At 28.7% G+C, this 288,358-nt stretch overlaps 2 protein-coding genes across 14 annotated transcripts; one reads left to right on the top strand and one right to left on the bottom strand.

The window, feature by feature from the left end:
• Positions 1-14,717: 14,717 nt before the first annotated feature.
• Positions 14,718-102,879, top strand: LOC107447993 (liprin-beta-1). 10 transcript variants are annotated; one of them, XM_087155212.1, is made up of 23 exons: positions 14,718-14,851; positions 17,429-17,548; positions 23,532-23,663; positions 25,823-26,121; positions 76,102-76,182; positions 76,287-76,400; positions 78,602-78,733; positions 81,121-81,226; positions 83,364-83,425; positions 86,141-86,225; positions 86,422-86,501; positions 86,581-86,772; positions 87,888-88,197; positions 90,610-90,742; positions 90,814-90,933; positions 93,684-93,825; positions 95,458-95,667; positions 95,780-95,908; positions 99,069-99,197; positions 99,274-99,453; positions 99,542-99,733; positions 100,425-100,475; positions 101,907-102,879. In XM_087155212.1, the coding sequence occupies exons 3-23, from the start codon at positions 23,543-23,545 to the stop codon at positions 101,955-101,957; spliced, it is 2,919 nt and encodes a 972-aa protein (XP_087011338.1). In that variant the 5' UTR covers positions 14,718-14,851; positions 17,429-17,548; positions 23,532-23,542; the 3' UTR covers positions 101,958-102,879. The 10 variants fall into 10 exon arrangements, with proteins under 10 accessions (XP_087011338.1, XP_071043609.1, XP_071043608.1 ...); XM_071187508.2 differs by lacking the exons at positions 14,718-14,851; positions 17,429-17,548 and adding an exon at positions 20,605-20,714 and having other exon boundaries at positions 87,888-88,140; XM_071187507.2 differs by lacking the exons at positions 14,718-14,851; positions 17,429-17,548 and adding an exon at positions 20,605-20,714 and having other exon boundaries at positions 90,643-90,742.
• A 5,311-nt stretch (positions 102,880-108,190) lies between these two features.
• Positions 108,191-283,619, bottom strand: LOC107447991 (CD151 antigen). Of its 4 annotated transcripts, none has more exons than XM_071187513.2 (10): positions 283,491-283,619; positions 228,113-228,195; positions 149,586-149,639; positions 127,583-127,654; positions 120,183-120,374; positions 120,018-120,092; positions 119,115-119,210; positions 117,288-117,461; positions 114,519-114,602; positions 108,191-110,496 (listed from the first exon to the last, which is right to left on the bottom strand). In XM_071187513.2, the coding sequence occupies exons 4-10, from the start codon at positions 127,646-127,648 to the stop codon at positions 110,449-110,451; spliced, it is 735 nt and encodes a 244-aa protein (XP_071043614.1). In that variant the 5' UTR covers positions 127,649-127,654; positions 149,586-149,639; positions 228,113-228,195; positions 283,491-283,619; the 3' UTR covers positions 108,191-110,448. The 4 variants fall into 4 exon arrangements, with proteins under 4 accessions (XP_071043614.1, XP_042907694.1, XP_042907698.1 ...); XM_043051760.2 differs by lacking the exon at positions 283,491-283,619 and adding an exon at positions 260,516-261,041; XM_043051764.1 differs by lacking the exons at positions 228,113-228,195; positions 283,491-283,619 and adding an exon at positions 211,102-211,172.
• Between the last annotated feature and the right edge of the window lie 4,739 nt (positions 283,620-288,358).

Raw genomic sequence — 288,358 nt, 5'->3', positions numbered from 1 at the left:
TCGAAGGTATTAATTTAGCCGCTGATACTAAAATTCGCTTACAAATTTTAATTATTCCGTTAGGCAGAAATGTTCGGAAAATTTTTTTCTCGCATGACTTCAACATTAGCCATTGTTACAAATAAAACTGCAGACTGTTCTGTTTCAGCTCATACTGCACATTCAATTATTTTTTACTAGCTCAAAGATCACAAAGCTATCTGAAACCCCGTGCTTGCTTTCTTTATGTTTGTGCTTTTAAAACGCGTTTCTATAGAGTAAAACAATTTTAAATCAATGGTAATTGAAATAAATAAAAATAATAAACTGAAAATTAAAATCAATAGATAAAATTTCTTTTTCGTGCAAATCCATAAAAAGTTTGATATTAAAATTATATTTGATTTTGAAATTATATTATACGATTATATTATAAAATTATATTATAATTTTCCTCCGAATTTAAAAATAAATTAATGTCCATAAGTTTTAAAATTAAAAATAATTAAATAAATAACAACAATTTTGCGAAAACATTAAAAAACATAAGAATATTATTCAATAAAATTTTAGGTTACTTTGAATTTTCGATTTCCTAGAAATGTACTTTTAAATAGTTACTTTTTTTGTTTAGTACTTGCACTTTTACTTGTACTTTTTACTCGTTACTTTTTAAAATAAGAACTTTTTACTTTTTACTCGTTACTTTTTTTAAAAATACTTGCACTTTTACTCGTTACTTTTTAAAAGTAACGTTGCCATATATGACATAAGCACAGACATTATTTAAAAGCAAATACTTTTGTGAAAAAATGCAAAGAACTTTTATTGTGTAATATTTTTGGAGCAAAAATTTGAAGGAAAAAAGATGAAATCACATCTTACGTGACTTCTTATAAAGCTAATGAAAACCATATTATTAAATTGAAAACATTTTTCATGGGCAGACACACATGATCTTTTTAAAACCATACTGGCTTAAAGAAAGTGAAATTAAGAAAAAGTATATTTTTAAAATTTAAAAAGAATACTTTTGTTTTGATTTTCGTAAAGCTTTTTTATTTTGGACGAAAATAAATTCTTTTTTTTTTACAAATAATCAAGTGCTAATAGGAATTTAAGCAACATTCTTTACTGAAACCAACTACCCAGTATGAACTTAATAGATTTATTAGAAATCAAGTAATCTTGTACAGCAGGTGAAAAAAAAATTTAATAGAGAAAAACAGATTAGAAGAAAAAACTTTGAATAATAAATAGATTTTAAACGAAATATTGACGATTCTAATTTAGAAAATAGATGCGTTATTTTCCGGTTCGGTTTTCAGTCAGTGTTTTTCAGTATTTTTGCAGTAACTTTAGAAATTTTTTAAGTATTACCTTTAACTTGATGTCAAATTGCTCAGAATAAAACATGGCAAAACATTTTTTATTTCAAAAAAATTGAAAATTTGATTACGAAATACCTTCTTGACCCCTTAATGACAGATGGTACATGAGAGAAGAACTTACAACAAAAAAATATTACTTTTTCTGGACAATGAAATCACATGTGATAATATCGCGTGTTTGCAAATGTCTAATGGAATGAAACAAAATAATATTTTAACAAATGAAAGAAATGACTTGAAACACTGTTACAACCAGGTGGTAATCAGCTTAATAAATGTTTAAGTATGTAAAAATAGGATGTGAGTAAGACTTCCCATGTTTCCCCCACACGACATAAATCTAAATAAACCTATTAACCCTCATTCGGGAATATACAGGCTAATTGAAAGACAGTTGTTTTTGTATACAATAAAAAAATTTAAGGCAGTAGCAAAATTTATTAATTGTTAACCACTTTCTGATGAATTAAACCACAAAATAGTTGTAGTCATAAAATGCATGACTTAAGTTTGCTGTTCGTTTGGTATAACATTTTAAAATCAAATTGATAGCAAATACGAGAAACACTTTCAGAAATAAAACTCACACTTTTGACGATTCAGCAGCCCTTGAGCTATATTAAGTTAATTTTGAGAATTATTTCGTCACGAAATCACGTAGTTTGCGACGAAATGAGAACTCTCAAATTTATGACGAAAATGTTCCTCAACTCGAAACCTCATCCAAGGGCATTGTGGGAGATTGTTAACTAGAAAGATGAAATTAAGATGAAGACTAGGTGATCGAAAATAAAATGATGAAATAAGCCGACCCGTGTGTATGGCTATCAAGGAGTGCCTGGAAGATTCCGTGTTTGAATCCCGCTACGGGCAGTGACGTAATTTATCTCTCTGTTCTGTCTTTCCTGGGTTGTTAAGATGACATTGAACCAGCTATATGGTGACTACGATAAAGATGTTAATAATTAGAAAATATTATTAATTATAATTAGAAAAGTTGGATACAGTAGATACTTCGAGGGGGGTTGAGAAAAAGTAGAATAACGAAATATTTCGTAACTTTAGACGAAATTCATTTCCTCGTAGAAGTTATTGACGATAGTTAGTTATTTCGTCACTTTGACGAAATGTTTGCTGGAAGCATATACCAGGAAACGGATTCGTCAAAAACAGAGAGTGCATATTTTTGAGTGCATATTTTTTACAGTGAACAGTTCCAAATTTTCTATTTTTTTTTTTTCAAAATTTATTATTTGGGTCTTCTCATAGTTTCTCAATAAGGTATTCGCGCTAATATCTTTTTATTTTTTGTTTCCTATTTACTCGCTGTGCAGACACAGCGAGTAACAGAGATGTGTTTTTTTTTTCATTTTAATTCGGTTGATTTGCATTAATAAACATCATTATTATTTCAATCTATATGATTTTTTAAACTATATTTCATACAGTTAATAAAAAAAACTTTAAAACCCTAATAAGTGTTGGTTGGTCACGTGAAACATTTCTAGAGTTGCATTGTGTGGAAAAAAACAGGTATGTTGACAAAAATAAACCGGATTTCTTTTGGATGAAAATTTTAAAAATTGATGTTTTTTATTTCCAAAAGTTTAAACTGGCATTCAAATCAATACATTTTCATTTCTCAGCGAAGGTACCAAATTACTTTCGTAAGAAGCATTATGGTTACTAAACTCATTAACTTTTTTCCAGACTTTTTTACTTATTTCTTTATCTTTGATAGTAGATACTGATATGTATCAATTTGCTTTTGATCATCTTTTATTTATCTTGCTTAAACAACTTGTAAAAATATGATATTTTTAATAATAATAATATCTATTTTTAGTTCATATCTTTTGAAGTAATTTTAATTTCCAAATCAATATGTATATTCTGTAATTCAATATAAATTGGGAAATTAGAAAATAACAACATCTTATAATTTTTTAATAAATTTATTTACTTTAAATTAAAAATCAATTTTATTAAAATTTTTGCAAGATTTTTTGAGTTAAGTTTTTAGAAGAAAAATACACTGAAGATCTTTGCAATTAAATTGAAAGCTAAAATGAAGAATTTGCCTACTTTTTATATTGCAATTGTTAGATAGCATGCATAAATCTTTGAATTTATATTGGAAATAAGCCAGCTTTGTTTGCCTTCAAAATTCCCTAAGTGAAAATTCCCTATTTTCTGTCTTTCAAGATCTGTTAGCTATTTGCATCTCTAAACTTATCTCTCCAGCGAGTACACATTATTTCTAACGGAAGATATGTAGTTTATATGGTTTCAGATACACTTAGGTAATTTAAAATAAAAATCATTTTTAATAAAATGCTAAAATATTAAAAATATTTCTTAAAACTCCATTTATTATTTAACTAAATAAAACCTTGAAATAATGATAGAAATATAAATAATATTTAATCAATATACATTTTTTAAAAACACAACTTTTATCAGACAAGCTTTATTTAGTTAAAAAATACTATTGGAACTAAAATTCGCGTGCATTATTTTTACATAAAGTAAGTAAAGTTAAGTTTATTTCTGCAATTATACATTCATGCGTCCACTGCATGATTATTTCGCTATTTTTTTAGACTCGCATACCACTAGTTAATCCCACAAATTTAATCAAGAAGTTATTTTTCACATTTTACATATTCATTTACCTAAAAATTACTTTTTTTAGAAAGTAATAGTTATATTTTTCCCGCAGTTTATATTTAAGTTTAAAAAAAGGGATAAGTTATATTATAAATTTAATATAATGGAAGTCAAAATAAAATGTTTTAAATTATAAAAAACATAATTAATATGTCACCTGAATGTTTATTTCACTATTGTTTGAGGTTTTCATGCTTTATTTGTTTAATCAAGCAAATATTTTTCGTATTTTAAAGATTTACCTACCTAAAAATTACCTTCATTTGATTTTAAGAGCAATATTCATATTTTTCGCTAAGATTACAATTTTTAAGATAAAAAAAAAGATTTGGAAACCTTAGAGAATACTTTATACTATTTTTTAACTCACCAAAAAAAGGAAGAAAAAGGAAGGAAAAAAACTCAGTTTGAATAATTACGCCAAATGTTACTTTCTCACATCCATTTTTGCCTAAAAACGCTTCGGAGCAGTTGTTTAACACTTTTCATAAATAAGAATATCACCACCATCTCTTGTAACATTTGAAAAATTTCCTTTCATCTTTTTTTCAGCAGGGGCTTAATATTTTCTCCTTACTATGAGCCTCAAACAGCTGCAAAATTTGTCTATTTTTTCCCAAGCTAACAAACAATATTTTTTACCAGCTTTTCAAAGTGATGAAGTAGACGAAAGAAGAAAAAAAAAACTTAGCATCGCAAGTTAAAAATTCTCCTTCTTCATTGTTTCCAAACAGCCTGGTTGTTAAAGAAAAAATTTCCTCAAACAAATATAAGCGGAGAATAGAATCCAAAGAAACGAGCCTTTGGTATGACATTTTTATAACATAAGCAGATAAACTTTAAGTGGTTCGAAGAAGAAACCGTCATTTTTCCGAAACACAAACCTTCGAAAAATCGAAAGTAAAAAAACAGCCTAACTCGCATTTTTTTCACATGACTTTACTTCTTGACCTTTTTCTCAAAAACTGAGAAATTTATCACGTCGATCACAAGCCATTCTCCACTTTTTCAAGAAATATATATATTACAAAACTGAGACAGGAGTAGTTGATTTTTTTTTTCAATTTTCTATTTTTGTTTTTTCTTCTACTTTTTTTTTGTAGTTACCAGAACGTCTCTCAAAAGTTTTTTTTTCTTTAAAATCGTATTTCGTAGATGAAATAAAATATTCTTCTTCGAGTATTTTTCGTAGCCTGTAATTTGCACTGTGTAACGATTGAAGAGAATCTCGGTTGTTGACTATTTGCTTTTGGATCTAAGCACAGTAATGTAGTAATACTTGAGGGGGCTTTCTATTAAAGAGCATTTAAGAAAAAAACATTTCTAGTCTGTTTTGAAATAATATGAAGTACACAGAAGCAATATGAGCATAATTTTTAAACTTAATTACATGATAATATGATTTACCTTACAGCGAAACATGGTTCAATTTTACTCTCTTAAAATATTCGGTTCAACGCTGAGCCATGATGAGGCCTTGGTGCAAGTGCGCTGCAAACTTAATAAGCTGTTTTCTTGAACTATGTATTTTATTTACTTTTTTTATTACTGGAGAAGTAACTTTTTTCTTTTAATTTTCTATTTTTGTGTTTTCTTCTATTCTTTTTTTTTACTTTAGGAGCTACCAAAATGCTTTTGAGAAGTTTATTTTTTTCCTACAAAATCGTATTTCATAGATAAAATAAAATATTCTTCATTCAGCACTTTTCGTACTCTGTAATTTTCACAGTACAACGATTTGATTTTATAACCGTCTTTGAACAGCCAACCAAATTTTCAGTTCACGACTACCCATATTCAACTCCGTATCCTTGTAATTTTGAACCTAATCCAGAAGACAAGGGAACTCCTGGATCAAGTATTGGAAGAAGAGAATCTCGTTGGTCGGCTATTTGTTTTTGGATATGAGAACTGTAATGTAGTAAGTAATACTTGAGGGTGTTTTCTAGTAAAAAATACACAGTAAGAAACCATGTGAGCATATTTCTTAAACTTAATTACTTGATTTAACTTGCAGCGAAATATGGTTCAATTTCACACTTTACTACACTCTTAAAATAGTCGGTTCTACGTTGGACTATAATATTGTTGCTCTGATATAAATGTGTTGCAAACTTAATAGGCTGTTTTATAGAACAATGTTTACGTTCAAGTTAGACCATGTAATCAAATTTAAGAATGGAAATAATATGGTTCAAATTAGTACCATTTCAAAAATGCAGAAATAAAGAAGTCAAATTTTTGAAAATTTGCAATGGGGAATCATAAGGTAAGGATGATGAATTTTTAAAGGAAGGATATATCATTTCGCGATATTATGCATGCCAATTAATACTAAAACGAATATTTTAATTATATTTTAATAATGTATTAGATGCCGATATACATTACTGCATAATTCGATATACATTACTACATATAAAATATAATAATTCGATATGCATTACTACATATAAAATATAATAATTCAAAATATAATAATTCGATATACATTACTACATATAAAATATAATAATTCGATATACATTACTACATATAAAAATTATTCACAAGACAGTTATCACTGAATAACAAATGCAAACTCTTAAAGTCAGAAAGCATATTACTTGCAGTTTTTTCCCCAAAATAAAAATTTAAAAAAAAATCGTCAACACCTGAACATATAAAGATTTAAATGTAAGAGAAGCTTTTAACTTTAAACATTTTAAAAACATCATACATTTTACTCGATTCTGTTGTCAAAATACTTAAATACATTTTCCGAAGCTTTTCTTTGATCACTGAGTGTAATTTTATTTTTATATTATCAAATTTTACTCGAAGAATAAAAGGAAAACATCACTTTCAATCTTTAATTTAATTTTCGACAAGATACGTACTGTTATATGTTTTAAAAATCTTTTAAAATATATATTCAATTTTCCTCTATTTCATTTCTTTAAAGATTATTTTGTAAGTTCCTTTCCGCTTAAGGTGCGTGAAAGATTTAAATGAATAATAACTTTAAATCATTTCTTAGTTATTTATTCGCAATAAAATTAGAAATTATAAAGCATATATCGCATAATATATGCACCCCTTTAACGTATAATTATTTTAAGCTTAACAATAACAAAAAAATAATTAACTAGAAGTATAATAAAACTATGACAAATTCCATTGAAATTGTTAGTTAAAATCACTTAACGGGCTTAGGCTGACAACTTTAATAGTTTATTAAAACAAGATAGAAAATTACATGTTAGTTATCTCTCATATCAAACTTGTTGTATTATATTTATCTTATATAACCACCACGGCTCCCTCCCTCCATATTTCATTTTATAACCGTCGATCCAATTTTCGGATTGATGACTACTAATGTTCAACTCCGTCGCCTTGTAATTTTCAACCCGATCCAGAAGACAAGGGAACTCCTGGATCAAGTATTAGGACAAATTTACCTTCATGGAAAGGTATGGATTTACCTTTATGGACTTTTTGGATGGAACTAACCCGCATTTGCGTTACATGGAGAGGAAGACCACGAGAACATCTCACAGTTAGCCTGACTGCAAGGTGACTCTAACCTCTGATCCGTCTGCCAATGATTATATTTCACGTCAGCACTGTGGTCGGTGCAAGCAGGATGCGGAATTCGTATCGACCAGCCATTGCCGGTACTCGAACCCGGTTCACCTTACTGGAAGGCGAGCACTCAATCCCCTGAGCCATCGCGGCTCATCCCCTCCATATTGGTGATAACGAACACTCAACTCATTCACTTCCACACATTGTAACTCCACACTACTTCGTCACGCTTTGATTCATCATACAAATCACCTGAGTTTCAAACATTTTCAAGGCTCAAATTGAACTTAGCTTTTACGAGTATATTGATAATTTACTTTCAGTAGCCATATATTTGATGAGAAAAAATATGCAGGCAAATGTCCATTTTATAGTCCTGGTAGCGTTGCAGGCATAATTTTATTTTTCGTTCAGTGATCAAAACACTTTCACTGATAGTAATCTAGAACATCTAGAAATGAAATATATTTGATTATATGTTTTTATCAATTTTCTCTTAATTGCCAGTAAAAAAATTAGGACTGTTCCTTAGTAAATATTTATTCATTAGTTCAAAGAAGTTTCAGCCTAGTTCAAAACATGAGGTACTGTTTAACAAAAGCTTTGTTTAAAAAACTTTATTATTTTTTTTGTTTATTTACTCAGATTATTTTAAGTTTTATGAGTTAAAGAAATCTGCAAGTAATTTCAATGTGCTGTTTAATTTGGTGATAATGATTATAATTTATATTTAAAAAATATTGTCGTTAAAAAATGAAAATATGAAAATAAATAAAAAAATAAGTTAAAAAATGTCTTAGCATTTTCAGTGTACAGTTTAGTTTACAACATATGAATTTTAAATGTGAAAAATATAGATTTTTCTTTAAAAAATTTGCTCAAATGTACCCCCTTTTCCCCTAAACAACTCATTTTTTCAATCAAAAATGCAACTACAGTTTTTGGATTCTGGAAGTTTATAATTATTACCATGATACGCAAGGTACTGACTTTGCAAATAACATACAATTCCTTCTTTAAAAGTCATGTAAAAATATATATTTCTAGATTTTGTTAATGATGATTTATCGATGGTAATGACTTCTAATAATGAATACAAGGAGAAAACCAAACTTTATGATATTTCAGGATTTCACATTTATCACTGCGTAATACCAGTGCTACAGAACAAATCTAGCTTTTATCTTTCATTTAAAACATTCCCAAACATTATGAAAAGCTAAAAGGCTACTAATAAATAATCTTTTAATGAAAAATTGCGAATAGAATACACGAGAAAAATGCTTTTTAAAATTTTGTATCAGATATTCAAGAGCCACCAAATATCAAATGAATAAAACCATTCCTCATTATTGAAATTCTATTCCTTAATTTCAAATTTTACTATCCAAGTTTTATTTTACTTTCCAAGATTAATTTCTCAGGAGGAAATATACATGAAAAATATTATTTTTATCAATTTTCTGCATGCATATACTCTTTTGTTCAGACAATACGTTTAGATTATTTTTATGCTAGCTATTCAAATTAAGTTCTTTTAAATTAAAATGAAGTGTTTTATAAATTACGAGTCTTATTAACGACGTTGCATTTGCGAGATAAAAAAAAGCAAGCTTGAAGGGAAGGAAAAAAAACAATCTTTTCAAAAAGATCTTCTTCTATTGAAAATTGTTTATGTATCAGAAATTTCTTGATTCAAATATTTTTGTATTATGGTAATTTACCGAGTGAATTTAATCTAGCTTTCAAACTTATAAAGCAGAAAATTACACATTACAATCAGCTTCTCTTTTGAGGGAGTACCTCGTCAATTTATAAACTAAGAAGAGAAGAACTCGGACTAATGCACCGAGAAATTTCTCGAAAAATAAAAATAAGCAAAGAAACTTGCATTTTCGAAAGCAAGAAAAATGTTCCTTTCTAGCGAAAAATCGGTTCTCTAATTAGGTTCTTTTTTTTATTTCAGTCCTTTTTATCATCAAAAAGAGATCTATGCAAATACAGCCATCGCCTGTGGAGGATGTTCTACGACGAATCGCATTGTGAGCAATTACAATTAATTACGGGGGAAGAAGAATTCAAAACATTTGCCTGGAGCTAAATCAAAAGGCGAACTTTCTTCGCTGAAAACAATAGCAAAACGAAAGAGGTTGCTAAAGTAGATAGAATAAAAAAAATTATTTCAAAATGCACTAATAATCACGACTAGTAGTATTTCTCCGCTAGCCTCTAGCGGTTGGAGCCATTCCGATGAATTGTATAACATCAGCTTCGTGAAAGCTTCGCTACTTTTGAATCTGTGAAGCAGAATTTTATACTAATTCAGTATGAAAAGCTGTCTGATATTATTTTTTTTCTTCAGGTGTAATCGACTATATGCCCCTTTCGTAACTAACCAATAACGTTTTCTAATACTAAAGAGTATAGACTCGAACTCGAATATTAGTTGTTCTACTCCTGGGAAATGCTTTTTTTTCCCTTTAGATAAACGATGGACTTAAAGCATCTATCCTAACAACAAAAATTTAGCTCAATTTAAATGTTCATTTAAAATGTAACAGATACTTATAATAAAAGTATTCTAAATGTAAAATCTGCATTTCCAAACATATATACCATTTTTTATCATAAAAATATATATATATTGCGAAAATGCATAGGATAAAAATATATAGGAAACGCATCAACTAATTCACCATTTTTTATTTCAAGTAGCTGAATACATAAATTACACACATTCACATTTTCATAAATTGCTTTTCATAAATTGCTTTTCATAAATTGCTCTTCATAAACATAAGTAAGGGAGAAAGGTTTACTAGCATGAATATCCCTTCTGGAGTCTTAGCTCTAAACGTGCTTTTATTTTCTCTTTTGTGAATATCTTCATACGTCTAGTTTAAAGAGAAAAAATAAATGCACCATTTGACTTCAAAATCAATCTTTTTTTCCTTTTTAATTGAAATTAATATTTTCCAGTTTTTTTTAAAGTGCTAATTCCTATCATTTCTTTGAAAATCCCTTTTACGACATTTATTATTCCATTATTCTGAAAATTCCTTGTAAAATTCCAGTGAAAAGTATTCGTGTTTATTAATAATAAACCATAAATAAAAGACTTTTCAAGAGTAAAATTTTTCAAATTTGAAATGTGGTAGATTTGAAAACAGTGTGAAATTGCATAATTTTATAATTTAAAATTACATTTAAAATTATAAAAGCTGTAGTTATATGCTGGGTACACATCTATTGTTTAAACTATTAGAATTTAAAAAAAGCAGACCTCATAATGAAAACAAAGTAAATAACGTTAAAAGTTATGAAATGTAGAAATTTCAAGGAAAGGATTTAAAAAATTTTATAATTAAAAATTTTTAGCTCTGATCTTATTTAAAGGTGAGCTTGGTCTTGATACCGAGTTCATTTAGGCACGGCCACTTACTTTTTTCTATCTTCAGACACTATGGCGATGTGGATCTTATGGAAATGTAGATGTGAAGGAAACTAGAAAATTTTCTTGTGCGCTGATTCCAGTTTTCTTCAAGAACTATGACCATAAACTGAAAAAAAAAACTATTTTAAAAAATAATTTGTTGTACAATGAAGACACAAAATCATTGCTTAAAGCAAAATAACTGCTTAAAAGTTTCACACATTATATTTAAATAACTTACATACTCTCTAAATATTATATACTTACATACTCACTTATATTAACTTACATACTTGCCACATCACCAGAGTGCAGTTTAGGAGACATCTCAGCGACGTCAGCAATAATCTTTGGCAGACGGGGTGGAAGAACTCAAGCAACGGTCGCCAAACCTACATCTTCTATCCAAAGGTGGATACTAAGCGCATTATCAGCGACTTCTATCTCAATCTATTTTATACAGGCCATGGAGTGTTTGGTGAATACCAAGCTCGTTTTTTCAAAAAAACATCCAGCTGTAAATACTGCTGTAAATTCCAAACGATCACACATCTGTTAACTGAATGTAATAAATTCCCAACACTCCGTGGCAACGCTTTTAAAAATTAGGGAAATATGAGGTCATGGTGTAAGACAGAAAATCAAAAACAGATTATTAGAAGTATTATCAAACTTTGTATTAAAGACATTACGACTCCAGACGACCTCATGGACCCCCTGGACACCATTTCTTAACCTTTGCTACTTTTAACTGGGAACTCCACCTCCTGTCATTTTGGCCAAGTTGAGTTTTAACTTAACTTTTAGATAATAATTTCAATTGTTTTGACTTTTCTCATCGCCGTTTTTATTAATTTTTTTTGCCCTCTGTGATTCTAAATTTTATCTCATCAATTTTAACTATACCATTTTAGCGTCCTCCGACATCTTGAACTTTTAAATTTTGACAGCTTTTTTAGCTGTCTCACTTTTAATTGTGGTGATTTTGACAGTTTACAGCATCATTTTATGATTTATTGTATTTTAACTGTTTTCATCACTGGGAATTGTCCCTATTGTAAAATCCTTATAACTTACATCTTTGTCATTTGGCAATGTTATATACACTCCTCAAAAGTGAAATTGCAACACCAAGAAATAATGCACGTAGCGTCATGCAAATTTCAGGAGCCATAGTAGTGAGATGGATATGCAAATGATTAAAAAAACAGACTAATAAAATCATTATAAAGAAATTTATTCAATATGTAATGTGGCCTCCTCGGGCAGCTATACAGGCCTCAATCCGGCGAGGCATGCTATCAATGACTCCATTGATGGTTGGTTAACCTTTGCCAAGCCGCATCCACTGCTGTGTGCAGATCATCGACGGTTTGCGCCATTGGTCCTCTGTTCATGCCACGTCCAATGAGATCCCATAGGTGTTCTATGGGATTCAGATCTGGAGAGGCTGCCGGCCAGGGAATGATATCAAATCCAGTCAGGCTGTTAAGAGTTCGCCGTGCGACATGCGGCCTGGCATTGTCTTGCTGGAATACCGTGTTGGGTGCGCCCTGCAACAAGGGCAGAACAACGGGATACACAACTTGTGTGACGTAGCGGCCCGCTGTCAAACTGCCGTGAATGTGTACCAGGGGCGTTCTGCGATCAAACATTATGCCACCTCAAACCATGATGCCCGGTGTAGGACCGTTGTGACGCTCGGCGTAATGGGATGGTTCGTAGCTTTCTCCGGGTCACCGCCATACCCGTCGACGGCCGTCATTTCTCCACAGACAGAAACGAGATTCATCCGTGAACAATACCCGATGCCATTGGATGGTCCAGGTACGATGACGATGACACCACGCCAGGCGTCTAGCCCTGTGTAAAGCGGTCAACGGTACCCCTGTTGCTGGTACCCGTGCACGTAATTGTACTTCATGCAATCTGTTGCGTATGGTTTGGGTGGACACAGATCCACCTGCTCCTGAAGGCAACCGGCTTCGGATGGCACGTGCCGTGGAGAAAGGGTCTCGAATAGTCAACTGGCGAATACGCCGGTCTGTGCGCTCTGACGTGCACCTGTGCGCACCACTTCCTCTTCGGTGTGCACGTAGACCTTCCTGAATCCATCGTGTGACACAACGTTGGATGGTACTCACGTTGTGCCCAACACGAGTTGCTATTGCGCGCAGCGACAAACCAAGTTCATGGAGTTCGATAATACGGTCACGTTCCCCGGTCGTTAACTGATGGTATTGAGCTCGCCGACGTCTCAGAGGCATTTTCTACGCTTTTTCGAAAATCGCACATGCTACGCAAAACCTCAGATGACGTTTATGAGAAGGGAAAGTTGCTGGCCTTTATAGCCCGAATATGCGTATCACGTGATGAGATGCGTGCGCAAATTTAATCATTTGCATATCCATCTCACTACTATCGCTCCTGAAATTTGCATGACGCTACGTGCATTATTTCTTGGTGTTGCAATTTCACTTTTGAGGAGTGTATTTTCATACCTATGTTATTGAGTTCACTTACTTCCGTAATAATTCCTTCTATTGTTCTATACCTTGCACTACAGCTGTAGTCTGTTTGCTGAAATGTTCAAATCTCCCACTATAAAGCAGTGTTCCATCGACCTCGGTCACATAAGAAGGATGCTGCTGGAGACTAAATTTCATTTTTTCTACGTATTTCTATTCCTGTTACATTATTGAAGTTGCAAACTGATAATTTCATGCAAATTTTTTTTCTTAAATAAATGCCATTGATGGAGCTCCGATCGGTGTTTGGGCGGCAGGGCGCACGTGCCATGTGTTCGGGTAGCCGTCTTCTCGGAGGGACTGTCGTGACGACGAGTTGTCTTATCCGAGTGCCCAACTTCTGGGTGGGGTGGAAAATACTAAATTCTTAACTTACAAACTCACTAAATTATGTATTACTTGCGTATTTTACTAACTAACATAGAACGCATCGGAGGATTTTTTTTCTTTCAAATTCCTTCCAAGTGCTGATAATTTTTAACAGCGTTTGGCATGTGAAATTAATGTTATTTAAAAAAATATATAGATTAAAGTTTCAAAAGTAACATATTTCGTACGAAAAAAAATTTTTGTTTTTACTCTTAAAGGATCTCATGTTACTGACAATAATATTATTTCTTCTTTAAAATCCTTTTGAGACTACTCTCCAAAACTTTAAGAAATTCGGTCTTCCAATTTTATAGATCCTTCAGTTTCTTTTATTCCATAAATTTGTAAAATTATTCAAAGGTTTTATATTTTAACCAAATCGCAAAAATGACAAGACTACTTTATTTTTCAAAACCATAACTTTACAACCCATAGAGTCGTATAGCTTTCTGTGTGAAATAAATTTTTAACCGAATTATTTAGATTTTGCAACGAAAGAAAGGATTAAATTAACTATTTTAAGTGAAAAAATTCAGGCCAAATTATTTTTTAAGAGTAGTGGTGTTACATTTATTACCTGTTTTTTTTAAGAACAATAAATAATAAATAATTATAAATAATACATTTAATAATAATAAATTTAATAATAATAAAGCATCAGAGTATCATACCCTATAACTTTTTTGAGAAAAATATTTAATGTCTTCAAATGTCAAGTTTTTTTTTTATTAATAAGTCACCTCTATCACACTGAATAAATTTTTTATCTGATTTTAGGTATCAGTATTCCTTTGATGACGTCACATAATGCAGTAGTTAAAACACCGGCACATCATTAGATTCTCCATCTTTGTTTTTATTAGGAAATGTGTTTACTTATTCAACAAAATCTTTATGAACCCTGTTGACTGGTAATTATGGTTGTATTCATGATTTTTTTTTTCTTGTGAACTAATTTAACCTTAATTTCATCCAGAATTGACTTTACCATAATTTCTCCTCTGCTGATGAACAACTCCTGATGAACTCTGATGTTACTTCTGATGAACAACATGTTTTGATTTTCGTTATCAAATTTCGTTTAATGAATTTCTGCATCCCCTCTTCCCCTCTAAAAAATCATTGAGAATTGAAATAAAATCTGTAGTCCAGTTTAGATAACATTAAAAATCATCAGTTTAAAACAAAATAATGACCTTTGAAAATATTACGCCAAACGCGATTAAACAATACAATAGTTTCATCAGGGGGGAAAAATATTTAACTTATAGAAAACCAGTGCATGCCATTTTGTTTAGTCATACAATTTTTTATTAAAATCTGACAAGTCATTAAGACTAGATTTTTTATTAATCAATATCATTAACATTTCGAGAATGATATTTAGGAACTTCAAGAAATCAACGTGTGTAAAGGGAAAATTTCAAGTTTTCTTCTGCAAAAAAAAAAATTGCTTTTGCAATACTATACAAGAAAAGCTAATTAACAATCACTTTTAAAGACGCAAGATTTTTTAAAAAATCTAGGAATTCGTTTTATATTATTTAAAAAGATATGAAACTAATAATTATCTTTAAAGCAATGAAAAAATAAGTTTTCTGAATTATAGAAAGAGATACGATTTCTTTTGGTTTGGTTTTCTTCCCATTGAACTTCAAGTGATACTAAAGATTTATATGGTTTTTTTCTTTCCGTGATTAATTTTTCCAACTTTTGGATAATGTATCTCAAAAACTAAGGCAGATTGCAGCGTGAAGATTGGTGAAGGCATAATTTTAAAAAAAGATATATTGACGCATTTTCAGAAAATTTAAAATTTTATTTTCGATTTGGTTGCATAAGTATTTTAAAAAATGACAAAAAGCGTATACAATTTTAATTTTAATATTTTTGTTAAATACTAATAAAAAATAACATACCATATTAAAATATTTTAATAAATAAATCTAAAATGTTAAAATAAATACTTAATATAAAAACAAAATCTATTCAATTATGTGAAAGATAAGAAAAGCTTATTTACTTATTTATTATACACACACATTTTAAATTTCAATTATTTTTTAAATGTACGAAGGTTTTTATTAAAAGATACATGAAAATCGAAAGACTCTATGCATTAAGGCAAAAAAATAAAGCTGCATGATCAAAAATGTCAACTGTAATTAAATTAAATGAGAAAAATAATTTGACTAAATGTATTAATTTAATTCATATGGTAAATTAATTCATTTAATTAATTATTATAATTTGTCTAATTGAATGTGGTAGTAAAATTTATACGGAAATAGATTACTCCAAAAATATGACAAGTACCAACCAAGTTTTATTTGACGCATTACTATTAGAAGACTGCTGCGGGCAAAACGCGATAACTATAAGATCTTTTTAAAAAGATATAAAATAGTTAACTAAAAGAGCTACAAATAATTTTATATACACCTTATACTTTCAAATTCTTAATATACTATGATATTTTAAGTAAAAAAAATTTATTTTTTTTTATTCGAAAACAAAAACGTAGCAAGTTCCTCATCCTATCTGGATATAGAGCAAGACAAGGTAGTAAGGATAAAAAATTTTAAAAACATGTAAAAATAATGGAAATGTAATTTTAAGTGTTAACGATGGCAGTCTTAAATTACTTAAATTACAGTCTAAAAGGAAAGCGTGAGATTGTACTGGTAGGCAAGGCGGTACAAGTATTAACACTGTGCAAAAGGTGGTAGTGCATTTTCTTCGAACCATGCTTAAACTAATTGAACATTTTCTTGTGATGTTGCTCACCCATTTAGTCCCAGGCACATGATTAAGCTTAGAGAAGTAAGATTACTTGCGAAATATACTTAATTGACGTTTTAGTAATCTAGAAATAATTAAACACATTTTAAGCTCTTACAAACTTTAGTTGTATTGTTAACCAGTAAGTATATCCCACATTCCTACCTTGATTACAAAAGTACCCGAAATTGCAATACCGAAGAAGTTGCAAAACCAAAACTACTTTACCTACGCTCAAGAAATCCAGGCTAAAATGAATTATTATTGTCTAGTCGTACTCATTTTCACTAGGTGGAAACAGCTCCTTCATAAGAAGAAACATAAAACTTCACTACGTACCACGTTGTGTCCGTGTTTCCCTATCAAGATTTGTCATTGATTTTTGTGAATATTAAAAAGTAATGTGTTAAGTATTGAAAGTAATGCAATCGGAAAAATTTACAGCTTTTTTTCAATTTTAAAAACATATTTTCTACTAATTACCTCGTTTTAATCCATGTTTTTTATTTTTTTTAATTATTATTACTTTTTTACACATGTTATGTTTATATGATAGTTCTCATTTATTTAGCTCTTATTCTTATTTAGTTCTTATTCTTATTTAGTTTTTATTCTTCATATTTAGTTCTTATTCCTATCTACATATTTTTGTTGTTTTAAACAATTATGCAATATTGACGAAGCAAATCATAATGTTTATTCCACAGTTATGAATTTTATATTGGCGTTCAAGATGAGCTACAGGTGGCTCAGAGCAAAGCTCTCTACCTATGGCAACGCTTCACATGCTTCCACCATAAGCGTATGGATAGTCGTAGGAGAATGAAGTATGTTAGTTTCTGTCTGAATTTTCAAACACATAACATTTTAAGTTAGGATTGTTTATGGAACTCAAAACTGCACTAAACATTATTTTTAAATAAAGCGTCTTGAAAATTTTAAAAGATATTTTTGTGAATTAAATGCGAAAAATATTATGACAAAGGAAATTTCGTAAAAATTCCCATGCAATTGAGTAGAGGAGGAGAGGGAAGGGAGGAGGGTCAAGACTTAAGAGGAGATATTAGGATAGAGATAGCCAGTCTATTGTTTGGGCTCTGAAAACTTGTTCAAAGATGAATGGTAAGGGGGTTACCTTTTTGGCGAAACTTTCATAGCTGGCGGTCGCATCGTGCAGGACTATTTTTTAAAGTACCTGAAGTTTTTTTTTTTTTTTTTTTGAATGCTTTCCTAATTTTTTTCGTGATTGTAAAAGATAAGTTTTCTAATCAAAATACATTATAATATGCATGCAACATTTAATTATTTACTTTTAATTGCTTAATCAAAAAAAGATTATAACATTAGTTAAATATGATTTTACCAAACAATGAGGCTGCGGTCAGTGTGCGGGTGGGTGACCACTTGGATCAGTCTGCGTAGGGACCGAGGGTGCGCGGTATTGGTCCTCGTTAAACTGTGCTACCGTAAAGTGCTCGACTTCGCGCGCAGATCGTCGGGCTATCGAAGCGGGGGTGCCATCCCCTCCGCGGAGGATCAAAATTGCGATGGCATGTCTTCGGATCATCCTTCGAGATGCTTCCCAGATCGTCGCCAATAGCCCATTGTGCAGCTCTAGTGCGACGTAAATTAACAACAACAACCAAACAATAAAATAAAAATAATGATCTTTTGCATCGAAGATACATTTGAAATTTCGTAAAATATTAAGGGAAAATTTCAAATGATAATATGTATTAATTATTTTTATCAAAACTTCATAAGAGACAAAAAAAAAACACTTACTTCCATAGAATTTAAGGAACAACAGGGAAATAATTAGATATCTACATTTTGTTTCAAATTATTAAAACAAACATCATCATTCTGTTTGTTTTATATCACATTATGGCTTGAACTAAAAAATATTTTTTCTTAGTCTATCTTTTTTTCTATATACTGAAATGAGAATATATAAAAATCACAAATGGGAAGTACATTGAACTTTTAAAAAACATCATCATTCCCGTTTTTTATAACATTCTGGCGTATGTAATTTGTAAAGTTAGGAAAGACATTGAATTTTTAAAAATATATCATGTCTATTTCATATTACATTCTAGCATGAATTATAAAATATATTTCTTCAGTATCCTTTTTTATTCTACCAACTTTAGTAAGACTTATTTTTAAATAGTAATTTGTTAAGATAGGAAGTACACTTGATTTTAAAAAATACATCAACATATCCTTTTTTATTACATTCTGGCATGAGTTATAAAATATGTATTCTCAAACTCATTTTTCATTTATAAATTGGTTTAAGGAAATATTAATAAAATAAAACTTAAAAAATATTGTAAAGATACAACTGTACGGAATTTTTAAAATTACATAAGGTGATTCCATTTTAAAGGGATAGTTAGGAATTATAATTTTACAGTTTTTTTAAAAGTATTAATAAAATTATTTTTATGAATTCAAATTTGATGCCAAGTTATTTCAAAAATAGTTACTTAATATTTTCCTGAATAATAAATGTACACTAATAAATGTAAGTGTAACATTTCCTAAATAAGTAAGAATATCCAATAATTCAAACCATTTTTCCTATATTAAAATTTTTCCTATATAATAAAACAATTTTCTAATTGATAAAAAAAGTATTTTTCGACTTATATTTAATAACGGAATTTATTAAAAGATAATTTTATTTTCGATCCATAAATTTATTTATGATATAAAATGTACATCTATGTATTTATAAGTTTGTACAACTAAGATGTATAATTTAATTCGCTTGAAGTTATTAAAAAAATTATTTTAATGCATCAATAAAAGTCACAGAGTGAAAATAAAAAGCGATTTATTTGCAAAATATTGGTGTAAGAAAATGCGCTAAATCCGATGCACGTGCTTCATCAAAAAAGCAGTAAAAATATCAAAATATTTATATCTATAAGAAATTTAAATGCAATAAAAATACCTACATATGATAACTACATTATAGTATGTTAATTTCAACAAAAATATAAAAAATAATAGGTATTTTGCTTGTTAAAAACCAATTAAATTAATTCCTTAACCTGAGGCGCTAACATACCAATTACAAATCAAATAAATGCTTAAAAGTGAATATAAAAGAAAAAAAATCTTATTTGTAAAATGTAAAAGGTCCTCCTTTTATAAAAAAAATTTTCAAATCCGTATGCACAACAGTAAACGACCATTTTTAATAGAATTTTATCATTCAAAACAAAGCTCAGCAGTCCACCTCCATAGTAAAAGACTGGGGGTAGGATTTACTGGAAGGAAAATCGTCCTGGAATCACGTGACAATGTTCTTTGCAACAAGGGAAAGAGGACTGGTTCCATGTAAATCACTCCTCTAAGGTCAAGACATGGAACCGATCTTCTACCCAGATAACACTTTCGAGTTTTGCGATCACGACTATTAATGAAGTACTTTTGAATCATGTACCTTTTATTCAATATTAAGAGGTAAATATAACATCCTAAATTATAAAGCAGAGATTTGAAATCAATTATTATTATATAAAATAAAATGTTCGAACTTGCGGTAGCGAATAATTCTACTTTAAATAATTTTTTTAAGCTAACTAGCATGTATTTATTAACAACGGATCCTCAAGCTGATAGTAATTATCAGAAACTAGATGAAAAACACATTTAAATGGTAAAAAAAATATTGTAAAATATAATGAAATAGTACCTGTTAAAACTTTTTTACCTGACTAGCTGAATTCTTAAATCGCCGTAAGATGGCGCATTGTAGCTATAGAACACCGATTACGATAAACTAAGGTTTACTCTTGACGTCATTGTATATGTCACACAGTTGTTCCGTCAAATAATTATCCGCTCTTTGTTTGCACATGCAATCACTTTAACCGTCGCGAGTTTTAAAAGGTAAATAGTAAACAAAAGTTTGTTAGTTTTGATATTACTAATTAAAAGTTTAAAATTTCTGTATATGAGCTTATAATATGACAGGTATGTTTTTACATTTAGAGCGTAGTGTAATCTCTTGAAGTTATATGTCATAAATCTATTATATTTATTTCGTGTCAAATAATACTTAATATCTGTGTGTTTCGCCGTGAATAAACTTTGTCATCATTTGCATTGTTCGAGAAATTAATTCTAAGATATTACCTATTGTTTAATTTAACGCTTCTATATTTGTATGTGGAGTTCCTTAAAAAGAAATCTTTCGTTAAATTGGATTATTCAAAGCATGAAGTATTTTAATAAAAGAAATATGTAATTAGAACAAGCTTGTTTCATCTTTACTATTCCATTGAATGAAATATTCCTTAATAGTTTCTCTAATGTAATGTGGATATTTTTTATATGTTGCAAACAAAAGTATTTCCTATAATATAAATTTTGATAGTATCCCACGTTTCGTCATTAATTAACAAGGTTTATTACTATTATAATTTATTATAAAAAAAATTTCCTCTTTTGATGGCATAAACTTAAGAGTGGATATCGGTGCCTGTTCACATTACTATAATCGCAAAATAGATTTTAAACTACTGTGACTTCAAGTAATAGACTTCATGTTGATCCCCTTCTGTTATTTGCTTCTTTTTTTTTCCCCTTTTTGGATTTTTGCGGACTACTGCCCAGAAGTCCCCAAGACTTTAAATAGGTTTGTTCCAGTGAAAATCATAAGCCTTTTGACAATATAATGCCCTTTTCAGTTACTTATGCTATATTTATTTCAAGGTCTAGAATGAATTCTGTATGGTCATATATGATCTGAGTTTGTACAATAGAAAGGCAAAAAAAAAAACAAAAAAAATTACAAGATAATTTAGAGACAGGCGTAATTTAGAGAGATTGTGACAAATTAAGTTTACTCTGTTTGGACGAGTTCTTATAAAGTATATGATTTGTACTTGTATTATGTAGTAATACATGCAAACATTGCTACTGGTTTTACAAAAATAATAAATTTCCTGTTATAGAGGTAGACGATAGGAATATAAACATCGCTGATATGCAACTTATATTTACATCTACTCAAGTACTTTCATTGCAATTAATAAAAAATAATTGACATAGAAATCTGATATTAAAAAAATGTACCATGGGAACTCAAAAGTATTGTGAATTCATTTAGTGTTTATTATATGATTTTTCAAATTATTGAATAACGCTTAGTATGGCTATATGCATTTCTTCATTATTTATTTTCAAGTTCGATTTGCTCATCCGTAAAGGCTGAAAACTCAGCTATGGAAATAAAAACCCTCAGAACTTCTTGACTAGGAACAGAATACACAGGTCTTAAATAAATCCAAATCTCTATGAATTCTTCATTGAAATTTTTTTTTAAAATTGCAACAGAACTCTAAAAATATCAGTATAAAGCTTGAAATCATGGATACCTCACATCACATCTTCTCTCTCTCCATGCAAAGTAACCATAGCACACACTTTGCAAACTCCTGTATTCTTCATTCAAGTTTGAAAAGAGCAGAAAAAATGAAAATCACTTTATAAAATTAAATTGATTAGTTTATCTTTTTATTGGTATTGTTACTGTTTATTGGTATTGTTTTATTGGTTTTTATTGGTATAGTTACATTGAGTTGAATAGGAAAGAAAAATCTTTCTATAGTTTAAACATAAATGGAATTTTGTTTGAATAGCTGTTTTGCAAAAGGGAAAATTACGATTATCTACCTAAGTTCTACCATTTGGAGTGGTAGAACTTATGAAGCTAAAGAATGTAATGGTACTGTGCTTGTGTGGTATTATTTGTTATGGATTTGAAAGTAGAAATTTATTCTATTATTATGGTGAATTATTTAAAATTATGGTAAGATAAAAATTTGATTTTTGCAGCATTACAAAGTTCTTAAAGTTACTCAATGAAAAAAAAATTAAACGAATTGTTCCTAAGAGTTTTACATAATTATTGAATTAAATAGTTAATTTTAATGACTAAATTTAAGGTTGGGTGATCTTAATGAATTTTGGCTGTGCAACAAGCTTTATATTGATTCAATTGCACAGAAACAAAAGCCTTTTTCTTGCTACATGTTTCGATTGTTCAATTGAATTTAACATTTCTGTACCTATTCAACCAATGGTTAAAATGTTGGAAACGTTTGTTTAATTTGTTTTTGACTCATTTATAGAACTATCCAAGTGTATGAAAAATACCAAATGTATTATTCTTTTAAAGCATTTATTTCCAAATTATGTATTTTTGAAAATTCAAAACTTTTTCACAGTTTTTAAACAACTCTAACTTCGGAACTAATTGTCCTAATTAAGGATCTAATTCAATTTTATGTCATTTTATTCAGTTTTTAATAGCATTTTGGAAAATATATAGGCCAGAATATAGCCAAATTATTGTAAAATAAAAATTTTAAGTTTTTCTGAAAAATAGATCTTATTTAACCTTTTTTTAGCAATGTGTGTGCCAAATTTTAAGGTGGTATTCGTTTTGGATCATAAAGAAAAACAATTTTCTTGGTTAACAATGATGTATCTTGCAATAAAAACACATGCACTATCTTAGGATCAAAATGAGTAAAAAAAGAAGTGTTTGTTATTATACTTGCTCATGTTACTGCTTGACTTATGTCAATGTTTAACTATAAAAAAGATTCTTTATGATCCCAGAAGAATGCAATTTTTCTTACATAATTTATCATTTATTTATTTATCATTAACATATCATGTAGATACCTTTAATCTATTATATTCTTTTGATAATTATTTTTATACTGTTTTATTTGCTATTTATTTTAAGAAATTTCCAATTTTCTCATTTTGATTATATAGACTTCTATAAAATGGAAAAATCTTTTGCTGGTATCAATTTTAATTCTTCAGAAGGACAGATAAAAGATAGGCCTTTAGATGCTAGTGAAGTTCTTGCGGCAGCTCTAGAACAAATGGATGATATCATTGCTGGTAAAAACATGAAATATTTTTATTGTTTTAATGTATGCTGTATGTTATTCTAAAAAATGCATTAATGTTATGCTAATGAAGTAATATTTATTGATTTATTTTTTACTTCTCATACTTTTAGCAATTTTATTAACATAGTTCATGCATGATTTGCTAAGTACAAGTCTTAAAAATTTTTGACTTTTTTCCCTGAGGAACTGAAAAACTTTCATAATGCGGTAATTGAAATTTTTTTATGCTTGAAAAAGTTCTAAAAAATCCCCTTGTGGAAAAGGTACAGTCTAGTGGGGAAAAAAAAAACAGAAAAATATCTTTTACTGTATTAGGAAACATAACTATTTGATCAAGAACTATTTTTCAGAGATTCAGTTTGAAAGTTAATAAGAGGCAAAAGCGTGTTAAAGTTCTTTAACATACCCTTACTTGTGATTAACAAAATTGAGTCCCTGAAATGCTATTCAATGAAATAAGGCTAAATGAATGGAATTGAAATATTCTCATGAAAGTAGAATCTTGCTTTTGAACATAGCCTCTTTGATTATTCCAAGCTGAACTTATAAGTAGCTTTTGTTTTTTATATATTTATCTAGCTAGCTTTATTATAGGTATTTCAACTAAAACTTGTTGAAAATTGTAGCCACCTCTAATAAAGCATAATTTATCACCAGTTGATAGAGAAAATAACATATTTCAAGTGCATATATTTAGAACAGTATTGCTTACATATACTTCTTATGTCAAATTGTAATGAAAGTTTTCTGCCAACAAAGAATCTTAATAAAGTTAGGGGAAAAAACAAGAACATAGTACTTATACCTTACTATTAAGTAGTAATCATCACCCTAACCTATGATTTTCTGCCATCATTTTGGTAGTTTTTCAGAGCCTTCAGTCCAAACTTGGTGGCTGTGAATTCAAAAATAAATCAACCTCATTTAGGTCATCCAGTATTGAATCGAAGATTCCACCAGTAACATGTAACTGCAGGTGAGGGAAAGACAGAGATCCTAAGGAATGATGTCAGGTTTATATAGTAGGTGTGGAAAAAGATCCCATTCAGAATCCAGCTGATGAATGTAGACACATAGTCTTGCATTATCTTGATTTAATAGTACTTCTTGCTCATGAAAGCAGATTGGCATCTTGCTGTGCGCACTAATTTCGATGGTTTTATTTTTATCCAGATAATCGTTAAGGATAATGCCTTAGCAATCCCACCATATACAAAGCATTATCTTATTTTTTTTAGTCAAATTGAACTTTGCAGCTATGTCGATGTATAGAAACGGATCCTTTCCGTTTGCGTTGAAGTAAAACCCCTTTCTTTCACAAGTGACAATCTGATCCAGAGCATTGCCAAAGGTGAGCGGATCAGTGCAGGCCTAAACAAATCTATCCTTATCTGCTTAAATCAGCTCATGCAGCTTCCAGCTATTGAACTTGTACATCAAGTTTATGTGATGCATGGCGCTACTAATGAATACGGACGCTACTAATGGATAAGGAAGGTATCTTACTCCTTAGCTAACCCTCCTAAGGTTAAATACCAATTTTCTTCCATAAGTTCTTGCAGGCAGGCCTTAGTATCGTGTTATTAAAAATCATAGTCCTTGTTATTAAACATATGGTACTAAGCCTTCACAGTGTCATATGATACAACACTAGAACCTACACCTGTACACATGATTCAGTGACATTCTCTAGCTGACTCTTTGCTATATAACCAGAAGTAAACAAGGAATCTAATGTGGTAGCATGACAGTTCAATTTTCAGACTTTGTTCTTAATGTTAACTATATTTTTTTACAGATTTCACAACACTGTGTTCTAAACCAAGTTTCTTTCTTTCAAATGCCAAAATCATTGGTCAAAATATGAGCAAGCATGTCAATGCAAAAATTTATAAAAACAGAACAGAAAGGGGTTACATCTGTAAAGTTTACCAAAGTTATGTTATTTTTAAGAGCAAAGATAGTAGAATTTTATTTGTAACACTGATTAAACCAAAATCTTCCTAAAAATGTGTACACTGGTCATATACTATTCACACTTAGTAATTATCACCTTTAATAATTATTAAGTTTTGATCAATACCTTTAAAGTTTTAAATTTTGTCTGTCTGTGAGTTAATTCATTCTTAATGTTTATTTTATTTTCAGCTACCCAAGAACAAGATACTGAGTTTATTCGAAATAACAATTCCCAACATATATCTTCTGATACCAATAATGATATGGTTAATTCACAATCTGGCTTTAAAACAAGAGCACCTGATTGTAATGTTCAAAGTGATTCCATTGCCTTAGTTAATAGAATTCTGACTCAACTACAGGACTGTATCAATACAAATATTGATGCAAATGATAACATTCCAAATGATAAGCTTAACATTCCAAGTGCCAAATTTGTCCTAAACTGGCTTCAAACGCAATGCAAAGAAAGTCCTTCTGATGTTCAGGTTTGTTTCTTTACATTTTATTAATTTGATTTTTAGCTTTTCTGATTGTTCATTGTCTTTATGATGTTATATTTGAAAGTCTTATAAAAAATTATTTTCTATAGTAATGTGTCGAATGTGAAAACTAATTTAATTTAGATTGGAATGACAAATACTTCGACTATTGAAAAAAAAAAAATACAAATTAAATTTAAAATTAATAGTTCTTACTTTTACATTAATTGCAGTTTTGCAAAAATAAAAAATTATGCGTAGCCTAACTATTTAATAATAATAAAGTTCATGTGCTCACATCCTTGCTAATGATAATTTCTTTAAATGTTTATAAATATATATTCAAAAACATAGTTGCAATATTAAAATAAAATGTGCTTTTGGAAATTATGTTTATAAATTAATAGTTAGTAGTATTTTTGAGAATTTCTATTTCTTAGTGACCACTTTTTATAGCTGTATATAAAAATCAGCATTTAATTTCCCTTAGTTCTTATTATGAATTTTTAAGAATCAGATAACATTCTAAGATTTTTTCTTAATGCTATTTCTTAAAATGCTAGAATTTATCGCATTCCAAGTATCTGTCATTTTGGCTATAAAAGTTTATCAATAAAGCATTATAGTTAAAATAAATTTTTAAAGCTGTAAATAATGAAATTTTTTAATTATTATTAGCTTTGTTCTTTTTTTTTTCTTTTTTTTTACATTTTGGAATCTATTTCTTTCAATTTTATAATATGCCTGTTGGTTTCTTTTTTTTTGTGATACTTTTATATATATATATATTTTTTTTTACTTACCCTTTTCTTTTAAAAAAAAATTGGCAACTAAGAGCAGTTACTCATTGACCTTTGAGTGCTCTTTCTAGTTGTTGCACTGTTGACAAGTTTCAGACAAAACTATTTCTATTTTGTGATAGTTTATATGTGTGGAAATAATGATTTATTATGTGACTGTAAACCAAGCAAATCGAGAACCTTAACAACTTTTATTTCTGAAGTTCTGAGGGACAGACTATTTGTGATAATAACCATTGAACAGATATGATTGCACCTAATTTTCATACCTAAATTTTCATGCTGTTGCTTTGATGTTAAGTATTACCTCATGAAACATGGGGAAATTGGGTTTACTGTGCCCATCTCTTGCTAACTACCACAGAGTGTAAAAACAAGTATGAAATCCTGATCATAGTAGAATGGAGGATGCTACTTGTTATTCAACCAGCTATAATAAAGTGAAAACGCTTTAAACAGAACAAAACATTCAATTTGGGAAAAGAAAAAAAAAACTTTAAAGTATTGCCTGCAAAAATTTTAAATAATTTTGATGATGGTGACTTGAAAGTTTGTTTATCTGAGAAACAAAGAAAAAAAAATCCATTTCTGAGAAAGTGGATATATCTAGCATTTCTCAGGCTGACGTTTTCAGAACTCAATCTCCTAGGGAATGATAGGGCCCTATTAAAGAAATCTTGACATTTGTTCTTTTATGTATTTTTTTTTCTTTTTTTTTACCATTTTAGATAACAATTATCTGCTAAAATTTTATTTCAAGAATGTAATGATATGACAAATATATAGTGTAAATACAATTAATAATTATGATTATTTTTCAACTGTTCTTGGTTACTTTTTACTCATTATACCACTTGTCCCTTGCAAATCGGAAATTCATAAGAAGTCAACTTTCGAGAGAGAAAACATATGATGGACAAAGTTATTTCAGTTGTCTGGGATACTTTGCCGAGCGGCTTTTTTGAATTTTACTAAAAGAGAAAGCAATAAAAATGTATTGGTACACCATATATCAATTCTTAAATAAACCTTTGTATAGTCTCAAAATTAATGTCCTCTCCAAGTAATAGAGCAGTAAATAGATTTTTCATTTAAAATTGGGTTAGGTAACCTCAATTGATAGTATCCTTTTTAATTTCCCTTTTTCATAGACACTCTTAATGGACTACATTTTTGTTTCTCAAATTTATTCTTTCCACGTTCAATTTGACATTTATCTACGAATGATACCTTGCCTAAGAACTTGCATGGTTCCTTCACCATGGCACATTTTGAACATTAACAACTCAAAATCTACTGTTAATGAGATTTTTCTCATGAAAAAGCATTCAGCATGCATTATTTCCACTACATTTGTAAACTACTAAGATCTAGGATTCCAAATTTTTGGATCCTTTTTTAATAAAAGTGATACATATTTATTTAAAATGATACATATCTCCCATTTTAAGATATTGTACATAAAAATTACATATTTTAAGATAAATAAGAATTTGATTAAATAATAATTCAACAAAGAATTAAAAACAAAATCTTCATTAATTCTTCTTAAAAGATGAAAATCAGGTGTTCTTTTCAAAAAAATATACCATACGTTATATTCTTTTTGATGTGTACTAATTCATTATGCTGATAAGATCATTTAATATACTGTTTTACTAAAAGGTAAGATAAAACAAGTATCACTGAAAAATGAACGAATATTGTTATTAAAACTTAAAAAATTACTAAGTTTTATGTTAAATAAAATAAATTTGCACTTCAAATTATACTTCAAAAATTAAAACAAAACTTAGAAAAAGGTGGAAAGAAAATGCCCTAAATGAAGAAAAAAGTAAAAAATGATCTGTGTCATGAAGCAGATCATAAATTCTTAATCTCTTTATCCATCTATTAATAAGCACATTTGTAAACGAGGTGCAAAGCCTTTTTGAAAGGTGCTTTCTTTATTGGGTATTTGTAAAAAGTGCTCAATTTTCTCTTTTTCAATATGAAGTTTCGTTATCAAGATGATTGTTGCCATGAATTGTGCAAAAAGTGTGATTTTGACTATGTTCTATTCAACATTTTCACTATTTGTTCAACCACAATCCATTTCCGGCATACAAAAGTGTCAATTATTTATCCTGTTAGTTGAATTACTCAAGAGTCCGTATGCGGGTACACTGAGCTAGATTCGTCAGGAAGGATTCTTATACTCCTATGTGCAATTCTGCTCCATTTTGTGTGAGATTCTCGATTTCAGGCTTCATCTCTCGAATTTTTGTTAATTATGGCAATCAATTAAACATTACCGCAACTTTTTTCCTCAATAGCAAAGAAAAATTTATTTGTCTTGTTAATTTTTTCGTTGAAGCACCATCAATGTGTCAGTGACAAGTCAATGACATTCTTTACTGTTTTATTTCTGGATCAGTACAGTACCACAATCCTTGAACTTGACTTGGGGATCATTCGCTAATGGCGATAAATGATAAATATTTTCATGTAGGTCCATAACACTTAGTAATCACAGAGCTACATTAACTCAGCAACAAAACTGAAAAAAGCTGTAAGAAATGGTTGCATCTCTCCTGAACTACTGAAAACAGGCATTTCAACCAGTTCCATATGCTTACAAAAGCTTTTACTTTGGTTGTTGTTTGTAATCACTACAAAACTTCGTAAATCTAGCCTAAATATATTTATAAAAGACTAGTTTTTTTGTCTTATGTTTTTTTTTTTTTATGTAACTTTAAAAATATTCAGTAAAAAAAATATGAGAAATTTGAAATAAATTACAAAATTATTGTTTTAAAATGTGAAAAAATTTTTTTAAAAGTTTAGATAATGGCGACAAATGGTATTTAGAGTAGTTCTTTTATGCTGCGTGTACTCAGGAAAAAATTAAATTATTTTTTCACCATTTTGTAGTGAATCATATTTAGAAACTAATGGAAAAAATCTTATTTAAATTTCTTAAAAACATAAAAAGTTTCAAGCAATTTTCTTATTGCTGATTGCCTGAAACTTTTTACGTTTTTACGATATTTGAATCAAAATTTTCCCATTGGTTGCCAAATATGATTCACTATAAAATTATAAAAATATTATTTTTAATTTTTCTTGTACATGCACAATACAAAATAACTACTTTAAATGCTCATATCTTTCTCATTTTTTTACAAACTATTTTCAAATTTTAAAACAATTTTGTAATTAATTTTAAATTGTTCAAAAAAGTTTCATTAATTTTTTATAAAAATCTATAAATATTTAAACTAGTTTTACGAAATTTTATGCAGTTATTGCAAATAACAGCTAAAGTAATCTATACAAATTGCAGCTTATGTCTTGATTTTCTGGCATGAAGTGTCTAAAAATATGTGCAATTATTGTCTGTATAAAAAAAAACTTTCGCAGTTTATAGCCTATCCCTTTAACCCCAAAATTCTTTAAAATCTTATTGCAAAGTTTAAAAAGTGCATGAACTAAACGCTTCTAAAATTACAAAATATTTGCTAAGCATTTCTTGGGAAAGTCAAATAAATATTAAAAACTGAAAGTGTCTTTTCCATTATTGTAGGGTAGTATGTGTATATATATATAAAGTTCAAAGTATAGAGAAAACATGGATAAAATTACAGAATAATGAAACGAGAAGAAGAAAATTATTAAAATAAAATAACAAAAAAAAATTTGAAATAAAATTTTAATTTGAACTTATTTTATGAGTTCAATATATTTGTAGCTTATACACAGTCTTATTAATTTTCATCAGCTTTCTCTTTATCCTTTTCATATTTATTGTTATTGTGCTATATATATATACACACATCTACAGTGGAACCCCGGTTTTATATAATCTGTTTTGTACATTATCCTGCTGCCTATGTCATTTTCTGCTGCTCTCTGAAAATTCCCTGTACTGATTATGCTAAATTATCCCGAATTTTACAACACCCTTCTTAAGAAAATTCTGCTTTTTGCATTTTTTTTCTTTTAAGAGGTGAAAATAATTTTTTGTCTACAAAGATCACACAAACAGAATCGTAACTATTTTGTGTCTGTATTATAATTCTTTTGCTTATTTGGCACATTATATGGTGTAACCAGAATCGGAATATAGGATTTTCAAAGCTATGTGGAAATTAAAAGTAATAACTGCAAAAGAAAAAAAAATAGAGCGAAACTTTCTGTAGAAGAGAAAACAAACTTTTTTACTTCATTATTCTTTATTTTATTTTTCATAAATGAGAATAGAAAAATCACAAGCATTTTTTTCCCACTCAGATGCACAAGAATGGCATCTTTTGGATATAGTATCTAAGAAAGGATAAAATTTTTCGAAAATTTCTTCAAGGAAAGAATAATAAATTTTTTTACTTCTCAAAGGAAAAATTTTTCTGCAAGAACTCCATAACGTTCTGTTACAATGTTGCCACGATTCTGCCATGGGGCTATTCATTTTTCTGTAGCTACATCTAGAATCATGTATTTATATCAAACGTTTTTTATATTCTTTTTGTATAGAAAAAAATATTTTTTAAAGTTTAATAAATAATAGTTATTGTAGATTATTTAATTATTTCTATATCTTTAAAAATATTCGAGAAACAATTTACGATGTTGAACTTCGTTATTATGGTGCCCTTCCCATAAACTGACAATTTTTTCAGTCCCAAGAATGTCTGCTTAACTGAGATTTCACTGTACTTTTTATTTATTTTTAAGGACTGTGACCAAGAGATACATTTTATTTGTTGATAGATAACAATTTTTATTAATTTATCTGGGCATGTTATATAAAAATTGAATATAATATATATTTAATGATTTTTTTTTTTTTTTAAATTTATAAATATTAGTACTCATTTGGAAAATGTCACTTTTTTCTAATTTTAGATATTATTTTTTAATTGTTTGTTATGAAAACTTGGGGAAAAAATTTGTTAGATGAATTTTTAACTATTACTTTCTATAAACTTTATAGATGAGACAATAATGAAAAACTAAGTAAAAATCTTAGACATGCTTTCTCTCTCTTTTTGAATAAAATATATTATTATAATTTTTGTTTTTATCAATTAGCAATTTACTTAAAAGCATTGAAATAAGAAAAAGACTTTGATGTATTCTTCACTTACTTTTTTAAACTGTTGAGATATAATTTTGTATTTAATGGTTTATGCATAGATTCCCTTTTCTTTTACATGCGTTCATAAAATAGAAACAACATCTTTTTGTTTTTTAAATGCAACTTGTCATAAGGTTGCCTAATTTTTATTATTGTCTTTACGTTCCTTTAAGTATATTTTAAATGCAATTATTTTCAATAATTTTAATTTTCTGAGATCAACAAAACTTTTCCTTATCAGAAGTTAAGTTTTCAACTTTAAAATCATATTTATTGTCAAATATTTTATTTAATGTGTATTAAATACCAATATTCAAAGCTTCTATTACATTTAAGAGAAAAGACCATTGTATATTTCTTTATTAGTACTTAATTTTGACTTTTTATTATCTATTTTTAACACTTAAGCCACCTATACACTTGACAACTATACTTTAACACTTAAGCCATCTATGTATCAAAATACCACCTATGAGAATAGTATTTTCTCGATTTTGATCCTTCTTAAACCATTTAAGAGAAGCTAATTCCAGCTGAAGAAAAAGCACTTGTTGTCTTTCCTTTTTTCTTTCTTTTCATAGATTTATATAATTCGAAAATAATATAAATTTGGTTCAATTTTAAGAATGAATGTTCTTTTCATATTTTCAAATGAGTATTCATTGTATTGTTTAGCTGTCATGAGATAAGCTTCTAGCAGGGTTACTTTCAGTGATATCAGGGGCTAATCACATGATTATGAGACGTTATTTAATCTGTAATTCTTCATGGTTAGGTTTCTATCCACATCATCTGTAGGATTTTTTTTCTTCCAAGCTAAGAGTTTTAAACTTTTCCTAAGACAGCTTAAGTCATAATACCTCTTCTGAATGTGTTGGATTTAAAATGACTGAAATAAATTTGTATGCATGCGTCTACATTAAATCAATTCATTTTTTAAATTCTAATGCAATGTTGAGTGGTATTCATTCTACAGGCAAAAGAAAAGACTCATTCATTGCCTGCAAGTGCTGTGTCTTTTTTTCCACACATTATAAACTGCAAAAGAAGAGGCAAGACATTTTTACCTTATCTGTTATGGTTAATATGTATTTGCATTTTCTTTAAAGAAATCAGTTTAAAGGAGGGAGGATCAGTTAAAGTTTAAAGGATCAGTGGAAGGTTTTGTAAATAAAGTAATTAACACGAAATTAAAGACAAAAGGGACGGAAACTAATAAAAAAAAAATCAGATTTGGTTTCTTTGAGTTTACTGTGTTTATTTTTTATTAGATTGCCTTTGAATTTTTTACTATAGTATTGCAGAGAAAGAATTACTAAAGCAAAATTTTGATGAAAATCATCTCTGCATTAAGATTACTATATACTCCTTAAAAGTTATCTTCTAAGATTCAAATGTGCAGTAATAATTTGTAATTGTTTTTTATTAATGTTGAGGTAGAAGAAGTTAAATGACTACTATTATGCTTAAAAAATATCTGTATGTATATAACAAATTCAATAACTGGCCCAAATTTCTATGCATGTCATATGCTTTGACGTTGTCCTAAGTTTAAGGACTGCTTTACTCTCTTGTCATCAACAACACTATTGCCACTAGAACTGTGCGATGTAAGAAATTTATATCGTGTTGCATCGTCTGTTAGAAATCGCTATTTAGCATATGTTAAAAAATTATCTATCGTAAATCTTTTAATCCATCAAAAATAAATAAAAGTAAAATCTATTACAAAAGAAAATGTTAGTTCTAAAAAAATGTTTCTATAACATCAATAGCATTACTATATTTTTTCAATTAAAATATAATAAAGATGTCATAAAGTAAAAACTAACCCAAGCTTTATTATAATTTTTTTAAATTAAAAATGACTTAAGATTTATTGGTTTAAAAATAATAATAAAACTGTAAAAAAATATATGTTACATTCATGCACTAAATATTAAAAGAAGAAAAAAAAAGAAAGTAAAAAACAAACCATAGAAATGTTCACTCTATTTAAATATTTTTTGAATTATTTGTTGAGAAAACCCATGCTTTTGAAATTCGTTAGACCTTTTATTTACTTATTTAAAATAATAAAATTGTATTAACTAACTGTCAAATTCTCCTGCTTAATAAATGTAAAATTTAATTTAAGGTTTTTATTTATTTATTATTATTTATTTTTTTGAAAATTAAATCAACTTGAGATTTATTTGTTTAAAAATGATACTGACTATCTAACAAATTATAAAGCTAACAAGTATTTAAAGAATTTTTTGAAAAATACTTCAAGTACTATTGTTAAATTATTAAAAAGAGTCAAAACATTTCTTAGCTTTTTATTTAATCAAAAAAAATTTTTTGTTTTAACTAATTGCCAAATTTTTTTTAAAAGCAATAAAGCAAACTTTGTTTTAATTTTCTCAAAAATAAAAGCAAATTAAATAAATGTAGGCTTTGTTTCAATTTTTTTATAATTAAATACGACTGCAGATTTATTGGTTTAAAAATAATCAAACTTTTATACTTACGTGCATTAAATAAACTTTAAAAAAAAACTAACTTTTTATAACAAGTTAAATACAAAATACCCCAATTAAATTGTATCGCTTAAAATGAAAAACAATAATTAAACGAAAGTCAATGAAGAATCTCTCTTTATTCATATTTCCTTTTTTTAATTCATAGATTGAGTTCAGAACAAAAATTGATGATATCAGCGATTGCGCAACGATCGAAAGTAACAGTAGGTCAACTAAAAACAATTGACAAGAATCGTTAAAACCCGACAGACAATAAAATAGTCACAAAATAATGCACAACGAAGCGATCGCTAAGTAGCAAAAGACTCACTGAAAATAATTTACAAGAAACGTTAAATCCTGACGAAATAAAAAGCACAGCGATCGCAAAATAACGCAAGTCCCGCTAAAAATAATCTTTAAGAAACGTAAAATACCTAAGACAAAAATGGCGCATAAAGAAACTATGCATAGCGTTCTATATTTCAACGCTGACCCTCGCAATTCGCTCTTCATCATTCAACGCCACGAACTATACGCTTACAACATCTCTGCAGCTAGACGATATATACGTTAAATAGATATTTCGCGATGATATCATTAAATCTATTAAACTAAGTTGAATGAGATGGGCCGGGCATGTAGTGAGAATGAGCCCAGAACGAACAGCGTTAAGAGTCTTTAATGCAAATCCCACCAATAAAAGGCCAAGAGGAAGGCCCAAAAAGAGATGGAAAGACTGCGTGGATGAGGATTTTACCATCCTAAAAGTAAAGAACTGGAAATCAATTGCTGGGAGAAGGGCAGCATGGGAAAACCTTCTGAGGAAGGACCAGGCTCACAAAGGGCTGTCGTGCCAATGCTGATGAGATATTTCGCGATACATCGATTTATCGCCCAGTCCTAATTGCCACTTTATGTAAAAGACACTGACTTCAAGATTACGAAATCCGGAAGATGCTATATCTCATTCTTTCATTTTATTCTAATTTTATTGTAATTTCATACATAACAATATTTCAACTTTAAAAAAAAAACGATTTAAAAAATATAAAATATGCCATATATATAATTGTAGAAGTATCCACAAATAAGAATCTTAGCATTTTAAGCAAATAATCCTAACTGATCAATGCGGCCATATAAACGGGATGATTCTTTTACTTATTGGTTTATTAATCAGAATCATTTTGTTTTTAACATTCTTATTATTATATTTACGATGAATTTAATTACAATCAAATATATAATTTTAATTACATGATTGATTAATAGAATATTAATACATTTTTACTAGAATATAAAAGAGAAATTCCTATGCTTGACATAAAAATTTCACAGTTTCACTTAGTATGAAATATAGTTTGGACCTAAGTAAACTTGAAACACTAAAGCGGTAAGGATTAAAATCAAAAATTTTCCTTTTTTTCTTTCTTCAAAATCTGTTTTAAAACTCATTTGTAAGTTAATAGGCACTATTTTCGGTTTTAAAACAAAAAATTTTTATTTTAAAATAAGTAACAAAAAAATCCAAAATGTCTATTTTCATGGGTTCTCCAACTGAAACCGCTATTGTGTTATGGTTTGATAAATCACGAGAATTTTTGAAAGAATGATGTATTTCATAAATCTTCGCATTTTCAAGATTTTATAGCTTTGACATTTAAACACAGACATAACATTTCAAGCTAGCACAAAGAAAGCAATTTTTTCTGCTCTACTGCGAATACTATATCAGGTACTTAGATTTATATAAACATAGATATTTTTTTTTTTTTTAAATCTCTAAATCGAACATTCTGGTAGGCTCAGATTATTTCTTAGCTGAAGAAGTTTTCGATTACATTTAAAGGGGATAAATATAATATTAAGATATGAAGACTATTCGGAACTTATCTGTACTTAAAAGATATATTGTCAATAATTATTTATAACCATACATAATGAGTTTAAAATATGGTATATTAATTTATAATCATCAATTTTACATATTTTCGTAAAACGCAACGTCTCAAACGTTAATTGGTCTAGAGACGTCTATTACTCTCTCATTGTTATTTTACAATTAAAAAATTTAACTTGAAACTTCCACAATTTTTTCTTTTCTATATACTTGAAAATAAATTATGGTTAAAAAAAAAGCATTAAATATAGTATCAACATTTAAGTTTTTCGTGGCTTGTTTTCTTTAGAAATTTTATTAGTTAATCTATTATTTGAAAAGGTCGGAAAAAAATATTTATATTTTAAAATACAATAAACTTAAGTATGCACTATAAAGAAAAAGATCAACGTTTATGCATTTAGGCATAGTAAAAAATTTTGTTCAGAAAGGGAAAAAAATATTACGCAAACCCTTGTTAACTTTTCTAATAACCGTATTTCTACATAGTGCCATTTTTTATGATTCAAAGGGCTGACTGCAATTGTTCTAACAATTAATTAAGTTGCGAATTGAAACACAAATACGTGCTTTCTTTGAATGAACTTACCTTTTTCGACACTTTTATATTCTTGACCATCAAAATATGGGGGTTTAACTGCAACCTGGAAGATTTGATCCTTTAGTCAGGAGAGAGGTCGTTTATTTTTTTGTGTATTTCGCCTTATCTCAGAAACTTTTGTAGTCGGTCAAGAACTTTTTGCCCACATCTATAAAACTCATTTTTCGAAGATAATTCCATTCAAAATATAATTTTTATTATTAATTATTCTTTTTTTTTTCGAATAAATATTTTTAATATTAAGATATTAAATTTTTACATAATTTTAAATTTTTTATTTTTAAATTTTAAAAAAGAATACAAAATCTGAGGATTATTCAAAAATTTTCAATCTTAATAAAATAGAATAATAATAGTTATAAAAAACAAAATTTAGTATAGAATTATTGGATATGTGAGTTTTATAATTGTATGGAAAAAGTTTTTGATTTATTCCAAAAGTCCCGAGTAATTGCGTAATACGCAAAAAGTGGAATCCAAACTTTCGGCTACTTTCCTGATCCGTATCTTCTAGATTGAAGTTTTGAAGTTCCCCTCGGGACAATCCTCATTTTGATTGTCCCGAATCCTAATTTATCGAAAAATGATGTGTTTATTCACTTTTTTATTTCTGTTTCCAAAACTTAATCACTTCCAGTTAATTAACATATTTGTGTTTAAAATTGGCATTTTGTACGTGAAAATAGTATCTTTAGAACAAAATTTGTTGAAGATTTTTTTTTTTCCTTAAAAAAAATTTTAACATGATTTGTGGTTCGTTTTATTTTCAAATTTTCATCATTTCGTATCTTTCATATAAAAAGCTTTTCGATTGCATATTGACTATTTATTTGTCATTCCTTCTACTTCTCTAGGTTAAAACATGAGACTTTAAGTAATTAATTATCTGTAAATTTTATATCATGAAATAGTGTTCGACCCTTTCTTACGTTTTTTTTTTTTTCATCATTTCGTATCTTTCATATAAAAAGCTTTTCGATTGCATATTGACTGTACCGTTACCCCTTTGGCTGTGATCTCAAAATTTAAATTTAGTAACGGTTACCCAGGTTATTTAGTAGACAAATATCTAATGAATTACAGAAAACTTTTAACATTTAAAACTCATTTTTATTGCACCTCTAAATCTTCAAAAACATAATTTCACACATTTCCAAATGCCAACATGGGAATAAACATTTATACATTAATTAAAACAAAAATGCAACCTTAAAACACTCAAGCATAACCTTCAACTTCTACAGTTCAAAAAAAAGACATTTATAAAATAAAAACTTCATTTAACATTTCTAAAAACCCAGACTTGGTTTATGATATCTATAAATTACACTTAAATGCTGATTGTTCTCCTACACAAAAAAAAACACAACATAACAGTTCAGAATTTTCGGTAAATGATTCCTCTAAAATGTTAACGAAATAAAATTTAAAGTTTTATAAGTACCCTACGGAATTTACTGCTTTCACTCTGGAACCGCCCACCGGAAAGGTAGATGAACTCATGGACAAACTCCTCGGCTAGGATCTCGAAATTTCTCCAGCTATTCTAATTTCAAGCGACTTAGGCATGTAGAAGGGGGACACCGGACGTCCAGCATAGATTCCCTCGGACTTGGCCCATCGTCTCAAAGATATCGGCTTTTGGCTAATCCCGGTAGTCCTTCCCGCTAGAGACTTCAGTTTAGCTTTCCCTAAGGTTACGATCCACCATCTCCGAGATACTGTCACGAACCACTCCTTCAGCGGACAAACTCCGTATCCCCAGGATACTGCTCTGATTACTTGCTTACTACTGGTACTGCAACTGCTCCTAGCCACATTCATCGCTTCTCTTTTATCCTCCCGTCAACAAGGCGAAAGAATCTAGACTGACCTGTTTACCACGTCCAGAGTCATCCCGCATCCGGCGGACGTCAGAACCAAAAAAAAAAGATCCTTGAGAAAAACCGTCATGAATCCACTAATACCCTATACAAGTTATAATACCATCTTCAATAAATATTAATAAATTTAGTTACATAGATTTTACCCAAAAAAAATCCCTTTTTAAAAGACTAATTCAAAATTTCTAAAGAAAATATCATTATGATTGAATTTAAACTTTACCGTAGTGGTGCCATCTACAGACAAATAATCTATCTTTAAAAGTATTACAAAAAAAAACCTATAATAAATTTCAATTTATTACAATACCATCGCCTCACCGAAAAAAAATTAAAATACTTTTAATTTTTTGAAACACTATAGCACTATGTTAAAATGACCTGGAACACTATCAAGAAATCAAGAAAACTAAATTACTGGTTTCACACAAAAATTTCCGTTTTTTCCTTTTCTCTAAGCTGTTCATAAATAATTCCTACTTAAAGTTCAAAATCTCTAAAAGCACCACGCGGCTTTAAACCTACTTTTAGATCTTTATCACTAAAATCAAATCTGACCCTAACAATGTGCACCTTGCAAGGAAACAGAAAAGAGGAATCAAATATGCGCCAAAGTAGTTTAAACTACACTTAACTTTAAAAAACATTATAACTCAGATTTACACTTAGCAATACCTTTTCCAGCAGCCCATAGGGGGTCAGGAAAAGATTGTACAGCAACGTTATCAATCTTCAGCTTTCAAATTTTAAACATCGAAACATTCATAATCTACATTTTAAAAATAACATAAAAAAAAACAAAAATGGGACAAACCCAGTTTTGACTGATTACATACATCATTACAAATGCCAGTGGAGACCTACACTTCACACTTATGTACATAAAAGGACCGTGGTCCACCTGAAAACAAAAAACAGTCTCCACCGACCTACTACATTCCGGCTTATGTAACCAAAATATGCACCGCCAGATATAAACTCCTCCTCCATATTTGGAGAACATTTGACATTCCACCCCAAAACATTTATAACCCAATTTAAAACAAGAAAAATTTAGTTGCACCCCCCTCTTACAAATTCTAATTTCTTATGACCCGTCCATTTACTCGTTGTCTTAAGTTATAACGAGGTTGCGGAAAAGGCACGAATTTACCTGTCTCATACAGTAGATTTTCTGGAGCAGGTGTTTCTACTCTTTCCCTATCTATACTGCCACTGATTTGGTCACCGAACCCACTATCTCTGGATCGCAAAATTTCCAATCTTTGCTCCGCCTTTGCCACATTCTCCACATGAACAACCCTAGTATAGCCAAAATTTTTTGTATGTTGGATTTTCAAAGTGACCGGAGATAAGACTTCAACCACCCTGAAAGGGCCCTCATTAAATTTAGCAAATTTCTTGCACTGGTTTTTCTTTAACACAGGATTGAACCAGTATACCTCATCCCCTGCTTGGAAACTATATTGTTTGATGTTTTGGTCTCTACGAGCTTTTCTATTTTCCGCAGAATATTCTAGATTTTCCCTCGCTAATGCCTAAGTACTATGCAATTTACCAAGTAAATCTTTGGCAAAGTCCTCAGCACTCGCGTAAGAGAAAGACTCATGGTTCCTAAAAAATTCCAGCTGTAAAGTTAATTCCCTACCATATGTTAACAGTGCCGGAGTACTTGCAACGCCAAAAGAAAAAAATGGTCAGGTATAAACACACCCGTTTGACCATCCTGTGGCGAAGGCTTATCTTTAAGACACATATTCGATTATAACTCAAATATCACAAACACACTATTAATTGAGTAAATCTTAACTTGTTTACGTCTATTTCAAAAACTGGGAATACATGAATACACTCAAATATGATACAACTTTAAAACACATAAAAAGTCAAATGTTAGCATCTGGAAATGCAAAAGATTGCAGCACCAATTTAGGCCCTCTCTATTAAATTTGCCTATCCTGGTCACGGCACCAATTTGTACCGTTACCCCTTTGGCTGTGATCTCAAAATTTAAATTTAGTAACGGTTACCCAGGTTATTTAGTAGACAAATATCTAATGAATTACAGAAAACTTTTAACATTTAAAACTCATTTTTATTGCACCTCTAAATCTTCAAAAACATAATTTCACACATTTCCAAATGCCAACATGGGAATAAACATTTATACATTAATTAAAACAAAAATGCAACCTTAAAACACTCAAGCATAACCTTCAACTTCTACAGTTCAAAAAAAAGACATTTATAAAATAAAAACTTCATTTAACATTTCTAAAAACCCAGACTTGGTTTATGATATCTATAAATTACACTTAAATGCTGATTGTTCTCCTACACAAAAAAAAACACAACATAACAGTTCAGAATTTTCGGTAAATGATTCCTCTAAAATGTTAACGAAATAAAATTTAAAGTTTTATAAGTACCCTACGGAATTTACTGCTTTCACTCTGGAACCGCCCACCGGAAAGGTAGATGAACTCATGGACAAACTCCTCGGCTAGGATCTCGAAATTTCTCCAGCTATTCTAATTTCAAGCGACTTAGGCATGTAGAAGGGGGACACCGGACGTCCAGCATAGATTCCCTCGGACTTGGCCCATCGTCTCAAAGATATCGGCTTTTGGCTAATCCCGGTAGTCCTTCCCGCTAGAGACTTCAGTTTAGCTTTCCCTAAGGTTACGATCCACCATCTCCGAGATACTGTCACGAACCACTCCTTCAGCGGACAAACTCCGTATCCCCAGGATACTGCTCTGATTACTTGCTTACTACTGGTACTGCAACTGCTCCTAGCCACATTCATCGCTTCTCTTTTATCCTCCCGTCAACAAGGCGAAAGAATCTAGACTGACCTGTTTACCACGTCCAGAGTCATCCCGCATCCGGCGGACGTCAGAACCAAAAAAAAAAGATCCTTGAGAAAAACCGTCATGAATCCACTAATACCCTATACAAGTTATAATACCATCTTCAATAAATATTAATAAATTTAGTTACATAGATTTTACCCAAAAAAAATCCCTTTTTAAAAGACTAATTCAAAATTTCTAAAGAAAATATCATTATGATTGAATTTAAACTTTACCGTAGTGGTGCCATCTACAGACAAATAATCTATCTTTAAAAGTATTACAAAAAAAAACCTATAATAAATTTCAATTTATTACATGACTATTTATTTATTATTCCGTCTACTTCTCTAGTTTTAAACATAAGACTTTAAGTAATCAATTATCTGTAAATTTTATATCATGAAGTAGTGTTCGACCCTTTCTTGCATTTTTTTTTTTTATTTGACAAACGAATATTTAGTTTTAATGAACTTGTATAAAAACAATAATCTCAGTACGAAAGTATAAGTTATCTTCAACGTCCAGTTACAATTAGAATTTAATAAACCTGACGGCCTTCCTTAATTGCGTGCATCTAAATTAGCTCTTACATAAGGAAGTTATTAAAAATTTAATTTTAGATTAAGGACGGTGACAACTGCATTTAAAATGGGCATATACTTAAATGACAAAAAAATGTCCATTGTATTCGGCATAGAAATTTGAGAGATGAGCATGTAAAAATTTTAGCTACTATTTCATAAACACCTGCTCGTAAAAATCATGAATGCAGAACGAGGCGTAACCGGAATAATTTTTTTTCCTCTCATTTTATTCGTTAAAAGCAATAATAATAACGTAATTTCTCTCTAAAAAGGCAGGTGTTTTGGAAATACTTTTAACTGTTATAAAAATAAAGTGTTAGATGAAACAAATTCTGTTACGTTACTTTTATTTGAAAATCATGAAGAGTTAACAGCGTACCTTAATTTATTGTGTTCTGGTTGATAATTTTGCACTAATATTAGTCATACATTAATCTTATTCAAAGAAAAAGTTCTATATTGTCATGAATCTAATTGTTGTCATCTTTTTAAAATGCTAAAATTGCAATCAACCGTTGATTGAAGTTGGCAATTGTAGTTGATAGATTTTGATTATTGTATCTCAAATCTCGGCATCGAAAGTTGTGTTTTCACATTTGGATTTATTATCATTATTCCTGGATATAATCATATTTTATGAAAATTTCCTCTTGACCACTGAAGATGGTATGATAACTTTTATTTGTTATTAAAAAAAATTCATGTTAACAAATCAGTTATTTCCTTTATTTTCCTTAACTAGTGTGATTAAGAATCTTGCTATTCTCATTGTTGTTAATAATTAATGCAAATATTTTTACATGAAACGTTATTAAGATGCGAAAGTCTTAAAAAAAATTCATGTTAAAAGTTCAAATGTTTAGTAATAGTAGAAATATGTAATGTTAATAATAGTAATTACTTACAGTTTAAAAAATATATATATATATATATATATATATATATATATATAATTTTTTTTTTTTTTCATGTTAGCAAATCAGTTTATTTCTTTACCTTACCTTCACCAGTGTGATTCAAAAACTGCTGCTATTGTTAATTAATGCAAGTATTTTTAGATGAAACATTAGTAAGATACGAAACTTAAAATGTTTAGTGGTATTAATTCGATATTAAAATTGGTTTTTCTTTAACATATTTTTATTTATGTATCTATTTAAAATAAAAATATTTTTTCTAACGAATCAATTCAAGTGAAAATTAGACAATTTATTTATAATCCTAATATCAATTATTTTAAATGTTTTATTTTTTAAAAGTGTAATAATGATTTTATAAAGAATCAAATTTTGAAATAAAATGCTATAAATCATTTCATTAACTTTTTTTTTTATCAGAAAAGTTATTAAGTTACACATTATCATAGTATTAAGTTATATATTTTTATGGTATGTCTACGTATAGGCTAACGAAAATATTTTCGGTGATACTGCTTCCGAAGTTTTTCGTCTTTTTTTTCTTTTTTAAATAAACAAAAACTTGTTTTATCGTAGATATTGGATTGTTATTACCGTAATTTGCACAATTGCTTCCTTGCGTTCTTTCTGTGAAAATATAATTTTTCAGCAATTAGCAATTATTTTATTAAAATTCGAAGTCGTGTCATTTTTTTTCAGCAATATTTTTTTACTGGTAAATATGATTGTTTTTAAATATTTTGAAATATTACATGTTACTTATAATATCACTACCAGTTCTTTTTTTTTCTACTCTTTCGTTTTCTGTCTTTAAATGAAAACAATTAATATTTCAGGAAAGTGGGAATAGGTATAATCTGTTACATCGAGTTTCTTCTATTTAATTCTATCAATGTCTATTTATGACCTTTTTATTTTTTTCTTCTTTTTTTTAAAAAAAAGTTTAAAAAAACATTTTTTTTCTTATAGATAGCTTAGCACAAGAGTTTTTCAACAAGCGAAATTTTTCTTTTTTCTTTATGTTTGGAAACGTGTTTGAAAAAAAAAGTCATGCTTGAATAATGGGAGAAAAAAATTATAAAGAGTTATCTTTACAACTTTCCAAAACTACCATGCCAGAATTTCTTTTAAATAACAATGCAACATGTTTACATAGAGAGAGGTTTCTTCTAATGCACGATTCATAAGTTCCCATGTCCTCTGAGATAGTCTTATTATTTACATGGTACAAAAAGGAATATAGATATATTAAATTTTCTATTATTTATATATATTTTTACTATATAAGTATTTTTAACTTTATTGTAACCAAATGGGAATAAAATTAGCTCATTTTTGTTTAAAAAATATTGTCCATTTTAAATTTAGTAACTAAAGTGAGTCTGTGTTATTCTAAGTAAACATTAATAAGTAATTTTTAAATGTTTATGTATCATTGTGTTTCTGTAAAAATCAGTATAAAATAAATTAATGTGAGCAAATTTAAAGTTAAATTATAAAATTGCTTGAAATAAAATAGACCATCACTACCTTCATATTCTGACAGTTTTTAAAATTAGTTAAATAATATTAAATTCAAAGTTACGATCAAAATATACTTACAGCTATCAAAAGCATAAATGAGAATAAGGTGCTATTCTGAATTTCTTCTATTATTTTTTTTTTATTTCGTTTAAAAACAATTCTTCTAAGAAAAACAACAATTAGGGGTCACAAATTAATATGTAAGTGACCAAAAAAAAACGCTATCGTAGTCAGACAAGTCACAAACACTGCAGGACGGACATGATAATCAACAGCATAAGTTTATTTCCGGGAAAAAACAACGAGCAGTTAAAATACGATTGATTATTAGAAACTCCTTCAACCTCCAATTAAACCTGTCTTGATGTTTATTACCTTCGCCTTCCTCTACTATAATTTGTCCGATTGCGATAGCGTTTTTTGCTTCTTCCTCGTTTCAATATTAATTTTCAACTTTTTCAATGTTTATACTTTTTTGTTTTTACTTTTGATAAGGATTCACGAAATACAATTAAGGATGGTATTTACGGAACAGTTTGCATCTATATAAGTTGATATCTGGAATTGAAATTTAAGATTAATGTTTTCTTTGCTGAAAAAATAAACTTCAAACTAAACAAAAAAAGTCTTAAAATTGAAGAAAAAAAATAAAATGTTAACAAGAGTAAAAGAAAATAAAGTTTTTGAAAGTTGATTCAGTTGCATGTTAGTAAAATTAAAGTTGACCATTCTATTAACTCTTATTTAAAGTAGTCGTAACTGCTTTTCGAAATGTCACCTTTTGTGGCATTTGTAAAAAATTTACAAATTTGTGATAAAATTTAATTAAAATAATTACATTAATAAAATTATGGTTCTATAATCTATCATCTGTTTAATGTTTTTTCTAATGAGGTTATTTAAGGAATCTTATTGAAAGAAATTATCTCTTATACGCATACATCCTGAATGTGATTATTTAAAATTGATTAAATATAACAAATTATAAATATATATATGTATATATAACTCGCTGAACAATCATAAATTTATGATCTGCTTGAATGTGCATATTTTAAAAAAGTGCAAATGTTTTGATGAAACGAAACGGTCAATTTGTTATCTAATAATCTTTAAATTCATAAATTCTTCAATCAGATCTGCCTTCATATCTGACCCAAGAATTTTCAAAAGTAAACATTTCGAGCATCTTGTCAGGCTATGATGAAAGTTGTATCACTCTGTCGGTGTTTACTGGGGTTAGGGGTCATAGATATGAAAATGATTGAATATTTCCTTTTCGGAGATCTTTTTTCATCTTAGCTGCTTCATATTAGGCATTCACTTATTTCAATTTCGCCTACCGTCTCACTCTTATAAATTAGAAAATATCATAAACTGATGTTTTGTTAAAAAAAAAAAAATTTATATCTTTGACGCATCATCTTCGATTTGTTTGAGTTATTACCTTCCACAAAGAAAGTGCTTTTCTTTATTTTTCGCGAATATTTTTCAAGGTTGCCAGTGTTTTTGATTCATGTGTTCAGAGCCTCTTAAAACAACCGCTACAGGTACGCTGTGGAGATCAGAGCGCATACATTTGATGGACATAAGTCGTGAGCCGGACAATAGAGTCGTAAGAAGCGATCGCAACTGGAAAGAAGATGACAACAGAGCACATAAATTTCATCGAAACGAAACTCCTCAGCGACGTTACTATCCCGATGGAAATAGGCTGCCAATGGTGGACGGCTCGAACGAAAGTGAAATGAGTGAAACGATTTTTCCGCCTGTTAGTTCGTATGTCAATGACGGATCAGATTTTAGTGACACTTCTGCCGCGTGTAGCACGTCCACAGCTTCTCTACTAAGTCCAAGAACGAATGATTACCCTAGTGGTTATTGTTACCAGTGTGCCAGTTCCTCAACGAACGCTTGTTATACCCCCAATAGACGACGCAGAAGACGAGTAGTGAGCAAAAGTTTAGTTTTGGATAATTCTAAATTGGATCAATATCTGAAAACACCCCAGCACAATAAATTATTTAATGGATTAAGTGATTCTGGAATGTTTATTCGCGCAGATGGACATAATCAAATTGATTCGGACTCAAGTAGCTCTAGTTGTAGCGTAGCACCTGTTAAATTGACTCGTAGGAAGCCGAAATCCAATAGAAAAAGTTTACCACCTGGTTATTGTTATATTGGATATAATAATCAACCTCTTTATCCTGAACAGATTTTTGGGAATTACCACTCTCCGTCATCTTGGGTAATTATGAGATTTCATTCAAAAATCGAATATAATTATTTTTTTCATTGTGTCGTATTTAAATGTTAGCATTTTAACTAAAACTGCTTTATATAAAATTTGACAATTTTAATTATTTTTAAAGCCGACCAGGTGGCCGAGTGGTTAGCGTGCCTGACTGCGGAGCCGATCGTTGCTGGTTCGAATCCCGCTCAGGGCATGGATGTTTCTTTCTCTGTGTGTGTGCATGTTCTATGTCCTTTCTTCTGTGTGATTGTGTGAATGTAACCAGCCCTATAAACGGGTTTGTGGTTGTATGACGTGGGCGACGCTACTCCTCCATAGGTGCTCACTGGGTAACGATAAGAGGGTAGCAATTCTGGCATTTCTGAGGTCAATGATAAATAGACCCAAGTGCCCGCCATTAACCAAAGAAAAAATTATTTTTTTACAAATTTGCATATTTTTCTTGTTTACAAAAGTGAGAGTAACGATTTTAATAACTGTGGTATGTATTGCTTTTTATGTGTTTGTGCTAACGAAGTTTAAATTCAAATTACTTCTCTAAATAAAAGACCAAGCGGGGCTGAATCGCCGTTTGAGTTCTCACCATTTTATAATGGTCTAATCGAGCAAAACAGTATCCACAAATACTATTTTTAAATCTATTTTATTGTTTTGCAATATATTAGATTATATGTAAATAGCGCAAACTGTTGATTATCTTTAAATAATAGTGTTATAATTATTTGTTATGCCGTTTGATTGACCTGCAATTACTTTTAAAATGTTTTATGTTTTAACAGTGCCGGATTACCCACTAGGCCATGGTCTGGGGCCCCCAATGATTAGGGGCCCCTTTAAAATAGATTTTTTGAAAATAAATTTTTAAAAAAATTAAGAAAAACAATGATTTTTTAAAAAAAATCAATTTCAAATATGTATGTTATGATTATTTTTTAGTTCTAATTTAACAAAATAAAGTAAAATTTAATTTATTATTATTTATTTTTATTTTAAATATGCTTTCTTAAATGAATAGATGTATAAATACTTTTATATTTGAATAAATAAAAAATATACGAGAAAAAAAATTAATCTAACTGCCCTAAAAATTTGAATGGCCGAGGGCCCCCGCTTACGCTTAATCCGGCACTGTGTTTTAAAACGTCCTTGTTAGACAAGTGTTCGAAACAAACTTGATTCCCTTCTAGTCCTGCAAGTAAAAAAAAAAAAAAAAAGAGAGAGAGCAAGAGAAAGAAAGAAGGAAAGCTATTCATGCCTCCATGTAGCAAACTGTAAGTTTTTAAGTTTTTACAAATTGAAGCGTTTAAATCTTTCAGAAATTTTTAAATTACAATCTCAGTGCAGGAAGAAAAAATAACTGTTTCTTAAGAGCCCGTAGTTTTAGCCAAAAACCCGTTAGAACCCATATTTTTAGCCCCGAAAACCCTTTAGAACCCGTATTTGGTATTTGGGTATTTTCTTCAGTGCGATAAAATAAGAAAAAATCACTTTTAGTCTACTGATGAGATTTTCACAAACTTAGTGCTAATCTAAATGGTTCAAGCGAGTGGTCTCAAATATGCAAATTAATTAGTGATAACTGTTCCGTTAGGTCCCGTATTTAGTATTTTCTGCAGTGCGATAAATAAGAAAAAATCATCCTGAATGACTCTTATTCTATGAGATTTTCACAAACTGAGTGCTAATTTAATTGGTTCAAACGAGTGATCTCAAATATGCAAATTAATTAGTGATAACTATCAAGTTACAGAAACAGACACGGAAACATTCTCTGACTAAGAATAATATTATTCATTGAATTAACTTAAAATAAATATCAATGTAATTCCCTTTTTCTAATTTCGTATTTATTTAATTATATTAATTTAGCTAAATTGGTTTTCAGCGTTAGATTTCTGAATTTGCATATCTTTATACTAAACAGACAACCCCCCCCCCCCCTTAAACGAACATATTTTTTTATTCCAAAGGACCGGAATTAAAATTCTGCATTAGTGTAAAATCTGTCGTGTCAAAGCGAGTTATTTCAGCTTGATTATTAAGAAACTATGAAACACATAGATTTATCACCAAAACTGCAATTATTTTTATGAATAGTTTTAAGATTACTATAAATTTGGGAGGGGAGGATATGGTTGTGACGATCATAAATGAGTGTTACCCGAACCCTGTAAAATTGGTCGGTTCCGGATAATTGCCGGTACATCCTTATTTGATACCTTAATTTTGAAATGTTTGTTGTAAATACATATCTGATCACAACAATAATAACGGCTCAACTCTGAAATGCAGGAATTAGAGTTTATAGATTGATAGATAGATAGATATATCAAAAATGAAAAGGTATATTATTAATGAAAAGCACATTAGGCGTATTAAAAATTAATATTTTACGAGGAAAAAACAAACAAAAATTATGCAGATATATAGAGATAGTGTTATCACAATTAAAGACGGTGGGTGTTAGAAACAGCGAAACTTATTTGATTGCAAGAGGAAACAGAAAGGTTGAAAGACAATTTTTTGAAAGCTTCATCCTGCAATCAAACAGGTTTTGATGTTCTGTCCACTCTCCTACCTTAATTGTGATGGTCAGATTTTGATAGCGTTTTTGCTTTTCTTCACTTAAGTATTAATTTGTGACTCCCAATGTGTATAATATTTCCTTTTTGATAAAGATGTATATGTTAAGGATAATCTTTAAAGATCACATCACTCTGTATAGTTTTAAAATTGGACAAAAAATTATTTAATTTTTGAAATATTTTTGTTGAAACATCTCTTTAAATTCGACTGTAAATTTAATTTTTCGTTTGTAAACTTTTTATTTCATCTAATTATGAAACTTTCTTTTCATTTTTTCCGTGTCTATTGTTCTCCAAAATGTTGTAAATTGTATTATATTTTCTACTGTTCTCTTTTTTTTTTTCCTCAATGAATAAGTATAAATCTTTTTGTTGGTTGTAACCGTTGTTTTTGAATTTGTCTGTTACTTCAACTTCAAACAAAAGGTCGCGTGCATCGCTGTCATTTTGCTATTTTATAACTATTTTTATAGTTTGCGTGACTGAAACATTTTGTTTCATTTTTATTTCTAACTGCTGGAAAGGAGAAAATAGAATACTAGTGGCAGATGTATCCGTTTTATGTGATCTGTTGCTCAAATGTTACGCAATCATCTTACAAGAATAGAATGTACGATATCTAAGCAATTATTTATTATTTTGTTTATTGTTATGTTGTCTATCGCTTACTTAATCAGAAATTGGAAGGGCTGTTATTTTTACGAGGTTTGGGTTTTTCACATAACAAGCATCAAAAACTGGTTAAAATCGCCAATGAACTAAGCCGATAGTGAAGTTTTTCTAATATGTTTAAAACATCAATTTGAAATACAATTTATACTAATGAATAAAAATCAGCAAACTTATAAATATAAATATATAATGAGCAATAATTATATTTAGATGAAAATTACATCTTTGAGCAAAAGAAAATTACCTTTTTTTTCTCTCTTTTATAGTTTTATTTTATTTGAAAACTCTAATCTTTTTAAGCAATTTTATTTTCTGAAATAGACTCATTGAAATTTTTATACATTGCAGTTGTAATTGTAGTTCCCATGTTATTAAATTAAAATATTTCCTTTCGTTGTAAAAGAAATCCCTTTTTTTTGTAAACTTTAAAGTTTTAACAAAACTGAATTAAATTCAAATCTTAACATTGTATTATTTAATGAGCAGAATTGACTAAAAAAAAGTAATCATAAAAGCGTAGATTTTAAATACAGTAACAATAGATTCTTAGCAATTTGGACTTCTAATAATTTAACTTTAAAGTTTCGCAGTGCTTGTTTTGTTGTTGTTTCTAATGCCACTTGCCAATACTAGCAAGTCTGCTTGGTGAAACCAAGCGAATTTAAGGCAGAGGTTGTGTTTTTTGTTTCTCATACAATTTCAGCCACACACACTTCACAGCCCGTTCATAGAGAGGACCTCTTCATGCAGACATCCATTCATTCATTTAGAGATGGTAATTTTGTCCTGAACCAGGCAACGATCAATCTGTCAATCAATCAACTGTCTCCAATTCAGTGCCCCCAGAGGTATTGATTTGTTATGGGAACATGGAGGACTTAGCGACTCGACAGATTTAACGTGCACCAGTCACTATTTGCTACACAAGTACTCTTCGGTCGGCGGGGATCGAACTCACTACCTCTTGACCATGGGTCCAACTCCCCACCTGCCAGCAGGCTATCCAGTCCTGCTTTTTTTCCCCATGTTTTCTTTCAAGCAACTTTACATCTGTGAAGCTTGCAACAGATATTTTATTAAAATATTTTGTTCTATATGCAAGACATTTTCGTTTCAAAGTATGTTAATTTGTTTTAGAATAGTAGCAATTTAATATTTAACATCAAATGTAACAAGCAGGTTTTTGACATGACAGTTTTATCCATGGTTAAAACCATCAAAAACTGGCGCGTGTCGAATTTCACTACCCTGATTCTAACTATATCTTCGCGTTAAACACTTCCATAAATCTAATAAATCTTCATTTATGTATATAAATGCCTTGCTTCCGTCAGTGGCTGGCATTTGTTTAATAATAATGCTCAATTAATTTGTTTATTTGATTACAAAAGCTTTCCAAACTTATTAAATATGCAGTTATTGTATTTAAATAACGATAAATGACTTGTTCTACAAAGAGTAATTTGAAATAATTGAATTGTTTTATGTTTTCTGGTTTAATTAAATTTACTCTTCATTTGATATATAAATTGACGAATGAAGGTTGTTTAGTTTGTTTAAAAGCAACTATGTTTTTGTTTTTTCAATGATTATAGTTTATAAACGTTTAAAGACATTATTCATTTTTGTAAGAATTATTAAATATATTAATTTAAGTACTGTTGTTAAATAATAATTAGCGATTATCAATGCATTTAGTCTCAGATTTAATTAGTAAAAGTAAAAAATCTGTTTTTTTTTTCGAGTGAAAAAAAAATCATGATTTTTACCAACCCTGTTATACGTGAATTCAGAAAAAAAAATTTCCTCTCATATATTGACGATTCTTCGAAGTGTTTGTTCGGAAAACTAAATACTTTCTACCCACTTAAACAAATTCCTTTCTTCCAGAAATTGGAAACACTTTCAAGTTTGCAAACACTTTGAAATTTCACTTATAAGTCTTTAACAATAGACGGATTGAAATGTTTAATAAATCTACAATTTCTTAAGATTTAGCTTAATACTTTAGTTCAGGGAAATGGATTATTCTTTTAAGATTAGTTTTTTTCTCGCAGTTTTTAAACGTTAGTGTTTGGGTGGGACCCAAAGTAAGTCAGTTGTGAAATGGTGCATGTACTACATAAATAATTCAAATGGAAAAATAAAACTTTTTTTCTTTTAATGTTAGCGAGATACTTAAAACGGCAATGCAAATATTAGATTAGTTCGAAATGGAAAGGTAAATTTTATTTGTTTTCATTTCATTTACATAATACAGTAAAACAATCATATTATTTAATTTAATATGTGAAATTTATTCATTCGGAAAATTTATAATTTATGTTCCTAAAATAATACTTGAAATGATAGAGAAATGTTGCGTTTTCCTCATACAAAACTCGTGAAACGATATTTAAAATTTGAAACGGAATGTTTAATTCCTCAGTCAATTTAGTTGATGCCTTCTTAAATGTTTGTACTATGCTAGATTATTTATTTATTTTTTATTATTATTATCATTGATTTTTTTTTTTACTGTACTATGTCAAGAAAAAGATTTTGAAAAAGCTTTTCTTCAGTGAAGGATGTAATATAAGAAGAAAATTTTGTAATTATTGTCTTTAGAGTATTTCATTTGTATCTTCTCATATATCACTTGACACTAAAATACAGTGCCAAAAAAAGAAGCTCTCTGAATAAAAATCAAATGCTAAATGCAAAATTTGAGCGAAATCGGTCGAACAATTCCGGTGATATCGTATTTTAATAATATGACTTTTTAAATATCGATTTCTCAAGGACAATTCGACCGATTTTGCTCAAATTTTGTATTTTGCTATGAAAAAATTCATACTTTAAAATGGTTTGAGAAATTGTATACCATACAATTCATAAAATTTCCGTCTATTTAATAAAATAATAAAAAAAAATTATTATTGTCATTATGAATTTTTTTTTTTTTTTGCGTGGAATTATCTTTGGATAAACAAATTTTATAATTGTGTGCAAAAACTTTTGATTCACTTAAAAAGTTCTCGAGGTATGATGAAATACATAAAAAATAGGGGTCAAAACTTTGGACCGCTCTTTTGACCTAACTATTGGACTATATTTCCCAGAATGCTGCTATCTCCTGCATTTTAAGGGTAAAGAATACAAATCCGTCGAAAAAAGGGTATGTTTTTGTGTTTGATTACGTAACTTAAAACAGCATCTGCACTAACTAAATAGAATATTTCAGACCACCCCCATGAACTGTAAATATTGTGTCTTAAAAAGTCCGATCTTTAGATCAAAACTTATTTAAAATGATATCGTTTTTTTTTCGCACTGTTTATACGTTAATAAACATTGTACACCGATACTATCAGTGAATAAATTAGGTTCAATTCAATTTATACCCATATATACAATACTGAATTGAATTTTTGAGAGCTCAATTTTTATTATTATACTTTCAATTTACCTACCTCTTCTAATTTTTCTCTTTTTCCGAATTTTTATTTTAATGAAATAATGTGTTTATTACATTCTTATTCCATTACTTATTCCACTCACTATATATTTTGGTTTCCAAATACACTTTTGACAAAAACAATTTCTTTAAACGAATATTCTAATAGTTTATTAATTAATTTTCTATGACATTTTTACCAAAAGGATTTAAATTACGCAAAACAGTTTTTCGATTTATTTTCAGTTTGATAGCTTGATTTTTCATTTATGCATCATAATTTATTATAAAATTTTAAACAAGCCAATCATGAAGCTGAATTATGTGAAGTATTTTTACAGCTTGAATACCATAAATTATCTTCAAAGAAAAAAAGTGTATCAGATTTTAGGTGACCCTCTCAAACGCAATATTTTAACGATCCCTATTAAGTGACTTGGTGTCAGACTTCAGTAGTATCCTCCAATTTGTAGAAGGAACTATTTTTTCCGCCAGTGAGCGCCTGTTTAGTTTATTTTCAGTTATAAACACAGAAGTGTTGCAGATAAGATTTATCTGAAGTTCATTCGTCCTATAAATTTGTTTCCTACTCTATTTAAAATATTTTGTATACAAAATGGTGTGTGAAATAATTTATTATTTTAAATAGGTCCGATTTTTGACGTAAAAACCTGGTTTTTGGCATGACAAAGGCAAAAACCGTCGAAATAACCCTTTTTCGTTACGTTATGGTGCAGCAGACAATAAATTTTTAGATGAAGTTTTTTTTACAAATAATTTTGCTATTATGCACATATATATTACATAACATTTTTTTTCTGTTGCATGATATTTTTTTAACGGATCTTGGATATTTCCATGTCGCTGATTTCAAATCTACAATTGGTTTCTCTCTCTAAGCTGCAGTTGTTTTAATGACTATTTGGTCTATTTTTTTGTCGATATTTGCAAATTTAAAAACGTTATATATGTCAGGGGGTCGCATAAATGTTGTGACAAACTTCTCGAGGAGTTAGGGCACATCATCAGAATTAAAATTTCATAAGAACTCATGCCCGGAAATGTCGTCATACGCCACAATGGGCGCTGCTCTGTTGTGAACTTTTTTTCATTTTCATCTGCTTCTGAACAGTTCATAATAATGAAGCGCCACCTAGCCGTGTCCGACGACATTGCAGTTTTAATCCTGATGATGTGCCCTAACTCCCCTTGAAGTTTGTCGCAACTTCGAGTTATAAAAAACTTTTTTAAATTTTTACGTTTTGACTAAAAATTAAAAATTTTCAATTTCAAAAATTTTTTAAAATTATTTAAAACATCTGTAGCTTTAGGAGCAAAACTAATTTCTAATTTGAAATCTCCGCACCCGAATTAGACAAGATTAAATATTTGTATAAATGCAACAAAAAATTTATTCCCCAGTGTAATTATTTTAATGTAATGCCATGGTACAGTCCGCAAAAAAAAAAACGAATCACCCTGAATAACTTTCGTTCTAATGATCGGATTTTCACAAACTAAGTGTCAATCTTAATGGTTCCTGGGGGTGACTTCAAATATGCTAATTAATTAGTGCTAACTATTAATTAAGTTACGAAATCAGACACAAAAACGTACTTTCTCTGAATAAACATATATTTTTTTTTACATATTTGGAATCTGGATGCTTGAATTAGGGGGGGTAGACAAAATTTCAAAAAAATTGGGTGGTAAATTGGGTAGCAATAAAGGTTTATATATTTGGCGATAGTCCAGAAAACCGCCAAAAAAAGTCGCCTGCGCAAATGAATATTTTAAGATAACCCATTGACTAATTCAAAAGAGGAATGCTTAATTTTACTAGGTTGCTAGGCAACCATACTATGACTGTAAAAAAATTGAAATAATGTTTTGTGATTGCTCAGAGAGGTTTAATTCATTGTTAATAGAAAATCTCCCGAAGTTTCTAGGCAATTGACAATTTTTAAACTGGTTTCTGTCTAAAAAGCAAAAAAAAAATTATTTTAATGTCCTTTGAAAAGAAAATTTGAATCGATTTATAAATTATTTATGATTTTCTAAGTTGTTAGAATTTAAATACATGAACTTTTTACCTTATATTGTTTAGATTATGCTGTTTTTGCTAAATTTATTCGAGTATTTCATACTAAAATCAAATTGGCATAACTTATTACAGCTATATACAAAATTTTAGGGATAATTATTTTTACAGCTTTAACCCCTTGGCGACGGGTGATTCATGAAAGCATTCGTACAAAATCAGAACCAGGACGTAAATAAATAAAAAACGGTAGCTTAAATGCAGGCGTTGCTAATTTCACGGAATTTCCTTGATAATAATTATTGTTAGTTTAATCATATATATAATCAATGCTAGTTCAAAGTATAACTAAATAATTTTATTTTGAACTAAGTAATGGTGAATTAAATAAATCAAACAATTATAACCCTGTCCACAAATAAACTGCTAAAGAATTACTTTGATTACCAGTTTTATCTTTTTACACTGGTAGATACTGTTTTATGCTGTCACGTATTTGTGACAGTCGGCGCGAAAGGGTTAATCGAGTCTTCTAGGCAAGAAAGTTTGAAGGAAAAAAAAGTGCTTGAAAAATAAAATGCAGATTGTATAGTAATTCTAATGCACATTCACAAGGTTTTCTGTAATTTACGATATTTCTTTTTTCTATAACTCAAGGAATTGGTGAATGTTTAGTGGCATTTTAAAGACATTGAAATATGTTATGTTTATGAATAAGATATTGAAATAATATGTTGCATATTGTATGATTCGTTGTTCATAAAATCGCTTCATTCTGCTAGATATTTAGGTTACATGGTTTTCTTTGGATAAAGATGATTAGCAAATTGCTTCCTCGTGTTTCGATGCATTCTGAAACTTACGTTCGCAAATTCACCATACAATGTCGCGCAGCATATTCTTCAATTACGATAAGCTACATTTACCACCAAATACTGCTACTATGATTATTTATGTTTTCTTATATATATCTGATACTCTCCTTTTAAACAGAGCTAGTAAGATCCTTAAGATACTGAAAAACTTAAAAGATAAAATACTTAATTTCATTAACTCAAAATATCCGGTCTCAAAATTTTAATTTTTAAGTTAAATATAACTTTTACAATATTGATGCTCTTACGTTTTTAAAGACCACATGAATCCTGTTAAAATATTAAAATGCATATGTTTACTTTAACGAGTGTAAAATCCTTATCAAAATAATGATCAAGACTCAAATGTAAAACAGTATAATTGACGATAAAAACTCAACTGACTTCGAAACGTATGAAAAGGGAAATAAAAGTCGACATGCTTTGAGCGTTCAAATATAATCGCCCATTCTCAAGACTTGTCAGGCTTGAATAAGTTGTGACTTTCATTATTGGACGCTCAAAACATGTCTATTTTTATTATCATCTATTATTTTTTTAAATCAATGAAATTTTTATACTTTCGATTCAGTTTCTTGGTATTATCCATTTAGTTACACAACATATTAAATTATTTCACTCGATATTAAAATAATTTTTGAAAAGGTATATTTTATATATATCGATGCCAAAGTTTATTCTACATATATTTTAGGGTATACTTTCGGAGTATTTTGATCGAGTTTATTTTTATACCCTTATTTGCTTAAATTATTTAATAATTTGCTTAAAATAAATTATTCAAGCTACATGATTTAATGCATTTATAGTATAATAGTAAACGGGGCTTCCATCGCATATTCTTAACCTTAAAACCGGTATAATTAAATAAATGGAATAAGCTTAGATAAATAATAAAAGCTAATTTTTTCCTCGTTTTAATTTTCAAGGAATAATATGTTTCGATCAAACAGATTTCATTCTGGAAATAGCGAAATTATTGAGTAGGTCCCTTGGAGCAATATCATTCTTATCCTCTTTTGACGAAATATGGGAAAAATTAGTTTTCACAGTTTCTGTAAAAAGTATGTTAGCCTTCTTGCCACATTTTTTTATTTATTTTTATTAAAATGAGTTCGGAAATTGCGTATTTCTTATAGCATTTTTTTAAAATCAGATGACTCTAAAATTGGCACGGCTTCGCAATCTTCTTACAAATTTCAATTTTTAGTATTTCCTGCTAAACAAAATAAGGCATTTTCCTGATAACAAATTATACTACAATAATATCTTGGGAATCGTGCCAAAGTAAAAAATTAAACAAAATAGTTTAGTATATTGTCAGGAAAAAAATCTATTTGGTATCATAAAGAAAGAGTAAAATATATAATGAAATAATAAGTTAATCACTCGTGGTCAGATAATTAAAAATTTAATTTCACAACTAAGATGTTAGAACGACATTTAGGATACTGAGATATTTTAAGACGCTTAAAAATTTTGGCTACGAATTCGACAGCTTTTTATGTTCGGTATCTTCATACTCTTTGTAGTGACTTAAAATACATCAACGCTATTTTAGATAATCTATGTTGAATTCACGAGAAACAAAAAAAAAAGACAATCAATAATTTATACTCTTTTTTTTTTAAAAAAAAATAGTATACTTAGTAAATAATCAGCTGTTTTGCATTAAATAATTTTAAACAGCGGAATGTTTTTAATTTCTTTACAAGATTTTATTCTTAGCTAGCAGACAATAATTCTTTTCAAGAAAAATGACTATAATTTAGAAAGGAACTTTACTTTAAAGAAAACCTAAATTAAAGAACTGAAAAAATTGATTAGTATATTAATGAAGAAATAATAAACGTAAAAGGGTAAAGAATAAGATTCTTAAAAATGTCAAAATTTACTTAAATAATAGGTTAAATAGTTCTGCGAAACACTTGTGAAACACTTCCGAAAATTTCTTTTAAGATTAAGACGATATAGGGTAAACCAATAAGTGATGGAACACACCCCAGTGAAGAAACATTTCATAGATATTTTTTAAAGATAAGATTTTAAACGTTTTAATTTAGATTGATTGGTAACAGTAGCTTACTACCTAACAATAGGAAGTCATCTAACAATGCATTGAGTTACCTGGTCTTAGAGTCTTCTCTGGAAAAAGTTTTGAATTTGTTAGTATCTGGTCAACGCCTTCTTTCTTTGACACAATTATAAGGTCAGTGGTGGTAGTTATCCGTTTAAAGTACAATTAATTGCGTATAATAATGCTTTTTTTCTCATTGTGAAAAATAGAATTCAAAATATGGTTATTGAAGTTACGTTTTATTTATTTCAAGCATCATAACATAAGCAAGTACTGAGATTAGGGGGTGCTTATTAACTGGATTACCAAACGATGAAAAACCAATGAATAAACAAGTGTTCCTTTATTGGGATTTTTTCAAGTAAATGAAAATAAAAGAAAATTTTTAATTTTCCTGTACTTTTAGTCACATTATACATCAAAATTATGTTAAAAGTACAAAAAACAACTTCTAACCAGTGAAGGAACAGGCATGTTTCTTCACTGGGAATAGATTTCCCAGTGAATGAACAGTATGAGTGAAATATGATTTTGCATGGTAGATGATTTCACAATTAGTAGTTCTGTGATATAGAGGACACCTTAAATTCAATTAAATGTTGTATGAATACTTCCTATAACAATTTCATTTCAAAATGCAAATTTAATTGCTAAATTTATTTAAAGAATTATAATAATAATTTATTAATTATTTATCGTTATAAATGTAGTGATTAGTTATTACATCATACCTTAGACACCTTAATAAGCTATGTTTACTGACTAAATATAATAATAAAAGCTTGAATAGAAAATTTCTTTGCAGGACTTTGTGCTAATAATTAGCTAAGTTATTATCTTATTGCGGTCTTTAACGTCCAGACGGGAACTGGTAGGAAAAATTCATTTAAAGACAATCATCCAGGTGAAAAATGGGTGAAGTTTTTTTTAAGGCGACATCCACCGATAACTCAGTGCAATGCGAAGATAATTTCAAAAGGTAAAACTTCCCTTAGAGAATAATATTCGAAATACTGGTTTTAAGAACTTTAGATGAAGTAGCCCTGGCATCCTTTTAGAAAGTGATTGCATTTACAATGCGAACGAAACAAGAGTTGAATACTGCCCTTAAACGGGAAAAATCCTTGACTCTAAAAATTATAAGGATCACAAGTTATTCTTAAGTACCTAGGAAAGAAAAAGTACCTCGATTGGTAGTTTTTCCTTTCTGAAGAATTCTTTGAGATATTACAGAATCAGTCCCTGCTATATATTTCATTGGAAAAAGCGATTCATGAAATGAAACAATGACCGCAGCAACATTTTACAAATATATTGCAAATGTTTCTACCCATGCCTAATTAAAAATGCTATCAAATTCCTTATTTTGCTCGTTTTGGATAGGTATAAATCTCATATTAATTTGAATTTGAGCAAGTTATGTTCATCAAAACAAATTTTCTGGCTTAGTTTTCTACCTAATTCAGGGAAATCTCCCGTTAGATCTTAAAAGAATTGTAAAGCAATATGTCGAGAAAATTTTACATCCATTTTTAAATAAGATTTTGAGGCATCAACTGATGAAATTAAAATGCTTTTATGAAATGCGATATTTTTCCATTCGATGTAAAAAACGTTGACTTTAACAAATGCATGCAAAACAGACACCAAGAGTTAATGAGCAAGACAACTTATCAACAAAATACATGCTTCGAGAGTTACGATGCACTATTTCTTCAGAAGCTTGAGAGGGAAATCTCACAAGTTATGTTGCAAATTTTTAAAGGAACATTGACGACTGAAAAGTTTAATCTCCCAAATAACCAATAGCCTGTGCTTTTCTCAATATTGAAGAATTTATTTAAAAAAAAACATTTGGTTAATCAAATTTTGGCACTGAAGCTGATGCAACTAACATTGATAATGAAAGTATCTTGAAAACTGATTTTGATATAAGTCCTCTTGAGGCATTTTTAGTTGCAAAAACAATTGGTTCCATAAGTAAATGGTAAGTACTGCTGAAGACCCACTAGATATAAGTCAATGAGAGATGAATTTGACTCAAACTTCGAAACTCCTTTTTCTCATTTATTATCCAGTGAGGAATTCTAGAAATGGTATTGGAAAATCAAAAGAAATTTCGAAGATACATTTACATTGGCCAAAAATTTGAAAAAAAGTGGAGGGTTAAATCAAAAGAAAAAAATTACTTTTTTGCATTAACTTCAGAAAAAGAACGAAAATTTAAAGAGATTGAAAGAGCTGAAAAAAAAGTTAAAGGAGAAAATATGACGAAGAGAAAAAAAATACTTGAAAAGATTAAAAAATAGCTTAAAAAATATGGGGAAAAGAGTAAAAAAAAAGTGATCTACACTGGTTATCATAAATTAAGGAAAATTCACAAAAATCGCGATAACTCAAGAAATTACACATGGAATTTTATGAAACTTACCCACAATATACAACACATAGTAAGGTATTAAACAACATAAAAAGAAATTATCAGACATTAATAGTAGTATAGAAATTAGCACATGTATAAAATAAACAAATTGGAAGTATCGGTTTGCAATAGAAAAAGTACCTTTAATATGGAATATGATTGCCTCTAGAAGCAATACAGCACAAACAGCGATGTGTGATGCTTTCAATTATGCGGTCTATCAGTTCAATAGGAAGTGAGAGCCATTGCTCTTGTAAAGCAGTTGCAAGCGTGGCAAGGGTCTGAGGGGGCGGATTGATGGCAGATACACGCCTCCCTAGAGCATCCCAAACGTGCTCGATAGGATTCAAGTCCGGGGATCGAGCTGGCCACTCCATGCGAGTAATTGTTTCCTGTTGAAGATAATCATCAACAATGCGAGCTCTGTGTGGTCTTGCATTATCGTCCTGTAACAGGAAGCAATCACCAATTGCCCCGGCATATGGGCGCACATAAGCATCAAGGATGTTGTCTCGATAAACCTGAGCATTCACGGTTCCCCTTGGAAAGACATGGAGGTATGTGCGCCCTCCTAAGGATATGCCTCCCCAAACACAGACACTGCCTCTTCCGTATGCATCTCTTTCACGGATGTTTGATGGATGATAACGGGTCCCAGGTTCTCTCCATATCAAATAACGTCTACTGTCACTTTCTAGACTAAACCTGGACTCATCCGTAAAGAGAACAGGCCTCCATTGATCTGACGTCCAGTGGACATGTCGTCGGGCCCACTGCAAACGGTCTCTCCTATGGCATGATGTGAGCGGCACGCAAATGGCTGGTCGTCTCGCATACAGACCACCTTCGTGGAGCCTTCTGCGCACAGTTGACGTTGACACCAACCTTCCGGTGGCTGCAGCAAGAGAGGATCTAAGATGTGTCGGAGTAGCGGTTCTATTCCTGCGTGCACTTAATGTCAAATATCGGTCATCGGCACTGGTCGTAACAGTTGGCCGTCCTTGACTGAACCTCCTAGATGCCGAATCTGTGGTTTGAAATTGCCTCCAAAGTCTATGAACCACAGATGGACTCACATTTAGCCATCTGGCCACTTCTGATTGACTCTGCCCTGCCTCTAGTCTCCCGATGGCTCTCCATCGTAGTTCTTCAGGCAAATGATGCCTAGAGGTCATTATTACGAATTGGCTATCTCAGATTTTCAATGTCGCAATCACAGTAAAATTTGTGTGCTTTCTCTCAAACTTGGACTTTTATGCTCCAGGCAGATGACGTAAGCCGAGTGCAGCGCCACTAATTTGCATATTGCAATTTTACTCAGCTACTCTTAGTGGACAACATATGCAAATTTTGCACGGTTTGGCTTACTTTTGAAAGAGTTATCGCTATTTTTGTGATTTTTCCTTAATTTATGATAACCAGTGTAATTATAATAATAATAAAAACATCATCGGATTACGCAATGATAAACATTCATAATTTAGAACGGACTATTAAACTGTGAGAAAAAAAAATGAAATTTTTTTCTTTAAAATTATGTATTCAAACATATTTTACTTTCCATTCCATGACAGAAAAAAAAGTAACATTTTCTACGTTAACTGTGGTTATATGTTGTAATTCCACGAAAAATCTTGTTTTTAGACATTTGTGTAGCCATTGGATTCCTAACGAGCATCAAACATTTTCTAAATTAAGTGTTCATTCACTAGAAAATTTAGTGTTTATTCACTGGTAAGAACTGTTCCTTCACTTGGTTATCTTACTACTTATTGGTTATCTTACTACTTATTATTTAAACCACCAAAAGCTTAAAACAATATTATGTAAGTTATCTAATTTTTTTTTACATAATTTGTATTTAATAACAAATATGTCGACACCATCATTTAGCTAAAATTACAAATTTTGTAATTTTTATGATTTTTTCTTAAATGCAAGCTAAGCTTAAGTGTTCCTTCATTCGTTAATTTACTCTATAAGATGTTGAGAAATTAGCGATGTTGTGAGAGATACTTAAAAAAGTTGACTACCTATTTTTATTAATATTTATAAAATATTTATTCAAGAAATTGATAAACATATTATTCCAAATCTATGCATACGTATGTATATTATTGAAATTGTATTAGTTATTGAAAAACAAAATCAAAAAATAAAAAATAATCACATTAAATAAGCACAATCTGGTGTATAATCATATTCTATCAGAAGATCATATCATATCCTATTTTATAAAACTAGAAATTCCTTGAATAAAGTGTTTTTTATACAAAATGTTTTATTCAAATTTCTTTACTAAATTGCAAATAAATTATTAAGCGACTAAAAAGGAAACATTGTATTTTATAGTTAGAAATAAATAAAAATTAAAAGATTAGCAAACGATTATTAGCGAAAAAAATATGAATGAAATTTTACACTACGCGCGCGAAGTCAAGTTCCTCGCAAGTTTATCACATTTTAATATTAATCGCCCCATTTAATCATTTCCTTATTGTCGCCAAATTATTTTTTTAAAAATAATTAATTTTAATTTTTCTCAGCTTCTAATAAATGAAAACAGTTGAAACTTTAGATTTTTCAATTGAAAAATAAGTAGATTAATATGGTATAAAAAAATTCATACCTTATAATTCAAAATTTTTTCATCCTCACTTTAATTAAATAATAAAAAATAATTAATAATTATTAAAAATTATTTTTTTCATGAAATTATCTTTGGGTAAATGAGTTTTATGAGTGGGTGCAATTTTATTTAAATTGCTTTATCAGTTTTAAAAATATGACTAGAAACGTGAAAAGTGAAATTAACATTAAGGGATACGAACTTTGGATCGCTCTCCTGACCAAACTATGGGGACCATTTTTCCCAGATTGCGGCTACCCCCTATATTTTGAAGGTTAAGAATCCAAATATGTGAAAAAAAATGTATGTTTATTCAGAGAAAGTGCGTTTTTGTGTCTGATTTCGTAACTTAATTAATAGTTAGCACTAATTAATTAGCATATTTGAGGTCACCCCCTGGAACCATTAAGATTGACACTTAGTTCGTGAAAATCCGATCATTAGAACGAAAGTTATTCAGGGTGATTCGTTTTTTTTTTTGCGGACTGTACATACCTTTAAGTCTTGGTTTGCGACGAAACTATAAAAAAAATATATAAATAAATAAAATAAATTGCACTTATAAAGTATTAAAAATATGTTCAAAAAAATTGTGTACCATACAGATCTTATTTTGTTCTTGGTATCCATTCAGCACCTATATTTTTTACAATACACCTGGATATCTGTAGATAATCTTAAAATATTGTTCCAAAATTTGTAACTGAAGATAAGATAATTGAAGAACTGCTGCTGTTTTATCTAATTTTTTTAAACTTTTGCTTAATTTATAACTCAATTTAATGCAAATCACAACTTGAAAAATACGCTATATTTTTCTCAATAATATTAAATCATTTTTTTGTCAAATATCTTATATACTTTTTTTTTAAATTCGATGCAATTATTATTTCAATTTTAATTAATTGAAATAAAATGAAAATACAATATCACCAAAGACCTGAATTTTTTATCGTTTTTGACGAAAAGGTTTTTAACATTACGGTAAGAACCACGGTAAAAACTGATAAAAATCGCCATGCGTCGAAAACTTGTCAACTGTAATTTTAACAATTTATAAGTTTAAAAATAAAATGAATGCGTATATTTTTTTTACAAAAATTTTTTATCCTTTTTTGGTATTTTTAATGCTGGTGAACAAAAATGATCTTCAGAAAAAAACTTTACAACAAAAAAAGTCTTTGCAATATTTAATATAACCAAGCATTTTATGGCAAACTTTACACCCAGTTACCCTTAAAAAATAATAGCTAAAATATGGTGCCTCTCTGTGGCTCTTCATTATTTCTACATCTTGTTTTTATAGATAATTTGTATTTCGATTATTTTAATTTTCTCACGTTGCTTCATCTATTACCGTATGATTTGGTTTTAATGTTCGTTAATTCTTTTTTCCTTGTGCTTCTGAGGCGGGCAGGAAAAAAAATAATTTGTGTGACATTTAATCTTGTGTGATCTTATTTCAGGGAAGTAATATGCTATATTAATGATTCATCATATAACACTACTCTTCAAATATAGATTTTCTAAATAAACTTGCCCCTTTGAGGGTTCAATTCTTCTTTCTTTTCTTTTCTTTTTTTTTTTTTTTTTTTTTTTTTTTTTTTTTTTTTTTTTTGCAAAATGCTTTTATTGAGCAATTAAATGGAGAATTTCATGTTGCAAATTTTAGACAAACCAGAATTTAAAAAATGGCGTTTTATATTTTATCTACGAGAGTGATCACAATTTTTATTTCATTTGAACTTGGGTTGATTTATTTTTAACATTTCGCGTTGAATCCTTGAAACCAAGTGTAAGTATCTTAACATTTTTACACCTAATTTTAAAACTCGTTTACCCAAAGACCATTTCATGTATAAAGTCATTCTTAATAAATTTAGCGCAGTATACCCGCATCCATATCTTGTGCCATTAAACCTTACATTCGATACAGTCCTTAAGTATTTCAATTTCCTTTAAGCTTTCCTTTCTAGATTTTTTTTTCTTCCATTTTAATAGAAATTCTTTTGATAAAAAGGAGGGGGGAAATTGACATTTTTGAAAAACTGATATTCTTTAATTTTTTTAATAAATTTTATTTTCTCTATTTCGTTTGATATATTTTATTTAAAAAAAAAAGGCGCGTAGTTCGATTTCTTTAATATTGGTTTTAACAAAAGTGAAAGAAAAGCTTGTTTTGTACTTTTACTTAACTTACAAAAAGTGCTTATCTGAAACGATACTATCGAAAAATTGAGGAATTATTTAAATTGTTATTCTTTTTATTTATTGTTTTTTTAAATAAGAAGCTCTTTTTTGTGATATTAAAATGTGATACATATCAAATAGTTTCTAAAATGGATTTAATTAAATGTTTAGCTTTTTATATTTGTTTTAGATTATTTAAATATTCAGCAATTTTTATCGTATAATTTAAAATATTTAATATAAATACTCAGTAAGTAAAAGTTAGTACAAAAATTGCAGCGTTAAAGTTCCTTCTATAGCTTTGTATCACGTTTTTTTTTTTTTATTTTATTTATTTATTTTTTATTTATTTATTTATTTATTTTTTTTTTTTTTTTTATTTTTTATTTTTTATTTTTTTTGTCTTGGAATGTTTTAAATTTTTAAGAAGCACTAGATACATACTTCCGGAGTTTTAATAAAGTAGTCTACATTCGTAGACAAATGGAAAGCTTGCCAGTTTTTTTAATGTTTTTAGAGGGGGAAGATTAATAGGATGTGTTGTTTCCAATTTGCCATTTGTTTTTATGTCGAAATAAATTTTTAAAATAAATATTCCCATTCTGTTTATAAATAACTATTTCTGAAAAAAAGTTTTTTTTTTTACATTATTTTTTAAGTTACCGTTACTATTCAAGATAATTTAAAATATTAAAATAAAGTATTTTTATAGTTATTAATATAACTGTATACGCGGTTTAATATGTAACTTTCCACGTTTTGTTACAATTAAAATTATATTGATTTTTTTTTCATTTGTTATTGCGCCATTATCTGTCTTTCCTGTTATAGCTTCCTTTGTAAATAAAAAATAAAGATTAGAATAACGCTGCGTTGATGTTCGTCATTCAAAATTACGTAGGCAGGTTATTTTTAAAGCCTGGGAGAAATATTTGCCAGAGACAGCGAGGGGTTGAAAGCCCTTCACTCTTCCCATCATCTACCCTTCCTCACCCCCATCTCTGTGTTCCAATTTTACAGACACTTTTCGACCCGCGCCCCGCGATATAACTCATCTTCGAACGAAAACGTTATTAAACGAACTATCGGAAAATGAATTTTAGCCAAATAATCATTTGAAGGGTGATGTAGCTGAGTGTTGAGGATGCTTGGTATTCACACAAAGACTCCTCTTTACTCTCTGCGGCATACGTTTTTTAAAGGTCTAGGACGGTAAACCAAAAAAGAAATGTTAAGCTAGTGTGGCGCCGTCCGCGATTGCTGCAGCATCATTTCCTAGTGCTCTCTTTAAAGTGGACTCTACACTGGAGCAATCTTTCGCGCTTCTTTTCAACTGATATTTATAGGCATGAGCGCAATACAACATGTGCCAACTGGAAATAATAATACACCTGTCTTATTCAGATTTGTTTCGTTGTTGGAATTCTTAGTGTTTAAACTTTGAATCATTGGTAATGAAGAATCAACCCACCATGGAGTGTAATTTAGCAGATAAAAACGGATTAAATTCTTCTGTTGGAATTCCGACCGAAAAGCAGAATGGAGATGACACAGAAGATGATGAGGATGACGATCGCAATGATTCCACTGCCGTTACTACTTCAGTTGCTGACCTTTGCTCAGCGTCTCACGAGTTTGAATGGCTGAGTCCAACTTCGCAAGGAATGTCTGCTTATTCTCACCATGAGAAACAAAACGATTCTAATATGTATACAGAATTAAGTACGGAACATCAGCAAGTATTATCTGCTGATGAGTCTGGAATACCGTCTTGCCAAGCTTCACCTGCCCGATCATCTCATCATCGTCACAATAAACCACCAACACCTATTTGGCCGCGAAGATCAGCTGATATGGCTGATCATATTAGAATGACACCTAGTCCATATAATGAGCTTCATGGATGTCGCCGCCATTTGTCGCCAATGCGTTCATCTTGGTGTTGTCCATCTCCTCCACCACATACAGTGTGTGTTCATCATGGGGGAGTATTACCAAGCATGGAATTGGTTCCTTACAATCATGATTGTTGCGGTGGAGATATGAGCTTTGTACCTTATCAAACTTGCTCTTGCCTACCACCTACAGGTTTACCACACTCACCTCGTTACCAAGAATCTCAAACTTGGTGCCATAGTACTTCACCTCATCATGAAATACGTAGAAGGGAGTCTTCCTCACCCTGTGCAATGCACAGGTCTTGTCAAGGCTTTGGTGGATCTCGAAGGTCTCGCTCTTCTAGTTCTCGTAAAAGAGATTGTTCTCCAGCTTTATCACCTCGTTATTCACCTGTGCAAAGTGAACAGGTTGCACATAATCGTCAGTCTAACTCTGATCAATGGCAAGTATGTATAGATCTAAGGTTTATTTATTTAAGTTATTTTTGCATCTGCTGCTTTGTTAACTTGCGCGTTTTATTTGATATTATATCTGTCTTCATAGGTTACGAACCGGAAAAAAATAACTATTACAAATGCATGACAATTTAGAATAGTTAAGATTTTTAAATTTAGTTAAGATTTTTAAATTTAGTTAAGATTTTTAAATTTAGTTAAGATTTTTAAATTTTTAAGTTATGGACTTCTACTTATATATTTATCTTTTTTCCTCTTTGACATGGTTCGATACGCTTACTTAGAATTCGTATTGTTATATATATTTGGTTTTAGCCAATTTCTGTTACTGTACTTTTAAAATCTGCACTTAATGCAATTTCGAAGCACTTCAGGAATTTATTTATTTATATATATATATATATATATATATATATATATATACATTTGTTATATTTATATTTGTTGTCGCAGCATCCAGTTTAGTGCAAAGATGTAGTAGCATTGAGCGAACCATATTAAAATACACTATCTTTCTTTTCTAATATTATAACATAAAAGTCGCTAAAACAAAAAGTCACTCATAATTGGCTAAAAATCAAGAATTCGCCACAACATAAATAAGGAAGATCTAAAAGTAAACGGTTAATTATAAATTTAGTTACATGCATGATATGTTTAGATTTTTATTAATTTACTTCAGGAATTTATTTATTTATATATATATATATATATATATATATATATATATATATATATATATATATATATATATATATATAGGTTCAAAATGAAGATTAAACAAAGGAAAATTACCGACATATGAAAAAATATTTTGCGGATATAATCGTGTGGGCTGATGAAAAGATTATATCTTTTATTTTCCGGATTTTTTAAAAAAATTTTATCCTTTTTTTTTTCCAGTTGTTTGTTATTTTTTATTATTTTTTTCTCCCTCCCCCCCCCCCTTTTTTTCATATGTCTGTAATTTTCCTTTGTTTTATCTTCATTTTGAACCTATTCTGTTTGAGTTCTGTTTACTTGCAGCTTATGCGCAATAAATTATACTTATTGTTTTTCTTAATTTTCTTCGTGTATTTTTGTATTTATTTATTTTGTTTTATATATATATATCTATAAATTATGCTTTATATTACCATTTGCTCTTCACTATGGACTGCTCCATATTGCCCACCTCATAGTATATTTATATTACTTAATTTCTGCTAATATTTCAGTTTAAATAAATTTTTAACTAAAATTTTATTTAATTAAAAACGTGAAGCAATAAGTTAGCAATATTTTATTTGTTTCGTGGTTAGATATTTCAGCAGCATAATGATCTTAAGCACACCTCCAAAATTTTGGCAAGTTGCTTTACAGCTAAAAGGGTTAAATCTTCGAACTAGCCGAATCAATCACCTGATCTGAATCTAATAGAATACCTTTGGGAACTCATCAGAAAAAAAAAAGTTTCAGCATGGAAACATTCTTCAAAGAACAGAATTCACGGAGACATTCTCAATTCACAAAAATATTCTCTTCCACGATCTTCAGCCATATACAGTAAAAATGTGTTAACACTAATGACAAAAAAAAAAAAAAAAAAAAATCTAAAAATAAATAAAATAAAATATAGTGAAATATAAAAGTCAAAGTAGCACCTCATAACCATTTATGTTTTTGTTAGATGCTGGAATAATGTGTTAAACATGATGAAAATCAAGGAATCTTAGCTTGTTCTATACATACATTAGATAAGTAATTTAAAAAACTATAAAAATTAGAAGTTGGTGATGGTCTGTTTTATGTTAAGCATTTTTCAGAGACATGTCTTTACTTTAGATTTGCTCACATTAGTTTTATTTATCCCCTTCCTTCTCGCTCCCGTGAAAATGACAGGGTGAAGTTTCGCCCTCTATTTCTCGCTCCCGTGATATTTCCGAGCTGGAGTGTTCAGTAGTAACGCTCCAATAAAAATAAAACTAATTCATTTCTTTTGCCCGGAAAACATTTTATTTCTCATTTTACACACCAGATGGCAGTACCAGGATATTTTTATGGTAATTGTAGATAGTTAGCTCCAGAAGAGATGAAAATAATCAGAGATGTAGGAAGGAAACTCGGTACTACTGTTCAGATTGTGACGTTGGCCTCTGTATCTCATGCTTTGAAATTTATCACTTAGGAAAAAATTAATAATCTTTATTTATATTATATGTAAGTTTAATAAAATTCTTTTTTAATGCTTAAAACACATATTTTAAGCTAAAAACAAATTAAAAATGAATATGTATATTGTTCATACACATATTTTTATATAAGTTTCAGGGATAAACAAAATAGGCACTTTTATGACCGTTTTCTTGAAAATTAACCGATCGTTAAAGGGTAAAATAAATATTTTGCTTACGCGTAATGATATGTAAACATTAAAAATAGCATATTAATGTTTATTTCCAGTAACACAGATTCACATTAGCAGTTAAACTCAAAATAAAAAACATTTTTGTGAAAAAAAGGTACTATTTTTCATTTGGCTGTAATATAACTAGTATATATGCAATAGAAAATTATATTACAGATATAATTTTTCTTTCTAAAAAACTAGTATTTATTTTTTTTTAAATTTATTTATTTATTTATTTATTTGGAAAAAAAAAGACGTTTAGTTTTAACCAGCCGATCCGACTGATTTATTCACAATTTAAAAAATAACTCAGTAAGATCAAAATTGTGTATTTCAGCAGTGATGCCAGCTGCTCCGCTTTAAAAAAAAAAATATTTAATTGGTTCAGACGTTCATTTTGCCAACTTTCGAAGATTCACCACATGATGATTGTAACAATGTGGCATTTCATATGAACTTTTGAATAATTTATATGAAGTGGTATGCAAATTCAGATTAAATGAAATCCTACGTTAAAACATAAATTTTGCTACTACTAGAAAAATTTATTCTCACTTTGGCATCTCTGGTTCGATATTATTTCTTGTGTCTAAATCCAAAACTGAAAAATAGCACATTAATGTGAGTTTAAAAAATTTTTAATTTTTTATAGAAATAAAATAATCAAATTTTTGGTAAAAAAAGAATTTGTTTTATTTATTTTAAATAACAAAAACGCCTATGCAACGGAAAGTCTGTGTCAAAAAATATATGGATGAAAAATTTCTCATCATTTATTTAATCTAAATAATTTGTAGCATTTATTTTTTTTTAAATTTAATTTATGGAATTAATATTAACTATTATATTTAATTATAGTTTAGATAGAATTAATCTATTTTAATGCTGAAAATAAAACTATTTATGAACACACGTTTTTCATGCGAGCAAAAAAGAAGAAAATAATCGCTGTCACGCCTAAAACGAGAAACTGAACGCTTTGTTTCGAAAAACGTCCGAGAATTTTAGATGATGATGGAAGTTTATTGCGTAAGCAATACGTTTATCGTTTTTAGTGTGACTTAAATAATACTTTATTTATTTTTTATTTATTTATTTGAATTCTCTTCATAAACGCCAATTTAAAAAAAATATATATTATTTTTGTTTCAATATTTTCTTCAAATTAGGTTTTCATCTGTTTGTTTGTTTATATCTGAAAGTGGTCAAAACTTTAATTCGCAATAATTTCTATTTTGCCATTAAATGAATATAAAGCCTGTTTTTAGTGTTCGGGAAATAATTAAAATGTTTATTATGGTGCAGCACAAAGAGCCATTTGAAATTTGAGCACTATAGCGAGTGGCAAAAGTGGTCGAAATTTCGATTTCATAGTTTAGTCCTCGCTAATAAACAAATGGAATTAAAAGTGAGTTAGATAATTTGAAGAAAAAAAAAATTTAAATATTGCCAATTTAAAAAACTTATAACCTTTTTATTAAACTCGTTTGTTCGAAGGTATAGGTAATGCAAACACATATTTTCAATAAATAGTTATTAATTTTTATTGTTAATAATGCAGTGTTACCTGTCTTAAAAAGTCCCTAAAAAGGATTAAATTTAAATATGGTTTTATAGGCCCTAAAATTACCTTATTTTTCTCTCAAAACCTTCGAAAGGTCCTAGTTTTAATTCGAAAAACTCAAATTGCATTTAATTCTTGCTCTTTTTAACATTGTTAGTGGTGTTAAATTTTAACGGTGATTCAAGTTAAATTAAAATTTTCTTCTAATGTATATAAATTAGTTTTTAATATGTGTATCCAATATTAAGAACTCATTTTTCATCGTCGCTGAGTTCACGTTGACGCGCTTTTACGCAGAAACTTCGGCTAATATATCCAAGGGATCCTAAATTTTAAAATGACGATTTTTACGCGCTCAACGTAACTATTATATTTTAACATTTTTTTACTATTATAGTTATGATTATCATTGATATATTTTAATAAAATATAACGGAATAACTCTAATTTTGATTGACGAAAAAACAGTATGACGTCATCCAGTAGGGCAACAAAGGTATAATTAAATGAGAGCGTATTTGTTTTTCCTTAACTATTTTTTTTCTGGCTGAAATAAAATTTAATCGTGCGATTACTCTATAAAAAAATACTTGAAAAATAAAAAATTATTGCGACATGGAAATTTGTAAAGTTGATTCATATGGGTAATCACAGTTCAACGCATTTCATTAGCTCCTTAGTAAATCCATGAAGTTTTTCTATTGCTTTTTCGGCAGAAATTGCTACTAATTTCCACGTGAATGATATGCTTAATACAATATGCGTGCATTTCGAATCACATGTTTAAGTAACCACCTTTTAACGCTCTCACTTTTTTTATTTATTTACTGATTTTTTTTTTTTTTTTTTTGCCGATTTCATCTTAAACAAAGCAGCTTTTTCCATCGTTTTTTCAGCAGCTACTGTTAACTACTACGGAATTGTATATTATTTTTAACAGCTCGATATTTATTATACGGTTTTATTGTGGTTCGTGACACGTATTATGTTATTGAGTTATCACTGTTTGTCGAGCTCAATTTGCATCTATTCCATCGTAAATCCACGTGACTTTATGATAGACTTTTCAGCAAATATTGCTCCGGATTTCTATGTTGTTGTTGTTTGCTTTTTTTCTATCCTATTTTATTACGACTCACAAAATTCAACAATTGAATCAAAGTTTTTATTTGCGAAAATTACACAATAATACGATTATCGCTTAAAAATTAGGAGAGTCAATTTTTTTCCTGCAAAACCGTAATTTCCCTCTTTTTGTGAGTTAATGGGACTCGGACTGAAGATGGTTCAACCCTCGTTTTCCCTACCCTTTGTTTTATGTTTTAAAACACAGTTTGAAGTGTAAATTTATTTTATTTTGTATAGAACTTTGTTACAAAATTTAAATTTTTTAAACTTAGTTTGCACGATCAATATTTTTTCTTTTTTTTTTTAATGTGGATTTATTTTAATAAACTAAAAAACAATTGAAATCAATATTATTATTCATTTTAATTTTTCTGATACAGACTTTTTTTTCAATAAATGTTTTTAATGATTTTTTTAATAAAATTTATTTTTATATTCTTTCTTTTGGTAGTGAACTTATTTCAACACATAATGTAGTAATCGACAATATTTCCTATTTAAATCTGTGAATCTACAAAGTGCAACATTCATATATTTTACAGCACACTCAGCACATAAATTTTAGACTTTCTTCAAAAAACGGCAGATCAATACAGAAGTTTCTGATACTGGACTAGTGACTATCATAAAAATTGCACCTCACACTTTATTTCTGTGTTGCAATTTTCTTTTCTTTTTTTTTAAAAAAAAAAGGCAGTCAATGATAAGTGTTTACTTTATTGAAATATTTGCGTTATAAGTAATGATGCAATGAGCACGTACAGAATTTATTGAAAAACTTGCTCCCAGGAGCATTTAATTTTTTGAGGATTATATTTCTTACCACTAACCATCTTTAAAACAACACCACGCACTTTGCTTCAGAGCTTTAAATTCTTAAAAAAAAAAGGCAGTAAAGAACTCAGTTCTTATTTTGGTGTATAAAAGGCCATATGATTTAATGAACAGTTAGAAAAAGCATTAAAAATTTTTGTAAACCGGAACTTGTAATTTTTTGAGATAATTATTGACATTAGAGAGATTTTGCATATTATAGCATTGCATAGCACCCTAAACCTTAATGCTACATCTATTTTCACCACAGGATGCTTCTGGGTGTGCAAAAATGGTGTTACTAAGTGTTAGTGTTGACAAAGTAATACAGTGAAACCAGTTGAGTTGACCGCTATTATCAAGAACCAAATTTATCCTATAAAAAAGTAGAAAAACCTTTGTTGCTTGACCACCTGATCTTGTATATTGACCACTGGAATAAATCAAATTTGTCTATAGGTGTTTTTAATGCTATTCTTTGAAAGTAAAAAACCTTCATTAGTTGACTGGAAAAAATATATATTTTAGAAATTTTTTTCAACCATTTACTTTTTTAATAAAATTTTACTGAATTAGTGAAATTGTATAGAAAGCTAACCTAAACCTGTGTGTGATTTAACCATATTTGAAAATATTGAGGACTTTTTTATGACAAATGAATATAACAAAATATATTTTGTGTAAATATAATTTATGCTTTCCAATTGCAAATATATTCTTGTATATTGATATTTTTAGTTAAATAACTGGCATGCATAACTAACTAATTATGTGTATCGTTTTATTTCAATTGATCAGTTTAATACTAAATTAAATAAACTGTTGTTCTTTTTGTAATCTTATTTCTTAAGATATCTGGATTATTTAATAAATAAAATTTTAAAGTTATGTTAAAAAATTAAATTTTACTTTTATTTTTCTTATGGTTGATAATGTATAAGAAATATATGAATAACTTGAGCAACAATATGATAATTAGTCATAGCCAGTATTTTCTATAGGGAAAATTTCTTAAGATATGATTTTAAAAAAAAGTAAAAATGACTCTATAAGTATCCCCCTCTATAAATAAAACACCTTTCATGTTGACCAGTACAATATTGCATCACAAGTGATCAACTTACACAGGTTTCACTATACTTTCACCTAATGCTATTGTTCACAGTTATTCAAACAATGATTTTTTATTTTATGCAATATTTGAATTTTTTTTTTATTGAAATACTAAAATGTAAGCAAATTTGCCTGTTCAATCTTGCCTTCTATCATCACTAAATCTAAAGCAATTTATTAATATTGTTTAATTGCACTTTAAGCAATTTAAATAGAAATTAATGCTTTAAAAATGTAAAATAAAATCGTTACTCAAAATTTTATTTGATTGTTTTCTAATTTTGAGTAAAAAAATTACCCTTTTATTGTTTGTAAAATAAAATTGCACCCTAAACTTAATTTGTTTATTAAATCAATTATTTTACTAGACTCTAAATTTTTATACAAGTGTACTTCAAATGACAATAGTGATATTTTCAGAAGTTAAAATAAAAAGATATTTCTTACCTATCACAAAAATAATTTTTAAAATTTTTACTCAATTTTGATGTCTTTTCTTATTTTTTACTTACATTATCTTTTTTTATCAACTAAAGTTTCAAATGCTTTTGTCTATTTATTTATTTATTTTGATATAGTAACTGAAACTTCAGATCTAATAGATGAAGAAGAAAACATAAAATTAAGGCCTTGCTCCAATTGAAATAATCTTTTGTTGAGCTAGCTACGTAATCTAGTATTAGGCATATAGTATATGAAAATATTTACAATAGGTATGAGTACAATTCATGTTTGTATTTTTCTTCTTCAGGTTCCTCTGCAATCAGAAGATGTAAATAATTTACACAAGGTTCAAGAACTCGAAAGTGACAAAAAAAATTTAATATTACAGGCATGTGCATCAGATTATTTTTATAACAATTTGTTAGTTATTATTATAATATGTCAGCTTTTAAACACTCCATGTATTACTAAATTTGTTTTGTTATTGTTTAGGCTAGTGTTTTAGCAGACCAAGTTGAAGCCCAAGCTGATAAAATAAGCGAGCTTGAAAGAGCTCTGAGTCAAAAAAAGGATGATTTAAATCAACTGGAGCATAATTTGCACCAAGTATGAATGCTTTTTTATTTTTGTAGTTAATTTTTAGAAGGGCGGGGGGAAGCAAATGAAATATATTTTTAGATATTATAAACTACTAAGCATTCACCACCTCGCCAAATGCAATAAAAACGTACATTCTGCGAAACAAACTACGTTTTGACGAAGATATTGGGGAACGACTTTTTAGATCAGCAAAAGAAAGATAGATTTCCCTTGATCCTGAAAATTACGTAAATATGAATTTTTTCTGAACAAATCTTCTAATTTTGTTCTATTACAGTAATTTGGGTTAGATACATCACATAACTAATTAGAATTATATGAAGCCCAGATCATCGAAGCAACAAGAGAGATTATGTAAGCATAAAAAACCCGTAAAATTTAGATTAGCATGTTCGAATTTGAGACACGCTATTGCTGAACGAAACTTCTTTGTACTATTTGTGTCAATTAAGTAGTAGCAAGATGCATATTATGATCCTACTATTTTTTTTCAGAAAATATGTTTTCTTGTGACAATAATACTTTGTTTACTAAAATAAACTTATTGCAAAATTTCAAAACTGAAATAGTTGATAAAATAAGAAAATTTGACTTTGATTTTATCTTTATAGATTATCACTTTTCAATGATAAATACAGTAAAACCACCTGCACTTGACTGGCAATGAACGTGGTAAACTCCCGTCTAAATTTCGATTAAAAAAATTTCTGTGCCTAGTAAAAAGAACCATAAATCAGAATTAAATTATTCAAATAACATATATCCTACAACGACTCTGTTTTTTTTTTTTTTAATTATTACATCACGACAATAAAATATAAGCGAGACAATTAAAATTCTTATATTGAAAAATAAGACTTGAATGAAACGTTTTATTTAAAATTTATATGTATTTAAAAGAGATTTGTAATCTAATAAACACAAAATGTTCTTTTAGGTTTCTCCCTATATTACTGATCAAGTCTTAGAAGTTATTAAAAATTAACCACAACCTATTCTTATTTATTTTTCTCAAATATCGGAAAACATCTCTACATTTTTCATCCTACCTCCCATTCATTGATCATTTACTCCTCCCTAACTGTAAAATGACTGTAGTTTTAATTTTATAAAATGGTAAAAGTTATGAAATAGTAGTTATAAAATAGTTGTGTAGTATTTATAAAATTGTAAATTTAAAGTAAATATGTATTTTGATTTGAAGTTTTCAATGGGAAAAAAATAATCATAAAAAATTGTTAAGATTTGCCTGTGGCTAATACTTTTGAAATTTTGGCTAATACTTTTGATACTTGGCTAATTTACTGCTAATAATTAAGTCCTTAATGCAGACTTTATATATGTTATATATTTACAGAAAGACAGCAATATATTACTCAGTAATTTATCAAGATAAATTAAACTTATTTATGCTTTGCTTTTTTAGACACTTGATGATTCAAAAACAAGTTTAGCAGTAAAATAATATGTATCATTTCTCGTTGTATGTCGAAAAAGAATGTTAAACTTTTATATGAGTGTCGAAAGAAATTTTTTAAAATCTAAAACTTCAGTGTTTATTTTTACTTTTAAAAATAATAATAATAATTTAAAGCTCATTGAGATTTTATAATTACTGTTATGTATGTATTAAATGTAAAAGCATTCGTAAATAATAAGCATGCAAAATTGAAGTTAAAAATTAAACAAAGTAATGTAATTTAAAAGTGTAATTAATGTAAGTTAAAAAAATTTAATGTGTTTTGGTCACAAAAATAACAGATTTATTCATATTGTTGATAAATTTTCATTTTTGGAATTAGGATATTTTTAAACAGCATTTGAGTTTTGTAAGAAAGTATAAAAACATTGCTTATACAAGGTTTAGATGAAATCCAAAAAGCCTTCTTAAATTGATTATCAAATGAGAAATTCTAAACTCACACATCATATTAATTGATATATGTTGCAGAAATATATTCAAATGTAAATGTAATGTAAAACTCATAAATATTAAGTATTCTGTGGATAGAAGTTGTATTTTAGTGAGCCAACTAAATTTCAATGCAAGATTTTAAAACAAAACATTAAATAAAATCAAAAATATTTCTTGAAAAGAGAAAATTCAAAAGAAATTCAGCAGAAACAAATTTGAAGGCTACATGTAAGCTCTTGTATATTTACTTTACTAAGAATAATATCCTAACTTTTTTTTAACTATGTTTCAGGAAGTCTTAGCTCGATCTGCTGTTGAAAATAGCAAACTTGAACTAATTACTGAACTTTCTAATCTGAGATTAAGGCTTACTGCTGCTGAAAGAGACCGTAAAGAGAGTGATGAAAAATGCAGAAAATTAGAAGTAATTTTTAGTTTGTTTTTATTGTGTTTTTTAAAGAAAAGTTTTTTTTATATTGCTTTAAAATGGTTATAAAAATTTAAATATAGCAATTGTTACTTTAATTTTTAAGCCTGATTTTTAATCTTAAAATAATTATCTCTCATATTCTTAAACTAGTAAATTTTAAAAATTTTATAGGAGGAGTTTTGTGCCTTGGGACATTAACAACTTTAGAATTATTTTTATATCTTATTATGACCTTAAATAATCAATAACAGCAGAGCAAAATTTGCACCCAGTGGAATGAACTAATGTATTAAAGAAAGAAAAATAATCTCTTAGAATGAAAGAGAGAAAATTACTTTAATTAAAATTAATTTTCATTTTCTGATTATGAATTATGAAACTATTCAGCTGAATTTCATTTAGAGATTAAAGAGATTTTTAATGTTTTAGTTATGAGAGAAAATTATAGTTCATTTAAATTTACAATTTTTATTTTATTTAAAGTTGATGATTTTACGATAGGAAAGCAAAGCATGCTGTACCTTGAGATATGTCCTAAGATACAATTTATACATAGTTTTTATTTGTTTCAATATCTTTAGGAATGTGTTCTAATATTTTAAATGCATTTAATGTTATATGCTGTATGTATATTTCAGTTTAATGTATTTTATAATATTTTTTTTATTTATCTTATTTACATATTATGAATTTGTTAGTAGTGAACTTGTTCTCCAACATTAAACTTTAATCTGTGCATTTTAGTTTACTAATTTATTTTCTGATGCAGTTCTCTTCTTTCTCCTTCAACCAAATTAAATTCCTTAATTTAAGTAGCGTCCCGCAGTGGACTGATCGTTAAGACACAGTTTGCAGCAGATCACCGAAGTCAAGCATCACTGGCTGCGGTCAGTGTACGGGTGGGTGACTACTTGCATCAGTCTGCGTAGGGACCGAGGGTGTGCGGTATTGGTCCTCGTTAAACTGTTCTACCGTAAAGTGCTCGACTTCGCGTGCAGGTCGTTGGGCTACAGCAGCAGGGCTGCCATCCCCTCTGCAGAGGATCAAAATTGTGATGGCTTGTCTTCGGATCATCCTCAGGGATGTTTCCCAGACCGTCGCCAATAGCCCATTGTGCAGCTCTAGTGCGACCTAAAGTAACTACAACAACAAATTAATTTAAGTAACTATTAATAAATATTCCATTTAATTTAAAACACTTTTAAAAGTTTCAGCTATGTTCTTCTACCACTAAGAAATAATAATTTCTGCATTATTAATATTCACCATTCTTGTTGCAATAAATTCTAAAGGAACTTATACTAAAGAGCCAAATCACTATAACCACCTACTCAATATCATGTTATACCACCTTTTCCTTAAAAAAACTGCAACTTTCCTTGGAGCGGATATTGCAAGTTTGTGCTAGATAACTGGAGACAGATTGTACCAAATGTCTAAGCAGCGGTCATGCTAAGTCGAGATATTCTGGCATGGTGGTATTTTATTTCTGAGCTGCTTTTCTATAACTTCCTAATTGTGCTTATTGATTGGAATTCATCATTATACTCTCTGAACCACTCCAACAGAGTATAAGCCTAGTGAATTTAGGCATTGTCTAGCTGGAAGACTCTATTTCCAGTTGAAAAAAACAGATGCCAAGTATGAGTATCATGAAAGAATGCAGCAATTTTTGCAAAAAAAATTTTTGGGGTATTATTTTTGTCCAGTGGACCATTTTACGATTAAATGTTCGCGTCATATTTTTCAATTTCAATGTATTTGATTCAATATAGTGTATCCAATGTTAATTCTGTCGCTAAGTTTCACTTTATTGTTTAAATTGGGGTTGGGAGATTTTAGATGTGAGACAAACTTTGGCAGTTGTAGCGATGAGCTTTATGCTTTGAAAATGAATATTTTTTCTCAATTACTTCATTTTAAGCCATAGAGATAACAGCTAAAACTGTCTTAATATGCCATGTCTCTAATATGTCTTTGAGTTATTGTTAGGCCATGATACAGCTTGGACTATATTGCTGTTGAGTAAATATGTTGTAATATTTAGTACCAAATGGAGCTCAAAATATCACATTATTTTAGATTGTTTTATAGATAATAAATAAAAAGTGTCTAATTTTTTGAAAAATATCTTTTGATTGGTATGTTTCATTTGGATTTTAAAAGTTTCTCAGAATTTGGCCTTCAGAATAGCTTTTATGAAGTCAGATGCAATGGTATTAACTTTATTTTTATTTCAATACTAAATCAGGTTTGGGTAATTTTTACTGATTTGAATTTAATTTTAAAAAATGTCTGTTTTGTTTGCTTAAATTTTAGATCTTCATTTAATTTTTAATTACAATTCTGTATACATTTGTAAATGTATGTTTTGGTTTTAGAGTGAAATTTATGCTACTAAGGCACGTCTTATTGAATTAGAGACTGAGTATGCTCTTTTAAAAGGAAGAATACCAAAAAATGGACCCACTATCTCTATTGATGACAGTAAGTAGTAATTGTGTTTAAAATTTATGTTTTTTAGATTTGTATATTGCAATTGAAAATCATAATATTAAAATTCAAAAGCATTGAAAAAATATTTTAAATTGCATGTACATTCATTGTATTTTTTGCTCTAAAATTTAATGTTCCTTAATATCATGTATGTAACAAATTTTTAAAAACTAAGAAATCCTTTCTCTTTTTGCTCTTGTCAAATCTTGAACAGTTGCCATTGTGCATTTAAGCTCTTTTTTGTACTTCATACCTATTTATTAATTTGTGTTTACCAATAAAAGTTACACTCAAATATTTATTTATTTATTTTGAAAAGCTTGTGTTTTTTTGTTAAAAAAGTCAAACTTTAGGATATTTTTATAAAATTGATTATTTTTGTATTATTTAATGTAGTTTTATACAAAATTTTAATTTTTTTTTAGTAGTTTACATTTTATTTCGGTTTTAGTTATCTGTATTTTCCTAAATAAATGTATACATTTATATCTAAATTATTTGTACAAATATTATTTATAGTTTTCTGAGTAGTATTTTAATTTAAGGATAGGGTTATTTAAAAAAAAAGAAATATTTCTTTGCAAAATATTAATTTAAAAATGCTAATTTAAAAAATTATTTCACCTATTACTTTCTTTGAATATTGATTCATAGTAAATTTGGAAATTAATTTCGCTTTGAATACCTCCCATAATGCAATAATTTCTTAAACTGTAAAATTTAATAATAAAATAATAACTAATATTTTACACTTAAGTTATCAAAATGTAAAGAATGAACAAATTACTTTGTTATAAAATGTTACACTATTGAAAATTCATAAGGCTTTATCTTTTTCGAAATTCATAAGTCTTTATCTTTTAAGGTTTTCAATTATGAAAACCTTATATTTCAAAGTACACTTCCAGTTAAAAATGTTGAAAAAGCTTTATAAAATTTTTTAATTGTATACAACTTTTTATTAAACTGCATATGATACTTTATTGAATTGTTTATAATGTGGTATTAAATTTTGTATAATTCTAAATTAATTTATAAATCAAGATTGATTGTAAAAAAAATTCTCAATTGAAAATTTAGTTTTTTTTCCAAAAATTAAACTAATAATTTTGTGATGACATATATAAAAATAAGATATGCACTAAAAATAATTTGGAAATACCTTTAACATATTACCTGAGAGCTGTCTTGAATATTCATACTATTTCATTCATACTTGAGTATTCATATTATTTTATTGTGAAAATTAATATGCTATTTGTAATTGTGAATGCCATATGTTATTTGAAGTTGTGATTATAATTATTGTGTAATTTGTTAATTCAATTGTATTTTAAAAATATGATTATGATACTTTAATAGTTTGTTATACAATTCTAACTACTTTACTTTTAAACATTGAAAGAAGCTATTAAATGTTCTGATTTCTTAAGAAATTTATTAAATTTATTTTTCTTTGAAACTGCTTTTTCAATTTTTATTTGTTTAAAAAATAAGTATTAAATTGCTTCAAAATTAATACTGTTACTTAAACTATATTGAAATGTTTGATTATTTTTAAAAAATTATTTTAATAACAGTTCTTTATGAAAATGAGTTTCTTCCACTTGTGCTTGAAAAAAAACATTTTTCTCCCACTGCAGTTTTTTCACTCTGACTGACACTTGCCTTCCTTATTAATAATACTTTTAATTTATACTTAAAATTGAAAGTTATGTTGTTGCTAATGTCATTTTTTGCTAGTTATTTGATAATAGACACACTAATATATTTTTTATTAATATGCATTTAAAATAGATGTTTAGGTTTGTCAAAGTATCATTTGGACATATAATCTTATAATCTATATATCTCTTAATAAAGTGCCTAACAAATCATGTAAAAAGTTTAAGATTTTTTCGAGGCCTTATGTTTTTACTGCTAAATTAATTTAAACCCTTCCTATTCTAAAATTTAATTTTCTTGTTCAACATACATTTCATGGGCTGTGATGTAAATTTATTTTGGATTAAATTTTTTTTGCCTTATTAATAAAATTTAATGTCAGACTTAAATACAGTCTAGTCCTTTTCAAATAATGTCTGAATAAAATTATTTTTGTGTAACATTTTGCATAATTTTTTTTTAGTTAGTGATAACAAGAAATACAAGACTGTTCTTGATTCCATAAATGTATCAAATGAAGAAAAGGTATTTTTAAAGTTTATGTTTATTAGAAATATTTCATATTAAATGTGCTAATATGAGGACATATCAATACAGGGTTGGCTTTTTGTAGGCCGAAACTGGTTTTTGCCATGCCCGTGGCAGAAACCGGCAAGAACTGGCAGAAACTAAAAAATGTCTATATCAGTTCTAGTAATGGCTTAATGACATTTTGTTTAAGTAAACTGAAAAATTTAACTCCATGTAACTGTAACAAACTTTTTAATTCATTGTTTGTAAATATATATTATTTTGTTTATATTAAATATAAAAAGTGCAGTATATCAAATATTTATATAAGATAAAGAATAAAGTGATGTAATAATAAATATAAATACTAGATTTTAGTTTATTTTATTAAACTCTGAAATTCAGTAATTATTATCATTTAACTCTTAACATAACTGAATAGAGCTTTTATAAATAGTTTTTTTTTTCTTTTCAAGACATAATTTGCATTCCAACAATTCAATTATTATAATAGTAACGGTTTTAATCTTTGCTGTATGTAAGAGAAACTGCATCAAAACTTGTCTTTTGTTATAGATTACTGCAGAGTGCAAGCAATGCAATATTTGTTTTAAATAGTGATAATTTTGTAAATAAATTGTACTTTGTTTAACATTTAATTGTTTTTTCTATGAATTATCTATTGTATGTCTATCTCAGTACTTTTATGTCATTTTCTGAATTTCTGCCAGTTTCTGCCACAAATGTTGCTGAAAAGGGTTTCTGCCATACCAGTTTTAACCGGTTTCTACCAGTGGTTGTAACCACCACGGCAGAAACTTGCCAGCCTTGTATCAATAAGTAATGCACATCTCAATTTTTAAAGTGGGAAAAAGTAAAACTTAAAATGAGTGGATGAGTTTAGTCAAAAAAGTTTGATCTAGAAGTCCAGCGTCTTCAATCTGTGCATTTGTGAATGAAATAAAATGATATTGGAAAATTTTATATGAATCTTCATGGAACATTATTCAAGAGAAGCTAGGGTACATTAAAATTTGCTGGGTATAAAAATAGTTGTATTAGAACGAAACACTGGAAGACCAGAATTTTTAAATTGATCTATTTTTGCAACAAATACTTCAACTGGCATGGCAGTCATGCAAAAAAGCACGAAATTAGCAATATATTCATTTATGTTTCCTCTTGGTTAAAGCTGTTCTTTCTATTTTATTTTTCATTTCAGATTATGTGCATTACTTAGTAATATGCCTTGTATTTTTTAATGATTTTTTTAAAATTAGCTTAACTTTTTTCTTACCAAATTGAGATCTGTATATTTTTTTAAAAATATGATTCATTAATTTATTTTTCAATAACGTAGTTTATAACAGATATATGCTCTAAACGAATAATCAAAAAAAAATCTGTCATGAGTTGTACCAGAATGTCATTAGATTTTTTAATAAGTTTTTTTATTGTCTGGTCAGATAACAGACTTTAGACTTAAAAGTGTTTTTGTTTGTTTTTAAACTGTTTCCTATTGGAAGCATTAACCATTCTTTTGACTGGAGCATTCCAGAAATTCTATAAACATTCTTCATACTGATGATAGTGTGATATATATATATATGTATATACCAAATGATGGATCTTTTAAAATATCAAATTTGTAATTAGTACTAGATTCATTTATTTATCAAATTTAAAGTGTTTTCAATATCTAAAGTAAAGTTCATACATTTAAATCTTAACAATGTATATGTTTTGTTTGCATTTTTTTTCCTTCATAATTAGTGGTATGTGCTAGATTTTATAATTCCAAAATATATATTAAAAAAATATTTTTTGTATTAAAATTTTTATTTCAAAAGTAAATTTATGTTTGAAATAATATTGTAATTAAAATTTAATAAAAATAGACATGAATATCTTTGAATTTTCTGGCCAAATAGGGCAAAGTGGAATATTCACTACAGGAAGAACAACATAAAAAATGTAAGAAAATGTTATTTTGTCAGGTTTGATTTTTATGCTATTTTAAAAAGCATATTTTATTGATGATCCCTATGGACAAATCAGAGTACTACCTTTTAAATAATTTAATGACCTCAAACATGTTTATGCTATTTATATATATTTTTTAAGACAGAGGTAAAGCATATTGGACACTAGATTTTTAACTATAATTTTTATTTTCATCTAAAATATAACATGATTTATTTCAAAATGTTAAATTTATGAAGTTTTTTTTTTTTTTTTGCTATCAGTTATATCGATATAATTTTACTTTATGTATTATTTTCATCATGGGCTGTATTTTCCAGTAATTTTTTTTTTCTCTGTTACCCACCTATGCATGCTCATTGAACTTTTAGGAATTGTCCTTCATTTTATTTAGCTGTAAAATATTTAGTTTATGAATATGAAAACTTCTTTTGGTCAAGGTTTGAAATTTATCAATACATTCAAGTTTTTTATTATTTAATGTGTAAAGTATTGAAAACTTGTTCGATATCTAAATAAATGTATATTTTTACTCTTGGAATGGGTGAAATTATCTTACAGCTTGATGAAAAGTGTGTGCGACAAAAGTCCATTTGAATTCCCACTCTAAAACAGATATAAACATAATGTGATATAAACCACGTTCATTTGTAAAATATTAAAGCAATTTTAAGTAACTTTTTTTATGTTATTTATGTTTCTTTGTATTATGTTTATACTATGAGTCTTGTAATGTATATTTTATAGGACCAAAAATTAGATGACTTGCGCTCATCATTGACAAAATACAAAAAATTGCAAGATATTGTGCTTTCTGGTCATACTAGAAAAGGTTTGCTTATTTTAAATAATATTTCTTCTAAAAATTTATCAATATGATTTTTAATGTGTTCTATAAATAATAATAAAGTTAGAATATCATTAGAATTTGTTAAAAGAGACTGCTTTAACTACCTTCGAAGTATTTCTATTTTTAAAATTTCTCTATATTTAAGAAGTAGATTTTTTAATTATTCTTTAATTTACAGTTGCTGATATTTCATCACATGAAACCCATGGACTTTATCCTGATTCCATATTATGCTCACTTAGTAATGACAGCTATAAAGTAAGAAACTATTTTGCTCTTGATCATATTTATTTCATTAAACAATGTTTCATTCCTTAAATAAAAAATGTTCTTCTAGAAACATTTGAATGATATCAATAACTTAAATGCTGGAAAATACTCTACATTGCCTTCAACTTCTTCTATTCCAAAGCATATTAATCAATCAGGTCAATCCCAGACTTTAAATTCAGCAAATGTGTCATGCCTCTCTCCCATCTCATCTTCATTTCACAAGTCTAATAGTTTAGAGAACATTAGTTCTACAACGGTAAGTAACCTATTGTGAAATATATTTTTATAAAGTTAACTGCAGTTTTGTTTCCACATATGTTTATTGTAATGTCAATTTTTCAAAATGCTCTGAAAACAATGTTAATAATTCAATGTTACCTAATAATAAATGCATGTAATTTTATACTGTAAAAAAAATTAGAAATAATCTTAATTTTAATTGTGTTTAGCTTTTCAAATTATTGAACATAAAAGAAATTTTTTTTAAAGTAAACAAAATACTATGTGAATTAAGTTTGAAACATTCTAAATTTTTGAAAATTATACAATTCTAACTGAAATATAAACTTGCACTTCAAACGATGTTTAAAATTTATAACAGAATGTAGAAAAGAAATTGAAAAACCTCCAAAATAAAGCAAGGAAAAAAAACTATATGTGTATATTAAGTAGGTGATAAATTATCTGCTTCCATCTGTTAATATTTACATTTATAACTTTTTTTTATTGATAAATAAAACAAAGACATTCAAAACAAAAATTCTAGAACAATTAAAGCTTTGAATTACATATGATATAACACCTGCACCAAGTAAAAGTGGTGACCTAATTTGATATCCTTCCTCTTTGTATAATGCAAGATGGGGGGGGGGGGGATTTAACCCCCTTCCCCCATGGATGATTACATGTCCAAAAGGACACCTCATAATTGTTTTTTTATCTCATTTATGATTTTGGCATATTTGACATGCAATAATGCATTAGCAGAATTGCTGGTTCAATTTTTTCCTTTATCTAGCATTTTCCTAAATTTAAATATAAGTATATATGAGAAGTAATAAATGTAAAGAATTGGATTTCACAGATATTGCTCTTTTTTTCCCTTACTTTTTAATTTATGTCGAACAATAATTAAATCTTAGGTTTCCATGAATGTAGACTAATTTTATGTATTTTTCTTCTGCTACTTAAAAAAATCTTGAACTGAAATAATATTGTCTACTTACACTATCTATAATATACCTACATTAACAAAACAAACACATTTGTGCACATTACTTTCACAAAAGAAAATTCTAAAATTTCTGAAAGATAAACTCATTGTTTACTATCTCCAGGGCTTCTATTAATTATTTCTTGTAACCTTTTCAGAATTTTCCATATGTTAATCAATATGATACTTTACCTCGTCAAACAAGTCCTAATGTCTTGCAAGATATTCAATCTCATTTACATGAAGTTGACTTACCACCATTGACCTACCAAATAAATCCACTGAATAAATCATCTGAAAGAGAAAAAGATGATTCAACAGTTTCGTCAGTGCATGAAACAAGCTCAAAATCTTCCAACAGAGGCCGAAAATCTGGTAGTGGCACCTCGAAGAGCTCTGGGGTATCGTTCGGTAAAGGCTTTTTTAAATTAAAATCTGGAAAGCGAAGTTCAAGTGAACCTTATCTAGGTGATGGTTTTGTTTCTAATGTATAGCAGGTTGCTTGCTTCTAAAATGCATGCTGCTCATCTTCAGCCTTAACCGCAGATATAGCTGTAATAACTGCTAAATTAACCTTGTCTATTTTTCTTTTGGCTGCTTAATTATTTATTAGCTTACATCAACAATTTCCTAGTTTTATTTATAATTTTCGAATTATTATAATTTTTTTGTATGGTTTGTTTACATGAAAAATAATCACTACTGTTTTTGTTGTTACAGTAGTATATTTTTATTATTTTTCTTTCTAACTCTCACTCTTAAAAATGAAGAACTTGAATTAAGTACAGAACACTGCAACTAATTTTAAATATTTTAACAATATACTCATGGGAGAAGACTGTTTCAAAAATTTTAATCTAAATAAAAAAATTATATTACTTTTTCTATAGATGCATGTATGATGAAATAAGATTTCATGACCTTTAAGTAGCATATCTCATTCTTGCAAACAAGATATCACCTTCAATTTCATTCCAGTTCATGTGTTAATTTTGAAGCATGTATCCAACTGATGCAATCGTAGTATTTGATTGATTAATTATTAAATACTAACTTTCAGGACCTTTTATAACATGTGCTGCTATTTTGTTCAAAAAAGTTTTTTTTTTTAAATCTACAAGCAATGAATTGAAACTAAATGAATGCTATTTAAGCTTAACCACGCTATTAAGCTCTCTCGCTAAGCCGTGGAAAATTAAATCGCCAGATAGGCTACACCAGCTGATATAAATCTTGCTAACAGTTTTTTAAGCATAAGATCAGGAAACTATTAACAAATTATAATTCTAAATATGCTAATTAGAACTTTCTATTAAAAAATTGAAATCTTAAGGTGAAAAAATTGTGTATTGCAAAAAATTGTTACAATAATGAATTTAACTCTAATAACGTATTTTTTCTAAAAATACAGTTATTGAATTTCTAAGCCTAGGTACTGTTAATTCTAACTACTATTCTAAATTTATTATTTTTTTAGATGAATTCATCATATTACTTATTTATTATATCATTTCAATAAAAGCAATGGCTCTGGCTAGATCTGTGGTTAAAGGCATTGTGCTGTCATTTCAAATTACTGGGGTTTGATCCTCAGTAGCGGTTTGAAGCCCAGCCAGCTTCTGGTCAATGAGTGCTAGCTTATCTGGAAAGTAAAGGCTGCCTGTTTGATCACATTATCACAATCATACAATTGGTCTCTAAATTGTGTGGCCTTAACCTCCATGACCCCAACTCATATTTTTTTTTTAATATTGTAACTCCTTTGCTAATCATAAGGACCTTCAGTAGTCATTAAGCTCACATTTAGTTTCTAAACGATTGTGTACTCTGGATTTTTTTAAATAGGAATGGTTTACTTGACCTGAATTTTTTCTCTGAACAGAATAAAAAATGTAAATTTTTAAAACACAATACATTTTTGAATGGGAATGGTTTACTTAACCTGAATTTTTTCTCTGAACAGAATAAAAAATGTTAATTTTTAAAACACAATACAATTTGGTAGTTCTAGAAAATCTAGAAAATCTAGACTTTCTAGAAAATTAATCTTACTTATAATAAAAAATTTATTTATAAATAAAAGTTTTATTACTTAGTCTAAATCATGCATGGTTATTTATTGAATTTTTAGTTAAAACAATGACATGATGATTTTTTCTTTTGACAACTGTGTGTTAGTTCTGATTTCTGCCAAATTTTAAGCTGGTAGCAAATAGAATGGTTTTCTTCATGTTGTATTAGTAATCAGTGTATAACAGGGAAAATTTTGTACAATTTTGCTGACATGGAATTGTAACACCTGGAGAGTTAAAGGAATTATTTTCTAATATGTAATTTTGCAGTATCATTCATTCTTAATTTAAGATCTAATGTAAAAGTATACAGCAATAGAATTAAGCTAAGAAATATATTAAACTTTGGTAGAAAGATAATTGAAAATGTATTCTATTTTTTTAGAATAAAAAATTTAATAAAATTAATTTCATTTTTTTTTTCGAAAATCATGAGTGTTTAAACTCCATAACATCCCCTTGGAACCTTTTCTCCTAGAAACTTTTAGACTATAAATGAAAATGTACATAATTTAAGTCTGAACAAAATTCTTAAAATAAGCTGTGGAACAAATATTAATTTGATTAATGAAATTCTGAGAAATTCAGCATGTTTTCTGTATTGTAAAATTTATATTAAGAAATGTATTTGTTAGCAAATATGTGATTAAAAATTAAAAAGCACTGCTTCTAATATTTACTTCAGAATGTTATTTGCTTATACTAATAAGAACAATGCAATCTCTGCATCCTTTTTTATATTTTGTGCTATTGCTAATGCAGTAAGCTTTGATATGAAGTTACTCAGATACATACCTGATGGTTTCAGCATCTGAAGAATGTGTTACTATTCCTTCAACAGAAAAAGAAAATGGCGATTACATTGCTCCTCTTACACCTCAGCCTTGCATTATAAAATCAGATAAGGATAAGAACAAGGGACTCTTCAAACTATTTTCAAAGTATATTTTTAGTAAACTTTTTTCTTACATTTTCTTAAAATGCTGATGTTGTAACAGTTATTTCTATTTAGGTGGAAAAAAAGCGGATCTCAAAATATTGATAGGTTAGAAGGAGACTTCAAACGAGGTGGTATCCGAGCTACTGCAGGCCCACGATTAGGTTGGACAAGAGAGGTGGCACAAGAACCAGAGTAAGCTCCTCTTCTGTAATGTGATTGAAATATCTATTAAAGTTTATTTTTTCCTTATTTATTTTATTTAACACTTCAAGATGTGTCAATTAAGTTACTATTTTCATCAGAGAGAACTAATTTCCGAGTCTTCTTAGCCCAAATCTCAACTCCTTGACATATAAATCATCTAATTATAAACACTTGCAGTTATTTTAGTTATTATCTATCTAACACATCGACTGATAAGTTTCCGGTCTGACATACAGATGGCTCCCTAAATGCAGAATTAGTATTTTGTTTAGCAAGTATTAACCTTCAAATAAAAGGTGTCAAAATTTTATAACGATCTGCCAATTGATTTTAAAGTCACAGTGATTTTAATCGAACACCAATTTATAAATTTATACTATTGAAGCAATGGATGAAAAAGAATTTCGTGTTCTTATTAAACATTGTTATTTAATGGAAAAAAACACGGTAGAAACTAAAGCTTGGCTCGATAAGTGTTATCCGGGTTCTTCACCAGGAAAATCGACCATTATTGACTGGTTTGCTGATTTTAAACGTGGTCTTACAAATGTTGAAGATGTGCCATGCTCTGCACGCCCTAAAGATGTGGTTAATCTAGAAAACATAATAAAAGTCCACAAAATTGTTATACAGGGTGGCCACCCACCTTGAAAACCTGGAATTATCAGGGAATTTTTTTTATACTGGAAAAAACCCTTAAAATTCTGGGAAATTTGGATAAAAACCTGGAAAAATCAGGGAATTTTAAAGAAAAGCTGGAAATTTTTTTTTAATTTCATTAATATAAATTATTTGCTAATTTTCTTAATTTAAATTATTTCATCCATTATACCCACTTTTTTTAGACGGAAATGTATCTCCAAGCAGTTGAAATATCAACAACTTAGCAATACTTTGCTTGCATCAAAATTTGCTCCATTACTGCTCTGTTAAACTAGAATGCCACATAAAATTCTCCCACTGTTGCTAAGCGAATGTGGAAACCTTTGACCGCTATGGACTGTTCAATTTAGGAAAGATTGTGGTGGAAGTGGAAGAAGGGATTAGGATATTAGCTTCTGTTTTTAAATTCTGTCCTTGGGCTGAATCCATTTATGGCTTGAGTTTGTTCCAATGATTTTGTGGGAATTTTTTTCCATTTTGACAAAATGTTTTTGTATTTTTAACTTTATAAAATTCTCCAAAAATTAGTTGGTTATAGTTTAATAATAATAATAGATTTTATATTGCACTCTTTTTCTGAAAGCTTTTGTATTCCCATTAAAAGAAATCTGTGAATTATTTTTCTCAGCAAACCAACCAATCACACATTTTTTTTTACAATCGCTAACAGCAATGTTTATTGACAAATTGTTACAATTGTTGCATTAATGCTAATTTTTTCTATTTCATTTTAACCTTTTATAACATATTTTAATTTTGAAAAAAGATTTTTTATAAGAACTAACTAATATTTAATTTAACTCTTTTGTTAGTCAATATATGATTTTTGATTCAAAAATTTGTACCAAAACATTAAAAAATGAATAAAAAATCTTGCCAAATTGTCAAAAAAAAATTTTTTTTCAAGATATGTTAAAAAAATAACATTTTGAATAAAATATTTTATAATATATACACTTTTCTTGCCTACACTTTATTAGAATAAAGAAACTGAAACCTGGAAATTTTAAGATTTTTATCTGGAAAACCTGGAAAAATCAGGGAAATTTGAAATCTTATTTGAGTGGCCACCCTGTTATAGAAAACCGCAAAGTGAAGTTGCATGACATAGCTGATACTCTAAATATATCAAAAGAGCGTGTAGGCTTTATTTTGCACGAACGTTTGTTTATGAGAAAGCTGTTGTCGAAGTGGGTGCCATGTGTGCTAACAGTTGACCAAAAACAATAACGAATTGATGATTCCGAGAGCTGTTGGGCGTTGTGTCAGACACCGCCTATTCACCCGCACCCACCCTATTCACCAGATTTGGCTCCTATTGACTTCGACTTGTTGCAGACTTGAAAAAAATGCTCGCGGGTAAGAGATTCTGCACGATTGAGGAAGTAATTGCCGAAACAAGCGCCTATTTTGAGGCCAAAGATGGTTCTTTTTTAAAGAAAGGTATAGAGATGTTAAAGAGGCGATAGAGTGATTGTATATCTCTTAAAGGAGACTATGTTGATGAATAAATTTGAATTTTACTAAAAAAGTTGTGTTTACTTCATTAGACCGGGAACTCATCAGCCGATGTGTTATTATCTACGTATCGTCACCAAACAGTAAGAATATGAAACTTTTAACAATAATATAAAAAATAAAACAAAGCAAAATTAAAAATTTTTGGGAGTGCTAGATACCAATCTATACTAAAGCAATTTATACTTATAAAGTTTATTTTTTAATAGTTTATTTTGCAATATTTAGGTAAAATTTTTGTTAAAATATTTTCTTTTGTTTTTGAGATTTTTTACCAAATATTAATTAACAATTTATTCAAAAATTAAAATTTTGTTTTAAAAATGTTATAAAGTATAAAACTTCTAACTAGTATTTCTGAAAGAATGTTAAGAAATATGATAAAGCTCTTCTGCTTAAAGATGACATATGGTTAAAATGGCATATAGCTCAGACTTGTAAACTATTTCTTATTATATATTCATAAATACCACTTTCTATATCTCTGAATCTATTATTCTCTGTGTTATATCTTTGATAATACCTTTAAAGATTTCTACTTTATGTCATTGAATTAGGATACCTTTTAACCGTTGGAATACAGATATGATAGTTGATTGGCTTAACAGATTAGGTCTTACTATGTATATTAGTGAATGTCGACGATGGATGTGTAATGGGGATATGCTCTCTAAAGCTTCTGGCAATGATCTTGAAAAAGTAAGTAAAATTTAGTTATTTTACCCAATATAAGTAAACATTGTAGTAATCATGTTTGTTTCACATTCACTATATCTTGCATTTAAATTTTGTTGTGTAATTTTTATTAAATAATAGTCCTGGTTTTTATTTAAAATCAACTATGTAAAGATGCAATCAAATAATAGTAATTCTTTGTTTACATCACTGTAAAGCTAAAAAAATTAATAAAGCTTGAAATAAGCCATAAAATAAGACCTATAAGAATCATTAGTATTGTATTATATAATTTGAGAATATTTAACTTTGTAGCAAAGTATCAAAGCAAAACTATTTTAAATATAATGACGAACTATATCAAATTGTCTAGTGAAAGAAATGATATGACTCTCTTGCCACTACATCAGACCTATTTACTACCTAACTAAAATTGTATAAATGATGTAAAGTAAGTGAGTAGAAAAACTCTAAATTTCTAAGATATTGTACTTATGATAATTTTCTATAAATCATCTTTTAGTAATAGTATAATAAGGAATATTAGATTTTTGCTGTATGGATATTAAAAAAATTATTAAGTTATATTAACAATTGCATAAAGTAAAATTCTTATGCTAATAATGTATACACTTAAAAATAATCTCTCTTTATTCATAAAGTAATTTTTCTTATATGTATTTTTCCTTTTAAATTATGAAAGCTTGTAGCCTTTAATTTGCAGCATTTGTAGTTCTGTTAATATTTATATTGCTTTAAGTGTATCTCTTGGTCTATTTTGTATTTATTATTTTAATGTGTGTTTTAAAAGTGTTTTTAATATATCGCCTATATGTAATAGTTATCTTTTTATCTGTATTATGTTATAGTTATCTGCTGTAAAAATGTGAATAACATAAAAGTCTTAAAAAAATATTTAAAAATTTCGAATTTTTCTTGACTTTATGTGAAAACAAAAATATTTAATTTATCAAAAAATATAAATGTAACGAAATTGTAAATGTTAGGAAATGTTTTAAGAAATGGGATGGAAATTAAAGAGATTTATTGACAAGTTTTGGAAAACACTATTTTCACCATTGAAACTTAAAGAAGTCTTCTTATTTCATATATTAGCAGGACAATGCAATGTAGTCTGCATAGATGCCAAATATTATACTTTTTAAGAAAGACCTTAATGTGTTTAAATTTATTTTAAATTATTCTTTATCTATCTCATTTAAATGAGTACCTACTAATATTTTTAAATAATGTTCTCAAATATACATATAAATGATTTATTTCAAAATATTTTTTAAATGGATAATACTTTTTCAAAAGATTATTTTGACAAATTTTCAATAGATCAATTATTCTATATAAATTTTTTTTAAAATAAATAGCATTACAGTGGAGGCACATATAGTATTTTTCTGTCTACCAACACTTCGAAGTACATTTTATACAATTATAATGTATTTTTTTGAACAAGAAATTTTATTTTCCTTTAATCTTTAGTTTTCGAACACGCTGTTAAACTTTATATTTTTAATAATGTTTAACAAATTATATTAAAGGAAATATAAATGTTTGTATATTTTATTTGTCTCTTCTATGCTATGAAAAGTTTCAACATGAAATATTTTCTCTGGTTTTATGAGACCTTTTTATTTTTAGGAACTCAGCATAAAAAATCCTTTACACAGGAAAAAACTTTTGTTAGCAATTAAAAGCATGTCATCTGCTTCTAGTAATTCACCTGCCACTATAAATAACTTAGATTTTCAGTGGGTAGTGCGTTGGCTAGATGATGTTGGTCTTCCTCAATACAAAGATTCATTTGCAGATGCAAGAGTTGATGGAAGAGTGTTACATTGTCTTACAGTAGTAAATACTAATTTTGATGAACCTTTTATTTTGAAGTTTTTTATCTTTTGCATTTTTAAAATCTTAAACTGTCACAGATTTGTGTAAACTAAATTTGTATTTCAATCTTTAGGATGACTTATTATTCTTAAAAGTCACTAGCCAACTACACCATGTCAGCATTAAAAGAGGCATTCAACTGTTACGTGAAAAAGGGTTTGATCCTCATTGTCTTATTAGACGTTCTCTACCAGATGAAACCGTAAATATGGTTTTTACTCTTAATTATTTTTAATATAATTTGTATTATACTTTCTGTAACTTATATGAGACAATGTCTACACTTTATATGAGACAAGAAAATAGTTTTGTTCTAAAAGTTTTAAATTTTGTGATGCAAATTTGTAAATTTAGGTTTTAAATAGTTTTTTTTTAAAACTAAGCACTTAATCTCATTTCCCTCTGTAAAGTTTAACATTTTCTTATTTGTAAACAAAGGTTATGGTACCATTTTGAAAATTTAATACTTGTTGAAAATATGTTTTAAAAACGTGCCAACTTGGTTAAAAGTATCTTAGGACAAGAAAATTTTAGCAACGCTTCATTTTATAAAACTTGGCCATTTACAGCTATTTGTGAAAATTCATATCTCAAATGCAAAGTGTATGGAGCCTTTTTGTGTTGGACAATTGTAATTGAAGCAAATTTGTATGATTAATTAATGAAGTTTTTATCGTAGCATTAAAAATTTATTCCTGAATTTCCTCCTATGAAAATCAATATTCTACTGCCATTTGTGAAACAATTTACAGTTCAAATGCATAGTGTATTCTACCTTTTAAATAAATAATGAAGTGATTGTCTATATTTTTTGTTTTTTAAGTGGCAGGTTGTACAAACCAGTAGTATACTAACCTTGACAGATGAGAGTCAATAAATTCCTGGAAGTCCGGTTTTAGAGCATTGTTGGAATTAATTAAAAAATTGTCTGAATTGAGGAAGAAGTGTTAGTTATTTGGGGCTTTGTTCTCTAATGAACCATAATTACTTTCACTTTTCTTTATCCGTTAATCACATTTTTCATTAAGTGAAACTTTTAAATTGAAACTGAAACCCAGAATTGGGAACTCAAGCTAAAATCTGTCTATCAAAATTTTAATCCAATAATCTAATTTCTCAAATTAAATCTAGCATATCACTGCACGTTAAAGGTGTGGCTAATTCATTTCTCTGGTGCGATCCAAACTGAACACATCATCTTTCTCTGCAAAAAGACGTGCAGTCCTAACTCTTTATTAATCTTATTATTTTGTGATGTGGTTAATAAATGCTTAATATTTAACCTGAAAACCTTCTGATACTTCAAGTGCACCTACACACTCAATCCCATAGTCTGATGACTATGAATGATGCTGGAAAAGTTTTAATTCCAATTCTTGTAGTGTTCCTGCAATCATTTATGCAGTGCTAAATTATTATGTTGAGGTTGTCATACAGTAAGATAAGAGTTGATCTGTTGACTGATTTAGTATATTTCTATTGTGATCATCTGAGGTGGATCAGTCTGAATGGTGACATTTAATTTTGTGGCAACTTTGTAAGATCAGAGTTGTCTGTACAAAATTTGAGTAAAAAAATTTACACTGTCTGCTACATTAACACCAGAGCCAAATACATTAATGTTTTGTGCAGTTTGCGATGCCATAATTCTATATAAGAAATCATTCTTAATAATAACATATTTCTATCCATTCCATTCGTAAACAAATTAATTTTCAATAATATTTCATAGAGCTTGCAATAATTTTTTTCAACCTATTAACTGGGCATGCCCATTGCAATACTAGTTTGTATATGATGCAATATTTTGTCACACACAAACTACTACCGCAATACGCATGGTGACATTTTTCTTCGTGGAAATTGCTTGATGTGTGAAGATACTGCTTATAACTATGAAGAAAAAATTCTCCATTATGAAGAGGTTGAACAAAAGTGTATTCCTTGGTTAAGCAAGATAAGTCATTTAACCAACAAAGAATAGAATGTTAAAATATTAAGCTAATGTCTAGTAGTAAGCTGTTAATTTTGGAAACATTACTAAGAAAAATTTCTTCATTGATGACCAAATGATATTTTATTCTTAAGTTTATTTTCATATTTAATAAGTCATAATTCTTTTCTCAGTAAACAAAACAGTTAATTCAATATCACAAAATTAGCAGTTGTCAAATGCCATTTTTATAACCTTTCTTTCCATAACAGCTAACTTTTTATTTCTATGCAAGATTGTAACAAACTCTTATTCATTGTCATGACAACCAGATATCAGAAATCTTTTTACTTAATTCCCTTTTGTATACGATATGTCTTATTAGGTATCGTACGATTATCTTAACTTATAGCAAAACTCATTATTGAAACAAATCACCAGTAATTAATCTTGCGCTATGTTCTAAGGCTTTTATACTTTAACTTTGATACTGTAGCTACAAGGGAGCTGATTTGCCTGGTTCCTCAGTCTGACTGTTAAAAGATAATTTAAAATTTAAGCTAGCTTATAAAATCATTCTTGATTATTGAAAGATTGCCACCTGCCATCACAAATGTTTATTTTGTTATCTCTACCAGAAGTAATGTGAATATTTTGTGGTACTACCTATATTTTCTTCAAACTTAGAATGAAATTTTCCTCTTTATCTTGTTAGACTTGTTAGAATTTTTTAAGTTTTTCCTTTATCAATATTTCCAATATAAAGAAAAACAGCTTTGATATCTTCATTTAAAAATCAGTGATTAACTCTTTGAAATACTAGCCTTGACTCAATAATAAACATACCTTATGTAAAGAAATTGTAAAACTGATATGTACTTATGTATTAAATTTTTAATCTTTCTGTTCACTTGATTTATAATTTATAAATCATTGAAACAAAAAATAGGAGAACAAATCATAAGTGAATTATTTTTATCTTATTTATTAATAAATTGTCTTTATTAGTAACATTATTTTAAAGTTTAAAAAATTGGCATTTTGCATTTTTATTACAGTACCAACTTAATGTCTTGAATAATGATTGTAAAAAAATTTAGAAAATAGCGAATGTTAATTATCAATTATTCTCTGTAAAAATCGCATTTTTTCCAGTAACCACTTTTAAAAAATAATGAGAACTTTTTAAGGCTCATAATTAAAGTACAATGTTTTAGAATATATATTTTTTATTCCAATAATTTACTACGAAATTTTGTTTTACATAAGTAGTTCTAATACATGCCTGAAAAGTGGTTATTTATTATAACTTAAGTGCAGTATTTCAAATTAAATCACTGTTAAGTGAAATTAAAAAATGAGACTAAAACCATTCCTTATAGAATTTTAAAATAAAGACATTGAATACTTATGTATATAATCTTTCTAGAGCAAATCTTACACACCTGAACTTGTAGCTTTATGGAGTAACCACAGAGTCATGGAATGGTTGAGAACTGTGGATCTATCAGAGTATGCTCCTAACTTACGTGGTAGTGGAGTTCATGGTGCACTTATAGTAAGTGTCCTTTTATGTTTCTTCTTTTTAATTATTTTCTCATTATCTTGTTCATAATACTCTATTATTTTTTCAGGTATATGAACTAAAATTTAATACAAACTTATTTGCCACACTTCTTAACATTCCACCCACAAAAACTCTTTTACGAAGACATCTTGCTACACATTTTAAGCATATAGTAGGAGATGAATTAATGCAATTGAAACGGGAGAAAGAAACAGAAACTCCTCTTTCTCCTAGTGTTAAAATTAAGGTAGTAAAGTGAATTTTTCTCATGCTAAAGAATGTTTTAATATAAACTAATGTTAATTTAATGCAATTTTTGTAAACTTTTTTTGTAGAGCATTCGTAAGCCACAGTTTGCATTAAAGAAAAAACGCAACAAATCTGATTTTGAAAATGAAGAGTATGTATGTCCTATGGATGTCCCAGTCAGCACTGATGCACCAGTCATTAAATCTGATGGGGATAAATTAGTTGTCCGACGTAATAGTGATCCTTCTCCACAAGAACAAAGGCACATTGAAATACAAGTAATTTCATTGTAATAGAGTAGTTTTTCCAGTTTGCTTTGAAAAATTTTCAATATTATTTTCAGCTTTAGTGGATTTAAATTTACCTTCTTAATATCAGTGTAAGCATATATTTTATAAAATACAATTCAAACCCATAAATATGACTATGTATGTTTCCTCTTTAGTATGAGAAGCTAATAAACATCTCTTAATAATATCTGTCAATCAACTACATAGTGTTTAGGCTACACTAATATTTTATCATTTATTTATAATATTTTTATTATTAAAATTCACCGCAATGACTAAACTATTACATACAATGGATTGTATTGATCACAAAATAATTTTAGATGAAAATATTTTAGTTCTATTGTTTACATTTTATTTATTGAATCATTATAGAAGAACTCCTTTGCTTTAATGACTAGTTTTAACTATTATTTAGTAACTAATGCAGTTGTTTAAATACAGCAATATTCAAAACATGAAGAAAAATGTAAAAATATATGTGTTAACGTTTTTACTTACACTACAATCAAAAAATCAACTTCAAAAAATTAGCCTTTTTTTTAAGACACCCATGGGTATAATCCTTAAGTTCTCTTTAGTTATTGTTGTTTGAAAAACAACATTATAGCCGTATTTGTAAAATTATATTTCCTTTGATCTTTGCAAAAAAATTACTAACTGCAAATTATCTCTACAGGAGGAAAGTGAAAGAATAGATGCAGTCTCTAAAGATATATCTTCCCTTACAGTGAGTAACTTTATTTTGTTTTTCAGAAATTATAACAAAAAATACTTAAAGTAATTTTTTTAATATTCAGTTTAACATGTGTGGCATGTTTTAGTTTTCTTTGGTTATTTTACCTAACTTGTGCATTGTACTAGTATTCATAAGTGCAGTTTCGCGAGGAAAAAATGGGCGTTAGCAAGACACATGGTGCCATCCCAGCAGTTATATTCAGCAACTTGATCGTATTCTTTCAGCCATTATCCAAGATCTTGATTCAATTCTACAGAAAAGCTGGATGGATATCTAATGTGTAGTGTTTTTAGATATTCTGGATCTAAGCCTAGATTCCTTCTTAAATTGCCAGCCAGCTCTGATCCAAAACCCGGCGCCTCCACCAAATAATGTCACATAGAATTAATCTAACGCAGTCTAGAAAGTAAAAGAAATTTATTAAAAAGCTTCAAATGTATAGGGAGCAAAGCATCCAGCATTTTGACTTGAAACACCTAATCTTTTATAGAACTAAATAATTGAACAGGAAATGAGGAGTTAGTACAATCTAGAAGATACAGAAATAATAAATAAAAGCTTATATTATATTTTCATGGAGCTCTAAGGATCGAACTTGGTATCTCTGTCTTGCCAGGACAATGACTCCTACCATTCTGCTACACTGAAACACTTCAATATTGTGGAAATTAGCTTAAAATAACTTCATCTTTTGTGTTATTATTCATAATAGCTAGAAATTTACTGCATTTGTAAAAATTGACTAATTAAATTACTGTTACAGTCACACATTTTTCTTAATTTGTTTAGTTATTAACTATCAAACTGTTATTATTTCATTTAAAGGCCTCATTTGATTATTAATAGTTCAACTACTCTTATTAAAAATGGAGTTAGATTCTCTTTGTTATTTTATTTTATTGAAATTACATACATTTGCTGCCTTGTGTGCTCAATATAGGCTGATAAGTCATTGTCAAGTAGAAAATACAGATAGAACAATTCAGAGAAAGACATCACAAAGAATACATCCAGGATTACAGCGGGATTCGAACCCGCTACCTCCACGCTTAACAGAGCGTTTGGACCGGCGATACCGCGCGGCCAGGGAGGCCCCTCTCTTTGTTCATACAAGTCATTTCTATCTTGTTTTACTCTTCCCCTCCATCTTATTTTATTGTTCAACTTCAGTTTATATCTACTGCCAATTAGAATGCACCACAAATCAGGCGAAATATAAAAATTAATACTCATCAGAATTTAAGACTAAATATCTCAAAATCTCCCCATCTCATTTATCTGAGGTGGAATATGATTTTGATTAGAATAAAGCCTTGTTTTATAGCACAAAATAATCTAAACATTTTTCAAGATTAAGCTATTTTAATTAAAAGTATTATTTATATTTAAGAAATGTGAACTAAAAACAGATTTTACTTCTAGGTTATTCTTCAAGATGAAAATTTGAATGAAGCTCCTTCAACAATAGTTTAAATTCCATTTGTGCCTTCATGATAGTCATAAAAATTTGTTGAAGTGTGCCTTGTGAATGTGTCGGAAAGTATTATATGGATTTTAGTATCGAAGTATTTCAGGTTTTGTCTATATTTGTAGTAAATTGGAATTAAATGTATTTTTAATAAGAAATTTTCATATAAAGTGCAATTATTTTGATAGTCAATGTGCGCCAAATTTTTTTTTAAAAAATTTAGGCTAAAATATATTAATATTTTTTAAAGTAGTATATTTTATATTAAATATTATTGCACATTTTTGCTTTAAAACATGTTTTTAATTCTAAATGAAGGAATGTTAACATGTGGTTTGTATTGGTGATATTGAACTTGTATATTTTTTTAAAGAAAAAATTGCCAATACTTGCCCTAATTACTTTATATAACTTTTACTTGCATACATACTAAAATGAATTCATTAGTCTAATAATTTTTGAGAAAAATTTATATTAATCCTCTACTTTTTTACTGAACTTAATCTTTTACTGGTATCTAAATGAATTTAAATGAATGGATAATTGTTTTTACTTCTAAACAATTTACAGTATGGTTTCATATCTTTATATATGTGTGACTGATAGCTATTGTATTTGATTATGTTATATAATCCAGGGCACTTAAATGAATTTAGCATATATTTGTGTTCATTATCTGTGGTTTTGTTTAGGATTGTGTATTTATTGTGTAACAATTTCTTATATCGATTTTATATACTAAAACTATGTCTACTTAGTTTTAACAAGTGTAATAAACATATCAGTACATTTTTTTATTTTTATGACAAAAATGTATTTGTAAAATTGTTAGTTTTAATATGTGTATTTATCTGTCAATTATTTGACTCTTATGAGAATATAACAAATCTAGTATTTTATTAATCAATAAAATTTTTTGCATTTTTATTAAGATTGTTATTTAATTCCACTTTTATTAAATCTTTTTTAATACTTTTCCTTTATAAGGTTTAGTTTTTTTTAACTAAAGAAATATACTTTGTGAAAAAGTGTTTCTTTAGTAAATATTTAGTATTTTTATTCCAGCAGAATGCTAAGGCTCTTATATTAACTATCATATATTATTTGTTTATCCCCAATTACACTGGTATGCAAAACTTAAGCAACAAGTGGTTTTTCGGCCACAGCTCCCCAACAAAATATAAGATAGCCATGAAATTGCAGTATAATATGCACGTAATTCAGTAGAAAGATTATTTGTATGCAAATTTTAGAAATAAAACGTCGTAGGTGATGTAAGTGTACGTAAACCTTGTGGGTCGGCGCACGCAGGTCAAAGCTGTGATAAAAATTTGAAGAGCACCGTAGTTAAAGACATTCGCTGCAAGTGATTTGTTTTGTGAAACATGTTTTCAAGAAATCATTTAGACGACTTTACTCGAGGAAGAATGATTGGGAAGCTTGAGGAGGGGCGTAGTGTGACCAGTGTCGCCGAAGAGTTCGGGATCAACAAAAGTGTTGCTTCTCGTGCTTGGAATGCCTTTAAAACTACTGGTACAGCTGTTCGGAAGGTTGGTGGTGGCCGTCCAAGAAAACAACACCAAGAGATGACCGTTACATTGTCCTCAAGGTGAAAAGAAACCGTTTTCAGTCAGCGAGCGCCATATCTCAGCAACTGTGCACAGCCACAGGACGACAAGTATCAAGATTTACAGTGGCCAGACGCCTCCACAAAGGTGGTTATTTGCTAGACGTCCTGAACGCTGCATACCTTTAAAATTTAGCCATCGGCGACACCGTTTAGAGTGGTGAAGAGAACACGAAACCTGGACACCTCATCAATGGAGTCGCTTCCTCTTCACAGATGAGAGTCGTTTTAGTGCTACAAGCGATTCTCAACATCAGTTGATCTGGAGAGAGGTTGGAGCTCGATTTCATCCCAATAACATCGCGGAAAGAGATCGTTACGGTGGTCGTGGAGTTGTCGTCTGGGGTAGCATTATGTTGAACGGGCGGACTGAGCTTCAGATCTTCGACCGAGGTTCTGTAACTGGAGACCGCTACTGCAATGAAGTAATCCTACCCTCTGTTCCGAGGGGCCATTGGACCAGACTTCAGTTTTATGGATGACAATGCCCAGCCACACCGTACTGTTAATGTTCAAGAGCTTCTGGAAAGTGAAGATATCACACGAATGGATTGGCCAGCTTACTCTCCAGATCTAAATCCCATAGAGCATATGTGGGATGCATTAGGGAGACGTCTTGCGACGTGATAGTATCCTCCTGGTAACACCCATCAGCTGAAAGATGCGTTAAAGGAGGAATGGGGACGTTTACGCCAAGAACTCCTGGATAATCTGGTGCTTAGCATGGAGAGACGATGCCGAGCAACAATTACAGTAAGGGGAGAGCATATCCCATACTAGGGAACATCTTCCAGTTGTACTTACGCTTCTTCAGGCAATCATGTGTAACGCCACTATATGTCAAATAAAGCCTTTTTTTGTTCCATACCTTAATTTAAGCTTTATATTCATTTCTGCGCCATTATTCTTTTACCATCGTTTAAGTAGAAAAAAAGGAACATCATATTCAAATTTCATGTCAATCGGATGATTTCTTGTAGAGTTATGACAAAAAATGCACTTGTTGCTTAAGTTTTGCACACCAGTGTAAGTACATTGTAATGATTAACTAAAATGTTCTTGGCCTACCCATGACCTTCTAGTCTTAACACAAAATTTATCTTACTACTAACAAACCATACAAAATTTTAGTCATCTGAACCTATACTTATCTTTATTGACCCAAATAAGCAATCAGTTCTAACAGCTGACACTTTTATATATGGATTGGGAGAAACATGGTTCTACAATCGGGGTAGTAGCTTATGCATCCAGAACACTAACTCCTACTGAGCAACGTTACTTCCAGATAGAAAAAGAAGCCCTTGCTCTTACATCGGCATCTGAAAATTTTTCCAACTACCTAATTGGTTCCAAGTTCCTTTTGGAGATAAATCATAAACCTCTTATCCATACTAACTTTAAAATTTTTGGTTGATTTAACACCTCGTCTCCAAAGTCTCAAAATGAGGCTTATGAGATATTCTTTTGACGCATTTCATACTCCTGGCAAAATCTTTGTGTTGCAGATGCACTATCTAGAGCACCCCATCAACAAAAAGTTCCAAATTTAGAATTGGAAGAGTAGGTTGAAACTTCTAATAATCAAGTCATAGAATCTGTTCCGATGTCTTCAGAGAGACTTTCTTAAAGAAAAGTAGAACAAGAAACTGACTCTGCATGTAAGATGTTGATCAGTTGTGCTTCTCGTGGTTGTCTGGAGAAAAACAAGATAGTACCATCATGTCTACCCTTTTGGCCTCTAAGATATGAAATCACCATTCAGAATGGCTTGTTAATCAGAGGAAACGGAATTATCATGCCAAATAGGTTATGGCGAAACTAGTTTTCCTCAGAGACCATGGGAAATTGTAGCTATGGATTTATTCAAACTTCATGCTGAATGGTATTTATTAGTAATAGATTTTTACTGGTGTTATCCAATAGTGCCAAAACAGAGAAGGTTAATGTCAATTGAAGTAATTTTACATTTTAAATCGATTTTCACCAGACATGAAATTCTAGATATTATAAGGTCAAATAATGGACCACAATTTGAAGTTACTAGAACAGCCAAGTTACAAGACTTCGCAAAAGTGTGTGGCTTTAAACATATTACTTTAAGTCCAAGGTATCTTCAAAGCGATAGTTTTGTTGAAGCAGCATTGAAGATAATTAATTTAAGATTCAAAAAAAGAGTCTAAAGATCATTACTTGGCTTTATTGAGTAATAGAACGACACCTATAAAAATGGCTACAGTTCTGCTGAATTGTAGATTGGATGTTGACTGCAATCAACCTTACCTTTAGCAATTTCACTGCTTCAACCAAAGTTAGATCAAAAGGAGAAATTATAGGGGAAAAAATAGAAAGGCAGGAAAAGAACTATGATCGAAGACACGATGCCCGTGAATTGAAACTAATACATCCAGGTAATAATGTGTATATAACTGATAGAAAGGCTGTTGTTACTGTACAGAGAAAAGGTCATGTTTTATTAAAGAAGGTAAACAGGCGCTTCCAGGAAATAGAAAGCATTTGATTCCAGGAACTAAGCTACAGATTCCTCCACCGAAAGATTATTTGGAAGAAGCTCTATCTGATGAAGATAATGAAAGAAGCAACGAATCCAGATTCAACAGTCTTGTCTCAGAAGAATGATAAATCTCCAAAAGCTGTTCTTCCTCACTCTGGGAGAGCCCAGAATAGACTAAATCTTTAAAGGGAGAGATGTGGCAGTAGCTGTAATTAACTATGAACTGATATGTGTTAACTCTAACTTTATATTGGAATATGTTTTAGTCTTGTATCTCATCAAGCATTGTCATTAAATGTTTGCACTTGATGTTAGAAATTTCTCATCTATATTAATTAATAGTATCAAGAAAGAAAAATAACCTCACACTCTTTCCAACAGTAGTTACAGGAAGATCTGGTTTGTCATTTGTCATTGCTTCTGTATTTTGCTAATTCATGTTTGAGAGTTGTCTATTCTCTCTTTTTAACTAAAAATTTTCAGCTTTTAGTCTATTGAAACTTTGTTGAAGAGCTTTCAGTTGCACCATTAGTTCATTGTTTCTATCACTCTGTTGTTGGGATTGTTATTGTAGGATTAGGAAGTGTCTGAGAGACTAAGCTAGGAGTCATTAGATTACCACTAGCTGTTTCAATTGCAGACATCGTTTACGGTATCTACTCTTGTTTAATATAGAGGAGTAACTTAACACACTCAAGTTCGTGGTTAAAAAATAGCACTTTTAATATTGACCATGATTAATTTGTATACTATAATACTAAAAAGCAAAAATAGCTCCATCCGAACATTCATGTATTAAATAATGAAGAACAGTTTTGAAAGTGCTAGTCACTAAAATAAATGTGTAAATTGCATAAATAAAACTAACTTTGATAACTTGGCATATTTGTACTTTAACACTAGTTCAAAAAGGTAACTCCCCTAAGAACAATAATGTTTGCACATCACATATTGAAAGAAGTAGTTTACGTATCACATTTCTAAAGCTACTGAGGAAAAATCCTGGCCTAGGTACAAGTAAGGCAACTATACATTTATTCGTAAATTTAGTATAAAAAATTTTCTAAAAATTGCTACAAACCAACAAATGTCCTAAATTTGCTAAAAAATGGCAACTTTTTATTAGTCATGTTTAAATAGTTTTAATAATTAACCTTAAATTCTTCAGAAAATTATCCGCAATTGCTACAAATCTTTGGCATAATTTTATTTCAAACTTGGACAAATAAACTTGGTTTCATGAAGTCTAAAATCTTGTGGAACTATCTCAAAAATAGATAATATGCTGTAATAAGGAGTAGTGTTTAAAAATGTAATGAAAAGTCCAAAATAGACTTGCACACTTTGGACTATTCTTTACTTTCAAGCTTCTACTAAATCATAATAAAAGATTCAGTCTCAAAAATATGTTCTGCAAATTTCAGTATATTTATATTCACACAAGATTAAACAAATACAGAATTTTGAAGTGTATGTAAAGGCAGGAAAGTGTGTGTAAAACTGGAAACATGACCATGCCAGTCATTTTAGAAATTATGCACCTGGTATTTGAAGAACAATTTAGTACTCAAACAATCAGCTTAAATTTCTTGTAGCAGTGCAAGGAAGGAGCTGTTGAATCTATATACTGTTATTTCATTTGTCTTAGTTTTAAATGCTTTTCAGGCCTAAATTTAAGCTTTTATTTTGTCATCTTTTACTCTGATCTGACAAATTTCTCTATGGAGACCATTGAGTTTCATTCAACATTCATCTTAGTGGCCTTACACTTTCTGAAAATATTGAAATTTCACTTTCTTACTCTTCCGGGATGGTCACTATCATGACATAACTTTATAATTTGATTGTTTTGAAAAAAGAATATCGTCGGGAAATTTTAGCATTGAGCAACATAACACTATTCTCTGTGGCACATCAAATATATGTTTATATAAATCAACATAAAAATTAGGTAAATTGTTTAGATAACCATAAAAAATTTAGGTTGAGTTTTAATACATTCCCTGTAACATTCAATTAATTTACTTGACATTTCTACACCATATAAAGCCTATAATAAATAAACCAAGATTTTTTTTCAACAAAAAATGACAAAATTTTCCAATAAAATCATTTAATATACACTCAAAGAACTGACATGAAACATATAACAAGACAACTTATTTTCAGTGTTTCTAATAAAAATCAGTGCATAAATATTTATTTACTTAAGTAAACAGGAACATTATGCATGAACAAATACTGCAAATTTAAATACATTCACAATGCGCTTCTTTTTAACTCTAGAAGCAGTTCTAAATAGTAAAATTGTATGTTACAAAACTGTAGTAATTGCTAAACAAATTTTAAACTGATGAATTTTTGGTCAGAGATAAAATCTATTCATAAGTTGGAATCGCCATTCAATGAGATTTATCTACAAATTTATAAACAGCACATTTTTACAATTAAAATAAATAGTTATTAAACGATATTTAAATAACAAATTCAAATACACATTTATACAACCACAAATATAACATTCAAATACAATTATATTTAAGCTACACACAAATCTATATCTAAGAAAAATTAAAATGTCAATGATAGCATTTTACTACTTTGAGTTGTTCCATGTACAAATTGTGCTAATAAGTTACCGATGAGCCATAAATAATTTTTTACAATAAATATCTTTAAATATTCTACATTATCATTAGAGTAAAAATTTAACATCTTCTGGAAAGGCAAACATTGCTGTCATATATACATTGATAGTTTTGGGACGGGAACACCATGATTATTTGATGTGCATAGATTACTCTTTTTGTAAATACTTGTTATACATATTTCATGCATATAAATTTAATGTGTGATTCATGTACAGTACATAAAACATTTAATTACAAATTATAGACATTGAATTAATTTATTATATGTATTGTAGATTTTACAATGCTAATTCGTGTTTAATATTAGCAATACACGATTGCTTTGCATATTTTTATTAATTACTGAAATGGTAAATAGCATATCACTGGTTTTGATTAAAGCTAGCATATATCAAACTTATTAGACTTAGACTAGTTTTGATCATCATCAACAATATTAATCTTTGCCTAAAAGCAAGGTATCATTTTTGTCTCTTTACATCAAAAATATACGTGGAAAGAAATCTGTGGTCATAAAAATAGTTAAGGAATGTTTGTCTTTCCAATATAAATGAATTTTTAACTATTGCAACATTCACATAAATATTTGTGATTAAAGAACAGTGACTAAATTATATTAGTAACCACGTAGAAAAAAATATTAATTAAAAGCATGAATCATTTTTAATAGAACACTGCTTTTAAATACTTCATCTTAAACTGTGAGGTGCTCAGTCACCGAATCATTAAGATAGTAAATTCTAAAACTGGTGAGTTATTTGACCAAACATTTTGTTGTGGTCCACTTGCAAATCCAGCATAAATGCATGTAGAACTACTTTCAGCACTATTGTAAAATAATACTGATATATTGAATGCAATTTTAAAATTGCATAGTATTAACGTTTCAAGACAGACCTCCGCATATCACACAGTAGTTTAAACTTTTTGTTAACAAGTTATGAAAAATGGAAGCAATGGCAACAGAACATGAAGGATATTTCGTATGTTAAAGGTTTGGGCAATGTAAAAAAGGCACTTTTGGAAGGAAAACTGAAGAACTTGTCTGAAAACAGCTAATATTAATTTTTATAACTTGAATATCAACGGTAATAAATATTTAAAGTTCAAACAGTTGTATTCAGCGAAACCAATTTTAACATGGTAAAAATCGCTCTTTATTTTGATATTTATAACAAGATTTATCACTTTACATGGAACGGATATTATGGTTTTTCTTTCTTTTTTTTTCTTTTTTTGAACAACGGTGTAATACTATTTTCGGAGAGCTCTTCAGCAGCTGGTTACATTGGTAAAAATCATCAAGTCCATTTTCCTTTCTTTAAATTAAAATGCTAAGACATGAATTTGATATATTAACATATGATTCAGATTTGTTAGTATGTCTAATGGCAAATTAAAATTCTATAAGTTGACACAAAATTAGGGAATAATATACAAATGTGCATATCTGAAAATGTTTGAATGAAAATAATGTGCAAGGAAGAATGGTATAACTATACAATTATTGTTCTGAGTAGTTTTAATCTAGAGTACATTGAAAGCAAGAAAAATGGTTTGATGTTGCTGACTGTAAAAACTGCTCATGGTCTTTTTTTCTTTACGGATGGCTGCTTGAAGACGGGAAGGAATCTCAAAAATGTTAAGTGTTCCATTCTGACTTCTTTCATCCACACGCATGCAACACACTTCCAAAAATGGTTTTACTTGATAAGACAGAACAAAGCACAAGATAGGGCCATGCCAACAAGCTGTAAAAAAATTTTATAAACCTCTACAAATTGTTTTATCCACTGCTTTTACAATGAAACTCAAATTCAATAAATGGAACGTACTATGAAAATTCTCCTATTAGAAGTGACTGTCAATGAGTTGTTAATGTGAAAGATATTAACTTTACATTTCTTTTTTACTTTAACAAATATATAAAGAAAAGAGCATAGCTAACCATATTATAACCATTTTTCCTATTTTTTAATTGAAATCCTTTGTGTTTCTGAAATTATAGTGAAAACACTTTTAGCCAACCATTTTTTCTAACTCTAATATAAACCAGACATTTTCCATAATCTTAGAACATTTGGTGTCTTACCATTTTGGAAGAAAACACAGGTTGCTGCTCATAACCCTCCACCTTATTTTCTCTATATTTTTTTTTATTAGATTCGACATTATTTTTGATTCAGTTGTTAATTTTTTTTTATAATATCGTTAATGCTTTTATAGCATTATTTAAATCTCATAAAATTTTAGAATTCTTGAGTTTTAGTGCTAAAAGCAGGGGAGTAAACTGTAATTCAATATCTCGGGTAGTACAAATCTAATCTAACAACAAATATAATTTAAAATTTTGTTAAATGTGAAAAAAATGTCTTATTGAAAAGTGAAATTGCAAAAGAATCCACACTTTTCCATGAGGTGTATTGAATGGTATTTGACTTTCTTTCAGTAAACTTAAAATATAAAAATTAACTTTAGTAAGTTTTAAATAAAAGAAAATAAGTAAGTTTTAAATAAGAGTAAGTTAAATAAAATAAATTAACTAAAATTAAATTCTAAAAAAAATAAAAATTATCGTTTGTTCCGTGGTATTATTTATAGAGCTTAAAGCAGAAAGTGCAAAAATTAAAGATAACAATAAGGAGTTCAAACTACTCTTTTTAGTTTGAACTGGAGTTATGGTTCTATTTGGACCATATTTTCTAGATTGTAACTAACCCCCATATTTTAAAGGTTACTAATCTGAATCCATCAAAAAGATAAAATTTATATTCAGATAAATGGGTGCTTATATCTGATTTAAACTTAATTCATATGTAGCTCTAATTTGCTTAGATAAATTTAACCTTCAAATCATTATGGTTATGCATGAAAGTTATTAATGAAATCTAATGTATGTGTAAATTATTTTTTTTTTCGCTAAGTTGGATATAGCTTTTTTATTTATTTATTTTTACAATTCGATTTTCAGGTAGTCTCATTTTTAAAATATGCAGAAAGTTTAGTCACAGTTAACCTTGTGTCCTTGTTGAAAAATCAAAGATCATCTACATTTTACACTATTAACTAAAAAAAACTTTATAAAATAAGGTTTTAAAAATAGTCAATATTTGTACCTACTTTTTGACGCAATCCAAAGGCAAAATTTACATACATCTGCGCAAAAATTTTAAATGGAATGGTCTGACATGTAGCAGAAATAAAATCTAGTTTCCTAAGAGAATGGAGAATAAGAATGGAACTAACCATACTTTTCTATCTCTTGCCAGCATTCTTTAATAGATTTTTCAAATTATCCATGATTTTAGTAAACCCTGTATAAACGACACAAACTTTCATAACTTGATTTTTTTTTTTCATATAATGGAAAATTAAGCTGTATTTTTATGTGGGTAAAGCTCTTCACTCGCTTTTTTATTGTATGTTTCAATTCTCGGAACATCAAATTTGTCATAGTTCATGTGGAATTTCTCAAAATCATAAAGTGAAAAGCTTTTCAGCTGTGGTTTGAAATCCTTTCTTAGAAATTCACTAGAATCACCATATAGAGTTCAAGAGACTTTTCCTATATTACATTATTTACTTAAAAAATTATTACTTACTGCATAGTAAGCTATTCCAACTCCAATCTTTCCAACAATTATGGAATATTTCTCGAGAAAATCTCTCATTTCCTCATACTTCATACATTTTTCTGGTAAACTTCCGACCTATAAGTCAACTTCAAAATTTAAGAGTTAGGTGTAAATTCCTTAAATGTCTGGTTGCCTGAAATATTCATTTTAAGCAAGAGCCCTATTCATATGTGTAATGACTTGGTTGTTATGATGAAATCTGGTTTTAATAAGGTGTTTCTTATTATGGGTGAATAACAGTTTTTAATTTAAAATGCTTTATTAAGAATTATTTTATATTTAACCATGCATTTACTGTCACTTGTCTCTTATAAAAGCTGAGCAGATATTCAATCACTTTGTTAAATTTAAAGGAATAAACAGTTTCTTGAACTGAAATGTTTAAAGAACAATAGAAATTTTTAATATCATTCAAGGTGACCCATAAAGAAAGTCTGTATTCTTTTGCAATTTCACTTTTAAACAGGACATTTTTTCACATCCAAACAAAATATGAACTTTAGTTTGCCTAGGAAATGACAGTTTGCTCCCATGCACTGACGTGTTTCATTAAACGTGTTTTAAGATTTGTATGATGTGTAAAAATATTAGTAAGTGATATAATGAACAGATATTTTGAAAGTAAAGAGGTATTGAATGGTTGTTTAAAGTCACTTCTGGCTGAAGTAATAGTCTAAATTTTTCCCTTTATTGCATATTGCAAAAGAAAATTATACAATATTTGAAAGGTAAACTGATTGCTGTTTCCTAAAACAACACTTAACTTAATTGTTCTGAGGGTTCAAGATTTTTTTAGATTTATTCCTAGACACTTAAATTTTATTGCCTAAAAAGTATTTCTAAACAAAAAGTTATTTTCTCTATTCTTAGAACACTAGTGCTTAAAATTGTCTGAATAACAAATTGAGTATTAGAGTTTATTGCAACTATTCCAGAGTGTACTTACCAGTACCTGTTATAAATGTTTTGCTTCAATTCAAAACTTTTGTACACTATTTATTGCTCACCCCATGAATGACAATATATTGCCTAACACATATTTGTAAGGCATTATTTACATCATTGACCAAGTGCTGGTATATTTTATAATTAATATTTTGCTGCAATGTTAAATTGACTAATTTTCATCATTTCGCTACTAGTCTTGGTGCGAAATGAGTTTTTGCCATGTAGACAAAAATGCTTTAATGCTCAATGCACATTTTAGCCAATTATGAAAATGATTTTGAAGAGTAATATCCTATACAGCATTGAATACTTTTCCTAATATACAAAATATCGAAATAATTTTTTTAGTGATTTAGAATCACTAATTTAGAATTTGAATTTAAGATTCAAAACCAGCTGTATTTTTAAATTATTTTCTCAATGGCCCCATTTGCACAATCTTTTTTTTAAACTAGCTTTTTGGATTATTAGAATTTTCAACAAGAAACAAATTTGTATACCTGCAAAAATATAAACAAACCAACGGCCAAAAAAAGAAAGAACTTTTCAGCCAAATTGTTCATAGAAATTCTTCTTACTCCAAAAATACCACTTTAAAGCAGCTTCCTACTTCAATAAATACTTCAATATTTAAAAATTGTTTTGTGCCTTTTACAAGTCATTTAAAAAGTATTGCTACAGTTTTTTTTAACTTAGTTTATAAAAGCAACTTTATAACCACCCATGTCAAATCATCCTTATTAACTTATTATTAAAAAAAGGGCCCATTTTATTATAGTTTTTAAATTTCCTGTGCCAGAATAAAGAGGCTCTAGTACATACTGCCTTCGTTATTTCCCCCTCATCAAGACTAAAGGAAAAAACGTAATATATACAAATTTTTGACAAAGGACTCTATGAAGCAAAAATAAAGACTAGGTTTATTAGAAAAACTTTGTTGATAAAAACAACAACAGTAATAACTCTTTCTTTTATTTTTACTTTAATGGTATCTAATCATTAGAAATCTCGATGCCCATTGCTACCTTTCAGAAGAAAAACATTTTTTTCAAACATCATGCAATGAGAGGAATTCTGGCTCTTAAATTGCAATGAATTTATGGAAAAACCTTTGTAATAATGGCCCATGAGAAGTTTCAGTTAATGTATATTTTCATGCACAGTTAATAATTTAAAAAAAATTTACTTACTAATAAGCAAGCTATTCCAACTCCAATACCTCCAACTATTTTGGCATGTCTTTCAACAAAATCTTTCATCTTCTCATAACATCCCTATAATATAATTCACAAATCAAATTATGAGCACAAGTTTTATTATGTTTTTAAATTCAAATTATTATTATTAAACAGACTGACACATTTCAGAGCTGCCAACTTTCTAGACTTTTTATAAAAATTGATTCTAGTGGTCTATGTTTTGCATTGTTTTTTATTCATTAAAACTTATTTTCCTCACCACTACATATAAAGGATTTAAAAGTTCATATGCAACATCACTTTATTTCATCTCTATCGTGGTGAAGCTTTTTAAATGTTGGCAAAATTACCAGAAAAATTCTGAAAGCTTTCGTTTTTGAATGTCTACTAGTCTGTAAAATATTTTGCAAAAAGTATTTGGCAGTCCTGATGTTTAACTATACCACTATTATCATATACTGCATCTTTACAAATAATTTTAACCAAAATTGTTCTGGCATTAAAAATTGTTTTGTGCCTTTTACAAGTCATTTAAAAAGTATTGCTACAGTTTTTTTTAACTTAGTTTATAAAAGTAACTTTATAACCACCCATGTCAAATCATCCTTATTATCTTATTATTAAAAAAAAGGCCCATTTTATTATAGTTTTTAAATTTCCTGTGCCAGAATAAAGAGGCTCTAGTACATACTGCCTTCGTTATTACCCCCTCATCAAGACTAAAGGAAAAAACGTAATATATATAAATTTTTGACAAAGGACTCTATAAAGCAAAAATAAAAACTAGGTTTATTAGAAAAACTTTGTTGATAAAAACAACAACAGTAATAACTCTTTCTTTTATTTTTACTTTAATAGTATCTAATCATTAGAAATCTCGATGCCCATTGCTACCTTTCAGAAGAAAAACATTTTTTTTCAAACATCATGCTATGAGAGGAATTCTGGCTCTTAAATTGCAATGAATTTATGGAAAAACCTTTTCCTTTTTTTACTTAAAAAAATTGTGATAGATTTTGTTGAAGTGATTTTTTTATTTAACAAAATAAAACTTAACATTTTTTAGAATTTTAAGCACTAGAATTTTTTTTAATCATTGTACATGCGAGACATAAAAAAGAGCAATAAATAAATCTAACTGGGAAATATGAGGTGACAGCACATTGTTGGGTGGTAAAAAATCATTGACATAAAATTATGCTAATATATTTATAATAGTGATTCAAAGTATTTATGATAGCAATATAATTAAAAATTGTTTATTGTGTTATCAAAGCTCAAATTTAGTTCTTTCATATTTTTTTGTAAAATTTTTTTGTCTTATTTTTTTATAAAAGAAAATATATATAATATATATAAACAGATTTTACAGTGAGTTAGAGAATGAATAAATTTGAACCATTTTCAAACTAATAAATGCACAATTTATTCTACTGTGGTTTGATTCATGTAAAAATTAAGTTTTAATAATTTTTTTCATATTTTGTAGATCTTAGCTGAAATTCAACAAAATTTTAATATTATAAGTCACGAATGAGACTGAAAAAAATTTTCTGTTAATTTTAAAGAAAAATGCATTAAGCATTTGTTTTTAAATCAAGTTTTTTACCAGAAGAGTCTAGTAAAATAAGGTGCTTTATGTTTTTTTTATTTAATAGGGATTTTTATTTAACTGTTCCACATTTATTTATTTTGCTGAGTCTTTATATTCTGTAGATGTTAATGAATGAAGGCATGAAGTGACAGTTTAATGATATTTTTAAGATTTAAAGAAGGTTCTAAATGCCTATTTGGTTTAAGTAACTTGATCAATTTTTCTTAAATTTCTTTCTTGTTGTAACTTGATTAACTCTTAAGTATTTCTGTTAATTCCTCTGATTGCACCTTTTTACTGATGATGGTATTATTGTACTGAAAGGATTGTCTGTCTTACATTATCTATGCCCTTGCACATTGTTACTCTGCTTTACCTCAGTTTAGTTCAAATGAGTATTAGGAGTTATCTATAGTCAATTGGCTGTTTGTAAATAAGAAATAAAGGTTGGTTAGGTATAATATTCATTTTCTCACATACTCTGAAATTTATTAATAATTATGTTTTGAGAAAAGCTGACTTCTTAAAATGTTTTTTGTTCATTTACAGAAGAAAAATTACAAATGTTACAAAATTAAATTTTTTCATACTCTTAAACTATTTTTTATTTACAAAAATTTATTAAACTCTCATTAGAGTTGTTTAACAAACTTTCTCTTTATGAATTTATTTTATTAGGATTTCTGATTGTAAGTGTGAATTAATATTCTTACATATTAACTCCAAACAGAAATTTTTCCATTGTTGATCCTTGCCCTGTAAATTTGTATTCAACTATTTAATTCAAATTAGGCTTACTTTTCTGAGATTTAGGCATATTCCTTCATTTTTAGATTAAACTTCAGCTTTTATTCCCCCATATTTTAACATGCAAGTCAACCTCATAATTTATGACGAATAATCAAACTAATAAACTTTTAATTCAACCTGATAATTAACTTAAATTCACTGGAATATAGTTTAAATTTTACTTCTACTTAAGCTCTTAGTTTACAGTTGCCTACTAGTATATTCACAAAAAAAATTGATTCATTTAAAAGTTCTTGGCAACACAAAGACATTCTGTTTTTTATCAGACATAGATAATCAAAAAGTGTATAAATATAGAAAGAAAAAAAACTCTTAATTCGGTATAATTTATGAAGTTTCTTATTAAATCAGCAAACCTCCAAATAAGCATTGCTATCGTTGGGATCTTTTTGGCAGTTATCTCGCAATCCCTCATCTTTGGTTTTGCAGCATGTAGCTGGTATCTTGTAAATTCCTCCAAAGTGAGCGTTGCGCTTTGACCATATCATATAGCCTGGATTTTTTTCTATCGACATGCCACAGCACTGAAACTGAAAAAAAAAGTTTGATTGAATTTTTTATATTTTATTTTTATTACCTGTAAACATTTTTTTACAAGCATAACTATTTTCACACACATTCTACACAAAGAATTTATTTTTAGAGTAGACAAACTGAGAATGCAATTTTTAGTATACGAAAATTCAACCAAATAGTAAAAAATTATTTTGGGTGCTTTTTGTCAACAGAGAGTTTAAAATTTTGATCACTTATGTTATTTTTCTGCTCTTTTTAAGAGTTTGTTCATGCTCTGAAATTAATTGAAGGAATTTAAAACATGAACACTAACCTTTAATGCATTTTTCCTTTTGTTCAAAATAAAATTTTAAAAAATATTTTATTAGGTAAATAGCGCAATTGATTAGTTTTTAAACATTTATAGCTTTAATTTTGTTGAAAAATGTATGTAACAAGTTAGAGCTATAAACAAGCTAATCCTATAAAAGATTAAAAAAGGGAAGAAGTATTTCTAATGACAGTGCAGATCATAAACATAAATGCTAAAACATAAATTTTGTAAAAAAATACAAGATTAAATTTAGGTAATTTTCTTACTAATGTGGACCAAGAGCTCGCTCTATACATACACATATGTTCTTAGAACCTGGGAAATTTTAATGAAAAAATGCCTTTATCATTAGCTCTCCTTTATTGTAAAATTTTCCAGATGCTTCAAATAGCCAATCTAGATGATCTGATCATCCTACATCAAGTCAAAAATTCGAACATTTAATCAGTGGTTGAAATAGAAAAATTGGGTGAGCTGGGAAATTTTGTAATAATCTTAATATTGCTCATTAATCTCATATGGCCAATACAGAGCTTACCAAATTTAACATTTTATAAAGGCATACAAAAAAATTCAAAAACATTAATACTAGAGACTAAGATTGCGTTTTATTGTAAAAAATAATATTTTTTCTTTTTTGGCAGCATGACAGCCTGATAAAGGGCAGATCCACGTTAGCAAGTCATCACCTGTTGGTTCGATCAGATGCTAGGTCTCTTAATCTATTATTGCCTTTATTTTCCAGGTCTTTTTCTACAGAGACAATCCATCTTATAATCTATCTAACAAATTTACCAGTGGTCAATTTAATAAATAGATCAGCAACATCTTTTTGTAAATGTTTATTTTGTTGGATTCGATGACGTTTTATTGTTAAAATTTTTTATATAATTCATGTTTAGATCATGATTAGAATTTACTAAAATCATTTACATTGACAGCCACAAAAATGGATCAAGGTATTTTCTTTCAAAAATCAGTAAATAACTTCAAAGACCAACAGTAATTTATATAAAATTAATGTGAGTTTAAGATATTATGTAATTTTTTATTGGTGATAAGCTTTCATTTAAGATGATTTTTATAACTTAAAGACCACCTGTTTGCCATTGACATCCTATTTTTAATTTCTGTTTTGATATTATTGTATGTCAGGATAGTGCCTAAAGATTTGAACTAGTTGATACCTTAAAAGGTATATTCATAAGTTTGAGAGGTAAAATTTATTTTCCTTAGTTACTTATTATGATGAATTTGATCATTTCTTTGTTTTTTTTTAAGAAAAAGAAACATTTTATGAATATCAAATCTTTAAACACAAAAAAGAAATTTTTTTGATATCATGCATATTTACGATGGTATGCACTGCATCCCAAGCATCAGTGACTTGAGTATCATTCTGATACAGCTTGATGGTCATCAGCATCTCGTTTGACATACGGTCATCTACCTAAAATAGAGTATTTGATAATCACAACTGAAACCATAATTAAATATCAATATTAATGTTCAATAATATATTTCTAATGCAAGCTATATCTAAGGGGTTTTGTAAACAAGTTAAAACTGAATTTAACTTTTACTAAAAGAGCTCACAAATTTTATGCTGTTAACATTTTAAAGTGTTTTAACAGACCTTCAATTTTGAGAAGTAACTTGTACAGTGTATCCTAGTTAAAATGATGGAATGATAGAAATTTTTTAAAAAAAAGAAGCATTTTTGTTATGATTAAATATTCAATTCTCAAGATAATTTTTTAAATTTATGTCTATATTCTTATTGCTTAGCAAAGACTAGATTTAAAATTGCAGTTTTGGGGGGGGGGAATAAAAATTGTAGTATGTTTTAGAATTTTAGTGATGGAGTTTACTAACATTGCATAAAATTTTTATGAAGTTCGCAATTATAGTTATCAGAGATTGATTTAAATTTTAACTTTTTATATTTAGCAGAGTAAAACAAAAGTATTATGTACTATTTTTTACTTATTCCCTTATTAAGCACAAACAGTAAGAAAGGACAGAAACACTATACTGTATATTTCATTTCATATCTACATTTTACAAGGATTTTGGCAAACCTGAAAATATTCTGACCAGATCTAACTTCTTTTCTAACAAAAGTTCAAAAACTATTTATTAAGGGTGGTGATTTAAAAACACTCTATGTTAACTCTGAATCAAAAATAATTGTTTTCATAAGGAAAAAAAAAGTAAATTATGGTAGTTATGTTAGAATTGCTGAGTCCGTACTTACTTCGCTTCTAAAAACATATCCCAGAATTCCTCCTACAAGCATTACAATGAATATCATGAAGAGAATGATGAAAAACTAAAAAAATAATAATAAATTGATTTGTATTGCATACAAAATATTATCACCCTATTACTTAAAATGAATCATGTACTAAGAGAAACTTACCGTTAGTAGCATACATTTTATTTCTTTAAATGCTCCCACAAAGCCAAGGAAAGAAATTATACTGACAATGATCCCAGTTGCAATAAGTATTGATGCTGAACTTACATACAAGTCACTTCCTAACAGTCTTTCCATAAATGACCTGTCTACGAGCGTCCAAATTCCCACGCTGAATACAACAATGCCTCCAATCTACAATAAATGTATTTAGGGAATTATGTAAGTTGGTATGAAAATATAGCTTATTTAATTTTTTTTAACACAGTAATATCAAATTAAAGCAAAACAATGGAAATTATAAGCTTTATATAATAATAAATCTTATTGATCCAAAAATGAAAACTTTCCTAGGGCCAACGTAGCAACTTGGTTCTATGTTGAAGAAAAAATTCTCATAAATGAAATAAAATATTTTTAAAAAAACTCCAATTATTACTTTAAAAATTCTAAAATTAAATGTTTTGCATATTGTGGGATTTTTTACTGTGTATCTTCAAATTTTGGTCATGAAACAAAATCAAAAGGTTATTTGAAGTTAGATTCTTATCTTTCTCATAATTTTTCCTCAAAACCTCCGACCAGCAAACGCTAATTCATATATACTTTTATATATAAACTCATTTAAACTTACAAACAGGAAGAAGAAAAAATCTTTAAAAATTTTCTACTTAATAAAATTGTGCCAAATGTTGTTTAATGATTTGCACGCGGGAAGATTATACATAGACACTCCAATCTTTGACCTTCATTTAAAATCTATGTGTCCCCCCCCCCTCCCAGGTAGAAATGAATCTAATTCCAGCATCACAAATATATCTAGGTCCATTTTCATTTGTGAAAAATCTAGACACTCTAATTTTGATCCCTGCGCTCCGTGCATGATCTTTGTTGCACGTTTGTTGAGCCAGGTCAAGTTGTTGCTGAGAGATTACTTTAATATTTTATTAAATTTTATTAAAAAAAGAAGGAAATCCTATGTTAATTTAATTTACGTCCATTATAGAATTTCTCACATGAAAGAAAGCAGGAGTGTTAGGCTAACAATTTTCATATAAATTAAAGTTTTAGTTTATAAAATAGAAATAAAAATGTGGACACACAGAAAAAGTATTTTCTTGTGAAAAGACAATTTCATGAGACGAGTACATGTTGGAGAATATCTTTTGTAGTTTGTGAAATAAAGTATTAAAATGATTTTTCTGACATTCGAATCATTAGAATTGTGTAACATGCAGCACATAGAAATCAAAGTTCAATAAGTTTTCTTGGAAAAATATTTTTCAACCTTTACTCATCTGTTTCTCCGAAATTATTTTTCATATTTCCATTTTGTTTTAATGTTATTGTAGATAATTTAATTCTCATACTCTCATTACTCTTTTTGCGGAATCGATTGTCTGAAATAGAGAAATACAATTGCTGGAAAATGTTGTAAATCTTAGAAGATTCGTTGATCTGCAAATACTGTTCTTTATTTAGATACGGTAAATCCTCAAAATGTAGAATTTTGTAATATTCTTATAAAAATATTTTTAATTTCTAATAGAAGTATTGTGAAATGTTTTGTTGATAAATAAATAATTATTTTCAAAAATGAATAATAGGTTAGGGAAGAGAATGAACTTGATTAAATCTTCTCTAACTACATAATAGTTATATCTGGAGTGTGATTATTGCATGGGAAGATGGGGCACTTGCCAAAGGTCCCACATTTTAAAGTTTCACTGTAAATTTAAAGTTGTATTTTTTTCAAAGTATTTAAAGTTTCATTTTAAAGTCATTATAAAGTTTCCTTTAGGTAATAATTTTAACTTATATTTCATAAAAAGTTTCAGTATTTTTGCGGATGCTTTAGAAGTTTGTACCTTACAGGTTCGTGGAATTATAATTAATCCTAAATTATTAAAGTTAAATTAGAAGTAATGCTTTTCTTTTAAATTAATGTTTTTTTTAATATGGATAGATTTTGACATTAACTATGTAAATTTTTATAATTGATTTAATTTTTAATGTTTTCTTAAACTATCCTGAAATAAATAGTTCATTAGACCTTTACTTTCATTGCTTTTGTATTTTTTTTAATGAATTATTTTTTTCTTTGGAATAAATTTAGAAGTCAAGAAAATTTGATGGCCTCCAAACAAGTATTCTGCCCTGAGTCTCGAACTTTCTTAACCTGGATTTTTTTCTAATTTACTGCAATTAATATTTTTCTATGGTGTATACAGAGTTTATAAATTATAATTTTCGAATTCGTAAAATATACAGTTTTTATAAGGGTCATTCTCACGAAAACTGTCATTTTTCAGTTCATAAAATCCCAAAAAAGTAAAGTGAATAAAAGGCTCTGAAACTTTTTATATTAATAGAAATATGTAATGTCATTATAAAGAAAGTATATATCCTATAAATTATACTTAATATTTAAATTAATTAGTTTTTTAAATAATTAATTTATAATTAATTAATTTATAATAATTAATTTATAATAATTAATTAATTAATTTAATAAATAAATTAATTTATTTAATAAATTAATTTATCAATTTTTTAATTTATTTTCAAATTAATTAATAAGTAAATTAATTATTTTCACTATTTAAAAAGTGAGGGAATGATATTTTATTTTAATACATGTTTTTATCTAAGTTACATCTACCTAAAGTTTGAAAATGATAACATACTAAGTATATCTAATATTTATTATAATTTAGTCTTATATATTTAATAGTTTTTACAGGTTTGGGAAATAAAATTGGCTGGCACGATTGAACAAAAGAAAAATTAATAATATACTCATCTTGAATCATTCCCTCACTTCAGCGTCATTCCCTCATTTTATACACTAGTGAGGGAATGACGAATTCAATAAAATTTAAAAATAACAGTTAGGCCTAATTAATTTCTGAAGTCAATCACATACAATTATATTCATACAAGAAAGCAGCATATAATTATCCACTTTCTCGATGAAGTTGTATTTTATTTTACTCTAAAAAATGACATGAGGGAATGACAAATGTAAAAAATTTTACCTTGTTTGATTCATTCAAATTTATTCCACAGCAAAGCTTTTTTAAGTTGAAGATGGAAACATATTGCAATTTTGTTCTATGATGCCAGTTGTTAACTTCTGAAGTTTTTATTAAAATATTTTTATTCTAAGAAGATTGCAGGTGATAAGAACATTGTTGTGAGGGAATGACGCGAAACACTGGGGACAAAGTTTAAAATAGTGCTGCGTTAATATTTTTATCAGAAATTAAATTTAAAATTGATTTTCTGAATTATATATTTCAGTATTCTGAAATAAAAGACACGAATTTGTAAAAAAAAAATTTTATTTCGGAAACAATTTTTTTCTTTTTTTAAATCAGCAGTGGGGACAAGTGAGGGAATGACATATTGGTATATTTTAATTACCTAAAATAAATAATAAATAAAAATTGATAACTTTATTTTTATTCTTTTGTTAGCTTGCATTCTGAAGGACACTTTCCCTGAATTTTTTTTTTTTCGTAAGCTGTAAAACAAACATAAAATGTACTGGGGACATGAAAATGACTGTTTTTGTGAGAATGACCCATAAATAGATTAGAGGGAGATTCGTTTTGTTGCATTAAGTCAACTTTTTAAAAATTTAGCTCTGTTCTTAACCAACTGCCACAGTAACCGAGCACGTCTTTTCAACCTTGATAATTATTAATTTGTTGAAATTCGTAGTTTATGGTTTCGTTAAAATAATTTGATGAGCTAAAATCTCATTAACAAAACTTTAATTCCAAAACCCCATTAAAAAAACTTATATGTCTTGAAAACAAGTTTAAGTAAGCTTACGTTGCTAATTGAAACAAGTATTAGATTTTATAAACGTTGAGAAAGGTTATAAAAGGCTTATCATTGAATTGGGCTTAATTTAAGTTTTTTTTCCTTTATCATTTTTATTTAAAGAACTTTATTGGAATTGTTGTAGTGTTATCTAAGAATGTGTATTTTTTAAATTTAATTTTTTTACGCTATATTATTTCAATTTTCGTTATTTGTGGTATTTTTTTTATAGCGCTGGCACATTAATGTACATTAATTATTTTATTTTAATAAGCAAAACAGAAAAAGAAGTGCAGCCGATAGAACTTAAATTCTCAACTGAAAAAAAAAATTAAATTTCTATTTAAATTTTAATGATATAATAACTTAAGAGCTCAAAAAACCCGAACGCAGATTTTAAAATTCTATTTACTTAGATTTTTCTTCGATTTATTTATAGAAACAACAAACATAATGATAACAAGAATGTGGTATGCATAATTTAATTAATAAAATTATTTTCCAATTTGTAAAATCTATTTAATGTAGTAGTTAACCTCTTTTTATTGCAGATAATAAATTGAGTTTGTTTCCCTTCTTTGTGGTATTTATTATAACTTATCTTATAGCACTGAAAGAAATTATTTGAAAGAAAAGTTGCAGTTAATAATAAAGATAATAATGCATTTAATAAGATTTTAAAAGTTATTTATTATTTGAAAAATATGAATTTTACAAATATATCAAATTTTATTTTTAGTTTTGCTGTTAATTTTTCTTTAATTACAGGTTTTATTTCATAATTCTTTAAATTGATAAAAATGATTATAATTATTAAATTTTGAGAAAAATGTAAACAAATTTTTTTAAATTATCTTAATTTTTTTCTAAAAATTGAATTAATTTTGGCTCAAACGTAAATAACGGTTGGTTAATGTGATGTAAAAATGTAGTATTAGTAACGAGACGCACGTAAGATATTATAACGCAGTTACGATTCGAAAATTCATTCAAAAAGGAAACCTGAAAAAAGGCATTTCGACGTTTTCTGTCTACTGGGGTTAAAACTTTATTAAGTGGTGTTGTGGAATATAGTTCAATAATAAATTAATTTTTATTAACACTTATAGAAGCTGTAATAGTTTCAGAAATATATTGTTGTAATCTTGAATTTATGGAGTGAAGCTTTAACTTGCAAACAATATCCATCATATTTGAGAAAAAAGATTTTGCAGAGTATACTTGGTGTAAAGGAAAACAATGACGGAGAAGGAGATTTAACTTTGAATTGTGCAAGATTTGTAAACAACCGGATATTATTAAATACACAAAAATAAACAGAATGAATTAGATGGCCCACGTGATTCGAAGGAGAGATGACAATACAATAAAAAAAGATACTGCTTTTCGGACCCACTGGAACAAGAAAGCGGAGAAGTCCGCGGTTGAAGTGGACTGACTCGGTGGAGTCTGATTTTCTTGCAATTAATGAAAAGAATTTGAGATCAGAGATAAATCGGAAGCAGTTACGGAGAAATCTTCAGAGGAAGGCATTGGCCCACATTGGGCTGTCTGTCAAACTATGATGATGAATATCCATCATATCATGAATTAACGGGATAAAAGAATTATCTTGACCAAGATATATTATCTTAAGTATATCTTGGTAATCTATTTAGTTGGCATTAGTTTTTGTGATGACTTTATTAGTCTTTAAGCTCTCGCACTGAAACCTATCCGTAAAGTCAAGAATCTCCTTGAATGCGCTTTGATTAATACAAAGTTTCTTGCCAGTAATATTTTATCCATCTCACTCGCTTACATTGAAGTTTTTCTTTTCTTTTTGCGAATCAAAAACAAGTTTATGCTATAAATGAGGCTTCAAAACGTTACGCGAAGCAAACTTTAAACATGTCGTTTTAGCAGTTTTTATTTTACTTTTAATTCGAAAATTTTAAATGTAACAGAAAGTTACAGTGAGGATACAATTGCGGAAGTTACAGATTCATCAATTGCTGTTTTAACGATGCGATATTGATAACGAGAAGTCTAGAAGTTAACTTTGACGGAGCTGGGGTTTTTTTTCTTTCCGTCACCGGTTGGATTCGTCAAAGAATCATGCATAAGATCTTAGAGTTTTGAATTTTATGAGCAATTTCTTTTTCCTTGAACCACACTCTGAAAATCAACAGTCATTCATTTTTCTTTACTTGAATCCATTAAAGAGAAAGCTGTCGCAAGCTCTTAACGTTGTCGGGTATTTGTTTTAATTTAACAAAAAAAAAAAAAATTTGATTGGATCTTTGCGTTCTAGGACTCGATCTTAGTAGTTCGAAGAGGTAACCGCAAATATGCAAATTAATAAATGCAGACAATATTGAAAGTTACGAAATCAGACACAAAAACGTACTTATCTGAATAAAGCTGCCTTTTTTTCGACGAGTTCGGATTTCTGCCCCCCAAAATATAGGATGTAGCCGCAATCTGGGAAATATAGTCCCCATAATTTAGTCCCGAGCAAAGTTTGAATCCCTTAATGTTAATTTTACTTTCTGCTATTTCTTTATATCTCGAGAACTTTTTAAGCGAATTGAAAAATTTTCGAACACAATTATGAAATTCGTTTAGCCAAAGATAATTCCATGCAAAAAAAAAAGTTTTTGGTAAATACTTATCATTTTATATAATAGTCAAAAAATTTTTGAAAGGAAATAATTATAGGCTTAATAGGGGGTACACAATATGACAATCAAGTTTAATAAGCATATAATTGTAAGGTATAAAATTTTTTACACAATTTTAAAAGTGTAATTATGCGAGGCAAAATACGAAATTTGAAAGAAATCGGTTGAGAAGTTCCTGATAAATCGAATTTTTAAATATATGACTTTTTCGAAATTAAATTTCTCAAGAAATATTCAACCGATTTCACTCAAATTTTATAGTCATGTAAAATTACATTATTTAAAACAATGTAAAAATTGTCTAGTAAAGTAAAAATAAGGAAACCATTTGTTTATTTTACTCTGGAAAAATTTTACCCATTGAAATGGCAATGATATGCCAATTGACGTTTAATTAGTAATGAGCTTAATTAGTAATTAATGTTCTTATAATAACCATTTATAATTGTCTAGTTTTAATAGGCGCTACAAGTACAAAACAAAATTTTAAAAAAAGAAGGAAAAAACTTCAAATAGTGCAGTTTCAATATAATTGGTACTTCTCTATTTTCAATTACTTAGCAGGAAATTTCCTTATTCTTAAGCCTTGCTCATAACTTTAATTCTCTCATATTTTAAATAACTTTGAAATATAATTTTTCGACTGTAAGAAGCGTTCTTAAAAAAGAAACAAAGTTCATATATTTCTAAAAGGAGAGGAATGAAACGTCTTAATGACTTTAATTAGTTTATAATGCAATTTGAAAGAAAAAAAATTAATGTTTATCAGAATTTAAGTTAATAGAAATTCTTACTAAGAATTGACAATTACTGATTCGCATCGGTTTCAGAAATAAGTAAATTTCAGCCTGCTGACAAGAATTACATTTGTAATGTAAAATAATCGCCAAAATTATTATGGTGACTTACGAGTATAACTGCATTGGCGACGAAGAGGCCATACTTCACCCCTTTGGCGCATCCTTCGACCATCATGGAGGCCTAGAAAATTAAACAAAAATTTTGTATTACATATATATATATATATATATATATATATATATATATATATATCAAATGGTGCGTAAGACATAAGAAAATGCACATTTATTTTCAATCAATTTTAAAAGTTGGAATGACTCTTTGGATAGATAGAACTTTACTTCTGAAGCAAGGGAACCAGTTTTAAATCCTTGCTATAGCTCAGTGGTTTCCAACTGTCGGCCCGGGGGCCGCATCCGGCCCGCGAAGCCATTTTCTGTGGCCCACGAACTGAAATATATTAGTTGTCATTTTCTTGCGGACAATTTCCGTAAAAAATCTATCTGGGTTTGAAATACTTTTCTCATTTATAAAAATCTAATTTCTTCGTTTCTGTGAAATTTATCGTACCAACGGTGCAAAAAAAAATATTTCTCAGGTTTTGCATCCAAGAAAATATTTATTCAAATACAAAAATAATCGTGTATGTTGCTCTTTTGTATTTCATTTTTTTGTATTTTGTGAATATAATTTAGCATGTGTGTATCAGAAATTTTCTCGAAGAAATTCTCCGATTTAACTTTTTGAAACCACTCATTTTGGACGAAAATATTTACACACACATTTGTAAATTTAAAATGTAAATATCTATTCTCTGGTGGTTGTAGCAGACAAACCTCAATTTTGTCACTAACATTTTGTGTGCTACTATGTAAGTTTTAATACCACCTTTTTAAAGTTTTATATCTTAACAATTAGATATCTGTTGCACATTAATTGTTTAATATATGGGTGCACATTAAAGTTATTGCAGCCCGAATTTTTTAATATGCAATTAAATATTTTTGAAAATCTACTTATTTTAATTTGTAATTAAATATTTTAGTTTTATACAACTTGGTAAGAATCTGACAGTAATATTTAATGTTCCTTCAAATAAAAAAGAGTCCTACATAAAATTTTGATAAAGTTGCGGCCCGCTATTTGATTTGTGTTTTTAATTGTGGCCCCCGGCCTCATGTAAGTTGAAAACCCCTGATATAGCTCAATGAATTTTATATTGCTCTGAGACCTGTACCGATTACAGTACCAATGTACAATGTTAAGTAAAGTGTGTTTTATAGCTCGATTGTCCTCAAGCTGACAGCGGGAAGTTTTCGTGTTTTTCTCCTCCTTGTAATGCAGTGCTGATTAATTTCACTCAAAAAGTTCCAATGAGTTTCTTTGTCTTCAGCATTGTTTTTGAAGTTATTAAGGGAAAAGTTATTATTTCAAAAATTGAATTCAGTCCAACATCCAGAATCGGCTATGCTGCGCAAATTAGTAGAAGTAAAATTTCAGTAGACCATATTTTGGTGATGTTGCGATGAAACTTTTTTAAGATGAAACGATAATATAACGTTTAATTTTTCTTCTCTTTAAGACTAAACGAATTTTTGTACTAAATATTTGGAAAGGAATTTTCATTATGGATAATTAAATATTAATATTTTGCATTTTCATCCAAATGCAAAGCAATTCTAAATGAAATGATCGTAAATGGAAAATTATTTACATATTAAATTACAAACGACAATAGAATGAACAATCGTTTTCGTTTTTATTCCCCGTTTTCATAGATTATCCTCGCAATTTCAAATCCTCTCTGGGAAACATTTGTTTTTCACTTGTTTTAGAACTGCATATAGTTTTTCCATTGAATGTGATGGCAAGTACATCAAAAATTTACGAGTTTGATTTTCATCCAAAAAGTAAACACATTTTGCTACAGTGAAATAAATTACATGGCCGGGAGAGCCTGACTTATAAGACGTTGAGCCCATGTCCGAGAGGTCGTGAGTTCAATCGTTGAGCCAATCCCAGTGGTGGCTAGTCACTCTAAAGCTGTCGGGGTCACAAAGTCCTCCAAGTTCCCATAACAAATCAATAACTCTCGGGGAGGGGGGGTACTGAATCGGAGATTAATCATGCTCTGGTTCAGGTCAAAATTACGATCTGCTGATGGATGGTGTGTGTGAATATGTCCTACCTGCAAAACGGATGTGACGTATGTTGTCTCCGAATTATCCTCATAGATGTTTCCCAGACCAACGCCAATAGCTCAGTGAGAAGCTCTAGTGCGACGTAAATGAAAACAAAATACCGTACCGAAAATCATTTATAGAAATGTATGTTAATTATATGATCAAAAAAGTTTAGTGTAACTCAAAAAATTATTTTCAAACGGAGTTTTTTCTCTAAAAAGGAAATGCAATTTTTTTTTTTTTTTTTTTTTTTTTTTTTACATTTTGAACATTTATTGATTTAAGATTCACTTGAAAGTAATAAGTATAACTTTCATTGTTTCAAAATTTTCTTTGAATTCCTTTTTTAAAAAAACGTTATGCGAATTATGAAATTTCTGAGAATGAACAATAGTAAACGTTACTCCTATTATTATTTTAATTAGCAATTGTTTAGTTTTGTAATATAATGAAGCATTTTTATTAACTACTTTCAGCAATAAATTTTGTTTACATCATTTCATAACCGACAGAAAAGGTTTTTTTTTAAGCTCCATCTAAAGTTTGCTATTCTTAGAATCGTACCCTACAGGTCGTTTAGGTATAAGGTATATTATAATGGCTTCCCACAATGTATTTTTTTTAAATCCCTGTCAAGGTTAGAAAAAAACCCATGCACAATGAGGAAAAAATATAAACGTTATAGAAATCAGACAAATCACTATTGAGGAAGGTGGATGTAGAAAACATCAAAATTATTTGTTTTTCGGCTAGAACTTGAAGGTGAGTTTTTAAACATGTACACAGTACGAAATACCTATTTACGAAAATGGGTAAAGATCAAAATGCGTGATTAGTTAATTACGAATATGGACATAAGTCGAAATGCCTGCTGAGGAAAAGGAACACAGCTCGGTATGCGTGTTTACGACACAGCAAAAAATGCTCCTTTTTCAGTTTTCAACCCAAATTTAACAATTAGATAAGGAATTACGAGCTTACATTTCCTTACATATTAAAACACTCAGAGTAATCATTAAGTGGCAAAGTACCGTACTGCCCAATACAGATACAACTTTTCAGATGATATCTTTGTATTCAGCACTCCAAACGGGGAGGTTAGTTTTAAAACTCATACAACGTAAATTTAGTATCTTTATAATAAAATTATGCAACCTTGAAAAAACGACTGTTAAAAAAAGAAGACTAATTTAATGTACCATGTTCCGAGTTATGCAAATGAATGCATATCACAGTACGAATTTATTTAAATTCTATGAAAGCAAATACTCGTAAAAGAAGTTTGAAAAACGGAATCAAGTGCTATGCCTATTTCCTTAAACAAGCCTTTCGAGGTGTGTCCGTTTTCGTAAACATTTACTTTGAGCTGTGTCCGTTTTCGTAAACATTTACTTTGAGCTGTGTCCGTTTTCGTAAACATTTACTTTGAGCTGTGTCCGTTTTCGTAAACACATATTTTAAGCAATGTCCAATTTTAAAAAGTCGCCTACGAAGTGTTCTAATAATCGTCATTCAACTGCTCCCAGTTTCCTTTAATCCAATAATTAAATAGATTTCGATGTTTTGTGCATGCACCTTTTCTCCAATAATGATTTGTCAGATAGCTATGATGTTTTTGTTTTTCCTATAAATATTAATACGAGACCCTTAAGGTTCGTTCTTTTTTTAACGTCATTTTCGACAAGGATTAAAAAAAATATATGTGTTGTTGTTGTTGTTTCTAATGCCACTTGTCACACGGGCAAGCCTGCTTGGTGAAACCGAGCGAATTTAAGGCAGAGTGTGCGTTTGTTTTTTAGTGGCGCCATCCTATGGCCATCCTTCTTTCCTATCCTTCTTCAGCCGCACACACGTCACAGCCCGTTTTATAAGGCTGACCCCTTCACACATCCAGTCATTCATCCACAGATCGTAATTTTGACCAGAATCAGAGAACGATCAATCTCCAACACAGTTCCCCCAGAGGTATTGATTTGTTATGGGAACATGGAGACCTTTGCGACTCGACAGATTTAACATGCATCAGTCACCATTTACTACACGGGGAGTCTTTGGCCGGCGGGGTTCGAACCCACGAACTCTCGGACATGAGCCCAGAAAAGAGATATGTTCAGGGAAGATATTATGGAACTCATGCTTATGTTTGAACTGTTTATACGTCGTGGTAAAATGAAGTTTAATCTTGAATTTGAAATTGGCTTTTATAAATCCATGTTTGTTGTTCAAATTACCACATGCTACTACAGGGATAGATCCTCTACAAGCGTTAAAATTAGTCGATGTATTTTTTTTTCCATCGCTAATGCGGATAATTTGGATGTTAGGAAGCGAGAACAATAATTACAATTCATCTTGTCGATCAACAAATGGTTTGCATTTGCCAAGCTATTGTAATGTGAATTTTGTTATGAAACTTTGTCAAAAAGTTATACGATTATAATTACTATGTTTCAAACTAAAATTAGTTCTTCAGATATTCGTTTTTTAAATGCAAATAAAATACTAGAATTTTCAATTTTTTTTAAAAAAAACATTTTTATTTAATTAAGTGCATGTACCAGCTACATTTTGCATGTTCATTTTACTTTTAGTTTAAAATATAGAGGAGGGTCAAAATAGTATGCAGTCTTAAGAGAATATTATTTTATTGAGCAGAATTTGATGATCGGCAAATTTTTTTTTAAAACAAGATTATGTATATTTAAATTTTTTCACTTACATAATTTGATATCAAACTTTCATACTACTATGTATAAATTTTAGTAGATACTTATTATTTTTTTAATAAAATCCATCGAATGTATGCAGTCATTTAAATGTCCGTTAATTGAATTGCTTAACGACAGAAATTATTTATACTGAATATTAGGTATAATGGAATAAGAGCCGGACGCGGCTTCATTGTGCCATAATCAATGAATCCCTTTATGTTATCATATAGTTTGGAAAAATATTAGCGTTTTCCAAAAACTATGTCTGACACAAAATTAAAAGGAAGACGATTGATGGATTTTACAGTTTAATAGTCAAATATACAAAATATGTAATACTGAACCAGACTTAGGCAATATTTTGCACTGCAGTTCATAAAATTGAAATTAAATGGTGTTAGAAACTAAGTCTTACGGGACGAAAACAGAGGAAGGTATAGAATTCTCGGGATCAAGAGACCTGTGTTTTCCAACTAAATAAAAAGAATTGTCATTAAGGGGTCATGGTCCTCGAGTAGCATGAAACTTGTATACAATGTTACTACAATTTGCAACTAATTGTAAGTTGGTTCTTTAATTAAATCTCTTTTATGCACTTTAAACATTTTAATAAGTAGACTAATAAGGAGACGTTCTGTTGCAAAACTAGATAAGCACCATTTTTTTTCTATTTATTTAAAAAGAAAGTAACTTCTGTGATGATGATTGAAGTCATTGTAAAGTACCGGCACCAGTACCATTGTCATAAAGTACCGATGAGCAACCATTGTAAATTACTAGAATACTATGGTGCTGACTTGAAGTCACCCAGCTTTAGATTGATGGGTACCAGCTTGTGTGGAAGTAAAGGCGGTCGGTGCATCATATTGCCACCATCATGCCATTGGTCACGAAATTGTGTCCTCCGTGACATCATGTCCCAAAATAGACTGTTGTAGGAATTCTTTAATTTAATAGAAGTTATTTGCACTTCTTATGAAAAGCACAAAACAGAAGTTACTTTCACTTAATGTATCTAGATGGCACTTAGCGAGATAATTGAAAAAAGTTGAACTGAAAACCCTAATTTATTAATGCTTTAATGCATTTATATTTTGTCCTGATAATCAAATCATTTATTAACATTAAACCAGGGCTCGAAAATTATATTGCCGTCAAACCCGGTACAAAAATTCTGATTATATTTGTATTTTTCACCCTTACATGGTCGGCCAAGTATGTAAATATTTAATCTGGTGCACCGTAAAATATTGATTTAGCCCCCTAAAATTTGACAAAAATTGTCTAATACCTAATGAGGCTGATATACGATGCCAAAAGCGAAGAAAGAAAAAAAAACAATCTTATTTTATTTAATTAGATCTAAGTGTTACCGAACTTAATTATAAATAAAAGTTAGTAAATAAAAGGTTAGTTACCATATTTTTATTCCCCTAGTCATGCTTATTTCTATTAGAAAAAGCTAATCTCAATTACTGAGCTTTAAAAAAAGAAAAATGCAAAATAAAATTGAGAGAGTGACATAGTTTTTAATATCTCCGTCAAATCTATAATGAAATTTGACGATGTCAATGTTTCTTTGATAATAATACTTTTGATTTATATTTCGAAGTGTTGATGTGGATATAGTGTTGTTATTTCGTTTGTCTTTTTTTACTGTCTCTTTTCCCCGACATATTAATAATAATAATAGGTATATTCATGTGTTTTCATTAGCATGCATTCGAAAAAAATATATGATAGTTGTAAAATTTCATTTGGACAAGTATTTTATAAACTATCATGTCCGATAGGCATGTAAATATTTTGAAAAATTTCGATTCTTAACAAGCATTACAAATGCTAATGTCTCTAATCAGCAATACAAATAACAAATGGTTAAGATAAATAATCTTATTAAACAATATTATAACTGTCATAAAAATCCTGCTAAACATCTTATGCTATAATTTCAGCTTTACGGTAAAGTTATTCCTTTAAGAGTCTATAAAATTGTGTATTAGCTATCAAGTTGGACATAATTTTTTAACAGCATTTCAAGCATAATTTTTTAACAATATTTTAAATATAATTTTTTAGCAATGCATTGCTTTTTGATTTGATATCAAATATTCATTTTAACTAATAATAAAGTGTAAAAAAATAAATTTTTAGAAAGAATGAAAACTTAAAAATCTTAGTTTTTAAGTTGTTTTCATTCCTATAAACATATTATTATTATTAATTTTTGACCTTTGCTCTTTTTTTTAACCTATGATCTTTAACACCTGCAAGTTTGAAAAATTCTCTTTAAAGGTGTAGATGATATTGCAAGGTTTTTTTTTAAGTGTCAAAGATCAGGAAGTGAGGATAAAGGTTTGATAAACAGTTAAAACATCTTTATTAAAAGAATGTGAAATTCTAACTTGCAGCAGGTTTGTATAGCATTCTGTGAGGATTAATTATTTTAGAATTATTTTTGATTCTAGCCTTCTAAAAATTCAAAACTTTGTATGGTTATGACATTGAAAAATGATAATCATGTTTTACCGAGTAATTTCATTTCTAACAAATTGAAAAGAATGAAATATAATATTGCTTTTTGTTGAAGTGAAAAAAAAAATGCAAACCTTAATCGAAATATGTGACACCTAAATTCAATGTTATTTTTTCTTTCGATTCATATTGCTTAAAATATTTTAGTAAATAGTTAAATGAAAATTAGCTAAATGCTAATTTGTTCAGGACTTTTGTTGAAAGCTCAGATTTCTCAAGGAGCAGTAAATAATGCAGGATTATTGCTTCTTAAGAAATCTGGAATTTTTGAGAGTAATGCAGGAGATAAAGAATTATTCATCCTGCAACATTTATTGCTTCTTTTGTTACTCCGAAATACATTACCATCGAAAAGAAACTTCAAAAAAATTACATTATTTATAAATGCAATATTATCGAATAAAGTTTTAATTATATAAAAATTATCTTACTTTTCTGCTTTTTCGTTTTCTTCTTCTTTTTTTGTATTACTTTATATTTTTAATATGCTTCTTCAAGGTTTTATTCTTTGTTCCTATGCATGTTGAAATTTAAGAAAAATGAAACTTTATGCACTTCTGGAGCACGTAGACTCAACATAAATATTTTATTAATTTTTAAGTAGTTCTTGCATTTCAAAGGTGGTCGGGCAATTCTCAACCATATTATATGTACAACAAATAGTTGTTCATCTGAGAAATTGTAAGTGCAGGCGCGGATATTGGTGTTAACAATCACTTTTGATCAAACAGGAAAAAAAACTAGTTTTCAATCGAAATAAATTTTTTATAGTGGATTCAAATCTGAAAACCGAATAGCAATTTCAAACCTTTTTTTTCTTCTTCAACTTTCGATACAATTATTCTCAACTCTCTGAAAACCATAACAATCAAGTATGCTAGTCGGATGACATAAGGTTAGTGGATTTATTACCTTAACTCAGGGACTCGACCTTCACGAGTTAGTTCGCTAAGTTTGATAACATATGAAATGGGCGTAGTTTTGGGATACTGTTAGATACAAAGATGAGATTCGCTATGAATAATTTGCTTCACCATTTCAGATTTCAACACCTCATGAATAAATTTTTTGCCCACGCGTTTTAAATAATTTCTGATTCACGACTAATCTAAAGTTTTTGTATACCTCTTTAATATTTTGATTTAGAGGGACGAAATGTAAGTACGCATCTGTTATTGCTTCACAGTCTGTATCTAAGCGAGAATTATTTTTGGAAAAATTAGTAAAAATTCTTAATGTTGTTATGCAGTTGAATTGTGTCTTATCTTCAGATGTCTTAATAACATTCAAATTTATATTACCTTTATGTCACCGTTTAATAATCACTTAACTGTTTCGATTTCCCGCCGTATTGTGACCAAAAATATGCATATTTTTGAAACAATGTTGTAATCTAATCGATTGAATGAATCCAAATCAGCAATCAAATCTATTATAAGTATTGTATTTATTAATTTCTGATAAATTTTAATAATGACGAAAAGTATTTTTACTTAAAGTTGTTTTTTTTCTGAAGGAGATACAGAACAAAAACATTTTACAGGGAAAAATGGAAGAAAGAGAACATGCATTATTTTTTTAATGCTTACATTTTTAATTCTTTTCAAAATTCAGCTCTTTGGTATAGTATATATTTTAAAACATTAAGATATCAGACTTATATTTTGTTATGAGCCACTTACTTTTAATCATCCTTGTTGTTACCTGAACCAAAAAGTCAACAATCCAGATTTTTTTTTCCTTGAAGGTAATGCCAAACAGGAAAGCGGTCGTTAAAGTTCTCTGGATTGGAAAAGCGCGTATAGGCAAATCAAAAATGTTCTCTGACGCAACACCCAAACGGTGCTCAGACATGACAGTTAAGTAGTTGTTAATCACTGCAACTGTCTCAAATCCTTTTTTTCCAATATGCATTTATCTGATCACTTATTAAATATTAATCCCCCCGTTTAAGATGATATATGACTACAGCCACTATAGCTTATGATATATATTTTTCTCCTGAAGAAATTAATGCAGAACTGTTACCATTTTTCTCTTTAAAATTGAAAAAAAAAATTTTTTATTTTATTTTATTTATTTATGTACTTTTCTTTGTGCGTGGGTTTCCAAGTGCGAGTTATATTTTAAGTAAGAAGTGCGAATCTGAATCAGAAACTAAAATCTCAAGTTATACAAATCTTTTTAATATAGTTTAATAGTACAGGAGCAGCATTTTCCAATTATAATATGTCCATATAAAAGGTAAGTAGCAAAATTGGCATAAACTGCGTTTGACGTGAAAACAAAAGGAAAATGAGCGAAAGGGAAAAAACAAGAAAAGCTAGAAATTCTAGGGGTCATAGAATCCACATTAATTTGAAGGAAAAAAATGAAGACCCTAAGGAATAAAGTTTTTCAATATATTACGTAATGTAGATATTTTATGTAATTGCATTTAAAAAAAGGAAACTATTATGATATTGTACTCGCAAGATAAAGAACCATAAACAAATTACTGTTCATTAAAAATTTTATATTGCTAAATTAAGAATCATAAAAATAGGAATCATCTAATGCTGATCTTTTGATTTAATTATCGTATTCTAACTTACTAAATTACAATATAAGGGGGCTTACACTTTATATGCTTATTAGTTAGTCCTAATTATCAATTAAATTGAAAAATCCAACTCAAAAATGTATTTTTATTAGAACACCTTACATCAATAAGAAACTTAGTTATCCAAATAAAGTGAAAACTGCAAAAAAAACATTTGTATTCTATTATTTTTTTTAGTAATCTCACTATAATACTTTCTTTTTTTTATACAGATTTTGTCTCACGATTAAAATTAAATAAGAAAATGGTCAGTGGGAATCTTAATAGTTTGAAATAATCATAATTTATTATTATTTTTTTGTAGGTTTTTTGAGCTGTCTTGTCCAACTTTTTTTCTGAGTAGAGCTTTTTTTTAAAAAATAAATGTTAAGTACATAAGGGGAGGAAAATATTTGTAGTTGTTCAGTTAAAACTATTAGATATCCCTATTCCTGCTTACCAATTGTTTTATTTTTTAACGTTTATTTTAGAGTTTTAAGGGCTACGTCTATTTTTATTAATTTATGAAAATAATCCCCGATTTGATTAATTCAATAAATTAATTTGTTACTTGAGATTTAAATCCAAGTATCTATTATTAAAAGTAGTTCATAAATTACATTATTATATCGTGCGCAAAATCTAAAAGTGTTGATCTCCTTTTTGGATATTTTTTCCTTTTTATTTAACTTTTATTTAATTTATTAAATTTTTGTCTCGACTCTTACTTTTTTATTGCTTATTTTCTGTTTCAAAAATTTCTTTAACCATATTCCTTTTAACGTTAAATAAGTTTTATTTGGCACATTGATTAAAAAAAGATATAAATAAGATTAAAAGTAATCCAATTTCTCAACTTAGTTTCCATAAAATTAAGTTTCATAAATTTATGACTTCAAAGAAACGTTGAACTTAGAAAAAAATGTCATTTTGAAGTTTTTCTCAACTTTAATAATTTTATTATATCTTAGTTCAGAAAAAATTAATGATTTATTAAATTTTGCAACTCTCTTTGTCTAAGATGTTAGACTTTTATGATTCGAAAAAAATAATTTTATTTTAAACTTGAACGGATCACCAACATTCGAGATGAACTAGTAAATTGTTTCTCAAAAAATTAATATTTTAGCACAGAGAAGAAAATATGGATAGTTATTTTTGTATGTATGGCAATCTCTTTTTTTTTCATGCATAAAATATAAGGAGTTTCTTTCGCCTTTTCTTTATTTTTTACCAGAAATTTTTAGGAATAAATTAGAATTTTTAATTTTCCAGAACTTTATTTAGACATATAGGCCTTGTAGATATTCCTTAGTATAAAAAAAATCTCACTTTGTTAAAAACCAAATTATTAAACAATTAATATTATTCATTTTAACAATTTAAAAAAATATTAAAATATATTAAAATTATTATTTAAAAGTTATTAACATATTTTTTTTTCTATTTGAATATAGAAAAAAAGCAATATTTTAATATATTAAAAAAAGCAATATTTTATATTAGAAAAGAAGCAATCTTTATAACTAAGGAAGTAAAGCCAAATTCTGTTTCAGGTAGTTAAAACTTCGATTACTTAATTTTTTCGTTTCGAAAAAGTCAAGGAAAAATGCTACTAAAAAGTTCCAATTAGATCTTTATTGTTTGGAAAATATAGAACGACGAACGAAAACGTGCAATTGCTAAACGTCAGTTATTACACATTTTTAAAGGATTTTTTTCTCATCCTTAACAGATGGAGCTTATAGTGTAGTTTATGATCGATAATAATTAAGATCGATATAATTATTATTATCGATTTATGATCGATAATAATTAATCGATAATAATTAAGTCTAAATAAATAAATATTTTATGATTATAGTTAATTTTTATCATCCTTGTAGTGATTGGATTGAAAAGAACAAGAGCCAGAATCGGCTATGCCGCGCCAAACCTAAACAACATTATTTATTTAAAGAAGTTAAATCAAATAAGCTATAATTTTAATTTGACGCCGAAAAGACTAAAAAGTTCAAATCATTACAAAGGCACCTCCAGTTGGTGTGACTCTTGTTTTGTTGAAGAAGGTCTATTCCCCTATGGTAGATGCATTTTTATGCTGATTTTTTTTCAATGTATGATGAAACGCGCATTTTTTTTTTAAAAAAATAATTTTTAAAATGTTATTATTTTATGAATATTTAAAATGCTGTCTAAATCTGAAGAAAAAAATGCAAATTTTGCACGAAGATTCGTTCTTTAAAACCTTATATTTTATAATTTTTAGATTAATCTATTAAACTAGGGAAAAGTGATACTTTTACATCGATCAATTATTCCAGAAAAGAATGAATTTGGGTCAGAATTTGTGTTTCTTCATTAAATCTGAATATAATTTCCCACATATGTTCATAAAAACAATTTTTATTTAACTTTTTGGTTAGATCGAAAACCAAAAAAGGAAAAGATTCTCCGATCATTTTCACCATAGTGGAAAAAAATAATGCTTACTTAATAAGGAATATGGATTAATAAATTACGTAAAAATAAAATTTTCATTTTTTAGAAAGTATTTAATCTATTTATATCAAATAATAAAGAAAAATGCTTTCAATTTTATTAAAACTTATATTATTTATAAATCCTCTAAAAGTAAGAAGATTTTTGAAAGATTGACTTTTAATTAATTAGCTGACCAATTTCATTTTTTTTTTATATAAACTTCAAATTTAAACTTACAAATAAGGTAGATGGGAACAAGTAAAGTAATTTAGAAAACAACAAAAGTTATATGAATTATGTTAAGGTCATCCTTAGTCTTAATTATACAACCTATTTAGTGCGGGTTTAAATATTTATATAATTTTATTTTATCTTGTTTCATGATGTAAATAGACAAGCGATTCAAATCAAACAAAAATTAGTAAAATGTACAAGGCGAATGGAAAAACTAATCACCCTGAAAAACCATTGAACCTTCACGTACTAGGACTCTTAATCTTAATGATTCAAGGGGATGACCTCTAATACGCTAAATTATTAGTGCAGACGATATTTTAAGTTAGGAAATCAGACATAAAAACATACTTTCTCTGAATAAATATTTTTTTCAGCGGATTTCCAACCCTCAAAATAGGCAGAAATAAATTGAGCTAGGAGCGCAGAGAATTTTTGAAGCAAATCGAAACATTTTTGAAAACAATTATAAAATTAGTTTATCCAAAGATAATTCCATGCAAAAAAATAATTTAATAATTATTTTTTATTCTTTTATTAAATAAAAGTAGAAAAACTTTGATACAAATTTCGACAAATATATTGTAGACAAATTTCTAAACCATTTTAAAGAATGTAATTTTATAAGGCAAAATACAAAGTTTGAACAAAATCAGATGAATAGTTTCTGAGAAATCTAATTTTAAGGAAGTTGTATAGTTACAATTCCATTTTTCAAAAACTTCTTGACAGATTTCGTGCTAATATTATATTTTACCAGGCAAAATTAAGTTCTTAAAAATGATGTGAAAATTTTTATACCTTTAGGGTTCAAAATTTTTTTGACTATACATAATAAAGAAATAAAATATTAAAAAATAATTAATAAAAGTTATTTTTGCACGGAATTATTTTTGGATTAATGAATTTTATGATTGTGAGCAGAAATTTTCAGATTTGTTAAAAAACTTCCGATCTAATATACGCAAAAAGTAAAATTAGCATTAAAGGGTCCAAAGTTTGGACAGCTCTCCTGACTAAGATATTGAGACCATATTTCTTTGATAGATTTTGCTTACCCCTCCCCTTCTATTTTGAAGGTCAAAAATCCAAAGCCGTTAAAAAAAAAGTGCATGTTTTTCAAATTTTCTCAGAATTTTTATATTTTATATAATTTTATTTTTCTTGGCTCATTGCACTTTAACCGCTTTTAAACCAAATTCCTTACGAATTTAAGTTCACAAAAATCAGTACTGCATTGATGCTTAATTTTAAATTTGTTTTAAAAATATATATTGTTCATTATATATTGTAAAAATAATAGAAAAATTACAAAAGAAAATTCCCATCAAAAATTTTCTATTTGAAAAACATGGAAAATTCGTAAAATTTACGGTTATAATAGTGATCAAGAAGCTATCAAAATTAAAAGTTCTGCGAGATTCTAAGAAATTTTTTTTAATTGTATGTGCTAAAATATACGCTGAATACAAATAATTAAAATCATAAATAAAGAAACTTAACACTTTTCATCTTGACCATTTTAAAGTTACAAAATTATTTAAAAGAATAAAATTGTTCACAGTGACTTTATCGAGAAAATAATTTTTGTTCGTTTATGGTTCTTTGAGCTGTTCTCGAAAAAGAATTATTTGCCCTGGTGAGTTAACTTCTTTGCTTCGAGGAAGGGTGATACTCTGAGGTGCACTATTGCTGGAGCCAGTGACGTAGTTTTAATGTATGTTCGAGTGGGGTTACATATATATATATATATATATATATATATATATATATATATATATATATATATATATATATATATATATATATATATATATATATATATATATATATATATATATATATATATATATATATATATATATATATATATATATATATATATATATATATATATATATATATATATATATATATAACCCCCAAAAAGCTTCAATTAATCTTTTTATGTTATCCTAATTAATTATTCTAATCGAAATACTTTCTCACACTTTTAAAAGCCACATCCTGTTCTTAAATCTATTTTTGGCTCAAGTATGCATTTAATTAAAAGCAGGACATTTTCCCCTTAGCTCTCTGTGGGAAATGCTCGATCTATTTCATAAACCAATAGCAATTACTAAGATTTCCCTCTTTCCCTAAATTGAAACATTTTACGAATTTTACTTTGCAAGATTTTTCCTAACATATAACCAAGGAGCGCTACTTTTCGTGTTCACTTTTACTCTCTCATGACTGCTCTGACTAATAATTAATAAATAAATTTTGTACCCTCCTTCCCAGCCCTATACCTGTTTTAATCCTTCCACTCGGCAACGACGTTATATATATATATATATATAATCTCGAATATAAAATTATACAGTTTATACAAACAAGAATCAGAAACTATTAAGATAAAGAATTTGAGGAATCATCAATAAAGTTCCCTGTGAGATATCGATAATGCTTCGAAAACTCTTCCAAAAGAACAAAAGAAATCGTCAGTTCATCAATCGATAAAAGCTTTTTTTTTTATTAAATATTGGCATTTGTATTGTTTTTAGAATTTATAGGGGTGTTTGTTTTGTTTAGGTTTTTATACTGCTATTGATATCATATACTCTTAATTACGAATATTTACAATTCAATAGTATTTGGTTAGATTTTATATTGGTTCAGTGATATCCCATGTAGAATTATCATATATATTTATACAATTTATGTGGTGTTCAATCAATTTTGTGGCAGTTTTAAAAGTAGTCATTTTTAGATAAATCGGTATTTTATAAATCAGTTTTGCCGCAGGTCATGTTGAAGCACGGTAGTTACTGACTAAAATCCTTAATGACCCATCATTAGCAGATTAAATTAGCAGCAACCTAATTGAACAAGGTACACGGCCTCAAGTAATGTGTTGATAATAAGTGCTAACATCTTGAAAAACTGAAAAACTATACAACACAAGCTTGGCGATTAGGCGCCAAAACCGATGACCTGACTGGTAATAAAAGAGCTGAAAGCGTAAGACGAAATGCTTCTCAGATTCCATGAAACAAGTTCTAGGTCATTGGAATGATTGCAGTTTTAACTAGATTTTTTTCCCCAAGGTCGCCGGCAAATGTGGACACAATTTTTTTTTTATTTAATCACTTTTTCTCACCATCGGACGACATTTGAAGAAAAACCATTTTTTCTTCTAAAGAATTTAAAATAAAAGATGTATTTTACCAACCGTTATTTTTCCCTTCCAGCAAAATGCGGTTCGATTGAGGAAATAACAAAACGATAGATGTGAAAGGTTGAGGAACTAGGCGAATTTATATGTGTGCCATGTTACTGTACTTTTTTTTTTCTTGCTTGAAACTAATCTTTAAATTCGTGGATAACGGGATGTTATTGTTTTTATGGTACATTAGGAAGCTACAAAGCTCTCGAAGTTCTTCAATAACATTCATTTAAATACGCGAACCTTGCTTGCATATTATCATAAAGCTGTTTGCAAATATTTTATATACTTAAGAGTTATACAGCGAGGCAATGTATTTTGCATTAAATGCTATAGTTAATGTTTTTATTAACTCGTTTTAATGCATACTGTGTCCAACTATGTTAAAGGCTAATTTTTTTTTCCTTGTCACTTTTATATGTTTCACATTATTCGTAAAAAATTAAGACTGGGAAGAAAAAAAACATTTTTTTCTTACTTACACAATCTAGAAACTGATAAAATTTTTAAAGCACTGAGTAATAAAACTTGCTGTTTAAATTTGATGTTTGAACATGTTTCAACATGAATATTTAAAAATTCTTTGCCCTCTGAAACCTCCTAAAAATCTAATGAATAAAAATTATCAGGTGCGCAAGATGGTATTCTTTTTTGCACACGAACTATTTTATCTGTCTTCAATCGAATTTATCTCTGCTGACACTTATAGGATAAGTTGGTCTATAAAAGATGTTCTTTTTATCTCACGATAAAGCATATTAAACTTAAAAAAATTCAGCAATATTAATTTCGAAAAAAATGCGAAATACATTTAATCACGACACTTAATTACTGTTTTGCATATTCAGTGTCGTGAAATGAACTGATAAGTCATTACAATATTTCTTGCCTGGAAACTTTTTGTTCTTATTTTATCAAGTGAAGAAAAAATTTTGGAACGCTATGGAAAACATGAAAAAACTTCAAATCTGTGATGAGCTCAAAGAAAAAACTTTTATGATAACTGCATTTGCCACTTTATTTGCTGAATTAAAATTAGTTTGTAAATACTTAAAATAAATTTAACATTATTCTGAAAATTCAGACATTCTCAAATCAGACAGTAAAAAAAAAAAGACTACATTTATCAATCTAACACATAGTTCTAAAAAGCTTACATATGCATTTTTTAGAACGTATCTATCAGCCCCCCAAAAGGGACTGAGACAAATGAAATAAGTTAGTTCACGGAAGATGCTTTCTTTACCTCATCATTGCCACATAGTTTAATAATTTTTAGAAAATTTTTCGATAATTGTGTATAAATTTGGAGATAAGTATCAAAATATCAAGTGTCAACACTTAAAAGAAAATAGCGAATTTTCAAATTAAAGTTAGATTTGAGCTAATTAAATGTGCGTAGAAAATTTTTAAACCTATTAGCTTCAGTTTTTTTTTTATTTTCTTTAAAATTCTAGCAAAAGAGAGCTAATGGGATTGATTTTCTATTTTATTCGACAAAGTAAAGGACGCGTAAATATAGATCCGATTCGTAAGCTTTAATTTGACATTTTGTGAAGAGTGTCATTATGTAATACGTGAGCATTAAAAATATGTGAATGCTCTCTTAATATTTTTATTTGTTACACGCATTATTCAAAAAAAACTAATGAATTATTGGTTTTTAAAATTCACAAAAATATAATAAAATTGGAATTAATTGCATTTGATGCATTTAAGGAAGAAATAGTGGATTATGTCATATCTCGTATTCACCTGAAGGTAAAACCTGTTGGCTGTTGCTTGATGCTTTTTTTCGTTTTCGTAAAAAAACTAATTTCTCAGTAGCTTACTTCTTTAAGTATTACGTTTATTTCGCATTGTGTGTGCGTGGGAATGAATAATACGTTTCGTTTTTTAAAATTTAAATCGCAATCTTTTAAAGTGTAGTCATAAAAAATGTGGAAAAATAGAATTCACTATAGCAAGAAGAAAAATTCTTTTCATAGAAATTGTGTCATGGAAAATCACTAAAATTATAATGAAAAAACTTTAATTATAAATAATTTCTTTTTGTTTCCATTTCTATAGCATAAATGATATTTAGTTTATGTAGCGTTATTTTGCTAGCAAATATTGGGGTTGATATATCAAGTTGATTAAGCATATAGAGCCTTTTTTAAAATAAAGACATTATTTTGGTTAATATAAATATCAAATTCTAAAAACAAAATTGATGAGGATAATTCTGGAAAATAGGTTACATCTTGTTATAAAATGTCTTATAAAGATCTTAACTAATCACTAAGGATAATAGGGATATAATTAGTATTTAAAAAAGTATTTATTTACTATTTCATAAATAGAGTACATATGTAATTACAGCAAACATATACAACAGAGGAGTGATAAAAATTTAAAAAAAAGTATTATTACTCCTAATTTTGCTTTAACTATTTAAGAGATTTAGAATTTTTCCAAAATTATAATATTTGAATGTAGTCGATTATGACTTACTAGACGTTTTTGGTATCATTGATAAAAAAATCCTAATATAATTTCAAAGTTATCTTCTTGTTTGTATACTTAATTTACAAATTAAAATACTGGTCGATGGAGATGAATATAACCCTCAAAATGATGGAGCCGATGTGAGGTCCCATGAAAGTGCTGGCAATTTTATAGAAATTAAATTGGACTCATTTTGAAAGAAATACAAACTATTTATATTAAAATACATACTATAAATATTGAAATAAAAAATAATTATATTGCGAATACTCTTTTGCGAGAAAATTTTTTTTTTGTTCGTTTATAACTTAAGTAATTCTGCTAAGGTTGATTCAAAAAACATTTGTGTGTATTTCGAGGCATTAAAACTTGTGATATGTTTAATGTGCCTTAAATTATAAGCTACCGACGTCAGAGAACTAATATGAGACAACTTTTGCAACTGATGAGATACGAGTATAAGATAAATATGAAAGTGACTTTAAACTTTTTAAATGTTCATTTTAGGCTTTCAAGATATTTATCCACTAAAATATAGACAAAATAAAAATATATTATACCCATTGTTTTTATTTTTGTAATTATCTACATTATGGCCCATATCAAACAGATAAAAATATAATAATGCAAGTTTAGAGTTGTGTATCATATTGGCGCTGTTCTATTAAAAAAAAAAATCATTAAAAAAAGAGTAACAAAGATGCCTTTAAAAGGGAAGTAAATCCTAAATTGCATTGCCTTGAAGTCACATTCAAAGAAAGTTTTTTTTTTTTTCAGTTTTCCAGGCTGGGAGCTTACTTTTTTTGTGTTTTTTGATTTACATGGATTCGATAACAGATGTCAAAATAGTTTAGATGCTAATTTAGTGTATATAAACCTTATAAAAATACAGTTTTTATAATACATATATACATATACATAGATACATATACATATATACATATACATATATACATATACATATATACATATACATATATACATATACATATATACATATACATATATACATATACATATATACATATACATATATACATATACATATATACATATACATATATACATATACATATACATATATACATATACATATACATATATACATATATACATATACACATATACATATATACATATACATATATACATATACATATATACATATACATATATACATATACATATATACATATACATATATACATATACATATACATATATACATATACATATATACATATACATATATACATATACATATACATATATACATATACATATATACATATACATATATACATATACATATATACATATACACATATACATATACACATATACATATATACATATACATATATACATATACATATATACATATACATATATACATATACATATATACATATACATATACATATATACATATACACATATACATATATACATATACATATATACATATACATATATACATATACATATATACATATACATATATACATATACATATATACATATACATATATACATATACATATATACATATACATATATACATATACACATATATATATATATATATATATTTTTTTTTTTTTTTTTTTTTTAATGGCTGTCACTGAACTTTCACGTTCTTCGCCTAGGAAGATGCCAGAAGTGTTACTCATTTAACGTTACCCAGTGGGCACCTGTGAACCTAAATCACGGAGGCGAGAAATATTACCCACGCCACACTGCCACAGATACCCGTTTTATAGGGTGGGCCACATTCACACATCATACAATAGAGAACAACACACAGAGAGAAACATCCATGCCCTGAGTGGATTCGAACCCGCACCCACTGGCTTCACAGGCAGGCAAGTTGACCACTCGGTCACCTGGCCGACAGTTTTTATAATATAGTAAATAATGCTAATATTTTTTTACCCTAAAGTATAACATAATTGTCTAGAGAATGCAAAATTATGCACTTGGATACATATTATTTGTAGATGGATACAATTTTACAGTTAAAAATAATGTATTCAAGACTTTTTTGAAACAACTTTTACTTCCTACTCTCGTCGGGGCTAATCTGTTGAGTACATTCATCATTTTTTTTTAAGACATTCAACATATTTTTTTTTCTATCTGAGCATATGGAGCTTTTTTTAAATCTGCTTTATTCAAGTAAATTGATGATTAGCAGACGAGGTACTAAACCTTACAGAAATATCTTTTTCAAAAGAAACATCATGAAAGATTCGGATTGTTCAATAGCGATGTGGTACTGAGGGAAGTTGAGCTCGGGAACAGATGGTATTTAATTTGACGAACTGCTAAATGTCAATACTTATATTACAATACTTCCAAACGATTTTTAGAGCCCAAACTTCGCTTACACCGCAACCATTACATATAATGCTTGTAGAAAGGCAGAGAGAGATTTCTCTAGTGCACAATAAATCGGCACCAATATCTATAAAGCTCAGTACTCTATATACAAATTCAAAACTTTAATATTGTTCTTTGACACTATTTTGGGATTACAAATTATGCACATTTCTATTATTCTCTATACACATTCCAAAATTTAACATTATTTGAAATACCCACCAAAGGGAAAAAAATATATTTCAACTAGACATCATATTAAATGTAGAGTTTATTTCTACATGAACCAGAAACGGCTATTGTACGCCAAACATAAACGGCATTTCGTACTTAAAAATAAAATGATGTTGTAGGAAACGTATGTGCGTATGCTTTTTATATGTATAAATGTATTCAGAGAGAGATAATATACACATACATTAATGCGATTCTTTTAAACATGACAATCTTATTTTTTTAGGAAATGAAGAAGCATGACATTTGTGATGTATATGATTAACAGATTTTATCTAAGTTATTTTTGACTTTAATATAAAGATTTTTATCTTTTTACGCAGTTTTGTAAAAAGTTTTGTTTCATGACTTGCAATAAAAAATGATAGAAAAACTGACTAATTTTAAATTATTGAATTAAATTATTAAATAAACATAATCCCTAACGAGGTAAAAATGTTAAACATTGAAAATTATGTAATAATTTAGCATTTTCTTTGTTATGACAGTATATTCTGATAAGCACTAAATTAAGCACATATAAAAACAAAATAGTAGTTTAGTACATGCTTAAAAGTTATAAATAAAAAAATATTTGCTACTACATTCAGAAATCGAGTTTTAGCAATTTTGGATTGTAAAGTATGCTTCCCAGACTTTTATTTTGCAACCCAGTAAAAGCGGACAAGATGTTAAAAGTTTATTTCTGTATAGAGGATAATTTTTTTTTAACAGAATGGGAGACTTAACAGGTTTCAAATCTTAAGGAGTTTACATTATCTCTATTATTTTCCTATGACAGTGATAAATTGAAAAGCTTATCAGGTTTGAGGAAAATATTTGTATCCTCAGGTAAAATAGATAAAATATTTGTATCCTCAGGTGGAGGTTTTCTATGATCTACATAAGAGGCAGATAAAGATAATCAATACAGATGGAATCCTCTCCATCCTCCAAAGGATGAAACAGGAGTCGATCGAAACTCGAATGGGATGCTCCGCTCCAGCGCCGCCATTTGAAATTTGCAAAATTCGGAAAACAATTTTTAAAAAGTTTGGGGAAAGGATAAAGAAATCAAATAACTACTTACCAATCAGAGGATGTAATCCACAAGTAAACAATTCAGGAATATCCAACACAATTCCTAATTCAATTAAAAAAAGGAAAACATTAACCACCTTATATCAGAAAACTTTAAAAAAAATGCATTAAAAGTTAAATGAACATAATGAAATTAACTCAAATCTTTCTAGAAATAGCAGTTTAAGATGTTTTCTTATTCCCAAAGATGCTTTAGTAAGAGAAAGCAGCTTTCAATTGTCTGACCACGCGATTGACTAGAAAAGATTTTCCGTTCCGAGCGGGAAGAAATTTTCCAATCCCGAAACCTTGGCCGGATGACGATAGATGGCGCGCGTAAAAATACCTGCAGATGCGGGCCTACCGAGCTGTGATTTAGAAGTTTCAGATTGAAAACCGCGTTTTCCGAAGGTGGAAATTCCAACCACTCATCTCAACTTTAAGTTCAATCAAACGATGAATCTTGCTAACAATTGTTTTTCGATGCTTCGATAAAGAAGAATGTCAAGATCTAATTGCAGCTGTTTTTTGAAATGCGCTGATAAATGTCAAGTTTGGCTTTTGATGTGAGAGGAAAATTATTATGGCCTTAATTGATCATGACAACCAAATAAAAATTAAGTGAAAAGTAATTGATAAACTATACTATTATAAATAAGTTTCAAACCCCTCTTGTCAATTTTCATATATCTGCAAATGTGAAATAATTGATGCAATGAGTCTCATTAAATATCGATTTTTTTTTTCGGTCTAGATTGCTAAATGTTGAATTTAAAAATGGCAGGAATATCTCCCAGAAATTTCAACGGGCATACGTTGGAGTTTCTTTCTTTATCATTGTTTGTACGCAGTCAAGTTAAATGTTAAAAAGCGCATCTTACTGAAGTAAAACAAAATTGGTATTTTTTATGCAACAATTGAACAAAATATATATGGGTGATTTTTTTTAAACATGACAATTCGGACCAAAAAATTTCTTCAACTTTGAAGTCTTCAAAATAATCTAAAATTTTTTTTTTGTATACTTCTTTAGTTGCATTTATTAATATGTTACAGACAGCAGTGCAGTTTATTGACATTTACTCGTGAAAAAAAAAATAGAAATGCCCGGAAAATGACATATTAGCTTAGAAGTTTAAAAAAAACAGTCATTTTAAGTTAATAGTAAGTTCAATGTCCTGGAATTCAAAAGCCAGGATAATGACAACTTCGCCATTTTATAGCATATAACTTTAATTTAATATTTTGGCCTAAGACGTTTACATTCTGCAGAAAACAACAGGATTTCTTAAAATAACTCAGATAAATCTATGTAGTTTATGTTATTAATGATTTCAAGAAGCCAGGAAAGTGACAACACAAAAACCTACTCATCTTGAAAAATTTTTCGAAATAGATTTTGAACCAGAAAATTGGTTCTTTATTCATGCAACGAGACATGTTCATATAGGAGGGTATCTAATCTATCTATTAACATAAGATATTGATTGCTGGCTCTATCTATTTTGGTTATAAGCCATTAAATAAAAGTAGCCAGGAAAATGACAGATTTTCTTGGGATAAAGAAATTATTGACAGAAAATTTTTTTTAAACGAAGTTTTCGTAAATAGCACCCTCTGCGTATATTCTAGAAATGATTACACCGGTTGAGATAAAAAGAATTAGATATTGAAAAATTTATTGAAAGTTTTGAAGCTAGTTATTTTTGGAAACATTGTTTGGGACATGCTAGGAAAATGACATTTTGAAGTTCAATTAAATTTTTTAACGATACAAAACAGCCAATGATAGTGCAAAGTCATTTTAAAATGCTAACAACAATGCAATTTATTAATTTTTTTTTTAAAAAGTTATTTTAGTATTATAGCATTAGATCTTGTAGCAAGGGACAGTGAATTGTTACATTTCGTGAGAATTAACAATATATATATATATATATATATATATATATATATATATATATATATATAACGTTTCTCCTATTTCTCAAGCATTTAAAGACGTAGCAAAATATAAAATTTAACGTTTGTTTTAAAACTATTTTAAATAACTGAATATAAAAGTTCCTATAAGCATGTGGTGATGTTGAGTACTCACAAAATTTTCAAAATATTTGCTTCCTATATTGTTAATTACAACCACTCCAAATATTGTGGTGGCCTTAAGCTCAGTGTTGGCAGAAAATATATGTTTGGGGAAATCATTGAAGGAATCCCAGAAAAATCATATGAGAGAACGAATAAGAGAAAAATCCCTTTCAAGATACTCAAAAGCTCTTTAAGTGCAAATTCAAATATAAATTTTGAATAATTTCCAGTTACAGTTCAAATTCAGCCATCAACTCCTACGCCTCTGAGGCGCCATCAACAGTCACAACTCTAAAAATTAAAAATCTTTATATTTTAATAATTAGTAACCACATTATTTTAAGAATTTTAAAAGTTATATAAAAATATAGTATTATGCATTTAACTTATTTAGCTCTTAAATAAGTTCTAACAGCATTTTAAAGTATTCTGAGTGCAAAGGTTACAATATGATTTTAAAAAATGCTACTAAAATGCAAATTTTTGTAATAACAATTGAAATTCATTACTCAAACGATTGAATTTTTATACGAATTAAATTTACTCTCTAAATTTAAATTTTTTTAACGCAAAGATTAAAGTTTCTGATTGAGATGAAAAACTTCAATTTTAAGCAACACTTTACAGTCAACATAGCACTTAGTTTGCCAGGTTAAATAAAACTTTGCTACTGATTCAAGATAAAAATTGATTTTTAATAACTTTAAACTTATAATTGCTTATAAGTATTAGACAAAATAATTATAACTAATGATATTAGACAAAATAATTATAACTAATAATATTAGACAAAATAATTATAACTAATAATATTAGACAAAATAATTATAACTAATAATATTAGACAAAATAATTATAACTAATAATATTAGACAAAATAATTATAACTAATAATATTAGACAAAATAACTATAACTTATAATATTAGACAAAATAATTATAACTAATAATATTAGACAAAATAATTATAACTAATAATATTAGACAAAATAATTATAACTAATGATATTAGACAAAATAATTATAACTAATGATATTAGACAAAATAATTATAACTTATAATATTAGACTAAATAAATTTTATATTTCATTTTTTCATCTAGAAAGCTACTTGTAAAAAGAAATTCAACGCGATTATCGGAGGAAATTTCAGGTAGCTTCCTTTTTAACGCAAAAAATTCTAAGAATATTTGTCCCTCCCCTCTGTCTGGTATAAAGAGAACGATATAACGTTATCAGATCATTCACACTTACAGCACATATATTTCAACAAAATAAGGTTGATGCAATTTTTTTTTAAAGAAAAAATCTAGCTCTTAAAGACATGCACGAAAAACTGCGTGAGCGCAATGTATGACATAAGCGACGTTTGTTAGATGCAAATCTAGATTTGCTTCAGCAGGAAACTTGTTTCATGAATCGTAACAAGTGATTTATTACAATCAATCAACATTTCCCAAAATTTACTTTTTAGCTTTTAAAAAGTTAATTTGAACGAAATACATGTATAATCCATTTTAAGTAAAATTTACAGATTCATGAATATATAAATGATAAGTCATTCGTACGTTTGTTAGTATTAATCAGTCAAATAGTTACCTCAGAAGAAGAAAAAAAAACTATTGCATTTGTAAATAGTTTGTTGATTACAGGAAACTAAATTTGAAACAACTTATACCCAAAGCCTCAAAATTCTATTAAATAATAGCTTAAAAAAATTTGAAGCATAATGATGATTACAATTTTCGTCTAAATTCAATTTTTACTAGTAATTGTTTCCTTGTGGAATTTACCACATTAGAACATTTTGTTTTTAAAATCTCAAAACGTTAAAACCTTGAAACTCTTACGCATAGAGCTCTAACTTATTTAAGAATCAGTAAAAATTTTATATTTGCTTTTAGAACGTGAGAATTCTCATGAGTTATTTCCAACACTAGACGTTTATAAATTACACGATTGCAAATAAGAATTTAATTTGCGCAACTTTGCCGAGTTGAATTAAAACACCTATTTACGAGATATATGCACTAAATATTTGTAGACTATCTTGAAGTGACAGAGATCTATGATTATCTTAAAAACTATCTTTAAAAAATTGTAATTTTGATGCAAAAAAAAAATAAATAATAATATTGTGAATTTAGTTGATTTTGATATTGACTATAATTTGCTAACATTATTAAAAAAATGTTCTGCCTTTATTTTGTTTGCAAGCTTCTAAATCATTTAATGAATTTTTCTTTAAAAATAATATTTGAAATCTTAGGGTTTTAGTCGTCATATAAACTGGAAAAAGATTATTTTTTAATATTTAATTTTATTTTGTTTTATGTGGTGACTAACAAATAAAAAAAAAATTCTTTTTCAATAAAAATTTTGGCTTATTTTTTAATGTAACCTTTAACCCTAGATAAACTTTAATCAGTATGATTATGTAGCTAATCATTTGACGCTTAGACTACAGGTAAAAATGTTGCCTTTTTTTACATTTTTTTAATGTCAATTAGCGTAGAAATTCACAGATGCGCATTCAATTGCAATTCATTCCCAAGCGTCAAGCAGTACCGTTGCTAGATTATGCTAAACACTGAGCAAAGCATATATTGTAGGATCATTTTAATCTTCTCAGATGATTCTCTCATTCACCGTTTTTTGACTAAATTATTTTTTTCTATTAAATGATTTTCTAATTTATAAAATTGCTTTTTTTTAAATGAATTACCACTCACGGAAACCATAAAGTAGAAATAATAAATTTTTTGTTTAAGTGTCAAACTTACTGAAAATGTTTTTAACAATTTCGGTACTTTTCGGTCAGCCGAGAGTAAGCAAATTAAACTATTTTTTATTTATTTGTTAGTCCATTAGTCCATTTTAAATAAATAAATTATTGAATTTACTTGGCCCGGACAACCGAAAAATACCACATTTTATTTTATAATTCCTTGTTTTTAAAAACTATGAATAGTTTTCTGATGAGGGGTGGGGGCTTTGAAATATGAAGACAACTAAATTCTAGAGGAATGCTTAGTTCATTATCCTTATGCTTCAAATTGAATACTTAAATTTCTATGCTAAAATGGCTAATTTAGCCCAATGCGTGTTCCAGGAGTTCTCTTGTCTTCTGGGCTGAGTTAAAGATTACAAAGCTGTAGAGTTGAACATTGATAGTCATGAACTCAGAATTTGGTCGGCTGATTAATGTTAGTTATAAAATAAAACAAAATAAAACGCTGAAAATAGCTCAGGAGGTAGAGCGATCGCCTACTAGTGAAGTGACCAGCCGTTCGAATCCTAGCACTGGCTGGTTGATATGAATTCTGCTCCCGGCTTGCACCAGCAGCAGTGCTGACGTAAAATATTCTCAGTGGTAGACGGATCATGGGGTAGAAGCACTTTCCGTTGACCACATTCCGTTCTAGGGATCTTAGTACGTTTTCGTGGTTTACCTAAACTCAATCCATGTAAAGCAAATGCTGGTGAGTTCCATGAAAAAGTCCTCCACGAAGGCTAGTTTTCCCTAATGCTTTATTCAGGAATTCCCCATTAGGGTTGAGTCCAAAATTGCATACCTACGGAATTTAACATTGATAGTCGTAAACTGGGTTGGTTATGCAATGCCGTTTATAAAAGGAAATTTTAAAAAAATAAAAGGCTAAAATGAGTTCTAATAAAAATAAATTTATATTGTAACTGGTCTGGGTCCCTCCTAGAAATATGAGGTCCTGGGAAAATGGTCAGTTTGCCCAACTCTTATGACGGCTATGACGTTAAGTGTTCGATACCTAATAGAAATGGGAACCAACTTTAAAAGTTTAAGTTACATAACTTTCAAAATGAATAAGGAGTGCCATGAAATAAAAATGAGAGAAGTTAAATATTCTCAATGAACGTGAGTAACAATACAAGAAAAGTAAGCACGGTCTAACCTTATAGAGATGATCCTCTGACCTGTTCTTACGTTTTTCTTATTGCTTGTTCACACCTATTTGTCACGCGAAAATTATATATGTACTCAGTCTTATTCGCATTTCTGGGTATTGGCAGATATACCATATCTTTCATCGATAGATAATTTCTGCAAGATTAATGCGGTAACTTCACTTTGTTGCTTTAACTACCATCAATTGATCTTAAAGGTGATTGCAGTTTACGAATGTAAAAGATCATGTGACCGAAAGTAAGTAATATTAATGTTTTTAGAATTTATTTATAACCATAGTCACTTTTGAATGAAATATGAAGAAAATAATGGAACAGTTCTAATAAAAACATTATTTATAACTGTTTTTCTTCTCTCTTTTGAATTTGCATTTCGAGTGATAAGTTTTTAAATATTTTGAGAAAAGTACAAAATTTAAATTGACCAGAATAAAACCAAAATTTTCTACATAACATTAATTTCTTCAAACAATCTGTGATGAACGTTATTAAAATTTAATTACCATTAAGTAGTAATTCAACCAGTTCCAGGTGAATCATTTTCTTTTTTAAATACTTCAGTTAAACCAGATTCATTTGTATCAGATTTTTGATCGCATTCATGAGTTCTCTTTTTCCCTTCAATTTTCGATTTTCATGATTTTTCTTACGAATTTTTATTTAAAAAAATTAACCTAAGTCAAAATTCTTGATGGTCCCATCGAAACATTTTAATGGTTTATGTTGGTTCCAGTGCGATTCATGATGGTCCAACATCATTTGATGGTCACCATCACCCAACATTTTCCATTATGCGTTCATGGTTTTTTATATACCAACAAACTTCCATCATTCCATGATGGAAAATGTTACTTTAACACTATTATGGTTAACCATCAAGAGATGTTTGATTCTCATTGACCAACAATCCATGATGATCCGTGATGGTCCATGATGGTTCCAACTATACATTTCCCTGATGGTTAAGTAATAATTATTGTTGGTTCAGCATATACCATCGAAACAGTTTTTTTTTTTATGTTGGCAAATCAAAAATCAGTCCGAATTCCCACATTGGGGTGATGGTGGTTCATGATTCCTCCATTATTTGATTTCTAAGAAACTATTATGGAAATTTCTGATGGTTCAACTTAAATAAACCATGAAAACATGTTGCTATACTTATGTCGGACCATCATAAATCAGTTCGAATTCCTACATAAGGGTAATGGTTACTTATGTTGATTATCATCAAAAATATAATGGTTCATGATGGAATTTTTAATGGTTAAGGTCAAAAATATGTTGGTCCATCAATGGAAAACCATCAAAAATTTTGACTTGGGAAATCAGCATGCCTTTTCAAGTTTGATCTAGAAAACAGCAGCTTTTGCATATGAACTACTCAATTGAAATATTAAGTTGTTTAGAAAGTAATTTCGTTTTTCCCCCATCAAAGAACTGAATTTTATTTTGTCACAGCCAACTTCATACTTAATCCTCATTGTATCGTTCAATTTGACAACAGATATATCAAGGTTTGATTATCACTTGGATCAGGTTCTAGCAAAATATATATATATATATATATATATATATATATATATATATATATATATATATATATATATATATATATATATATATATATATATATATATATATATATATATATATATATATATATATATATATATATATATATATATATATATATATATATATATATATATATATATATTTTAAGGCCAACATAAAAAATAGCACAGAATACAAAAAATTTAGAAGCTTGTGAAAAAGTCATATTTCTGAATCACTTCAAATATTCTAGTTTTCATGGATGAAACCAGTTTCTGACTAAGTTCGAGGCCTGTTTTTTACCATTCATCTTTTGTAGTAAATTACAACTCTACTTATGATGTTAAATGCCTCCCATTTGCATAAACTCATCGTGTTAAGTCCCACCTTAAGTGTTCGGTTGGGTTGAGATCTAGAGACTCGGTTGGCTTGAAACCAATTTTTTGTGCTGTTGCTTGAATGAATAGTTGCGTTTTCTTACTGGTATATCCAATTCTATTCTGCAAAAAAATTCTTCATTTGGTAAAAGATGACTTATTGGGACATTTTGGTAAACGCCCGAATTCATTTTCCCCAAAACGAACGCAATTGAACCAGCACCATTGTAAGCAAAACGTCCCCTGGTTCAGGAACATTCCAGAGTCTTCGCCTACTGGGTGTTTGGAGAATATTTCATTTTCTTTTCTGCTTATAGTACTTCCATTCATCTAAACTCCATTTTTCTATCAGAAAAAATTATTTGTATTCATTAATTTCCCCAAATCATAACTTGCTGGTTGAAGTTTAACGCTCTATTTTGTGCCACTGCAGCAACCCAGCTTTAGCCAATTTTGCTGTGCTAGTGAATCCTCAAGACCTTCGAATTGTGTTACAGGCATCACTTTTTAACAAATATTTAAACATGTCATTTGACTGTGTTTCCTGGTTGAGTATATTCCAGCAGATGCAAGTCTGCAAACCCTTCTTTTTTTTAGGTCTACAACCGGTATTTTTTTATCATAGTCTTTTAAATTGTTGACCACAATCTTTTATCTTTCTATCATTATCGCTAAGGCACATGGCTACTCATTCCTATAGTTAACAAAGCACTAATCTATCCACTTTCATGATCAGTTGACTTCCTACCCTTCGCCATCTTTACAAAGAGCCCCTAAACTTCGAAGAAATGCAGGACAAATTTGTAAATGGAAGTGTTTTTACAATCTTCATAGTTGCCGTAATACTTAAGCTAGTGTATGTCTATATTTAAAAATTACTGGTGGCCTTAAAGTTATTACTCAAGCAGGAATAGTAATTTTGTGCCTGCCACTTTCCCATTAAATACAAATCCTATTTGTTGCGTTGTTTCTTAACAGTTTACTAAGAATTAATAATAAAAAGGAGTTTAATAGTATTGTCAATAGATTTTAATGTGCAATATATCAATAGATTTTAATGTGCCTTTTTGGGCAAACGTGGTGTAAGTAACCACTGTCAATACTTTACGTACTTAATGATGTTGTAGTTGTGCGATTTCAACCTTTCAACTTTGAGCACATTTCAGGGAAACTCTATCAAAATGGGATGTATTTTACAGGGCATCGATTGATATATATATATATATATATATATATATATATATATATATATATATATATATATATATATATATATATATATATATATATATATATATATATATATCAATCGATGCCCTGTAAAATACATCCCATTTTGATAGAGTTTCCCTGAAATGTGCTCAAAGTTGAAAGGTTGAAATCGCACAACTACAACATCATTAAGTACGTAAAGTATTGACAGTGGTTACTTACACCACGTTTGCCCAAAAAGGCACATTAAAATCTATTGGCATTTCATAATTACATAATCGAGCATATGTGTTTCAGTAAGTTCAAATGTCATTCTTCTTCAACCGGTAGTTAATCAATAGGTTTGAACGTGTCAATTGGCTACACAGTCGAAAATATGTTAATTAGTAAGTTCAAACGTCATTCAACTAATGCTTGCCAATTACTTTAAAACTATTCAGCCTGATACAAATTCTTTAACTTGAGAAAGTTTTATAATTATACATTTACTAACTGTCCATAATATAATAATTAATATAATTATTTTTTAAAAGATATCGACTTATTATTAACTAAAGAATTATATTATAAATCTTTATCCTACATAAAAGAAATAGCAGCTGTCTATGTTTTTAGACAATGAGAACTACAGAAGCTTTATTAACAAAAATACTAAGGTCATATACCCATGATGTAACAAAATGATTGTTGCCAACTTACTATTGACAGTTGAAAGTCAATAGGTTTAAAATTTTCTTCGAGTTCTATATCACTTTCATCAACTTTTCACTTCAATTGTCTTATATGATAAAAAGATTTAAAGCCTAAAAATTAAGTATGCAAAATTAGACAAATGTGAATATTGCGTGCAAATTTTGGATTAAATTTGTTTCAAGAACTCTCCCAAATTTTCCACTTCAGGAATGAACCTGATTTGAGATTACGTTTAATGACTCAAAAACTGAATACAGCATTGCAGAAATCAATGCAAAAGCTCAATATATCATGATGGAATAAAATCAAACTCAACTTGAAACAATATATTACCAAAAACAAGCGAACGCAACTAGGAAATCAACTAGAAACACTGATCAATTCCCCGATTAGATTTTCAACATCAGGATTATTTTAATTGTGAAAATTTGTTTCGCTAATTTTTAATATAAGTATTTATTACACACCATTTTAGTTTTATTTTCTAATATGTTTTTTATTTTCTATAAATTTGAATCTACGCCTTTCTTCTAAAAATTTATCCCTGAATTTGTTTTTATTTTGTTTCGTTTCTCTCCTCTTTAAAAATTTTTATATCGGAGAAAAATTCCTTTAAAACCATTTAACCATCCATAAAATACGTGTCTATTGAATTTGCGCAGTTTTATTGTTTGGCTTATTATTTTTTTTAAAATCTTTTTTATCACTTAGTATATTCACTAAATTCAACAGACATTTGCTATTTCAGCTTTTATCATCGTTATAAACTCTCTCATATTTAAAGCTAATAATTCAAAATTAACTGAATTAAATAATTCAAAGTTAATGAAATTAAGTAATTTAGAGAAAAATTTCATGAAGTAAAAAGATAATTATCTATTGAAACCGAATAATTTAATAAACAAAAATCTTACGCCTTTATTTTTACCTTCCTTTAGATTAAAAAGAAGAAAAAAAATTATTTATTATTTTAAGCTAATAATAAAAATCATTGAAAACAAGATGATAGTTTTGTTGAAACTTGACACATTAGTGTGTATAAATTGTCTACAAAATCAAATAAAACGAACCTTCACAAAACATCTTTAGAGAGTAGCCATGACAAGTGTCAAGATAGCAAACAAAAATCTCGTTTTAAAACGTGGAGCACTTCCGCTGTTAAACAAAGAACTCTTGAAACTTGATGTAAGTTTACACAGCGTCAGATAAGCAGTCCCTCAAAAGTTTCATTATGTGACTTTTCTTTTCTATGCAGAAACGAATGGCTCAATTTGAAAATTCAACAAATTAATGACTAGTAAATAAAATACTAAAATCTATTATTTGTAAAGGTAAAGAAAACAGGAAACTTTTTATGACGTAAATTGGTCCTATTATAAACGAAAACTCAAAAGTCTGGTTAACCCTACAAAGTTTACCAAAGCAGATCAAATTTTATTTTAACGTTTTATAAAAGTTTAATTGTTAAAATTTAAATGTTAATTTTTTAGAAAATTTTCAATGGTACATTTTTGCATCATTCGTGACTCCTAGTTTCCAGTTTGCTTAATGTTAATCGTCGTTCTGAGTTGTTTACTATTAGTATAATTTCTATTCTATCCTTTGAATATTCGTATCTATTCTATTCGTATCGTACGCATTTCAATAAGGGAAAGATATACATTAATTTCAAAATTGTTTTATGCGTTTTTTTTTCTGCAATGTTTTTGTTTTCAAGATCTTGTTAAAACTCGGATTAAGTTTCTGATTACAAAAGGGGAATTATTATAGGAAATGTTCAGACGAAATTGGGATAGAAAAAAAAACTATATTATACACTACAAACATTAAATTTGTATATCAAAAATAAGTTCTTGACAGTTTTGTTTCCAGAATTTCTCCTCAAAATTTATCTGCATAATTTTATTTTTACTAAAATGTTCCGATTTTTCTTTTTTACACTTTTTTTTCCCACTGTTTAAAATAACCGACATAAACGTTTCAGTTAATATATAAAATGCATGGAAAAAATTATAATTCTGAAACTAAAAAGAATGAATTTTTCCCTTTATTAATTTAAGGAAAAATAGTTTTTGCCTTAAGATTTTAAGTTTTTTCACAATTTTAACGTACCTTTTTTTGCAATTTAAGCAGAGCTGCATTTTATAAGAGCTGCAGATTTTCAAGAGCTGCATTTTATAATACAATCTGTTTTCTTTTTTTCATAGTTTAATGAATGAAGGAAAAAATTTTGAACTAATGAAAACGGAAAGTTCTGTTTTATATTCAAACAAAAAGTACTTTAATGTAACTTCAGTCTTTGAAATGTAATTTTTACATACATTCCAAAAATATTATTATATAAAATTATATTTTTACGTGAGGTCCCATGTCACGTCAAAATTGTCTGCATGAAACGGGCTCTTTAGTAGATTTTAATGATGTTTTTCGAACCCCTTTCGCCAAGGAATAATAATAAACCAGTTTGAGCGCTTAAAACTCGAAGCGAAACCTTAAAATTAAATTCGATATATCTTGCAAAAAAAGAACTACCTGGATTTGAAAACGGAAAAATAGCTTACATATTTCTTGAAAACTATAAAACTTCAACAACAAAAAATTCACCGATTTGTATTGATTTTTCCACTTAGAGGAAAATAAATACTATTTAAACTTTTCCGTAAAAATATTTCCGTATGAAATGGGCTCCCTTAGTATAGTTTAAAGAGGTTTTTCAGATCCATGTCACCATGAAATAATAATAATAAACCAGTTTAAGTGCTTTTAAGTTGAAGAAAAGCTTTAATTTTAAATTCTATATTATAGCTTGCAAAAAAGAATCATCTGGATTTTAAAACGGAAAAATAGCTTAAATACTTGGAGAAAAAAGCTATTAAATTTCTAAAGCAACCGCAGATTTGCCGCGAACAGTTTTGCGATAGTTTGATGTGTAATAGTTTTATGAGCCCAAGTAATTTAACGTTGTTGGAGTAACTTTTGAAATAATAAAAATATTAAATAATTGTTTTTCATTTTCATCAAACTATGGTTTTTCTTCCTATTGAAGTTTTGCATCATTTGCATGACTAGCATAAGGAGGGTAAGCTAAAGATGGACAAAAACTAACCTAACTCTCATAACTGTTTCAAATTTCCAACAGCTATAAAACAGCTTATCAGATAAAAAGTGTTAATTTATGTAACAATGACAGTGCCTTTGAAAAAGAGCCGAGCTCTTTCTTAGCTAACTGGATTAGAGTTTCAGAATTTTAATTCCCGATGCAAGTTGAGAGTGATTATCAACCAAAGCTTTGACAGACAGCGTGTCTAGTAGCTTACAAGATCAGTATCTTAGTGATGTCTACTTTCATTGATCAGCTTCTGTTGGTGATTAAAGAAATGTTCTTAGTACAATATATCTATGTCAGTGTCAGACAAGTAATAAAAACCCGTTCAATTGAAGGTCACTGAAACAGAGAGTGTTGTGCTTGACCGGTGATTGACTTATGAAGAGGGATGCTTGGTCTAAATTAGTTCAACTGTTCATTGGAAAGGTAACACCCTACATAAAACACAATCACAATAGCTTCTATATCAAACTAGTTATTGATGAATCAAAATACTATAAAATCGGATGTTTCACTGGGGAAGTAACTTGACTTTCAGACTGATTCACGAGTAAGCTTCCTCTGCTTTGAAGAAACCTTCCCTCGACCTTCTGGTAAGGTAATCTACTAGGTTTTGATCTTTATTACTGCTAATCTTTATTCTTAATCGATATTTTCAAGTTAATTGAGTTTTTGCGAAGGTGAGATACATTCCCTGGAGGGTATCAAAACTATCTGATTGATGAAGTTATGTCTGAACTCTGCATTTGTGGGTGCATTTACATGTTTATTTTTTTTGTTTATGAATGAGGAAGACTAAGCTGCATGATCCAAGTGTCATGTGGAAGATTAACAAATTAATTAACGGTTCCAATGTCTTAAAGCTGTTTGAACTTATATGCGATTTCTGTTTGAACCTTTAGTTTTATTCATCTATGAATTTACTTCCTCCTCGAAGTTTTAAAAATTTTCAATATTATACGTTTTTTATTGAATGTAAAAAAAATTTCAATTTGATATTTCAAACGAAATTTTAAAATTTTTAAGGCGTATAATGAAACTAAAATTCCAGTCAAAGATAATAAATGCATTATGATTTGCATTTATAAGAATGTGATTATTTCATATAAAAGGTTTGCGCAACAATACGGTATATTGTATAAACAAATTTAAATCAGAAAAACTAAATTTATTTAAATATGTTTGGGGTAGTTTATACCTCTACTTTGTGTTTAGTTAGGAAAAATTGTTAATATAAGTATTTAATCTTTAAAAAATAGCAAAATTTTAAAAAAAGGAATCCCGTTTAATACAGATCATAAAAATAATACTTAATATCGTAAAATCAAATATGATTATATTGAAATGAACCCTTAGTACCATTAAAAATGAAATTTTATTGTATTAGGAGTTACAAGCGAACGACAACATTCATTTCTCATAAGTTGCTAATTAAAAAAACTGAACAATGGAAATTCAATAGAATTTTCAGAAACCCAAAAAGACAAATTGTTAAACATTCCGGAAATTGATTCAATTTCTTTTATTTATTCAGAATACAACCAATTATACAGGGTTATTCATAATTCCTTCCGCCTGTAAGCGCCATTTTTCTTTACTACAACTGGCTTCAGTGGTACATGTTAATGCCATCTACCGGCAACTGCTTAAATTAAAACTTGAATACTTTCGGAATAATTTTATATGTTCTTTTCTGCCATATTCGTTTTTTTTTTCTATAACGCTTCGAAACCCCGGAGGGAATTATGAATAACCCTGTACTTTCATCTTTGATACAATTGTAGCGATAAAACTATAAATGTACTAAAACTTAGAATAAAAGTTCAAACTGTTTAAATCAAGAGAGAATACTATTTCCTGGATAAATGGCTAAATGCATCATACCTACACTTTTCCACCAAAAATGATTAAAATTGAAAAACGTATCCTTTTCAATACAAAAAAGACACACAAAAGTAGTTTTTATCAGAAAATATTTTACGATGTTATTTAAACATTAGACTAAGACGTTTAGGAAAATAAAGAATATCTTACAGAAGCGGATAAATCACCCGTAAAACATGAAAGTATGAAAAATTGCATCTTTAGAATATCGATAATCTGAATCTTGAAAAAACCTTTCGAGTTCAGGTTTTGCTTCATAAAGGAGATTTTAAGAACATTTATTTTGCGTCAGGATTGGCAACCATCGGAGAAAAAGATTTCGACTAATTCAGATTCTTGGAGCCTTATAGTAATACTCAGATAAAATAAAAAAAGACACAAAAATGTAGATTTTATCAGAAAATATTTTACATTGTTATTTAAACATAGGGCTTGAACGTTTAGGAAAATGAAGAATATCTTACAGAAGCGGATAAATCACCCGTAAAACATGAAAGTATAATAAATTGTATCCTTAGAACAGAGATCGCCAAAGTGGTCCACATAGACCTCCAGGGGTCTGTTTAACAAAAGCGGGGGTCGATCTGAGCCAGGGGGTCGAATGGGGGTCGAAGAAAAACTGTTCTTAATAGGCAAATCACACATACCTCATTGAGTATGTAAAATTTGTGAATTTTTTTATAATTGACTTAATATCAGTTTCTTTATCGAACGTAAATTAATAAACATACATTTATTCGAGTGAAGCAGGCATTTATGTACCAGCGCACGGTGGCACGAACTCAGCACTTCTGGTTTATAAGTCATATGCATATGTGCCCTTGTCCAAATGTCACGTGTGACGAACATTGACGTTACAAACGGAAATATCATGCGCAGTTTCAGCTATCTTTGCAAACTGTGAACAGTGTTGAATATTTGCAGTGTCATTATTAAAACTTATATAGTTCTGGATAATTATTGTTTCGATAAAACCATTCGTTTTGTCTAGATATCAATTTTAATTATTAATACAACTAAAAAAGAAGGTAAGCATTAATAATATGGATTAATACAGCCCGCGACAAAGCACTTTGTATTTTTTTAGGAAAATTACAAAATTTTTGAAAATATTATTATTTTAATCTGATGTGTGTCTTTAACTGTACTTAAGAATAACAATTTTGTATGAAATAAGTTTAATTTAATTTCCAGTTAGTTGTAAACAGCAATACAGCAACATTATTAATTAACAGGAAATTATTTTTATGGGGGTCGATGGAGATTTCGAAAAATTATATAGGGGTCTATGATCAAAAACGTTTGGCGACCCATGCCTTAGAATATCGATAATCTGAATCTTGAAAAAACTGATTGAGTATGTAGCGTATCTACCACTACAAAATTAAAACTACAATTCACTAGTATATAAGACATGTTAACTCGACTCTATGTCGGGGTACCTTTTCATAGATGACGGTTGACATAGTCGATTACTCCTCTCCCCACATTGGTGACCTTCGGACGAGATGTGAACATGCCTACCTAGGCAGTAACGCCCACTTCGATATGAACACGCCTACCTAGGCAGTATAGCCTACTTCGATGGATGATCCACATTGAACAGTTGACTTGCTACTTGTGACTGCGACATTATCCACCTCCCCGCACTGTTGCTACTCAGTCTCGTCTCGATCACGGTCGGCTTGCATACTTGTGATTACTCGACTGCTAACGGCAACAGAGGAGCGACTACGACCGTGAAGATAATACACCTCTCACATTCAGCACTCAAAAAATACGGTGATCTTAATACAGCTCTCCCGGCTTCTCACAAAACAGCAATGAATCAACTAGTAGTATTCGTTCATCGAATTCCATCACAGATAAAATTCTAGTGGGGGAGTACTGTAGCGTATCTACCACTACAAAATTACAACTAACTCTGTAGTAATACTAAAGTTGAAAAAGTCTCCCAAACTGAGCTGATCTTCCCGACAGCCGTGTCAGGATTTTAGATTTCTATTTTCGGGACCGTGAAACAGTTTTTAATGTAAATATGAGTTTCACGACCCCAAGAAACTGTAGTGATTTGTCCTCTATTTCTTTTTCCTCGATTTGTCCTCGTTTTCTTTTTAGAGCCAGGCTCTGTTAGTAAAATTTTATTTACCATGAGTATGTAATGTTGAGTTTGGCCCAGCATAGCCGTTCCAGACTCGTGAACCATTAGACTCTGCATTCAACCAATAAATCATTTTAAAGAAGTGAATTAAGTTTTAATATTCATTTCAGCAAATATATCAGAAAAAATGAAAGAATATTAAAATTATATTTATTAAATACTATTATGGATAAGAATTATAATAGCCATAAAATGCTATGCCATGGTGAACGCTATTAAAAGTCATATGATTTATTTTCCTTTTGTAATTTATATTGATTTGTACTTAAGAGAGGGTGGGGAGATGTTTGCAAACGTTTTCTGTTAGCCAGTCAAACAATTTGCATTTAAAAGAAAATTAAAGATTTTTTAATATTCTTAGAATAGAGCTTCTTAAAGTTAATACATAATCTTTTGCTTATATACCGTTGTTGACCCTATTTTATTTAACGCAATTGATGTTTATGAATAAATAAAACATTTTCTTTTGCCATTTCCAGAAACACAAGAAATGCAAAGAAGCCTTAATTAAAATTAGGATGGGAATTAAATATGAATAAAAAAAAGATTAAGGCTGCATTAATTTATTTGTCGTTGTAGCTATATTAATATCATTTCCATCTTAAGAAAGTTTACTTAAATACGTCTAAGAAACCAATTTAGAATGAATGCTGGAAAAATATCTATCTTTAATTACCTAAATAAAATAACATTATGGCGTAATACAATAATCGAAGTCCTTTCAAGTGAAACATTCGCCTTAAAGATTGGCTGTTTTGAAAAGAACAGCTGCCGTTTAATGTTTTCAAGAATTGGATTTTGTTCCGTTGAAGAAAATAACAGCAAACTGAGAAGAACGAGTATTGATTTTTGGTTCTGTTTTAGTAATTCTCCATCTAACATTCGTATTCTGAAAAGAAACTCTATGAATCAGATAAGCGAACAAGCTATGACTGCCTTAATAAGACACACTTACAAATATAATTAAAAGAATTACTCTTATATTTGAAAAAAAAGTTTTTTTTCTATTGAATTCCTTAAGAAAATCTGACTTGAAACAATTATTTTTCAAAAATGATGAATTTACTCTTTCATCGTAAGTAACAAGATAACTAGTCTTCTAGGAATATCCGCTGTGCGCTGGAAACGACACTATTCGTTCCCTACACAAGGATCTTCTATATAATTATCACTTTTTCAGGGACTTATTTATCAACATTTTGGTGCATTTCTATCTATAATATTCTGGTTATCAATTTTGAATTCAATTGAGAATTTGAACTTGAACCGCTGAGAGTGGAACAAAGACGCTCCGCGATAAACAAAGACGCACCGCGATGAAAATGCTAAATATGATACAATGCAGGTTATAATATGCAGTAACTGAAAATCAGCAGGAAGCAATTATATATGCTTAGGAAATGCAGAGAAAAATTCTATATTTCAAAATAAGTAGAACCCAAAGCGCTTAAAAATAAACCTTTATGAAATTTTTTATGAGTTTATTTGTGTCTCGACCAGATCTATTTAAAGGCATACGAGAGTAGATACATACATAAAACATACATTATAAATGCGTAAAACTCTAAAAGTTACATCAACAACGAGTATGAAAATCAGAATATCTAAAATAATGATCAATACAATTCTATTAAACAAGTGTAAACCAATTAAAATAGTAAAGTAGTAAAAGGGTTAAAAAACAAATTCACCCAAAAACCAATAAATGTTGAAACTTTACAGATGCATGTAAAACAGTAATAAAATATTAGAAATTAAAATTCGGTACAAAAGTTAAAAAGCAGAACAAGTTAAGAACCAAAACAATCAGTTGAAAATTGATAAAAACAATACAAGTTAAATCCTAGAGAAGTTTAAAATGATAGTAGATAAAAACACAAGACACCAGCAATAGTGTTCTTAAGCTCCGAACACAGTCAAATGTGGTTCAGAATGTCCTCCAATGTTGCCTTTATAATTTTTTTATCAATGTTTCTACAGACCAACTTAGCAAAGCATTGATGCAAAGTTTGTCCAGCAAGATGGTTTCCACGGAGTGTTTGGAAGTGTGGACAGTTCATGATCAAGTGTTCGATTGTTTGATTGTCCCCACAGCAGGTACAGTTTGTATTTCTTGTTTGTATTTGTAAGAAATTTTTTATGCCTCATTTAATTACAATAAAAATATTTTTCTAGTACCTAAATTATTTTTTATTCAGCTAACACTAACAGTTTGTTTTACAATAGGTATTTCTTTAGTTTGGAAAACATGAAAGGATTAGCCTGAATTTTTTCAAAATATTTTTCCATCTTTCTTAATGCAAAAAAAATTCTAAGTTGGCATTATTTTTCAGATTATAAAGTTTGTAATCTGTTGGAATATTTATTTTTACTAAAATCATAGACCTTTTTTTTTCTCTTCCTTTTGAAAAAAAAAAGCAGTGAAACAGTGATGGCTTATAAACTGCAATTGATGAAATCTTTAAAGAAATTATATATTGCGCACTTCAGAGTTTAAAAAAAAAGATTTGATTAAATAACATGTATATACATGTAATAGATTATTTCATAGGATGGAGATTAATACAACAATGCAGTTGCGCGAACTGATGATAACATAAATGAAATGAATTGCATATTGTCATTTTGTAATAAGGGATTACTTTTTATTTGCAGGAGATTAAAACAGACATTACAAGTGCTATTAAAGTAATACGTCTCAATAAAAGCATAAAATACTACAAACATGTTTTTACTGTTTATAACGCATGAAGAAGAGTAAAAAGAAGTGAAGAAGTGTAAATGAAATCGTGTAACTATAATGAAAATTTTTTATTTCATTTACGTACTTTTGTGATTAAAAAAATAATATGCATGACAAAAAACTCTTGTGTTAATTATTTAAAGGGTCTTTACCCATATAAGTTCCAATTCAAGCATACAATTTGCATACAGCAGTTAAAACTAATTAATGGTTGTTCATAGCTTACGAACAAGCAAAATCCTGAGAAACACTCAAGGAAATATATTTCCTTGAATAATTTATTAAGACTTTATATACATATAGATCGTTTATAGTAAAAATGAAGTATCTTCTTGTAAACCGAATTTCGAAATAAGGATCTTTTTGCGCGTTTATTAAAGGAAAACAAACACAAGTATTCTGTGCTTATCTTCTACGGAATTTTAGTGCTATTATTGAAGTTGCTCTACTTTTACACTGAAATAAATAACTAAATGGTCTTTAAGCAAAAAAGGTTCCAAAAAGGTGTTCCGCGAAACTCTAGGGTTCCGTGAAAAGATTACAAGGGCTCTGAAATTTAGGAATATTTTTTAATCAGTAAGACTTGTATTTATACCCTATCAATCTACATATTTAATATTTCGGTTGTTTTAATTTGTTCAAAATGCCTAGGACTGAGGATTTATAGGACTAGGATTTATACAAAATGCCAATGAAAATGCAAAGGAATTTGAAATTTTTTTCCCATAGCAATATATCGAATAAATTAAAGATAAACAATTGTAAAAAATTCAAAATATATCTCGTTGAACTTTTAAATTCAAAATGAAAAAACTAAACTCAGTAGTAAATAATTACGTTGCTCTGCTGATTTTTCTCAACGTTTATAACAGTTTCTTTTTTTAAAAACAGAATAACTCAACGTTTTTTATTTATTTTCAGCATATGCATAAACCAAGAACAAATTCATAATATTAAACATTTCATTCTTCCCGTAAAATAATTTAAAAGCCTTTTTTCTTTTCTTTTTAATTTTATTAGAATAAGTAGTCTCTTTTTTGGTTAGTATATTTACAGCTGCTAATGAACTTTCTTTTTTTTATAATGCCGGGGTTCCACCAAAAGAAGATCAATCATTTAGAGCTCCATTACCGAACCTGGAAACCCCTGAACCCTCCGAAACCCCTGGTCTACATGAACATCTCTGGATTCAAAATTTTTTAATCGCTGAGAGATATATTAAAAAAATAATATAACACATATTTAAGCATGCTCATTAACTTTTTTGGCTCAAATTATTTCTTAAAAAAAATTGAGTTACTGAAAACTGAAAAAATAAAGTATTCTCCGAATAAAGTGGATGAAACTCAGGTGAGGCAAATAAATAAGTTGATTTTTTTTTAAAACATTCAGTTAGAAAATTTTGCATCAGTACTTTTCGTATACGTTATTACTTATGCGTGTTTAGGATTTCTACATAATATATAAGCAGATAAATAATTGAATATTACTTACAACAATACACATGAAAGCGCTCTTTTTCTCTCTCAAAAACATGAAATCATAAAACACATTTTCAGAATACGCTTGAATCATGAAAACGCAATACCTTTTAACTTTTTCGAAAAACTTCTGAAACAAATCGTTCCAGATTTTCTAATCAAACGAAACAAAATAAAATGTTTAATGTATTTTAAAAATAATAAAAATTTTTACTCATTGAAAAGTTAGAAATAAAATACTAAGTAGTTTTGAAACCTTTTAAGAGTTTTTTTTTTTGTCTAGAAAGGAGAAGTTTTTTGAAAGTAAAAGTGAAATTTGATTTTTAAGTTAAATAAACAGACATATTCAAAGGGTATAGTAGAAAAGATCTTAACATCTGAAAATTACTCAGCATGGTATCTCGAATCGCCATCTACTTATTTGGGTTATTCGTTTCTCACAGATTTCACCCAACAAAACTGAAGATATGAAACAATGCAAATTGTTTTAACACCATTTCTAAGATTTTTTTTTCCTTCCAAGTTGGAGCGTCTTTTATTTAACAAAGCAAAACATCCATAGAAATTGAAAATATAACTTTTTACGTTAATTTCGTTAAAAGTGAAAGTATGCCTAGCTTTATTTGAATTTATTTGGTCTATATAACACATATGGTCCTTACATTTTGCATTAATGAACTTTATACATGTACACTTTTTCTTACAAGCATTTAAGTGAAAAGATTGCGTGAACGAATGACAATACTAATCTAGAATTTTCTTTTTTCTAAAAACGGACAATGAAATATGGTGGCAAAAAAAAGTTTACAAAAATTAATAGGTATTTTTGATATTTTAACTATTCAATGTAAAGCAAGGATTATTAATATATAGTGCATATGTACAGCATTTCTTAAAATAAAATTAGCTTGTTCATCGAACACGCAGACAGCCTAGCGAGAATATTAAAATAATTCAAACAGGGCCTCACAAATACAAAGCTGACGGAAATTGAAATATGAATTCCTTTCATACAATCGACAGATTGATGTAAATCTTCTTATTAGAACATAATTATCGTTATTATACAACTAAAAGCATACATATATAACTGCTTACTTCTGCTCTAACGAAATGTTCAACCTCGTGTGAAGCAAAAACAAACTTTTTGCTTTTCGTGCGCGAATAGTAAACAATCTACTGTTGACTTCTGATGATTTCCAAATATGTGCCAAAAATGGCGAAAATTATTCATGAATGGAGCAAATGTATCTGATCATGGTGTGAGCTTTCTCATTTATTGGAGTTTATATTTAACTACACACTTTAAAGAGTGCATGAAAGCTCGATTACGTATTAACTTGAAATAATACGCAATTTTTATAAATATTCATCACCAAATTTCAAATCGATATTATGACATTGCCTTTACAGTGTATAGCTGAATATAACATATTCATAAATTCAAAATTTCTTGGCTTTTTCAGAATGCCAATAGAAACCTCAAACTAATATTTTTTGACATCCTTAATATCATAATTTTTCTTTCTTTTGTAAATGTATATAAACAAAATAAATAAGTAATAAAAATAATTTTTAACTTTTTCTTCCTATTTGTTAAAAATGTACAAAAGTATGAAAAAGATGACTAAAAAAAGATCAATTTATAAAGATATTTCCATTAAAAAATGTTTTCCTCAAATTAAGAATTTAGTTACGGAAATATATCGTAGCGATGGTAAACCTTCATACAATATATATCAAGATAACGAGTCCTCAATTTATTTGTATACTTTTGCCCACTTATTTGTAAATGCCTGTCATTTTCAATCTAACATATTGACCTCCTCTACGGCAAACAAGTGAATTCGCCTACTCATCTATTGAACTCCATTAAAAGAACAATTTGTTTTATTGCACCTACAGTTTTAAGTTGTGTAATAATCTAAACAATAAATAGTTGAATGACAAAATTATATAAATTAAAATAATTCCATCGCCTTAAAAACATTGATATTTTTAGTTAATTTCATTAAAATATGAAAACTTAAATTATGTTAGCATGTAGATTGTGTTATGTTAAAATGTTAGCAACAGGACCAGAAAGTAATAAAATTGTGAGTTTTACAATGTCAATTTTCTAAAGTGAAAATATTTGAAATTATATTTTTAGTGTGCAAAAATAAATTTTAAAAATTAGCAAATAAAAATTCAAAGTTTTAAATTTGGTACTTCTAGTTATAATAAGTCATTTCAAAGACGAAACAAACAAAAATATAAATCACTTTAGATCAGAGTTGCTACGGCTTATTTCTTCTCAATATTTTTTCTGATGAAATTCAGACCAGTTAAAAAGGAAATATTAAATGGATTTTACAGATATATTAACAAATATGCGTTTTTATTAACTGGAAATGCATTTTATTTTAAGTTTTAGTGACCATTTAAAAAAGAGGGCTTTTAAAAATGTTGGAATAAAGTAGCACTCGCTTGGGGCTACTTTGATTCTGTCACTTTACACTGCTAAAATTAAATTGTGCTTTATAACATAGCATTAATGTATTTCCTCATATGGGCAATTTTAACAAAAATGATCGATATAAAACTGTTGATTGAAAAGTTGGCATTAATTTCATAATAAATGATAGCGTATTAAAAAACTTAATTTTAAAAAAGATTTCTTGAAAGAGTTACATTTAAAATTGCGCATCAGAATACCGCCACATGATCATAAAAACCACTTCAGCAATAACATTAAAATATAGCATTTTTTATAGCGTCACGGGCAAAGTTCGTAGCTATTTCAGAAACTGCTTTGCCGCACTTTAAAGCTTGGACCAAATTATTCTCGAAAACATGAATTTTATGCTATGTTCAGTAAAAAATACCTTTTTGAAAGAAAAAAATAAAGGAAAAACTTATTCTGACATTTTTTGCAGCTACAAATAGGATTTTTACACTCGCTTTATATTTCGGTGTTGTAGTGCAAATTGTATAGTTGAAAGTTTGAAGAGTTAAAAATTATCTAATGTTTCCAGTATTTTGCAATATTACCTGTGCAACCACTGCAACAATATCTGAATTCAAAAAAAACAAGATCTCTTTCAATTGAAATCTCTTAAAATTTTTAAATCGAAAAAAAACCTCCCTCTTAATAGTTTTATTAACTACGGTAACATACATTATATATACATTTCTGAGGCAGAGATTTTACCCCTTAGTGATTCCGCGATATGCTGTAGGAAATTTTCACGCATGCACTGTGAAACTAAAATACCGTTAGCGTGGTAGCGGTAAAAGGTAAATTGCTATATGCAAAATCTACTAAAATGTAAGCTGATATATGAATATATTGTTAATAAGGGTAAGATCAGTCTGTCGTTCAAAAAAAAATTTGTTTCCACTGTTATGCAACAAGTTATGTAATTCTCTTTTTTTTTAATCAATTAAGGATAATTCCTGCGAACTCCTTAAATTTTTTTAATATACCTTTCAAGGAAAAATATAATTGACACATATTACTGCAACTTTTCATCAAAAGGCTTTCATTGATAAATTTTTTTTCTTCTGACTTACTTGTCTAAAAATTCCCTGAATCATACCAGATAGTTATGTTATAAATTATAGTAAGCATTTCGTTTTATGATGATCGTGACTGTCGTAAATAATGACAGGATTTAGGTTTTGAAATGTCCTTAAAAGATCAGTTGAGCACTAAACGTTTTCCTAATTGGTTACGGCACTTTTTTCTGGCACTCTTAACTCTTTAAATGATCGAATAAAACTTAACTACCAAGCAGGAATTTCAAATGTCTTTTTTAGAGGGATATATAAAAGATTTGTCTATTGTACTGAGTTTATAGCCTACTATAAAAAATTTAGAACCTTACTTTTTATCTAGATTAAGTGTGAAAATATAAGTCAGTTCTTGCAGGCGAATAAGAGTAACCATTAAAAGCGACTAATTCTCGAAAAATAATTATTCTAATATACAAAGTGAATGTTTCTGAAATAGGACTGAATTAAAGGACGATAAAAGTAACCATTAAAAGCCTCTCATTCTTTATAATGAAATATAATTTTGTTAAAATTATCTATTATTTTTTATTATTTCATTTAAAATAGGTCAAAAAATAGTTTTGAATTGTCAGGTGTGCAAATTTTTACTTAATTTTAACTTATGTAATTTAAAACTTGACCCTCAAGTTATGGGGGTTAGCCGCAATCTGGAAAATATGGTTGAAATAGTTAGTCAGGCGATGGGTCGAAAGTTGGCACCCCTAAAGGTTACTTTTACTTTTTGCTTATTTCGCCATATTTCGAGAACTTTTTATAAGAATCGAAAAATATTTTAACACAATTATAAAATTTGTTCATTCAAAGATAATTCGATGCAAAAAAATATTTTTTAATAATTATTTATAATTTTTTGAAATTTTATTTAACAACAATCTAAGCAATTTTGTATTGTAAGATGCACAATTTTTACATTATATTAAAGATTGTTCTTCTCTATGACAAAATACAAAATTTGAACTCAATCGGTCGTATAATTCGTGGGAAATCAAACTTTAAATGCACAATTTTTTTAAAATATTTCTAACTTTAAAACTATTCGACCGATTGTGCTTAAATTTTGCCTTTTGCCATACAAAATCCAGCATTAGATCAAAAGTTATTTAGGGTGCTCAAGTTTTTTATTGTTCGCACTGAAGTAAAAAATCAGATTATTAGATAAAAATTTACTATGTTGATTCATTTTTTATTTCGTGTATTGTACAAAAAATTATTTAAAAAATTTAAAGTTGTACGTTGAATTTCTGGAGGTTCATTCAAAAAGATAAATACTAGATGTAAAAACATGAAAATTCCAGTACAATGCGAAAAGAAAATTAATTCTAAAGGAATAAGAACGTGAGAATGACATTTTATATCAGTGGTTCTTATTTTTTTCGTCTATGAAACTCTAAGAAATCAATCTTACTTTGGTGGAGCCCTTAACCCTTTTGAAGGCCGTGGAAAGTATACTTACCACCACGTTTTACCACTTTTAATTTAGGTTTCCATTTTTCAATAACTTCAGCTTTCTTGAAGTGAGTTTGAATAAAATTGGTAACCATTTGTCACGTTTGAAAAACGTATAAAAGTTATAAAATACATAATTCCTTTTGAGGTTTGTAACATTTAAGGAATTTATTTTATAAATAAAGAAAAATAAAAGTCAGTAAGTTCCTAATAGGTCATGTTAAATATATTTACCACCAAAAAAATGGCATTTTTATAAACTAAATGAGTTTTTTTTTTTATATCAATTACTGTTCTTAATACAATTTCAATTCCAAAAATACTTTAATTTACCTTTACTAGAAATAAAGGGCCCTTTAAGGGGTTGAACTTTATGAATAAAACTCCTTAGAAATTATGAGTATATTAATCGACGAAAAATTTATTTAAAACATATTCTGGTCTTGGAGCGGAATCTAGTCTAGTTCTGAATATGATTTTCGTGTGTACATAAACTGAAAATACTTATGTTTTTCATGGAAATTAAAACGAAAATGAAAATAAATAAGTAATCATCGCAAATGTTTAGTTATCAGAGAAACATACTTCATTGCTGAATTTATTTTAATTTGAAACGTTCAACATGAGATACTAATGCAATATTTTAAGCACATATCCCTTCATTCATTCATTCAATGTGCATTGTTATTAGAAACATACACGCGTTTCGAAAATCATATTTTTAAAAATATTTTGTTCTCGGAACCTCTGATCCTTCTATGGAACCCTAGAGTTCCACGGAACACCTTTTGGGAACCGCTGCTTTATATAATGAATAAACGTGATCATTGAAAAGGCCTTTGAATGAAAAAAATAGTGTAAGGACTCCCCATTAAGAAGTTTCCTCAGTTCTTGTCACCAACCAGTATCGAAATTCGAGATCTTCTCTTCACAGCTGGTTGCCCTGTGACCCCAAAATAACGCTCTGTAATCGGGAGAAAATTGCGAAGGAGTTAATCTTTAAGAAAACAATTTCGTAAGATAAGATGGTCTTGTTCTGAAGCGAGGAAACTGAAAATTTCCATTAAATGACGATAGTATGGAACTTAATTGAACTAACTATGGAGTCTACTTCAAGAAAAAGAAAAATCATGGTCTTTGTTGTTGGAAAATTCGGTCCAATTAACCAACAATGCAGTAAGATATTTAGTGAAGATTAGAGCATCGGATCGAAGATTACTTTAGAGGTTTGCCATAAAACCTACATTTGTTAAGAGTCGTTAAAAAAAAGAAAGAAAAACTGCACATAATGTTATAACTTCATCGGATTAAATAAAGAAAAGGTCTATAGATTTGCCAATAAATTAACCCTTAATTTTATATATTAAAAGATAAAATTATTTAAATTACAAAGAAATTTAACAACGGTTGTAGCTTAAATTATGAAGATGTTTTATACTTTAAAAAAATATTTGAACTATGCAGTTGTTGGCATTTCTGGGGGTTTTATGAATTTTTTTTTCTTAAAACGAATTCATTTGTTTTACAATTTTAATTTTTGAAGAAAATTTTTTCTAGAAAATTTGTGACTAAACAAGTACAAAAACTGAATGTATTCGAGAAAAAATGTAGAATAGAAAATCTGTGGTGTAAAATCTCGTAACGAATAATTACAAGTGTTAAATTCATTATGGTAACAGACTTAGGTATAACAAATTACATCTATATAGGGTTACGTAAAAAATCATTTTTTCAAATGGTTTTGCCCAAAAAAGTTTAGCGTGTTTGGAAATACAAAACTGTTATTTTTTTAAAGAAGATAAGACACAACATAACTAAAAAAAGTAGATTAAAGTAACTACTCTTTTTAAATTAAAAAGTCATTATAGAAAAAAAAATCTGGAATATTTAATTATTGTTGTAACAATATACTTATACGCTAATAATCATTATTTTTAACCTAATGTTTTTAAAAGCATGTATTCAATTGTAATTTTATATTGAATACGAAACAATAATATAATTTTATACGGAAAACAATACAATAATTTTATACTTCTAAACTTAACATTAAACCAATGAACAACAAAATTAAAGTGTGAATCTTTTAAATTAAAACTGCTCATATTAATTTTCAAGAGATTAATATTTCAAGAAATTGATCATTTAATTTTTTTTGTTTTTCAAATAATTCCACATATTTTTAACTGTTTATTAATTTATCCTAGATGCGTGGCATTGGAATCTAACCCTATCATTCATTACGTATTAAAATGAAAAATTTATATCTCCTTATCATTATTAGCTTGGGTAAGATAGGATTTAATACTCATATCTTCATTTAAAAAAAATATTCAAAATACTTACATGCGTTTTCAAGCACTAAATCCAAGAAACATTTTTTTCTACTTTGATTAACAAAGCATCCTCTAAATTCGTGAGTATAAGAAAATTTTCCACATTTCAAATGATGAGTTCTTCCTTAACAATTCTTTTTTGACACCTTTCTGCTCAATTTCCAAGTAAATTATCTCCCATATGCCTATCAGAAATGACCAAAGGTCAATTCAACCATCACGGTAGAAAAATTTTATTTTCAAATTTTTCAGCATTGTGCTGAAGGCAGGTGATATTCATCTTCTAGAAGAACACTTCATTTGGTGACCCCTTAATGCCCCCGACTAATTACCTTGGAATAATCAAGAAGACAATGCAACGGGTGCGCAAAAAAAACTTCTCCACGATAAAGAAATTTCGGAAAGCGTCCGTTCATTCTATTGAGCAACGTATAATAGCTTGTTTTTTAATAGTGACCTGCATTCACAGTCGTCACGCACCAAAAAAGACCCTTAAAGAAGGTTCATTTTAAGTGTTGATTAGATAATAAAACAAAAAAAACTATACTTTTGTAACTACATATTATTTTATCATGATTACAAAAAAATTGTAAAATATCTGAATTTGGAAGAAGCAGTTTAAATTATACAATAAATGATTATAACTTAGAAAAACCATATTTTTTTATATTTGAACCAAAATAGTTATTTTTAAGGAAAAACACAGAAAAATTCACCCTGGAAGAAGACATTTTTATTTTTATTGATCATTTATTAACAGTAGTTATAAATGGAGACTATTTTTTTTTTTAATCGTTTCGGGCCTAATCGTTGAAATGAGTTTATATTAGGCAGTAATGGTGGATTATTTTGAAGCTCGTATGTTGAGTAAATTTTGTTGCGAGACTTTTACCTGCTTAACTAGTCTCATAAAAAATTTCTTGCCCTGAAATCAGCGTCTACAAAAGTGCTGCAACTAGTGCCTAAGAGACGGCTTGTGACAAGTTCGAACGAAGGCAAGGTAATGGGTAATATGAATTTTTAAAAAAAAATGCAATTTATGAGAAGAAAAACTATACGAGAGTATTTAATACAGATAACATAAAAAGAATTTTAAAATATTATTTACAACTGAATATATCTCCAAGGTTTGTCGACTTTATACTAAAAGTAGCACAATTTAAAATTAGAATGTGGTTATAAGAATCTGCGGTTAATAAGAATAAAAAAAACTACTTTAAATCAACAATTTATAATATAAATTTTATGAATTAATTCAACAATTTATAATATGAATTTTATGAATTAATTCAACAATTTATAATATGAATTTTTAAAAAAAAATGCAATTTATGAGAAGAAAATCTATACGAGAGTATTTAATGACATGAAAAAAAATTCTAAAAAATTATTTACAACTGAATATATCTGCAAGGTTGGTCGATTTTATACTAAAAACAGCACAATTTAAAATTCGAATGCGGTTATAAGAATCTGCGATTAATAAGAATAGAAAAAACTACTTTAAATTAACAATTTATAATATAATATGAATTTTTTAAAAAAATTGCAATTTACGAGACGAAAATCTATACGAGAGTATTTAATAACACAAAAAAATTTTAAAATATTATTTACAACTGAATATATCTCCAAGGTTTGTCGACTTTATACTAAAAATAGCACAATTTAAAATTAGAATACGGTTATAAGAATCTGCGGTTAATAAGAATAGAAAAAACTACTTTAAATTAACAATTTATAATATGATAATATGAATTTTTTTTAAAAATTGCAATTTGCGAGACGAAAATCTATACGAGAGTATTTAATAACACAAAAAAATTTTAAAATATTATTTACAACTGAATATATCTCCAAGGTTTGTCGACTTTATACTAAAAATAGCACAATTTAAAATTAGAATACGGTTATAAGAATCTGCGGTTAATAAGAATAGAAAAAACTACTTTAAATTAACAATTTATAATATGATAATATGAATTTTTTTTAAAAATTGCAATTTGCGAGACGAAAATCTATACGAGAGTATTTAATAACACAAAAAAATTTTAAAATATTATTTACAACTGAATATATCTCCAAGGTTTGTCGACTTTATACTAAAAATAGCACAATTTAAAATTAGAATACGGTTATAAGAATCTGCGGTTAATAAGAATAGAAAAAACTACTTTAAATTAACAATTTATAATATGATAATATGAATTTTTTTTAAAAATTGCAATTTGCGAGACGAAAATCTATACGAGAGTATTTAATAACACAAAAAAATTTTAAAATATTATTTACAACTGAATATATCTCCAAGGTTTGTCGACTTTATACTAAAAATAGCACAATTTAAAATTAGAATACGGTTATAAGAATCTGCGGTTAATAAGAATAGAAAAAACTACTTTAAATTAACAATTTATAATATAAATTTTATGAATTAATTCAACAATTTATAATATGAATTTTATGAATTAATTCAACAATTTATAATATGAATTTTTAAAAAAAAATGCAATTTATGAGAAGAAAATCTATACGAGAGTATTTAATGACATGAAAAAAAATTCTAAAAAATTATTTACAACTGAATATATCTGCAAGGTTGGTCGATTTTATACTAAAAACAGCACAATTTAAAATTCGAATGCGGTTATAAGAATCTGCGATTAATAAGAATAGAAAAAACTACTTTAAATTAACAATTTATAATATAATATGAATTTTTTAAAAAAATTGCAATTTACGAGACGAAAATCTATACGAGAGTATTTAATAACACAAAAAAATTTTAAAATATTATTTACAACTGAATATATCTCCAAGGTTTGTCGACTTTATACTAAAAATAGCACAATTTAAAATTAGAATACGGTTATAAGAATCTGCGGTTAATAAGAATAGAAAAAACTACTTTAAATTAACAATTTATAATATGATAATATGAATTTTTTTTAAAAATTGCAATTTGCGAGACGAAAATCTATACGAGAGTATTTAATAACACAAAAAAATTTTAAAATATTATTTACAACTGAATATATCTCCAAGGTTTGTCGACTTTATACTAAAAATAGCACAATTTAAAATTAGAATACGGTTATAAGAATCTGCGGTTAATAAGAATAGAAAAAACTACTTTAAATTAACAATTTATAATATGATAATATGAATTTTTTTTAAAAATTGCAATTTGCGAGACGAAAATCTATACGAGAGTATTTAATAACACAAAAAAATTTTAAAATATTATTTACAACTGAATATATCTCCAAGGTTTGTCGACTTTATACTAAAAATAGCACAATTTAAAATTAGAATACGGTTATAAGAATCTGCGGTTAATAAGAATAGAAAAAACTACTTTAAATTAACAATTTATAATATGATAATATGAATTTTTTTTAAAAATTGCAATTTGCGAGACGAAAATCTATACGAGAGTATTTAATAACACAAAAAAATTTTAAAATATTATTTACAACTGAATATATCTCCAAGGTTTGTCGACTTTATACTAAAAATAGCACAATTTAAAATTAGAATACGGTTATAAGAATCTGCGGTTAATAAGAATAGAAAAAACTACTTTAAATTAACAATTTATAATATGATAATATGAATTTTTTTTAAAAATTGCAATTTGCGAGACGAAAATCTATACGAGAGTATTTAATAACACAAAAAAATTTTAAAATATTATTTACAACTGAATATATCTCCAAGGTTTGTCGACTTTATACTAAAAATAGCACAATTTAAAATTAGAATACGGTTATAAGAATCTGCGGTTAATAAGAATAGAAAAAACTACTTTAAATTAACAATTTATAATATGATAATATGAATTTTTTTTAAAAATTGCAATTTGCGAGACGAAAATCTATACGAGAGTATTTAATAACACAAAAAAATTTTAAAATATTATTTACAACTGAATATATCTCCAAGGTTTGTCGACTTTATACTAAAAATAGCACAATTTAAAATTAGAATACGGTTATAAGAATCTGCGGTTAATAAGAATAGAAAAAACTACTTTAAATTAACAATTTATAATATGATAATATGAATTTTTTTTAAAAATTGCAATTTGCGAGACGAAAATCTATACGAGAGTATTTAATAACACAAAAAAATTTTAAAATATTATTTACAACTGAATATATCTCCAAGGTTTGTCGACTTTATACTAAAAATAGCACAATTTAAAATTAGAATACGGTTATAAGAATCTGCGGTTAATAAGAATAGAAAAAACTACTTTAAATTAACAATTTATAATATGATAATATGAATTTTTTTTAAAAATTGCAATTTGCGAGACGAAAATCTATACGAGAGTATTTAATAACACAAAAAAATTTTAAAATATTATTTACAACTGAATATATCTCCAAGGTTTGTCGACTTTATACTAAAAATAGCACAATTTAAAATTAGAATACGGTTATAAGAATCTGCGGTTAATAAGAATAGAAAAAACTACTTTAAATTAACAATTTATAATATGATAATATGAATTTTTTTTAAAAATTGCAATTTGCGAGACGAAAATCTATACGAGAGTATTTAATAACACAAAAAAATTTTAAAATATTATTTACAACTGAATATATCTCCAAGGTTTGTCGACTTTATACTAAAAATAGCACAATTTAAAATTAGAATACGGTTATAAGAATCTGCGGTTAATAAGAATAGAAAAAACTACTTTAAATTAACAATTTATAATATGATAATATGAATTTTTTTTAAAAATTGCAATTTGCGAGACGAAAATCTATACGAGAGTATTTAATAACACAAAAAAATTTTAAAATATTATTTACAACTGAATATATCTCCAAGGTTTGTCGACTTTATACTAAAAATAGCACAATTTAAAATTAGAATACGGTTATAAGAATCTGCGGTTAATAAGAATAGAAAAAACTACTTTAAATTAACAATTTATAATATGATAATATGAATTTTTTTTAAAAATTGCAATTTGCGAGACGAAAATCTATACGAGAGTATTTAATAACACAAAAAAATTTTAAAATATTATTTACAACTGAATATATCTCCAAGGTTTGTCGACTTTATACTAAAAATAGCACAATTTAAAATTAGAATACGGTTATAAGAATCTGCGGTTAATAAGAATAGAAAAAACTACTTTAAATTAACAATTTATAATATGATAATATGAATTTTTTTTAAAAATTGCAATTTGCGAGACGAAAATCTATACGAGAGTATTTAATAACACAAAAAAATTTTAAAATATTATTTACAACTGAATATATCTCCAAGGTTTGTCGACTTTATACTAAAAATAGCACAATTTAAAATTAGAATACGGTTATAAGAATCTGCGGTTAATAAGAATAGAAAAAACTACTTTAAATTAACAATTTATAATATGATAATATGAATTTTTTTTAAAAATTGCAATTTGCGAGACGAAAATCTATACGAGAGTATTTAATAACACAAAAAAATTTTAAAATATTATTTACAACTGAATATATCTCCAAGGTTTGTCGACTTTATACTAAAAATAGCACAATTTAAAATTAGAATACGGTTATAAGAATCTGCGGTTAATAAGAATAGAAAAAACTACTTTAAATTAACAATTTATAATATGATAATATGAATTTTTTTTAAAAATTGCAATTTGCGAGACGAAAATCTATACGAGAGTATTTAATAACACAAAAAAATTTTAAAATATTATTTACAACTGAATATATCTCCAAGGTTTGTCGACTTTATACTAAAAATAGCACAATTTAAAATTAGAATACGGTTATAAGAATCTGCGGTTAATAAGAATAGAAAAAACTACTTTAAATTAACAATTTATAATATGATAATATGAATTTTTTTTAAAAATTGCAATTTGCGAGACGAAAATCTATACGAGAGTATTTAATAACACAAAAAAATTTTAAAATATTATTTACAACTGAATATATCTCCAAGGTTTGTCGACTTTATACTAAAAATAGCACAATTTAAAATTAGAATACGGTTATAAGAATCTGCGGTTAATAAGAATAGAAAAAACTACTTTAAATTAACAATTTATAATATGATAATATGAATTTTTTTTAAAAATTGCAATTTGCGAGACGAAAATCTATACGAGAGTATTTAATAACACAAAAAAATTTTAAAATATTATTTACAACTGAATATATCTCCAAGGTTTGTCGACTTTATACTAAAAATAGCACAATTTAAAATTAGAATACGGTTATAAGAATCTGCGGTTAATAAGAATAGAAAAAACTACTTTAAATTAACAATTTATAATATGATAATATGAATTTTTTTTAAAAATTGCAATTTGCGAGACGAAAATCTATACGAGAGTATTTAATAACACAAAAAAATTTTAAAATATTATTTACAACTGAATATATCTCCAAGGTTTGTCGACTTTATACTAAAAATAGCACAATTTAAAATTAGAATACGGTTATAAGAATCTGCGGTTAATAAGAATAGAAAAAACTACTTTAAATTAACAATTTATAATATGATAATATGAATTTTTTTTAAAAATTGCAATTTGCGAGACGAAAATCTATACGAGAGTATTTAATAACACAAAAAAATTTTAAAATATTATTTACAACTGAATATATCTCCAAGGTTTGTCGACTTTATACTAAAAATAGCACAATTTAAAATTAGAATACGGTTATAAGAATCTGCGGTTAATAAGAATAGAAAAAACTACTTTAAATTAACAATTTATAATATGATAATATGAATTTTTTTTAAAAATTGCAATTTGCGAGACGAAAATCTATACGAGAGTATTTAATAACACAAAAAAATTTTAAAATATTATTTACAACTGAATATATCTCCAAGGTTTGTCGACTTTATACTAAAAATAGCACAATTTAAAATTAGAATACGGTTATAAGAATCTGCGGTTAATAAGAATAGAAAAAACTACTTTAAATTAACAATTTATAATATGATAATATGAATTTTTTTTAAAAATTGCAATTTGCGAGACGAAAATCTATACGAGAGTATTTAATAACACAAAAAAATTTTAAAATATTATTTACAACTGAATATATCTCCAAGGTTTGTCGACTTTATACTAAAAATAGCACAATTTAAAATTAGAATACGGTTATAAGAATCTGCGGTTAATAAGAATAGAAAAAACTACTTTAAATTAACAATTTATAATATGATAATATGAATTTTTTTTAAAAATTGCAATTTGCGAGACGAAAATCTATACGAGAGTATTTAATAACACAAAAAAATTTTAAAATATTATTTACAACTGAATATATCTCCAAGGTTTGTCGACTTTATACTAGAAACAGCACAATTTAAAATTGGAATGCGGTTATAAGAATCTGCGGTTAATAAGAATAGGAAAAACCACTTTAAATCAACAATTTAAATAAATGCAAAAATAAAAAAAACTGCAATCGAAAATTAAAATGAGTAATCCTAAATCATTAAACAAATCAAAAAAAAGTCAATATGTATATTTAAAAATAAAAATAAAAAACAGAAGATCACATTAAAGAAAATACTTGAATCGATATATAAAAATAATCTTTTGATTGTATAAACCCGTAATCCTTGAAATAAACATCGATTTCATTCTTGTTTATAATCAATCACGTGTCACAACAAAACAGAAAAAAAACCCAAATAGAACTGTAAATATTCGAGAAAACATCCAAACGGACAGACGTTACCTGAACGAACAGTACTTGGCGGGGAAGTCTGTTTTATTTTTCAAGGTTTAAGTAAACGTGATAGACAACATTTCCAACTCTAATCATTGAAATAATGAAAATAAACAAACGCTTGAAGACAACCACGCTGAATCTAGTTTAAAGATGCCCTAAGGAATTTTCTTTTTGATATCTAGAAAAAATTACTCATGAAAAAAGCATTTCAAAAATCCTTGACTATATGATTTTCCACTAAATTGTACTGCATTCAAGGACATCAAAATTGTATTAATCTTCCAAGAAATTCTTGTTCATTAAGTTCAATTTATAAAGACAGCACTTTGTTATAGATTTTATGACGTATTTTTTCATCATAGTAATTCTTTTTATTTTCACGATTAATGATTATACCAATTTAAAGATGAAATTGCTTTTGTTCCAAAAGTTTTTAGCTCTTAAAAAAAAAAGAGAAATTCGAAATTGTAAATATTGGTGAAGGTTTTATTGTTCCAAAAAGAAAATAATTGCTGAATCTAATTCTTACTGAAAAAAATTGCTGTCATCGTATTTACACGAAATTGCAATTACGCCAAAACTCTGACTATAATTATGTTTCATGAATACTTCCGACAAAAACTATAGGCAAAATATTTTTAAGTAGCAAGTGCAATGTAGAAAAATAAGCTTTAATTATCAGAATGTTTATTATTAATACTGAAATAATTATTTGTTACACACACTAGTTCACCTCTTTTGTTTATAAACTAGCCATTGATATAGAATTAGCATGACTTTATTAGTTCTTTTAAATTAACTGTATATCTGGGTTACAAATATAAATCAACCGTGCTCATTCATAATTTACTATTTCAACCTTAAACTAATAACTTTGTATGAATAGCTATTTTTTTTAAGTGAATAATACAGCTATATCAAATGATTATTACTAAGAAGAGCATGCAAACACATTACAAAAGGACTCCAAAACTTTTTTAAAAGTTTGATAATTATACAGAATTTTGACTTATGTATAAAAGTGCTTTTTTGGAGAAATCTTTAAAATAGATATTTTTGTATTTCCGAATATATTTGTGATTAAAAATATTTCAGAATGGTTGGTATAATAGTCGGTTGGTCCATAATAGTTTTAAACAATGATAATTGATCCCACAAAAAAGTGCGAATTTTTTTTTTTATTGAATAATCTCTTACGGTGTGGCGTGTGATGTAAGCGGAGACCAAGTTTCGTATACTGGTGGATTTGCTAATATTCATTGGAGATTGGTTTTGATAAGCGAAACGTAATTTATTACTAAAATCAAATAAGTTTATTCAAACAGAACAGTTTACTCTCTAAAGAACCAAGTATCATCACAATCGTCACAGTTGCAATATTAATTAGCAAAGCTCGATAATTATGTAGCTCAATATCGACATGCCTGGGACGCGATTTTCCGATCAGCGGCCTTTAACAACCTGCTCTCCCATGTAGCTTTCTTTTAAATAAATAAAAAAGTGATTCTTTACTTTTTTTTTTAGTTCAGGTAACAAACTTTGAAAGAAATAAAAGCTTGCATAGATATTGCAACAAACTACTACCAGGAGAAGAAACTTCAAAGTCGTTAAAGGCTACTGGATAGTCAATTAGCGCCTGGGATTTGTAAATATTTCGATTTATCGTTACATGCCCGGCCTGGCATGTAGATACTTAATTAGAATTAATGTCAAGGCTGACAATACAAACAACATAAATGGTAAGATGCTTCTATTATGCATCATACCGTCAAGATGCCTAATAAAAAGTACCGTAAAAATCAATAATTGTATGGGAGCCCTGGTGGCTCAGGGGATAGAACATTCGCATTCCAATGAGGTGAACCGGGTTCAAATACCAGCGATGGTTGGTCGATACGAATTCCGCATCCTGCTCGCACTGACCACAGTGCTGACGTAAAATATCCTCAGTGGTAGACGAATCATGGGTTAGAGTCCCCTTGTCGTCATGGTAACTGTGAGAGGTTTTCGCTGTTTTCCTCTCCATGCGAATGCGGGTCCTCTACGAAGGCAAACTTTTCTCCCAATACTTGATCCAGGAGTTCCCTTGTCTTCTGGATTGGGTTCAAAATTACTAGGATACGGAGTTGAGCACCCAAAATTGGGTCGGCTGTTCAAGAAGGCAAATTTCTCCCAATACTTGATCCAAGAGTTCCCTTGCCTTCTGAATTGGGTACAAAATTACAGGCTGCGAGTAGAACATTAGCCTCAAACCCAAAAAATTGGGTCCGCTGTTTAACGACTGTTATAAAATAATCGTAATGGAATAAAAAAAATGGCAAAAATGGGATTAAAAACGAAAATCATTTATATGCATTTGTTAAGACCTGAATGTTATTGAATTTAATTACACAATAAAGAATTTATCTGATGGTCCTCTTTATAAAAGTGTTGATATAATGTTATTAATGTCAATTTTTCCAAAACACTAATAATCGTTAGATTAATATACTTTCATTAATGTGTAATCAAAAAATATATTCGTGCATGTATTTTGTAAATTAACATGCTTAGTAGGGCATGTAAAAATTGAGAGTTTTCAAACTCGGTTAATTAGATATTTCAGAAGTGCAATTAAGATATTTTAATAATGTTGCAGCAAACCAGATATCTATGGGAGGGATTGAGAGTTTGTGATTTTCGTTTTACTCAACTGCAATAAGGAGTAAATCATGTATTGAATTTCAAAAAATATAGCACAAAAAATGTACAAAAATACTTTTTCTTCAATCCTAGAAGAAAAAAAATCCGGCTATTGAAATTACGTTGAGTTATTTTTAACATACAAGCTTTTAATTCGTAATTAAAGCAGATCGTCGTTGAGCTTTTAATTCTGGACACAGTTAAAAACGCGTGTTTGAAGAAATTGACACAGCTCAAAATATGTGTTTAAGAAAATGAACCTGGACGAAAATACGAGATTAAGAAAAAATAGGAGCAGTATTTGATTCTGTTTTTCAAGCTTCTTTTATAAAAAAATTTATTTTTTAAAGAATAAACTAATAGTTCCAAATAAATTCGTCATGTAATAATCAATTGATTGCCTTAATCAGCTAGTACATTTTTTTTAAATAGCCTTTTTTGAAAAGATTTTTAAAGTCAACAGTTGTTTTTTACGAGATCCTATAAATTTATACTAGTCATATAAGACTTACGTTGTATGAATTTAGATTTTTTAAAAAAAAAATTCTTTTCGTTTAGTGATCTGAATACGAAGAAATCGCCTGAAAAATTACATCTCAAATAGACCAACGAAACCGACCCTAATGTCCTGACTTTAATTCGTAATGATTATGCTTAGTGTTTAAAAAAAATTAGAAAAAGTAAGTACAATATTCCTCATTGAGTTATTAAATATGGAATGACACATTTTTTGCTGTGGAAATTTTCTTAAACATGCAGTTTTAGCTAAATTCCTTTTCTTAAACACGCATTTTGAGCAGTACCAATTTTCTAAAACACGCATTTTAAGCTGTGTCCATCTTTTTAATTACGCATTGTGAGCTGTGTCCAGAGTAAAAGGCTCACCCACAGTATTTAAAATTTGTAATATCTCTTTGTAATATCTCTCTATGTAGGCAACGTTTTTTTGCACTTCAACACTAAGTGCACATGACAAGAGTTTTGAAAAAGAAACAAAAAGCAGTTTTTCAACTTTTATAAAGCAACTATAGGATTTAAAAGAATTCCGAATCTGTAAAAGTATTTCCTTGTTCCTTTTCATAGATGAAAGAGAAGAAGAAAAAAAACAGGTAGCTAGTTTAAACAATATTTTTTCTTCTTTTTTTAACTTCGATGGAACACCATTATAATGCGACAAAGATGTAGAATTTCCTAAAGGCCTCTAAATAATAAGGAATTTCAAACGTTTGAAAATTGTCGCACCTTTTGCACGATAATTAGCTAGATTTCAACATAATTTACAGATAAATTTAGCCAAGGGGTCGAAGTCTACTATTGGAAAAAAGTAGTCAAATGGTGTCAGTAATTTATTCGGACGTTTCGGAATCCCCCGTGGCGATTACGGAACAATAAAAATGTGAGGGGCCCTTGTCGAAAGACTCGACCTTTGGGGCCCACGGGGTGACGGAATGGGTCATTTCCGGGTGTAACGGACTGCATTTGAAAGGCGTTCTCCAATCTTTTTCGGATAACCAAAAGAACGACTAAGTCAATCCCCACGCAATAAAGCAAACACATTTCCTCCATTTAAATACAAGGAGGAAAATACAAATAATACTTTAAGAAATAAATCAGAAATTTCAATTAGAAACACATTTTAATAGCATGTTGGTTCGGGACGCATCAAGCCGTACGTCAACGGATTCACCAAAGTTTAAATATCCGGAATAAGACGTAATTAATTGGTTGCGGTAGATTAAGCCATTAATTACACTTAAGATTAAGTAAATAAAGGCCTCGTTTAATTTCCTTAAGTAAAAAAGATGAAGAAAAAGGTTTAAAAATAATAGAGATTAAGTGTCGGAAATAGTTTAATACAGTGAAGTAGAAAAAAACATCTAATCAAGAAAAATATTTTAATATACCAATGGGTAGGATGAAACGTTCAGTTTAAAAGGCACAAGAGTCGATGTGGAAATGTTGCGATAAACTCAAAATAAATAATGAATCATAAGATGTAACTAAGGTAATGATATCAGATAATGTAATAGGATGTAAGCGCGGGACAAAAAATAAAATAAAATAAATAAATAAATAAAATGAGGAAAAATCACAAGGACATATCGTGATCTTGCAGCCAAAATTTATATAAAAAAAAATATTAGATTAAAAAAAACTATATGAGATTGCTTGATTATTGATTTAATGGTAATGGAAAGACTACTACCAGTTTCGCATTTTATATATATATATATATATATATATATATTTATATTTTTTCGTATTTGTTTCGTATTTTGTTTCATAAACAAAAATGTATGTACATTTTTGTTTTCAAATTTTTTCTGAGAAAAATACGAAAAAATAAATTTCAAAATATTAAATTATAAACGTTGATTCTTATTGCATTATTATATTTTCCAAAAAAGAAAGTTAAAATTGTTATAATAAATTATGAAGTAATATTATCCAGAAATATTAAATTTTAATTTATTTTAATTAAAAAATTTTCATATCATATTATAATTACACTAAAATTCATTACAATTGCTGAAAAATCATTAAATTCTGAAAAAAAACCCTTTTTTTTTATTTGACATTAACTTTGTCAAAAAACATGTTTTTTTGGAATTTTTTTTTTAAATGAAAGCTAAAAGTCCAAATTTTTCAATGGTATAATAAAAATTAACAATATTTAACCCCTTTGTGCCCGTACATCGCGTCAAACTTCACAAAAAATTAATACAATTTTCCATGATTGTTTAGAGTGTAATTGTACATAGTTGCAAAATTAATTAACTAAAAACAATTAGAGTACATAAAAGTAGAGATTTTAAGCTTCAAAATGAGCTAAAGCAGAAGCATTTTTGATCATTTTTAAAGAAGTTATGACACTTTGAATTTTGCCATTTTTTTATAAGTTTCTAGGTGTACTGATACTTTTGAGCGGTACTGTATATATATATATATATATATATATATATATATATATATATATATATATATATATATATATATATATATATATATATATATATATATATATATTTAAGGCGTATATATATAAGGCGAATTTTTTACAATAGGAAATACTCAATCCTAAAAATACTTTAACATACTTTTACTAGAAAAAATTACCCTTTAAAAATTAATGAATGGATGAATTTTTTATTCTTTTATACATTTGAATTATTATATTTTTTTTTAAAAAAATTACTATACACCATATAGTACATGATTATTTGGATGACAAAAATGAAGCTCATTCTTGACTGTTACCCAACAGCTGAAATAAAGAATTTCATTTTAAGATCTTCAGACCACGATTTTTGAAGATGGACAAATTAAATGAGTTATGTAGCTTTTTATCTAAATATATAATCTTAATTGAATATTCACTTTATTTGTTGTATATTTATGACATGATGGAAATTTCAGTGAAGGAAAACGAGGCAATATCTATAAATATCGCGTTTTCTTTTCAATTTTTACGAAGGTATATAAGAGAGAAACAGGTAAAGGAAACATATAAGCTACCCTTTAAGACGTCTATCAGCTACGATAAAAATGAAATACCTTGGCATTATTCTCATGTCAAGCTTGACATTTATTTTGGTAAGTATTAGAATTTCTTTTCATGACAATCGAGAATTATTGCTTGATAACACTTAAAAAATTACATTTTTAGTTTAATTTTTGTCAAAATGTGTAAGTTTAAAAAAGTTGTATATCACAGGGGGTTGCATAAAAGTTGCGATAAACTTTCAGAGCAGTTAGAGCACATAATCGGGATTGAAATTGCATAAGAGCCTATGTCCGGACATGTTGTCTTTCGCCACTAAAAGCGCTTTCCTATTATGATATGTTCAGAAGTACATGAAGAAACAGTTCATAATAGGGAAATTCCCTTTGTGGCGTATGACGACTTTTCCGGACATGGGTTCCCATGCAATTTTAATCGATATCATGTGTTTCAACTGCAATAGAAATCTGTTACATCATTCATGCCTCCTCCCTTGTCATGCATAAATTTCTTTAAGCTTGTACATAACAAAAAATAGGCTAAAAATGTCATTTAATAAAACTGTAGCTTAAAGAACTAAACCGATTGGTTTGAAATTTGCTATACCAAAGTATCTGAGGTCTGATAAATCTCATGCAATGGGGAAAAAAATTGTTCCAAAGCGTAATCTATCATGGAAAAAAATCAGCGTCTGTCGCACTAAAAGGAAAATCACTCATACACTTTATCGACAATAATTTTACGATAATTCTTAACATAGAAACAAAAAAAACTGTAAAATTTCGATATTTTTGTACATGTTACATAAACTGCAAAACTGTGGCTTTATTATCTATCCGAATTTGGTGTCGAAAAACTCCAAAAATTGTGTGTTGTTTTTAGTTAATACCGAATAAAGCGCCTATACACACGTAAAAAGTTTAGTTAAATCTAAACAAATGAGAAATCTTACACTAAGATCTAATGAACTTACACTATTTATGAATTATTTTGATTCATTTTGGCGTACTTAAATCTTCCGTCTGTCGACAACGGAAGATTATGTTTACAATTCGAACACAAGAAATTATAGTTTGTCTAAAGCAAGAACTCCCTTAATTATTCAACTGGACCCGTGGCGGTGACCATGGTAACGAGGTGTAGCTATTTCAAGTAGGGGGGGGGGTCACTATTTAGGACAGGTTTTGGCTCTCGTCGGCGAGAAGGGGAATCTTTCTTCGGTCTATTGTGTTAGCCCTAAAGTGAAGAGAATCTACCTTCCCTGAATTGCGCTATTCTTGCTTCCATAGCAGCAGACGGCCTCAGACTTTGTGGCGGGGGGAGTTCTTACCATAGACAAACTATAAGTTAGTTTTCGCCTCCCACGTTACTGAATATTCCGCAAAAAACAGGTATAAACAGTTATAAAAGGCAAGTATTTTTTTAGTTGTTTAATAAAAATAATTATATTCTCGCATCAAACGACAACAACATATTTTTCTAACAATTACATCAAACAATTTTATAGCATTTAATTTCTATCCGGTTCGGTTTGAGTCTAGTTTGAATTTATAATAATATTCTCTTTGCGCTGTGTGTTCGTTTGATTTAAAAGTAATTTTATTTTATTAGAAACGATGTATATATATAAATCAGATATATCAGAAAAAGTGAGACATCCTTAATGAATAACACTTTGTATAATATATGTCATGTGATGACTACAATTTAAGGTGTTTACAAAACAAAAATGAAGCAAAAACATTACATTTGTGCTCTTGTGTATGACTTAGAGCCAAAGTATGTCATATAAAAAGTGTGCCGACAAAAAGGTATTGCAATTCCGTTTGAAAATTGACTACTTTGTTACAATGTTTAATTTATAATAAAGATACTATGTATCCAAGTGGTGCAGTTTTAATTTATACTGTTTTTTTTTTAAGTCACCATGTAGATGTAACATTTTAAGCGCAATTCTGCCCCAACTAAAGGCCACAGAACAGATAGTCACAACAGGCTCTCCACAACAGACAGGATTAACAGGTTCTCCACAACAGACAGGATTAACAGGATCTCCACAGCAGACAGGATTAACAGGATCTCCACAGCAGACAGGATTAACAGGATCTCCACAGCAGACAGGATTAACCACAGACTCTCTACACCAAACAGGATTAACAACTGACTCTTTACAGTCGTCAGGATTAACAACAGACTCTTTACAGTCGACAGGATTAACAACAGACTCTTCACAGTCGACAGGATTAACAACAGACTCTTCACAGTCGACAGGATTAACAACAGACTCTTCACAGTCGACAGGATTAACAACAGACTCTTCACAGTCGACAGGATTAACAACAGACTCTTCACAGTCGACAGGATTAACAACAGACTCTTCACAGTCGACAGGATTAACAACAGACTCTCCCCTACAGACAGGATTAGCAACAGACTCTCCACAACAGACAGGATTACCAACAGATCCTCCCCAACAGACAGGATTACCAACAGACTCTCCATAACAGATAGAATTTACAACTGTCAACCTACTAATAACTGGAATTCCAGGAAAAGGCCTTAAATAACAAGCAGGATTCATAACAGGCTCTTCACGACAAACTGAATAATCAAAGAAAAATCAATGGAAAATAAGATTTTATTAATGACGAATTTGATAACGGTTTCTTTCAGTATTATTCTAAAAAAATTTGAAAATACAAAATTTTGAGCATTTAAAGAATTAAAAAAACATTTATTTTACATAATTTATGATGCATAAACTTGTCTCATTTATCGCCTAAGAATTTATTGTTTTGGACTAAAATATTATTGAGCAGATTGCATTTCAAATCACTAAATTCAAATCAAATTTTAGTTTTTCTTTCCTACATTTTTTCAAATAACATACCAAATGCTTTTTTTAAATCTTGTTTACATCAATATTTAAAGCTTAGAAATATAATTGGCAATTTTAAAATATTCAGTTGTTTCATTTGCAATTAGAATAGATCCTACAATCATTAATAAAAAATTTATTTGTTCATTTTTATCAGACAATTTATGAAATGTAAATAAATAAATGAAAATAGTATAAGGAAAACAGAGTAGTTTAATTTATCATCGATTCAAGCAAAAATAATTTTAAAAACAAGTATTCTAATCTAAACGTGAACATGAACTTTCCTTTTTTTTCTTGGAATTTTAAAATTATTTTTCATATTTATATTTAGCTATTAAGAAATTTTATTTCTAGTGATTTTTCTATTAGAGCTGAAATATAATTATGAAGTTGTAAAAGTACTATCAGAATTTTTTTTCACTCCATTACATGAAATTAATAATTATTATTAAATATATTTTCTTGATTTGGTTTGTCTTTTTTATAGTTAAGTGTCACTTTTATATTGAATAACAATTATGGGTATGGAGGGTTGAAAAGTTCCGTATTTGCAAACCACGAAAATAAATAAACAAAAATACAGAAATCTGTAGTTGTCATTAATATGAAATTAATAAATTTCAGTCATTATATGTTTGTTTTCTCTTCAGATTATTCAAATATTTAATTCAATTACAAAAATTTATTCAGTTTATTATAAAAATTTAACATTCAAGTTCGTGTTTTATTAATTATCAGTTATTTGCAATTTTTTCGTACATCGTATTTACAAAATAGGTATTAGTCATTTGAAAGCAATTTCAATGGCTGACTCATAAAATAGTTATTATAGCATTATTCAGAAATCAGCTCAGTCTTTAGACTTAGGTCTTCAATTTCGAGATTCATCCAAAAGGGAGTTTTTTTACCATAATTGGTGGGCAAATTTAGGTAAGGCATGCCTACATTTTCCGAATACAGTTGCAGCGTATAGAAATTATTTTTGATCTCGGAATTTGGAAATCGAAATATAAACATTTCTTTCTTATTAACAAAATGCAATTTAAAGAATTTCGACTGTTAGGGGCTTGTCCCTTTCAGTAATATATTTTATGTTATTATTCATTCTCTTATTTTAAGTTAAGATAAAAGAAAGAGAGAGATTTAAATTTTTTCTTTAGAATGTGGTTATGAATTTTATACCTAGCATAGAATAGGAAAATACCAGTGCAGGGAATGATTGAAGATAGTTCATAACCTTAAAAAAAACAGTGTAAGGAATCCAGAGTAATGGCTATTTTAGTCAAAACTACAGAGCGGGGAATATCAGGCTAGTATATACCGGACAGAGACTTTCATTATAATAATAAAAAAAATTTTAAAAAAGCAGTGTAGGGAACAGTAGGTAAGTTTACAATGAACAATAACCTGCACTTTCTCTCTAGGTTATTATCAGTCTTAATTTAGTAATTTTTTTAAAAATAAACTGGTAAATACGATTTTAAAAAAATAGATATTAATCGCATCGTCCGGCATATTCCGATATTAAGAGCAATATCTCGATATGTGCTTTCCCGGTATTCTCTACGCTGTTTTTCAAGAAAAAGGGCCCCTTGTCCGGTATTTCCGACACGGATGTTTTTTAAGATTAAGGACCATTGTCCGGTCTTCATACACTAATGTTATTTAAGATCAAGGACTATAGTCCGATAATACCTATACTGATATTTTTTTTTAAATCTTGTCTTAGTGCGAAATTCGTAGCCAACAAAATAGACAAAATAAAAATTATTCCTTTTCTATAGCTTAGAATTAAAAGGCGAGATTAAAAACAGTGCAGTTTTCTGAATAATGCCTTAATGTTATAAATTTTAACAATTATTATAATACTTCAGTCGATTTATGTAACTTTTACTTATGAATGTTTAATAGTTTTAATAATTCAAGGCAACATCGGTGATAAACTTATTAGAAAGTAACATTTGAAAATAAGATATAACACTGAGAGGATTTAAAGATCTTTATCATTAAATACAAGGATTAAAATTTTATTCAATATTAACGATTCATTTTTCATGGTTATATACAGCCGCATTTTAAAATCCATTTTCAATCTTCTTTTCTTTAAATTTATTTTATTTTAGTTATTGGGTTGCTTTAATTTTAACGAGCTTTTTTATGTTTACTTTTTATACCAAATCATTGACATTCGAAATAGTGGGGTTGGCTCAATGGGCTTGACATTAAGCAGTGTTAATTTTCAGTTCCTTCAAAAATGAATATCTCCCTTTGTTTCAAAACGTGGGCTAAAAGTAAGATTAGCTGAAGACAGAGAGGAGGAAAGTGTGGAGAGTGGAGAAATCACTAAACTTTGAGACACCTACTCAACTTACAAGGAGCATATATGTCTTCAATCCCTATTATTCGAGGTTATTGATAATCTTTATTAAAAAAATGGGAGAAGTTCTGTCTTACAACAGGTTGTGATATTGCACACACTGATAGGTGATCTGGATAAAATCAGTTCCGCCTCTCCATAAAAAATCTTGGTAAATTTTGTACGATAAAATTATTTGCCCTGTACCGACATTTAATTAAAAAATATATGAAACATTAATTAAAATAAATATTTAATTGCTCATGTTCCTTAACAAATGTATAAGTTAACTTCCAAATATCATAAAGATGTGTATAAATGTTTTTTCCTTATTCTATAATAATAAATATAATTCTTATTTTCCCTAAAACAAGCATTAAATTACTGTTATTCAGAAATATACCCAAATATTAAGCTTCTTACCCTTGACTATAACCACCAATTATTTTGCATTGAATACAAATCGATCAATTTCTGAAAGCTTTGCTCATGCTCTTAAAAAATAAATAAGATATATATTTTTGTAAATAATTTGTTTCAAGGTTACTGCAACGAAAGGAAAATATGTTTGTCTCTTAAGTTAACACAGCAGTGTTTAAGATGATCGGGCTAAAGTCTTGAAATGTAATCAGGTTTGTTCGTGATTTTAAGTTTAAGATGGCAAGAGTTTGAGTCCTTGAAGTGGTAAATATAATTGGCATAAAATATAATTGATCTTGTAATTGAAAATGTTTTATATGAATCACAGTAATATGTAATTAAAATTATTTGAAGACCACCTTTTCTTATAATATTACAAACAAGACTTAATTTTTTTTATGTGTAAAACATTGCTGAATTTTATTACTTCATAAAACGGTGAGAAACGTGAGAAAAAATTATGATGCATAATTTCATCTTAAAGAACAAATTATATTTCATGCGTCCAATTCAATAGTGTATCAATTCATGTGCCTAATTTAATAACTTAGAAATATTTAAACAAAGTTGAAAACGGAAAAAATTATTTTTTCTTAACTTGACGATTCATCGAAAGTATTTTCCTGCGATTTCACGCGTCGTCAGAAAAACTAAGTCAAATTTTCTTTTAACCCTTTAACGATCGGTTAATTTTCAAGAAAACGGTCATAAAAGTTCCTATTTTTTTTTATCCCTGAAAATTATATAAAAACATGTGTACGAACAATATATTTACTCATTTTTAATTTTTAATTTGTTTTTATCTCGAAATTTTAAAAAATTAAATTTTTAGGAAAAGCCAACATTCAAAAGCCAACAACTTAATGTTCGTTTTACAGCAAGCAAGAAAATTTTTTTTTTAAAAAAAGTGTTTTAAAAATTTGAAAAATTTTTTATTAAACTTACGTATAATATAAATAAAGATTAGCAATTTTTTCCCGTGTGATAAATTTCAAAGCATGAGATACAGAGGCCAGCGTCACAATCTGGACATTAGTACCGAGTTTCCTTCCTACATTTCTTATTGTTTTCATCTCTTCTGGAGGAACAAATAAAATGTTTTCCAGGCAAAAGAAATGAATCAGTTTTATTCTTACTGGCGCGTTACTACTGAACACTCCGACCCGGAAATATCACGGGAGCGAGAAATAGAGGGCAAAACCTCACCCCGTCATTTTCACGGGAGCGAGAAGGAAAGAGTTAAGGTTTAAATGCTTCTTCTCTAATCAGAAGAAAAAATTTAGTGATGAATTTCGTCGGAATAATATACACATAGATACATATTCCTTCTCACTCCGAATTGGAGCTTAGAGCTTCTACCATAGCTTTCTATATCACTCCATTTGTGGCGAGATATTTTGCCTCTTTACATGCATTTCCTATTTTTTTTCAATTCGTTTACAATCGTTATGCGCCAAGTATTTTCAAGTTTTCCCTTTTTCTATTGCCCAGAAAGTTCCAATCAAAAACTCATTTTACTTTAAATTTTTCAGGTTTACGTAGAACATGACCAATTTCTTTCCATTTATGTTTTTTAATTTCCAGATCAAATCGGCTTCTGTTATGCTTTTCTAAGAATTTCTGCATCACAAATTTTATGAAACCACTTGATTCGCGCGATTCTGTTTAAACAAGATTCTTTTTATGAAACCACTTGATAAGCAAGATCCTTCTTGTTAATAAATAGTTGAAATTTATTTAATGTTTTTTTTTATTGCAGTGCCATGTCTCAGACCCATGTAGTAGGGTAGATTTAACATTAGTATTTTAGTATTAAAAATCCTAATTTTGTTTGAATTTGTTATGGTTTTGTTTTTCCAGAATTTATTAAGAATAGCATAAAATTCCTGATTTTATTGAGAATAGCATCTGACTTTATTTAATCTATTTAATTAGTTCCTCCTTTGAGAGTAATATAACACACAGAAAATTTGTCAAGAATGTTTGGCTTGTGGCTTCATTCTGAAGCCATTAGTCATGGAGATTTTTTATCACCTGACCAGTTGTGTTAATTAGGGATTATTTTTGGAATGCTTCACATCAGAAAAGTCGGTTCAAGATTGAAATAATATTAGTACATTGAGTGATAATACGGTACACATTTGCTGCAACCTTAATTAGGTGTTAAATTGAATTCTGTTTCCATTCAAGTTGAATTATTAGTACCTTATAATTAAATTAAAAAGTACAAGTAGGGGAGAGGGGGGCACATGTGAACAAATTTTTTTATTTCTTCATTTTTCAAAAAATATCATCAATTACTCACAGTAAAGAAGTCCATATGTTTAAATAGTCGTTTCTTTGTCTTATGGAATTTTTTGAGATTTATCAATAAAATATTTCTTTACTTTAGGATATTTTAGAAAAATGACTTCAATTGTTCACATGTGCCCCTATTGGGGGCACATGTGAACGTGCCTGGGGCACATATGAACAAGATTAAAAACTCAAAGCAAGCATCATATTTTAAAGAAAAAAATCTTAAATATATCAGATATAGATACTTATTATACTGAAGGGGTTGTAGCTTACTATGTGAATTTAAACTGTACAACAGTACTGTCAATAAGAAAATAATTTTTCAGCTGTACAATAATTTTTCCACTGTTGGGTTTTTCGCAACTTCATGTTCCTCAGGAGTTGTAATGGGCCTTTTTCTTTCCTCTCTGATACTCTTTTATGCTTTTTTTTTCATTTTTTCTATCTTTTCAATTGTAGTTTAGCAATTCTATCTTTCTCAGGTGTATCAGTTAATATGCGTGATGCGCGATCAACCATTTAATAAAATAAAAAAAAAATTAAAGAAAAAATTGATAAATTAATTATGGAAAATTCAATTATAATAATTTTAAACTCATACATATTTTTTAAGCTTATAATATCATGAGGATAATAATCTTAATACTATGTAGGGGCACATGTGAACTGTTCACATCTGCCCCAGATGATTTGTTCACAAGTGCCCCATCATCCTTCTTACACCTTACTTGAAAAATAAAGAATTTTTAATTGAGTAAAAAAAAATAGTAATTGTCATAAACTTACCTGAATGTTCATATGATGATCTGCAATAGTTAATTTTAGTTTATTAGTTCATTTATACTATGCTTTCACTTGAAGAAGCGAGTGATTATAATATATACAACACCAGCTGATGCAAAGAAATTGTCAGAATAGAACAACAAAATGCCTCATTGTTCTGAAAGTTTTGCAGAGGGGTAGGACTAGTACGGCCATCAATTGAAAATTTTTCAAGATTTTTTATTTCAAATCTTATTGGTAAAACATACCATGTTCACATGTGCCCCCTGTTCACAAGTGCCCCCCTCTCCCCTATATGTTTCGACTTAATATACCATATCATATTTGCAACAAATATGAACGATATAACGGTTCAATAAATCATTAATTTATCAATGGCATATTTATAATTTGAGATTAATTAAGTAAAATATAAAGTGGTTAGATTAAGTATTGCGTTCAAAAATTCTAAATTTCCAAAGAAAAAAAAATCGGTGTCTAAAGCCGCTAATAAAGTACCTAAAGTAAGACTTAGCATTGAAGAACGGCAAACACATAAATTTACAAATGCATCAATATAACAAACTGTATGGAGTAAACACAACGAAATTTGCAGGGCATATTTGTCGTTTAGATACGGCAAATACGGAATATTTGCTGTTTTACAAACATATAAGTTTTTCAAACAAACTAATTGGTAGTAGAGAACTATAGGGTGCCCACAACTTCAATGGCTTGACTCCATTAATACAGATATCAAACCCCTTAGGGTATAGAACTGGTAAGATCAGACATCAAAGAGGACATTATGGAGAAAAGTCTTGGAGAAGCTCAAGGCTTACCACGGGCTGTTGCACCAATGACAATGAAGGCTTTACATTAATGTTCTATTTCTTAAGACTCAAGCTGAATTCATTCTTATTAATCAGCAAAGAGATTCTTCTTGGACTCACATTCTTATATGAAAAAAAAAATGTGTGATGGAGACTTCAATATAACTTCAGCAATTCTGATCAAAAAAATAGCTGCAGTAATCAAAAAAAAAAGACTATACAGCTCGGAAGATTTATGCATACGACGGAGATCTTTATTGGTTTTTAATATAAAAAGGTAGCAATTTAAGCGATTCTTTAACAATAAAGAGGCAAATAGGTCTCTCCGAACTTTCTTGCCCGTAAAGGATGTCTCCTTAAGAGAAGTTTGTCGATTAACTGAATCCATTATTAAAGATGGGACACACCCAAGGTAAAGTCTGCCGTGATTTACTCGTCCCTCCTTCCATCGCAGAAGACCGTTGTTGGAGTCATTTAGTAATTGCTTTCTGGAAACATTTATCTGCAGATTGGATCGTGCAAATACTTGTTTTTCACACAAAAGAAACTGTTTAGCTGTTAGTAAATCCTATCTCTAGATACTTTCTATTTCATAGAGGGTTCTTTCTTTAGTCTATGTATACTTTTTCAAAAATACATGAAATAACGGACAATTATGTAGAAAAAACGTAAATATTTCTAAATACCAAATAGTGCGGTTGGGGTTAAATGTCATAAAGAGCACAATTTTTGCCCTCGACCTGAACTTGTTTAGCTAAAATCGGACTTGATAGTTTTTTTTAAATCGAAGTTTTTCATCTAAGTGTGATTGCTTTTGTATTAAACAAATTTTATCAACGTTTTTAATCAATTTTTTTATAAAAATTCGTGCAACATTTCATAAGATTCCACTAGTGGAATCTTATGAAATGTAGCATTAGTTTATTTTTATTTGACAATTTAAATAAAAAAAGTTATTCAATGCTTTACAGATTTTGAAAGGGGAAAAACTACAGAAAAAACGTTATTTATTAAAAATAATGTATATGTAAGAAATTTATTTGACATATAGGTCTCAGAAAAATTTAAGCACACGCATAAATTCCGGTTATATAAGAACATAATAAATAAAAAAAAATAAGCATACTCTCATTTTTATGTGATTATATAATATAACTAAAGAGGTGGTGGGAATAGGGTCTCAGATATTTTAGTGAATTTGAAAAAAATCAGCTATAGGCTGCATTAAGAAGCTTTTAACCATTAAAAATATTTTTAAAAAAATGATTAAAAAAATGATTGAAAACTGGTCTACTTGGTAAATGAAATTAATATTTCATTCTTTTAAACAGAGATAGCATATTCTACAACCCCGAATTGACTTCTTTTTCTGAAATGTCATTTAAAACGCTTTTCTAATAAACCTTTCATTTGATAACAGCTCTTCATTTGATAAATGCAATGCTTAATGACACATTGGCTGGCAGAAGCTTTATCAGGAGCCAGACACAAAAAGTCCTTACGTTTACTATGCGCACAGAATTACAAACTATGTCCGACAAAGAAATAAAGAAAGAAATAATCACTAGTGTTCGTCGAAATTGTTAAACTCAAATTACTTAGAAAAAGTTATAAATTTTTCGCTAAACCATTACTCATAGAATGCATAATTAAATTTATGTACGCAGTAAAATTAATTTATATACGTAAGTAAAATATTATAATGAGTTATTAAAGTGCACACAGAAAGTTATTCGCGCTCAAAATAAACATTAACAGTTCATGAAAAACATTTATATCAAAAGTGTTACAGCTCAGAAAGTGGAAACGGTTAAACTCAAACTAACACTTAATGTAACGAAATCGAACTGCATAGTCCGACCCAAATATAAATAGGAAAGAAAAAAGAGAAATGCCCCTATTTACTCTAGAAAAAAACAGAATCCCCCCCCCGCCCGAAAAATCAATTATTTAAAGATAAAATGGGCTTTTTAAGTGCTGGGTTCATTTAAACTATATAAGGAGGAAAAAACAAGGACCTTAAAATCCAATGAAAGAAATAAAAAAAAAAACAATCATTAACCGATTTGTCTAAATTAAGTTTAAATTCATTATAGATTATACTTTATAGATTACATTCAACAAAGAATTAAACAATTAAATAAATAATGTAGCAATTAAAATGGTCAAGTGGGTGTGCATATTGCCTGGTGGTCGTAACTATATATTTACATAAAAACACTGATGAAATAAGTAGAATTATTCTATTTATAAGAAGTTGAAATTTATTTACAATACCCGGTAGCTAAAACCGGGGTAATACCGGGTAATTAAGATTCGAAGGCGTGTTGGAGCTAAACTATTCGACCTAGAAACTGTCAGATTTAATCAAGAAACTTAGTTATGCACAACATATCATTTCTAAAAAGTCACTAAAGTACTAGTTTTTTAAGTGAAAAGTAGCAGACATTTCCATTTTATAGGACAATTTAAGAAATTTATACACGTAATTTACGTGGCATATAGTCAAGGCCGTACTCCAGGAAGGGAGAGAGAGAGAGACAATTGTCCTGTGATCAGGGACTGCTGAAAGCTGGACCACAATTCCTTATAAAAAAGACAGTGCTTATTAATCAGTGTTTGTTTCTAAGAAAATTGTAAAAAAAAATTTTTATACCTATATATTCTACAAAACAGGAAAATAAGGTCTTTGGTGCTCTGCAGAAAGAGCCCGCAATAAATTTTGCCCTGGTGCTCGCTGAACCTTTGTTTAGCCTTGGATGTCTTCATCCTCTACAGCACTATAAATTTCATGGGTCCAAGTGGGTACCCCAGTCCGGGTACCCTATGGACAGACACACACCCATGGGGTACCCGGACTTACTCCGAGAGCTGAGGTTATCGAGACGAAGCAGAACTGTGCTGCTATTGGAAGAAATCCTTATTGTTTGTCAGGTTATGAATCTTCAGTAAACTTATAATTAGGTGCACTAAAAATAATTTTTGTATCAGTAATTGCCAATAAATAAGAATAGGTTAAAAACAAGAAAACATTTGAGAGATTATTTAGTAAAACTTATCTACACTTATGTCGTGAATAAAGCAGCAATAGCACGCCAATATGGTAAGCTCCTTCTTGACTTCTTAAGTGTAATTCAGAGTTTGTCAACTAGAAAACTGAACTAATTTCCACACACAAACTGGGTGTACCCGGTGTTATCAGATTCTCTCCTATATACTAAAGATTAAAAGTGACATTTTTGGTATTTTCTTGCGAGATAACAAAAGCATCAATTTTCTCAAATTTAACCTACACTATCCAAAATGAATTACTAGAAAAATATGCAGTAGTGGAGAAAATTACAAATACTCCTTAAATGTCATTGAACTTCGAAAAAACGACAAACCACATTCTAGAAAATTTTCAATTTTATAAAAAAAATTCACGATTACGGAAGTTCTAAAATTCAATTAGCAATCTGTCAAACGAACTAGCATGAAACATGCGTTCTAATCACAAAATGCCAGAAAAAACATATAAAAAATAATAAATCAATTTTATAAACACGTGTTCTTGTATAACTTATTTTAAAAGTAAATTTAAAATAATGGGTTAAAAAGAGAATGTTTCATTCCCAGTTTAGGTTTTTGCAAACAATCCATCAGTACAGGCGTCACTTCGGGCAACGAATAGTTTGAAATATCAATCACGATCATGTCACACAGAGCACAAAACTTATGAAATCACTTCATGCAGTAAAACAGCAGAGTATTTTTTTATTTCTTACATCTATGCAAACAACTTAAAAGATAATTTTATTTAAAAATGGTAGGGGTTGTCATGAATGATTAAAATATTATGATGAACAATGTTTCCTAATTTCTTTTTTCAAACAATGCTTTGATACTGTTAAGGAAAGACATGTTGAAAGTGAAACCTGCGGGTCATAGTTAGCCCGCCAGCTACGCAAAACTGCACATACATTTTTTTTTTAAGTTTAATAAGCTATTTTTCTAATTAATTTGGAATATACACTTTTCTTAGTGCTATATAAGTTAGTAAAAATCATGCATTTTGAAATTTAAAATGAATATTTTGAGGTGAAACAGAATTTGCGATGAAAAGGAGTCCTCTTAAGTGGATGCTATATCGTAGGAGACACATATGGTAAATTCTGTTTCACCTCCATTGGTAATTTCAAAATTAAAGTTTAGTGAAAAATGAGTACAGATGAATCTAGAGTAAACCTAGAGGTTTCAAATACTGAAAAAAATGTATTCAAAATATAAAAATGTGAACAAATTATTGCAAGGTAACTTCTCTGCAGCATAATTTGTTTGGATTTTGATGCAATTTTGAATGGTCTGGCTTGTACAACTAGATTTCTTTCAAGGGCCAAACTTACTATCTCTGATCAAACTTCGAACGAAATTGTAAAGTAATAATAGTTGCAATAACGAAAAAAATATCTATACTTTTAAAAAATTTAAAAAATTTATTTTTTGTACATTAAAACTTAACTTTGTTTTTACTGACACTTATCAAATTGATTATTGACGAATGAAGGGAATAGTGGAAGAACCAGGTAAGTGACATATTCAGAGTGGCTATAACTAGATTAAGAAAAAAATTGGCATCTGAACTGTATTATAGATTTATTAAAAGGTTGGGCTGATAATTCTCTACCTTATTTAATTTACTACAGCCTAAATTGAAATAAAAATCACGCAAGCATACTCAAAACTAATGTGAATTAATTATGTTAAAATTAAAGGGGAAGCAAATACAATTCTGTTACATTAACATACTTATACTGATATGATAACTTATGCAATTTTCTATGCTTAATTACTTCTGAAAATGTCAATTATCTACTTCGACTAAACTCTTCAAATAAAAAAATTTTATTCAGTTTCAATTAAAATTTTTCAGAAATTCAGGAAAAAATATTTATTTCAAATTTTTGTGCTGTATTTTTCTATTCTACTTTATGCCAAATCCATACAATTTACACTTTTAAAAATATTTCAGCTTTCTGTATATTTTCAATTGTAATATTTAAATTAATCTTGAATCAAATCTTGATTCAAATATTTAATAGTATTGCTAAAGTATGTGTGTATGAATAAATATGTATCAATAAAAGAGACAACGAAGAAGAAAGGAGAGAATTTCAAGGAGAAATTAAAAATTAAGATTTATTAAGTTTTATTAACTTCGAATAAGCTGCAAGTGCATAGAACCCATAATATAAAAAACTATAGAGAAAAAAAGGAAATAAATAAAAAAAAGGAAAAAAATGATCTTAAAGCAACAAAAATTAAATTATAAAAATTCCTTTTTTTAAAAATTAAAAATTTAATTAAAATTAATAAGTATAACGGAAAGATTTTATCTCGTCATCATCTCACACGTTTACATCCTTAAGAATAGTGCTTCCTAATATTGTATCAATATAGCCAAACAAAATATATCAACTCAATAATGTGAGGAGCACCAAAACCTATCCGTTAGCAAAATTTTATCAAGTAAAAATCCTAGAAATTCAAGAAAAATAGAAAATAAAACTCAAATTGGAACATATGGAATGAGAAGGGAGAACGGATGTTACAAAACTTACTTACGAACGGTACTTACAAAAAATTTGCAAAAATCATATAAAAATATTAATGTCACTAAGTTTGCTAGATTTCAAAAATGAAATTAAAGCTCAAATAGAGGATAGTGGATCAGATTCTTAGGCTTCATTAAAGTAATAATAATATATAAAGTAATGATAATATATTATACTGGATAATTCAAAGTATATAATTAATAAGAGATCAAACTTCAATTCGATTATTTTTAAAGAAATTGATGGTTTGCTATAAAATTTTTAGCCACGGATTTGCCCGAATTAGATTTGCTCATGGAAAAATATTAATCTAGATAACTAAACATTTTCTAGATATATTCTTTTATTAATTTTAATGCTCAATTAACTCAATGATTTTTTATATAATTACATCTGTTGGATATCCGTTACTTTTAAACAAATTTTGGAAAAGTATGTAGATTTGGTTTTGGGAAAAATAAGTATTGCTACAAATTCTCTTAATTCTATTTATTTGATTAAAGATGGTATTTAAATAAATAATTTTAGAAACATTAGAATTCCATGTAATTAATTTATTTATATTAAACCTAAAAGCATTCTTTTTATCGTATATACCAACAATGTATCGTATATTCGTATGTATCGTAATGTATCAACCAACGATGTATCAATTTATCGTATATGTCAACAATTCAGATATTTTCCTCTTTTTTAATATTTAAATTCAAATCCTTGTCACGATTATGAAGCAATATTTATTCCTCAGGTTAAATATTGTTTAAATAAATTAGTCAATTTTGATAAATAAATCGTCAATAAATCTAAAAACAAATTTAATGGTGAGAGTATAATTTCCTTCAAAATAGTGTAAAAATAAGTTAGCCAGAAGTAACATTAAATTAAATTCCTGTGGTTTTCCATCTATTTAAACTAAAAAAATAATTTCCATTATAAAGATAATTATTAAAAAAGACTAATTTAATTGGAATTTCCCAGTAATCAAATTCGCAGTTAAAAATACTTTTATAATCATAATACCTCAAAAGACCATTTTCTAGCTTAGAAAGTGGAATTCTATTCAAAAGATCTTGGAAATTGAAGGTCGCAATAGATTTAATTTTGTTGTGTTTAATAAAATCTAAAATATGTTTATTATTGGTAATAATCTATGAAAAACCTTCTTTAATAATATTACTAATAATTTTATTTAAGTGGTTAGAGAAAATGACAAAGATTTAGTTAAGTAAATATTAGACCAACGAGTGTTCTAAATTTGATATATATTTTATGGAATTTTGGACTCATAATTAAATATGAAAATTGAACATTATTAATTTTAATTTTTAACCTCTTATAGATAGCTAAAAAAAATTTATGATAAATATCGTTAATTAAATTGCTAAGCATGAAATTTTACGATTTATTAATTTCGTATTTAAAAAGTTCGACAGAAGTTTGTATAGATCTTGTTAGCTTTGTCTATGGGGTTACTACGAAATTATTTTGAACTAGCTGAATTGTTACTGAATATATATACGAAATAAATTTTTAAGAAAGTTACTCTTTTCGATTTCCCCGGGACTGTTGGCCAATATACAGTTCATGGCATGTGGACCAAATCAATAACAGTTTCATTTTTAGAAAAAAATTCTTGCAATCAAGAACTTATGACTTGATAAATTTATACTATATTTTAAGTCACAAACCATGTTTGTACGTTGGTAAAGAACAGTAAATTGTATAAATAGTAGAAGGGTAAAACCGCGTACCTAGATTTTGTCGAAATTAGTTTTTTTTCCCTAGAGGACTGACTCTGAATTACACTTTAATAGTCAAGAATGACCTACTATATTGGCATGTGGTTGTTTATTAATTAACGGTGTCTGTGTAGGTAAGTTTGTTTTAGAATGTCAATTCTTTAGTGTCCTCTCGTTTTTAAGTTATCCTTATTTTAGATTTAGCCCAGTAAGTGGAACTATTCTGTTTCGTCTAGATAACATCTGCTTGCGAGGTATAACCGGGTACTACTCCGATCCGATGCCCCCCCCTCCTTGATACGTGCCAATGCTGGGCCCACGAAAGCTGCAGTGCAGTGGAGGAAGAAGCTAACTACATCCGAGGCTAAACAAAGCTGTTACAAGTTTTAGTTTTAAAAAAATTATAGCGGGCCTCATCTTCTCAGAATAAAAATTCTTATTCTCTTATTTTTTGGAATTTTTTAAGTCCCTTTATACAAAATTGTAGTTATTATATCGATAAAGAAATATTTTGCATTTTCTTCAGAAAAAGCTTTAATAAACAGAATATTTTTTGTAAAGAATTTTGATTGAGTACATAACCATCCCGGATCTCAGGACAATTATTCCTATGTTTACCCTCCCCTTGAGTACGGCCTTGACTACATCACATGTAAATTATATGTAAATTATTCCCACAGAGACGAAACGTATACCCGGTTTTCCCTTCTGGTGTGGTAAATTAATTAAATAAATTCAATCAATCAATTAACTATTCTTTTTTTTAAATGCAAATGCTACTATCACAATTATATCTGCTAAATTCCAAGAACAAAAAAAAGTATGAATATGTAACAAAGACCTTGCGTGAACTTTGAATTCGTAAGACCTTTCACCGAGTTGGTAATCAAATATTTATTTTAAAAAATATATTCTCTGTTTGTTTTAGTACATTACACCATGACAATTGAAGTTATAGTCAAAGTTATAGTCGAAGTATATTCTAATGTTATAGTCAAAGAAAGATCTAAGTGGTATTTTAATGAATGCTTGAGTACAATAGAACCCCAATTATCTGACACCTGAATGTATGATACTTCAGTTTTCCAAAATTATGTACACCACACGTTTCAATTTCATGGATCAAGTGGTAACTCAATACGTTAAAATAATACATTGAAAAGATTTTATCCTCAAGATGTTATTAGAAAATAAATCTAGTATTATCAAATTTTTGAAGTCAGATGAAAAAAAAAAATTTTTCAAAATTTACCAGGATTCTAAAACAGTTTAGAAAAATTAATCTATCGTTATTTGTGATTGAAAAAATATTCAAGTGTTTTTTAACTTTATTGTAATCTCTACTTTTTTTTAGTAATTTTACTCATAGTCTAATGTTTATACACTTAAAAAACGACTTGAAATGATTCCCAAATTATTCGAAAAATCGATTTTCCAATATACTCCGTGGTATTGAAAAATTAGGTTGAACTTTATCAATTTCCGAAAATATAACAACGACAAGCAATAGTTTACGAGAAGCATTTGCCTATTGAAAAATCGCTTTAATTAATGACCAGGGAGAAAAAAATGTATTCCGTGCATGCAGTTGAACAAAACATATTTTAATCCAAAACTTCGCTCTTTTATAAAATGTTCCTAGATATCTTTTTTAAGACATATTTGCCAGTTTTCACGGTTTTTGGTAAAATTTTACATAGTGCGCACGATAAAGCTAAACAATTCAAGTATTTTGCAACTCCTATCATTTCAACAGCTTCCGACATCACCGTGACATTTTTTTCTGGTTTTCTATATTTATTCCTATTCTTAATGCCCTGGTGAATAAAACAATTTTAAACTAAATCATAGTCCCAAAATTAAATATTAAAATACAAAATGCACAACAACTAGAATTTTTTTCGTAAAAATCGTCAAATTTTGCTGCGAAAAATTTCGTAAAAAAACGTGCTAGGATCTTCATTTTTGATAACATTCACAAAGAAGTTACTTAAAAATTCGTTTCTTTTCAATAATTGATCATAACTCTGAAAACCTTAGACCGTAAAAGGTATATAGATTTTAATTATATTCATAACTTTTGCATACAAAGTTGCAATTTCTAATTTAAATTCGAGTAATAAAAATATTTATCAGATTTGCGCTTACCTTTCTTTCAGCTTTCCACCGCTAGTCGATTTCAATCCGCGGATGAAGTCCCTTGCAGCCGGGTCCTAGGACGCAGAGAGAAAGTCGGAGGTGAGGGCTAGTTGCTATGGTAACGAAGCAAAAGAGCATGAGGACCACACCCCCACCTCCAGAAGCGCCCGGCAAATGATTCTTCAGAAAAAGGCGCACGAAATCATGCTCTATGTGTTCCGATAATGCGGAATTAAAAATCCCTTTTCAGCAATTTTATTTCTTTAGATTTAGTTTTTTTCTTCTTCTTTTTTTAATCTTTATTTCGATTTTAAAGAGGGGTGATTTATTTTTCTCCTTAGCTTTATGAATTGCTATATTTCTACTGTATAAAGTGAAGAAAAATATCAATTTAAAATGCATAGCTATGCTATAAAGAGTAATTTTAAAGAAAGAATTTTCGAAATTTATTATCAATTTAAAAATGTCTTAGACGTTATAATTAAATATAAAGCTAACTAATTATCATGTAAAAAGTGTCTGATAAGACTTCTAAAAAAGTTCGTTTAAGATTTATAAGTTTTTATAAAATGTCGTAATAAAATAAAAAATATATTGTTTACCCTTTGCCACAAATGGGACACCAGTGTCTCTTTTATATATTTTTTCTGGCCTTCTATTTAAAAACAAAAATACATTTTGGTATTAAAATATATTTTGGTACACAAATATATTTGGTAACAAAAATATTTTTTTAATTATAAAAAAAACAGTTAAATACTAAAAAGAATCTGTTAAATTATGGGAATTATATTTGCACGAAAATATAAAATCCAAAAAATAGCAGCTAGAATTTTTTCATTCATATTAAAAAATTTATAAATAACTGATTTTGTAAATTAAATAAATTTCAATGATGAATAACTGTTTCTCTTAGATCTAAGTAACTGCAAATTTGAAAAATTATGGTTTGGAAGTGAACCGCGTTTGGAAGATTTTAACTTTAATGCAGGAAAAGATACCAGTGTTTCACGATGTATTTTATGTTGTTTTTCCCTTTTTTTTTTATCTAAATTAATACAAAATAATGAAAAATAAGTCTAATAAAAATTTTAAAGCAAAAGGTTAAGTTAAAAGCAACAAAAAAAATGCTAAATGATTTGAAAAGGTCTTAGAAATTATTAAAAATATAATTTATAGTATCAATTAAAAGCTGTTACTAAGTTACAACCGAGATTTTTAAAATAGTGAGCTTAAAAATCCATGTTTTAGAATCTAAAGTAAATTATTAAAATTGTGTTTTCTTGCTAATTTAAGAGTACTTAAAGTGCAGTCTCGACACGGAAGTATAAGTTAAAAGTTAACTTTTAATACATTCTATTTTATTTATGAAACCGTTTTAATAAACAATAAACTTCATGGACTACTTACATTTAAATTCAAAACGGTTTAAAATTGAATCTAAACCAATCGAAGGAAAAACAAAGCCAATATAATAAATAAAACGATAAATATCAATTCCTCTTTTTTGGAGACAAATAATTTTGCATCATTAAATCAGAAAAAATAATTAAGTGTATTAGCCGTATTAAAAAAATATTTAAAAATATTTAACTATAAATTTGATTTATTTCTTTTAGATCGACAAAATCACGCCTAATAATGTTAAACTGAATAAATTGATTTTAAGTTAAAAAGGAATTAAATGGAATATACAGTTTAATGGGACTGGAGCAGAATTGAGTCACAGTGTACCGTATTCAAGGAACCAAAAATTTAAATACGTAATCAAGACAGCACAATTAAACGGTTCTAAAAATTGTGACTGACACAAAAATAAGAAACGAAGAACTAGGAAAAAAAAAGGAAAAGAGCTCTCTGATTAGAGCACTTCGGGGTCGTAGATTCTGTAATTAACTAAACAATGTAAGCCCTCCATTAAAAGTCATAAGTTTGAATAAGAGGTGATATCGCAACTAAGTTTTAGTTCATAAGGAGTAACACTGGAATTTTCAAAAATTTATAATTCTATTTTCATGCAAAGTGTTCCGGATAACCGCCATTCCGGATAATCATATTAGAAGAAGAATTTCCAAAAAGTATCATAATTAATTATTGCTTTTAAAATTAATCCATCTAAACGAAAGCTTTTTTATTCTATCAACGAATTTAAATTTACGAAATCTGCTTCAGAAAAAAGAAACAGTTTTAATATAAAATATAAATGTAGAATAAAAAGAAATTTAATAAAATACGAAATTTCTCATCAAAATAATTTTCAGTTACTGACAAAATGGCATTTATATTTAAATTCTCAACAAAATACTTTTCAAGTAAGTTGCATTTAAATTTAAACAATTTAAACAAATATTTCAATCAGAATATTTTCTTTTAAATAACGTTTGAAATGAAATTGATTTTACTTTATTTTAAACAATTAATTGGGAAATTTAAAGTCAACAATTTATCGTCAGAGAGCTTTTAAATTTACGAAAATGGACAAAGCTATTTACGAAATTATTTGTTCCGTTTTTCAAACTTCTTTTAAGAGTATTTTTTTCATCTTTTTTTAACGAAGAAACTAATGAATTCAAATAAATTTGAAATGTGATATCGTTCATATGCATAAAGAGCATAGTACATTTCACTAAACTAGTCCTTTTTTTAAAAAAAAATATTTTAAAGTCAACAGTTGTTTTTACAAGATTGCCACGAGTACTATAAATTTATAATAGTGGTTGTAAATTTACGTTGTAGGATTTTAGATTTGCAAAATTCCATTTATCATTTAAAATTCTGAACACAAAAAGTTTTTCTATCAGCGAGCTCTAAATAATATTTTTAGGTGTTATTTAGGTATAAATATAAATCAATTTTAAAAATAAATTCCAGGAAAATTCACATTAAATCTCTCAAATTAATAATTTAATTATTAAATCAAAAAGTTTAACATTATCAAAATCTGCCGAGTCGCGTTTAAGGTCTATCACAGTTAATGCTGCATTTAAAATACTGTCTGATAGAAGCAAAGGTAGTAAAAAGAGGTCGAATAATTTCATCCTTTTTCAGTTGACTCACAAACTTTTCATGATATTTTAAATCTAGTTTGATAACAAAAATGTTTTTCCTTTTGTAATTATTCGTCATATTGTGATAAGATTTCAGTTTTTTTTCTCCCTTCAATACTGATTTGCAATCTCTAATGTGAATATTTTGTTATTTCGTTTTGTATAGATTCTGAAAACGCATCTTGAATACATTAAGGGTAATGATTGTAAAACACTGTTCGTGAAAAGCGGATTTTATTGTACACAAATGCTGATTATAAAACAACACACCAGGTTTTTGGAACCTTATTATGGGATAACTAATGAACCAAACTGTACCAAATATCAGATATTTCTTCTACTCCATAAAAATAAAAACTGCTAAACAAAATTTAAAATTGTAAGCAAAATTTTAATATAAATTTGCCAGATAGCTTCAAACTAATTTAATGAATCCATGGGGTAAGAATTATTCACAAAATTAAGGAATATTTCACATTAAAGCTGAATTCATCCGCTGGAAAAAAATTCCTCTTCCATTTTAATTTTTTCTTGAAGTTTATTAAGTTCGACTAAGTTACGATTGTGTCGTTAAGTTTAGCCACTAAACTTGGTTGTATTTGTTTGTTTTTGTAACAAGAGGTTTCGAACAACTTATTTTATTTTATAATCACCTTACTATGCATAGGCGGGAGAGAGGGTTGAAACCGTGTAGTGGGTTAAAACCAGATACCTCGATTTTTTCACAAATTATTTTTGTCTTCTACCGGACAATTTATGAACTACAACTTACTAGTCAAGAAAGACCTACCATATTGGCGTGTTGTTGTTGATTTATTCATGGTGTCTGCATAGATAAGTTTGTTTTATTGTATCAACTCTCGAATATTCTCTTTTTTTTTTAACCTAAACTCTTTGTTGGTCACTAGAAAAAATATTTTTTGTCTAGCTTATTATGTCTTTACTTAAAATTCATACCCTAATAAACAATTAGGATTCAGCCCGATAAGTAACACTGTTCTGTTAGGTTTCGATAATATTTGCTCGCGGGGTAGAACCGGGTAATAGTAGTCGGTCCATAAAACTGGGAAGATTGACCTTTTCTAGAAAAAAATCATTTATAAAAAATTTAGTACTGCTATGACTTCAAAAGAATGATAAATTATATAAAAATAACCAATGAATATCTAAATTACGGCTCTTCGAATCTTAGCTACTCGGTATTGCCCCCCCCCTATACGTATTGATTCAATTTAGAGTACACAAGAGTTTGATAAAAAAAGTTTCCAGAGTTTGAAAAAAAAATGGATATTCATTTCCTTAAAGGGTTGAAATTACACGAAGTAATTTAATTTCTGAAAAAATATTATCAACATATCCATCGCTGAAAAAGGTTCCAAACACCAATCGAAGCAAAATTATATCACGCTCTTCGATTGTTCTAAAAGAAAATTACAATATTGCTCAGTAATTTTGAAAAATGTACAAAAAATCCTATTAAATCTATTTAAATCCCATAGCTTCCTAAATAGTAATTTCACAAAATATGAACCTATTACCATTCGCGTTCGCAATTTATTCGTGACAAAATGCCAAAACCATTGTTTTCATCCAATGAATGAAAATAATGAGAAAAATTTAAGATTCATGCATCTTGACGATAGAATCGCACAGGATAAGTTCATACAGATGGCAATCGTAGATAAGATTTTGCACCCTTTTCTTTGAAACAAGGGGAAATAAGGTAGGGCGGGGGTTCCTCCATTTTGTAGGCCAACCACACCCAAAAAGCATTAGAATTAAATTTTGAATGCGGTAAAATACTTGGGTCCTTCGTGATTTACCTTCGGAATTTTTTTTTTCTTTTTTTTTTTTTTTTATATTTTACTATTTTTGCACATATCTGGAAGACGGAGATAGGGGCTAAAAATAGGCGATCGAACTCCTTTGACATTTTGGAAGAGCGAGCGCAAGTTAGATTGAATCCTTAAGGAATTTTTACGTTTCTTGCGATCGATGACATATCTTCATCATAGCTCTTTTTTTTTTCTTATGATTTGTAGCATCGTAAGAATAGTCATCAAAATAACTGCCAAAATATCTCTCTAACCTAGTTTGAAAAATGACATTCTGTCACCCAAGTTGTGAGGTATCTGATTGGATATTTACTGAGGGATGTTAAAGTGATTTAGGAAAAAGGGCATTTGCAAGTTTGCACAAGAAGTTCTAACTAAATTGAATAATACTAGTTTGTTTTAAAGTAGATTATTAGTTAATATTTAAAATTAAGTAAAATCCGTATATCATAAATAATTTGCGTAGATTCCGCAACTTACAGAATCAATTTTCTACACAGAGAACCCACCAGAGATTCATCGGATTGAATTGAATGAAGAGTTTAATTTGCACCAGAGCCAGAAACGGCTATACTGTTCCAAGCTTAAGCAATAGTGCGTAATCAAGTGAATGAAACACAGGAGAATTATAACCAAGTTTGCTCTTAGAAAAGGAAGATCAATAAAGAAAATTTTAATGGCACAAGTCGAAATTCCTCAAAAAATCAAACAAACGATATTACACACTTTTATAAAACTGGTGAAACGATGCTATAAACTGAGTCTGATGCAGAAGCAACTAAAAAAAATTTAACATCTCTGAGTGATCTCGTGGAACTGGAATCGATAGTTAACTAAAGAACTTAAACATCATAAGGATTTTTTAAATTATGTGAAGAAGGTAAGCAAAGTCATTTTAGTATCCCTGATTGGTTAGAAGACCAAAATAAAAGGAAATATCAAGAAGTGCTGAGACATCAATAATACAATTCCTATGTAGGTAATTTCCTAGTTTACTACTTTAGAGACAATTCCTAATTTATGTTTCCAATTTACATTTTAATATGCGGCTGGGAGCCACGTGGTTTCCGGTTTTCACTTTTTGTATATTCCTATCTTTTATAACCTTTTAAGGTTGTGATTATATTTCCTTTACGTGACGGAATTAAAACAAAAATATATTTAAAAATATTTATATTTAGGTGAATTTTTAAAATTAAATTGTATTAGGTTGATGAAAACGTCTCTCCGGATTGCTGTTATGTTAAAAAAATATCTACCATAAATCACGTTAAATTAAAAACGTAATTTTTATCTTAAAATGTTGCTGATACTCTTTTTTTTCTCAAGAAAATATATCTAACATGGTTCAAAAAATAATTTGATAAGGAACTATAAAATGCAAGTTATATTTTCTATACGAATAAATAAATTGTACAACAAAGATATTAGCTCATTAGTATAAACATTGATTAAAATCGTTATTTAAAGTTTGTATTAAACTTTAAATTATAATTTTGAAAACATAAAACTTGCTTATTTTATTTAAATTTCTGCTAAAATTGAAATGATCTTTTAACTTAATCAGGTTGTGAATTTAGATCGGAATAATTTAATATGCTTAGATCAAAATTAGATACATTAGTGTACCAAAAATAATTTTTACCAGTCTATCGCAGATTTGATACTTTTATTTAATCTAAAATTATCTTGTGTTTATACTTTTATTGCATTTTGTTAAAAGACAAATATTTTTAAGCTTTCAACGCACCTTGGAAAAGCAAAATAATCAAACTGACACAAGTAATTTTAATGTAATGAATAAAAATATAAATAAGGCGCAAGTGGCAAAGTGGTTACTCTAAGGTTAAGTAAATTTTTATGATAGATTATTAAACTGCCAACTTATTAAAATGTATACTTAGAGTTCTTGAGATGGATTACGTTTCAATTTCTGTTGTTTTTCTCTTAAAAAAACATTTTAAATTGTACGTATGTTTATGCTTAGTTATAAAAAAAGATAGTGGTCTCTTTGATAGAACAGGTCAAACAAAGTAGCCACTCACTGATCAATTTAAATAGATTTGTCTTTTCTTAAATTAAATATTTTCTTTTTGGCTTATAATACAGAACAAGAAATCTATGAGAAAACTGTCCCTAACTGTACAATGAGATGTCCGTTTAAACACCATAAAATTTAAATGCGTGAATTATTTAAGAATGCTACTTTCTTGAAAAGTAAATGATACTTTTTCAAATATTTTTAACAGAGAACAATAAAAGAATATTTGCAACTTTTGACATTTAGATGGCAGGTTTGATCGATTACTTTCAGATTCCCTCAATCTTTACGCCCAGGATTATGAATCGTGATTTTCTTTTAGGCATTTTAACCCATTCTTTTTAACAAGGTTTGCATTTTTTCCTTCTTTTTATATTACAGATTAAATCGTCAATTATCCCTTTTAAAAGGGAAATATTTTCCTAAAAAGTTTACAATCCAATTTTATCATCGATTACGCTTTTTTGGATGAATTTAAGCAATGCATTTAAATCAAAAAATTAAATTCAAAAAACTACTTTTAGATCAGAACCAGGAGCATAAAACCCTCTCTTCTTTTTCTTTCATGAATAAAATTGCTTTATTTTTTTAAAACCTTCAGCCTAAATTTAAAAAAATTTTACATAAGATTTTTTTCCGCGTTGAAGGCAGTCGAAATACAGTCGAGCGCCGATTATCCGGATCAATCGGGTCTCAACCCGATCCGGATGGGTGGTCAACTTTAAAAAATGGCTGAGAGAATGTTTTTAAATAATTTCCTTTCACACTTTTCCCAGGCTTAGGATTGGCAGCAATAATAATTATTGTAATTATAGCATATTACAAATGGCACGTTTAAAAGTTTCAATTTTATGAAATTTTATTAGAAACCTGTTCTCTTATAAAAACTACTTGTCATCCACCTTGAAACTGAACGGAAAGAAAGCTAGATTCATTTCAAGATCACAAAGGAACAAAAAATAAGTGAAAAAAAAAGAAATTTTTTGTTTTATTTCAAATACTCTGGAAATAAAAAAGCATTTCCGCAATTTTGTTTTCCGGATAATCGGCTCTCTATTGTACAATACGCAAAATAAAAAACGGGCATCCTGAATAACTTTTAATCTAATTCTCTTCACTTTATAGGGCTCAATCTTAATGGTTCGAGAAGGCGACTTCAAATAAATTGGTGCAGGCAATATTTTAAGTTACGAAATCAAACAAAAAACACACTTTCTCTGAATAAACATACCTTTTTTTCTGACAGATTCGGATTTTTGACCCCCAAAATAAAGGGGATTGCCGCAATCTGGGAAATATGATCTGCATAGTTTGGCCCCCTTGAGCAATCCGAAGTTTGAACACTCTAATGTTAATTTTATTTTTTGCGTATTTCGCCATAGCTCTGATCTTTTTAAGCGAGTTGAAAAAGCTCTGAACACAATCATAAAATTCGTTTATCCAAAGAAAAATCCCGTTCAAAAACTAAATTTCAGTAAATATTTACTATTTTTCATTATTTTATTTAGCAATTGTCGAAAACATTTTGAGTCGTAAGATATACAATTTTCTACGTCATTTCAAAGTATCTAATTTTACATGGCAAAATTCAAAATTTGAGCGAAATTGGTTGAATAGTTCCTGAGAAATCGAACTTTCAAAGAGTCTTATATTTAAAATTTGATTTCTCAGGAACTATTCAACTGATTTTGCTCAAATTTTGTATTTCTCCATGTAAAAATTAGATACTTTAAAATTATGTAAAAATTTATGTACCTAAAAATTCAAAAGTTTCACGACTGTTATTTAATAAAATAAAGAAATAGTAAATATTTACTAAAATTTACTTTTTGCATGAATTTATCTTTACGTAAGGGAATTTTATAAATGCGTTCAAGATTTTTCAACTTGCTTTAAAAGTTCTCGAGATATGGCGAAATACGCAAAAAATAAAACTAGCATTAGGGGGTTTAAATTTTGCATCGCTCTCCTGATCAAACTATGGAGACCATATTTCCCAGATGCCGGCTATATTTTGAGGATGAGAAATCCGAATCAGTCGAAAAAAGCTTTGTTCAGAGAAAGTAAGTTTATTCAGAGAAAGTATGTTTTTGCATCTGATTTCGTAACTTAAAATATCGTCTGCTAATTAATTAGAATATTTTAGGGCATCCTCTCGAGCCATTAAAAAGGAGTCCTAGAACGGGAAAATCAGATCATTAGATTAAAAGTTATTCAGGATGTTCCTTTCCTTTCTCTCTTTTTTTGTAGGTTTGTCATGGGTAAGAAAGAACCAAGAAGGTTCTCAAGAAAATTTTGAAAATTTCGTGGGAACACTTATTTAAAATATATATATATATACAACATATATACCGAAAGACATGGCACAAATAATGAAATAAACGTATATAAAAGAGTTGAAAAATTATTCCTTTTAATTCCATGCAATATTCATATTTTTATTCAATTTAATAGAATTTCCGCGTAAAATCTTGTACAATGTTAAGTTATTGTCTTTTATATTTCGTCCTCTATCGCTTAATACATTTCTATGCCTCGAAAATGATCTTACGGCACTCACGCTATTTGCAGATACTTTCAAATATCGAATAAACACTTTGGCGAGTTTCTAATAAAGTTCTTAGATTTCCAGAACTAGATCAATTTCCCTCTCTATAAGCGAGTAATTCATTGGCCGGATTAGTTCGCTTTTACACATCGGGACAATCAAAATTTTGCTAATGATTTAAGTGCGTTATAAGCCTGGAGTTTCGGAAAAGCACTTTTTGTCGTTAAAATGTACGTATGATAAATAAAATAAATACTTAACAATTTTCACGCAAATCATAACAATTCAAAAAACGCCCGAATTATAAAAAAAAAAAAAAAAAAATTTAATTCATGGAATTCATCACAAAAATTTGCGCCGAGACAAACTTGTCATTATAAAATGACATTAACAACATTAAGTTTATATCAACACTTCGATTTTGAGTATAAATCAGAAGTACTATTTAAAAAGAAGCATAAGGTTTTGTTAGCATAAAAGTGTTAGGTATTATCAACATAGAAGTATTATTATCAAAATTATTAAGTATTATCGGCAAGTGTAGTATCTTCTACATTCGACTTTTAAATGATATGGCTCTTTCTTACACACAGCAATTGTGACTTTTGCGTCAATTTTTTAAATTTTTTTATTCGCAGCGATATTAATCCCCTTCTTCTCTTTTTGGTGGCGTTTATTCACCTTATCCGGATTCTTGGTGATTATTGTCAACATTTATGGGACATTTAATTGATATTTTACGGTTTTTCCGAGCAGATAAGAGTAAATAATACATGCCCGATTAGAATTTTAAATTGTTTCGGACAAGTCGGCAATACAATTTTTGTGTTATGCTTCGTAGTATCCTAACATTCATTGTGAATGCCATTTATGTAAATTTTTAATTTTCTAGAATAGTTTCTTTTTATGGTTATGGAACTTTCGAATTAAAACTGATGAATTCTGGAAAACATTCCTAAATCCGAAAATATTTTATGGTTTATTAAAGTCTGACCCACTTTAAAACAGTTGGTCTAAATAGTTTTGTTTTTACTTTGCGCTAACCTAATACTACATCATTTTCAAAAACGAGAGACTTTTTTTATATATATAAAAATTGGTAATTAAAATAGTTCAACTTCGGACTTTTATCTATCAGAGAATTAAAAAACTATATTTGAAAAGTCAACACGAAGGTTCAAGATTATTGAAGAAAAAGACAAATATCGCGATTTTAATGATTATTGATTAAGTTATATATCTTTAAAGTTTATTCCCGAGTATATCAAACCCTACGCTTGATGGGGGTTTCATTAAAAAATTGAGAGCAATCTTTGGATAAAAAATTACTTTAAGTTGAAATTTTAAACTTAACTAAATAACTTGATTACCAGGCATAGCTATTTGATTTTCCTAATGTCTCCAGATAAAAGACATTCAAGAGATAGATGTTGCTTCCATAAAAATCTATTTTTACTCGTTTTACTGCACATCGTTTATTCGTCAGCAGCTATTAATTAACCGTTAAACTAAGTTTCGAATCACCCGATTTATACGGACAAATTGAGATTCTCCAAATTAGGCGAAAGGATTATTTAAGGAAATTCATTTTAAATACTATTTTTTTCTAATTTTGAAAATATTTAATGATGTAAGCGGATTTTATTTTTGATAGTATTGCTATATTTTTCTTAACTCGTAATCAATGAAAAAAATACAAAGGATTTTGCTATCTTGGGAGTTAAATTTAACTATTTCGCTTAAATTTTTGTCCAGAGAATGTCCAACTATTATACCTAAACTATTTGGATTATATTTCCCATATTACGGCTAGCCCCATGCCAGTATCTCTAGAATAAAAGAAACTCAAACCCACAAGGCAAAAAAGGTATGTTTATTCAGAGAAAGTACGTTTTTGTTTCTGACTTAGTACTTAAATATATCGTCTGCTTAAGTAGTATATTTTTGGTTAGATCCTCGATCTCTTATGATTGTATCTTAGATAGTAATAATTCGGTCATTAAATCTAAAGGTGTTTTGCTATATTATACTCCATAGTTTGATAAAAAAAAACAAAGAACGTTGATAAGAAAGTTTAATACTAGTATTAAATTTAAATATAGAATTTAAATCCGTTAAATTATCGTTGAAAATTTAATCATGGCATTAAATTTTAGTTTAGCACGTGAAATTAAACAAGAAAAGATCAAATAGTTATATTAATAGCTTTGAATACAATATATCACCGAAAATTTTTATAAACGTTTGAAACATTTTATAAATATTCTTAGTAAATATTACAAGTTAAAAGTATATTCGAAAAAAATAGTGTCTGATCACAGTTATGAAAAATTATATTAACTGCTTGTGTTATTTACTTATTTTTTTTTAAACTTATAAATATACCCTTTCGCATTGATAGTTGAAGCTATAACATAACAATCCTTTTAGTGAATATTTGATATGCCAAACTTTAGCATATTAAAATGAGCAACCGCAAAGAAATTAATTCAAATCAGAGAAAACCTATGTGGATTAAAATATCAAATTTAAACGGAAATAAAATATTCTTAAAAAAAATAGGAATGTGAGGATGACTAATATTACTTCCGCAATCAATAAATCGTACATCATATTACAAAGTAGCCCTTCAGGCGATATCGAATAGCAAGGTAATAAATACAGGTGTAAAATATTTAAATAAACTATCGAACAGGAAGCATATGTGACATAAGGAAGATGGAAATAAAGCATTTAAGCAAATGAAAAAATAGCGGACCTTGATCAAGTATTTCCAAGGCCGTCACTACCACAATTCACCTTCTAACATTTCGTCTTCCAGACGAAGCTTATAAAAAATGTAATGAAATGAACGATTAGACCTTCTAAATGCTGGACATAGTTTTCATTGGAAACTCCCAATGAACAATACAGAATAGTTCATTTCAAAGTTTGCGTGTTGGTGTTACACTTCAACATTGTAATATACAAAATATATGAAGGATAAACTAAGAAACTCTTTTTTTAAAAAAGCTATCTTCCTTTACAACTTATTAATTGCTGAATTTTATATTATTCTTATGTAAAATCAAATTTTATATTTAAGCAATTCAAATTTATTTTCTTCGTAATATTTAATCCTTTAAGAGCAAATTTGTAGATGACTGTGCGTTATTGATAGGCTTTCCTCTTAGTTTTTAAAAATGACTTAGTTAAATTTTAATATAGATATATATAAATATAAAAACACAAAAAGTAAAGAGAATTTAAATAAAAGAATAGAAATAGTGTATGACATCCATAGTATATGATAGAAATAGTATACGAATAATATATTTCTTATATGCAGCTACAAGTCGGAAATTTTTTCCTTCCTTCAGAAGAAAAATTTAAGAATTAGAATTTTTTTTCTTATTTTTATTAAAATTATTATTATTTTTTTATCGTTTTCATTGTAATTTTATGAGTTTTATGTACTTAAAGCCTACATGCAGTTAGTAAAACCTAATAAATTATATATTTTCTTTCATTAATTATTGCGCACAGATATATATTCCTTCCTTCCTCAATGGCACGACAGCCCCGGGTGGGCCTTGGCCTTCTCAATCAACTTCCTCCAGGCCTGCCTCCGCCTGGCAGTTGTCTTCCAGTTTGAGACTTTTAAGACTGAAAAGTCTCTTTCCACGCAGTCGGCCCATCTCAGCTTTGATCGACCTCTGGGCCTTGATCCGATTGGCTGAGCCGAAAAAATTATGTTAGTCGAACGCTCTCTGTTCATTCGAATGATGTGACCAGCCCATTTAATTCTTTGGATTTTTACATACTTAACAACATCAGGCTCTCGAAAGGCCCGATAGAGTTCTGAGTTTGAACGTCTGTACCAAGTACCATCAACTACAGATATATATAGCAATTTTAAAATTCACGAATTTTAAAAGTCTATTTAAATAATACTTAAATTAACTTATCACTTTATTATCCTAAGCTATAAGAAGATTTGAAGTGCTTTGAACCATTACATCCTTCAAATTTTCTGCAGCCTGAATATGGTGCTTGTTAAATCGTACTCCTTAAACTTAGACGATTCTATAATTGAATTTTCATGGAAACCTGCTTTAATTTAATACCTTAATAAAGTTGCACGAAATTTACATTGCATTTTGGTCCAAGGTATAGATATTATGGTTCAAATTTGAGTCAACTTTTCCGAGAGTGTAGGAATGAGATGCAAGTTTATAAATTCAAATTGTGAGAGGATCATCTGGCGTATTATTTGATTGATTTTTTAAAGACAAACATAAAAATAAAGGTTAGTTGTCCGGCGATGCCTTTAAATGAACTTGTGACAAAAATATTTAAGCCCCTCATAAATTTTCAAGAAAAACATTTTCATCAAATTTACGAAAAATTAAATGTATTTATATTTTTATGGAAGTCTCAATAATCTGAAATAATCATATAAGTAGTAAAAATCCTATTTCTGAAATAGATCTTGCATGCAAAGTATTATGAATGACTTAGATTTTACAGGCCTATTCCTTGAAAAATGTCAGAGATAAGTTGGGTTCGAATGTCGTATCAAACAGAATTTGTGCTAAGCATTTTAGATGTACAAAATCATTCTAAAGCAATTAATCACTGAAATTTCTTCTCAATTCATAGTATTAAAAGAATAGGTCTGGTAGTCCTTATATTTTCATAAGCATTAATTTGTGAAAATTTTGAGTTTAAGACTTTAACAGAATGAATCATAGGGTAATATACAAAATGTTTAGAGAATTCCATAAAATACAATTTAATTAAGGCTTAGGTTTTAAACTTTTAGTAATCATAAAGTCCTTGGGAAAGGGAAACTGATTTTAAAAAAGATTTTAAAAAAATGACACCACTGATTTTAAAAAAATACTTATATTGTTTATTAACAAACTTATTCTATGATATAGTTGAAAATAATTTTCTAATCGAAATTTCAAAATTAAGCATTAAAGTAGAAGGATCCAGAGAGAATTTTTAAATCATGGAATACATTTTTGTCCCATTTTACACGCATTTTTACTTTACTATTTAATTGGTTTTGGAATGTTTGGGGACAAAATTTCATGGCTGAAACATTGTGTGGACAAATAATCGCCTGGACGAAAGATCAAGGCTAAATTTCACAATACGAGTGTAAACAACTTTTAAGCTTTAAAGAATGAGACAAACGTAACAAGAATAAAAAATAATTCAAGCTTAATTTAAAATTATTTTTATATTTACGTGCCGACCGCATATTAAAGGTCAGAAGTTAAATACTCTTTAAAATCCTATTTTGAATAATAAAACTAACAGAATATTACAAAATATCATTTACAAGACAAGATATCATCAGTAAGTTTTTAAATCTGACAAAACTCGAAATGCGTGTTTACAAAAATGGACATAGTATTTGATTCCATTTTGCAATCTTATTTTATTAGTACTAGTCTTTTTTTCTAGTCTTTAATCCATATAAAATCGAAGCGTGATATCGTCCATTTGCATTAGTACTAGCCCTTTAATCCAAATAAAATCGTAACGTGATATCGTCCATTTGCATTAGTACTAGTATTTTAATCCAAATAAAATAGTAACGTGATATCGTCCATTTGCATTAGTACTAGTCTTTTAATCCAAATAAAATCGTAACGTGATATCTTCCATTTGCATTAGTACTAGTATTTCAATCCAAATAAAATCGTAGCGTGATATCGTCCATTTGCATGCATCACTTGGTACATTTTATCAAATTAGTCTTTTATTAAAAAGATTTTAAAAGTCAACAGTTGTTTCTACAAGATTGCCACGGGGGCTAAAAATTTATAATGGTGGTCAGAATTTTAAAACTCAATTAATCGTTTCAAGTTCTAAATACGAAGGCATCGCCTGAATGTATAGCTACTTCTGTAATATACCCTCAGCCACCCCGACCCCGAAGATCCATGACTCTAACCCGTAATGATTATGCTTACAAGTAAAAGGCACGACTTTACTATATCCTGCCACTTTAATGCATTTAAAGGCACTTCTAAGACGACACAGTTGTCTAATGACATGGTATCCGGCTTAATGAGACACAAATCATCAAAAAGACTTTTTTTCGCATTTTTTTATTAATGATTTTTTTCTATTTACTAACAGATTTAATTTTCTTCACTGATTTTTTTTTTAATTTTTAAATATTGCTCAAGATATAAATTAGTTTTTTTCTGCTTTCTACTTTTTTAATAAAGATTTTTCTGATTACAAATATCATTAATTATTTTATTTATTGTATTATTTAGTTATGAAATATTACTTGACACGTAAATTACAGGAATAAATTTTTCAATTAAAGGATATTGGTCAAAACTCCAATATTAATAAACAGTGATTATAATAAATGAAATGTGTATAACATAATTATTCAAGTGATTCCTCAAAAATGTACTAATCTGATACAATCTGTGGCGTTTATTTTTATGGACAGGAAAAAATCTAAAACCCTATACAAAATCTGCATAGTTAATTGAACAAAATTGAGAAATGAATTCTCGTAAAGACTATATTAAAATAAAAACAGTTCATCGTCAATTTCTTTCACCAATTTTCAATAAAAGGATATACAATTGGTGCGCTTTTATATTTTCAAACGATAGAGAAATATTTTTTAATGTTACAAAGTATGTTTTTCAGCACATAAATTTCAAATATGTTGTTCATGATTACAATCGTGCAAATCACCAAATCATTTTTGCATTCATTTTTTTTCTCGTTAATTTTCTATCCAGATTATGGTTTACTAAACAAGATATGATAAAACTAAAACCTTTCAACTTTTTTCCTTTTTGTAAGCGCTATTTATAAAGATTATTATTTTAGCCATTTTTATTTCATGGAAAGATTAAATTACTGTAATTTAAATATCAAGAAATATCTAATAAAAAAATACAATAAATAAAATTTCCCTTAAACTATTTGTTAACTAAAAAGAAAACAGTTTATTATGAAAAAAGAATATTAGAAATAAAACATAATAGGCGTCTCGTTGCTACGCAGGTTCAATGCCACTAAGCTACTACGCCGCAAAAATTTAACTACATAGTATGCAAAGTATTCTTGAATTTTCAAATACATTTTTCTTGAAATTGGCTGACTTCTGCGCTCTGTTTTTTAAGTGGTGAATTCCCTGAAAGTATAATACTGATATGCCAAGTCTCATTACAAATTGAGGTTTCCAAGATGAAACCCTGTCCTTGCTAGTGTTTAAACATGTAAGAAAGTTTAGTTGTTAAAATTGTGTTGAAAACTGAAAAGGGGCATTTTTTCCGTGTCCGTTTTCGTAAACACGCATTTTAAGTAGCGTTCATTTTCTTAAACACGCATTTTATGCTGTATCCATTTTCTTAAACACGCATTTTATGCTGTATCCATTTTCTCAAACATGCATTTTATGCTGTATCCATTTTTGTAAACATGCATTTCGAGCTGTCCAGATTTAAAAACTCTCCGACAATATGTTTTCGGAATGAATTGTAGATAAAAAAGAGTAGATTTTCACTTAATTTCTTACCTATGAGATCGAGATTAAAGAGCCTCTACAAACATGTCTTCAGATTTCTCAAGAATAAATTATCTTGTTAGAGAATGTAATTTCTGAAAAGAATAAGGAAAGAATTATATTTTCACTTCTAAATTTAACAGCATAAAACTAAAATTTCACAATAATATGCAAAAACTAAACTTATTATGAGAAAGAATTAAACTTATTAACTGTTATAACCATTGAAATATTTTTATAAAGAAAACTACACATTTTTACAGTTTGAAATTTAAGACGATTAAGAAAAAAAAAGGTTTCTTATGGAAGCGTTTATTATTGTATAATAATATTCTCATTGTATTATTAAAAACATTTTTCCCGTTTATTAGTTTAGAAAACAATTTGTTCATAAATAATTTATGCTTCTTTATTTATTTAATTTCTTCGAATAACTAAATTATTATAAATGCAAAAGAGGATTTCAGTATTTAGAATTCTTAAGACATAATTCAATGCTATAATGCAATCAACGTTGACCAGTTGAGATTCAACATAGACAACACAGGCTAACTTATAAAAGTGCGAAATAAATTTCAAACATCAATTCGTCTACTCTAATCGAAAAATTTAGTTTATTACTTTAATAAATAAATTGATGAAAAAAAACAGCGAATTAATGTTTTTTTACACCAAGTTGAATGTAGTGCAACTTGGCACAAGAAACAAAATGCTTGAAATGTAAGTCGTATTACATAACTGGATTAAACGACACCATGAGCTTTAAAATATTTCAACGCCAAAACTAATTTAAATTCTTTTAGAATTCTTGAATCACATTAACCATTAAATGCAAAACCATATAAACAGAAAATAATGTGTTACACTTTAACATATCACCGGAATTTAGAAACGAACCTATTTTAATTTTTAAGCATTTTATCACCTAACAAATGTACTGTTACAATTCAGAATAAAGTCAAAGGTTTTCACGGATAAGTTTGACCCCTATTGAAGAGCTTAAAGGTTGAACCAGGTAATTCAGGGGTATTTATTAATCAGAAAAAGGTTAATACTTGACATAAAATGGTCAATATGGGTATGTTTAGAGTAACAATTGTTTTTGCACTCACTTTAGTTTTGAGATAACTAATCCACATGAGTTTTGAGTATCCTTGCATGATTTTCATCTCAAATTAAGTGGTGATAAACCAAATAAGCAAAGAATTATTAGCCCAATTTTCTAATAAATCTATAATAAAGTAGTTCAGATACCTCTTTTTTACTTCTTCCCTGAATATAACCACTCTTAAAATGTCACTTACCTGGTTCATCAACTCAGCTCTTAAATTCTGATAATCTTTGATATGGATAATTACACTACATGGGGAACTCTATAGTTGAACGTTTCAGAGTAAAAAAAAAAAAATCAGTTCAAGATTACATTTTTTGCATCCAATTGAAACTATGCACGGAACAAGAGTTTTGAATAATCGCTCTAAAAGATATCGTGATAGCCGAACGGAAGATTCTTTCTTGATTCATAGTCCTAAGTGTCAATTAAGTCCTTATTATAGCACCATAAAGAATTCTCAGACCAGTCTTTCAACGCTTTTCGGAAGTAGCAAACATGCTTAAAGAGGAATACACGAAAAATAAGATCAAAGTTACAATTATTCCCCCCTCCTCGACTGACAGTAGAAAAGTGGTAATTTTCTTATAGTTGCTAATTTCGTATTCAATCCACAAATTTTGAAGTTTAGTTCCAGCATCAACTTTTGTACAAATATTTGAAGAAAAAAAAATTTTTTTTTATGATTTATCTGCATGCTTTCATTTTTATGAAGCTTTGTTTCAACAAAGTAGTTACGATTATAGACCACGTCTGAGAGTAGAAAAAACAACTATAAATTAGAGTTGTTTAAATCAGTATTCAGTCCACTGATTCTGAGACTTAGTTTCAGTTTGTAATAAAATATTTCAATATATATATATATATATATATACGCAGTCGAAAAAAAACAGACTCTCAAAAAATCGGTTTTACAGTGAGCCATAACTATAGTACCTTAAACCATTAAATCGTAATTTGACGCAATGATAATAAGGTATAAAATTTAATCAAGTTCACATTCAAATTGAAACATTATACCGTTTAATTAAGATCAAGGTTTAATTTGCTCGATTATATGGTTCAACTTGGCAACCATAGTAATGTTGTAAAAATTTAAACGACACTACGTTGTAATAGATATTTTACAAATACGTTTTATATTTAACAAAGACCTGCGTGCCACAGTGAGTTATTCTCGATTCATTTGCTTTTATTTTGAAAATTTTTTATGGCGGCACATGGGTACAGAACCAATTTTGTCGATACTCACATAAAGGCCCATTTTTTTTTCTTTTAAACCTGAAACACCTTTTTTCTGATTCTTCACCATCAACACCACCAAGCGGTGCTGGCGAGCAATGCCAAAAGACGACTAACGGGGATAAAGGCACAGAGGACACAGAAAACAAATTTTAACCAATTTAAAGTTTTTACAGAGCAGTGGTAAACGAAATTTTTAGATTTGAAATTTTTTTTAAGAAAATTTTGATCTGGTGAGCACTTTCAGACTCAATTCCTTAGTATTTTTCTGATTGAGTCAAACGTCGGTAAAAATTGAGACTTACTTCAAGTTATTTATTTTGCTAGTTGTTTACCACTACTATACCACGTTGCAAGTTGAGAAAAGACCATTGCTATATATGATTTAAGTAATGATCAGCGATTGCATATAGTTTCGTTTTATTTCGCTATCAAATTATGTAACTATGCTTTCAAAACAATTTAAAAGCTTTTAAAATTTAAACCCGACACACAGAAATTTAATTGGTGCTATCTTTTACGATAAATATCACAGAATCATTAAAAAAAATTATAGTTTCGAAGTCTTACTGGACTCCTGGACTTCGGGATATTCGATAAATGAGAACATTCGTTCTTGAAAATGAAGCTACATGACGTTGCAAGAGGACTTGGATTTCATCGGACCACTAAAAATGGCTCATCTTATGCTGACATGCCCCTAACAAACCAAATGCGAAGTAAGGAATACTTTTGCTTCACTGTAGGAGAAAATTGCCTACAAGAAACAATATTTATCTTTCTTTCATCAGATTTTTTTTAAATGCAAATAGAAAGACATATTTGCTATGATGTTTTGATATCATGTTTATTAATTCTTTTAACTTGTTAATTGATTATTCAATAAGTTTTGTTTTCCTCATTTCACACGATTAAAGAAAGAAAGCAAAAAGAAGGCTGCGAAACGTCATTTCAAGGGTTGATATGCGTTCGCGCGGGGAGCTTGGCATCCATTTGGCGTACACATAGACACAGGCATTCCATAAGGATAATGACTTTTTCTTAACTTGCAATAGAGTATAGTACGGCGATCTCAGTGGATTCATCCTCCTCTGCGGGAGAAATGAAAGTCTCAATTAATACGGAACTGTTGGAAGAAATGAGAGAAGTAGATGACTTTTAAGGAGAACAGCGGTGCTGCAGAAAATTAGTGAACAAGTGATCGACAGTAAAAAGTTAACTATAGCTTCGACAGCAGTGATAAATAATAGCGTCAGTGCCATAGTAAGAATAGTTATAGAAGAAAAGGTGAAAAGAAAGATATGGAAGAAAATACAAAGATTAAAGCACTCCAAGCTAGGTTAGACGAAAGAAACTGTTATTGGACTAATGAAAGAAATCAAACCAACTTCTAATGAGATAACAAAAGGCCCATAAAGTGATGCAGAGGCAAGTGGTAGATCTAGATCAATGGCAACTCAAAGAAAATTTACAGGACAAAAAGAGAACGTGGTGCTAGTCTACCCGAGGAATCAGACGGAGACCTCAGAACAGACGAAAAAGGGGATAGTAAAGAAGATCAATCCCACAAAACTGAAAATTGGATTGAAAGAGTCATAAACATTAGCAAGGGAGGTATTCTTATTCAAACTTCAAAGGAGGATGATTCTAGACAGTCAATAGAAGAATTCAAACAAACTCATCTGAATACTAACTACGAATTTATAAAACCAAAAATTAGAAGTTCTCAGCTGATCAAAAATATCAAAACAACGTAGATAACTTTCAGACCCACGTAACTGCAAAAGCATTAATGGACCAGATAAAGGACCTACCCAAGTGATAGATTTACAATGCAACTTGCTCTTCATGGAAGAGAAGACAACCACTAGGTTATTGCCGAACCATTTGAACACTTTAAAATTATAGTAACAAAAACCAGACTAAATATGGATTGAAACATATGCCGCATAAAAAAGTTTTTAAGAATCAAGTATTGCTATACATGCCCAACCCTACAGCACATCGCAAAAGAATGCAAGAATCACCAAACCTGCCATCACTGCGTAGAACACGACGATTCAAATGACTTAAAGTGCATATAAATATGTAGATTGTTCTATTAGCAATTCAAAGTATAATACGAACTACAATACAAATCACAGCTCTTTAAATAAGGACTTCCCAATCAATATACAAGAAGCAATTGAATTTTTTCTCCAAAAGAATCGATTAAGGGAATTAAGTACCAAAGTAACTCATCTAAATCTTAACAGTTTAATAGTTACTAGCGGCAGAAATCCTGACTAATAGTTATAATCTGATTTCTCTGAAATAACCATATTTTAATGAAAATATAATTGCAAAGATCCCAGTAAGCATGAAAGTACACTACTTGGAGCCCTCGCCAAGAGCGGCAATAATCACATTTGCACTGGTTCAAATAATTTTCTTATCTGCAAAAGCAGCGTTATAATAAATCGCAGAACTAGCAGTCTCAACTTAATCTTCGCATCCTGCAGAAACAAAAACAAGAATAAGTTATTACGTATCAAGATGGTTCAAGTTCCCAGGAGAAAGTAATTTTGGAGATTTTTTTTATTAAAAGTTAATTTCTATAGATCAAAATGATAATTTTCTATAAGCCATTAGCTACAGTACATAATGCTTTCTTAAAACATTTTTTAATTTTGAACTTAGTATTGTTCGAAATGCTTACTAAATTAAAGTTTTTACCTCATAAACTTTAAAGTTTGACTGTTTTTCTTTTAACGTACATAAAAACATTAAATTTTAAACTATACTCTTTGATCTAAAGGAATATTTTGGTACGAAACCTCCAAAAATATAGAATGAAATAGAAATATGAAAAATTATATTGTATCATTTAATTAATTAAATTGCAGGGGGGTCTAAAAGACTTCCGAATTATTTCTTGATATAAATATATATATATATGACCATATTTGGATCTTTGTATAAATACTAATTCGATAATTAGCAATAATATACACGTTTTAAAATTAACAAGAAATTGCTTACTTAGAAAGAATGAGAAAAATTAAATAAAATGGGTTATATTGAATTTTATTATTCAAAAATGCATTGTTTTTCCATAAGTGGAATATTTTTGGTTTTTAGAAGTTTGTCTCTTTGCATAATGAATGTTCAAATAAATAATCGAGTTAAATTAATAAATATTAATTTTATTTCGATCTTGATCTTTTACTTATTTTATAAACAGTCGTCTTATGAATAAATAATTAGTTATCGTGCAATCAATGACCACTTTTTTTCAATCGGAGCTCTATTGTAAACAACTTTTTTTTTTCATTTCAGGGTTAGTATAGGTTCTAATTGAAATATTTCTAATGTTATGAATTAAGTAATAAAATATTTTTGTAATTTGTTTTATGAATAAAGTCTATGTTTTTAATTGACTTTCAATTTCATGAATAGAGGAGAACCCTTTGATAAAGAGTAATTTACTATCCAACCCCATCATAAACATTTTCAAATGTAAGTTCCATTTAATTATAATTTGATCTACTTTCAAAATTATATGTTCAATTTCAAATTAAAAGAGGGCAAAAAACATTAAAACTGTTATTTATTGCTCGATTTATTAATTTTTCTGAATCATTTTGTCTTTTCAATGAAAAAAGTAATTCAATTATAAGTGTTTTATGTAATAGTAATGAATGTCACAACAAACAAATGTAACAATGGAAACAAATCGGAAAAAAAAGAACATTGAGCAAAGGTTAAAACGTAACAGTGACTAGTAGTACTATGAATTATGAGATTGTTTTCTAGAGTTTAAAAATATTTGAACAAAGAATGCAGTGAAAAAGGATTACAGAAGAAAAGAGTTTTCTGTTACAGTTGAAATTTGCCTTGGTTTCCATTTTTTATGATAGTCTTATTTTGTATTTACTTATTTATTTTACTTCAGTAACACAATGGGTTCATTTTATAACTTTTAAAATTTCCAGTATATTTTGTTGGATTTTTTTCAATTTATTAAAAGTTAAAATCCTTCAGATTATTTTTCTGGATCGTGATCTACGTATAACGTTAACTATTGTTAAACATTCCATTTGATTGATGTCACAAACTGCTCCAATTTTAATTTTTTGCTCTAAAATAAGAATATCTAGAGTGGATTCAAACATATACAGTGTTTCTGTTCAGAATTGCAAACACCTTCTGTAACATATTGGCAAATGTGAAACATGTCATTAAAATGTCTTATCTTACACTTCTGAGGAGATGGCGAACCTATGGCACGCTTACCACTAGGTGCAAGTGACATATTTTGATGGCACGCAATTGCTAATTTTAAATTATTTTTGTTCAGTTGCATTCACTGAAGACAGTTAAAAAAAAATACTCTAACACCATCGGCTGTCAAAGGCGGATTCAGAAACAAGCACAATTTCGGGCAAGCCATTCAGACATTTTCCATAACGCGAGAGACAAGTACTCCTGCACTATAGAAGTTCATGTTAAAGGAAAAACTGACCTTTTCTTGGGAAATAGTAAAAATGATGATTAGTTGAGTGAGGACTCATACTAAATTACAAATTATGAGAAATTGGCTGAATGTTATGAGCAGGTATTTTTAGCAATGAATTCTATAAATTGAATTTTTATTTTATTTTATGACCGCCGTTGAACAGTCGACCCAATTTTTGGGTTTACGACTACAAATGTTCAACGCCGTAGCCTTGTAATTTTGAACCAATCCAGAAGACAAGGAAACTTCTGTATCGGTACCCCCAGAGGTATTGATTTGTTATGGGAACATGGAGGACTTTGAGACTCGACAAATTTAACGTGCATCAGTCACCATTTACTACACGGGGAGTCTTCGACCAGCAGGGACCGTACCCACGAACTCTTGGACATGGGCCCGGCACCCCACTGACCAGGCTATCCCGGCCTAGTAGAGACAATTTAATTTTACATAGATAACTAGCAGCGTTACATTACAGCCACAAAGAATGGACATCGACAATAACAGTACAATATAAAATAGCTAGCCACGTCACAGGTATTTTTTTTTTTTTTTTTAATTTTTTTTTTTTTTTTTTTTTTTTTTTTTTAACATTTAACATAAACGGCCATCACGGGTAGCTGAAAAGCTCCGGACTCACTGTCTGTCTCCAGGGACTGGGAGCAGGGTCAGTGGTGAGGCTTGTGTGGTATGTATGTTTTGATTATGTTGTGTTGCGTGTTTTACCTATTTTCTTATGAGTAGTAGTTGAGGCAGTGTTTTAGCGGATCATGATATAGATTACTGTTTTTTATTGTGTGTGCGTTTATAGACAGTTAAGCCATCTCTTGTTTGTGTGGATCGAGCTTAAGTTTTTTTTTTTTTTTTTTTTTTTTTTAAATTTTTTATTTGCCTCACGGACAACAGCTTGTGTTGACTGACTGCCTGCCAAATGCTTGCTGGTCAGGGGTGGGGCCAGAGTGTGTTTTTATGCTGCAGCTGGAGCCCTGACACCTCAACATTGTATTTGCTGCCAGTATTTTTACAAAGTTATTATAAGGTTTATGACATATTGTCTGTGATGTTTCTGGTTATGGCTAGAATATTTATTAGTTTTTGCATAATATGCTTGTTTTTGAAACTGTCTGCAAATATCGTTCTGCCTTGTTCATTGGGTTTTTTGAGGTGGTATGATTCAGTTAGTGGGCAGTCATGTAGGTAGTGACTTGGGGTACCTGTGTCATCGCATGGGCATGTGTCTGTGTTTATTCGCTGCATCCTGTGTAAGAATGAGGGGAAGAAGCCATGTCCTGTAAGGAATTGTATTGCTGCTGGATGGCCTATGAGTCGGTCTGTGTCTACTTTAGGATAATATGATTTTGTTGTATAGCCTTTTTCATTTTCGTCCCAGTATGCTTGCCAAAGTTTTTGTGTGATGTTTTTAAGTTTATTTCTCAGGCTCGATGGTGGAAGCAGAACACCGCTGGGAATCCCGTGACCTGCTGCGGCGTCTTTAGCCGCTAAATCCGCTGCTTCATTGCCTATGTTACCTGTGTGCGCTGCCACCCAGTGTATTTGTGTGTTGCATTTTCTGACTAGGTGTTCTATAAATTGAATTGTAAAAAACCGCTTTGTCCCAGATTTAAACTAAAAAGCAATTATAGTTACACAACGTAATTCCAAAATTTGAAATCAAAGCAGTGGCTCAGATTTTCTTCTTTTTTTATTATATAAAGGATGGATGCCTGAAAATAATAAACCGCAATTTAACTGGTACACTAATCGGAAAAAGGTTCGAAACTTCTGCACTAATGTGTTAAAATTTCTGTTCTTTTTCTTTGCTTCTTTTAACTACACCTCTCACAAAGCTTCAAACCTTACAATGGTATTTGACTTCGATATGCCTTTGCGATCTTTCATCTTCAGCAGGTTTATCACTTTGGTATTAAACATCCTGAGAAATATTTTAGTTTTAATTTTATTTCACCTTCCAGATAAATCCATTGAACCCGGGAGCGATTTTAAATTTTTCTATGAAAGTGTATTCTTGAAAGACTTGTGATTAATAATAATTCCTATAGGGAGAATCTTACTTTAACTCTCGTAGCTATTAAATTTCTTATAATTTTTTCTTAAGATATTAAAAAATATTTTTTCACAACTTTCTTCTTGAAAAGAACTTTCAGAAATAACAGAACAACGTGAATAATTATGTATCATTTGTTGTAATAATACATAAAAAGAAAACGCCATACAAGCAGAGTTCTGATCGAGGGTTATTCAATAGCATAAAATAAAGCAAAACATCCATAAGGAAATAACATAAGCACAATAAAAAGAAACGTGAGTAAGTTGCCTCACACTGTGTAAGTGGTAAGAAAATAAATCTTTGAAATTGTACACCCAAAGAAACGATTATATTCTATTTTTAAAGCAACATAGTTAATTTTATATTTACCTGATCGTAACTTTTTTTTCCAAAATAAATATAAAAATTTTATTCAATCATTAAAATAAGTAAACTACGTGTAATGAATAATTCAAAAGATTCTCGACGGGATACTTTAAAAGATGATCTAGCCTAAGGGACTTGCTATAGATCGTGTAAAAATTCCGCAGTTAACGACAAATGAGAACATTAGTTTGCGAAAGCGACACTTGAAATGTTTATTTTGTTTTTAACCATTTCGTTATATGCCAGCCACCTTCGTGTATCCATATTATCCATATTATTTACAACTATAATTTTCAAAAAATAATTGAGAAACATCAATGTTATTTTGCAATAAATTTTTTTAAGCAGAGAAATTAATTATCTATATTACTGTTTTTCTGAACAAGAAGCTGTAGCATCAGCAAATAGTGCAACATAAATAATATTTAAACTATCTCTATTCTTGTTCTACATAAACATGCCTTCTAAAAGTTAAAATTTGAAAGAAATTTATGGATATTTATGTAAAGAAATTATTTTGCTTTCTTGATATCTGTACAGATCTACAAAGGTTAACTTTCTTAGATATATTTTCGACAGAATTTGTAAAATTTAAAATTTTTAATTGCTTGTAACAGATGTTCTTATTTTCTTGAGTAAATAAATGGCATCACCATTTTAATTTATAAGATAATCAAATACTTTAAGACAATTCTCAAGTTAGACAAGAATGCCGCGCAGTTCAGAAAATATTTGTTTCATATTTCAGTACGAAACTGGTATTCAGGAGGGGGGAGGGAATTTTACAGCTAAATTACTAAACCTACTCAATTTCTAATGCATTGTTTTTCATTCTATTCATCATTCTTTTATTTTTATTTTTCATTCTAACTTTTTTCTTTTTCGTAAATTATTTTAATTTTCTGTTAAGACAAATTGTACTAGAGGTTTAAAAAACTTGAACAAGCGGCAAAATGAAAATTTTAAAAAATTAACAAAAATAAAAAAAAAAATTTTGAATTTCTAAGTAGCAGTTTTCCAAACAATCTGTAATTGTTATACTAGACAGGAAATCAGAGTTATTGCATTACTGAAGAGCAAAAAAATAATCTTAAAATTAAAAAGGGAATTCAGAAAATCCCTTTTGAGAGTCAGAGAATCCCTAAGAGTTGTGTAAGTCATCATGTGTGTAAATTTTAAATTGAAACTAATTTATTTTTATTGCTATTATTTTTTAGTTTCTTTTAGGAAATAAGCTAAAATTACAACGCTGATAAAAATAAAAGTAATCTTAAGAACTTTACTTTATTTAGGGTCATCTGGACTGATATTTTTTTTTAAACTAACAAAACTAAGCGGATTTTCTCTAAACTGTCTTTTGCTTAATTGCAAATCAAAAATTGTTCGATGTTTTGTAAAATACTCTAACAAAAGCAGAAAGTTTGTACCTTCCCTATTTAATGGCCTTGCAATAAAAAAAAATCCAAATTAAAAATCTTGTTTTATTTGTGAGAAAATGGAATGAAAATGTTATTTCTGACTCGAACAAAATTAAATTTAAAAAAACTTCCATCAAAATAATTTAGGCGAGAAAGGGTAAAAGGATTCTTAAAGAACTTTTCGAGCTCAAAGGGTTTCTTATAAGAACAAGTGACAACGTCTACATAAATCACATGTAAGAAAAAAAAGTTCGGCAGACATCACTTTCACCATATACTGCAATCTAACATAACAATACCTTCATTTGACTATTACATAGTACAATATTTTGATAGGCAAAGCTAAAGTTTAAATAGTTGATCTTATGATGACGTAATTTATTCCTTTCTTTAAAACGAAAAAAAAAATGACACTTGAACCTTTTCGAAAAACTGTCTTTCAATAAAATAACTGAAATGCTTGTCAAAATAATTTTTCTTGAAAAAAAATATTTATTTTCCTTTCAAGAAGTAACATTTCTTTATGTGCAACCTCAAGAGAAAAGGAAATAAATGAGCCAAAATGTCAAATCAGTATGGTATTTTAAGGCGTAGGTGGTGGACCGCAATTGGCGGTCAAATAACTTGTGGTGCAGGGTCAGTTGTTCGAAGGCCAAAGGTGGCTGCCATAAACAGGATCTAAAAAACAAAAATTGACTTCGCACAAATCACCAAATGATGGTGTTTCCATCGCTTTACAAAACGAAACCAAAAGCTGATACTGTGACCCTGGTGTCAAAAGAAAAAATTCTAGAGCTAATATCCTTATGGAAATCGGAACCACTGGTTGAAAGGAAAATGATTAACCTTTGAAAAGAACAATAGATTTTCAGATAAGCACGCTTAGCATTCGTGATAAAAAGCGAAAAAAATGATTAAGATGCACAGAACATCTGCTCTTGGAAATTTTTATCATTTCCTTTATATAGTTCCGCTTATTTTACTTTGAAGTTAGTCAGTATCAATTTGAAGGTGTCAATTTACAAAGAGTATTCTGATAGATATCATCAAAAAAATGGCTATGTTAAAGCTATTGTTCATTTTTATAAAATGTATTTAATGTTTCTGAATTTCGTAAATAATTTTTATATTATACAAGTGTAATGTTAATTTTTTTATTTAGAATTTTTTGCATTTTTAGTTCCCTGTAGCTATTTTTATTATCTTCTAGTGAATCGGATTACTTAAAACTCATAGCAGCCAACTTTGTAAAAGGTCGCAATTTTTTTTTCATTTTGTGATAACATTTATGTTTTAATGTAGAAATTTTGGTTACTAAAGTTTTAAAAAAATATTGTTCTACCTACCATGGCAAATCGATAATTGAAATCTATGCTTCAAAGATAGCGAAGAAGCTTATTGTTTAGAAAATTCTTTTTGCTTTAAAATTATTTTTATACTAAAATTATGTAGAGTTTCTTCCAAAGAACGAACCAATTGGTAAGTTCGCTCAGACTGATGTTTATCAGTTTAAAGCTGTTTGAACTGTGATTGAACACATTGAAAAAAAAAAAATTTCTCTCGATTATTTTTCACTTTGTTGGTTAACTTTTTATTCTGGACATAGATCAAAATGCGTGATTAAGAAGATGGACATAACATTTGATTCGATTTTTCAAACTTATCTTATTTAAGAAAAAATAGATTAACGGATCCAAACGAATTCGTAATATGATGTCATCCATATGCTTAACTTTTTAGTATATTTTTTTAATTAATCTTCTTTAAAAACATTTTTAAAGCCAACAGTTGTTTTTACAAAGTTGTCACAGATTCGATGAATTTAATATTGTGGTATTAAATTTACGTTGCAAGAATATAGATTTCCAAAAACCACTATAATGTTTAGTATTCTGAATAAGAAAAGATCACCCGAAAATTTGCATCTGTAAGACACACTGCCCGAGCCACCCTAATTTTGAACCCAATCCAGAAGACAAGGTAACTCCTGGATCAAGTATTGGGAGAAATTTGTCTTCGTAGAGGACTTTTTGATGGAACTAACCCGAATTTGCGTTGCATTAAGAGGAAAACCACGAAAACCTTACACGGTTAGCCTGGTGGCAAGGGGACTCTAACCCATGATCCGTTTACCACTGAGGATATTTTACGTCAAGACTGTTGTCAGTGCAAGCCGGATGCGGAATTGGTATCGACAAGACATCGCTGGGATTCGAACCCGGTTCACCTTAAATGCCTATCTCCTGAGCCATCACGACTCATGGATTTTCTATATTTTATTTTATTTTATAACCGTCGTTGAACCACCGATCCAATTTTTTGGGTTTACGACTACTAATGTTGAGCTCCGTAGCCTTGTAGTTTTGAATCCAATCGAGAAGCCAAGGTGATTCCTGGATCAAGTATCGAGAGAAATTTGCTTTAGTTGAGGATTTTTTAACGGAACTAACCCGTATTTGCCTTACACAGAGGGAAAAGCTGCGGCTAGCCTGACGGTAAGGGGACTCTAACTTATGATCCGTCTATCACTGAGAATAATTTGCGCCAGCAGTGTGGTCGGTGCGAGCCGTTTGTGGAATTCGTATCAATCAGCCATCGCTGGGATTCGAACCCTGCACACCTCAATGGGAGACGAACTCTCTATTCCCTGCTCCGTAATGATTATGTTTAGTGGTTTTAAGAAAGTAAGGCAAAGTTAATACGTATTCCCTCATTTAGTTGTTAAATTTAGGTCAGGGATTAAAAAGGCACTTGTTTTGCAGAGTCCATTTTCTCAAACACGCTTTTTGTGCTATATCCATGTCCTTGAAGACGAATTTCGAGCTGTGTTCATTTTCTTAAACTTACGTTTTGTATTCTGTCCATTTTGTTAACACACGTTTTATGTTATGTACAATTTCTTACACGCGCATTTTTAGCTGTGTCCAAAATAAAATACTCACCGATCACTTGCTCTATTAGTATTTCGTTTTTATATCCCGATTTATTTATTTTTTTGTCCTTTTCTCTTTGAATTATAAAAATTTGGTATTTACTGATATTTAAAAAGAAAGTGATTTATTTATCATGCTTTGAAAGAATTTTAAGATCAAACCGAAAGCAGAAATTTTCAAGTTAGCGGATGAAAATTAAAAGAGGAAAAAAAAGTTACAACCACTGGCTTCACTTTTAACATATTTAATTATCAAATTTGATATATTTGCTTTCTAGCAATTAAATGAATTTGCATAATTTAATTCAGTTTGAAATTTTGAAACGGTGTCAAACAAACGTTGAATGCATTCTATTAACTTTTAATTAAAAGTTTAAACTACTTTCATTCTTGTCGCATTAATTATATTTCTATTATTGTAATTTAAAATTTTATTTATTGCTAAATTATTTCAATATTGAATAATAAAAACCCATTCTCTAATATTCAATTATAATTTAGTAATTGACACGCTCATCAACAAAAGGACAGAATAAAACATTATTAAAAAATACCCATTTATTTATTTGTACTAGTGATTTATGCAGTAACGCAATATTTATGAAGACAGATGAGTTTTACTGGAATGTAACCACGCCCTTTTTACACACTATCTTCGGATGAAGGTTCATCTGGATTTACTTAAAATCTATTTTTGTGTGCCAAAGATACTTTGGGACAATGAAAGAGAGAGGACAGTTTATATTATAAATTGCTCTAGAATACAATAAATGAATGGTCAACTTTCATACACACAAAGAAAAGTATTTTTCTCTAAGAAATGTTTCATAATCATGGGTGCAATTTAATAAATCTGATTCAGTTTATCGAAACAAATTAAGCCACTCACAGGGAAAATATATGTACTATACTAAGTTAATGCGAAAAGTATCAATTTATTATTATTAATTTGCAAATACTACATAATTATTTCTTAATCTTATGTAAGATCAGCTATCAGGGCTGTTACTTATTCGAAATATTTTGGGTGAATTAGAAAAACAATTACTTCCTTCATTATTAACCCTCTTGTAGTGTATCTCGCAATTACCACGGGCAACGTAGAAGTAGCAAATTTTTGCAATTTGGAGGCATTTTTTCCCATTGATTTAACTGTGCAAACCGCTCTTCTCCCATTCATGGATTATTTCTGCTTTTCTGTAATGTTTCTTTACTTGGATTGGTGTTAATCGATGACGTTAATTGTCCAGATTTCTGCGAAATATAAAAGCATGTTTTACAGCATTTCAAAGCATCATTCAAAGTTCAAAGATGCCTGGCAAGAAGCAAAGATGCAAAGGGTGAGGGATTTGGGGAATCATTGCACCAAAGTGATTTCTGGCTACGATTTGCGAGGCAGATGGAACTTTGCCTCGATCCTTGTTCTGAAGTTTATCATAATAAACTTCATTCCTTATAAATAATTTGCAAATATTTTACCTATTTTCATTAGTGTATATAAATTTTACCCTTGTATTTCATAAAATAAATAATAGTTTAAGTAAGATTCATTTTCGAAGTTTTTTGCTTTTATGTAATTATTCTTCAATTTTTTTGTTTTTTTTATGATTTAACTCTATTTTTAAAAAAGAATTCTTTTATAAAGTACTTTTTTGTGTACTCTAAAATATATGCAGATTTGAGCTATGATTGAGCAGATTGAGCTACCCAATTTTTTAACCTATTTTGATTTTTAGAAAAAATATGCAGAGAGAGGATTGGTAGTTGAATGTGAGATTTAGTGGAGCAAGGTCCTAGTTTACAAAGCAAGAGTTTGATGATTTTTACCAGAGGCCGAGGACTGGCATTAAGAATGTATTTTTAAAAAAATCTTTCTATGTTTGCGCATTGTTAGCAAAAAAGTTGACGTTTCTGCTATTTAACTCTTTACTGCGCAATGTTTAGGGCAAATACATTATTCTCTGTCACTTTAATCAAACAAAAAATGAAATATAAAATTTAGTATCTCATAGTATATTACATTCATACATATACACATATATATACATATACACATACGCAACATACATAATATATACATATACACACGAGCACACAAAATATATATAAATATATTTACGTCTGTGGTTAGCTTTGTTCGATTCTGATAAATTCGAATTTGATGAACATAATAACAAAAATGCAGATCTGAGTTTGCTTTCAATGCTTCATTGTCTATCGTTAAATTGTCTATCGTTTAATTGTCGAGCTTCAAATGTGTCAATTTATGCAGATGTTATTTGAAGCTATGAAATCAGACACACAAACGTACTTTTTAAAAAAAAAAAAATTTTCCTTAGACGAATAGGAATTCTTGCTCTTCAAAAGTATAGACTTAGAGTTTATCCGTAATCTGGAAAATATGGTCCGAATAGTAGTTAAGTTTGGAGAACGGTCAAAAGAGTTTAAGATTCTAAATAATTTCACTCCATATGTATTTCAAATTATTTCTGAAACTAAGTGAATCAAAATATATATATATAATGCACAATTATGAGACTCGAAACATTATTCAAAACTAATTTTTCTAATTATTCATTATGATTAAATAATAGTCGAAAATTTTTTTATTTGAGATATAATTTATTAGTTAGGAATATAATTTAAAGTAGTTAAATTAGTTTAAATAGAACGTTCTTATTTATCTCCTAGAAATCGGAAGTTCGATTGCAGATTAAATTTGCCCGGATGCGGCAAATATATATTATAAACGGGAAAATAATTCATTAATTGTAATGAAAAAAATTTAAGAAGTAAACTTTCTAATGAGAACATAATAAATTTTGAATAATCAGTTTAGCTATTGGATAAAAAAAAAAGTACTCAGAAAAAAAAAATTAAATTCCCTTTCAATTGCCATTTTAATTTTTAATTATTGATTACCTTTTTAATTTTTTTAAATCCCTTTTAATTAAAAAACAAGAGGTTACTGTGACCATTCTATTAAAGAATTTTGGATGGTAAAAATTTGTTACTCATTGACCTTTGAGAGTTCAACAAAAAATCAAGGCATTTGGTTGTCATGTTAACAAGATTGAGGCAGAAAGCATTATGAAAATAATTAAGTGACTGCTGTGCAAGAAATTTGAAAATCTTAGCAATTTTGGCTCGAGAAACCCATAGGAACAGCTGATAAGTTTTTCATACGTGTTTAATAAAAACACAATTGGAGGTACATAACTGCGGAATTTTTATACTTTAATTTTCACGTTATTGGGAAAATTGGGGTTACTTTACCTACCTCTCACTAACCTCACTGAATGTCAAAACGATTAACGTTACTAAGGAAATGACATATGAGGTTACATATTGAGGAAAATGCTGAAATTTCTACTCCTGACTTTTGGATTCTTGATCATTTTGGATAGTAACGGAATTAATAAAAAATTTTTAAAATTTTGAAATTAATAAAAAAAATCCCTGAACTTACATGAAAGACTTTTCGGCTGTGCAATTGTTATGGAAAAAACCAATGCAGCATTGTCATGCACGCATTTGTATTGTGAGTACCAAACACAAAGAGAAGTTGTTCACGTCAGTAAAAGTAGTTAAATCCAGTTTTTCTCTGACCGACGCTTTTTTTGAAACTCCATCTCCAAAGAAACGATTAGGCAAATCTCTTTTTGAAGAACATTCTTAAAGATTTTTGACATTATAAACATATTAGCTTTCTTCTTTCTAAGATTATTTTTGCGAATAGTTGTCTACTAAAATTTTATAACGTATACAATATTAATTTTATAACTAAAATTTTATTGTCTACTAAAATTTTATAGACATAATTTATAAAAATAAATAATTTATTGATTAAGATACCCTCCTCCGACCTCTGACGAAACATTTCAAAGTTCAAGAACAGTTTACACTAGATAATATTTGCTGGTCTAAGTTATCCCTGGTTTTAGGTAGGAGTATCTTTGGCAACCATGTTTTTAAAGCCATATATCAATTCTTCACTCCCAGAACACTAGATAACATTTGGTGGTATAAGTTACCGCTGGTTGTAGGAGTATCTTTAGCAACCATGTTTTTAAAACCATATATCAATTCTTCACGCTCAGAACGAAGTCCGGAAATTATTTCATCTCATTAACTAATAAATAAATACATAAAATTGCTACTAGAAAGCTGGCCAAAGGAGTACCAACCAACAGCAACGTTTAATCATAGCTTTTTTTAGCCCCTTTTAGGTTAACCTTCCAGTAATATTAAATTGTGAGTCTAAATTAGATTTACAACTAAATTGAAATAAAAATATATAAATATTTTTATTTCAATTTAGTTGATATTGTTACTTTATTTTTTATTATACATTTTATTCATTCATATTATTATTTTGGCCAGCACTGTGACCAAATTAGTCTCATTTTTAGACGACTTCACAAGTCAACAGTTGTTTTTACAAGATTGTTTTAAATTTGTAATAGTGATAGAAAGTTTATGTTGCTGGAATACAGATTTTTAAAACTCACTTTATCGCTTAGAGTTCTGAATAAGAAGAATTGCTTGAAAAGATGCATGGATAATATACCTAGCCACCTCGATCTCGAATTCCGGGACTTGCCCCGTAATAATTATACTTATTGTTTAAATAAGTACAGAATAGTAAGCATCTAATTCCCCGTTTAGCTCTCAAATTTGGGTTGAATATTGAAAAGGCACATTTTTTGCAGTGTCCATATTTTTAAACATGCATTCGAGCTGTGTCAATTTTGTTAAGGCTGTTTTATTAAGGTAAGTCATATGAAATTATGCCTTTTTGCGAATAATATTCTATTTTCATAACTGCTGCTGCTCATGTCTGTTAAGACAAGTTTAGACTATCTAAAGCAAGTACTGTCTATTCTTATTCTAAAATTGGTGCAAAACGTCAATATGGAGAAAAGCCACAATTTGTGAAAATGAACGTGGGGTAAAAACTGAGTAAATTGCTGAAACTGAGAACTGAGTAAATTGTAAAAACTGAGAATAAGACAGTGAGTGTGATAATTTTCATCTAGGTGGGAAAATGTCGCCAAGTTGGCGATTGTTAAAAAAAAGTATAATAATTTTTAAAATATTTAAGTTATTTATCCGTTTTAAATCCCAGATGATTCTCCACGGAAAGATAACATATATATAGCTTAAAGTATATAAGTGTAAGGCACTTAAACTGTGGCTTTTTTACTTTCCTTGGTGACAGAGCTTCGAAAAACCTTGTTAAACACACATTTCGAGTAGTATCAATTTTCTTAACACTAGATTGCCCAAGGAAGTCATTTTGACTGCGTCAATTAGAAAAACAATTATGTATATAATGACACAATTTCTAAGAATTTAGTGACCTTTTGTACAACATATAGTTTTTTTATTGTTAATATTTACTAATAACTTGTTATAAAACTGTAAATAATAAAAAAATATTAAAAATTAATTTTAAACAAATTTTTTCACACATAAGTTATTCTTTCAAAATCCAGTCATTTTGACTGCTTTTGGGCAATATAGGTATATACTAAGTTTCAATCTTTCTAGTGCTAAACACGCATTTCAAGTTGTGTCCAGAATAAAAAGCTCACCTACGATCTGCTGCTACCACTGGCAAAAGTATTTCACCAAAAGTGTATATATTAGAGGATATGAATCCTTAGGGAATGAATTTAAAATACCTGATTTTGAATAATGTAAACAAATGTATATTTTATTTTCATCCATTATGTGAACAATAAACTTACTTAAACAAGCTATATGAGGCAATCATACTGATGTTCCTCCTTAATGTGAACATAAGTAAACAAAGCATGTTTAGCTATGTGAAACCAATAATAAATTTTTATGCTTTGTTTGAGTATAGAATTAACCTTTGGCACGGAATTAAACTTTTATTCGGTTTTTACTTAAAGCGTATTAAATAAATTCCCTTTCATGGGAATTGTCTGACAACAATCTCAATGCAAAATCTAACCAAAATAAAAAAATAATTTCACAAGACGAAATAAAAATGTAGAACTAGATTCATTTTATTGCCTTGATTTCTTTAAAGTAAATGGGGTCATACTTGATAAATACTCCCGGGGAGATTTTAAAAGCTTTAATACTACTTTCATAATGACGTAATAAATCCAAGGGTTTCACTTTTTATTATGTTTTTCACATAACATCAGTTATTGCTCATAAATACCATAGAGATTTCTAACAAATACTCAATATTACCATCTGAGAACAGTTTTTAACTTCAAATTAAACCTAAGTAAATTACACTCTTATAAAAAAAAAACTTTAATTTTATTTATTAATTAAGACACAAATACCTATGCGAAAATCCTGGCACCCTAATGTTTTAAGTAATAACGAAATAACTTAAAGTAATACAAGCATTAAAAATTCTCTGACCGATTCACAGATCTGAAGTATTTAAATTGGTTGAATATACTGGTAGTCAAAACCATTATAAATCAAATTTACTATTTTAACAATTAAATTATGAATTGTGAAATTTTCATCCACTTTAAATATCTTTAAAAACAATCTTTCGTTTAAACGGGAGAAGTTGGCAAGTATGTTATACTTGTTTTTTCAATTAACAAAAATAGGGAGAAGTTCTGAAAAAGTACAAGCAATATGTATGACAAGATTCAATATTATTTGGCAAATTTTACAGAAGGATTTTTAAATTCTCTTTTTCAAAAAGATCTGTTTTTATAGACCAAATAATAAATTACAACAAATGGACAACCATTATGCTTAGTATATATTTCAGAATATTTGTCAAAGAACTATGTACATTAAAAATTTCAAATTAATGTTTAAGAGAACAAAAATATTTCATAATCTGATAATTTAAATATCTTTATTACCATCAAAAATTGCGTATCTGCGATTTTTTTTTTTTTTTGATTTTTTTAAGCAACCAAAATAAAAGCTAACACTAGAAAATATTCACTGAGTTTTAGAGAAAACGTCCTACCTCATTTCGTTTAAATTGTCACTCACATTTATTTTCGAATTCATACAAAAACAAATCTAAGCATTTCAAAATTTTCAGCAAGAAATTTAAAAATCCAATTTGTGCACTTAAAAACTTCAAAAACTTTTTATCAGCAATTTCCTATTTTTAAAAATTTTTAATCTGTTTGTTGTTTTTGAAGTTTTGTTTTTAATTTAGCAATCTAAATTTCAGAAATGTATTCCAAAAATCATTTAAAGTTTTGAAATCCCCTTCCCTTGAATTAATTTTGTTATCTTAATCAAAGCGAAGATGCTTTTCAGAATTTTATTTGGAGTATATTTCATGAAGAATTCCCATGTAGCATTTGTATCCTTAAAAAAATCAACATTAGTTATACAATTATTTGAATTGGCGAAATATTTTCTAAAAATTACCCTTTATGAGTTTTGTAATTAAAAAAAAAAATTTGAGATAAAAAAAAAGCAGTGATATTCGAAATACTTCCTTAATCTGAAGTAGCAACAGCGCCACCTCTATTTCGAATAAAAAAACTTTTTCCGAAATAAAGTTATTCCGCGTCTAATATCCGTAAAAAGAAAGAACTAATTTGTCAGGATAAATTGTAAGATATTTTTTAGTAAAAAGAAAAATCGAGTAAACTAACGTAAATAGTAGTAAGAATTTTACGAATGAGAGAAAATGCGTTTTAATACAATCGATGAAGCTAAATATTTTATCAACATAGAAAAAATAAATTCTATCATTGATAGGTTGTTGCAATCAAAACGATTGATGCGTATCAAAATATCTTAACTCAGCAGTTCAATTTTTTTTTTCTGCTATGGAACCCTAATTGATCGACCTTCTTTTAGCGAGACCCCGGAAGTTCACTAGTGATTGTAAACGTATTAACCTAAGAAAAACTACTAATTAATTTGAAAACATTTAATGGAAATATTAAAAAAAAAATTTCCCATTTTATCAATAATAGTCTAAAATTTGATTTAATGTTAGGCAGTTTAACACATTTGGTATTTTAGTCTAGTTTTATTGTATTTATTTTTGTGTATGTATAAATTCAAAATGAAGAAAATTTTAATTATGATTTCCGTTGAAAGAAAACGAAAAAAACTATTACAACGTTGTCAATGATTGTCAAGGAAACATATTGCTCTATTTTTGGTAATGTAAACACTTCATAAATTATAAAATTAGATTGAAAAGTCATTATTTAATAAGTTAAGAAGCAAATGAAGTGTTTACATTATCAATTATATATCTCCGCTTCTTGGAATTATTTATTTCATATTTCTGTAGCTTGAATTATATTAATTTATTCTAAATTAAAAGTTTTGATAGAAAATATCAATACATTTTTTTATGCATGCATATTCTTTTCATAATTTATTAAATATATAGTTATTAGAAAAAATATTTATTTTAAACGTTTTACTTCTTTTTTGGCATATAACTGAAATATTTTTTTAAAGGACTATTGATTAAATAAAAATATAATTACATATTTCAAAATTTATCACTGTCCTAAAAAAAAGTCTGAATTTCCCTACCAACCTTCTTGGGAACCGTCGTCATAATTTATAATTTTGGCTTATTTGGTGTAGTTTTTAAGAACTGTAACTGGTTCTGAACTCGCCTTCAGTCAACTAAAAGTATATTTAAAAAATTATATTTATAAGTTTCAAAACAACTTGCTTATGAGTGCAAAAACCTATTGGGCATCATTTAATAAGTTTACTGATAGAAAATCTAGCTTTTTGTATTATCACTCTTCACAAATAATAAATTCATTTTGATATGCATCACAATCTCTTCCAATTATATAAATGCAATTTACACAATTAAAACGTACAATAAAAAAAAATTTGAATTATGCTATCCCAATAATCGGACACTAGACGCACGTTTTTGGACAAAATTATAACTGACAAAATGCTTAGTGTTTGCTCAGTGTTATGCTTAGGGTTCATGAGATTATACCTTGACAAAATTTATTGCGAACCCCTTCCTCATAATACAAAATCTTTATTTTCACATTTTGCAAGTTTTTAGGAAAGCTATTTTTAAAATTGTAGTTTATACTTCGATTCTCGGAAACTCTACTGCTAAAATATTAAATTGCACTTGATTTATTGGTACATATTTTTGCTTAAAACTATACGTTTACAATATATTTAATATTGCAGACAAAAGTATTCTGAAAAATTGTATTTTTAGTTATAAAACAATACACTTTTGCAAGGAACTTCAACTGGGCCCTCGGCAGTTCTGGGCCTTGATGTAATTGTCCTGCGATCTCGTGTCCTATGAGTATGGCCTTGATAATACAAAAATTCGTGAAACAAAATATATTTCGTGGGTGAGCTTTTTATTCTGGACACAGCTCAAAATACTTTTATAACAAAATGGACACCCGAAAAATGCGCATTTTAAATTTTTAATACAAATTAACAACTAAACGAGGAATTTCGTACTTATTTTTTTAAACACAAAGCATAATCATTAAGAGGCAAAATACCAAACTCCTGTGTTAAAGTGACTTGGTATAATACAGATTTATCTTCTCAGGAGTTATCTTTAAAGTGGCTTTTAAAAATCTAAATTTGCATAACCTAAATTTAATACCACTATAATAAATTCATAGGTTCCGTGACAACCTTGTAAAAGCAACTGTTGACTTTAAAATGCTTTTCCAAAAAAAAATACTAATTTTAAATTTTTTTTAAGTGATTTAGGAAAATGGATGACATTACATTCTTTAATTTTATCACCGGCGTTGAACAGCTGACTTAATTCTGAAAATACGACTATCAATATTCAATTCCGCGGCTTTGTAACTTAGAACCTTTAAATCCCAGGCTTTAACCCTTGTAACTTTGTGCCCCAGAAGACTAGAGAACTTCTGGATCCAGCATTGGGTCAAACTAGCCTACGCGGAGGACTTTTCTGGGAGCTTACCCGCATTTGCGTTACAAGGACAGGGAAACCTCAAACACCTCCCACGATTTTCCCCGACAAGAAGGGGATTCTAACCCATGATCCGTCTACCACTCAGGATATTTTGCGCAGCACTGTGGTCTCTGTATGTGAGGCAGGAGCAGAATTCGTATCAATCTGTCATTGCTGGAATTTGAACCTGGATCATCTCATTCGGAGGCGAAAGCTCTATCCCCACATTATTAATTTGTTTTGACTCATTAGTGGTATTATTTAGAAAAAGAACAATTTTCATGAAAGAAATTAGAAAAATTGAATCAAATTCTATGCTTATTTTTTAAATAGCTTTTTCTTAAACACGTACTTCGAGCTATGCTCATTTTTTAAACACGCATTTTGAGCTGTGTTCTTTTTCTTAAACTCACAGTTTGAGCTCTGTCTGAAATAAAAAGCTCACTAAAAAATTGCTCTATATCAAATTCAAAAAATAGAATTAAAGACAATTAACTGTTTCTGAAACATTAGTTAAGAAAATTTGATGTATACGCAATTTTGTATTTCACTTTATAAGCTCATAATATTTTAATATCAACAATAAAAACCAAAATGGGGATTTACAGTTTTTTTTTTTCGATCTTTCCGTGTTTATTAGATATCGATTCTATAAACGATTTCTTCAAAAAATAAAAATTTCTCATAAATAGGACATTTTATCTTTACATATTAAAAAAAGGCAAAAATTAAAAAAAAAATATTATGCAATTTTATTAGATTCTAAATCATTATATTAAATTACCAACTACTATAAATGATGTACAAAAACATGAAAAGAGGAGCTGATAAGATCATTTTTCTGACGGGCGTTCCCGTTCGACATAACTTCGATTAAATCATAAAAGTAGACAACATAAATGAAAACTTTTGCGTGACTATTAGAATAACGAGAATGTTCCTAAAAAAATAATTTCCCTGTTTTATGTTTTATTGCGTGGCGAAGACTAATTATATGAATTATAGTCATTTGCAACGATCCTTTCTACAAAGACACAAATTACTGATAATTAAAACTTAAGCTCTTTATCTAAAAAGACAGTTATCTATTCAGGTAACAAAAAGCCGTAAAAAAGTAGTTATTTTAAAAAATGCAAAAGACGGTAATATTTTAATATCAAAATTGTGTGTTCGAGCATTTTTCATCTTAAAACCTTCATAATAAACCTTAGATAAATAATAATTTGCATAAAAAGTATTATTTAAACTTTTTTTTTTACTTTCTACTTTACTTTCAAGTTAAATTTAGGAAATGTAAATCATTTTAACTTTTTTTTTGTGCGTGCGTACGTGTGTGTGTTTTGAAAGTCTTGGTACAATATAATTAGAATACAAGAGAGCATTGTTAAAGATTGTTCAATGCGATATAAAAAATGTGATATTCACGTAAGCGATTAGATGCTTTCATATATTCAGCTTAGTTAAAATAATTGATACTTGTTAAGCTCCTATCTAAAAACAATACTAAATAATAGCTTGATATAAACATTTGGAAAAAGTTCAGCTTTCAGTTCAGATATAGTACTTGATAGCCAATCTTCTGTTGATCTGCAACTTTGATCAATGTGCGTTGAGGGTAAAAAAAACGAAGTTTAATTACCGTTTTAATAGTTTGCATAACAGGTGCAAGTCAGAACTAATTTAAAATGGTCGGCAATTTTTTCGATGATGCGTCCCAAATAAAACAATTAAAATTTTTGTGTTTCAATTGAATGCCCTTTATACGGATTTAAAATACACCGTCGTAGGTTTACAAGGGTAATTTTTTAAAAAACTTTATTTGATAAACAACGTATCGGTCAACAGATGATAGTTTTAAATATCATATATATATATATATACAATCTTTTTTGCAGCTTACAGATATATTGCATGCAAAATATAAAAAAAATTCGAAAATGACACGAGTTCACATTGTTTACACTCTAACTTTTATTACTGATTTTCAAAAAACATAATTTTTTTGCTGGAAAATTTAACACGAAGAAATAAAAATCAGAAAATTAAAATGCTTTAAAAAATTTATAGTTTCATAATGTAAAAACCGAAATTGGCTATACCACGCCAAATGAAAACGCCAGGTAATTTAGGAGCTCATGAAACAATGTTGTCATGTAAGTCTGAAGCAGGGGGAAAAGAAAAAGAGAAAAAAAAATGAATATTTCGGGGTGGAGAGTTTTACAAGAGCCAGGATTGGCTGTACTGTGAGAAACGAACGGTATTACGTAATCGAGGCATGCTGATCTAACGGTGCTATAAACTAAGTCTAACGGAAAAGAAAAAGAAAGTATGAAAAAGATCGAATTAAACCATGTTTGGAAAAAAAAGGTACCTTAAGGTCGAAAGATCTTATAAGAAAAAATAAATATTTATTTATAAACTATATTTGTGATAATGACAAGATATTGTTTAATTATCTAGTTATAGCTTGCTAATTAATCATCTGGAAAGATTTCCGTGTTGGTACTTGCTCCGAAAATGTCGCAATGACACGGCAATGAATTGGCAATGACACGTGAGAAATAAAAATAAAAAAAATCACGGAAATAGAGTAATTTGGAGGAAATAACTCGTAGACAGCGTCAGGCAAGCCACAACAGATGTTTTTTTTTTCTCTCATAATTTTTTTTTTTCATGAAAACTCTTTGACGCCTAAGTGATTGTAGTTAGCGCTAAGGTATGAAACTATTCCCAATAACCTCAAGAATTCACCCTTAATTTTTTAATAATCGTAAGCAAGCAAAGCTTCAAAAATATTTCATATATTGCAGTATGCTAAGTGTTGCGCATGCCGAAAGTGTTACGAAGGGAGAGCACGACTTGGAAAATTCAGTTTGGGATAAAATTTGTTAAATTAGTATAGTATACCTTAAGGATGTTCATTCCTTTAGATAATAAAGTGCACTAGAAAGAAAATTCCTAGAAAAACGCATTTGAAAATTTAAGCACATTTGATATACTAGTTCTTAACTTCGTAAACGGCACAGTGGTCTTGTTGTAGCGTACATGCCTGATTACAAAGTGATGGAGTTCGATTCCTACAGTTCCTTTCCTCTGTCTTTTCTCTGTTTACAAATGATATTAATTACAATATAAATTATTCTATTGTATTTATTGCATTTTTTTTAAATATTAATTGACATCCAATTACATTACCGTAACAATATGAATTTTAATGAATTCATAATATTTATTATTTTAACCATTGTGTTAGCAGTTTAAAAGTTAGATTTTTAGTAACTAATATCTTTATATATTTTGTTTTATGAACAATAGTCTGGATTATAATTATCATAAAAATTTAAAACAATTATTTGGCCTATAGCGCAGTTAATAAAAAGATGACTGTTATCATGAAATTGATTTGCTGAAAGGTAAATATTATTAAAACTCAAAAAATTCCTCAATATTATGAATGGTCCGCCTTCCAATGAGGTGACCCGGGTTCAAATACCAGCGATGGCTGATCGATACGAATTCCGCATCAACCTTGCACCGACCACAGAGCTGCCGTAAAATATCCTCAGTGGTAGACGAATCACTGGTTAGAGTCCCCTTACCGTCAGGCGAACCGTGGAAGGTTTTCGTTGTTTTCCTCCCCATGTAACGCAAATGCGGGTTAGTACCATCAAAAAGTTCTCCACGAAGGCATATTTCTCCAAATACTTGATCCAGGTGTTCCCTTGTTTTCTGGATGGGGTTCAAAATTACGAGGCTGCAGAGTTGAACATTAGTAATCGCAAACCCAAAAATCAGGATCGGCTGTTCAACGACGGTTATAAAATAAAATACTTGATACAGGAGTTCCCTAGTCTTCTGGATTGGGTTCAAAATTACAAGGCTACGGAGTTGAACATTAGTCGTCGTAAACCCGAAATTGGGTCAGCTGTTCAACTACGGTTAAAAGATAAAATATTCAGAAACTGTACAAAACGTACCAATCATATCTTATACATTAAATTAAAACTGGTGATGGAAATTCATGACGATTGTTGGTATTTTAATATACAGTTTACATGAGAACTTTATTCGCGATTTTGCTTTATTAATTAGGCAAATATCCGTAAATGCTTCATTGGCACGCAAAATTGAGTGGTGCCAATACGATTTCTAGAAATCCTTTTAAAATTAACTTTTTAATTATTCCAATTACTGTTTATAAACATTATTATTTAAACCATGATCATTTAATTGAAAGATTAAATCATTATATTCAAACTTTAAATAGAATGATCATGGTCAAATTATTGAAATGCCAAGTAACATCTAATAACTAAAAAAATAAATATATATTAGATTTCCATTTATAAGTAGAAAATAAAATATTAAAAAAGAAATGAAAAAATTGTTCCACAGCTCTAATCGAAACAAACGGCAGGCGTCTTCCAGACAGACACGTACCACTAAGCCACTGTGCTGTTCAACTAGTATGTAAGATATGCTTTATTTTGAAATTCGTTTTATTTTTGACATTATCTGACTTTATTATTTTAAGAGTTGGACAGCTGAATATCTCTAATGTATATCTGTGATGGTTCAGGGGAAAGAGCATTCGCCTCCCAATGAGGTGGCCCGGGTTCAAATTCCAACTATAGCTGATCGATACGAAATCCGCAGCTGGATCGAGGTCGAATACAGTGCTGACGTAAAATATCCTCAGTGATAGACGGATCATGTGTTAGAATTCCCTTACCATCAGGCAAACCGTGGGAGGTTATCGTGGTTTTCCTCTCCATGTAACGCAAATGCGTGTGAATTCCATCAAAAAGTTTTCCACAAAAGCAAATTTTTCTCAATACTCAATCCAGAAGTTCCCTTGTCTTCTGGTTTGGGTTCAAAATTGCTACAGGGTTAAACATAGGCTGTCGTAAACTCAAAAAAACTCAAAATTAGTTGTTCAACGACGGTTATTTTTAAAATAAAAGCTAAAGTTTCATCCAAAGTGAATTTTTCAAGTAGCGTCCTCCCCTGGACCCTCCTCTTAAAATTCATGTATGATACAGAAAAATTTGTTTTTCAGAGTGTTTTCCACCATTTAACAATCTAATATGGTAATATCATAAGAATTAGCTGTTTCCGAAATTTTCTCAAAAATGGCAAAACTTATCCATGATTTTTGACAAAAATTATTTTTCGATGTGCATTTTTTATTAAAAAAAAAACTTTTTTGCCAATTATTAACTCAATTATTTCAGAAAAATAGTATATAATCACAACAAATTAGATGTAAATAGATTTTAAATCATGTTCATGAACTTAATCTTAAGTCAAAGGAAAAAATAAATTCATATAATTCTCAGTTTTTCCTTTCAACATATTTCGCGATGAGAGGCCGGCTGAAAAATGTATTATCTTATTACAAATAGGATTAAACGTTTCTCCAGAGAAGATCACATATTCCATTGTTTTCACGCATCGAAAACAAGCGATTGTTACAGCAACAACATTTCGCTCATTGTTTTCTGATCTCTTACAATCTTTCGATGTTAATCTGGAAAACTTTTCGTAATTTGGGCAACAAGTGATAGTGTTTTGACAACAAGCCAAAGCGGCGCATAATCATAAAAAGAGGTCAACTAAAAGAGGTGCATTAAATGCTCGCTTCTTCAATCCTAAAATCAATGAAATGCTATTGTTTATAAACATAATACTGTTGGAACGCTTGAAAAGTATTAGTACATCCATGTACGTGACTAAATTTCTTAACTCGAGGTGTTTCATAAATCTAATAAATGAGACTGAAAGAAAATATATATTGTCGGTGAACTTTTTATTCTGATCGCAGCACAAAATAAGTGTTTAAGAAAAAGGAAACAGCTTAAAATGAGAGTTTAAGAAATTTGACAAAGCCCAAAATGCGTGTTTAAAAAATATTAAAAGTGTTTCCTTGTTCTACAATGCATATTCGAGAATTTAGACATTTATGAGTTTCAACTTACACTTTTATTTTATCATGTATAAATGTCTAAGAATGAAACAAACCTTAGTAAATTTTAAATAGCATTTTTCCATTGAATTCTTAGTTTTTTTTTTTTTTTTTTTTTTTTTTTGCTTAGAAACTTAATTTTATACTGATTTAACGGTACGTGTACTAATGTAGTTGCTTAGCCCTCGTGTTTTTACGTAAGTAGTTTTGATTATTTATAAGATTAATGTTTCAATGCCGTTTTCGCTTAATTGCAGCCACATGTCACTACATCAATAACAAATACAAGCTAACTAATTTGTAAATTCAGAAGAAAATTGATAAAAATCCTATCTTATTACAAATGTGTCCAATTAAATAGTCATGTATTTGACAAGCTTATAATTATTATTAAATATCGGTATGTAGCTCTTTTGGCTCCCCACAACCTTGTAATTTTGAAACTTAATCAGAAGACCGGGGAATTCCCGAATAACGTTTTGGAACAAACATGTTTTTGCTTCAGCCACCTCTGCGTCGCGTAGAGGGGACCTTGGAAATCTCCCATGGTTAGCTATACCGCAATAAGGAATAATCTAAATCATTCTAATATTTAATTCATTTTACGTTAGCATTGGGATCAATCAGAGCCAAAAGTAATAAACGAATCATCTATTGCGAGGATCTGAATCGTGGGCAGATGAAAAGGCCATTTCTACGCGTAGTTACCTTATCTTTGTTTCACCTCATAGACAAAGAATTATTACTTATTCATATCAGGGATTCCCAAGTCATGAAATAACATTTTCCGTTCTGGCTGTTTACTTAGAATTAAAAAATAATTTATTTTATAAATACATTGAATGAAAAACTGTCATGCAATAAATTTAAAAAAATCAATGTAAGTGACAAAATTAAGATTTTTATATATTTAGAGTTTTTGTATAATAAGCTACATATCGCAATTTTTTTTTCAGAAATCAAATTTTTTAATAAGTTTTTTGGAATTCTATTTAGCATTCATAGCATTGGTAATAGAAAGAAAAAAGTTGTCGATCCACTTTTTTCGAAATCTATCGTGAAGGGCTTACATTGTGCTTGGACTTACATTGCATTACATCAGTAAAAATAATAAACATAATAAATAAAAAAAACACAAATTAAAAATAATAAAATATTAAATCAAATAAGAGTTATCCAGAGTTTGAAATAGTTTGAATTTTGTAGGCCAGTTTTTTTTTTCAGTCAGCGACGAGGGGAATTAAGCTTTCATGACTAATCAGAAATTTAGACGAAGTAGCGAATGCCTCCCCCCCCCCTCCTGCAAAAAAAATTCCTGATACGATCGAAATAATTAAAACTGTTGTTTACTTGTCAAAAGTTTTTCATAAAAAGCCATCTTTGTGTATCAAAACCTCTTAAGCTTGATTTGAACAGTCAGCAAAATTAAAAATTGATTCACCCTTAATATTTTTTGATCAAATGTTATTTTCTCGTTCCATGCCTCCTTGTGAAAATGAATGTTAGAAAAACTCCTAAATTTACTCGATTTAGATTTTCATTTAGGAAAGAAGACTTCCAGATTCTGATTTTTTTTCTGTTCATGTAGTTTCTGTAAGACTTAAGGCTATATGCTACAGTAGTTAAAACGTTTGAAGTACGAATATTATATATTGACAAACATGAATCTGAAATTTTTTGATGTACGGCATGAAGTATTGCGATAATTTTAACAAATAATAAAAAAAAATAACTTTTCCAATTTTTTATATTTAATGAAAGCTTTGATTAATAATTTTGTTAAAGAAAAAGTAGTAATTTAAAATGCTAGAAACTGTTTAGAAATTTGATTTGTAATAATTTCAAAGATTGAAGCTTTGAATATAACACTCTGAAATCTTAGCTTTATAGTAAAAGAATTTCAACTATTAAAACAAAGCTAATTTTCCTTAAATAACCGATAAAATATATGTTGATTCAACAAATGTTTGGCGACCCAAATTGTTTAATCTGTCAACTTTGTAAGTGTAACAAATCTAAACTGAATTATATCCAGTGTCCAATTTAGAAAATCTAGGAGCACCCCGCCCCCGCAAAACTGCCGGTGTCTGCGGGTAGGGATGTTCAAATCAAGCTGGCTGATCATCATTTCTAACAAAATATACATATTGTTCGTTTGCAAAGTCCTTTTAAATGATTTGTACCATAAGAAAGTTTTAGATGAATATATAAAAAGAATTCAAGCTTATATTTATTTTAATTTTTTTTACTCAGAAGTTTAGTCCGAAAAAAAAAAATACTGTTTACAAATTTCAAAAGACACCAAGAAATTTGTGTCCTCTCAAGACTCTAACCAGGCTTTTATGCAATTTTATTTCGTACGAAGATCTGTCAGATTACACTAAACTAATTATTCATTAATTAGTTAAATTTATTTTATTCAATTCTGAACAACAATTCAGAAAAAAAAGAAATTATTCAGACACTTTTTCTAAATGAAAATCAAAACGCAATATTTAAGAAAAATTACGGCATAAGTTTTGAGTAATTCGAATTTCTAAAATATGAAATTACCATTAAAATTGAAACTAAAGATTCTTAATATCAAAATTTCATTAAATTATCTAAAAGGTATAAAATTTAAGAAATGAGAGCAGAAACTAATTGTAAAATTCTCTCTTATTATTATTTAATATGAACAATGTTGATTTGAATATAGTAGCATATTTTTACAAGTAGTATATTTATTAACATCGTATAAAGTTAAATTACAACATGGAAATAAAATCATACAAAATAAAACATTAATGATTTTTTTTAAAACTGAATTTAAGAAGAAAATGAATGAAAACTTAAAATTAGCTAAAAATAACAATAAAGTTTAATTAACTTAAATTGATACCTCTAAACATGAGCTCATTGGAAGCAATCTTTCTATGTGAATGCAGTAAATAATCTTCTTTAGTAAAATATCCAAAAATAAAAATTGTCTTAACTAGATCCAAATATTCAATTTCGTAAATATTCCAAATAAAATGCACTAAACTAAAAGTCTCCGAGTTTTTATAAATAAAACTTTCTATGAAAAAAACAAGTAACTCATAAAGCCACTGAAGAAATTTTACTGCGAGAAGAAACCAAAAAGAGTTTCTTACTGCGAGATACACTAAAAAGAGTTTCATTCATTCTCAAAAGTAGTGCGGCCTTCTCAATAATAACAGATTTCACACTGAGTATGCGCAGTAACGAGGTTGTTTCTTAACTTTCAAGCTTTACAAAGCCGATTTTCAACTTTCTTCGTGTCACATTAATGCACATCACAATTTTGAAATGTTTATATTTTAGATACAAATCAGATTTTTTTTCTTACATAGGAAAATATAAAGTTATATAGTAATACAGTGAAACTTCTCGGGAGCGACCACTCATTGTTCCATAGTAAAGTGTTATCTTTTTCTTCCATTCGAAAATATAAAGTTATTTAGTTATACAGTGAAACTTCTCGAGAGCGACCAGTCGCTGTTCCACAGTAAAGTGGCTGTTCCACAGTAAAGTGTTTCTTTTCTTCCATTCGAAAATATAGAGTTATATAGTTATACAGTGAAACTTCTCGAGAGCGACCAGTCGCTGTTCCACAGTAAAGTGGCTGTTCCACAGTTAAGTGTTTTTTTTTCTTCCATTCGAAAATATAGAGTTATATAGTTATACAGTGAAACTTCTCGAGAGCGACCAGTCGCTGTTCCACAGTAAAGTGGCTGTTCCACAGTTAAGTGTTTTTTTTTCTTCCATTCGAAAATATAGAGTTATATAGTTATACAGTGAAACTTCTCGGGAGCGACCACTCGCTGTTCCACAGTAAAGTGGCTGTTCCACAGTAAAGTGTTTCTTTTCTTCCATTCGAAAATATAGAGTTATATAGTTATACAGTGAAACTTCTCGGGAGCGACCACTCGCTGTTCCACAGTAAAGTGGCTGTTCCACAGTAAAGTGTTTCTTTTCTTCCATTCGAAAATATAGAGTTATATAGTTATACAGTGAAACTTCTCGGGAGCGACCACTCGCTGTTCCACAGTAAAGTGGCTGTTCCACAGTAAAGTGTTTCTTTTCTTCCATTCGAAAATATAGAGTTATATAGTTATACAGTGAAACTTCTCGGGAGCGACCACTCGCTGTTCCACAGTAAAGTGGTTGTTAATTGAGGTTGGTCGTACTTAGAGGTTACTTATACATACTTCAAAATGTTATAAAAGGTACACGATATTTTGCAAACGATTTTAATTTTAGTCAGTGTCATTTTCTTGGTGCTGCGATGCCACTTGTGCATTGCGGCACCACATTGCATGTGCCACTGCATCATGAAAGCTGGATCGATGAATTAAATATTGCGTCAATAGAAATGATCCCTATTGATACCATTATGTGTAAAAACAAATTTACCAATTATGAATGATAGAACTATTTTAAATAAATAAACAATTGTATTTTTTGCATTTAATTTTGTATCATAAAAATAAGTAAACTTGATTTGTGTGTTTGAGATGCTCAGTTTTTTCTAAAACAACTTTTTTTTTTATTTAACTTTCATCTCTAAGAATAAATCATTGATAGCATCGTCTTTAGTGCACTAAGACTGCTACATGAGGTTATAGATCTCTTTCAGAGATCGTCAAAAAGGGCTCTCCAAATAAAAGCCTCATGCAAATATTTGAACACATTTTAATCTATTTATTTGTTTTGTTAATATCCTTTATTTTTTTGTGTTTTCTTATTTGACCTTTTCCGCATTTGGTGCAGAAGTTTCGCCCGGTCGCTGGGAGACATTACGGGCACTGGGAGGTGTTATGCGGAAAGAAAAAAACCACGAAAATCTCTCATTATTAACCCGATAGCAAATGAGGGCTTCAACCCATTTTTGTCCATTTAATACTGGAGAATATCCGCGCTAACACTAGGATCTAATGTATGCTGGGAATAGCGTGTGTATTTATAAACAATTGTCAACAAAGATTGCCGTGCTGATGCAAATTATACCTTAGTAGAAACATTTTAGAGCTCTATTGGCATCGGGCTAATCACGAAAGGTCTTCGTGGTCTTTATCTCCGTTTTGCGCAAATGCTTATTAGTTTCGCTTAAAAGAATTCTTCAATGTGAATGCTACCTTGTTCTTTAAACAGGTGTTCTTTTGTCTTCTAGATTCAAGGCTAAGAAGTTGAAAATGAAAAAAGCTGCATATCCATTGAGTGGATTGGTGGTTAACGGTAACAAGTGGTAACCTAAATTATGAAAAAAAGTGAGAGCAGCGTAACTAGTCATGATCATGTTTTACCACAATGAAAAAAAAAATACCCGAAACAGTTTTATAAGCATTTTCATAAATTAAAATGCGTTATTTTTGAGTGAAACAGCAAACTTTTAGTGACAAATTGAAAATAATTTGTGTGTTTCAGCAACTATACCTCGATATTTTTTCTATCGAAACTAATAAAAAAACTTTTTATCAATTTCAAAAATACTTTTAGATGAAATGAAATAACGTAATATTTTGACCACAATCAGCGTTACATAAAAGAATACATTTTTTAAAATTAAAAAATTATCAAGTTCTCTCCAATTAAAGCGATAGATATCGGTAAAACATCTACTTCGCAATATTTGAGCTCACGCAATCTCTAAATCGTTTTTGATCGGTTTTCAAACTAACAAGGCTAGATAAAATTTGATGCCAGTTTGTTCCAAAATAAGGTCGCTAAAATTTTATTTCTTGAATCTAAGCCTAAATGCATGTATATTTATTTATCTTTACCAATAAAATTATATTCGTTGATAAACTTTAAAAATCCTCCGTGAAAACAAGCAAATGCTAGGTCACGAAAATCATTTAAAAAAAATTTTAAAACAGAATCAAATAAATAGACCCCAAAAACTTCGTGAGTTATGTCTTCACAAACATACTTAAGACATAGAGATTGGGGAAAAAAAACGTATAAGCTTAAAAGCTCATTTACTCAAATTCACTAAAATGTCACTTAGCTGCTTCTTCCACTAAGCTCTTAAATTGTGTATATATATACTAGTGGGCTCCGCCCTCTGCTCGCTACCGCTAGCCAACCCCCGATAATTGCTACGCAATTGCATTTTTGTTTGCTTCGCGAACAAAATTAAAGTTGTTTTCCTGGAGATTAACTGGAAATTTTTCTGCACCAACATCACATAGACAGAATATGATAGCATTGTAAAATGTCAGAGGTCCTTAATACCAGAATTATAAACTTATATACAGCAATTTTAATGCAAACAATATTATAAACTTATATAAAGAGAGGAAGCAATATTATTTGACCCATTACTATCGGGCATTAGCCGGAGATAATAATCTCCGTATCCGCAGCACGAGTGGCAGAGCGTACCTCGAGTAGACTATATTTGAGGGTGCCCCTTGATTCTCACTAAGTTGTGATCGCGAAGCTGGGCGATGTTGAAACCCAATCGTGATTCTGATTGGTTTAGATTTTAGCGTTATTTTTAAATGTTCAACGGTATATGTAATTTCAGAGGTCCGTTAGTTCTACGTTGGATACCGGCCGGTAAGGTTACTTTTGCCTCTGGTCAATAAGATCGAAGGTGGCAGTCATAATAAGGGACTTTAGAAAAAAAAATGTCATCGCCAGTCCGGTACCACAGACGACATTTTCGATTCGTATTTCGCCGAATTTATATTCCGATGGAGGTACACAGATTCTATTCATGATAAATTTAGACAGTATCTAACTGCTATTAGAGAATTCGGTGCATCTAAATCTGAGGATATTCAAGCTTAACGAAGAAGTGAGTTGTTTTTTTCCTTTTCTTTCTGTGCTTACTCCATTAATTTTTGTTTCGATTCAAAATGCATTTTATTGGGTTTATTAATTTTGCTCATATCGGGTTCATTGCAATTTTATAAAGTTTTGGCCGATGTTTTGTTGAAATTTTCCAATGTTTTATTGAAATATCATTACTTGGCAGCCATTCTTGTAACCACGGTGTTCCGCGCAAACAGGAATGGCGCCAAACATAAGTCGCCAATTTCGCATTCATTGATTCGCACTCAAATCATTGTCGATCTTATAGGATGCCGTACGCTCCCTATATGGTACTTCATCTCCCCTTCCCCCTCCCCCAGTAATTTAAATATTAAACTGAAAACAATTAAAACCTAATGAAAAAAAAACTTTAAAATATGGTACATTTTTCATCATTCTGTGTACCAATGATTCGCACTTTTATGCATTATTTAAGAAATATCTCAAACAAATATGAACCGTTAATTAATATTTCTGGCTGAAGACATCGCCTAAGATATTCTCGGTGATTCATTTTTTATAAAAGATATAAGTACTTTAAAGTAAACTCTGTTCAATATATTTCACACATTCAATACAAAATAAAAATTGCAGCAAGATTTAGCTGGTAAGTTTAGTTGTAACACTTCTGCAGACGGCATTATTAAAAATTATTACTTTTTCACACATATGCGTTCTCAATTTTGATTGGCTGTTAATTGCGTTACTAACCAGAAGTCTTCTGTGATTGGCCATGTGTTATCATTCCACTTTCTTTATATATATATATATATATGGGTCATTCTCACGAAAACTGTCATTTTTCAGTTCATAAAATCCCGAAAAAGTAAAGTGAATAAAAAGCTCTGAAACTTTTTATATTAATAGAAATATGTAATGGCATTATAAAGAAAGTATATATCCTATAAAATATACTTAATATTTAAATTAATTAATTTTTTAAATAATTAATTTATAATTAATTAATTTATAATAATTAATAATTAATTAATTAATTTAATAAATGAATTAATTAATTTAATAAATTAATTTATTATTTTTTTAATTTATTTTTCAAATCAATTAATAAGTGAATTAATTATTTTCACTATTTAAAAAGTGAGGGAATGACACTAATAGTGAGGGAATGATATTTTATTTTAATACATGTTTTTATCTAAGTTACATCTACCTAAAGTTTGAAAATGATAACATACTAAGTATATCTAATATTTATTATAATTTACTCTTATATATTTAATAGTTTTAACAGGTTTGGGAAATAAAATTGGCTGGCACGATTGAACAAAAAAAAATTTAATAATATACTCATCTTGAATCATTCCCTCACTTCAGCGTCATTCCCTCACTTTATACACTAGTGAGGGAATGACGAATTCAATAAAATTTAAAAATAACAGTTAGGCCTAATTAATTTCTGAAGTCAATCACATACAATTATATTCATACAAGAAAGCAACATATAATTATCCACTTTCTCGATGAAGTTGTATTTTATTTTACTCTAAAAAATGACATGAGGGAATGACAAATGTAAAAAATTTTACCTGGTTTGATTCATTCAAATTTATTCCACAGCAAGGCTTCTTTAAGTTGAAGATGGAAACATACTGCAATTTTGTTCTATGATGCCAGTTGTTAACTTCTGAAGTTTTTATTAAAATATTTTTACTCTAAGAAGATTGCAGGTGATAAGAACATTGTTGTGAGGGAATGACGCGAAGCACTGGGGACAAAGTTTAAAATAGTGCTGTGTTAATATTTTTATCAGAAATTAAATTTAGAATTGATTTTCTGAATTCTATATTTTAGTATTCTGAAATAAAAAACACGAATTTGTAAAAAAATTTTTTTATTTCAGTAACAATTTTTTTCTTTTTTTAAATCAGCAGTGGGGACAAGTGAGGGAATGACATATTGGTATATTTTAATTACCTAAAATAAATAAAAAATAAAAATTGATAATTTTATTTTTATTCTTTTGTTAGCTTGCATTCTGAAGGACACTTTCCCTGATTTTTTTTTTTTCGTAAGCTGCAAAACAAACATAAAATATACTGGGGACATGAAAATGACTGTTTTTGTGAGAATGACCCATATATATATATATATATATATATATATATATATATATATATATATATATATATATATATATATATATGCCAAGTCGTCATAAAAACTTGGCCTATTTATGCACCTCTAGCGGTCATCCGTTCAACTGATCAAAATGAGATTGCAGATATATTTACACAGGGGTATCAGCTCGAGATTCTGAGAACGGCAACAAAGTGGCTCTCACGGTTACGGTTAAAGGTACCGAAACTCGAAATTTTTCGATAGCAACACCTATTTTAGTTTTCTGTAAATTCCAGAGCATGCAAAAACCCTAAACAATGTTGGAACAGTACGGACACTCAATGCACGACGCACAAAAAGTAACTCTGCCCACTACCAAAAAACACAAAATCATGGCACACGGAGAAAACTTGAATATGAAAAAGGTAGGATAACAATCACTGATGACAACGCAGATCAAGCAAAAGGAAAAATTTATTTTTTGCATGGGTGCCATCACGGGCAATTAATCATTACATGTGAGAGACTGTGGACAATAAAGCTGTAAATAACATAGAATGAGGGATGTTTGCAATCTCACATTTCATAGTCTTTTCCTTAGTCTTAGTCTAAAAAGAATCAAATAAGCAAAGAGAGTCAAAGCTTGAGGATTACAGACGTACACCCCATATTTGAGGCATTCCCCAAACCAGATATCCATAGTAGTAAGAGCGAGGGATCACGGAGGCCACGGAAATGGAAAATGGCGCGAGATGATATGATTGCCAAAATGCTGTTCCAGGACCCTGAAAACAGACATCGTAATACGTGCAGGTACACCATCTTGCATCTAAACGATGTCACTCAAAGCATTTCGCTGCAGCAATTCTGGTATGACGCAATTTTGCAACATGGCTACATAACGTGAGCCTGTCACAGAGCTACAAACCCAGTTGGTGCCACTTCCCCAAAGAAGTACGGGCTAAGAACAAATGTGCCTGAAATGCCGCACCACATAGTAACTAATTTGCCGTCATATAAAGATACTGCTGCCACAGTGTACACTATTTGTGACAAGTAGGTAGGTAAGTACTTTATTTACGTCACAGTAGAGCTGCACAATGGGCTATTGGTGACGGTCTGGGAAACATCCCTTAGGATGATCCGGAGATAACATACATACGTCCCATCCCGTTACATTCGTGTTCCTCCTAGCAGAGGGAAGACACGTTCACACACCATCCATCCGCAGACCGTCATTTTGACCTGTACCAGAGCACAATCAATCTCCAATCCAGTACCTCCAGAGATATTGATTTGTTATGGGAACTGGGAGAACTTTGCGACCCCGAAAGATTCAGCGTATATCAGCCACTATTTTGTACACGGGGAGTCTTTTGCCGGTGGAGATCGAACTCACGACCTCTCGAATATGGGCCTAACGCCCTACCAGCCAAGCTATCCCATCGCCAAATTACAAACGAAAAAAAGTGTTTTTGAACACCCTATGTCAGAAAATATAGCGTTAAACTTTTAATTTGTATCGATTATTTTGTTCATTATTGCAATAATTGCATAAAATTTCATTAATCTATGGAGAAGCGGGCATTTATTTTGGTAGGGACATTTTTATACAAAAATATTTTATATTCTATTATATTATTTCTTAGATTTTTTGCTGTAACTTTAAATAAACTAAACTAAACTCAGCGGCGCGACAGCCCAAAGAGGACCAAGGCCTACTGTGCCCATCTCAGTTTTCTTGACCTTTGGGCTCTGGGGTGCAGGAGCAGATGTTCCGGTTAGGTGGTCAGCCGAACGCGAAACCCCCAGTGTTTAGTTCCCAAGCATGCTTGGTACTCATTTATCGACCCACTGAAGGGATGAAAGGCTGAGTCAACCTTGCCCGGCCCGAGGATAGAACCAGGGACCTGTGGCACGACAGCGCTACCGCTCAGCCACCGGGCGTCGTAACTTTAAATAGATTCATGAAATTAAACTGAAGTGTTGGATCAATTTTCACTTGGAAAATTATCATTTTAAAACTTGAAAAAATTCGTTTAAAATTACGCAAGATATGAGCATATAAAGTATTTCTTTGATACTGCGCTTGCGAAAATAACATTTAAAAAGGAGATTCATAAATTTGTTGTGAATCGTATTTAATAATTGATGGAAAAAGTCTAATTTGAATATTTTGAAAATTTAAAAAGTTACAAGCAATTTTCTAAGAAGTTTTTGTAAGCTCTGAATGGTATAGAGATTTCCAAAAATTTGTGCTGCAAATTTATCAGAGAATCTGCAGATTATTTTTCATATCGGATTTAAAAAATAAATCTAAAATACTGCTAAGAGGCGAAACAGAAAAATAATTTTTAACTTCTATGCTTACTCAAATTACTATTTGTTTCAGAGTCAAAGTGTATTAGGCAATCTGCAGATATAAAAACAAAAAAAGTGGTATGATTTTCAAAAATTCAAAAAATATTCTTCAATTAAAGATTTGAAAAATAAAGAATGTTATTTTTAATTTTCAATTATACCACTAAAAATATCAGTAAAAAAGCACAAAAAATTTTTTTAACATTAATAACAGATTTTTAACATTTTTTATGTATAATTTTTTTCTATATGTGCTAATTTTAGTGCATAAATGTTAAATTATGTCTAACTTTTAAAATAATAGTCTCTTTTTGACTATATTTGGCTTTCAGACAAATCTGAATTATGAAGATCAAGTTGCAGATTGACCTAAATTTTGCTAACTTGCAACATAGGTGAGAGAGGGCGTGTGTGCGGATATTCAAAAAACCATATCTAATAAAATGTTTAACTCCTGAAGTACTTCTCAACATTAATTTGGTCATTTATATTCATTTTGGTTTATATCTGAAAATACGAAGTCTCTTAGTTTTTTTCATACTGATTTTTTAATTACTGATTTTAAAAGAAGGTTGTTTTTGTCCACACTAGTCCCACTACAAGGGGTTAGGGTGAACAAGATATGAGGCTAGTGCGGACAAACTTGATGTCACTTACTACAGCTTAGAAGGCACATTTAAAGTCAAAATGAAATTAATTTTAATCTAAGCCTAATTGGTGAATAAATATTGACATGTTTTAACTAAAATACTAATTTATATTAGAGTATTTCACTATACAAAAGAAAGAGGGTTTGGAAAAATTCCTAAAGATGTTGATGGAGACCATAAAAGATGATGACTAAAAAGATTATTAAAATTTGATTTCTCAGGAACTATTCGACAGATTCCACTCAAATTCCATATTTTGCCATGTAAAATGGCATTATCAAAAATTTTGTCAAAAATTGTATACCTCACAATTCAAAATTGCTTCGACTATTACTAAATTTTTAAAAAATAAAGAGTAATAAATATTTACAAAAAAATATTTCTTGTATGGAATTACCTTTGGATAAGGAAATTTCATAATTGTGTACAAAAATTTTCAATTTACTTAAAAAGTTCTCCAGATGTGATGAAATACGCAAAAAGTAAAATTAAAAAGTCCAAACTTTGGACCACTATCCTGGTCAAACTATGGGGGACCAAATTTCTCGGATTGCGGCTACCCCTTGTATTTTGGAGATCAAAAATCCGATTCCATGAAAAATAAGATATCTTATTCAAAGAAAGTACATTTTTGTGTCTGATTTCGTTACTTATGCATATAGTCTGCATAATGAATTAATTAATATATTTGAGGTCATCCCCACAAGCCATTAAGATTTTAAATTTGAAACTCTATATATATATATATATATATATATATATATATATATATATATATATATATATATATATATATATATATATATATATATATATATATATATATATATATATATATATATATATACACACATAGAGAGAGATTACATTTAGGAACTAAAAAGAGAGCAAAAGCTTCCATATAAATACAAAAAAGAGAGGTTCACAGCACGAATATCATCATAGAAAACTAAATGTTACGAAATTCCCATTCAAAGAGCGAAACTTAAAAAATCTATTCTTCCAGTGCCAAAGAAACGCGTGATAATATAAAGATTTCTTTCGAAATCTGCATATTATCACGTGTAAAATACAGTTCATTAAGATAATTTTGTCTTCTTTTAAGAAAACGTGTGACCTCACAAATTTTACACGTTTGGTAAAGAGAAGAATACTAAATATCATTTTGCCCTTAATCTTTGAGTCAATGCTTTTGGTTGCTTATCCCTTAAATGACACTTAAATAATTTACCTTAATGTGTAAATAATGACTGTGATGCCAGAATTGGCATACACATATTTATTTTCTATCTTTTAAAATATCTTTCATTACTTAAGCTTATTTTTATTAATAGAATTACTTTTAAAATAAATCAAAAACTTAATCTTTTTAAGCGAACATAAAATATTTATTTCTTCTCTTCCAGATCAATGTAACGGATACTTTTTTTTATTTCATTATTATGCAGACATATAAATTCACTGTCGCCTCTAATCGAAAACAAAAATCTATTTATAACTTTTTATTCTAATTTTCCAACGGCTAAATGTTTCGGTTGCATGGTTATAATAATTCACTTAAATTTGTTGGCGACCCGTGATCGCCAAGGTATTATTTTAACTCTATATTGATATGCTGGTTGGCCTTGTTTTGGCTATGCTATATTTTAATAAATCGCCAATTTTGGATCTCCTACCAATGCTTCTGTGTCCGCTGGGAACAAATTACACTTACTTTTTAATTTGGCTTTTGACTAGGCAGGTTGTGGGGGATTTGTCTCCCATGGCCTAACCTATATTAATATTATTATGCAAAAATTGATTCAACTGAAATTCTTATGGATAATATTTAGTTTTGTATCTCGAGCTCTACAAATACTACTACTAAATAAAAGCTCTTTTTATTAATTCTAATCCGGCTCAACTATTATTTTCATCTTCTTCTGTTTTCATCACCATCACCAATATAAATTGGCACCCCTTGGCTTTTCCTTCATCATAAATGATGCCTAGTTACAAGGAACGAATTGGGTTATCAACGCAAGTCTTTAAAAGCATCTACTGATCTTCAAGTCCATAAATTTTGTATCTTCACGGCTACTTTATACTTCATACTGGAGCTCATGCTTAGTGGAGAATGTGCAAAGCTGCGAATGCAATTGGAATTCGATGAAACTTGACCCTGGAATGGTTTCTTTAGATGTTCGACTTTCCCCCTCCTACGCTACTCGAAAGAAATATCTATTAATTTATGATTCATCATAAAGAAGAAACTAAATTTGTGTTTCCTTCAACTCTCGTCTTGCTTTTGATTTCGTTTTCATCAGGATTTCATCGAACAGTCATCCGTTACGTATGCTTTCAATTATTTATATTTTATGTTTACAACATTTAATTGAATTTAAAATTTTTGGCATTTGACTTAAAATTTTTTTAGAAGTTAAAAATATAATAGAAAATTTTTAATTTTATTTAATTACTACCTGAAATTTTGTAATCTATCCAGTTAAGCGGCATATTTGATTTTATTATTAGCCTTTTGGTGATGTTTATACAGTTGAAAAATTTATTGAAAATTGAATTATTGTTGAAATTAACTTGAATTCTGAAACGAATATATTATCACAGGATTTGTATAATTTTATTTATGTTTTTGTTTCAGTGATAAGGATTTGCAATTGATTAATATACAAAAGAAATGATAAGTAAAATCAATTTTTCCATATTTTATTTTCTATATAAAAAATAAAAATCGAATGTTATATATTTTATTCGAGTGTTACGTATTTTATTAATGAACATTAACGAAGTTTTCAGTGATTTTAAAGAATTTTTGTATATTCTTAGCAATAACATTTAAGAGTTTTTATTATCCACATTTGTTATTCTATAAAATGATATTTGAGTTAAGAAATAAATTGCTAACTCTTGAATTAAATTATTTTAATGTCTGAACAGAATGATGCAAATCTACTTTTGTTTTCAAAGAAAATGTTTTTGGTAAATTAGAAGGAATGTTTTCAGACTTTCTTACTTTTTGTTTTTATGGATGTCACGGGAGCTTTAGTGTTTTTGCATCTGATTTGACCAGTAAGCAAACTTAGTTAATTTGAGAAATCTCTTGTATTCTTATTACAGACAATTTCTTCAAAACGTAACTAGAAATGATTATAGTGTTGGTTAGGTGTAATTTGCATGTCAAGTTTCTTTAGGTATCTTGTATTTACTGATCGTGAGGTGTTTGTCATTCTACTTATGTATAAATTTATTTTCAAAGATTAATTTCTGCAATCATATTTTGCTATCTAATTAAGAATGACAGAACTTAAATATTCATATCATATATTGGTTCATAAAAAGAATTTCAATTTTGTCTGATTTAATTGGTCATTTTAACATTATTTATGTTACCGTTAATATTTTGGGTTGATCATTATCAAGAATTGCAATATTACAATAAAAATAAATTGATTTTATACTGTTTGCCATAAATTGATATACTATCCTATGTATATTTCTAGTGCATTTTTAAAATTATTGTTGTTTATTTACAAATGTCATTAAACTAAACCAGAAATGTATTTTAAATAATACTGATAATAATAATGATATATTTTTAAACCCTTATGCACACTTAAATTTTACAATTTAAATTAGCTTAAAGCTAATTACGTTGCTTTGAAGTACTCATAAATATCAATAATTAACTATGTTTCTGAAATGTTTCAAAATTTCAGATAAGATAGCAATACTTAAATAAGGAATATTGACATCTACACAAAATCACAATGGGGAATAACATGTTATTAAAATGTATTATAAGGATTAAGCTATCCCAAAGTGATTCTTAATCAGTACTTATAGTAGTGTAACATAATTTCACCCAGATTATTTTAAGAAGTAAAATAATAAACACACAATTACACACTTTTGTTATCTTGGTATGAGTGTTTGCGAAATTTGAGAATTAAAGATTTCAGAATCTATATTTTTTCTTTAATTAGAAATTTCATTAACTGTCTCATTGTTGCTGTTGTTTTGCATGGAGGCATCTGTGCGGAATGATTTATGGTGATTTTGTTTACTTAGGTGCCAGGTAATTAAAATTCATTAAGTGACAAAGAGATATTTTTATAATAAAATGAACATGGTAATAAATAGTTCATCTAATATATTTTTTTAATTTTACAATGGCTATTATATTTATCACAAATAGTTTTTCTCTTACATAAGTAAGCCATTTTATTCAATACAAGTGCATATTCAACAGGGCTAATTCAAATAGTTACTCATGAATATTTTGTTTTATCAAAACATAAGTAAATTCAGAAATTTTATTATTATATATATAAAAAAAAAAGAAATTCTATTGATTTGAACAATGCAACTACTGAATATCTTGTAAGCAGTTTCATTTTTATTGAATAAGTGTCTAACTGAGCTAAAAATAAATTCATGAAATTCAAAATGAGAATAATTGAGCATTTATATATAATATGACAATAATATTTTCCTTCATTTAAATGAAGTGAATTTTTATAGATGCAGTGAAAAATAAATAAATAAATAACTTTTATCTTCTTGAATATAATATACAGCCATGATAGTATAAATGTTAATACAATGCATCAAGTATGCAAAAATTCAGGTTAGAATCCTGATCATAGGTATGCTATAACATTAATTCAGAAGTTGATAGGGTTTAAAAAAAAAAAAAAAAAAACTATAAAATTATTTTACCTTGAATTTAATACTAGATAGCTGTGATAGTATAACTGTTAATACATTGTGTCACAAAAATTCAGGTTGGAATCCTGATCACATGCTTTCTAGATCATATTAGTTAGTTCAAAGGTTTAAAAAAAAAAAAAAAAAAAAAAAACGTTAAATAAAAATATAGATATACATGCTGCATTTTTAGATAATTTTGCCTCTGAAATAAAAGAGATAATTTTACCTCTTGAAATATAAGAGATGAAAATTTTGCCTCTTGAAATATAAGAGATGATAATTTTGCCCCTTATGAAAAAGGGATGACTAAACCTAGGTAAATAAAATTAGCAGTCTGATCAACTGTTTACTTAGAGCTAAAATAAAAGCTCATATTTTTTTTGAATGATATGCTCTGCTCAGTATGTTTTTAATAATAAACTAAAGAATTTTTATTGACACTTATAATTATTTGAATATTTGATAGTAATAAACCTTTCATTAATTTATAATCAGAAGTATAGAATATGATATGATAAATTGCACTTATATGTTTAAATATTTTAGATTGTATATGTATATCAATGTGAAAAAGTATAGATAATAAGGAAACTATATGGTAAAATGAAATGATTTTGCAAATTATACTATTTGTTATGATTAAGTTTTCTCAAATTCGAGAGAAATTAGAATATCCTGTCCAGGTGATGACAATGCTCAGCTAATTTCACATCAACATAAGATTTAATAACATGAGTATTGAAAAGATATATTTGAAGTATAACTTGATGTCATAAATTTTTTATAGTTTTGCTTTGATATTTAACTATACATAAGTGTATATTATAAGTTCCATGGATATATTATGTTTTAATGCATAAAATTTTTTTGTAACATGGGGGAGATCCATTAAAAAAAAAAAAAAATATCTATATATATACATATTTTTTTTTCTGTGTTCAGCGGGGATATATGTGATGCCAGAATTGGCATACACATATTTATTTTCTATCTTTTAAAATATCTTTCATTACTTAAGCTTATTTTTATTAATAGAATTACTTTTAAAATAAATCAAAAACTTAATCTTTTTAAGCGAACATAAAATATTTATTTCTTCTCTTCCAGATCAATGTAACGGATACTTTTTTTTATTTCATTATTATGCAGACATATAAATTCACTGTCGCCTCTAATCGAAAACAAAAATCTATTTATAACTTTTTATTCTAATTTTCCAACGGCTAAATGTTTCGGTTGCATGGTTATAATAATTCACTTAAATTTGTTGGCGACCCGTGATCGCCAAGGTATTATTTTAACTCTATATTGATATGCTGGTTGGCCTTGTTTTGGCTATGCTATATTTTAATAAATCGCCAATTTTGGATCTCCTACCAATGCTTCTGTGTCCGCTGGGAACAAATTACACTTACTTTTTAATTTGGCTTTTGACTAGGCAGGTTGTGGGGGATTTGTCTCCCATGGCCTAACCTATATTAATATTATTATGCAAAAATTGATTCAACTGAAATTCTTATGGATAATATTTAGTTTTGTATCTCGAGCTCTACAAATACTACTACTAAATAAAAGCTCTTTTTATTAATTCTAATCCGGCTCAACTATTATTTTCATCTTCTTCTGTTTTCATCACCATCACCAATATAAATTGGCACCCCTTGGCTTTTCCTTCATCATAATGACGTTTGGAACTAACTGTTATAGCATGATTTGAAAGTTTAAGTGTGAAAGAGAATACTACTCTCATTCAAAAAATTAGAATAATCTCCTTTTTTTTAAACCGATGAAAACATAACATTTTATTTTTAAGTATTAACTAATGCACATATGCAAAAGATATTTTACTGAGGAATTTATTTTCTAACTACGATACTAGCGAAAAATTTGCTCATATTTTAACAAGATAACAATTTAAAGAATTATTGTTAAATCTCAAAATATTATAATATTTATTTTTATCAAATCAAATTATTAGAATATGCTAAAATAATATTTGATTTTAATAATTAATGAGTACCTTATAAAAGTTTTATATTATTGCAGACGATTATTTTAAAAAGATATATTCATAAAATTACGAGTTAATGATTTACATCGACAAAATAGAAGTTAACAATACACCGTCAACTTCAACTATTTGAGCCTACTATTTCAACTCTATGGCCGCGATGGCTCAGGGGACAGCCTTCTAATGCGGCGAACCGGATTCGAATCCCTGTCGATACGAATTCCGCATCCGGCTTGCACCGACCACAGTGGTGACGTGAAATATCCTCAGTGGTAGACGGATCATGGGTTAGAGTCCCCTTGTCGTCAGGTTAACCGTGGAAGTTTCTCATGATCTTCCTCTCCATGTAATGCAAATGCGAGTTAGTTCCATCAAAAAGTCCTCCAAAGGCAAATTTCTCCCAATACTCAATTCAGAAGTTCCCTTGTCTTCTAGATTGGGTTCAAAATTACAAGTCTACTGAGTTGAACATTAGTAGTCGTAAACCCATTATATTGGGTCGGCTGTTCAACGACGGTTATAGAATAAAATAAAACTTTAACTATTTGAATCGTTTTCAATCAAGAATTTACAGAATGTTATAGCATTATTGTTAAAATATAAATTTTAGGAATAATCATTGCAATGATGGCTAAAAACCAAAAACTTCACCAGAGATGACAGAAAACTGAAGACTGAGGTTAAAAAAATATCAATTCAGGAATAATATTTGTATATAGACAACATATGTGTTGCTAAATATATAACATTTAGGCGTCTTAATAAATTTAAGTTTCAAACGCGTATTCCAAAAACAAAACCATTTATGCTTGTAAAACAAAAGCTTGCAAGAATGTGATGATGCAAATCAAGATTATTAATTGGTTTAGAGGTTTGAGAAAAGCTATTATTTATAGTAACTAAATGGGGTATGTTGTGGCAAATTAATGGATGCTCGTTAGGAGGATGTAACAAGAAGCTTTTAATAAAGATTGCTTGAAATGCTCCATAACATTTTTGGCTAGTATGATAGTATGATATATTATAATCTTCCCCTTAACGTCCGGCAGGTGGCGCAGCGCCGCAACTGCTGTGTCTGTTTTGGTTTTGCAAATGTAAGAAAGCGTAGAGGTGCGCGCAAATGAGCCTGTGCAATTATGATATCTGTAAATATTTTTGTAAATAAATAACACCTGAACAAATGAAATGGGATTACAACAGATAGGAGTTGCAGAAGAACAAATGGATCTAAAACGGTTATCGCATCCTCCGAAAAAAATTTTAATTCAGAAATATATCAAGAGATTCTGGAGAGCCACGTGATTCCATCGTCAGAAAACTTTTTATGACATTTCGTTTTTAACAAGATTTACCTTCATCTCATAAATCAATGTCAACTAAGATCTAAATGGAGAAACGCAAAATTACCGTGCTATCTTGGCCAGCTAATTCACCGGTTTTTAAATCAATTGAAAATAATGGGAGATTGAAAGGAAAAACTATAAGAATTTTCTCATGAAAAACAAAGTTGAGCAAGCGAAAAGCACTAAGTCTGCTTAGGTTAATGTGGACAAGACTACCAAAAGCTTGTTTATTCCATCCAAGATTGTTCATAAGCAGTACTTACGGCAAAAGGCGAAGCTAAAAAATATTAAGTAATTATTTTACCCATTTATAATTGCATTTGAGTGTTCAGAATTAAATATTCTTATATTTAAGATAATTATTAAGCAAGATGTTATTTATTTATTTTACGTAACAAGATTCTTCCCTGACGTTAATTTTAAAAAACTGTAACGTTAATTTTAAAAAACGTTAATTTTAAAAAACTGTAAGTACTATAAATTAAGTAGCATGCCTCAGATAAACCTAAATTTTCACTTAGCATTTTAACTTTTATTTTAGTCAGAAAACCCAATTAGAGTTCTCACAAAAACTCTCTATGATTAATGTGTGCCTTATTTAATTAAATGATAATTTAGAATTTAAAATTATATATATATACACAATAAGACAATAATTATTTATCACTAAGATATGTTTTCATAAGATGGGAAAAATCAACTTATGTTGTTGTTTCTAAGGCCACTTGCCAATCCAGCTAGTCTGCTTGGTGAAACAAAGCGTATTTAAAGCAGAGAGTGAGTTTCTTGTCTTTCAATGGTGCCATTTATGGCCAAAAATACGACTTCAGCCACACACACATGTCACAGCCCCCGTTTATAGGATGAACCCATTCATACACCCATTCATTCATCCAAAGATAGTAATTTCGACCTGAACCGAACCAAAGAAAGTTCAATCTCCAATTCAATACCCCCAGAGGTATGGTTTGCTATGGGAGCATAGAGAACTTTGTGACCCGACAGATTTAACGTTCACCAGTCACCATTTTTCATCGGGGAGTCACCGGACTGCGGGGATCAAATTCACGACCTCTTGAACATGAGTCCAACACCCTATCAACCAAGATATCCAGACTTTAACTTATTATAATATTTGCTATAAAAAATCCACGATTATTCATTGGGTTGCCGTCAGGCTAACCGTGGGGGTTTCCTCATCATGTAACGCAAGTGTGGGTTAGTTCCATCAAAAAGTCCTCTATGAAGGCAATTTATTCCCAGTACTTGATCCAAGAGTTCCCTGGTCTTCTAGATTGGTTTCAAAATTGCAGGTTACGGAGTTGGACATTAGAAGTCGGCTGTTCAACGACGGTTATATAGATAAATAATAAGTCAAAATTCCAAAACGTCTAGTATTATTTTTGAAATTGAGATTTATTGCTGATATTTCATTGAGAAATATTCTTGAATGTTTGGTTTCATAATATTTTTTGCTGCATAAATTGAATTCATTGAAAAAAAAAAAAAAAAAAAAAAGAAGGTTATAACTGCTTACAGGAGACGAACAGACCTCACAAATCAACAGAGGTCACAGGTACGGGTTTCAGAATCACTGAAAAATATCAACACTTACAAATAATAATTAAAAAATTAGGATATAATAATAATAAACAAATTAAAAAATTAGGAGCCAGAAGCAGAAATAATCAAAGTAAAAAGAAATCATTTCGATAGATTCAGACAACAAATAAAAGTAGCAGAATAAGATAACTAAAATTCTTATAGTGTCTCGGGCCCATTTTATTGTTAAGTCTCATTTTATTGTATTATTAGGCACATTTTTGTATGTAAATCAAATATTTATTGTAAATCAAATACTTATTGTAAATCAAAATACTTATTGTAAATCAAATATTTATTTTTGTAAATATACATTTTAATAAAGTATCATTATGTAAATAATTTTCGAATTGCTAGTTGATCAATTCAAAGAGCACCCTTAAATTTTTTACGCGGAGCTGTATTATCTTGTTAATCACATTGTTGTAATATGAAGTCTGAGAATAGAAATAAAATAAATACTTGTTTTGTAGCCAGGTCAATTACATTGACCTTATGCAGATCTTATTGTGAAGAAAGAATCATCGCTTTCTCATCACATAGAATTATTTCCAAATACATTTACTTCCGTTCAATTCTTTAAAAGCAAGTGTAATCTTATTAATATTAAATGACCTATATATTGTGATTATTTTATTTCGTTTTGAAGCATGCTTCATTTCTTACAATAATAGGACAAATAAAATTCCAATATTTTTGCTCCTTTGTTGTTTGAATTGAAATTATTTTTCTTTAATATCTTATAAAAATTGCAATTACGTAATTTTTTAATAACACAAGACAAAAATCGGTACTCTTTTTACTGATATATAGAACCCTGTGTCACTCTAAAGTATTTTCAATTTTTTTAAGAGAATTTTTTTTTTTTTTAATATTTAGCTAGCATGAAAACGCTACTTTCCTTTTTGCTTAACCTCGTTCGTTTCAATAAAAAATGGAATTATATTATTAATAAGAAAAAGAATAAAATAGAAAAAAATTTAACGCATAAAGTAATTGCAAAACAATAGAAAAACAATGTTTAAAAAAAGAAATAACATGTTATTTTTTTTAAATAAAAAAAAAATTCCTTCTCAAAGATAATTCAAGCGAGAAAGCACGAGTGATATCCTCTAATGCAAAAATATATAAATCAGAAAAAAATTTAAATAACTTTCACTTAAGCCACAGAAGCTGTTTAAAAAAATTTATGTGCTTAATAATTTTTTAGCATACAGGAAAAAGGGAAATAAATAAAGAGAAACTGCTTCGATTATTTCAATAAAGCAACTCCAAATTTCGTCTTCTTTCTTTTCCAATTCCATATCTTTCTTTTTTTTTCTTTTGAATTCTACATTTTTTTAACTGTCACTCAAGTTATTTTTTAATAATTTATCACTTTTGTTAGTGCTTAACTTTTTTCAAACCATTTTCTTTTTTCCTTTACTGTCCAAAAGGATAAGGTATAGTTTGTGCTACATAAACTAAAGGGAAAAACAACGTGAATGGAGCTCAAATCAAGTACAGAAATGGACATACTACAGTTTCAGTTCCCTAGATAAGAGCCTTCCTCAGAGTCAAAACACCAAATACATTAGAAAAGTAAAACACATGCAAAGAGGTTTAAAAAATCAGGACGAAGGAACAAGTGTAAACAAGATAAAAAAGAGAAGGATAAGAAATAGGTGTGAGGGGGTTTGGTGGGAACACCAGGGGGCAAAAATTTAATTAGAATAGATTTCCATATGTTGGGAAAGAGTTGAAAACTAGAAAGATCATTAACTAAATTATTAGAATTTGTCAAGATTAGTTATTCTCAGAAATCAAGTTCGGTAGATGAAGAGCACTGTTGGATGATATTAGCAGAAGAAAACTTTAACCTATGATTAGAATTCCAAAAAGTTGTTTTTTAAGTCTTAAGTAACAAAAACGATTAATGTGAGATAGAGTAAAGAACAGGAATGTGAAAGCGATAAAAATAAGATAAATAAACTGATCCAATAAGACCCGTTTATACCAGAATATCAAGAATAGAGCATACTTTGTGCCACGCGGACTAAAGTGAAAAAGAACGTAAATAAAGCACTAATCAAGTACAGAAACGGACATACTATAGTTTCAATTCCCTCGACAAGAATCCTCCTTAGTGTCTAAACACAAAATGACATTAGAACATAGTTGGAATTTTAATAATAGTTTTGAGTTTTCTTCCGCTAGAATCATTCAACACAGTTCTTCTTCTACCGAACATGATTTCTGGGAATCACTCCATACTTTGAAAAAATTTTAATAATTTATTTGCTGATCTTTCTAACATATCAGCCTTTCCCAATGTATTGAAATTTATTCTAATTTAACTTTCGACCCCTGTGGTTGCAAACAAACCCCTCACACCTGTTTCTTATCACCCTTCTTTTTATTATCTTCTTCAAACTTGTTCCTCTGTCCTAATTGGAGAAAGAATTTTGCTCTTGTTTATCTCTTTACTTTACTAATGTCATTTTGCGTTCAGAAAGTTAGGAAAGTTCTTGTCTAAACTGAAAATATAGTATATCCATTTATGTACATGATTTGTGCTTTATTCACGTTGTTTTTCATATTAGATATTTTTCGTAACAAGATATTTTAAAGAATCCACCACAAGTTTAAAGACTATAAATTCTGATGGCTATTCAATTGTAAGTATACTTCCGGATTTGTTTGTATTTTTTTTTTCTTGTTAAAGAAATAACTACAACCAACAGCTATGTTCTCGTTAAAATTGAGTAAAACTTTATTAATTACTAAATAACAATTTCACAAATAATATTACAATTACAAATAATATTGAGCTACGATTACCAGTAATTTATTAATAGCTATGATAATTTATTGATAGCTATGTAATTTATTAATAGCTATAGCTATGATATGTAATAATTTATTAATAGCTATGATCATATGTAATCCTAATTTATTACGATTTCCATTTTTAACATTTTGCCCAGCTCTGCTTTATGCAATTATAACAGATAAGTGAATAGCGAGGGCTAAGAAATTTTATTTATACCTGCTTCTATAGTAACGCTACATAAAAGATAATTGTCAATTACATTTTAACAATATAAATAAAAAATTTCGCGTGTTCATACAAGATACTTGATTTTAAAAGAAAAGTACCGTCGGATATATGTATATATATAAAAGCTTTTTCTCTTCATTTTTAACACATCTCTTAATTAAAAAAAAAAAACATTGTGGTCATATAAATATTGTAATCTTATAGAATTATTTCAGAATTGTTGGTATTAAAACTAGAAAGTTGTTAACTTCTTCCCTTCATTTTGGTCCATCCGAACTTTGTAGGGGTAAAAATGACACGCTCAAAATTTCAAGCACGATCTCTTAAATTGCGCTAACAGTTTTGCCATGCAAAATCTTCCAAAACAGATTGTAAAGGGAGATTGTATGTAGAGTTAGAATAAAAGTGTTTTCATACTTTTGTTCAACCCCTGTATGTATGTATGTATATATATATATATATATATATATATATATATATATATATATATATATATATATATATATATATATATATATATATATATATATATATATTCATAATTCTCTCACTAAAAGTTTCTGTAAGTTATTACACAATTTTATAGTCAGTTATATAATTTTGAAGTTAAGAAAACTATGTTATTATGATAGAAAAATAAATAAAATATCTGCGTTAAAACCAAATTTAAATAAATAAAATAGTGTTATCTAATTCATTTTACTTTATGCAAATAAGTAATACTTTTTTAATAATGTTTTATATTTTCAATTTTAAGAATTAATAAACTAAGCGTTCTCAGCACCACTTACTTAGAAATTTAATTTATTTAAAACTCAATATATATATATATATATATATATATATATATATATATATATATATATATCATTGATAATAGTAATGAAAAACTGTGTAATAATAGTAAAGAATTAATAGAATGACAATATCGGTTTATCAAATTTGCTAAGCAAGACTCAAATAATGATTAGAAGTGCGTCAATAAATATAACTCCATGCCATTCCCAAAATATACCCAATCTATAAATAAGGTGTAAAAAAATTCACTTTTGTTGCTAGACCTGAACTAAAAATTTTAATCCTACGATATGAAGTGGTACGAAACTAATTTCTTTCATAAAAACAAAAAAATATGCTGTATTTTAATAGTTGGTATTAAAATTAATGGCAGGATGAATTCCGTTTTTTGAAATTACCGCTGTAGTGTTGAGTTTTAAAGAGCATTGAAATGCGCTCACCTCACTTTCGTTCAAGGCCCCGAATCTTCAATGCAAATGTGGGGCCTACCTCCATCTTCGTTGGAGCATCTTCGATACGATAAGGCATTGAGCCTGTTGATTCAACTTGTGTTACCTGAAGTAAGAAGTTTTACGACCCCTAGCAAGGTTGCCAAATTAGTTGCGGTCGCCAAACTCATTCCAGAAGGTTCAGTTTCTTCAATCGAAGTAGCGCCTGATTTTTTAATCAAGAGAGGGATACGGGGAAAGTTGCTATTAATCTTTTTCTGATGCATGATATGAATACCGTCTCTCATTTGAAATTTTTTTTTGCGTATCAATTATTTAATCTAAAAAGTTTTTATTGACTAATGGCTTTAGCATGCAAAACGTGGATTAAATTTTATTGTTTAAATTGGATAGAATTAAGGAAATTTAAAATACATAATAGCTTAATAGTTGTTACTATACAATCCATATACTAAAGTAACAAAATATTAAATATGAAGCACAAAAACTAAAATAATATTACTGAATTCGGGAAACTACAACACTTTTTTTTAACCAGACATTTTTTACCACTTATTTATTTCCTCATTATTATTCGATATATTTACATATCAGTGAATTTATTTCATTACCAGAAATGGATTTAAAGCCTTTATAAATGCAAAATATTGTTTGATACTTTGCACTCGGAAACATGGGAATAGCTAGTCCGATTCTGGCAATAACCCTGGAAGTACCTTTCCTTCGAACTTAGTTATTATTTTTATCTAGGAAATAGATACCAAGTTCGATTAAATGCTAGTATTCCAATCACTTGAAAGTGGTGAAGTTTTTAGACTTTTCTATTAATTAAGACTAGCAATTAAGATTTTTCAAATGAGGTACAGAACGAAGTAAACTACGAAAACTTCCGCAAAAAGATAACAGCAAATATAATTTTTTTTAATACAGCTCAATTAATGTACTCAATGGGCACCTGTGGAATGGTTACACACATGCTTTCGATTAGAAATAACAGCCACAACTATTAACAGAAGAATGAAACACACACGCCCATACTAAACGCCAGCCTATTGGCTTCATTACAGCATGGTCAACGAATAAACTAGTCGATACGATAACTAAGATATACGCTATAATCTATATTGCATGTCATCGCTATAGGCAACATAAAAAAGGAGTATCAAGGAACTCCAGTAGAAAAAGGGAGCTCTGTGACCTTTCCTCCTCCTAACACTCATATAATTAATTCTCTCTTTGTGATATCTCTCTGGGGGGGGGGTAATTTGTGCTGTCTTTCAATTTGACCAGAGTCTAAAAGTCATTTTGTATTGAGCAGAAGGAGGAGTCTAAGTAGTAAGAGGATCTATGCTACTCACTTCTACCCACAATGAAATGAAGTTTGGTACAGAAAGAAACATTATGGAAGTTTACTAGTTTTAAGTAAAATAAGATATGAGATGAGAAATCACAGTTTGTGGATGAAAATTGTAGATACCTTGAAACGTAGGCAAGCTAGGAATTTTATACACCGGATGTCAGAAAGATGATGATGATGACATGGTCTTGATTTGAGACTTAAAAAGTAAATTGTAGGAAGTTACGTAGAAAATCTCCCAGGCAAACAAAAATGCATACGCACGAGTATGGCCGCAGTTTAACCTCAGCCTGCCTCATCCAAAGAGAACTGAAATTCAATGCTAACGTGAGAAATTGCAATAATCCATCAAGAAATTATCAACATAACTCTTTATTTAGATTGGTAATATTTTACATATCAGTTGTTTGTAACCATCTCTTGTAAGATTTTAATAAGCTTTGATAAAGTTGCGTCCCACAGTGGACTGATTGAAAGTGCAGTAGAACACCGAAATCAAACATCACTGGCAGGGGTCAGTGTGCGGGTGGGTGACCACTTTTATCAGCTTGCGAAGGGATCAAGAGTCCTCGTTACACTGTTCTACCGCAAAATGCTTGACTTCAAGCGCAGGTCGTCGGGTTATGAGAGAGGGGAGTCATCCCTCTTTTTATATTTATTTAACTATCATATTAATTTAGATAAAATAGTTTTCATCATTAGATTTCTGAATTTTTAGGTACTGGGCAATTCCATGAAAAAGGGGAAAAGCATTGGAAAATTCAAATAAGAATAATGTTATAATTTTGGATGTTTTCTGAATTAGAAAGGTTTGAAGTTTGATAATTCATAATTATTTTTTTTGAGAATTTAGTCTTTTAGTATTGGTAACCCATTGAACATTGGCATTTACTTGTTCTGATTTGGGTGAAGAACATAGTCAGTTTTTGAAAATCAGTAAGTTAACATTATTTTAATTTCAAAATGTTCCAAAGAATAAATATTGTTTATTACACTTAATAGAAATATTGTGCAGTGTTAAAATAAGTTTTTGTTGTTAAATTCACTTAATTATATAAATTTCAACTAAACATTAATGTATGTTACGTAAGTTACCAAAACCTAGAAAAAGTTTTTGTGTGTAAAAAAGAACAAGTGATACAAAAGTAAGAATAATATCTTTTCTTCCTTAGAAGCTAACACTAAATAAGCAGCAATAGTTTTCTTTTCAAATATTACTTATTTATTGTTTTGTGCCCCATTCAATATGTGTAACGTAAGTTACTGACATGCATGCAATGTAAGTTACCAATGTGAAATGAGTTTATTCCTCTTGAAAATTGGCATACAAACTAAATAAGATGTATCCAGTTACAATACCAAAGTTTAAATAAATTATCACTGCCTTAAGATATTAATTTTAATGAAACTCTTTGCTTTAAGTTATTAATTTGGGTGTTGGCATTCATATGTTTTCAAAGTTGAACGAAATCTTTCGACAGGCACCGGGAGTTAAGGATGTAGTTATAATTAGAGATGCTAATGGTAGCAAAAAGAAAGTACAAGCACGGCATCTTCATCATTCAGTTCGAGAAATGCACCAAATGTTTAAGGAAGAAAATCCAGAATGCAAAATTGGAAATACTAAATTCTTTGAGCTCCGTTCAAAGCATGTCTTGCTTAGTAGCAAACTTCCAGGCAATGTTTGTGTTTGTAAGCATCATGAAAAGTTCGGATTGACTAAGGAAGCCTTCAGCAAAATTTATAATGTTCCATCTTACGAAATTCTTTAGAAATTTATTTTATGTTTAGAAAAAACAGCTGAGTGCGAGTCTCTAGAACAGATGAGTGGAGTGTCTAGTCTATTCTCAAAATCTCCACAGATTAAAAACATTAAGCAGATCCACCATTTAAGAGTACAAGAAGGCATACCAGAAGAGTTTTTTTTTAGTGAAGGATGTTGAAAAAGAAAATGATGAATTCAAGATAAATGCTGGGGGTTGATAAATGGTTAGATAGGAGGACATGTTATATCCTGGTGTGGTAATGTCTGTTGCAGAGAAAGTCGATGTAATGGCTGCTGTGGGAATCTATTGTAAATGGCCAGAAAAAAGAGATGAAATATTCTACCAGAAAGAAAGCATGGTGAAAGGAATTGAGCCCCCTGTACTAGTTAATAACAGAGGACTTAATAAGATTGCAGTTATGTGTGAATCAAAAGTATCTGAATTTACTTCATGTACACTTTTTCTCCCTTGCACTATACTGTTTAAATAACTTAATTTGCATTTGTACATTATTTGATAAAAGTTTGATACAAAGGGAATTTCGTAACATAAGTTACTGTAACGTAAGTTACCCACTTAAAAAATTATATTTAATTTAACTTTTGAAATAAAATCTTAAATCTAGGCATAAGAAATATTTAAACATGTCAGAAAAATGATACATATGATCTTAATCATGAAACTTTTGTATAAGAACAGAATTTTGCCTTCAAGTATATTGCACATTTATGCCATTCCTTTTTCGGTAATGTAAGTTACCACACTAATTTTAGGTTTTTACACTGTTTAAATTGAAAAATAATAATTATTTTAATTAGATTCCTTTTGGTTTTGATTGTAATTTTAAGAAATCACTTTATTTTAATATGTGTATTCATATTATTTGTTTGCTTCTAAGTTCTCAATGCAATAAAGTTTATGTGAATGTAACGTAAGTTACCGTGGAATAGCCCTACTTCTCTTACGCGAGCACCTCTTTTGTGAACATATTTCTTCGTCCCCCATTTTAGCAAGGTTTCCCTGAATTAAAGATGTCGGGCCTAGTCAGTTATTTCAGCTTGATTTTTTAATATACTTGATTTGCTGTACATTTGCCTTTATTAAATATATTTGATGATAAACTTGATTTATTTGGAAACAGGTGAACTACATGGATTTCTAAAACTACCTATTTAATGTTTTAAGGTTACTATAGTTCTGAATATGGTTCTGTCGGACATAAATGTTATCTGGCGCTCAATATTCCGAGTCCGAGTACCCGGTACCGGGTATTGAGACGAAAATCAGGGTCCTTGTAATAGCCAGGTAATTCAAATCTGGCCGGGAAGCTAATTTACTATCCAGCTGCCTTTAACGACTCGTTCTCATTTTTGGAGATTTTTCTCTTTTTTTAGTTGATCGCATAATACAAGTTTTTATTTCTTTTAAAGTTTGTTACCTGGACAAAAAAAAAAGTCAAGTATCAAGCTTTTTTATCTAAGAAAATGCCAACCATGAAAGCGAGTCGTTAAACGCTGCCGGAGTCCGGATACCCAGTACATCTCCAGTAAAAATCAATTAAAAATAGAAAAAGAACGTTTTTTTCCCGTGTGCGGCGCATTACAGACGAGATGGACTCATTAGCTGAGATAAATGTTCGAGCTCATGATAAAATTTTCGTATACTTTCGTTCGATCTTCAAACAAATTTTTTTCACATTTTAATTAACTATTCGAATAAATCTTCAAACTACAACT

This window comes from Parasteatoda tepidariorum, chromosome 11 (assembly GCF_982258835.1).
Source record: "Parasteatoda tepidariorum strain Cologne lab strain chromosome 11, Ptep-v5.0, whole genome shotgun sequence".
NCBI classification, from domain to species: domain Eukaryota; kingdom Metazoa; phylum Arthropoda; class Arachnida; order Araneae; family Theridiidae; genus Parasteatoda; species Parasteatoda tepidariorum.
Note: the sequence above shows the minus strand (reverse complement) of the source record. Positions and strands in the feature narration are given on the sequence as shown.

Bases quoted from the DNA above. Each gene is read 5' to 3' on its own strand.
- LOC107447993 (XM_016063059.3), top strand. From the start codon at position 67,444: ATGAAGAATCAACCCACCATGGAGTGTAATTTAGCAGATAAAAACGGA. The intron at 90,934-93,683 runs GTAAGCTCCTCT...TCATTGAATTAG, and splicing joins GAGGTGGCACAAGAACCAGA to GATACCTTTTAACCGTTGGA. The intron at 95,668-95,779 runs GTAAATACTAAT...TTCAATCTTTAG, and splicing joins TGTTACATTGTCTTACAGTA to GATGACTTATTATTCTTAAA.
- LOC107447991 (XM_071187513.2), bottom strand. From the start codon at position 127,648: ATGATGGTCGAAGGATGCGCCAAAGGGGTGAAGTATGGCCTCTTCGTC. The intron at 119,211-120,017 runs GTAAGTACGGAC...ACTCTATTTTAG, and splicing joins GATATGTTTTTAGAAGCGAA to GTAGATGACCGTATGTCAAA. The intron at 114,603-117,287 runs GTTTGCTGATTT...ATTATATTATAG, and splicing joins ATAGCAATGCTTATTTGGAG to GGATGTTATGAGAAGATGAA.